At 44.8% G+C, this 228,264-nt stretch overlaps 1 protein-coding gene across 1 annotated transcript; it reads right to left on the minus strand.

The window, feature by feature from the left end:
* Positions 1-29,749: 29,749 nt before the first annotated feature.
* On the minus strand, positions 29,750-149,643 carry PACC1 (proton activated chloride channel 1). Its single transcript, XM_085612863.1, has 8 exons — positions 149,401-149,643; positions 129,046-129,148; positions 93,256-93,465; positions 80,206-80,360; positions 68,482-68,624; positions 51,815-51,959; positions 47,778-47,885; positions 29,750-30,300 (listed from the first exon to the last, which is right to left on the minus strand). The coding sequence occupies exons 1-8, from the start codon at positions 149,626-149,628 to the stop codon at positions 30,139-30,141; spliced, it is 1,254 nt and encodes a 417-aa protein (XP_085468989.1). The 5' UTR covers positions 149,629-149,643; the 3' UTR covers positions 29,750-30,138.
* Positions 149,644-228,264: the final 78,621 nt, after the last annotated feature.

Consider the following 228,264-nt stretch of genomic DNA (forward strand, 5'->3'; position numbering starts at 1 on the left):
CTCTAAGGGCTGCAGCTTTATAGTCCCATCCTTAGGGGCCCTGAACCTTTACACACACACACACACACACACACACTGCCATTGCAGGCTGTGTGTTTTAGTGCACAACAAATTGCAGAGTCGACATGGCACACATCCCTGTGTGCCATGCCTACAACCCACTGCCCTGGCATAGGTCAGCCACCCCTCTAGCTGGGTGCACTATACCAGTGGTGAGGGTACAGGTGCATGAGTCCTGTACCCTTACAGTGTCTAAGTCAATTATTAGACATTGTAAGTGCAGTAATGCCATTAAGAATATATGGTGCTGGGAGTTTGTCATTACGAACTCTACAGTACCATAATAGCTTTACAGAAAACTGGAAAGTTTGGTATCAAACTTCTCAGCACATTAAACCCACACTGATGCCAGTGTGGGATTTAATGAAAAATGCACTCAGAGGGCATCTTAGAGATGCCCCCTGAAAAACGATCTAACACTAGTGTCCTGGCTGAGAGGCTGCTCGCCAGCTGCCACCACCAGACATGTTTCTGGACCCCTGGGTCGAGAGCCTGCTGCTCTCGGGGCTCTCAAACAAAGCACATCCTGGGTCGAGGTGCCAAACCTCCTCCCCCAGGATGGGCAGGGTCCACAAAGGGGAAGCTTCAAAGGCATGCCACCTTTGTGAGCTACCCCAGCCATTTGCTGCATCCAGCAACTGGCACCCACCGGTTCTGACCTCCACTTTGGGCGGGAGAATCGGCAGGAAAACCAAGTGAGGAAGGGAGGTGTGCCCACCTTTGCCAGCCTCACCACTCATGTGGGGGAGGTGAGGTGAAGCACAACTCTCAGTCCCCGCCATCTTGCAGATGGGGGGGCTCAGCCAACCAGAGGCATATGCCCCCTCCCACTGGAGGGTGGCATAATAGGGAGTATACCCACCCCAAGGAAGGTACCCATTGGTCCCAACTTTTTCTTACCAGTAACGCCCCTAATTCTAGTATTTAGGTGCAACCCTGAACCGTGCCCCCACAGACAAGAACCAACTAGAAGAAAAGAAGAAGGACCAAATAAGCCATGCTGAAACTAAGCAGAGGAGGTCGCCCACTGACCTGGCCCCAGCCCTACCTGCCTGCCCCCACCTCGAAACTGCTCCAGCGAAATCTCAGTGTGTCCTGCAGCCAGCAGCTTCAAGACCCTGAAGGAACTGCCCTGCCTTCCAAATCCAAGACGTTGTCTGACGTGTGCACCGGATTTGCTCACAAACAGACTCTGGCCCCAGCCAAAACCATGAATCTTCACCACTCTGCACCCGACGCCCACGGCCTGAGTTCAAGTGTCCCAACACTACGAGGAGGTCTCCCCGGCGATCCTGACCTGGAATCTAGTGTTCCCTGACCTGACTCAAGTCTCCAACCGATGCCTGCAAGTCTTTTCCTGGTGGACCCCCACAACCGCGACCGGAGCTGGTAAGACAATCCGATGCCTAAAGACACCCCTGCACCCGACGTCCCACAGCCTTGGGTGGCCCAACAGACGGTGTCCCAGCATCCCCAGGTATCCCAACTTACCTCTCCGAGTGGTGGTCACCTCCAGAAGATCTTCATCCCCGAGCCTGCAGTCTTTGTTGCAACTGGAGAATCCCCTTTGAAAACAACAGGGCACCCGCACCAAAACAGCACCCTGCATCCAGCCGCCCCTGCGCCGCTGCGGGTATACTTTGGGTGCTAACTCGGATTTCCCTTTTCCCTGAGCCTAACACCAGGAGCTTTTCTCCCAAAACCCTGTGACCTGCTCGTGAGTAGCCACCAACCGGAGGGCCTCTATCCCCCATTGGATAAAGTTGGGCCTCAGCACTCTGCACCCGGCCACCCTAGTGCTACTGAGGTTGTTCTGAGAGTGCATCCTCAGCCCTGGGGGAACCCTGGTTCTAACCCCAGAATACCAACTCCCACAAATAAGTACTTACCTGCAAAACGTTAACTTCATTTTGTCTCCATAGGAATACATTGACTGTTTTTCCTTGAAAATTGTTAGCGTGGAGTTGGTTTGTATGGAACATTGAAAAGCTGCATATGTACAAAAAGTGAATGACTTACCTTTTGCCTAGGAGACGTCTACGTGTGATATCTAGGCAAATCACGGTGATTAGCAAAAGTAATCTGAAAAGTAACATACTTAGTAATCTGCAAGGTAACTAGAAAGTAATTCCGAACTGTTAACTTATCTGTAATTCAACCAACTGCATTTGAACCTGCATTCAACTGTAAAACACTGCATAAGATTTTGCAAAGCATTTATTTGACTTACCTGCACCAGGCTTGACTTGGTTCTAGAAATAAAATAACTAAATAATATTTTTGAGACAAACAAATTGGTCTGAGTTCAGTCTTTGAGTGTGTGGCATAATTTGCTGCCTGAGTGTGTACAACAAATGCTTAACACTACCCTTTGATAAAGCGTTACTGCTCGCCCACACTACCACAAATAGAGCGGAAGGTGCTATCTACTTTTACCTCTGCCTACCTTTGGGGTTCCACTGGACTCTGTGCACACTATACCTCATTTTGGTATGGTATATACAGAGCCAGCTTCCTACATGATGCAATAGCGACATCAGAAGAAATTTCACAGTTTTTGTAAACCAAAAATGAATTTATTTGAATAATGACTGGAAATCCATCCATAACTCTAATACATCCAGAACACTGCCTGAAAATCTAAGAATTTGTGACAGCAGTTTAAAAAAGTGAGAAAGGAGTTTTTAAATATGATAAAGAGAATATTCTACAACCATTTTATGGATTCAGTACCTTGAAAAATTGGGAAAATGTCAAAACACCTTGCTCGGTGAGTGCTTCCATATTGGACAGACCTAGTAAATCTCTCTCTCAACCAGGGTGTGGTTCCTGGTAGCCTCAAGAGTGGCTAAGGCACCCCACTGCTCAAAAAACCCTTTTGCCGATGAGGGTGATGTCACAACTAATGCCCCTTGTCCAATGTTCCCTTATTAGCTGAATCATCAAAAGTTGTACAGCACAGCAACTGACCCAATTTATTCAAGTCAAAGACCTCTTAAATGAGTACTAGTCGAGGTTCATCCAAAGCAGCAGCACAGAAACAGCTCTAGTCCAGGTCATTGATGATGTGTTCGCATCATGGATTCGGGTAGCTCCTGCCTCTGCTCCTTCTCAACCTTTCTTGTCTTTTGATACAGCTAGTCACTGTATGTTACTTAATACTCTCAAGGTGGAATGGTCCTCAAATTGTTCAAGTCATACCTAAAGGACAGATCACAGAAGTTTAAAATTAACTCCAGCTTTTCAAAACTGGTTGCCTTTACCCAGGGGGTCTCTCAGGGTTCCATGCTGTAGCTAAAGATCTTCTCTCCCAGTGGCATTTCCCACCTAACTAATACTCTACAAAGCAGTTCAGGACTGTAAAATTTACGTAAAATGTAATCCATTGAAGACAACCATTCTACTCTTCTCGTCATCCCATTGATCACTGCCAATACACTCCTGGTTGGATTCAATCAGCAGCCTGAACTGCTGCTTACCTACAATTGTCAACAGTGTCAAAGTCCTCCTTGAACAAAAAAACTCAGTCTAAAGTCACAAGTAAACACCATAGCTAAAAATGCACATTTTCGTCTAAGTCTAGTCTTCTCTGGGCAATTTGTCACTTCAATCCTGAACAAGATCTCAAAACACTAGTGCAGTCACGTGCTATCAAGACTCGACTACTGAAATTCATTACTGACCGGTCTTCCCAAAAAACTCTTCTCTGCACTAAAAGCATGGGGCAGCATGCTTTGTGTCAGGGGCCAAAAGGAACATATCTCTCTGAAACTGTTAACTCTTTGCTGGCTTCCATTTGAAGCCATATATGTAATGGCCTCTATCTCTCACAAGGACCGTCACATCTCCACTCCACAATACCTCCATGCTAAGCTAAAGAGATCAAATGGGAGCAGACTATCACAGAATGCTGAAGCTCTGCTCCTTGAACCTCTGACCTTTGAAGAGGGAAGCTGTATGGCTCAATCCTTTTCTGGAAGTGCCACCATAATGTGACATTCTTTACCTCTGACTTATGCGCTCTACCTCACTGACAGTCTTTAAATCTGAACTGAGAGCCTGTCTATTTGAAAGACATTCCAAAGAATCTCTCTGCTCCTGACCATTCCATCTCAGACTTGTAGACTGTACTGAACCTTGCCTTGAGGGTTACTTCTCTACCTCGATTTTATATTATACTTCATTGGGCCTCATGCCTGTTCAAATCTGGTCATTCAATATGCATAACTGGTACAACTTTTTTTTTTTTTTTTTATCAACCCAATAACAATAAGTAAACAAATACATAAAAAGAAACACAAGAGAATAAGACGTAAAGCATGTTGAGCAGGCCATACATATATAATATCATATTAACACAAAGGTCGATGCTTCTCCCTATCTATATTGAACATACAGACATACACATTGTTTCATAGAGGGAGTAATTATGTAGATGGTACCACAACACCAACATCCTGGAGATCATCTTTAAGCCGTTGTTGGTGTTAAATGCTCGGTAAGGGCCCCCCGAGAGCTTGAGGCCCAATCTCCGTTTCTGCAGCCCTTTATTGGCATACAGACTAGTTTCCAGCTTACATATAGCATATAGTCTTCCTCTCCACATTTCGAAAGGGTGGTGGTTCTTTCTGCCTCCACAGTGATGCTATGCACAATCTAGCCACCGCCATGGCAATATATAATAGCTACCTAAATGCATACATTTCCTGATAATTCTGATGTAATATTCAAGTCCTACTGTCATTCCTGTTTACACATCACTAATCAATACTTTTAACAGATGGATCTTAATTCTTCTGTAATGTTCTGTTCTATTGTAAAATGCTCTCCAGGAAGCAGATCTCAGTCATGTGTCCACATGATGTTTATCTGGGGTGCTTGGTTTTTTGTCAAAGACATTTTGGGGCAGATTTACCACTTTTTCGCGCAATGCAGCAGCTGCAAATGCTGCGCTGTGTGAAAAGGAAAGGGGAGGAGAGCACCAAATTTTACTGAAATATGGCACTCTCCTCCCCTTTTCCTAGCGCCAGCGCTGAAATCAGCTGCCGTGCACCACAGAGACACCTTTGCGCCATGGTGCAAGGGGGTCTACGTGAGTCTAGCACAGGTTTTGTACTGGGAAGGTATCCTTCCAGTACAAAATGCTATTCATAGACTGACTTAAACCATTGCCATTCTTTGTATGTGTGCTATACAGTGCAGCACACCTACAAAGTCAGAAATGGACAGAGAAATGAAAGCATTTCTCCTTCCTTGCGCCTACTTCAAAAGGACACCTTTTTCTGACGCTAAACTCTGTCTACTTTATTTAGTCAATCAGTTTTAGCATCAGAAACCTTGGGTGGTTGCATGGGAATGCCCATGCTCCACCCATGATACCCCCCCCCTTGGTGCTCAGTAATGCAAAGCAGGGCGATGTGCTTTGCGTTACTTTCATGTTATTTCCAGCGCTAAACAAGTTTACCGCTGGAAAGTGAATCGGGGAAAAAAGATTTTGCACCAATTTGCGTCACTTTTGTGACGTAAACTTGGTTTAAAATTTTAGTATATCCCCCCCTTGATGTGCAACATCATGCTCCTGAAGGCATTCAGGAGCTGGAAGCAAAGATTTACGTCTTCGGACAAAAAAGGTTGCGTTCAAAACAGAGGTCCCATTCCTGCTCCAAGTCACGGGATGTTCTCGGTCACGAGGTCTGTCCTATACAAAGTCCCATTCCCACTCAAAGTCTTCCAGTAAGTCAAAGTTGAAAACATTCTATAAGTGTATGAGAGCTAAGTGAGACAAGTCTTCATCCCGCCACTAGAAATCTTGGTGGAAGCCGCAAGGGCGCTAAACAAAGGTTCCGGTATCTTCGGACTATGGGCTGATCCTCGTTTGCCCCCAAATTTCCAGGTCCTCGATCCCACAGTAAATAATAGCCTTTAGGGAGGCCATGGTGCAGATCTTTTCCAGATGCTTCTGGCTCCCTCTGGTGCACCTTTGGACCCAGAGGAGACATAAAAGCTCCCAGTGTGACATCCACTGTCGAGCCTTCCCCTGACTGCCCACCACAAACTCCATTCCCAGACCAATACACATTCACTCCAGGCCCAGAGTCCACACCAATTCCTTCTGCATGGAAACCACTGCCAAATCCACTGGTACCATATCGAATCATGATGCCGGTCTCTGACCCAAACTGATGTCGGCTAGCAGCAGGCCATAGCAGCTATGTCACACTATGAAAACTAAAGCACAATCTTTGGTTATACAACCAGACCTTCAGTCTCAGCCTCTAACCTGATGCCAGTACTATCAGAGAATAAAAGCCCTCCTTGGCTCCAGCTTCAATGTTATCCAGGGCATAGCTAATGTTCCTCAGAACACTGATGATGAAAAGGCTGGAAATGTGCTCCTCCCCCATGATAATGATGAATAGCTGTATTTAGACTGCAAAATGCCTTTAGGCTAGAGCTGAACTTGCCACCAACTAAGGAAAACGCCTTTTTAGCTGTAGTATTGCAAAGAACAGTATAAGTGCTGGACACTTGTCTAATCTAGGAAATCTAAGTTAATTTATTGACTGAAATTATTCAACCAGGTTCAACTTCATCTTTACTATTTAACAAGGCTCCTATGAATAGTCTCATCGTCACTTCTCTAAGCAATTCTCAGCAGCCCTTCTTAGGAGACACCCAACACCTGAAAGCCTTCTGAAGCAGGCGTCCACAACTAGTATCAATCCAAAAGCTTTTCCTTCCACCCTCCCCCTTTCCGGATAGGGAGTTGAAACGTATTGATGAAGATGGCAAAAAATGTTTTCCTCAGCTACCTTGGCTTTATGACTCTTGAGTGCAGTGTGCCTTCTAAGCAGCTACACGTATGCCTTAAGAGAGACGGCTAGCAAGATCTTGCCCGACTCTGCGGAGGACCCCAGGGGCTCGCCATGGAAAACATGCTTTACAACGACGTTTCGACCACGCAGTACATTTACCACGCAGCTTGTACTATGCATGCATTTACCACCCATGCAATTTTTGGTGCTTTTACCATGCATACCCTTACCACGCATGGTAAGTCTAGTTAAGATGGGGGAGGGGTGGGGTGTGTGTGTATGTGTATATATTTGTATATTTAAGGGTTTAGGGCAGGGCAAGGGTATTGGGTGGTAAGGATATTTTTAGGGTTTAGGGGTGGATAAGGGAATTGGGTTTAGAGGAATCTTTAGGGTTATGGGGTAAGTAAGGGTATTGGGTGGTAAGGGTGTTATTAGAGTTTAGGGGTGGGTGAGGGTATTGGGTGGCAAGTGTGTTTTTAGGATTTAGGGGTGAGTAGGGGTATATGATGGTAAAGGAATTTTAGGGTTTAGGGGTGGGCAAGAGTATTGGTGAAAAGAGTATTGTTGGGGGTGGGTACAGGTATTGGATTGTAAGGCTATTTTTAGGGTCTAGGGGAGGGTAGGGTATAGGGTGAGAAAGGTATTTTAGTGTTTATGGATGGGTGGAGCATAGGATGGTAAGGTTATTTTTTAGAGTTTAGTGGTGGGTAGGGGTATAGGATGGTAAGGGTATTTTATGGTTTTGGGTGCATAGGGGCATAGTGTCTTTAATAAAGGGGTGAGATGGGGGCTCTCCCCCGATAAAAATTATTTTGGGGGGTTTGGGGTTCCCTCCCGCCAAAAATATAAAAATATATATATATATATTTATTTATTTCACTTACCTTATTCATACCTACCCCGGTGGTAAGGCAGATGCGTGTTAAATGTATGTGTTGTAGAAAATGTATGGTAAAGGCATGGGTGGTAAAAGCATGCATTGCAACGCCGCACAACCATTCGCAATGTGATCAGAACACTTACAATTTGCAGTACTGGCCTTTGACCTTACCTCCTCCCTATGGATGTTCACTAAAGTGATGGCAATGATCAAAGCTTATCTTTTAAGGCCGGGGAAACAGGAATTTTGGTACCTTGACAATTGGCTGCTCCAGGCGGGCTTGCAGCAGTCAGTCACAGACCACCTTCTTTCTGCAGCTGAGTTCTTGACATCCGTGGGGTTTTCCATCAATGAGCCTAATTACCATGTGAAACCTATGCAGAGAATTACCTTCATAGGGGGTTATCCTGGACAAAGTAGAGTTCATTGCTTTTCCACCAGTGTAGCTTGTCTTGGAAATTCAGGGCATGATCCCAAGGTTTTGGGCTCAGTTGTGGGTTCTGAGGATTGTTGGAGTCCTGACCTTGTGCATCCCTATCTTAGAGTACGCCAGGGGCCCTATTATGTAAAGGGCCCACTTTCCCTGTTTGCTCCCGGCACACCTAACAACGGATGCAAACAAGGAAAGTGCACCCTATTCCATGGAATGCGCTGGCCCCAGGGCAGCCGCGAACTCGCTCTGCCCTGGGGGCAGCGCATTCATGTGAAAAACGAAGCAGCTGCTTTGTTGCTGCTCCATGTTTCACTGTGCAGGCAGCAACCCGCCTGCACTTATAAGGGGGATTCGAGATCCCCTTGCAGACGGGTGAAGTGAGTAACTGCACCCATCTGCAATGAGATGTCTCGGGGTACATGGGACCCCCTTCACCCTCTCCAGAGGGCTGCCATGAGGGGGCACACTAACAGAGCGCCACCTTTTAGATGGCACACTGTCAGTGAGCCTCCTGACTGCTTCATTGCCTCTACGCTCTCATCTATAATATGGCACGGGTCCAGAGGCAAAGGGATTTCCTCCTTTGCATGGGGCCACACCCCCAGGCAAATAAGGGAACGCCCTCTGAAGATAGTGTTGGCGCTTTAAGCGAGCCTGCGCTATTGGTATTACAGAAGGGAATGCACAAGTGTCTGTGGCCCCTTCTGTAATACCAAAATGCCCGGGGGCACACAAAGCGGGCGCAAACGCTTGTTGCACCCTAGGGGCACTTCCATATTATGGCCCCAGATGGCACATGCACACCATGTAAAGGAACCTAAGGTTTCATTGGGTCCAGCACTGTGACTGCCTCTTCAGCTCTGTCCGCATCATGCAAGAGATTGCTCAGGATGTCATGTGGTGGCAGGTGAGCCACAGGCTAAAGATTGGCAGGCCACTCTTCCTTCCCCACCCAGATATCACTGTTGTAACAGATGCATTGTTATCAGACTGGTGAGACCTTCTAGGTAAAGGGGAGATCTGGGGTGTCTTAGCTCCTGCAAAAAGCCAGCTCCACAACAACCTTTTGGAGCTTTCGGCTATCTGCCTGACTCTGAAATCCTTCCTACTGACCATCAAGGGAAGGCTTGTGCAGGCCCTCATGGAGAACATGACCACCACATGGTATTGCAACAAGCAGGGTGGGGTGTGTTCCTAGATCCTGATCTAGGAGGTTATGTGTCTCTGAAGATGGCTGAAGCAGAAGAAAATAATTTTGGAAGCCAACCACTTGGCAGGTTCATTGAATGCCACAGACGATAACCTGAGCAAATATCTCCATCCCGCAGTGCTTTCTGTGATCTGTGGGCATGTCTCAGCTACATTTGTTCACCACTGTGGAGTGTCATAGTTTCTACACACTAGAGATTCCTCTTTAAAATGTCACTGAGAGGCACATTCCGTCTGCAGTGGGAGAAAAGCATCATGTATGCATTCCTTTTACTGCTTCTTCTGCCTTGGGTTCTAAGGAAACTCGGGTCAGACTGGCCCCAAGTCATCTTAAATGCCTCACACTGGACCAGGAGAGTGTGGTACCCAGAGTTCCTGAGCATTTACCCTCTGATATGGCTACAGCTTCAGGAGGACCTCCTGTCTCAGCAACAGGGCAGGGTCTTGCACTGGAATCTCCACAACCTACACCTCTGTGTGTGGAGATTGAGCTGTTGCAGTTAAAATATTTTGATTTGCTGCTTAAAACGGTGAATGTCATTCTTACAGCCAGACACCCGTGCACAGAGTCCATCTTTGCTGGGTGCTGGGGAAGGGTTGTGGTCTGGTATGAGGTATGCCATCTAGATCCTCCACATGCTAACCTCTGACGTATTGTTTGTTTTGTTGTTGGGACAGCATGGCTTTGCAGTGGGCGCAGTTAAGGGTTAATTGACTGTCCTTTGGGGTTATTGTGTTTGCCTGATCAACCACCTCCCTTTAAACCACTACTTGTGATGCACTTTCTGATGGATCTGATGCATATGTTCCCAACAAAACCATTGGTCATGCTTTAGTGAAACCTAAATCTATTCATGACACAATGTGGGGAAAAAGGCAACCCTATAACCAGTTAAAATACAGCCTGTTCTGTACCCATTTCATCGAATTCCCTTGCTGAAATAAATAATTAGAGTGGACATAAAATGTTTTGGATTTGTGAAAACTAAGCAAGGAAGGGGAGCAACCAAAGTAGAATTTTATCCCTAGATTATAGCGTGCAAAGTATTGAAGGTTAGAGACAAACAAGGGAAGGTAGGTCTATAGAGTTTTAAGGGATGAGATGGTAGTTGGGGGTTGTCGACCAGTATACCAAAACCCATGATATTAAGGTCTAACGAATTACAAAATGACCAGTGTTGTCTGTAAACTCATGTCTAGATAATAGAATGCAGAATTAAAATAGAAATGTGATTCATGTGAAATTTTCCGATATTTACCTGTAGGGTATAGTGATGCTATTGGGTGGAAATCCGGTTGGCGGGAATATTCTTCTTAGAAAAACGGATTGCTTATTAGGGAGAAGCACCCCATTCATAGCAAATACCAACTTTCAGTCCAAAATGTCCTTGGTCTCCAATACCTTACCTCAAAAATGAATTTTTAGCTTTTATAAAAAGTAGTCAAGTAGTTGTGCGACAAGAAGCATTACCACTTGAGAACTGGGAGACATCGGGATTTATTTGCTTCAATAAATTTGTTAAAATGAGAGATGGCAGACTATCCTCCGAGGGACAGCTCATCAATTAAGGTAAGATGAAAGGCAGTTGTTTACATATGGACATGAAAAGTGGTTGAGATTTCACTGTTAAGGTTGATTTTTAAGGTGAATGGGATCAAAGTGTGCTTGCTCAAGACTTGAAATAGTTAAAACATGACTTCTAAAGATTTAAATAGATGTACCTGTATGCTAGTTATGTGACTTTGAGACATGGGGGTTAAACTTAAAATTGGACTTTGTACTCGTGCACCACAACCCCGGATCCAATGGGGCCCCTCAGGGGGAGGTGGGAGGCAGATGGCCTGGAAATTGATGAGGAGGAGAGGAGGGAAGCGCTCTCCTCCCCTAAGGAGGTGGCGATCTCGGCCAAACTGCGCCTGATCCAACTTAAAATACTACATCGGGCATATGTTTCCGTCACTAGGCTGGAATTGATGGGGAGGAGCGTGGATGGGCTCTGTCGGAGGCGGTGTGGGGACAGGGGGACATTTCTTCATGTGTTATGGGAATGCCCACAGGTCCAAGCATACTGGGCAAAGATACATGACTGTATAAGTGAGGTGTGGGGAATTCGGTTACGGCCCGAAGCGAAGCGATGCCTCTTAAACATCTGGGAGCCCACGGACCTGCCAGTGAGGGGCAAAAAGTGGCGAAACGTAACATTGCCCGCTTGTGGGGGACGGAGGCACCACCACGGCTTGGAGTATGGAAAAATGACATGAACTGGTGCATGCTGCAGGAAAAGACAGTCTATATCTCGAGAGGTTGCCCCAAGAGTTGGGTGTCGATATGGTCTCCCTGGAACGCCTACCGAGGCCATATCTGTGAGCCCCCAATCTCCCCGCCCCTTGAAGCACTGCTGTCCCAATGAAATTATGAATGAGAACCTGCTCTCTTTTACTCTCTTATATATATTGCGTTGCATATCCGCCAATCGATTGATGGCTGTACCATTGTATTTCTCCTGCTCTGAAATGTGAAAGTGACCGTTTTGTTCCACCTTTGTTAATAAAAAGAATTAAAAAAAAAAAATTGTACTTTGTAGAAGACGGTTTAACGCTGGATGTTTATAGAGTCTATCAAGGGTGTTATAACCTTTGCCAAAATAATTTGATAGATGCCTTGTGTAAGCTATTAGTAGAATTTCAAATGATTCACCTACGTGGGAGGTCTCCAATTGACAATCTTGCCTCTTGCACCTTTATTCATGGTTAAGAACAACATTTTATAATATTTTTAAATTAACATCCCATTACATAGTACTATATTGTATTAGTATTGGATAGCAGAAAGGGTGCTGGCTGAAAGCTGATGTATAAACTTGACAAATTAATGAAAGCCACAGCTACTGTGCTATCAGTACACCACTTTGCAGCAATGAGATCTTATGAGAATAGGTTTTCTACATTTCTTTGCTTGAGACTTGAAAAACTAATTGAAGATGAAAATATTGCAAGATATTTATGTATTAAAGCTAGAACGACATAGAATCATTATTTCACACTATAGAATATTTAGGACTCGAAAGGAGCCTGCGGTACATACACAAATGTCCTGACCCATGGGGTCAAAATTTTACTTTGAAGGGTAATTGGGGTTCAGCCAGAGTGGTCTTTAACATGGTTTGACGTTGTTATAAAAAAATTAAAAGAGCTGCCCTCATGGGAGGTTACAAAATGAGACATGGTGGTACTAAGGAGGGGCTACTAAGCCTATTAACCAATGAAAAGCCACAGTTTCCAAAGGACAATGATACAAGCCAATGAAAAATATGGGCAGAGAGTGGGAGGAGCTTCAAGTCCATACCCGAATACAGCATGCTTTGCAAAGCAGCGCATGCGCTGCCCAGTCCCGACCTAAAAATAGACTGTATTTTTAGACACCATAAAAAAATGATCCACTGGAGGGTTACGGAGATACAGCAATTACAAGGTATAGTAAATATGCACTTTTTCCACTTAACTACAAACAAGCATTGGCAAACTCAACGAACCTGGCACAGAAACTTTTTACAAAAATACTTTGATAAGTATCAATGTGGTTACTTTGGGTTACTTTAGACTGCGAACTCCAGCACGTAGCCAATCAGGGGGACCAGCCAGCTACATGGAAACAGTTACCTTGCAGGAATAAGTAGTCTTCCAAAACTTCCAGGCACACTTTTATCCCTTTGCTTTAGGATCCTATGGAAGTGGTCCTGATGCAAGGAACTCAGGATGCTGAAGATGCTCAAGGATTCTTATGATGAGATGCAGTCGACCGTGGTCTTCCTGTGGCTATTCCTCAGTCCACAAGCTTGGTGAGGCAGTCCTGGCCACAGGGGTCGACGTCCCTCAAAGTCCTGGCAGCAGTCCAGTCTCCACTGGGATACCTGTTGCCACCAGTCGCCCGGTATCATTGTCACTGCAGAATTTTTCTTGGATGCTAACTTGCCTTCTGGGTAACCAAGCTGCACTCCGACGACTCTCCCAGGTCCAGCAGACTCGGGTGAAACTTTGAGCATCGGGTCCCGGTCTCTTGGGCTAAATGTGGATGAGAAATGTCAGCTTGAAGATTTGGGCTACTAGCTCGCCCCAGCAGGCTTCTTCAGTTGTTGTGGCCCTACCCTGCAAACAGGAAGTTAGCAAATGTTAAAAATTGAGCCTCTAGTTGACAGAGGTTGGCACCCTGTCCAAGTAGGGTCCACCACTCTAGTCACGGTAAGTCAGATATACACCCTAATTTAACCTGTGCTCACCCTCTGGAAGCCTGGCACAGAGCAGTCAGGCTTAACTTAAGAGGCAATGCTTAAAGTATTTGTGCAACACAAATTACAGTAACTTAATAAAAACACCACAAAAAGACTCCACATGTTAGAATAATAGAGAATATTTATCTGAGTAAAACAAGACCAAAATGATAAAAATAGAAAAAGTAGAAGTCAAGATATTAATTTTTAAAGATGTAATGTGAAAACAGTGTTTAGAAGTCACTGGCAGTCAAAAGGTTACTTGAGCTCGCGAGCGACAGGTATGAATTCAAAGTTCAGGCCGACCGCGAGGGAGGGCAGGCTAGCTACATGACCCAGACTGGTCTGCAGGTGAAATTTCTGGATGGAGCTTTTGTTGACGTCACAAGTCTACTGTGTCATCGTCCAACCGGGCAAAGGGGGTCTCGCGTTGTCGTTGTGCTCCATTGAAATGAATGCAATGCGTTGTCGTCATCGTTGTTGAACCGCGCAGGATGTGGATCCGCTGTTGTCGAGTGGCCTCTGCGTTGGCATCGAAGGGCGATGTAGCGAAAATTCTCACGCAGTCCAGGCAATGCATTGGTTTTTACAGAAATCAGATGCAGAACCCACTTCTGAGGCCCAGGACTGGAGGGGGCACCTAATGCAATGTAGGACGTACAGATGGTAGAGTCCAGAAGCACCAGTAGGATTGCAGGAAGTCTTTTGTGTCCCTGAGACTTCAGAAAACAGAAGGCGAGCCAGCAAGCCCTTGGAGTCACTTTGGGTTCAAGTGAGATGGTCCAGTCCTTGTACTCAACAGGGCAGAGATAAGCAGGCAGCCGGGCAGCTCAGTAAAGTAGAGAACCAGTTCCTCAGAACAGTCAGTCACAGCAAAGTGGCAATTCTTACAGCATAGCAGTCTTTACTCCAGCAGAGTTCTTCCCAGGTCCAGTAGTGTACTATTTTGGTAGGATCAGAGCCCTAGTACTTATACCCAAAAGTGCCTTTGATGTACAGGGTGACTTCAAAGGAGTTTTCTGAAGTGCACAAGGATGCCTTTCAACCCAGTAACGTGCAAGGCTATCTATGGGCGGGTAATCAGCCCATTATATGAGGATAGGACCCAGCCTATTTAGATGTAAGTATGAGCCACCTCTCCACCTTCCTGTTTAGGAAGGCTATCAGAATGCAGATGAATCCTCTGTCACATCCAGCCCTTCCTGTGTTTGTAGCTGCCTAGGGAGAGAGCACAAAATGTAGCTGTGACCCAGCCCAGACTTGTATTGGAGACAGGCTGCAGGCACACAGAGCAAAGTTCTCATGGTAATGTCAAACCCAACGTTACCATTAAAGAAGATTTATAACCACCATTCCAAAGATATGAAGCATGATGTATATACTGCTCTCTGAGCCTGAGACAAGTTTGAAAGGCTACTTGTGTGGGTGGCACAGTCAGTGCTGCAGACCCACTAGCAGCATTTAGATTACAGACCCTGAGAATATTGTATAGCAGTTTATAAGGGACCTACAGGTAAATTAAACATGCAATGTTTAGTGGAGAAGCACATGCACTTTTGCATTGGCTAGCAGTGGTAAAGTGTTCAGTCTTAAGGCCAACAAAAAGATACAGCAAAAAGTGGAGGAAAGCAGGCATAAAGTTGGGGAAAGACCACCCTAAGGATGACAGGTCTAACACGTGTCCCTGCCAGCTGAAAGTGGGGAGAGCTATCCAACCTCGAAGAAGTTCTCATCACTAAGGCGGAAGAACCTGGATAGACCGTCAGCATTGTCTTGATCTACTCCTGGTCTCTGTGGAACCCTGAAGTCCATACCCTGTAGGGAAATGGACCCCCTCAACAGCGTTGGATTCCCACCATTCATTTGCAAGACCCATCTGAGGGGCCTGTGGTCAGTCTGAAACCGAAAGTGAGTGCCAAACAGGTATGGCCTCAACTTCTTTAGTGCACGACCAAAGCAAAAAGCTTCTCTTTCTATTGCACTCCACCTCTGCTCCATGGGGAGTAACCTCCTGGAGATGAAGGCTACAGCTTGGTCCAGGCCCTCTTCATTAAAATGTGATAGTATTGCCCATATGGCATGTTCTGAGGCATCTGTCTGAATGATAAACTTCTGTGAAAAGTCAGCGGCCCTGAGCACAGGAGCTGTGCACATGGCTTACTTCAGGGAGTCAAATGCTTTTTGCCAAGCCTCTGTTAAAATCAAATTTCTGGGCTGCTTCTTGGAAGTCAGCTTAGTCAAAGGGGCAACAACGGCGCCATATTCCTTGACAAACGTCCTATAGTACCAGTGAGGCCCAAGAAGGCCCTGACCTCAGACTGTGTTTGGTGGGCAGGGGGCTGCCAAGGCCATGACGGTTTCTATCTTGGCCTAAAGGGGTTGCACCTTCCCCTTGACCACCAGGTATCCTAAGTACACCAAAAAAACCCTGCCCTATCTTGATAGTCAGGCTTGCCTATTGCAGGGCCTAAAGCACTTCCCAAAGGTTTAAAAGGTGGTCCTCCCAACTGCTACTGAAGACAGCTATGTCATCCAGGTAGGCAGGTTAGAAGGCCTCCAACCAAGCAAGGACCAGGTTCACCAGCCTCTGTGAGGTGGCAGGGGGATTCTTTAATCCAAAGGACATCATCCTAAACTGATAGTGGCCCTCTGGAGTGGAGAAGGCTGACCTCACCTTGGCACCTTTTGTTAGGGCGATTTGCTAGTACCCTGATGCAAGATCAAAGATACTTAAGTACTGGGCAGCCCCTAACCTGTCAATCAGTTCATCCGCCCTTGGGATGGGATGAGCATCAGTCTTGGTCACAGAATGTAGCCCTCTATAATCCCAGGAGTAAGGGAGAAAAGAGAAGAGTACAGTTACAACACTTGGTGACAGTCCCTCTGCTGTTCACGAGTTAGAGTGGGGGAAAGGATTACTCCTTCCACAGACCCATCCTTCTCCTTGGAGGATAAGATGTCAGGGAGTGGTTCACTCACCTCCTTCTCTGCTCCATCTGTTACCAAAAGCACGGTGAGCTCAGACCTCTCAAAGTGTGGTTTGAGGCGATTGATGTGAAGGACCCTGTGGGGTTGCTTTGGGCTCTTAAGGTCCACCATGAAGGTGGCCTTACCCTTCTTCTCAATTACCTCATAAGGCCCAGTCCAACGGTCCTGAAGGGCACTTCACTCCACAGGTTCCATCATCCATACTTTCTGCCCAGGCTGTAACTCCACAGTGGAAAAATCCTGATCATACTACTCTTTCAAAGCAAAACCAAAGGAAATGATGGATGGAGTGTTGAACATTGCAAGCACTCACCCCCAGTCAACTGATCTGGGTTTAATCCATCACCGTTCTTTAGCCCACTCTGCCACCCCAGTTCAGACATGGCCATATGCAAATCAGTCTGACCCTGTGCCTCATGGGAAGAGTCCAGCCCGAACTGCCACGCCATGTCTTCCCTGGACCGGAAACAAGCTTCCTAGGACCGGTTTCTGGCATTTCAGCCATCTTCAGCCAGGCTTGCTTGAATTAAGTGGCAAAGTGAGCAAGAGACTCACGTCTGAGCATACCCTGCCAATTTATGGCAAACAAAGCAAAACCAAAGGAAATGATGGACGGAGTGTTGAACATTGCAAGCACGCATACTACTCTTTCATCACAGCCTGATTGGCTTCTAAGTAGTCAGAAGCTTGTTTCAACAACTTAGCCATTTGGGTTTAGAAGGCCAGCATGTAGCTCACTACATCCTGGGAAACATTCCTGGGAGCTTGCTCCCACCCCTGCTTCACCAAACTGGGAGGTCCTCTAACAGGGTTCCCGTACAGAAGCTCAAAGGGGCTGAAGCCCACTCCCTTCTGCGGTACCTCCCTGTAGAAAAACAAAATGCAGGGCAAGAGATTATCCCACTTTCGACTCAGGACCTCAGGTAGACTTATTATCATGCCTTTCAGGGTCTTACTTAATCTCTCAACAATCACATTAGTTTTGGGGTGGTTAGGGATGGAGAACTTGTAAGTTACTCCACACTCTTTCCACATGGACTGCATATATAAAGACATGAAGTGTGTGCCCCAGTCAGACACATCTTCCTTGGGGAAACCCACTCGGGTAAAAATCCCCATCAGGGCCTTTGCCACTGCAGGTGCAGTAGTGGTCCTCACCGGGATGGCCTCTGGGTACTTGGAGGCATGATCCACCAAAACCAGGATAAACTTGTTACCAGAAGCAGTCTGGGGATGTATAGGTCTAACAATGTTGATGCCCTCTCAAAGGGGGTGCTAACGATTGGCAAGGGAGTAAGGGGGGCTTTCAGCCTCTGTCTGCCCTGTCTTCCCACTGGTCTGGCAGATGACACAGGTCCTACAGAATGCATCTGAGGATACCCTGATCTTGAGCCAATTAAAGTGCAGACAAGCCTTGCAAAGGTCTTGGATTGACCCATGTGTCCTACCAGGGGAATCCCGTGAGCCAGCTCCAGTAGAAAGGCCTGTAGCATTGGGGGACCACCAGGGCCCTTGTTGCCCCATGCACAGGAACCTTAGGCTCATTATAAAGGAGGTTGTACTCCCAGTAAATGTGATAGCTTCCAAAGACACTTGCTGTTTGGGATTCAGCCGGTTTCCTCATGCTCCCATGGGTTGGGGACTCCCTCTGTGTCTTTACAGAGCTCCTTGGTGGGTCCTCCGTCTACATGCCAATCAGCAGGTATAGGCAGGTCACCAAGGGAAGCAATATCCTCCGAGGTGGCCATTGCAGTTGTCCCATCCATCTCACTGAGGGTTCATTCAGGGGCTGGTTTCCCAAACCCTCTGCCTTTCCCCTTTTAGCAGCTGGCTGGTCCATTTCCCGGCTCAGGCTCCAGCACTTTTTGACTCCCTTCCCAGGTAGCCATGGATCTTGTTGTGGCAAAGATCCACTCAGGTAACCCCAACATCTCCACATGAGCCTTCAGCTCCACTTCTTTCCAGATAGTGTGCTCAAAGCCATTACCCAACAAGCAGTCCACAGGCATTGCAGGGCTTACAGCAAGCTTCAGAAGAACTGTAACCACCCCCCACTCAAATGGAACCAGCGCCACTGGATAGTGACCCTCCCTACTGTCAGCAACCACAATTAGTGGAATGATTTGGGAATCACCTGCTCTGGGGACACCAGCTGACTCCTCACCATATGCAAATAGAACAATTGATGGACAGAATGCTGAACAATGTGAAACACTCAATTTCGAAAGGTACCCCCTAAACCATAAATCCAAAATCATTTCACAGAGAAAAACTTCTCACCATTATTTCTCTGAGCGTCAATAAATGACGGCTGGTGAATTATTTATCGAGTCTCCTTTACAGTACACTGAATATATCATAAGTCAAATCCACAGATTTAACTGTGTACCCAAAGAGATGCAGAGGAAACAAGAGATTATGTATGTCATCTAATATTATTTTTCATTGATGAACATATAAACAGTGGCATACATTTAAATGAAACAAGGATTTACACATAACATCATTGACCACAAATAAGTGTACCTACAATACAAATAAACCAATCAAAAAACAAACATGAACTGAAATGTTACATTGAAATAATACATAAACGTATATTTTAAAACATCAAGACAGCATGTGTCGTGTCCTCCGATTAATGCATGTGGAGTTATAACATATTCGGACCCTTAACTGCACAGTCCAACTGGTACTGCTTAGCGCTTTATGTTGGTGGTCGGAGTACTTTAAATGTTTGATGGTGATGTCATAGCTGACACCACCATATTGGTCTTCATTTAAGATCAATGGTTTAGGGGGTACCTTTTGAAATAAAGTATGTATTGATCCCAGCCCCCTACATCCAAAATTGAATCACTCTCCTTTACAAAGAACAATGTTAAACGTTCACCCCCAGTACAGAGGTCTGGGCCTAAATCCATTGTGTTTTGCTCACCATGCAATTTCAGTTTGGACCCAGCTATATGCGAATCAGTCTTGACTCTGCTCCCTATAGAAACAGTCCAGTCCAAACTGCCAGGCCAGGTCCTTCCCGGACCTGAAAGAAGAATTCTGGGACCAGTTTCAGGGTATCACCCTTCATCAGCCAGGCTAGCCTGACTCTAGTTGCATGGAGAGCATGGGACCCACATCTGGGCATACCCGTCCCACTTAGGGCAACAGATGCAAAATAAATGTGAAAAGAACAAGTTATGGACGGAATGCTGAACAATGTCAAACATTCAGCCCCAGTACAGAGATCTGGGCCGAAATCCATCGGTTTTTGCTCACCATACCATTCCAGTTAGTACCCAGCCATATGATATGATATAATATGCAAATTAATCTTGACCCTGCTCTCCATGGAAACAGTACAGCCCAAACTGCAGGGCTAGGTCCTTCCTGGACCGGAAACAAGCATCCTGGGCCGAATATATCTCCTCATCCTGCATTCTTTTACCCCGCAGGGAATCACAACGCGGTCGTTACAACGATTCCGCATACCATTACTCCGCAAGTCGGAAGAACGGCCTGCGGAGGGGGGCGCTGGATGTTGGAATAGTATAATTTACTATTCCAACTCCAGTCTGTGCGGACACTAGGGAAGGTGTTGGATTTTAAATCCAACACCTCCCCCTCCGCAAGTCGTTGTTCCGACTTGCGGAGTAATGGTATGCGGAATCACAACGCGGTCGTTGTAACAACCGCATTGTGATTCCCTGCGGGGACTAAGTTTCGCGGTAACCATTGTTTACCTCCTGGGCCTGGTTTTGGGGTTTCCCATGGTGAGCAGGGTCGAGACTGATTCGCAGATGGCTGGGTTCAAACTGGTGAGCAGCAAAAATATGGATTTACCCAGATCTGTGACTGGAGTGAATGGTTGATATGTAATCAAACTGTGTTTAAGCTGCAAGCAGAAACATCTTTTCACTGAGTACAGGATTTTCACAAAATCTGAAGTTGTAAATACGTTTTCTCTTTTTTTGTAAACTTTGTTTTCCTCCTCTTGTACTGCTTCTCTAAAGACCGATGAAAGGTGTCCCTGTCACCGTGTCAGGCAAAATATGCACCACACTGTGACCCTGGCTCAACGATCTTAAAATCAAGGGAGGTGTGCCTGTCACTGTGACAGACAAAACGCTGAAAACAATTACCACACCTATTAGCATTAGCACACTGTCTGTACACACCATGCAAAAGATCAATCCATTTTTTCTTTTCTCACAGCTTGCCATCTCCCAGAGCAGTGGGTTGTTGTCTCCAGATTGATGCGCCCCCTAGGGTTATAGGATTGTTCCTTTTCTCCTCTCTCCACCCAGTAGGTCCGAGTTTATACTACATCTATTAGCCTTGGCACACCATCTTTGTAGACACCATACAAGAGCTCAATCCATTTTTCTCTTCTCACAGCTTGTCATCTCCCAGAGCAACTGGGTTATTGACTCCAGATTTATACACTTGGGGTATAGGATTGTTCCTTTTCCCATCTCTCCACTCGGTAGGTCTCACGGCCTTTACTTTAAAATTTGTTTTTCACCTCACTAACACAAGGGTCTCATACATGATTCTGTCATTCTAGGAGCTTCCTAAAACACCCTGTCCTGATGATGACACTATTCTGATTAACTCCATACCTTGGGTCGAAACATAGACTTGTACATATGTTTTTAAATTAGATTGTGGATTTCGACACTCATATTATGAGTGTCGTATATAACATTATATTGTCCCTATGAGTCATATGTACATATTCTTGTATATAGCACAAGCGCACTTTTTTATTCACTATATATCAATTTTAGTGCGCCATCACTTTTAAGGAGCACCTTGTTTCTTGAGATGCGTTAATACTGTTAAAATCCGTAGTTGCATTATGAAAACAGGATTTGGTAAAATACGCTTAACAAACCCTTAACAAAAAGTTACTTCCATGAGAGATTTGTTAATACTACTGTCGTGGAAGTCAAGGGCTACACTTCCCCCATACCAATTTGTTGATGGTATTGCACTAGGTATACCACTAAACTGAACTATTCTATTACTTCACAGCATACTAGTCCCTAGGAGCACTTCTCAACTGCAACAAATAATGCCTGTACAAGAGAAATAATTGGGTGATGAATGCACAGCAAGCAAAATACATTTTTGTTATATAATGAAAAATAACTATCTGATGAGCTTTGCCCTAGGTGAATGAACAGGACTCACATTAGACTAAAAAACTAGAACCGGGTAAAGAGGTAGAATTAGGACTAAATGTTGTCACTGATTATTGAAAGAGAAGGTCAGTAAAAGTACCCACCAACATAGAAAGATGACAAACCAAGATATAAGACAGACAAAAGACCAGGTTGTCTAACGCTGCGCACTTTGTTCCACTTCAGAAAGTTGTGACTAGTCCAGGAAAGAGATAATTGCACATTGACGGTTCATCCCTTCCATACTACAATTCTGGGTCTGGTGAGCAGTAATAATTGAGCTAGGGTTTCTCATGTTTGTGCGGGGGTAGATAGAGCAGGGTTTGCGGTCCCAGGTGATGTAGGATCATATAATCATTATAGGTCAGCAGGTGGAAAGTGCTTGGGATAAAAACTGGTGGTTACATGTGATCAAGCGCATGACAAGGTATGGAAAATGCTACTTACCCAGTATGCATTTGTTCTTGGCCTATAGAGCTGTACAGTCATATGCTTTAGCATAGATCTCCATCTGGTGTTGGGTCTGGATGTTTGAACTTTGTTTTTGTTCGAAGATGTCTTGTAGTCATGGGGTAGGTGACTCCTCCTTTAGGTGATAGTGCGCATGGGCTTTGACTCCATTCTTAGATTGTTTTGCCATAAAGGGTGATGATGGAGTTAGTAAAGTAGCAAAGGTAGATGTCCATGTAAATTCTATCTAAGTAAGATATCACTGCAACAGGTAAAGGTACCCGGGGAGACGGGGAGACGCATATGACTCTACAGCTCTATATGCCAAGAAAAGATGCATACTGGGTAAGTAACATTTTCCGTTCGAGGCATATGAGCTGTAGATCATATGCTTTACCATAGACTATAAAGCAGTTATTTCTGAAGCGGTGGCTATCCTGTAGTTGTTGCAGTGGTTTGAAATAGTGTTCGTAAAACTGCCTGGCCCATACTAGCTTGTTGTTTTGCTAACACATCCACACAATAAAGTTTTGTGAATGTGTGTGGTGTAGACCATGTTGCAGTATTGCAGATGTCATCTATGGGTATGTTTCCTAAGAATGCCATAAAAGCCTCTAGTTTGTGTGTAGAGTGCGCTCTAGGGGGAATTGTTAATGTGCGTTTAGCTTTAATGTAGCATATTTGAATGCACTTAACTATCCACCTTGCAATGCCTGATTTGATATGGGATTGTCGTTATGTGGTGGAGCAAATGCAACAAAAAGTTGTTTGGTTTTCCTAAAAGGTTTTGTTCTTTCTATGTAGTATAGTAGTGCTCTCTTGACATCTGTGTGAAGGGCATGTTCTGCCACTGAATCTGGTTGAGGGAAGAACACAGGCAACTCAACAGATTGGTTGATATGAAAGGCAAAGATGACTTTAGGTCAAAATTTGGAGTTATTCCTAAGAACCACTTTGTTTTGGTGTATTTGAAAAAATGGTCCCTCTATGGTTAGTGCCTGAAGCTCACCGACTCTTGTTAGAGAAGTGATGGCTATAAAGAAGGCTACCTTCCAGGTGACAAGAGACAAGTGCTGTCTATTTTGCAGATATGCAGTTATTGCAGCAAGATGTAAGCGTATGGATGTGTACGCTACATTAGAACGTTGTAGGTGTAACAAATGATGTCTTGGATTGAAGCATCTAGTGGATCGGACCAATTGTTGTTACAGTAAATGACAAACCTCTTCCACTTTGCTGCGTAGCATGCTCTTGTGGTAGGGCGCCTAGCCTCTTTGATAACATTCATACAGTCTGGTGGAAGATTAAGGTAGCCAAACTCTAGGATTTCAGGTGCCAGATCGTAAGGTTGAGTTGATTGGGATCTGGATGTCTTATCTCTCCATGGTTCCGAGTAAGAAACTTGGGGGAAAGGTGTAGTTTTTGGTGGGGAACTACTGATAGCTCAGAATTGTGAACCAGGGTTGTCGGGTCCACATGGGAGCAACTAGGATAAGCGTCAGGGAGTGCTATTTGAGTTTCCGAACCACTAACGGAATGAATGGGAGAGGTGGAAAAGCGTAAGCAAATATCCCTGACCAATTCATCCATAGTGCATTGCCTTTGGACAATGGGTGTGCCTGGACGCGAAGTTTGGGCATTTTGCGTTTAGGTGGGTGGCCAACGGATCTATCTCTAGGAAGCCCCACATTTGGAAGAATGGGAGGAGAAGTTGAGGGTGGAGTTTCCATTCGTGGATCTGCGGTCGTTGACGACTAAACAGATCTGCAATTTGGTTGTCTACTCCTGGAAGATGTTTTGCAAGGAGATATATTTTTTGAGGTACGGCCCATCTCCAGATGCTCTGTGCTAGCTGTGAGAGCTGGAGATAGTGCGTCCCCCTTGCCTTTGTATGTTGTACATCGTTGTCATTTTGTCTGTGCAAAACAGTATAGCTTTGCCTACTAGTTGAAGTTGAAAAGCTTTCAATGCTAGACAAATTGCTAGCAGTTAGAGGTGGTTTATGTGGAGTTGTTTTTGTTGCATAGTCCACATGCCCTGAATGGTATGTTTTTCCAGATGAGCTCCCCAACCAGTGAGGGATGCGTCTGCCGTTAGCACTATCTGTGGAAATGGATCGAGAAATGGCAGCCTCTTGGAAAGGTTTTGTATGTTCCACCACTGCAGAGAGCGATGAGTATGGCCATCTATCAACACCAGATCTGATAACTGACCTTGAGCTTGGTTCCACTGACGTGCTAAGCATTCCTGTAGGGGACGCATTTGTATTCTTGCATAGGGCACGATTAAAATGTAAGAAGCCATCATTCCAATCAACTGCATGAACACTCTGGCTGGTAATGAGTGTTGAGGCTGAAACTGTGCTAATGGAGCTTGCATGTTGCGAATCCTGACTGGATTGGGGTACGCTAGAGCTTTGCGAATGTCTATTGTGGCTCCTAGTGTGTTGGATGGTTGGCGGTGAGACTTGGTGAGGTTTACAGAGAACCCCAAGTCATGAAGCAGTTGGACTGGCTTTTGCGTGTGATGTAGGCAGCTTTGTTGTGATCTGGCTTTTATCAGCCAGTCGTCTAGGTAAGGGAAGACATGAACGTGCTGTCTTCTTAGATGAGCTGCGACTACTGCCAGGCACTTGGTGAAAACCCTGGGTGCTGTAGTTACTCCGAATGGGGGAACTTTGAACTGGTAATGTTGTCCGTCTACCACAAACCTGAAATGTTTTCTGTGAGCAGGGTGAATGGGAATATGGAAAGAGGCGTCCTTTAAGTCTAAAGTGGACAGAAAGTCGCCTTGCTGAAGTAGTGGGAGCACCTGTTGGAGGGTGACCATGTGAAAGTGGTCCGACTGTATGTAAAGATTCAGCTGTCTGAGGTCTACTATAGGCCTGAGAGAGCTGTCGTTTTTGGGAATCAAGAAGTACAGGGAGCATACTCCGATTCCTTGATATATTAACGGGACAGACTCTATAGCATGTTTTCCCAACAGAGATAGAACGTCTTGCTTTAAGAGGGTGAGATGGTCCGCAGACATTGCATGTGATCTTGGAAGAATATTTGGGGGGGGGGGGGGGGGAGTGCTTGTAAGCTCCAGGCAGTAACCATATTGGATAATTTGTAGCACCCACTTGTCTGAGGTGATTGAATTCCAGACAGGTAGGAATTGGGAGAGACGTACCCCGACAGGAGTGGAATGATCAGGGGTTAGCGGAGGGAAGTCACCGTTTGTGTGCGGGGGAAGTGCGTGTGGAATTACCTCTACCTCTTTCCCTACCATTGTTTCCTCTAAAACCTCCTCTAAAATAACCTCTATACCAGGGGGATTGGTTGCTGCCCTTGTAAGAGGAGGAGGCATTCTCAGAGGACACAGTTTCTGTGCCACCCCTGTAAAATGAGCGGCGAAAAGAACCGCTACTGGCAGGTAACTGTAAAGCCCCCATGGACTTTGCGACCTCCGTGTCTATTTTCATCTTTTCCAGCAAGGTATCAACAGCTGGGCCGAAGAGATGCTCTTTGTCAAAGGGTTGGTTAAGTATGGAGGTTTGCACCTCCAGCTTAAATCCAGAAATTCTGAGCCAAGCGTGTCTGCGTAATAGTACACTGGTGGTAATTGCACGAGATGCGGTGTCTGATGCGTCTAGTGCACATCTAATGGAGGTATTTGTAATAAGTTTACCTTCCTGAATAAGGTCATTAGCCTTAGATTTATATTCGTCAGGCAAATGTTGCATGAGTTTTTCTAGCTCATCGTAATGAGTCATGTCATAACAAGCTAGCAGCGCCTGGGTGTTGGCAATGCGCCAATTGTTTGCTGCCTGAGGCATCAATAAGCTTGGACTCTTCTTTATGAAGCTCTACTCCATGATAATGAGCAGCCCTGTTTGATATAGCCAATGTTGTCATCAGGTGGGGAGGGTCTGGAGGGATTCAAATCAGGGTCACTGTCTGTATTTGGATCTGTGTGGTAATCCTCCCAAGCGCCAGTGTCTTCTGGTGGATCCTGATCCCTATCCCCTTCATACTGTGGGTCAGGTGTAATTGGTGTTGGTGGTGAATTTAATGGTGTAATAACCAAGTTAGGATTAGGAGGAGGAGAAGGAGGTGGAATATAAGGAGAGGGGTTAGTACCCACATTCTTCTTCTTAAGAGGGATACGATAGTCTTCTGGTAGGTCAATTTTTCATATTTTTTTTGTTTAAGCGTTGCGTGAATATGTCCTGTTTTAGGGTTTATCACCAGCTTTTTCTGTTTCGGGTCGAAAGTTGGCTCATTGGACGGAGGCTCTTTGGGGAGAGTGTCTTTCTATTTCTGGGGTGATTTCGGTGCCGAAGGTTTCGACTCAGAGTGTTTGGGCTTGGAGGGTTTCGGCTCAGAGTCTTTGGCTTTGGAGGATTTCGGCTCCGAGTCTTTGACCTTGGAGGACTTCGGCTCCCAGTCTTTGGTTTTGGAGGGTTTCAGCTCCGAGTCATTGGTCTTGGAGGGTTTCGGTTCCTAGCCTTTCGGTGTCGAAGGTGGAACCGATAGATGCTTAGTCTTATGTCTTGGTGCCGAAGGTGTCAGTTCAGCTTCAGATTGGGGCTGGCTCAAGCCCGAGCCAGAAGGCTTCTCTTTTTGTTTCGGAGTTGGGCCGGAGGGTGGGGCATCGAAAACTTTTTGTTGGTGCCGACCTGAACCCGAGGGCGAAGGAGGGACCGGAGCCTTTGTCTTATGTGGAATGGGCACAGGGGGATCTGTACTCACGGTACGCTGATCCGCAGTGATGTCTTCTTCTTCTTCCATGTCAGAGTCGACCTCAGACACGGAGATCTGCTCTTCTTCCTCTGGCTCTTGAGCGGGGTGTTGGATACCAAGATCTTCTCCAAAGATGTCCGGGAACAGAGTCACTCTGATGTTGCATTTCGTGGTGTTGAGCCTGACGATCACGAAGTGTCTTTTTAGATCGGAATGATCGATACGCATAGCAGTCCTGCTCGTCGTGTTCCGGGGACAAGCAGTGGTTGCACACTTCGTGCAAGTCGGTGCATGGAAACTTAGAACGACACCCGGGACATAGTTTCAATGGAGTCCGTTCCATCGACTGCTAGCACGGTCGGCACGTGTAGGCCCGGTGGCATGCCTAGAATTTTCCAATAGAAAGTTTTTCGAAGTGAGACGATGCGCATCGAATGAGGAACCGCGATTGATAACAATACCGTTGAGGGTAGTGGATTGCGCAACAATACACATCTGAACCCGATGGCGGAAAAAAACAATCTAAGGATGGAGTCAATGTCCATGTGCACTATCACCTAAAGGAGGAGTCACCTACCTCGTGACTACAAGACTTCTTCGAACAAAAACAAAGTGCAAACATCCGGACCCAACACCAGATGGCGATCTATGCTAAAGCATATGACGTACAGCTCATATGCCTCGAACAGAAAGATCTCCTCTATTGTCATTTTCTACTGTAATGTCTCTATCCCCACTTGCTCTTTCTTTACAGCCTGCAAGCCGTTCCTAAAGGCTCCAGGCTGTGGTGTGCTCCAAATAAGCCTCCTCTTCCCTATAATAGTTCAGAAGAGGCTGGCACGGATAGAGGGTGAGGGTGGCGGGGGGTAAAGATAAAGAAAAAGAAAACTTACCTCTTTGTGTCATTCCGCGTCATCCCTGGTCGCCGTCCCTCACTCCAGTTGGAAGAGGAAGCAGCCAGGCTCCCCTGACCAATCACAACGCTGCAATGCACCTCTGTGATTGGTCGGTGCTCAGATAGGGGATGGGGGTCTGTTCTCCATGCAGGCTGTAATGCACCCTGCATGTAGAACATGCAAAGTGAGCATGGCTATTTGGCCGGCCCCAGAGGGCTGGTCAAACAGTCATACGCACTTTGCAGAGTGCCACCACTCCTTCTCCTGCTCTGAGAGCAGAGCAGTCCCGCCCCGCAAAGACGCAGGACCAAATAAAATGATAATAGCGTCCAGTTATTATCATTTTATTTTTCCTTCATTTCCACTTCTAAAAGCAGTGGGGCAACGCCCCTCTTCCTCAGCGGAGGAGCCGCCCCTGTACTAGTTGCTTATGGCAAAACTTTGGACGCTTGGCGCTAGGCAGACAAAAGTACACCAGCACAAGGAAAGAACAGGACTGCACCGTATGATGTTAAATACTGCATATTCCTTCCCTTTCATGCACAGCAGCAAGGTGGCTTGCTGCATTGCGGTGTGTGAAAGTATGACAAATATGCCCCCTGGTGACAAGAACTATAGCTACTACAATCCAGCTCAGCAGAACTGAGCAATATAGGATTGATTATGCACTCCAGGGTCTCACTTATGCCTTCATACCATAGGAAAATCCAGTCAGCCAAACAAAGCATCTTCATGACGAGATGCCTTGGGCAAACCTTTCCACACCTGGACTTTCTTTAAAAATGAGAAATGTCTAGCTCCCCTTAGCACTTTCATGCACTAAATAGGCCTATAGATTCACTTGGGAGAACCTTTCCTAACACTTTGAAACTAAAGAGATAATAGAATGCCAGATAGCATTCTCAATCTACTAGTAAGGACTCACTTCTCACTGGGCATTATATAATTACACTGGCTAGCGGTGGTAAGAGGTTTTATATTCAAAACAATGTGTATCAAGCACTTTGTGGGATTGGCACTCCCTTCGTCCCACAGAAACTCCACACCTATCACCAACCAAGACCAGTACAATCCAGGTGTGCCCCAAATTTAGCAATTACACTCTTCAAAAAGCAAAAAATTGCCAACTGGTGGCAGCTCATTCTTAGTCCAGACAGCCACTGAAATACACTCTTTGCTTGAACAATGAGAATTCCAGACAAAGCTAAAACCCTAGGTCTTCACATCCATCTAATCACAGGCTGAAGAAAACCAACTATTCGAATTAAAAGGTATGCATGAGCAGATCTATCTATTCTCACGCACTCCGCAACACCTCATATGTGGAGCGACATAGACAGCGCCATTTTTTAAGCCCGTCTTCAAACCTCAGACACACCCAAAATCTCCCATTCCGGATCCAACAATCTTTTACAACCACACAGTTTCCAGAGGTCCCAGGTATCTGATGCAAACAGCAGTGCTTTGTGCCTTGTCAGTGGTATGAAGCACCAGACAAATTTTGAAAAACAATACAGAAGAAACTCCTTATTTCCTGGAACTTATTACAAACTCACTGCTGTACGACTCAATTACACACTGAACAAGTTCAGTGAGCAAAGTACACATCTTAAAGTCAATGGAAAGTGCAACACTCGTTAGAGACACCCAATGCACACTCCAAGATCTGCAATGTGATTTTAGTGAAACTCATGGCATTTATTAAGCTGTAGCTGCTCTTCTCTAAGCCACAGATGCTAGTGCTATTTGACCTCTGTTAAAAATACATATTTGTTTCTATTAGGGGTTCAGATCTGTCCTATTCTCCTCTGTTATACACGAGAAATCCAACATTGCAAAATTATGTAAAATATGCTTATTTACTCATCATAAAAATGTTTGACACATACCTATAGCACATGTTTCATAAAAAAACTCAAAATCTTCTTATAGGTTAAGATTTCTTTTCACCGAAGTCTGAATGCTTAGCTTCTGAATTCTTTCCAAGATATGCCACATGTTTTAGGATTAAAAATAATATTAAGAGCTACCCTGCGAGGTCAAAGGGAGTTATATTTTTGTCCTGTTTCGGCGTGCCAGCAGAGCAAGAGGACACACTCCCCCAATGCTCAGTCTGCTTGGTCCTACGAAGTCACGTTTTCTTCCTGAGTGAAGTCAATAGGCACAAAGTTCATCTTTCAATACTGTGTTTCATCCAGTGCACAAAAGGGACATTTTCTATGTATCAGCTCAACTTATGTGGTTTAGTTCTCGAGCTCTTTTTCTCAAATGCCGTCTTCGGATTTTGATCATCCACCTCACGCTCAGTTTAGCAAAATCTGCTGCTTTAAACAAAACCAGGAACACACCACAGAGGAGGGCCACCATACTCCACGGATTTGCAGTGATGATCTGAAAAAAAGAATACAACAGATGAGGTTTTCATCGATTTGTAGTTTTGCTCTCCAGCTCCATTTCACCCAGACATCAGTTCACTTTAGACACTGCTGCACCATGTGCCTTTTGTGAAGCACACCCCTTTGTACACATTTCAGGCAATTGTTGTACATGGGGACAAATCACCAAGGTACCATACTTTGAGGGAACTAGCCTCAAGTGCAGGACCAGGACAACCTCTATATACCTCCTGGCCGTGAACTTGTTGCACCAAGGAGTACCTGGTGTCTTGGCGTACAACACGAAACAAGATTGGAAAATGCATGCACCTCTTCAGAACTACTGGGCTTACTGTCTCCAGTGAAGGCCCATAATAAAGTTGTGTGTAAAATGCAAGAACACAAAGATACTGAAAAAGAATGGACAGCTGTGGTGAGAGAAACTCGTGTACATGAGGGGTTCCTGACCTAACAAACAGGGTGGAAGTTGTTTGTAGCAGGATGTGTTGTTTCTCTGTATCATTACTCCTAATGGCAGAAGGGAAATTTAACTATAAAGATATGACACAGTTATTGCAATAGATGGATATTCCTGAGACCTGAGACATTGTACAGACAGACGAGGAGAAGAGGGGGCGTCTCCGGCATGCACAGTGCTTTTGAGACTCAGTTTAGGAGACTTATTTAATAGGCCAGTGGTATGGCAATATCCATGGTTAGAGTCATTAGGTAGAAGAATGTATGGTGCGTTGACAAGTTACAAAATCTTATAGAGTTCCAAGATAAAGCTGAACAATGTATGTATAGATTTCTGGATTTACAATCACTGTACACTACTGATAGAGGGGAGGAAGCAGGGAAGGCTATACTTAATATGGTGCAAAGGCATATGTATTTCTTGACCTTAAAAAAACTTAAATAAGAGCTATGAAGAAAGCATGTGTTCAACTTGTCAACGTTTATGAATTACATTTCTCAAGTTTAACAACTGCTTTGGAATGTTTAGGTTGGATAAACCCTTCACTGCCTTCTCTCTACTCCAGTCCGACCACTCAGATATTGCTATATGGGATATCACATGTCATATCTTCTTGTCTGCATCACAACACGGGTTCCTGCCATTACGCATGACCAGGATCTCACTTGCTGTTCAGTCCCCCTATCAGCACCTCAACTGGAGTCTCTCTTCCTCACTGCAGTTTTTTGATGCAGCCAAATCTTTCTGTTATGAAATGAGATGTGCCTTATGCTCAGTCGGACACTAATGCCTGGTATGTTCAGAGAATCTCGCCTGCGTACTGCATCTGCTGAATCTTCACGCTTGGACAAGTTTGGTTAAGGTTCTTGAGCTATTGTGAAAATGCCTGATCTGTATGGTACAACAACAGGATTAAGACATAGATACCGTATTTTACTCTATTTTTGCTTGTATGGTACTGGTTGTACCACAGATCAAGGCATTCTTCTATAGAAGAGAGTTACTCCGATGTAAAGTTCCTCTTTGTTTTGAGTAAGGTGCTTACTGCAGAAATAATCATGTATAGCCCTCCAGACGCCCTCTTTCAGGCATGCCCGATGCTAGCTAAAACCTAAGCAAATTTCTTAAATACAACCTATGGCAATATGCTATCCTTAGAATTGCATCCCAGGTGCAATTGATGGCAAATTTCCCATTTACACTGGACAAAGGAGGAACCCTGGCCTTTAAACCACAGATTTCTCGCGTTACTGCCCATAGAGCACCCGAGATGTATGACGAATGCCTCGGTGATGGCCCCATCTCGAGTTCTCATGATGACAATGTGGCTCACTGTGTCGCATGGGGACTTTGTTTCCAGGGCGATGAGGGCACAGTGAAGGTGTCCTTACGCCGTATCTTTTGATTGAATAACAGGCATTGTTAAAAGGAAACATAATAATCAACAGAGATAATACTCTGCTACAAAAAAACAAACTGCTGAACTAGGACAAAAGAAACCTAATACACCTATTAAACAGGCTAACAAACCATGCCCGATTCAGAAAAATAAATCTTGTATCTTAAGCCTATGCAAGGCTGAAAATGTACGTCTTTCGGCAATTTAAAAACATTTTCAATATTCCCAGCTTTCCAGTCATAATACTATTGTTTCCACTGAGAAACCCCTTCCCTTGCTCCCCCATGAAGCCGTGGGGGAGGTGTTCTTCCCCAGACACCCTCCCCCTCCGTGGGAGAGCAGTTACTTCAGTCCTTTGCTGGTGTAACTCTCTGACTATTTCCAGGGTGGGAAAGGGTCGCAAAGGAGTACGTTTGCGAACATCCACAGACGCACAAGATTATGGGTGTTCGCAAACTCTAAAACAAACCATGGCTTGAGGCGCACCCTCCCACTGTCTGCCTTGGTTTTACTACTGTGCAGTCCTCGTGCACAGGTATGCTGTAGTGAACCAATTACACATGCCAGGTAGCCTTTTGAACTTGCCTGTAAGAATCCTCACAAGCTGCACATTTCCACAAGAAATGTCACTACAAATTATATAAAGAAAAAAGAAGGAAAACTGCTTTTTTATTACAAAAAGCAGAGAGAAAGGAGGTTGCAAAGTACAAACGGATACAGAAAACAAAACCTCAGGCCTCCTAAAAAGCGTGAAAAGACACACATCAGACATCACAAAGATGCACAGATGATCAGAATCGACAGAACTTTTAAGTATACAACTATTGCAACCAGCACATTTTTACCCATACATTTCCAAATTGTACAAGAACAAAACATGCTGTTTTCATACATTAACTTTTAAGTATACAACTATTGCAACCAGCACATTTTTACCCATACATTTCCAAATCGTACAAGAACAAAACATGCTGTTTTCATACATTAAGAAAGTTAGATTCGGGGGGCGTGGCTTGAGCCCGAGGAAGATGGCGGCATTCCTGTGACTCGCTTGAGGTGACGGGGCTTTCTGAGGGATTTTCTGGCTTTACCGGAGTCTTGAAGGTCTGCAAAACTGCATAAGTTATGGTCGGAATGTAAGAGCCTCTAAATGGAAGTATTTTCGTCTTCTTTCTGGCAAGCTTTGACTTTTTATTAACCTTTCTGCTCACAGCTGAGGTATCTGTGACAGCTGCTTAACTGCCGCTCACGCGCTGGGAGAGCCCGGTTTCCTTTCAGTTTGCATTTTCACTGGCAGCATAGATTTCTGGAGGTTAACAAATTGAACTAACATGAGAAGAACTCTAAAGTTAAATTCTGCAGTGATTTATTGCCTCACTTTGCCCTGCAATGCCCTTTCTGTGAAACACATGGCTTCTTGACTAACTGAATGAGAAATGTGGCTTCAAAGCAGTCTGCATCGCACTCTGAATTTCTTCAGAAAGGAGCAATGTTTTATTCATTTACTGACCCCGGTTCACTGATTATGGTTGTTTCACACTAGAAATCATATTGAAAAGTGAATTTGGACATTACTCCCTTGCGCTTGTATTAACAGGCTTTAGATGGGCATTTCAGCAACCTTGTTCCTGTGTTGCTAATATGTGTATGTGCAAATATCTGCATTTCTTAGCTGTGTTTCTCTCAGAACCTACAATGTTATATGAGTGTACCACGAGATTCTTTATTTAAAGTGACTTTATTGGATATGGTATTAAGCTAAGCATGTGATATGGTTTGCTTGGGCATAGACACACGCTTGTAATGTATTGTGGTGACTTACATTTCATACATACATTCTATTCCATTTAAGCATACAGATATCACTTTTATATTTCACTTCATGCTTATTGGTAAATGTATATTTTGATATTCTGTCATGCGCCAAATGCACACAAATTCTGTTACGGTGTGCCTTGCCCACTATTATTAGGTGGAATTACGCACGTAAGTTATACCTTGCAGTTTTACACTATCTTGTCTCTATAGGTTTTAACTCTCCCCATTGCATGGGTAGGTTAAAAAAAGTATCTTCATCGCAAATATCTTCACATCGTAGATTTATTGTCCATTCAAAGTCACGTGTGAACTTCATTAAAATGGAGGACTCCCAAACATCGACGCCCAAAACAGCTGCTTCTTCGAATACGACCAATGGCTCCTCTTCTCTTACTAAAATAGCAACTAAACGCCTTAAACAAAATCCACCCTCTCCACCCAAGCCTTCTTCGTCTGTCTCCATGGATCTCCTTCTGGAGGAAATTCGAGCTCTGCGGCCATTTGTTGAAGAGACAAATTCTAAAATACAAATCTTAACCGATGGCTGGGAAAAATTGGAAGAAAGAGTCACCAAGGTTGAACATAATGTTGAAACTCTAAGTGCATGTTACAACAAAGTAGACATCTTTCATTCCCAGATTACATCCTTGCAAAAACAGGTTGAAAGCCTTGAAAATAGAAACAGACGCAACAACCTTCGCATTTATGGATTATCGGAAGGCACGGAGGGATCGGATCCCATCTCCTTCTTTCAAAAATTTCTACCGACAGTACTAAATCTACCGGAGGGCACTACTCTCAATATACAACGTGCTCATAGACTGGGCCCACTGCATTCAACACCCTCAAGCACGAAAAGACCAAGAGGGGTTATATTATATTTCCTTGAGTATACGGACCTCCTCAAAGTGCTTTCCGCAGTTAGGCTCCTGAAGCGTATTTCATTTTCAGGTCATCAACTGTTCTTCTCGCAAGACTACGCCAAATCCACAGCAGATAGACGCAAAGAATTCCTCAATATGCGTCCAGCGTTGCGTTCAATTGGAGCTCGTTTCGGATTGCTTCATCCTTGCTTGTTTAAAGTCACTCTCAACAATAACACCACAACTTATGAGGACCCAACAAAGCTGAAGAGTTTCCACAATGCACAATGACCAGAAAAGATGGACATTTCCAGCACTCGCTTTAAATAGTTTTTTGTCTGGAATATATTTGAATAGGGATTAAATCCTCAGTGTGCTGTTTTAACTTAAGAAGTTTAATATACCTTTTGCCATGGTATAATGGTTTGTTTGATCTCATGAATCTCTAAATAGCTCTTCTTCTGTTATATATTGGAATAGGGTTTAGCTTTTCAGTATGTTGTTTTACTTACAGAATTCTAGAATGGTTTTTGTCATGGTATAATGGTCTGTTTGTTCTCACTATCTTCTTCCATTTCACATTATGACCTCATAATGTGTCGACATATTCCATCCTGTTTGTATTAACTATTTGTTGTTTCTTTTTACACAGGACCTAACCTCATGTGCTTGACCTTTTAGTTTTGAATGTTGTTTACATCCCGAAGTCTTCCCCGCCTTACCTCATGGAGTCTGGGTACGTCATCATTCCATGTGGCCTCCCCCCCCACATCCTTCCATTGTTTTGACTTCTTTGTGGATATGATCCTTTTTCTTATATTCTTCTTTACAGCTCTCACCCCTTCTCCTTTTTTCCCTCTTCTTTCTTATCATACATGTTTCTATCATTTGCCTCTTTTTCCAATCTTGCTTCTTCATTTTCTTCATCTTTCCCACCTTTTCAGCTTCTCTCAATTGGTTTTAACTTTTAATATCTTCATACCTAATATAAGGTTTACTTCAATGTTTTTTATAGTTTCTATTGCTGAATTTTTCACATGTACTATCGTTCACAATTTACGAGATTTTATTGGTTCACTTATGTTTTTATTACTTTCATCTCACAAATGTTTTTGAAAATTGTCACATGGATCGTCCGAGGCTTGAATTCCCCCATTAAGCGACAGAGAGTCTTATCTCACCTCTCCAAATTAGATGTTAATATTGCGTTACTGCAAGAATCACATCTTACCGAAGGAGAATCACTAAAACTCAAAAGAAATTGGGTTGGTGAAATCTTTTTCTCACCAGGAGATGGCAAAAGGAACGGGGTTATAACTCTTTGTCACAAAACACTGAATGCCAAGCTTGTATCTCAAGAATCCGACACAGAGGGTAGGTGGATTCTCACTAACCTCCTGCTGGGGAAGACCCCTCTGTCTTTGCTTAACATTTATGCCCCTACTAGCGGTGATGCCACGTTTTGGTCTCGTATGTCTCAATTATTGCTCAAGTACCCATCAGAAAACTTTATTCTTGCAGGAGACTGCAACCAAGTGATGGACCCGTTTATTGATAGAAATTCTAAATCCCCCTTTATCCCAAACACGCCACACAAAGTTTTCACACAAACTATTCAACAAAGAAACTTATTAGACTCATGGCGCCTCTGCAACCCATCCACAAGAGAATACTCCTTTTTTTCCTCTCCACATCAAACACAATCTCGGATAGACCATATTTTTATTTCCCGCAACATTTCCCAATCCTTACGTTCTGCTGACATAGGCCCTATACTCATTTCGGATCATGCACCTGTTTCAATTCAATTAGACATTTTAAATCAATCCACATTGCCAAAAAAATGGCGTTTCAATAATTCCTTACTCCTTGACCCTAATTTCAATTCATCTTTTACCTCTTTCGCTCAAGAGTTTTTTCACATTAATTTAACGAATGATGTCTCCTTTCATACAGTGTGGGACGCCTTTAAGGCCACCGCTCGGGATTTCATCATTAGATTTGTGTCAAATAAACGTAAAGTTTCCCGCATATTACATAACACACTTCTTGCTAAGATTAAAAAACTTGAGCACTCCTTCCACACCTCCAAGTCGAAGGACTCCCTTAAAGATCTCATCACTGCAAAAATCGCTTTTAACAAGTCCACTACCGAACAGGCCTCCCTATACTTACTGAAATCCTCAGCAAAGTATTATGGTGGCCAAAATAAATCAGGAAAACTCCTAGCCAATTATCTAAAGATTAAACAACAGAAACTTCATATTGATTCCATTATCGATGATAGCCAAGCACCGAAATTCAAAGACACTGAAATACTCCAAGAATTTGTACATTTCTATCAATCCCTTTACACACCAGAAAACACACCCTCAGATACAGACATATCCCAATATTTCTCCGCGATTCAAAAACATATTAATCCCCAATTAGATTTAGCCTCTTTGGAAGCTGAACTTACACAAACAGAATTGTTAAATGCTTTAAAAACTCTTAAAAAAGACAAGGCCCCAGGCCCAGACGGCTTCACAGTGGAATTTTATTTACATTTCGTTCATCTATTACTCCCACACTTACACACTCTTCTTTCTTCCTTTATCTCTTCCCGTAATTCCACTGGCTCTTTTTCCGAAGCCTTGATCTGTCTAATACCAAAGGCTGATAAAGATTTATGTTACTGTAAGAATTATAGACCTATATCCTTAGTTAACGTAGATCATAAAATGTTCTCGAAAGCTCTAGCCCTAAGATTAGAACCATATCTTCCCATGCTGCTTGGAAAAGAACAATCAGGTTTTGTCAAAGGTCGCAACATCACTGACAATACACGCTTATTCTTTGACATTTTATCTAAATCATCACATTATCCGGACTCCTTGGCAGCAATTGTGTTAGATGCAGAAAAGGCCTTTGATAGGGTTTACTGGCCTTTCATCTTCCACGCTCTCAAGTGGTTTGGGTTTGGACCGAAAATCATTTCTTTAATAGCCCTACTTTACTCTGAGCCCAAGGCCGCCATATCTACCAATGGCCTCATCTCCCCCTACTTTAATCTTAAACGAGGAGTACGCCAAGGATGCCCCTTGTCCCCTTTTCTTTTCAATTTGGCCTTAGAACCCTTTCTCTCAAGAATACGCCAGAATAACTCAATCACAGGTTTTGTCTCGGATCCTCAACAAATTAAGCTTGCAGCATATGCTGAATATATTTTAGTTTTTCTCTCCAAACCACAATCTTCACTTACAGCTTTCATGGGAGAGGTGGAGGCCTATGGATTGGTATCTGGCTATAAACTGAATAGAGGAAAATGTGAGATATTACCCTTAACCAAATACACCTTTAAGGATGATTTTAAGATCTCCAATTTTACCTGGAGCCCTAAACATATAAAATATCTTGGTATCTGGTTCTCTCCCTCTATAAAGACATCTATCTCTTTAAACATAGACAAATGTTCTGCCAAACTTAAAACTTTGGTCGCAAGATGGCATCCCCTTCATCTTTCTTGGTGGGGTCGTCTGGACACAATCAAAATGATGTTGACTCCGATAGTTTTGTATATCCTTTCTAACATTCCACTTTCCATTCCATCTAAATTCTTTCAAAAGATTAATGCTATTTTGATTTCTTTTTTATGGAATGCTAAAAAACCAAGAATGGCGTTACAGAAATTAACAAGACCAAAATCTGAAGGCGGTGTCAATTTCCCCCATTTCTCCAATTATCACAAAGCCTTTCAGTTACGACAACTATCAAATTGGATCACTAATCAATCTGAAGATAAACCTCTCTGGGTGGATCTTGAGACCTCGTTTTTAGCTCCCTTTTCATTTCAGGAATATCTCTCCTTTACTCGCAAACCACAAAAGCTCTCTACTCCCATAATTAAGCAATCCTGTAAACTACTATCCACTGCACCCCACTTAGTAGTATATAATTTAGACACTTTTCTCAATTCCACAATTTGGCACAATAAACAAATCCTTCTCAATAGGAAACCTATATTTTGGAAGGCTTTGAGAAATAAAGGTCTACTCTGGGTTCATCAATTTTTAGATCAGGGCACACCCATTCAATTTACGCAATTACAAACTCTTTATCATTTGCCTTCTTCCTTTAAACCTAAATTTTTGACCTTGCAGAAAGCAATACTTGATACTTATGCTAAACTCAAATCTTCACCTTCTTCACCCTCCCACCCCCTTTTCCCATGGCATAACCTTTTGCACATAAAGCCCAAAGCGTCCACCATTTATTTCCGTTTAATGGTACCTCCTGAGATCCGAGACAAAACCAAAGTGGAACTCTCGTGGGAATCCGATCTGGGAACAAATTGGCCTATCTCTTTTTGGAACAGAATTTGGACAAAACTTAGGAAATCATCCAGAGCGGCCAGCACAACACAAACACTCTTCTTTATTTACAACAGATTGTTTCTTACTCCCACATACCTACATAAAATACACAACACAAATCTCAACACTTGCTGGACATGTTCCCAGGTTCACGCTGATCTCCATCATATGCTTTTCACATGTCCACATGTTTTTATATTTTGGAAACAGGTCTGGCACCAAATCAACACTATATTTCACACCACAATTCCACTCTCCCCTACAAACATTTTCCTAGGTAGTTTAACACCGGACCGGAAAACAAGTCAATCTCAGTTACCACTTATTGATTTGTTAATAGCTGTAGCTTTTCAGCAAATATCAAAAAACTGGAAAGATTCCTCTAAATTGTCCTATTTAGCTTGGTGGTATGCTGTATGTCACAATCATCGCCTTGATACAGCACTCGTTCATCCTATCTCTCTTGCTACTAAACGTTCTCACCTTTGGGGCCCACTCACACAATTTCTAGACGATATCGTGAAGAAAACTCCTTTACCTGCTCCCTCACAACAAGAAGTGACCAAGCCTCCGTGACCTCCTATTGTTTATTTATAATTATGTTTAATTTATCATTTTCTATTATATATATCTATATATATTTTTTTTTTAAATTTTAATTGTGTATTTTTGACATGTACTGTTATTTACGATTTCTGTGAACCTTTGTTTGTATTCATATCATCTTCTATATTATCCTTTTACTATTTTAATGGATATTATATATCGTTATTCTTTATTACATCTTCATGTATTTATGTATTAACAAATAACTGCATATATGAAGTATTGTTTTTATGATCATAATAATCTTTCCAATAAACCTTTTCTTGAATTTAAAAGAAAGTTAGATTCGTACAAACGCATCTAGGCTTCATTTTTTGGGCTCTGATTTCTCCCCAGTTTCAAGACTTCCTTCTCGGCATTGTCTTGTACTTTATGACACAACATTCTTTGTGCAGCAATCAAACCAGAAGTTATGGGACACCAGAACACACTTGCCAAGCACCAAATTCATGCACTGAAACATTTAGGACGATAAGTTTGTAACTCGGGAGCAAAACCAAACCATAAGGCCCAAGATCTTCTTGGCAGTTATCAAAAGCCAACAACATCAGCAAGAAACCCCAATGCATCTTTAATTTAATGATTACGAGTTATTAGCAAACGCAAGTCTGGATGCAGACAGTGCTCTTTTTTAACCAATTTAGTCTGGTATTGTCTGCCTTCGAGGATCTGTGTGGGCACAACTGTGTTTTCCAACATGGGTCTAGCCATGGACTGGTGGCCCAAATGCTTCTTAAACCTGACCGCATCCTGCTGCAATGCTGCCCATATTAAAACAGGTTTTTCAATATGTTGGCCGGCTAGTACTGTGTACAGAAGTAAAATTACTTTCCTACTGTTGCAGCAATGCCTTCGTTAAACAAGTCCTCACTATCGATTTCTAGTGAGCGCCTACACTCATTGTTATGCCTGGATCCATTCCTATATTTTGAGCATCATCTTGGAGGTCTCAAAGGTTTTACAGTCACACATAAGACGATTACTCTTTATAGGAAATTATTGTTTTATATAGCACTTTATACCACACTTCTTCTCTTCCTAAGCATTGTACATAACAAGTATTACTATTACCCAGTGTAATGGTACTAAATATAACAACCACCAAATGATGGAAGGCCGAGTTAGCCTTGCCATAATTTAAACCTGCTGCTCACCACATTTATTAATGACAAGCGTTTAACTCACTGAGCCATCTTGCATGGTCTCTAATTACACTCCAGAGCCTATTTCTTCTATGCAACAGGATTCATCCTGGATTACCTTTTACATCTCAGTATTGCTCCTGGTTCCCATAAATGCCTCTCCCTTAGTGCCACAAGACATGTTGCACTAAATGCACATTGCAATAGCAATATCAAACAAGCATTTGCAATGCAATAGGTCTCGCAATTGCGAGATATTGAGCTATTGGCATTGTAAATGACAATGCCTTTTATTTATGTTTAAAAAACCTGCAGTAATAAAAAGCATTGTCGTTTACAATACCAATAGGTCAAAGTTTCGAAAATGCGAGACCTAGTGCATTGCAAATGCTTGTTTACCAAAAACCTCGAGGTCGGCATTACCCCTTCAGATAAAGTTGCGTTTTGTACCAAAAAGTGGCAGAAGGCATGTTGTGCTGATCGATTCTGCCCATTTGAACCACTGACTGTGTATTATCTATAATAGATGAATAAAGCCGGCCCACTGTGTTTGGTTTGATTACCTACGTAAATTACACAGTATTGTGAGCAACACCCTACTGGTGCACAGTTGCTTGACTCCCTGCCATGACAGTGGTGCGGTGCAGCTTTGGCAGTTTTAATTTTCTTCACTCTTGGCCTAACTCTTCTCAGAGCAGTGCAAAAACATTTTCATATATGTCTTTTCTGGCTTCTCCTATCTTACTGAAGGTTTAATTCCCTCCCCTAAAATATTTCAAAGTGTTGAGACCATCCCAGGCCCTGGGTGTAGTGAACAAGGTATGCAGGACTGCACTGTAGCCCACTGCTTACACGTCGATAAGACTGTGGGTATTTATGCGCTTGATGCAAAAGGCGCCCTCTTCTAGGTGCTAACAAGGCGCAGCCACTCTGCACTAACCATCATCATACAGGGGAGTGATTCTGATCTCTGAGCCGAGTGCTGGCATCACTACCCGCCGCTTCCACAGACATACGGCTCGAGGCAATGACATGATGCCATGTAATCCTCTTGCAGCAAAATGGCAGCCGTGGCTGATGCAGATGAGACTTAAGGGAAGCCGTCAGTATCTGAACTTCACAGGCAGATCACGGTACGCTATAAAATCCACAGGACAGCTGCATTCTGCTATCTATGGAAGGGCGCACAGACCCTGTCATGGAACCGAACCCTCACTGCGAGGGCGACATCCTTCATGGTACAGTACGCTTGCTGTATTGTGTTGTGATTGCATTTATATAGCGCATACTACCCTACCTGCTTCTAGACCTGCGCGGCGGCAAGTGACACACTGAAGACCGCGGAGCCCGCAGGCTTGGAACACGGCTTGCACGGCTTGCCCGTGACGGAGACTGCGGCCTGCTGGGTCTGTAGGCGACTTCCTGGGCTCTTTGCTCGCTGACCAGCTGCTAGCCATAGCGCGAACCGGAACAGACCTGGAGTGACGCCAAGGAGCGAGCACTCTGAGGGACCTGCAACAGAGATTAACCGCCTAGCAGTGTTTGTCTTTAAGAGGGAAGGCAAATTCTGGGATGCGCAGCCTGACCCGTCATCATCCTGACTGCCGCACCCGACGTTATTGTTGCAGCCACTGCTGGAGGGAGACATAGGTTCCAGTAACCACCGGACCAAGGACAAATGGAAGAGACGCCGTGCACAACAGACGCTGTGCTCGTGCACATCATCGCGCGGTCTGCCACTTGTTTATATATGCATCGCGCTTTCACCTTAAGTGAAAGCGCGATGCATGTATAGCAGCATGTATGGCAGGCGTTCATACGTTCTGCGATGTTCAGGCACATACCTATAGGTATGGAAATTTCCGAAGCTCTTGGAACTATGAAGAAGCTGAATGTGACGGTGTAGATTGAATGGGAAATTATTAATATCTTGCTACTGGAAGAGGTGACACTATCGAACACTTCATAGGTGGGGCAGGGAGGAGAAGAGTGTGGACGCAGTGGGGAAAATGCTGTCGCAGAACCAGATTTTAAGAACATTGTGGCGCTGAGGGTTTCAAGGTTGAAGGTGACCCAAGACAGTTTTTCTCCCTGATGTTGTAGAGATTGTCCAGGGGGCAGAAGATAAGACCAGGCCACCTTGTCAACTTAGTCAGCCTTTCCCAAAAGTGCGAACAAAGTTGACATTTACTAAAACTTCACAGTGGACTTCCTCGGGCCCTGTCGTTTGGTAATAGATGTGGAAGGTGGACATGGAAACGTTTCGGGTGAAGTGTATGAAGTGGATCTGAACGTAGACATCTGAAGGCCACATTCACTTGGTGCATAGAAGAGGGATCCTAGTCAAGTAAGACACCCACATTCTGAGCCTTGGCAGCTGGCACCAGAATTAGGCCTGGCCAGGTAAGAGGAAGAGTTTTTTTGACCCACAAGTATGGTATCTGTTTTATGAATTTCAGTAAGATTCGGTTTTGGCGTGTCCAGTACTGGGGTTCCCTTAAGCAGCTGGCAACATATCATTCTCCCATCTGATCTGGATTTGCGTGTCGTTCACTTACATGTGATATTTAACACTGAGACCAGACAGCATGTGTTCCAACGGATGCTTGCAGATCTTAAAGTGGCTCGGTGTAAAGGCTGAGCCTCAGGGGAATCCAAAGGTAATCGTGGAAGCCGGGGACAACATAGACCAGCGACCACCAAGAATTTCAACCAAGTAAGTTAAGTTCCACCTATTTCAACATATTTGGCCAGGTGTCATGTAGAATAATGTAGTTAATGGTATCAAATGAAACTGAGAGGCCCAGTAATAAATGGCGTAGGGACGGCCTCTGTCCCTGTGGGTGAGTAGCTCTTCCTTTATACAAACACATTATGTAGTAAATAGGGAGATCGTGTTCAGCGCCAAAGCACTCTTAAGCACCAGTTACCCCTCTTAAGCACCAGTTACCCCTCTTAAGCACCAGTTACCCGTCTCTTAAGCACCAATTACCCGTCTTAAGCACCAGTTACCCCTCTTAAGCACCAGTTACCCCTCTTAAGCACCAGTTACCCCTCTCAAGCACCAGTTACCCCTCTCAAGCACCAGTTACCCGTCTCTTAAGCACCAGTTACCCGTCTTAAGCACCAGTTACCCCTCTTAAGTACCAGTTACCCCTCTTAAGCACCAGTTACCCCTCTTAAGCACCAGTTACTCCTCTGGTGTTACAAAATATAGAAAGAAATCATAGCAAGGCACCATTAAAAACTATTAGGTTGAAAAACTGCTCGTTTTGACAATGAAAGTTTGTTACATTTTATATATAAAAATAATAATATATTTTAGAGCAATATGTACAAATACATAAAGATTGTAACAAAAAGAATTAAGCCAGCACGTGTCTCGCAGTTGAAAAAACTGTTTTATCAAGGCTTTTAAACTCAACAGCTAACAGGTCACAGAGGAACTAATGCATCACTCCCATCTGTCTGAGTCATCAGACCTCATATTTAAAACATTGCATTCCCACATGAACGTCCCTGAATATGAGATTTCTATATCAAATAATCAGAAGCCAAACCTGGAATGCATAATCTGGAAATAAAAAATGCTGGGCAGGACAGACTTGTGATACGGTCCTAACGAGCAGACGTTCTCAAGACAGAATGAAAAGAGAGGCATCTGCCATGTTTTGAAGTGAGGTTTCTATGCTACAGTGTGGAAAGAATCCTGCATGGAAGTCACTGAGCAGGTGGTTTGTCTCGGGGGGAGCGGCGTTTCGGGTGGAGAACTGATTAGTGACACAGTGACTACTGTCTCCAGTGTTTTGGTAATAGGAGGCAAGCCAAAGACTCGTCTGTAGTTTGAGAGTATTCCAGTAGTTTGAGAGTATCCCAGGGCCAGTAAAGGGATTTTTAGGATAGGGGTTACGATAGCCAGTTTCCGTTTTTAATGATCTTCCACCGTGTACGGAGAAGCACTAATGAGATCTGTGACTGTTAAAGAAAATGCAGAGGCCCAGGTTGACAATTACCTTCATATATCAGTGTGTGTGTGTGTGTGTGCGTGTGGGGGGGGAATGGATCATGCGTGTGCTCCATGACATAGGCCTGTCTCATGGATTGCAGTATTGTTAGACCTGGTGGGGCGCCAAAAACGGTACCCTCATAGTAGTGAAAGGCTACTGCGTTTACAAGGAATTACGTAGCATGAGCGTTCTGGTGGCAGCATACGGTGTTTTGATCAGTAGGCGTGATCAGGTAATTTTTAACCATGGTCACTGGAGTGAGGCCTACAGGCTCACTCATTCAGCCACGCTGCTGTGTGCTTAACTCACCCCTTTGCCTACATCAGTTTATTGTGAAGTGCTGCACTGCACATGAGTGATGTATCTGTCCTGGTTATATGTGTGCCTGGGAAGGGTACACTACAAGGATAATGCAGTACTGGGCAGTGCGTGCAAGGTAAATGCATGTACTGGATATATGTGAGCCTGTGACTGGTACAATACATGAAGGGTATAGTGCTGTGCAGTGCATGCATGGTAAATGTATGTGCTGGGTGTAAGTGTGCTGTAGGTGGTCCAGTACATGAAGGATTCATTGCCGTGTAGTGTGTGTATATTAAATGCAGGTCCTGTATGTATGTGTGCCTGTGAATGGTACATACACAGCAGACTACAGGTTCCATTTTGGGAGTCCCAGGCTTGCACGGTGTAACATGAGGAGGTAGAGGAATGCCCCCAGACAGACTAGTGCATTGCTGCGTTCCTGAACGCTGTGTGGGACAAAATGGAGAAGGGAGAGTCAGGCTTCCACCGTACATGTCAAAGGGTGCTCTTCGATTCGAAGAGAGGTCACAAGGAAGGGGCCTGGACCCCTCTCAGGAAGGAGATTGGGCTAATAAGAGAATCATAAAGAGTAGGGCTGACGCCCTGGGGTAACCTTTTGATGCACATTTCACTGTGGCTGACATCCAGTTGTGAATTCTAGAAACTTCCATAGCTTTGTGTGGGGCTACCAGCTTTAGAGTCGCTCCTGCTGTGACAGACTGTTTTCAAAAGGAAAGGAGGGCAATGAGTGGGCCCTTCAAAGGGAAGCGGACCTCCAATATAAACTTCAAAGACTCAGATTTGAAATCACATTTAGTGTCTGCAAATGGACCATAAGAGGAGCTTGAGACTTCAAAAAGTTTCAATTGTCAAGCAGCCAGGCGGGATGTGTGATGTAGAGAAGCACAGCAAGACTTCTGTCCGTGACCATGGCTGGGGGCCAAGGTCTGTTAGTCTTCCTAATGGGAGAAGGGACATTACCAAGGAATTCAAGACCAACTACCCTGGAGCCTGCAGCACCAGTGCCTGCTTTTTTGCTGAGACCAGTGCGCCCTGTGAGTAAGAGAGGACCATGGAGCGAGGCCCAGGGGAAATCTTATTGAGTGGATTCCCGGAGCGAGGTGTAAGGAACAGCTAATGCGTTGATCGGGTGGTTGCCCTTGTGCTGGACGAAGTTGGCAACGCTTCTTTGCCTTTTGTGTAAGGCGGTGCTAGGAGACTAGAATTGCTGGGTCCAAAAAGCTGGCTTCCGGTCAGTAATTCTACCCCTGCACTGTCCAATTACAAGTTAAACATGACGAAATAAGAAATAACAATGCAGACCCAGTTTCCCTGGGTCTAATTCCACAGTGATCTTGATTACGACCTGTTGAATTTTACGATTTTCCATTTGATATGTGGCATGGGTAAATGGGAGCAAGGGATGCAGGTCAGGGGATGGATGGCAGAACCAGGGGGTTGCAGGATGTTTGGGGGTGCACCTCAGTGGCTAGGAGAGCATTTTCTGCAGCCTCCTGGTGCTGGATGGGGTCAGGTGGGGACAGAACTAGCTCCAAGCTTCAGCCTGTGGCCTGGGATGTGGTATCAGGCAGATGCGCTCACAAGCAGCACTGCTGCTGTGGGACAGAGATGATGGTGTGAGCGGTTGGAGAGGGAGGGTGGGTAGGAGGCAGTCAAGGGTTTAGACTTGTACAAGCACTGGGAATGGGGAGGGAGCAGGGGTTGGGAGCCAGAGCACATGGGCAGTCTGGAGGAGCACTGTCAGCTCCACAGTGATCTCTCCAGAGGTCGAGCGGGGGGCGTGCTGCATCTCTGCCTGCAGTGCCTGCTCTCATGTCTCCTCCTGTAGATATTACTGGGTTCCCATTTACACCCGTTAAAACTGGGTCCAGCATATGGAATTAAAGGGACCAAAAACACCAGCCCACTCAGAATAAGGAGAAGCAGTATTTTACGTACCCTCCCCTCCCCTCCCGCACCCCACCCCACTCCATTCCACCACTGCCCACCGCGCCTCCCCCACACCAGAGATACCACTCTGCTTGACTCATAATCATGGTGTGAAAGGGATGCCTAAATCGTGATGTCACATCTGTGTCTCATCATATGAGGAGGTTGGCTGAAGCTCACAGATGATGCCTTTGTCCCATCATGTGACACAGCAGGCGGGAGTTCGGATCTGGATTTTGTGTCTCATCATGACTTGGGGATGGGATGAAGTTCTGATCTGAAGCCAGTACCTCATCATGAGATAGGACAGATTCAATCTCTGATCTGGCATCCATGACTTAGCCATGATTAGTACATTTAAACAGGGATGGCGTAAACTGCTGAAATATTCTCCCAGAATTTTTGAAAGAAAAATAAAACTTCTTTTTTTCTGCTACACAATGGTACAACCACAGCATCTGTTCAAAATCGAACATGGACAGAGGTAGAAGACTTTACGTATTTGGTAACCAAGTAGCGCCATGATTCAGAAGCATTGGGCTGAATGGAAATTAATAGGGAAGTCTACTCACATCCCGGACTTCCTGAATGAAAGGATCTTTCCACTCAAATACCACAAAGAACAACTGGTCGCTTTTTGATGGATTAGGTCTGCGGTCAATGTAGTTAACCACGCTGGTCTGAGGAGAGAAAACAACAAAACAAGAAGTTGAGGCAATATACGTGGGTGTCACCGCTGTGAAATCTTCTTGCATAAGCATTTATTACTTCATTAAGCAGATATTCGTATTTTACATCTTATTTGCTTCAGTTCGCATCCACAAACGCTACTTCACTCTTTATTTCGATACCTTGACCATTATACTTTAATATTCTCAGTACAGAATGGAGTTCGCAGTGGTATGGACATTTGTGGGCTTCAGACGACCCATTTCCCAAAAATAGTCCGCCTGGTTGGATAACAACCACATGTGTTTTTCTAAAGGATAACAACAAAAATGTACATTCACATATTCCCTACACCTAAGCTTTAAACAAAACTCCATTTAAGTGAAGATATATTTTTATTTGCAAGAATATTAGCAGGTAATAAGCAGGTGGTCAACTGTTCATGTTCATGTCACATTGGTAAAAAGATTAGGAGAAAAATATACAAATGTTCTAAAAGTAGAGAACATTCCAAGGTCTACTGGCGTCCTTATAAATGCCTCTTATCCATAAACATGTGACTGGAATTATGAGAGTCTGCTGAGTTTTCCACAAAATAATGGGTTTTCATTATTGATTTAAATAATCATCTTCTGCTTAATTTGCAGATTTTAACCCCAAAAATGTTCTAGCTCATAGAGATCAACAGTTACTAGAAATGCAGTGACAGGTGTTGCTTCAAAATGGCAGCTCCTTGGCACAGGCTGATGAGGCACCTGTCAGTTGCGGACTGCTGTTGTGAAGCCTTTGCCCAGACAGTGTTAACATGGGTAAAATTGACAAACTAATGAAGTAATACTGCCACAAATTGTGCCGAATTATGCTGCATAGTTTGCCTTTTTTGTCGCATAATTTAGTTATTTCAGTGGCCCTATCCATAACTTAGAAAGGCGCTCAACTGGATACAGCCCTCATTCAAAATGTGCTATCTTATGTACTCACTTCCCCTCTGCACATCTTGAGCTAGCACAGGCACTGAGTGAAAGAAGCTACGCAAACAAATGATGCTTGTTTCCAGTCCAGGGAGGACCTGGCCTGGCAGTTCGGGCTGGACTGTTCCCATGAGGCACAGGGTCAAGACCGATTTGCATATGGCTGGGTCCAAACTGGAATGGCACGGTGAGCAAAAAAAACTATGGATTTAGGCCCAGATCTCTGTACTGGGGTGAATGTATGACATTGTTCTGCATTCTGTCCATCAATTGTTCTTTTTTCACTGAGTGAAAGAAGCCATAATAGGGACATTGAACAAATATCTCCTGCTTGCATTATGCATCCCTGTACACCCATACACATAAGGGGTCTAGGAGCACTCACATGTAGGAATTAATTTACATTCCTAAATTAGGAAATTAAATCATTATTTCATTGAAATTCACTTCCTTGAAGAGAGAAATGTGTTGGCCAGGCCCATGTGGGTCAAGGTCTGGGGATGATGTCAGTAAGTCCAGTTCTTCCCCAAACGTGGCTCATGAAAGCTAATGCAAGGTAAATCGGTAGGCGTGTACCTTCTGCTTTACTTATGCACAGTGTGCCAGGCTGCGACAAGAGGCCACGAAATGCCAGCCCCACCCTTCTACACTTAGGAATTGGGTGGACGGAGCCTTTAGAAGTTTCGATGTCCTGCGGTAGGATCACTACATGATGTAGACAAAGAGCAGTGACATAGAGCATACCGACACGAGTTACAGAGGAATACCCGGCTGTCCCAGATCTCCTCTCGCCATATTAGAACTTACTGTGGTCACAGAGAGGAGAGATAGGACAATGATTGACAAGTAGCCCACCCAAGAACATAGATTTAAATGGAACACTGTTTTGATGTATTTCTCTTTTTTTTGCTATTTCACTTATTTATATGGTCCCTTTTCAAAAAATGCATTCTAACCATATTTTATTCACTACAGGTGTTGTAAATCCATTTATTCTTCATCATTCCCCTTTTATGACATCAGTTCACTGTCTGGTATTACCAATTTATTATGTTTTATTTCGTATTGCCTTTGATTGTATTCTTGCCTACTGCTTCTTTCATGGTGACCGCTTTGTTTGTTGCCATGAATACTTTTTACCTTTTACATTTTCGTTGAATTAAATATATATTCACAACTAAATTTTGCATGCTTTCTTCAATGTGTTTTCTTTCTCACTATTTTATATTTCTTTAATTACCTATTTGTTGGTCTAGAAGTATTCCTTTTTATCTGTAATTTTCCTCATTTTTTGTTGTTGTTTTTCTCCTGTTTGCTTGTTTCGTGCGTTGTGCTCCTTACCCCCACTGATTCCTTTTCTTGCCTTCTGTTATTTGTCTCTTCTTCCCAAAACTTGGTGGCTCTTTGGGCAATGACATAAACCATGTGCTCAGTAAACAGGTTCCGAGTCAGTGAAATATTTAATAATACAGTGAAACAACTTATGTGGAAGTAAAAGAAGTCAAGGGGTAGAGGAAGTGTTCATGGGGGAGTGGAAGAGGTACGGGGGCAGTGAAAAGGACCTGTGGGAAGAGGAACTGTGGAAATGTAGACACCGTAGTAAGGTAAAAAAAATACCCAATAAATTCAAAATGAAAAAATGCCATAATGAAGAAAGGTAATAATGAAGAAAAAACTACATTGCATTGAAGAGATGTACAATTTTTACAAAAGAAAGGTCACATTGTTTAAAATAGGGTTAAAACTGAAATTATAGATTGGGTAAAGGTTACAAAACTATAATGAGGCATAGTGTTAGAGGCGGGTTTTGGTTGGGAAAAGAATAACATTTGGTGGTAAACTAGGTGTAAAGGTGAGGATTGTCAGAGTTGGTGACAAGATTAGGGTAAGGGAAAGGGTCCAAGGCTAAGGACTCCATGTATGGTAAGGATAAGGGTTAGCGTAAGTGATGGGGTGAGGATAAGAGCTCTGGAGAGGATTAGGGCTTTCCTTATTATGGTTTCTCTTTAAAGTTGACCTAATACAAATCGAAAAATGTGTTGTGATGGTTTCTTAATTAAAGGTTACTTATCAAGATTTTCTTTCTTGTCACATTCTTTATTTTAACATAGCGAAGGAAAAAAAGTTGTTTTACTCCAAGTGCAGACCACTGGTGAGACTCCAGCAGGAAGGAGTACTGTAGTGAGTGAGGGTGCCACAGCTCAACTGAGGTGAGGACATATTCGAGAAAGTACAGGGCGGCAACCAAAGTCAGTGCAAATTCTGTACCAGCAATCCGCTAAAAGAGGTGCAAACCCTCACAAAGTGAAGATGGAGAGATCTGCATACCCGATGCATGCAAGAAAGGAGCTGTCCTATTGCAGATGAGGGGGTTTAAAACAAAGAACTTATGTTGTTAGGGGGAGGATAGGGAGTAACACATGGCGATTCTTCGCAAAAAGGATAATGAATACAGGGGCCTCTCTTGAAGCATTGGTGGTGGAATAAAAGCGCAAAAATCATATTCATATCAGATTAAAAGCCAGCTATAGAAAAAGTAGAGTTATACTGGTGTAGGAGTAAAGGCAGAGAGATGTTTTGCCTCAGAGCTCGAGGGTAATCCTGATCCAGGCTTAAGGACCATGTACTACCACATCCTAGAGTTATCTCTGCTATCAGGATTTCCAGGTGCGGTGAGAGAATTCCACATTACTTTCAATCAGGGCCTTGGTGAAGCCTATGGTATTAAAGAATGTGCGGGGCTGGGAAGACTACACGGGCCTTATGGTGATTATCTGCCATCATTTACTACTTATGTACACCGCAAACTATCACTTGAATCTCCATCAATATCAGAATTCATCCTGCATTTTAAGTGTAATTCCCATCTAGCTCCTCGCATTCATCAGTCAACATCCACGCGGGAGGCTGTACATCTGACCCAAGATACATCAAGAATAATCAGGCTGGGAAAGAACTTCTGAGCTCACCTCCTGTCTGAATTCAACAGAGATGGTCCCGTCTTCTTCTGTCGTTTTCACCAGGGACATCTTGACCCATGTTCGGAACCCTCCAGAGAACTTCCAGCTGGAGAAGGAACTTTCACAGCCTTGCATGAATTTAACTTTGTCTGCACTAAAATAAAAATGGAGACATCATATGCACAAGGCTAAAATGCACTGGACAACTTTTTTTTTAATTACGAGTAAAAACAAATTGTAGTCACGTCAAGGGACCTACAGGATTAACCAACTTATTTATAAGCATGTCTGCAAGATATGTGTGTTCACAATTTCTTGCCGTCAAGTCTATCAGGTGAAATGACATTGGAGCCTCAGTTTATAAACCAGGAAGGAAAACGTTCAATGAAACAACCACAAACGATATCAAAACAAGCTCAGGCAAATCCAATTGTTCTCCTTTTCGACCTATTGGCTTTGTTAATGCTGTTTTGCCAAAGCTGTTCAGCACTGACAAAAACAACAAACAAAACATTATTACCGATGCTCAACAGCACCAGAAAAAAAAAGTGCAATGATGTATATGGGCTCATGCGTCATTACACATAGGCATGTATGCGTTGTGATGCTATGATGGATCCCAGCTTCACGATGCATACGCAGATGTAAAATGACTAAGATGCCATTTTAATTTGACGGGCTCTCAGGAAAACAAATGAACATTGCTTTTTTTCTCACGACTGAGGCAGGGAGAGCAGGGACAGGGAGAGCAACGGTGCAGGGAGAGCAACGTTGCAGGGAGGGGGTGGAGTAAATGCAGGCAAGTACAGAAGCCGCTGGAGTATTGCGGGGAGAGCAAGCAATGGAGAAGCTGGCTAACTGAGGAGAACAACATGAAGAGTGTGGGGGTATTTCAGTCCAGGAAGCAGCACACAAGAGAGAGGGCAACAACAACACCTGATTGCAGAGCTGCAAGATAAAGGAAAAAGTAGATCCCCGACTGGGAGTGGTGAAAGAATCAAGCCATCCAATCAAAGGATGGTAAAAAGTACTCTGCTCTGAGCAATGGAGGAACGTCAAATATTACACCTACTCTGTAGAGGTGCGATTAAGTCCTCCCTCCTCCCAACCGCTCAATTAGTAATCAAAATTTGGAAGATAATAAACAAGGACTTGGGATGGAGGTACAAATTAACAAAAGAAACAACACTGTGGATCGGAGGGAGACTCAGTCAAGATGCTGAATTGTGGGTTTTTAAGCAATGGAATATTACAAGTATCACCCGGCTGGGAGAGGTAATGACGGGCACAGTGATGAAATAATTTGTCGACTTCCAAGAAAAATATGACCTTCATTGTAGTCAATTTTTCTGCTACCTTGAGCTCCACCATGCGCTCTCTCCTTACGATACTGACCTGGAGGAACTCCCAGATTTGAGTCCACTGGAGTCACAATTATTGATGGATGAACTGAAGGAACATATGATAACAACAAATTTATTACACCTTAGTTATAAATACCCTAAACTCCTTTGACCAGTTGTGTTGTGTTTGGGAACAAGATCTGGGACACCTCTTTGAAGAGCACTGGACAGAGGCGTGGTCATCCTCAAGAGAGCGGGCCATCACATCCCACTATCGATTTATCCACTTAAAATATCTGCCCTGGACTAACCTCACCTGTGATAGGCTGTGGAATTTCAGCGCTCTCCTCCCCACGATGTTTAACATGCAGACCACACATCGGGGACCTTATCCACACAACCTGGGGTTGAAGGGTAATTGTCCATTTCTGGAGGGAGTGCTTTCTCCTCTTTGAGTGGGGTATTGGGTTGAAGATTGCCTGTAGAACCCAAAATGACCATCTGGACTCAAATAGATGCAAAATGGCATTATTGTGGCTAGAACTCCTCATTTCAAAAAGAGAGATTGGCAGGCTTTGGAGGGGGACAGATACTCCCTAATCCCACCACTGTAGCGATGGATAACTGCACTGGATTACGGTATGTGCTTTCAGTACCATATTTATTTAGCCAGCGGGTGCCTGCAGAAACAGCACAAAATTTGGAAGGCATGGTGCCAATATCGAGGGATCATGCTAGATTCATGTGTGCTTTCGCCCTTGTCTGCAGATGGTGACATCTGTGGCCGTAGAGATACGAGGAAAGATTCGTAAATGTATTCAAGCCTACTGACTTGCAAAGCTTGTGAATTGTGTACTATTATCATGGAAGCTGCCATACCTCAAATCTTGGTTGATTGCCTGCTTTCTGTTCTTATGAAAATCAATGAAATGTTCCATAAAAAAAAAAAAAAAAAACTCTAGGAATGGGATAAACACAAGCAGGGGAAGGAAAGCCACTGAAGACGAGTACGCAAATGATAGTTCCAACAAAGATAAACAATGGTAAGCAATGGGCTCGACCACAGCCCCTGCAGATATCAGTTTGTGTCCATCAATCGGTCTTCGACAACAGCCAGCTAACAGCTGCTTGCAGGTGAAATCTAAAATAGGGACTATTTAGCACCAGAGTTGCAGTGTAATAGAGACACTGAAGGAGTGAGTGCACGCTAGAACTGGCAAAACAAACCTGAACGACAGTTAATCAGAGATCACTTTTACATTAGAGGAACTTATCTGCGTGCTCTATCACTATACGATCAAGTTTTGTTCATAATCAACTTCAAATCACCATAGCTGCCGCTGATGAAAATGGGGGCCTTCTTCAATTGTTAGAGACCGACAGGTGAAGCAACAAAAGACGGGGCAAGTCCCCATTGACTATCTTTAGTTCGCCATTGGGGGAAGTATTTAAAACAACAGGGTACCGAAAATAGCATCATATTTCTGAAAGGAACATCGCAAGATTAGAAATAGAAAAATAGGGTTTCTTTCAAAAACTGGGAATACCTTTATTGTCAAGTATTTCTGGGTCAGCTGTGAGAAGAACCTATTGATTTCCATATTTGCCAGCTGCAGTACATATGCAGGTCTACTGAATCAAGTTTAAGCAAAGCATGCAGTACCTTCCTATGCTAGCTCACGCCTTCTAGGAAACAAGAGTGCAAAGGCGTGGGCTGACGTAGGTGGCGACACCTGAAAAGTGACACAATAGCAGCCACGACCAGATCAGCATTCACATCACATTCTTAGCATGCTTGGGTTACCTTCGATGAGGAGCCTGAACTCAGGAAAAGAGCATCACTCGATGCTAGAAATAATGTATGTATGAGGAGTCTGAGAGGTATTGCTTAGGTTAGCTTAAGTGCCTGGAAATGTACTCTATGAAGAAAACTAAGACTTCTCCCCCTACGTTTTACTTTGAAAATACTGAAGAAAAACAATTGAACTTCATGAGCCCGCTTCACAAACAGAGTGAGAAAATACAAGTCCAGATTTTCTCGAATTTTTTCAGTTCACAAATATTTTCAGTACATCTGAAATGCTGTGCCAGGTACAAGTGAAAGTCATATGGCTTTCTATGTAGGACCGGGCCCAGGGCCGGATTGACTACCGGGCGGGCGTTTTGGAATGCTGCTGGGCTGGGGGCTGATTTCGTTGATGGGGACCTGCGTGTACTGAACGAAATTCGTTTTGCTTTAATTATTTCGAAGTACACGCAGGTCTCCATGAACAAAATCAGCCCCCACTGCAGTGAAATCAGCTCCCTGCTCGGCAGAATTCCAAAACGCCCGGTAGCCAGTCCGGCCCTGACTGGGCCCTTTCTGCAGGGTCAGCCCAGATTTTTTCCTGCTTGCTGAAACAGTTTTTGTTGGCTTATAGGACTCTGTGCACTTTACTCCTGCTGATCAATGGTAAAGTGCTGGTACTCTCCCTAGAAAACATGGTAAAACTGACCTCCACCTGATTGGTACATTTCATTTGCTTATTAGTCCCTAGTAAATAGTAATACCCCTACTATTTGTACCCAGGGCCTGTAAATTAAATGCCACTTGTGGTCTGCAGCACTAATCTTGTCACCCACTAAAGTACCCTGTGAAACACGTCTCAGGCCTACCATGGCAGCTTGTAGTGCAGTTTTAAACTGCCATTTCAATTTGACAAAATAAACCTTTTTCCAGACCCAAAACGTCCTTTTTATCACTTATACGTCACCTCTAAGGTAGGCCCTAACCACTCATAGTGCAGGGTGCATGGTATTTAAAAAGTAGGACATGTTTAAATAAGTTTTGCATGTCCAGACAGTGAAAAACTCCTAAAGTCTTTTTTCACTGTTGTAAGGCTATCTCTCCCATAGGTTAACACAGGGTTATCTTATAACACTTAATAAGTGACTTCAGTTTGGGATTGGATAGAAAAATGCGTTTCCAGTCATCTGAATTGGAATTTAAAATCCTCATTAATGGTAAAGTTGGAATTTAAGTTTTTATTCTGAAAATTGCACTTTTAAAAAGTCTGCCTAAACCAAATGTGCCTTTCTGCTAGTATCCAGGGTCACATGGCTGTGAATGGCTCTCCTGTGGTGTGTTGTGTATTTGTTCCAGACATAGGGACCAAAGGGCCTTGGGTGTGGGGCACCTGAGAAGTATGTCCTGGGGGTTGTCCTCTGCCTTCCTGAGGGTAGCCTCAGGACAATGTCCACCGCCTTCTTGACTTCTAAGAGCTACCTGCCCTGCCACTGACAAATGCAGCTCACACCTAAGCCTGCCTGCCCCTTGTTATCCTAGATAATTTGGAGCCATGGAGCAAACATAGGAATGGGAGATGGTTAGACAAAGGTGGCATCCCCCACCCACAGGATGAGAAGCCTGCTTAGAAGTGAGAAGCCTGCCAGACGTGAAATCAGCTGTGCTTACTGTTTGCTAGAGTGTGTCATGTGGCCACTTCCTGGCACCTCCCCCTAATTGCTCGGTGCAAAGATGTACTTATGCTCTTCACGCCGGATCCTTTTGGGATTGGTAGCACGAGAGAACCTTTCTTTTATTTGAAACAGGTTCTCATTTTTCTTCCTAACATCAGCGTGGCTGGAGTGTCGCTACTGATAGTGCGAGGGGCATCACAACAACGTACTTGGCAGATGGTCTTGTTAGTAAGAGTGAGCTGCGTTATCCGGATGACCTTTTAGAGACTGCCCAGGAACCCCTGTCCTGTGCCATTCGCTTGTGGCCAGAAGGTGTTATCCTGGGATGCTGGACTCCCATGCATTCAGCAAACGTAATGAATTATTGCCCACAGATGTTTTCAGGGATGGGTAAGAGGAAAGTAATTATTACGTTCCTCCGTTCCGTTGTATGTCCATGTTTGCTACCCCCACACTCTGTCCCTCCCCCGCCCCGCAGCACGCCCTAAGCGAGCCGCTACTGGCTGAGGGTAATACTCAAATTAATCTCACTGGAGTCATGTTCCACTGTTACATCACTTTAAACGCTGATTCCCTTTGATGAATGCTTCTAAGCATCTTAGGGATGTCTCACCATACTTGTTTCCAAGCTTTTGCCAGTTTTTCGCTTTAAGTCCCCCTCCTATCACTTTTGGAATTGGTGTAGGGCATTAGGTTTAAAAATCTGCAGGACTCGGTGTGTTTAGAAAATCAGTCCCTTTGTGCCAGTAAACATGCGGACTAGCTTTTCAAAGTGCGTGAGTGGGCGGAGTGCGGCTGTAATATTCAAAGGGTGCAGTGCCCACTGTCTCAACTGGCAGTATTGGGGCAGGTTTTCAGCTTGTAGTCCTGTTTATATTGATCAAAGGATTTAATAGTTTCCCCTTGAAAAAGGGTGCATTGAGTTCTGCATTCTCCTTCAGACCATTCTGGAAAGGATTGAGTGTCCAAGACTGGATGGAGTCAGGATTTTTTGCTAAAGGAGTGTTTCAGGAAGGGAAGGTAGTGAGCCCCTTTTTTCTTTACCATAATCTGGTCCCAAATCACAAGGACCTTTTTGTCGTAGTAGCTATATAGGCACTTTTCGGTCTTGCGCTGCAGGGCATCCATTCCAGATGCCATACTGGTCAGCTTGGTACATCACAGTCTATGTGGAACCAAAGTTTTTGGCCCTCTCTAGCCACTCATTATGATACATATCGTAGGTGTGCTGCCCAGTAGTATTCTAGTAGATTTGGGCATGCCAGTCATCCCTTTCCTCGAAGAAGCAGGAGTATCTTATGAGATATGCTGGGTTTTTTGCCTCCTCCAGATAAAGAATCCTTTTCTTCATCCACTTTCAGTGTTTTTTCACAGCTCAGATAAGATTTTGGATGCACTTTTTCTTATCATTGTTACAATTGTGTGTTATTTCACTTTTACTTTTGTCTTGGACTGAATGTTGCATGAGTTTTGTGATTTTACATTTGTATTGATACATACAACTGTGACGTATGATGTTGCTCTGCCTGGCCCTGGCTATAGTCCCACGTATCCACAAGACCACAGCTGGAGGAAGATCCTTCTCCTACCTCGCAGCAAAGACCTGGAACACCCTGCCTCTCAACCTCAGGATATCACTGTCTTTGCCTCAATTCAGGAAGGACCTCAGGACCTGGCTCTATGACTGAACCACAGAGCCTTCAACGGACCAGCATCTCCGCCACCCGCCCCAGCACCTTGAGACCCTTACAAGCCATTGATTGATTGATGCTGCAATGATTTTTTCGATCATCTTGGGTCCAAGCTGCATCTTGTTCAATACACCTCAAAGGAATGGCCAACTTACCCGGTCAAACGCTTTTCTAGCAACTAAAGATATTCATAAAACAGGCATACTATGTTTGTGAGATTTTTCAATCAAATTGGCTTGATGACAGATTTTGTGAGTTCCCTGAGGCTAGCAAATTAAGTCTCCACGGCCCAGGTTAATAAGCCCACGTAATACTCGAGTTGTGTTGCTAGGACTTTTGTGTACAATTTCGCATTTACATTAAAGAGGGCAATACGGTGGTAGGAAGTGCAGTTTGCTGGATCTTTAACTGGTTTGTGAATAAGAGCTATTTTAGCCTCGCACATGTTAGGGATGAGGCTAGTCTGTTGTGAGCAAAAGTTAAACAAGGCCACCATGTGATCTTAAAAGGGGATAGGAACATTTTATAAAACTCTATGGGGAAGCTACCTGGGCCTGTAGATTTGCCCAGAGGCATGGATCTAAGTGCCCGTCTCAGTTCACCAGGCTCTATAGGAGCCTTTAGCAATTTCCTATAATAGGGGGGATCGGTGCCCAATCACATTTGTTTAAGTATTCTTGTAAGATATTGGAGTTTTCGTTTATCTGGTTATTAAGGGCTTGATAAAATGCATGAAAAGTAGCCTGTTTTTCCCTTTCTGAAGTTGGCCATTTATTTGAGTATGTTTTGACAGATGGGATGTGTATGTTTTGGTTATACATAATCTAATTTTGTGGGCTAGAATACTGCCTATCTTGTACCCTTTTTAGGTCGAGCCTTAGCGCAGCGCTCATGCACTGCTCTAAGGATACAGCCTCTTGCAGCTGACCAGGACTTTTCACACGCTTACCCACACGGGCGACATCGGTTTCCAATTATTGTGCCCAGACGCGTGCGCGATAATTGAAAACAGATGGGCTGCTCCCTCACACAAGCGCACGCGCTCTCGCGCACCACTCGCAGGCTTGTTTTTGTAATAAAGGTGAGACACAGCGTGCCCTAGATACGGGAGAACAGTGTGATCGTCATCAAACCCAGTCAGCGCGCGCCTCAGATTTTCTCAGGCGACGCCGCAGATGAATCATCACGGTTGCTGCAGAGGCCACACAGGTTGCTACCTTCCCGGTTTCACCAGGGGTAATGGCTGAGGTTTCACGGATGTGCAGAGCCATATCATCCTGCCCTAAAACGTGACATCCACCATAATTTCAGCCAATCACAGAGCAGATCTACCGCACAGACAGCCTTTCATCCTGTACCGTATGTGTTTTAAAGAAATGTTTGAGTCTGAAAATGGCAGGGAAGCCGGGTTCACACTGTTTTTCTCAGGAGTGTCACCGCAATTATATTTTCCGTAAGTGGACGGTCAAACAGCATACTACAGACACGATTTTTGTTTTTCATGTTTTTTTTAGAAATTGTTCACATAAACACACAAAAAAGCCACAAATGTGGTTTCGGGGCATTTGGTGTACATATTTGTATACTCTATTAGTTAAATGGGCATCACAGCGACTAAAAGAAATAACATTTAAAATAAGAGACGAAAACACAGATTGTGTTTTTTTTTTTATTTTCCGCCTTAATTCGTTTAGCTGTGAAGTTGTTGCTTTGTTTTCAGCCTCAGCACCCCCACCGTCCTCGCCCCGTGTGTGACAGTCCAAAATTCAGTGATTTCTTTTTTAAGGAGTGCTGAAATAACCCTGGTTCTCTGATATGTTTAGGCATTCCTGTCCCATTCTTGGTCCCATGCTAGGTTAAAGTTCCCTCCCACCACAACCTCGTCCTGGACATGCAGTAGTTGCTATCGAAGTATAGTGCCAATGTAAGTATCCCGGGAAGTGTTTGAAGTGTATATGTTGAGGAATGTGAGATTCGTGTTCCCCTGTGAAATTCGTACTCTAAGGTATCTGCCTTCAGCCTCTCTGTGTACACTTAGGGGGTTCTGTGCAATGTCAGCCTTGCATAGGATTGCTACTCCAGAAATTCTGTCTGAGGGTGAGGACCGGTATTAGTTGGGATATTCAGGGTGGTGCATGCGGTGGTGATCACTATGAAGGAGATAGATCTCTTCCAAGAAGATCACTTTACGAGAGTTCAGCTCTCGAGCATTCAGGGAGATGATTTTAAATGTGCGTGGGAGGGAGGTCGTCATGGGGGTATAGGTCTCAACTCCATCTCAACACCCTTTGTCCTTTGGTGAATATTACAAGGGTAAAGTGCTCTGTCACATTATGAGAGTCTCTGCTATCTCCTGAGTGTACAATTATAGAGAAAAGAAATAAGCAGAAAAAGGATAGTGAGAAGAAACGTTTAACTGGTCAACAGGGCCTGTCCTAAGAGAACCATCCATCGGTGAGGTGAGTTAACACTGCAGTCCCACTAGAGGAATGATCCTCTGAACAGATGAACTAAGAAAGTATGGTAGTGGTGGGCCCGTTGGAGACACATCCAATGCAGAGTAGGTCCTATGGATTGTATATTAGAGTGTTAGGTCAGACCTCTCTCCACAGTCCCTTTGTTATCCACACATGGAGTGAGTTTGGATTGGGACGGCGTGTGTTTTTGTAACTTTAAGTGGTTGGTGAGGTTATTGAGTTCTGCAGCTGTTCTTGTTTCATGCTTTGGTGGTGGAAAATGACACTGGCCCTTTCTTCGGTGGGGATACTGTCTCTTCCACCACAGGGGCCATGTGATCTGTGTATTGTTTGCCATTTCGGTGTAGTTCATTGTGTTCCAAGGTGCGCTGCTAGGCTGTTCCCCTCGTGTCGGAGTCCAAGGGTAGGCCCTGCATTGCACTGGTCCCTAATAGAGGTGTCGCATATCTCTACTTTCCTTCACCAATGGAAAACGAGGCTGAAAGGGTGACCCCACTGATGTTTGAATTTGCGTTTTTTCAGGCAGTTTGTTACTGGTCGAAAATCTCTTCACTTCTAGAGGGTAACGAGGAAGAGATCCCGATGTAGCTGGACAGTGACACCTTGGAAGATGAGTTCCACTTTACCTCTCGCTATGCACGTTTTCCTTATCTTTAAAATAATAGACTCGAGTGAGGATGTCTGGCACATTATTCTGACGATTAGTGTTGGAGAGGACTCAATGTGCCCGACATGGGGGGATGGCCAGATCACCTCTTATTGCCTAGAGGGTGTGTCTGGTGACTCCCAGGATATAATCTCCCTCTGCACTTATAGAGCTACCTTGGATACGAATGTTGTTACGTCTTGCTACGATTCGGTATGTCCTCCTGTTTTGTTTTCTGTTCTACATGGTGCTCCTCCAGGGCTTGAAATCTGTGCCAGAGCATCTCCTGGTCTTCTGTGCATGTGTCCACCGTGTGTCCGAGGCAATCAACTCAGCTTCCTAGGTAAGTAACATCTCTAATCTAATTCTTGCAGGCATGCTTTAAAGTCTGTTCTGGGGGAGCCAATCTCTGTGCGTATTCCAGTTAGGAAGCGATCCATGTACTCCTGTTAGGGAAGTCACTGCAGATCTGCTATCCCTCGGCACAGACTAAGCAATCTATGTACTCCTGTGTGAGAGGAGTCATTGAAGATCTGCTATCCCTCAACAAGGCTCTTACGGCTTTTGTGTTCCCTCCCTCTATGGAGATCGCCTACACATGTTGGGGATCAAGCACCTCTTTTGGTCCTGCCCCTGACCAGATTGTGGAGGTGTCCGAGGCTGCTTCAATAGTCAGGTGGGATATACTTTGCGGTGTGCATCGTCAAGTGCTAGAACTTAGTGGACTTTGAATTGTGCAGATGGCTGTAGAAGGGGGTTGCGGAAGTAGAGTCCAAGAAAAAGATATTCATTCGCAGTTTAGCATTTCTGTTCTCTCTTGTTGCGAGTTACCTAAGGTTGCAGGATATTCAGGACCATTGGGTCCTCCAAGCAGGTGATTTCTAGGATTGGGATTGCTCAAATCTATGGCCTTCATTGCAGGGTATGTTTTGAAGGTTATTTGGAGCATCTCCGAGATGGGCAGGGTTGCACTACTGAGGTAGGCTTTATGCTGCCGCTGTTCAGCCTGGGGTAGAGAGTATGCCCTCCCCCTTCCTTCACTGCCAGGAAGAAGTGGCTCAGGGCAGTCTCTCTCATTGAGGGGGCACAACCAGGCCAAGCCTGTCACATAAATCTGTCTCCCTTGCACGCTACATTAATCCCAAACTAACAATACTTAGAGGTCAATGCAAGATGATGAGCCCCAATGTCAGTAGATAAGTTACTAAATACGACAGAAAGGCAAAAACAAGCCTTCTCAGTCTACACCCCCATCATCTGCAACAGCATCCTCACCAACATCAGAAGACCACCAACCATCCTACAATTCAGGAAGAAAATGAAAACTCACCCCTGCAAGTAACACTATCTTAGATAGACTGCCTTCTCACACCTTCGACTTGCTCTACTCCCCCCCCCCACCCCCGTCTCCTTTCCCCATGGATCACCCACTAGGACTTGCCTTCTGTACAGCACTCCATTGCTAGCCATCTAGGTTCAACTTTATGTCATAAAAGAAACACCCATACACTTATTTTACTGTAACATAAAACATGTGCAGTCGTTCAACTGGAAACCACTATATAAGTGATAAAAGAATAAAGTGCGCCTGAATTGGGTGAAAGAAACACAGAAAACACGGGACGAAGGGGTGACAGCAGTAAATGGGCAAAGGAAAGTGACTGTCAGTCGCAAGCAGGACACAGAGTGATCAGGGAGACACAAGAATAACAAAAACAGTATGCTATGGAATTGAATGTTGACCACTATTCCCTACTCCTGGCAGCAGGTAAGAAATGTGGAAAGAGGTTGAACCCAATCGAGACACCAAGCATGGCGGCCTAGTAGATGTTTCCCTGATGCACTGGTAGTACGAGGGCACCCAGGAAGCGTCAACCAGCAGCAAGAAATGAAAAAACTGCATTTTGTAACTTCTTTGGTTTTTCAGTGACATGAAGAAGTGTCCTCTTTCAATCTGTACAAAAAGGCAACGATAAGGTTATAGTCTTCAAGTAGGTTGATAAACCTACAGTCCAAAGAGGAGGGAGTGTGTCGCCCATCTTGAAGATGGCTGTGCTCTACTGAGCTGCTTCTCTCGGTCTCCTAACCAAAACTGAAGCCTGGGAGGTGGCGTAACCTACACCAAGAATGAGGAGCCCTGTATTCTGAGAAAGAATTTCTTTTGCAGTCATGACCTGATTCACTGCTTCACTGCTTAAAATGTACGGGGCAGGCACATGCTTTCCAACCATATGCCTGAGATGCTGAGAATTGTGGCAGAGAAGCTGTGGTGCGGCATCCAACATACCAGGGTTACTAAGGCAACGTGAGCGGGGGAGATGAATAAAGTCGGGGGGAGGCCAAGCAAACCTTCTAAAGGGATCACAGCATAACTGGAACTAATGAGGAGGAAACTAGCAACTGAGGCGGCAGCAGCAGTGGAGATCTTTAGCAGTAAAGGGAGTCAGCAGTACAACAATGACAACTGGAGCCTGGCCCGGGTCAGGACAGGCCTGAGGCATGAAGTTGCAGTCGAGGTATAAGGCAATGGTCAATCCCAAGGTTTCCTAATTAATTTTACGGCAGAGCTGGTCAGCTTGTGGTGGTGAAGTACTGTGCAGACACCACAGGGACCAATGTCACAGGAGACAATTCCTTTTTTGAAGCTTTGTTACACTTCTCCCCCAGACACCCGACTGGACCCACATCACACGATTCTGCAAAGGAGCAAGAGTTGAGTAGGAGGCTTGTCCAGCTGCCTTGGCAGGGTAGCATGCCTGTTTCAAGAGCCAGCTATTTGATTTTTAAAACTAAACAAACATAGAGCCCACCTCTGTGATGAGCTTTACCTCCACTTGTAAATGCTGCTTGATTTGTGCTGATGCAACAGCTACAAAACTTCTCATAATCTCCTGGGCAAAAAAATATAACACTATTCCAATGGAGACTGCTGGAGGAAGTTCATAAACATTTAACTGGTCACATAGATCCAGGAAGTGACTTTCCAAAAGGGCCCCTACCTGGGCAGAGCCACAACCCAGAGTTCCAGGCATCTATACACTGGTGTGGTTATGGCTAGTTGAAGACACAAAGGTCACTGAAGAATGTTTGACAAGTACTACAAGGATGAAAGGCGCAGCTCCTAAAGAAAGCAGGAAAGTGCACCTCGCCAGAATGCATACAAAACAAGGCGGGACAATGGATTATTAGCAAGGGTGAGAGCTGTGGATGGACTCTCACAAAGAGAAGTGTTTTTGGCCCTACATATCAACACACTTTTACATAAGTAATGAATGGGTGAACTTATGTAATATATTATTGATTTGCAGCAAGAATATGTATTTTATAGATCCATACACTGGGCATATAATAATAATAAGTATATACATGGCTGGGGGGCTTGTCCTACTTATGCATCCTGGCTAATGTGGACATCTACTAAAAGGATGGATTCAGCCTTAAATGATTAAAAACATCATTACCAAATTATTCCCACTGTTTACAAAGCAATGTATTACTATTTCTGGTTGCTAAATGTGCCCTTAGAAATTGAGAATTATTTTTCTCAGCAACTCAAATGAACTACTCTTTTTAGTAAGGAAATACATCATTTCAACCAAGTAGTAACTCATTATTTCAGATTCTAGTAAGGAACTGGGAACTGGGAACTTTTTCTACTTTTTACTCATTGCTCAATTGCTAGTTTGAAGGATACACGTTATCCTTTCCTTTTATTAATAGTATGAAACCTGACATTTTGTAATTAATTAAAAGTGATCTCCCCTTTTTAGGGATGATAATAAATGTGCCATTTCTTAAGACAAGGATTATCACTTGAGAACCAAGATTGTATTATAATTTGTATGCTGCTTTCTGATAAACAATCACCCCCCCCTTTTTAGGTCGAGCATTAAAGACCTCTGGTATATACTTTAGTATATACTTTTATGTGTATGTACTTTGTGGGCTTTGGAGATAAGCCCTATGATTTGTCTGCTTCCGTTTAGGGATTTTTTTTTCTGTTCAACTGCCTCTATTTAACTGTCGTGATGGAAACGACCAGTAGAGGTCAGTAAAATACCAGAATTGCTTTCTGCTGAGGGACTATCTTTTTTTAATCTTTCTGGTAACTGCCTCTATTTAGCTTTCGGGATAGTAAACGACAAGCAGAGGTCAGTAAAATACCAGAATCACTTTAGCATTTTCTAGATTCCAGTCCATAGTCTTCCACGAGCACCGGTAGACAATAATATTTTTTTCAAATCTTGCATTTTCAGTGATATGACCACCGAAGGCCCTGATTTTATTTTAAAAACAGAGCTTTGGACCATACCATTTCCCACAGAAAGGCAATATTTCTCTCCATGTGTTCCCATACCTGGCGTGTCACGCAGTGTGGTGCTTACTTTCCCTCCGTGTTTAAGAACAGTAGATGTTTCAGCACCCAGGCTAACGTGCTGCATAGCTAAATACATGTAAGGTCGCAAAGGCGAGACTGATTTCATTGCAAATGCTTGTTTTTAGAAGAGCATAGCCTGTTGCAACTTGATATTTCAGCATGTTCATATGGTTTCTAAAGTATTGATGTGTGTTTTACATTATATTGTAAGAATATGCATGATCCATCTTTGTTATAATTTGCCTGCAGTCACATTTTTAAATAGTGTTTGTACTTTGTCTCAACATGAATGCTTTTTAATAAATAAACTATTTGATTGAATAAAAGATGCTTAGGTTGAGTTCCATCCTGTGGTTAGGGTGGCTTTGTAAGTAAATAGAGAAATATAAAATACATTACATAAATATACTACATGGGTATTGAATGTTTTCCAGTGGTTTCAAATTCGTATTTCCCAGAAAAAGGGTCTAACTGTGAAATATTTCCCACAGTTTACTAGGCTGAAAACATGTGTAAGATATTTATCTTCTCTAAACAAAAAAAGGTTAAATAGGGGCTAACACTGCTCTTCATCTTTCTTTTAGTGCTGGTTAAACAAACATACTTTCAGGATGCTTCCACTGCTCTTAAATCATTAATCAGCACACCTGACAAGATCACCCTTGAAATCTGATCCTTAATGCAAGAATCTACCATTACAACCTCCCTAGTGTGTGAAAATAAAAACTGTAAACACAGAACCCTGTCAGTACTTTTTTCTTTCTTCATATATTTCCTGTTAAACCTACTCTATAGTGTCTATGTACTACAAAAGAAATAACACATTAATGTAATTTATTTCTAAAATATATGTTTCTGTGTATTTACAGTGAGCTTCTCATTTAAAATTCGATGTATAATAATACAAATGGTTGCATAAACCCATTTTAAATATTAGTACATTATACCACCAAAAACACACATTTCTCTAAACATTGGTGGACAGATCTGAAGTCTAAGGCAAACAAGGAATAGTGGAAGGATTATGCTCAAACGCTCTACTTTCCGAAGAGTGCTGTAACAAGGAATACATATATAAAATAATACATAGCGAGTAGCATGTATAATCAAGTAAAATGTAATACTATGCGGTAGCCCAAACTGCTATTTTGAGGATACAAGTTATCCTTTCTTTTTATTAATAGTTTGAAACCTACTATTTTGCTCTTATTTAATGTGAACAGGCCTTTTTAGAGATGATAATAAATGTGACATTTCTTAAAACAAGGATTATCACTCAACAACAATGTTCATATCGTTTTTAAAGGGTTAGTGTGTGTTTTACACTATATTGTAATAAAATTTATGATCTCTTTTTTAAATTTAACCAGCTGTATATTTTTAAGTGTTTTTACTTTGTCTCAAGTTTAATGATTTGAAATAAATAATCTATTTGATTGAATCAAAATATTCTTAGTTTGAATTATATTGAAACATCTGTACAAAGAAACCTATAGTTAGGGTGGCTTTGTAAGCAAACAGAGAAATATTTAATATATTACCTAAATATATGACATAGTTAAGACTTTTTATTATATGTTTGCCAGTGGTTTAAAAGTTCGTATTTCACAGAAAAGAGGTCTAACTGTGAATTGTATCTCACAATTCAATAAGCGGAAAATATTTATCTTACCCAAACAAAAAAAAGTGAAATAGGGCTTAACGCTGCATTTTGTCTTTCTTTTAGTGGTTGTAAAAAAATACATACTTTCATGGTGTTTTCACTGCTCTTGGATTATTAATCAAGACACCTGACAAGCTCACCCTTGCAGGCCGATCCTTGATGCACAATGGGGCGAAACACGTGTTGGGTGGCTAGCTAAACCTCACTAATATTTATCTAAATAAACGTAAGTATTTAAGATGAAACTTATGAATATAATTGTATCATTAATTGACGGAGATTATTTTCATGCGGCACCAAAATATGTGATTTTTAAATACACTCTCTGCCCGATTTCTCGCCAACTGACAATTAAAAACTACCCAGCCTATGGTCTCGTGGTTTGTAAATGCCAAGTGAAACCCTTGATGACAGTATGGGCCCATTTTGCACAATTAGCCATTGTGTAGTCTATATAATTATAAGACACTTTGGTCTGAAAATGCTTCACTTTCTCTTTGGTGTAAAACAGCAATACATTTCTAAACATCTCAATGAAGCAAAATGTATTGGCATAGCAGTAGTCGAGTGCCACTGACACAAGTATTGAAGAGTTTTCCAATACTGATTCTAACTTTTCAATGATTTGTGACTGAGACTTTTTATTGAAAGAGTTGACAAACGAACACTTTGGCTAAACGTCTGAGCATAACTGACTTGCGGACATTTCACCGCGGGGCAAACACTGACAAACTCTCAATGCTGGTGTTTCCCTGTGGTTATTGCCATTTTATTTTAACTCGGAGTGCCCCCTCCTTGGTGCCCGCGCTCCCCTCCCCAACCTGCCTATTGGTATTTTGCCACCATCAACTTCAGCGCAGTGCAGGCGGAGAAATGTCCGTCAGCAAAAGAAAAAGCACCACGTCAGCATACCAGTATGGGCTATCGCAGTATATCGTACGCTCACTGTTCGATACAAGTTAAATTGTCATCTTTTGCTAACATCATTCTAAGTAATCAATGGAAGCCATCTTGCTTACCTGTTAAGGAAATCATGGAAAGAGGAAAAGAGCAGGTAGTCAATAGCACTGAAGTCCTGTTCGGTTTCATTCAAATGGAACTGCAAGAACACCAGTTCTCTTTTCCTAACGTCACGGGGACCTTCAACAATTAGGGCATGCTTCTATAAGGAGAGAACAAAGCATAAGAAGGGCATAAAACATATATGAGCGAGAAAATTAAACAACTCTTTTCTTCTTCCCAAAATAATGAATTCTTGCTGGGAAAACAGTGCTTGTTGGATTTCCTAAATTCAGCACTAACAAAGCAGACACCAATACACTACCCATTCATCTTTGCCAAGAAGATGTGTGTCGGTTGGTCAACACAAGCATACAATATTTGTGAGAAGCTGTAAAGGATTTGAGGCAAAGCTGACACACTACTCGTAGTGTTGATAGCCTGATAGGGAACTCGCTGAAATATCTTAATACCATAGTTCACACCATAACCATGATCAAGTACTTCTACAACTTTTACAACCAACTATACCATTAGACTGCTTAGCCAAGCAGACAGAATGGCAGAATATCTGGAAAAGGCAGGAAAATCTACCATGTATGCCCAACAACAACTTGACACCCATTTAAGAGCTAGAAATCTTCAAAGCAAAGCTGTTAAATTCATTTGACGTGGGAACAGAGGCTGCATTACCCTGGTTGCCTTTTGTCATGGAGACAGTCATGAGCCAGAGATAAGCTCAACATTACTTCCACCCTAAAAACCTGGTGCATTATCAGGTGGCATGAGACACATTTGGCAGAGCAAGGAGTCTTCACCTGAAAACACTGAGCTTTAAAAAACTAAAAACACTCTCCCTTACTACAAGTTGAGGTGCAGGTCTTGCAGACTTTCTACAATCATAAGCCCTAAACATTCATGTTCATGTCAATATTGACTATGCTAAAACAGTATGGGGCTTAATGTACTAATAACTGGTCACAAAGTGTGACCTGTAAAGAATTTTATAAACCAACCTATGAAAAATTCCAAATCTGAAGGGGTCACAACTGGATCTACCTTGTGAATATGAATGGGGTAGGGTGCAAATTGCAAATGACTCCAATTGACGTCTGTCATAGGAATGGTGTCCGGCTATGGTCAGCATACTTCCATATCTGTGATCAACTTTTAATAAAGGAAACTTTTTAAAATGGAGCCCGTTTTGCTTAATGGAAATGATGCTGCATTTACAAAAAAATTCCCTTTGTTTTCCACGTTTGTTGGAGAGTCGGTAGTAGTTCCCTGGATCGCTGCCTACTCGCCAACAAACCTCTTGTTTATATTCACAAAGTGGAAGGGGGTCCCAAGGGCAACTGTTTCCTTTTGCAAATGCCTTATTATCACATCCCGGGAATTGGTAATTTTTCAATGTTTGGCCACCGGATTTCAGTTATAAAACATTGATAATGTCATACTGTATCGGTATTTGGTAGGGACGCCTACAATAAACCTCTTCCAAATAGCGATTTGGTATGGAGTCGCAATTCCATTTTAGTTGTAGGTAAAAGATTACCCACTCATAAAATGGGAGAGGAACATTAGAAAAAGAACATTTTTTGTTGTTGTAACTCTGAGTTGGAGCATTTGTGGTGGTAAAAATGCATTGTACCTCTCGCCCTGTATCACCTAAATTAAAAGCAATATCTTTGGCTGCCTGCTTCACCCAGTAAGGACGGTTCGTTCTATGTGATGACATTATGGTAGGCAGAGAAAATGTGCTTGACATTTTCAAAAAAACGTAAAAAATTGGGTCCACCTCATAACTCTTTTGAATGGCGTCTTGTAGGTTCTCAGATATGTGCTAATGTTTCCTCCCTCACTTTGCAAAATGTTACAACCTGCGCCATACCATACATAGGATTGAACATAGCAAATGCAGCATCCCCAAAGACTAGATTTCCCTATGTCAGGAAACCATGAAGACCATCTTCACAAGCATTAGAGAAATCACAATTTGGCTGGTATCCGGAGTTACTAGTCGAAATGAGATTACTCGTTGTATGAGAACAACACACCTCATTTTGTTCCCAAGCACATTTCACCAGGAGAAACCGGTTGGAATCTGTCCAAGGTAATGGCGTGGAATTGAGGGAAATCATACAGGATTCTGTACAGAAACAATATTCCTGTAGTTATTTCCAATCCCAGAGGGGCAAAATTGTCACGGTATAGGTTTACTATATCTGGTGTAATAAGGATGTAAGTGTTTACTGTCATTACTATTTAAGTTTTACTACAATAGATTCTCGGCACAACAATGAGGAATAATACAAGCACATGAATACTAGTAAGATCCAAGTCTGCAGAACATACTGCAGCTGATTGCAGTTGCTGGTTCATAATGTAAACATTAAGAGTGTCATGCCACATTCCCTCTGGAAATAGAGGCCCAGGAGTGGAACAAAAGACACAAATCCAGAGTGTAATATGCATCTTCTGCAAGATGGGTGCCATTGCTGCTGCCAGATATGTATTAATATGAAATGAGATGTAAAGCTCAAAGAAAGCTACATTTGGAGGTGGCAGTGCTTTCTTTTAGAAGACGACAAGAGGGCAGGCAAGCAACAGTTACCTCTGATGAAAGAGCTCATTAGCACTTCCATAAAAATCATTGCACATGGTCTGCAATGCCAACAGCACGAGTATGCTCCTCCTCTTTGGTCTAGGATGTACAAGACAAAGAAAGGAATATGCTACTTACCAGTATGCATCTGTTCTTGGCATGTAGAGCTGCAGATCTACACACTTTTGCATAGATCGCCATCTGGTGTTGGGCCCGGATGTTTGCAGTTTGTTTTTCCTTTTGGAAAGTCTTTGGAAGTCACGAGGTCGGTGACTCCTCTCTTGGTTCGTATTGCGCATGGGCTTTGGCTCCATCCTCAGATTCTTTTTCGCCAACAGGGAAAGATGGAGCGTAGTAAAAATAGTGAAGAAACCCATGTGTGTTGTATCTAAATAAGATAGACTGGAACAGATACAGGTAGCCGGGGAGGCGGGTGGGCATGTGTAGATCTGCAGCTCTACATGCCAAGAACAGATGCATACTGGTAAGTAGCATATTCCGTTCGAGGCATATGAGCTGCAGATTACACACTTTTGCATAGACTATATAGCAGTTCCCAACCTTAGCGGCGACCACCGGTATCTGTTGCAGTGGTTTGAAAAAGTGTTTTTAGTACAGCCTGGCCCACACTAGCTTGTTGCTTGGTTTGCACATCTACACAGTAATGTTTAGTGAAAGTGTGCGGTGTTGACCATGTAGCTGCTTTGCAGATATCATCTAATGGAATGTTCCCTAGAAAAGCCATAGAAGCCCCTATCTTTCGTGTAGAGTGGGCTTTAGGGGGAACAGATAGCGTGCGTTTTGCCTTGTGGTAGCAAATCTGTATGCATTTTACAATCCACCTAGCTATCCCTGATTTAGAGATGGGGTTGCCTTTATGTGGTGGAGAGAAAGAGACAAACAGTTGTTTTGTCTTTCTGAAAGGTTGTGTTCTCTGGATATAGTAAAGTAAGGCCCTTTTAACATCCAGTGTGTGTAGAGCTCTTTCTGCAACAGTTTGAGGTTGCGAGAAAAAAACCGGTAATTCTACCGATTGGTTTAGATGAAAGGGGGAAATGACTTTGGGTAGGAATTTTGGGTTAGTACGTAGGACAACCTTGTCCGGGTGCATTTGGAGAAAAGGTTCTTGTATAGTAAGTGCTTGTATCTCACTGACCCTTCTAAGGGAAGTGATGGCTACAAGGAAAGCTGATTTCCATGTGAGAAATTGCAGTTCACATTTATGCAAAGGTTCGAAAGGCGGTCCCATTAGCCTTGTGAGAACTATATTTAAGTTCCACACAGGTGAGGGTGGTACTCTGGGGGGAATTATTCATTTGAGGCCTTCCATGAAGGCTTTAATGGCAGGCACTCTGAAAAGTGATAGGTGCTGTCTGTTTTGTAGGTAAGCGGCAATTGCCGCGAGGTGTAGCCGAATGGATGTATATGCTAGGTTACACCTTTGTAGATGGAGTAAGTAGCATATGATGTGCTGTATAGATACGTCTAGAGGGTTGATTGTGTTATGACAATAAACAACAAATCTTTTCCACTTTGCAGCGTAGCAGTCTCTAGTGGTAGGGCGCCTAGCTTCTCTGATGACGTTCATACAGTCAGGGGGAAGGTTAAGGTATCTGAATTCTAGGATCTCAGGAGCCAGATCGCAAGGTTGAGCTGAGCTGGGTCCGGGTGTCTGATCTCTCCATGGTTCTGGGTTAGGAGGCATGGTGAGAGGTGTAGCTTTTGGTGTGGTACTACCGAGAGTTCCAGCAGCGCGGTGTACCACGGGTGTCTGGCCCATGTTGGAGCTACTAGGATTAGTGTGAGGGAATGCTGTTGTAGCTTTCGCACCACTAATGGAATTAGTGGGAGAGGTGGAAAAGCGTACGCAAATTTGTCTGACCAGTTCATCCATATCGCATTGCCCTTGGACAATGGGTGTGGGTATCTGGCGGCGAAGCTTGGGCATTTTTTGTTTTCGTGGGTGGCAAAGAGGTCTATGTGTGGATGCCCCCACATCTGAAAGAACGGGTGAAGAACCTGCGGGTGAAGTTCCCACTCGTGGATCTGCTGCGTCTGTCTGCTGAGCAGATCTGCCATGGTGTTTTGGACTCCTGGGACATGTTGGGCTAGGAGAAAGATTTTGTGTGGAATTGCCCATCTCCATATGCTCTGTGCTAGTTGAGAGAGCTGTGGAGAGTGTGTGCCGCCTTGTTTTTGAATGTAGTACATGGCCGTCAAGTTGTCTGTGCGAATAAGGACGGCCTTGCCTAAAACCTGTGTCTGAAAGGATTTTAGGGCAAGAAAGATTGCCAGTAACTCCAGATGGTTGATGTGGAGTAACTTTTGTTGGGGCGTCCATGTGCCCTGTAGTGTGAGGTTGTAAGCGGGTCGCACAGAGGACACGAACACGGGAGGATGGGGTGAGGTGTTTTATTGAAGGTTCACAATAAAGTTCGCGATGTGTTCTCCCTCGGTGGTAGGACGTCAGGGTCGGGGCGGTGTTCTTGGTCCTCCTGGGCTAGCGTCCCTCTTCTTCCTTCTCCCGGCTTCAGGTAAGGAGGGCTCTCGCCGTGCCAATGGAAATAAAGAAGGAGAGGTGGCTGTTAGGAACGAGTGTTCTGATTATCACGATATGTAAGGGAAGGGAGTGAGGGTAACACACTGGTGATAAGGTGCTCTTCAACGAACGGTTGTGAAGGGGGTGAGTGAAAGGAAGGACGTGCTGCTCTAGGTACGGCGGTAAGCGGCGGCGTTCAGTGGCACGCTCTCCTCTCCCGCCTCCCGACCCAACCCGTGAAGCGATCCCGTACCTGGGATAGCCACGCACCTCCTCCTGGGGCGTGGCTCGGCGGAGCGTGAATGCCGCGGTCTCCTGCCTCCGGCCTCCGTTCCTCCTCGCGTCCTCTGCTCCTCTTCGGTCCTTCGCTTCGCTCTGTCCCGTCTTCCTCCTCCGGTTCACCGTCGTGCTCTGTCTCCTTCCGTCCTCCGGTGTCGTCACACACCACTGTCTTCTCCTCCCGGGTTCTTATTGGCGACCGGCCGTCTACGGTGGAGTAGAGGGCGGGGCTATCCTGGAAGACGTCCCAATTAAAGGCACAGTGTTCCGTGCTAGTGCCGTCTGAAGTCTCGGCTGGCCACGGGTCGTCCTGAGGGACACAAAACAAGTCACTGGTCAGTTCTGGAGGGGACCACCATTCTCCTCCTTCCAGTACGGAGTCCGGGTGGTCCCCGTGACAGAGGTGTAACAGATGAGCTCCCCAGCCGGAGAGCGATGCGTCTGTTGTCAGGATTATTTGTGGAACCGGGTCCAGGAACGGTCGACCTCTGGAAAGGTTTGTGGTGTTCCACCACTGCAGAGAGCGATGGGTGCGACCGTCTACCAACACCAGATCTGTCAGTTGCCCCTGGGCCTGGTTCCATTGGCGCGCTAAGCACTCTTGGAGTGGACGCATCTGGAGTCTTGCATGAGGCACTATGAAATGCAAGAGGCCATCATCCTTATCAGTTGCATAAACACTCTTGCTGGGAGAGAGTGTTGAGGTATGAATTTTTGACGCAAAGCCTGAATGCTTGCAATCCTGGCAGGATTGGGGTAGGCTATGGCTTTTGAGGTGTCTATGGTGGCACCGAGGTATTGCTTTGTTTGGGATGGTATTAGCTGGGACTTTTGGTGGTTCACCGTGAAACCTAGCTGGTGAAGTAGTTGGATTGCAGTGGCGGTGTGATGTTCACATTGGTTGTAGGATGTGGCTTTTATTAGCCAGTCGTCCAAATATGGGAAGACGTGAATGTGCTGTCTTATGAGGTGTGCCGCCACTACCGCTAGGCACTTGGTGAATACCCTTGGTGCTGTTGTGACCCCGAATGGGAGCACCTTGAACTGGTAGTGTTACCCGTCCACTACAAATCTGAGGTACTTTCTGTGAGCCTGGTGTACCGGAATGTGAAAGTATGCGTCTTTCAAGTCCAGTGTGGTGAGAAAGTCGTTCTGGGAGAGGAGCGGAAGTACCTGCTGAAGTGTTACCATGTGAAAATGGTCCGAATGTATGTATGTGTTTAGAGGCCGGAGATCTTAGATAGGTCGTAGAGTCTCGTCTCTTTTTGGTATCATAAAATATAGGGAGTAGACCCCTAAATTTTGCTGATTGGCGGGGACTTGTTCTATCGCCTCTTGTTGTAGGAGGGAGATTACCTCCTGTTTTATTAACGTGGAATGTTCTTGTGACATTGGGCGTTGCCTGGGTGGAATGTTGGGGGGGTAGATGTCAATTCTAGGCAGTACCCTGAACGAATAATTTGGGTCACCCATCTGTCTGATGTGATGGACTCCCAGACTTGAAGGAAATTTTGTAGTCTGCCCTCGACCGGAGTGGGATGGTCTGGAGGGAGCAGGGGGAAGTCATTGGGTAGGCGGTGTGGCAGAGCGGGCGGCATTTGTTTTGCCTCTGCCTTTATTGTTATTGCCTCTATAGCCGCCTCTTTGATAACCCCTTGTGAAGGTGGATTGAGCAGGGGATTTGTAGGAAGTGGATGCGCTATCTGAGGAGTAGCCTCTGCCCATGCCCCGAAAGGAAGAGCGGTGAAAGGAGCGCCTAGGAGGGTGTGACTGCAGGGCTCCCATAGATTTCGCCATATCTGTGTCTTTCTTCATCTTCTCGAGGGCCTCATCTACCTTTGGACCGAATAGATGTTGATCAAATGGATGATTTAATATGGAGGCTTGTACCTCAGGTTTAAAGCCTGAAACTCTCAGCCAAGCATGGCGGCGGAGGAGGATGCTAGTGTTAATGGCCCTGGAGGCTGTGTCTGCTGCGTCTAAGGCACAGCGTATAGAGGTGTTAGTTATGGTCTTACCCTCTTGAATTAATTCATTGGCCCTATTTCTGTATTTTTCTGGGAGATGGTGCATGATGGTTTCTAGTTCATCATAATGCGCTCTGTCGTATCTGGCCAATAGCGCTTGAGTGTTGGCGATACGCCATATATTGGCTGCCTGTGACGTAGTGCGCTTTCCTGATGCGTCCAGTAGCTTTGACTCTTTGTCAGGTGGTGGTGCTTCGCCTGACGCCTGGGTTGATCTCTTCCGTGCAGTGGATACCACTAGGGAATCCAGTGGCGCTGGCCCTTTGATGTAGGCAGGATCTGTGGAGGCAGCTTTATACTTTCTCTATGCGTGGGTTTAGGACCCTAGCCCTGACTGGGTCTTTAAAAACCTCTGGCGCATGTTTTATTACCCCTTTGAGCATAGGTAGTATAGAATTAGACCTATGTGCGGTATCAAAGGTGTCGAGGAGGAAATCTTCCTCTACCGGGTCAGTGTGTAGCTCTACCCCGTGATAATGTGCCGCCCTCTGAAGTAGGTGGTGAAAACCTAATGAGTCTTCTGGTGGAGATGGCCTGGATGGATAAAGGTCATCTTGAGGGACATCTGGAATGTCTGGATTATTATAATCGTCCCATGGGTCTGGGGATCCTGTAGGGGTGGGGTCTTGTGGCACATCTGCTGGATCGTAGTATGGGTCCCCCTGATCATCATGGTCTGGAGACGGGGTCGGAGAGCGATGAGGCAGGGGTGGAGAAGGCGGAGGGGGCGGAGGTGGAGAGGGTAGTGGAGGTGGAGGAGGTGGGGAAGGCACTCTGAAAGGGGAGGTAGCACAGTCTTTCCTCTTTGGAGGTGGAGGCGGAGCTGGTTTGTCCAAATGTCTCTTTTTAGAAGAAAGTGCCAAATGTCCAGTTTTTGGATCCTTGGTAAGTTTCTTTTGCAAAGGATCCGGTGTAAACAGTTCTTGAGACAATGGTTGTTCGGTCGGAGCCGAAGGTTTCGGGGCCGATGGCTTTTTAGGCTTGTCCATGCCGTGCTTTTTTGGAACCTCCGATTTTTTGGTCGGCGTCGAGGCCGGCTTTGGCGCGGGAGTGTCGGTGCCGAGGGCTTTATGATGTTTGGTCGGTACCGAGAGGCTAGGTTTCGACACCGAGGGCTTTGGTGCGGAGCTCGGTGTCGAGGTAGAAACCGGTCTCTTTTTCGGTGCCGAAGTGTGTTTATCGGCACCGCTGGCAGGCTGGCTCGAGCCCGAGCCGCCGGAAGGCTTGTTAGGCTTCTTCACCGGGCCCGAATGTGGTGTGTTGGAAGCATTGTCTTTGGTCTTGCGTAGGCCCGGAGGCGAAGGCGTGACCGAAGCCTTTTTGGGTGTCAGCGCGGGTGTGGGAGGGGGTATTTTACTCACGACCCTCTGCGCCAGGGTGATGTCCTCCACATCCGAGTCATCGGCTTCGGAAGCACTGACGAGGTCCTCTTCGGTGTGCTGCTGTCCCGGAGCATCGACGTCGTCCCCGAAGATGTCGACTGGAACGGAGGTCGAGGAGTGCGCCATGTTTCGTCTGGCCCTTCGATCTCGAATAGTCTTTTTGGATCTGAAAGACTTGCAGGCGGGACAGTCTCGAGCCTCGTGTTCAGGGGAGAGGCAGAGGTTGCACACCTCATGAAGATCGGTGTGGGAGAATTTGGACCCACATCGAGGGCACTTCTTGAATGGAGTTCTTTCCATCAGCCAGGACCGGAGCTTGGATAGGCCCGAAGGCCGCCGTCGACGACTGGAATCGAAAGTGTGTCGAAGAGAAGGTGATTGAGGAGATCAGGATCTGAACAATACCGCGAAGAGCGAGGATTCCGCTTCGATCGTCGAACTGGAAATGTTCGGAACCGGAGCGCGAAATATTACATCCGAGCCCGATGGCGGAAAAAAACTATCTGAGGATGGAGCCGAAGCCCATGCGCAATACGAACCAAGGGAGGAGTCACCGACCTCGTGACTTCCAAAGACTTTCCAAAAGGAAAAACAAACTGCAAACATCCGGGCCCAACACCAGATGGCGATCTATGCAAAAGTGTGTAATCTGCAGCTCATATGCCTCGAACATGATCTTACTAAACAGACTATCATCAAACCACAGGGACAGGTATAGCAAAATCCCAAAGCAATATGTTGGCATTCTTCGGCTCCAATCAAGGCCTTTCCAGTCTTGACATGTATTTATAAAATAAAAATAAATTGTAAGACAGGCATCCAAATCTAAGCTGGTTTTTTCACCTTCGTCATCACACACAAAACCCAGGTTTAAATGCAAGCCCAAAATCACTTTCACCTCAAATGAAGAGGCGTCTGCAACTTTGCATCAGGTCAATCTCTTGCCATCCACCATGCCTTCCTGACAGGGAACTCCAAGAGACTTTGAGATTGCTAGAGAAGATTTAAAGAAATCACAACCTGTGTACCATTGAGGTGGTACCACCTTCGCCATAGTTTTTATCGTACAGTGTTATGGAGAACTGTGTACCTGACGTCCAAACTAGAGCTGCAGTCTCAAAATTGGTTTCTCACTCAGGACTGGCCAAAGTTGGTGACACTCACTCTGGTCTTGGCAGATCGACACAAACTTATGCCACTCAGCTACAATCATCATATATTTCTCTTAGAATCTCCTGCTAATGTTTCCTCTTCATTTTGTGCCTTAAAATATTTGATACTCCATGGCACATAATCGGATCTCTGCCATTTGACCATGGTGTAATAGTCACATTGCTATAACATGATTCCATGTTGTCTGTGGCACTGTAGGACAGTTTTGGCTTCGTAGGAGTCAGGACCTTTTATGCTAGGGTTTTTCATTCTTTACTGCTGGCTAAAAGGCAATGGCTGGCTTTTTAGCCAGTAACGCATGCAGCACCTTGGCAGTGGGGTAACCCTGTAGTGCAGACATCTTGCAGCGATGCTTACATCACTAATTTCGCACACAAGAGCTGAAAGAACTAGAGCAAGCATCAGCAGATCTTTTTTAGGTCTCGCCTGAGCCGGCGCGCATGCGCTGACCTGTGAGGCTTCTAGTAAGGACTTTCAACTCGGACCACACGCTCGTGCATGTGCTTTTTTTTTTTCAATCACACGCTATTGGCCTGTGCGTGCGTCTTTCTAAGAAAGACAGCACGCAATTGGCCAAAGGCGGGTGCATGTCCCGCCTTCTCTCTCCCCTGGCCTACCCATTTTTCAGCAGACTTAACATATATCTATATACTGCACGAGAGGTGACATACTGCAGTATTTCCATAAATAATTTGATATGGGGATGTAGAAACATGGTTCTTCCATCCACTTAATGATAGCAAGTGGATTGAATACAGACAGGTCTTAAATCCTATATTATGGGGTTGTCACATCTTTGACAAAGCGTAACTATGATCATTGCTATACTTTTAACTGAACTTCGTTTGCCTACTCGTTGCAGCATTGGAGCTTATCATGGACTCTTTCTCAGAAGCGTAACTGGGCGCCAGTTTGGTTTCCCACACCAAGTGATATTTATAGACACAGCTATTTTCTGGTAACATGCCAATGTCCGTGATGCGCTCTTTTGACACGACTCTCATACCTTCCACAATGGCACTGCATGTGTGCTTTTTATGTGTAACATACAGATGATTTTACTCACCAGCTGAACTTCCATTTCTCTAGACTAGCTGGTTTTCTTTTATTCCTTTTTTTTGGGATGATGGGGGGGGGGGTGGAATATCTTGCTATAAAACAGTTGTAGGTAGTTTTCACTATTTAGTACAACTTGTACTGTATTTTGAGAATTAAGGTTCTTGACATGCACTTTATTTTGTTTTTAAACTCTTGAGTGTTGGTTTGCTGAGGAGTACCACATTTAGATACCAATCACAAGACGACATTCAGACCGTTTTTATTCTAACTTTAGTCAGTACTTTTTATGTTAGCAGACTAGATTATAGTGTCCAAGCTTAGTTTGATTCTTCTGCATTACAGAGTTAGTTTTGCTTATCCGTTACTTCAGGTTTGTGGTAAATGACCCTCGTTTCAACATTACGTCCGTTACTATTACAAGTGCACTGCATGTTCTATCCGCCTTTCTATAGTGTAGTACCTAACCCTTGCAGCTTCTTCACTCTCTTGTAGCCTGTAAAAGTCCCCCTGGCTTGATTGGTGGCTCTGCTCCCCCATTCACTAGTGGCACATGAAGTATTAGTAGATGTTGGAGCACCCAGGATAATGTGCTGCATGGCTAAATACTTACAAGGTCACAAAGGCTAGACCTATTGGCTATGCCAATGCTTGTTATATTCTTACTAACGCTTTATTCTTACCATGGTCTGGTTCGTAAAAGGATCCGTGTAGTTGACTCGCTCTGTGACGCAATCAATTGATTCTGGCTGCCCAGGGTTTATTAGGGGAGGGATGTGGTCGTAATAGTGATGCCTGCAGCTCAGCAGTTCAGCTGCACCGGGGTAAAGGGCGATGCCTGTAACAGAAACAGGAGGAGACATTACAAATGGGGGTAAACAAGTGTGTCTAAAAATGAACATTAGAGGTAACGATTAAACAAGGACGCCACCAATAAACAGCTGCGGCCGATGAAAAGAATTAAACATTCCATCTAACCCATGGCTACATCAGATATCTTGATTCCCTATGTCATAAAATATCTACTGGGTAACTGGGTAAACTTGTAAAACAGATATGATGGGATAAAAATCCAACATTCACGTTGATCTTGTACTAACTATTTACCTACATATCTATGGAGTTTGTAGCTGTATCCTATTAAAAGACAGGCAAATATGAAGTCAAGACAAAAATGTTGCATTTTAAAATGCTGCCTACTGCAGCGTCTACAAAAGACATGTATGTGCAGTTTTGTTTTTTACATGGAAGTGGGAAAATATCTTGCATTTCAGATATGAACACTATATAGATGTCCAAAACATTTTGTACACGAATGCAGCTGTCATACATAAGTGATCAATTTAACATTTTCATTTCAGAAACCGCTTTCATTTTCTTTTAAATACAGGTCATCTGTCCATTAAACTAATGTGTGCTATTTTAGGACATCTTACATTTTTCTCTAACAATACGTTGAGCATATATGTCCTGCAAGCTGACAGCCACGATTTAAACTTGTGCTTCTTTCACCTAACTTGTGCGCACGTTAGAGGTCACTAGCGAAAGTGTGAAATATACTTACTTAATCGCGAAATAATTTTTCATATTTGGGAAGTGAGCATGCAGCTGGGAGCTAATTAGTACATGTGAGTTGCACAGAGAGCCAAACAGCAGGAGAACACGACAGAGGGAAAAGGATGCATTTCTATCTAATGTACTTCCAGTCTTCATCCCCATGGAATATCCATCTTGAGCCATGTGAAACAAGGAATATTACCTTTAGCTTAACTACTTGAATACGAAGGAAGAGAAGTGCCCATACTTTGCATTACCTCTGGAATACAAAGGACATGGAAGTCTTTTCCTCCCAATTTAGCGAGAAAGTCGTTCTGGTGCAAACGCTGGGGGAATGGCCTGGGGGGACAGAAAGCCCAACCAGACACCAAGGAAAACGTATCAAATTGAAAATGTGGTGGGCGCTGTACGTCCTGACATCACACTGTATACCCATCCCTGAAGGCCCACCTGTCTTTCTACCACCATGGAGACTACAACATCCCCATTCCCAAAGCAAGCAAGAGAAAATGTGAATTCCTTTGGGTGTACTTTTGACATGTGGGCCTCTTACTTGCCATGGTGAATGGCCATACTGTTTGGTCACTTGTTCAACTGGCAGCCAGGGAACTCTACTAACCATGGACATTCCTGAGACCTAGAGAACCAAGTGAATCCAGGGTGGTGTTGCCTGCGGGAAACAACTTTTACAAAGCAGTCATTACATCGCACTATATGTACAAGGCAGTCATTACATCGCAACATCCTTTACAACGCATGTCCCTACAACACAACCATGACATTGCATGTCACTACAACGTAGGCATTACATCACATGTCATTACAACGCATACCAGTACAACGCATAGTACCCTTACACTATCCAACACTTACCCTACTGTTGCACCCCCTGGAGTTAGAATAGTAATTTTTACCCCTACACTATCCAACACTTACCCTACTGTTGCACCCCTTGGAGTTAGAATAGTAATTTTTACCCCTACACTATCCAACACTTACCCTACTGTTGAACCCCCTGGAGTTAGAATAGTAATTTGTACCCCTACACTATCCAACACTTACCTAAAATGCAATGTAATGGTATGCGTTGGAATGGTATGCGTTGTAAAGGTATAATGCAATGTAATGGAATGCGTTGTAAAGTAGTATAAAAAAAATCATTGTAGTGGCATGCGATGTAAATGTATGTGTTGTAAAGGATGTTGCGATGTAAAAACTGAGTTGTAAAGGCACGCGTTGTAAATGTATGCGTTGTAACGTCATACATTAGTTGCCTGCATGGCTCCACTACATTTTATTTCCCAAAATGCCATGCAAACTCCAAACTTTGGCTAAAATCATGAGTTGTCTTCACATCTCAATGAGGAAAGATGTCAAATCCGCAAGTAGGTACAAAATTCCTACCATCCAGCATTTCCATGCTTCTCCAGAAAAAAAAACAGTACACCAATTTAAAGTTTGTATTTCCTTTGACAACACCTTCATGCGCATACAGTTCATCAAAAACACTACCACCTCCTTGGTGTCTACAGATTTTACTTCAAGCCATAACAAGTGAGAACCTAACACAACAATAGAATATTGGGGACACCCTCCCAAATTGATATGCAGGCCAATGTTTACAAGTAATCTCAACTCCTTGCATGGGGTAAACCACAGTTCTCTGCAACTTTCTACATCACAAACCAGTGATACACTGCTAAGCCTTGCTCTAAATACACTTATCTGCATGTATCTGTTGCTTCATAGCACTCATACATAGATGACATTTATGAGCTAAAGTCAACAACCTTTCCTACAAACCCTGCGATATGAGCAACCATTCACCACATCACGCTATATCACCATCCTAAGACAATTCTGCAGAATCCTTATTTTACAGCAAAGCCACTGCTATCCAGTTATGCATTTTTATATTCTCTGCAGGTCTGCTCACTTTAACGTCTTCCATTCTTTAGTTTTGAAATGCATCTCTCTGCTATTTCAAATAACCTGGCCACAGTACAATCATCTTCACACACTAAATCATCTACGACTGAGAACACAATTTAATGTATACCATGCTGTTCATAATAGCACCTGTAGATATGTTTCTGTAACTGCTTAAAGAATTACCAGTCATCTTGTTATCCTGTGTTGTACATTGCGTGCTTAGCTTGACTGTTCAAGAAAGGGAAACATAATTTACCCCGCTTACGAAAGAACACATGCCATTACAACGTCCATGTTGTTATATCGCATGCCATATCAACGACTTGCTGTAGGGGGCAGAAGGTGTTGGATTTTTAATCCAACACCTTCCCTACTGTTGCACAGACTGGAGTTGGAATAGTAAATTATACTATTCCAATATCCAGTGCCCCCCTACAGCAAGTCATGGTAATGACTTGCGTTGCAATGCTATGCGATGTAACAACGTGGTCGATGTAATGACCGCGTTGTAATGGCATGCGTTCTAAACACATGCATTATAATGTGGTCTATTCTTCAAGAAGGCATAGCCTCAATCTGAAGATGACATGGCCAAGCAAGAACTGTAGATTTAAAGGTCAGACTTTTACAGCATTCTTTATCTCGCGGCCTTCTCACATTCTCACGAGGAGAGTCAGGCACTTACTCATTGGTATCTAGCTGGAGTATCTATTTGATCACAGTTTCCTTTCTCTGCGTATTGCTTTGAGAAAAATGACATAACGATTAATGAGCATTGAGATTCTAAATCGAGCTTGGAAGATTTTTGATGCTTGGTAGCTAATTTTGCATTAAACTTGTTAAATTGACTCCAATGACCTTTGCGCCGTGTCTGATTTCTTTCACAGGTCTTTATGAGAATCCTGGACAGGAAACTGGCCTGTGATCCTGTCACATACTACAGCCAAAAAAACTCACAAACTAAAGTGCCGCTTGGTAAACGTCGGATTAGCCCATATAGCACCTTTTGTGGTGTGAATAAACCAAACTAATTGTTCATGGTCCATTCTCACCACTGACTTAGTGTCCAAGATGTACTACTGCCCGAAGACTGACACACTAAACCAGCAAGCCATTGGTGCCTTTTAGCACATGGAGGCATATGGAAATGTGTCCTCTTGCTCATTTCACTTCCCATATCTCTATTAGGTGGTTGCAGATGTTTCAAAACATGCCTTCCCTCTGCACTAAGACAGTGCTTTACCGTGGCCAACCTTATTTGACCTGTATGGGATGCTGTCCTGCCACAGTGGCTCTTTTCCATTGTTCTCATTCAAGATCAGGTTCTCCTGGAGATCGCCAAGAAGGTGGGAGCACAATGCGCATCATTAGCTCCTTAATGCAACCCCTGCTATTGGATGTGCACGCAACAAAACAGGGAGATCCTTGACGCAGGGTGCACACTCCAATGCAGTTCCATTATATAAACATACATACACACAGACGCACACACATGCACAATATGTTAAATAGTGTATGTGGCACAATGCCAAAATAGAAAGTAGCAATTTTGCATAAATGACAATAAACCTAAGGATATTGTTTTGTCAAGTTTTTATTCATATATATATTTTAGGGACCTCTCCTTAAGTATAATTTCCACTTTGGAATATACCAACCAGCATTTGTTCGGTCTTTAGAGAGCACATTATGCAGGGGAATCTTTCTGTTTCCATGTATGCGCTCTTTGATTGGTTAGGTACGTATAAATCATAGGTACATATAAATGTATATTTACATTACAGATTTAAAAGTCAGACTTTTACGGTATCCTTTATCTCAAGCCTTCTCACATTCTAACAACACTGAATCACATTTCACACCTTGGTATACATCTGGAAGCAAGCTCATGGCACCACAAATAAGCAGGAGGCCTGGAACAGGCCAATAATGAAGGGCTTGAAAAGAAGAAGACAGACCTATAGCAGACACGAATCTCCAAACTATTCGTCATGTTAACCTGTACAGGAGCAACACACTGGCAGCAGGTCTCTCCTTCTGTAAAAAGCCTGGCAGGCCTTTCCTTTGAGTCCGCACCCTTGCTATTGGGAAAAGGAGACCCCTGGCCCCCAAGTGAGATCTGAAGTTCAATGAATTCCAGGTCCTGAGAAGGCAATAAATAGGACTTCAGATAGATCTGGAAACCACGCTTGACCAGAACTTGACAAATAGATCTCAGGACGCCAACTGCCTCCTCTAGTGATGGAGAATGGATGTGTACTTCATTAGGGATGGGTATAGTAGAATTCCTGAATTGTACATTGCTGCCATAATCTAGGTGAACACCTCTAGAGATGATCAAAGGCCAAAAGGTATAAATGGGGCTGCGAATGAACCCACAATACAAACAACATCAGGAATTCCAGAGGAGGTGTGCAGATATGCTACTACAAATAACTCTATTCTACGAACCCTGGCCTTTTTCTGAGGAAGATCAATTTCTTAAGGACTAGATCTCAGAACTACCCGAGTAGAGCCAGATACTTGGAATGGGCTGGAGCCCACCAGCTCAAGACCTACCATGAGATGATGGGGCAGAAATTCGAAGAAGGACCTGTCGACAAACGTTTGAGAACAATTTACTTCCATTGTTTAATTTAACTAGGGCTTCAGAAAAACAGAAAGAGCCTCCTCTAGACCTGGCTATGAGCCAGACAGCTGCTAGAACATCCAAAAAGTAACAAAATACCGTTGAATACTGGGTAGAAAACGCCTTCGCAACAGCACTACAAACAGACCCTCCAACACTGACTGCTAGAAAAAGGCAACATGAGCAGTCCATCTGCGCCCCATCAACCAAGTTCTTGTGGACCGTGACATGTCACCTGGTGACCACTGTGATAATGATATGGGTATCGATGAATTGGGAAGGACACATCTGCAAGAAGCCTTATTTGGAAATCCAACTCAATCATGTTTTATATTCAGCCCGACATGCTAGTCTTCTTCAATATATGCCCCGCCTTCTTATTGGCCTTCACTATCACGGAGAAAACCTGGGAATCACGAATGTACAATCAGTCATATGGGACTCAACATCAGGGATCAAAATAGCTCCAGCACCCCCATAGCGAGTGCGCCCTGCTACTCCAGGCACCTTAGTAAAGATGCATCATCTGAAATACTACATGCCCACAACAGCAGCCTCTACCTCCAAACATCACAAGCTTAAGAGGGATCTGAATGCGGAAAAGCTGGAACATGTGGGCCGATTTATTGGAATGAGCATAACTCAACTAGCAACAAAAGTTGCTGCAGTGTGTTGGTCCGGGGAAGAGAGCATCTCAGAGCCCTACTCACAAACGCTATGGCACCGCTGCTCTCTTCCCCAGCACTATAGCACTAACAGGCCTCCTGGCGCAATGTGAGGTCTAGCATGGGTATTGTACTGGAAGGGACTCTCTCCAAACACAATACTATGCTTAGACTAACTTTAACATTTTTCACACATTAGACGTGCGCAGAACAATGCCACACGCATGCACTGTGTTAGTATGTTCAGCTCCTAGAATTCGGGAAATAAAGATGAAGAGTAGCCTCTGAGTGTAAAGGTAAGCATTCACTATTTCTCTCTGTAGCTTTTTAAACTACTTCTACTTAAAGGAGATGCCATTGAGTAGATCACAGGGCAACAGATTCAGAAGCACGACAAACACACCCCAATGGAATTGACACAAATGAAGGGCGAGTACAGGCCTGGTAGAAATTATTTTTATGAACTAAGATCTCCTATTACAAGGCGCAACATACATCTAGCCAATTTTATTGGCCTTGTACAGAAGGAAAAGGAAAGGAGAGATTTCTTGCATGGTCTATACCGGAAGGCAAACTCTACTGAGGACAAACGCTTCTCTATAGAAGGCAAAGATGAGTCTCTTCCACCCAAGACACAAATTCCAATCACGCTCTGATCCAAATGCAGAACACGGCTGCCTTCACGAGCAATACTGGTAAAGAGACCACCAAAGTGTAGTCTTCCCTAACTTACTTTCAAGAGTGCAAAAGTTCATAGTTGCTGCTATATCTCATCTGAAAGAAAAAGTTGAGTTCTTGGAAAATAGGACAAGACTGGTCACTCCCATCTGCTGATATTGGCCTGAGGATTCAAGCTACACACTGTGGGACCAGCTGGAACCAATGAAGAGTAGCATAGCAACACTCAATCTAATGCTCATAGAAATAACAGAAACGCTACTCAGAGATGCTGTGAAAAATGAATTAGCTTACAGGGCAAGATCTAATTTTACCACAATATGGCCATTCGCACTGGGCATCCCAGCTATGGGTAAACAGGTTTAAACAGCCAAGCTTAATTTGTCACACAAGTAAAAGAATGTGACTCTGATTATGATCTAAGCCATGTTTTTTAACCTTTTGACTTCTGTGGAGCCCCACTTAAATCATTATTGGATGCAGGGACTCCTGGACAGTCATCACTGGAAGCAGGGGACCCGACCCCACCCAACCCAAGGCATTTTTGAGGATTTGAACCACAAAACAATACACCAAAATATACGGAAACAAGCATTTGTCACACAAATTAATACATGTTTCATGTAATCTATAAGCAAATATAAAAAAAACATTTTTGAAATTTTAGTAGGAAGGTTGGAGCTTGTTTAAATTCACCTGAATACACTCATCGTTCACACTGTATTCCATGTAATGCACCTGCGCTGCTCCCACAAATCAATCCGAGGTTCAGAACTTACTTTTTAGCCTCCAATTTTAAATTCCCTCACATTTAAAGACTGTTTTTAAATTTGCAAGTGTACATTTTGCTTCTTTATTTATATACATTCAAACTTAACTTGTTAATGTTATTTTCTAAGCGGTCAGGGACCCCCTATGTAGGCTTCACGGACCCTCAAGGTTCCCCAGACCACAGGTCGAAGTCATTAAGTACAATGGGAAAGATTGGGCCGGTAATACCATCACCAACAACCTTTTCTGCTGCACTTATATGTTGAGTTGGTAATTTAGGATAACAGACAGAAGGCAGATGTACAACCCTTTTTTGCGGCCCTAAACGGGAGATCAGCACGTTTGCGACTGCAAAAAAAGTTCCAGGCATGTACAAATGCTATTTTCCGAGTCACTGACTCGCAAAATAGCATTTGCGACTCTCGCTATTAGGAAGGGGCGTCCCCATGCCATATACTGTTGTTTTGCGACTGCATTTGCGGTCGCAAAACACTCGCAGTTTACCACCTCATTCAAGTAGGTGGCAAACCACTCGCATACGGGAAAGGGTCTCCAGGGGACCCCTTCCCCTTTGTGAGTGTGTAGTAAATATTTTTTAAGAGCAGGCAGTGCCTGCCCTTAAAAAATGAAACAGAAAAATTTAATTATTGTTTTTTAAATGCATCTTGTTTTCCTTTATGTAAAACGGGATGCATTTAAAAAAACGACCTGCTTTATTTCAAAAGCACTCCAAGACATGGTGATCTGCTGACCCCAGTAGGCTACCATCCCTGGGAGTGCTAGCCGTTCCCAATGGGGTCAGAAACTGCGCTAGCCTCATGAATATTGATGAGGCATGCAATTTGCGACCCCATTGGGTATCGCAAACAGTGTCTGAGACACTGTTGTACATTGTATTTTGCGACTCTCAAATTGCGAGTCGCAAGGCGAATCAATTTGCGAGTCGCAAAATGCAATCATCGTACATCTGGCTCAGAATCATTTGTTCTACGACTAATTACTGCACCTGTACTGTCGCAGCAAATGCCTCTGAAGACACCTCTGATAATTCCCAGAAGAATCACATGCTATTATTGCAGCCGCACTCCTGGGTAATTAGTAGAAATTCGAAAATGCTTAATGGTGAGTGAAAATGATATTTGGATGTAATACTGTATACATTTTTTACAATTACCTTCTTGCGTATTATGAATATAGTATTTCATTGAATAAACCTATTTAACATTAAAAAAATATGGAATACACTACAAAATACAAATACAGAATAACTTACTCTTTCCATTTGTTTATTGACCTGTAGCCCGTCGATCTGTGCAGGAACGCTTTGCTGCTGATAGCCGTCCCAAGAGGAACCCCTGGTGGGACGAGGGCCCTGGGGTTACACGACACTTACCCCAGACTCACCGCCATCACCCTGGGAGAGGACTGCAACTCCCAGGGTGCAACTTTGCCACCACAGCTGCCGCGAGTGAGAGGGAAGCGTGGTGATCGCAAGAGACGTTTTAAGGCATGGGTAAAGTGGGCCCTGGCCCAGGGCCCCAGCTTTTCTGGGGCCCCCTGACAGAGCCAGCTCTGTTCTGCAGAGAGTTTTGCCCCGATGTCATTGAATAATTGTTAAACACATTGTTTTAAATGTCGTTTTCTTTTCATTTATTTTGAATGTGGGTGATGTGGGAGTGTCTATTGCAAACATTTTGCTGAGAAATGTGTTTGTTTCATGCATTATCCATAAAAAAGATTATTTAAGATCCAAACAGGACCTCACATATGAGAAATGGGAGGGTATCACAGAGATTATTTGCAGTAATATTAGTGAGCTGCTGCTGTGTTACAATATTGAAAACACACATCACTATCCCTGAATATTAAATGTAAACCCATTTAGAATTTGGATGTGTGTGCCTGTGCACTGTCAGTGACCTGGCCAAAGAGGGCAAGCTAAATTTGGATCATAAATTCAAAACGGTTCCAAACGGGCCCCCAAAATACATTTGGCCCAGGGCCCCCAAAATCCTTAAAATGTCCCTGGTGATCGCGCATAAAGCGCTGCCTCTCAACCTGCGGCACGGGAGACTTTTCCATTTGTTTATTGACCTGTAGACTGTTGATCTGTGCATGAACGCTTTGCTGCTGATAGCCGTCTGAGGAGGAATCCCAGGTGGGACGAGGACCCCGGGGTTGCGCGACACTTACCCCAGACTCACCGCCATCACCCTGGGAGTGGACTGCAACTCCCAGGGTGCAACTTTGCCACTACAGCTGCCGAGAATGAGAGGGAGGCGTGGTGATCGCGCATAAAGCGCTGCCTCTCCCACCGTGGCACGGGACGCAACCCACGCGAAGTCCGGACTAAGGACGGTCCCGTCCGAGCCCGTCAGACAGTAAGAGGCTGGGCTGGGCCACCCCTCTAAGCTGCTGCGCTTAAGGACGATTTTTGTGGTTTCCTATTTTTGGGATTTGTTAGGTCGTGCTGGTCTTATAGTACTACTTGCTGAGGGGCACTGTGAAAATGAGCAAGCGAAGATTAAACAAAGGCCAGGGGGTAGTAGGCACTCTAGACGCTTTCCTGCAGAGGGCCGAATCAGCGCTCATAAATGAAATTAAACTCACTGAGCGGAGGTTGTCCCTGGAGCCTTTACCCGAACATAGTAGACTTTCTATGACTCCAGTACTGAACCGAGTGCGGTGAACAGCAACGAGGCATCTTCCTCCCGGTCTGATAGAACATCACATGCCACAGTAGATCAACTTGTGGATATTGTGTCCTCGTTATCCTCTGAGTCAGAGTTTAGTCCTCCCAGGGTCACTGTCACTACAAGAGGGCAAAAAGCCAAGCCTGGTATTGACCACACTGCAAAACCTTTAACTTAAAAAAAGACGAGCTGGAATCCCCGGAAATTGAGCAAACCTGGGCAGATTAAACGGAAAGACAGCCAAAACACTTGCTAAAGCTAGAGATCTTGGTGAGGGCCAATCGACTGCTACTAACCCCACTGAGACAGACAAACCTGTCGATCGCATACATGACGGGAACTTCTGGGGCAGACTAGAAACCATGATGTCAACCCTGTTGGAACCCATTATGTTAAAATTAACTACTGTGGAAGCCAGGCTAACTAGTATGGAGGAACTCTTTAGCAATAAACATCCAGTTGCCCCACCCGATAGCTCCAAGCCAATCCCCTGTCCTTCAAACATCAGGGAGGCAGAAACGGGGGGTGACAATTTATCTAGCTGTACCTTAAATGGACAAACACAGATCGGTAGTCTCATTAGCAATAAGGTACTAAGTGCAGCCAATACATCAGCCTGCACTAGGTTGCTTCCCCCCCTAAAGAAGGATCCCCATGGTACTCCCTAATAGCTCTTCCAGCACAATACGAGGAGCATTGACTGTTAGGACGCATGGTGGGAACAGGGAGAAAGAGAAAGGTCCAAATTTCGGAGACCAACTAGAAATTTCCCAGCGTCCATCGCGTAATTTGAACCTGCCCCCAGAAGCCACTCCATATACAGTGGTTTTGGCAAACGTCCCTCTTTTATCTCATAGTGCTTTTGAACATTGGGCGGCCTTAAGGAATAAGTCACTTAATTTTTTAAGCTTAAAGACTGGCCTAGATAATTCTCTCTTTTCCGAATTTAATACGGCCCGAAGAATAGGGTGGGTTGATCCTTCAGTTAAGTCATTTCGAGGTGATTGTGTTGTGTTAACCTTCAGCTCGCCCCTCTTGGTGCAGACTATCCTAGAGAGGGGCAACAACGGGCCTTACAACTCCAACGATATACACATTTTACCATTGGGCTATTTTTATAAACCATGGACCTTCCCAAAGCCCCAAGGCCATATGCATGGGGGAGGCAATTTTAGGGGACTCGAGGAGTTTAGATTCTCGGTTCCAGTGAATAACCGTTTTGATGCCTTGAACTCACTGGAAGATATTGTCTGACTTGGCACGGGGAACCCGGCGCTCCCTAATCCTGTAGCATCTGGGTTTGGTGTCGGGGGATAGTCTGGTTCCCCTACGGTGGGGAAAGCCAACTCCTTCCCTATTCCTACTGGGAGATGTGACAGCAATAAGGTCCAAAGACCGACAGATATGGAGGTAAAAAACTTGTCCGAACCCTTGGGTACCTCAAAAGCTCCTTCACCTTCCTGTGATATAATCGAGGACCCATTTGGGACAGTTATAGCTAATCGTCCCATGAGTGGTATACCAGCCCTCTGCAATGTTCTCTCTTGGAACATTGCTGGCATCTCCTCAAAGATAAATAACCATCTTTGGGAAGAATTTATTAGTCACTTTGAGATCCTGTGCTTACAGGAAACTTGGACAAAGGAGGCGGTCCATCTGAATGGTTATAGGACATACCACACTGCAGCAGTTGATAGTTTGAGCGGCAAGGCTAAGGGAGGCCTCTGCACATATATATCAACCAATATAAATACCAAAGACATAATAATGCTTGCTAATGACAACTATTACCAACTAGTTAAATTGGTTTTTGATTCGACGCACTCTATAGTGGTCACTAATTTTTACAATAATATCCCCCCTGATAAAGTGAGAGTCGTTATTTCAAATCTGCTGAAATTCCTGAAAAATATTGGTAGTAGGCAGGTGGAAGACATAATGATTATACTTGTCGGGGATTTTAACTGAGCATTATGTGCGAATGCCAGGGATAAAATATGTGAAGCTTCAAATGATGATGGGGCATGTGTGTCCCATTTCTGACACTCAGTCCTGGGGGAACAACTTAACGAGCTTATTTTCTCCCTCGACCTGGGTTATGCAAATGAATTTGGCACTGTTCCCGCCCCCATGCCCTGGACATTTAATGGCAGAGGTATTTGCTCTACTATTGACTATGTCCTAGTATCTAATAGCCACGCAGAAAGGTTCTATTTCTTTTACGTCTCTGACAATTCCCTTAGTGATCACTTCCCTCTATGCCTTGCGATCCTACCACCGTCCAACACAGCCCTAAGATAAAAAAAAAAATAGCCAACTGCTAGAAAACATAGATATAGGGAGCACCAAGGGGTATTCCCTTCGTTGGACTATGGTGGATCAAGCAATATTGGTTAAAACAGTGGTGGGTAAATGCAATTTAGCTATTGAGACATGTTTGAGGGAAACAGCTACTCCAGAAAATATTTTAGCCTCATTTCAGGTTATATCCAACATTGTTAGAGACCCTCTAATCAGACGCATAAGCAGTAAAGGGCATCAGAATGGCTGGTTCGATTCCAGGTGCACTCAAGCTTATTCCCATTTAAAAAAGGAGAAACAAATGCAGTGTAAGGCTGGCCAGAGATTCATATAAACAGGTTATCAGGGAGAGAAATTCTTTTCTCTGGTAATTAGTGGAAGGCTGTAGGAATAAAGATATCAAATCTGCTGTACAGGTAACAGTAAGACTTGGAATACCACCTAACTGACGTACATGGTGCTTTCAAGGTATGTTCTTTGGGTCCGGAATCGTAATAGCAGACCTACCGGGAGCATCATACATCAGCACCTCCTTGTAGGAAACAGACATCACTGGGTGCTTGAGTTTATCCTTGAAGTCTGCAATGGTTTGGTACACGAGGAAAACTGCGACGCCCATCAGCATCAGGTAAATAAAGATCAGAATCACCGAAAACACGTTCTTGAGGCAGGTCCGGCTGAAACGGATTGACGGGCTGTTCCTTCCTGATTCGGATTCTAGAAGGAAAAAGGGAAAATCCAAAGAAAAAGAATGGACAAAAATGAAGGCTTAGGCTTTTGTAAAGTAAAACGGTTTTATGGAGCTTTACTAACATGCCTCAGTGCATATTTGTACACTGAGATTTTATTCCACACAACAACATTCTTGCATAAATTTTACTCTTTAATGGTGAATTAGCACAAATGAAGATTGAGAGTGTGGAGCGAATGCTCGCACAGATCAAGGAACTGAGTGGTTATGTGCAGTAATGTGCTACAATTAATAAAGAAGGATTAGAAAAGAGAAAGAAAAAATAAATGCAAAAGTGGATCTACAATAACATCTAACAGCACGGTGTGTCAAGCCATGAACAAGGAATATTTTATATACGCAAAATAAGTCACTGTGCAAAATGTGCAATCATTCCAGATTAAGGCTAATCATAATAAGATGCATGGATGATACACAAGATTGTGACCATGGGAGGTTAGTGTTCTGTATCAAGGACACGAATCTCCTGATGACCAAGTGGCCGGATGGAGGCGAGTTATTTGGAAACACACAATTACTATCAATATCCTGCGGTGTTGTATTTATATGGAGCATATAAATACCTCTGTTTCTGAGTTTTCCATGTGAAAAGGAGGCATTGCATGCATTTGTCGCTTTCCTACTGGATTTTGAATGTCTTTACTGGGCGTTTTTGCGTCAGGTCAAACAAACGAGGGAGAAGTATGCATGGATGATGTCCTGACGGCAAATCATGGAATGGGATCCCCTGAGATTGCAACTTAATGGCCCGTTCATAATTTGGGTCTACGAATCAGTTGATCATGGTCCATGCAAATCACAAATATATAAAGTGACAAAAGACGGTGTAATGTTCTTGCTCTTATTCGGTCATAATTTTTCCTCATTTCATTTTCTATAACAATTGTCTTAACAAAGGACAATGTGCTGTGGATATAAACCCAGGCACCTATGTGTGTGTTAGGGTTCTCAATTCACATCCTAGGATTCTTCATCAGTAGCTTACAATTTATGGCTTGCAAACTGGTGAGAAAAGTGTAAGTCGCTCATATGGGACTTCTCTCCCTGGCGTGTATATGGCAGTGGTGCAAGTCTGGGCAAATATGCCATTCCATTCTATGTCTGAGACCACTTTAACCAGATCTGCTTCCCAGTACCTATGACTAGGTGACTGTGTGCCTTTTGGTGGCTTCGCTAACATTTCATAAAGCTCTGAAATGAGCCATTAATCCTCGGTCTTAGAGCACATCCATTTATCGGACTGCATGAGATGCCAAGAAACTAGCAGCTTAATCGATGACTGCAGCAACCAATTTCTGATCTGATAATACTAAAAATGCTCCGTTTCAAAGATGCAGTAGACTGCGTTCTGTGTCTTAAAAGATCTAAGGCCATTATCATCAAACAATTCCTTTACATCAACCAAGCCCTTAATTTTCCACAGCTTGAAGCATTTGACAGCAAGCCGCGGCGAGCAACTAGGGTTTCCAAGTATCAAGAACAACGGAGATGAGAATGTGGATAGTTCCTCATTACCCAACACTGGAGCCCATACTGCAATAGTCACTCTAGTGGTAAGAGATCAGTATATGCCTATCCCACAATGGCCTTTCTCCAACCAGAAGTTCTTCCAAATAGGCAAGTCCGCTACTACATGATTGAGGAAGCCCCCCTGCTTTTCTGACTCTTCTCTCATCTTCTCCACAAAACAGCGCAATTGATCAGCCTGAGAATATTGAATAGCTCCTCGGAAATAGATTGCCCCCGCCCCACCCAACACACCCTACCTGTAGTCGATCTCCAAAATAGCTTTCGAGGCGCATGATCACCGAACCAGCCTGTATAAAATTTACAAAAAATCTCGGAAATGTCTTAAGGGAGATACTTGGCACCGTGCATGGCAAGGTCTGGATCACGAATAAAAGTAGTTGAGCTTTTTAAAAAGTTTCTTTGTGACAGATCATCTGTGAAAAGGTCATGTCACGTAAACCTTTAGTGCTTTTGTTGGAGGGCACAGGCACTGGCAGGGCTTGACCATGGTTACTAATATTGTTGCTACTTTATATAAACATAACTTTAGTATTGTACCTATATATACTAATGGGCAAGAACAATATGGCTAACTATCTATCAGAGATGCCTGTGTTATGAACAGACTGAGGCAATGTTAACAATAAAAGTAAATATGTATTTGGAGTTGTAGCAGATGCTTAGTTAACATGAAAGTTGCTTCAACACAACAGAAGGGCCCATCACCTAAAGAGGAAGACTATATATTATGTCTTGTTGCTGACCTTGTCCTCAAGAATGTTACCAGACACACAAGTCTAGTAACTTTAAGATTCTATTTGTTCTAAAAGTAAAGGACACAACCACATGACTGAGCAGCACAGCAGTCTTTGTTATTGAGGGCACATAAGCATCATTGCCCGAGGAATATGAGATGTTCATAACTCTGCCATGCTAATTTGAGGACATGGGACATGTGTGCATGTACACCTGCTGACACATCTCTGGTAATGAAAACAACTGAGAACAAAGAAAGGCTCAGCAGAACCTCATAAAAGTCTTCCCTTGAGCTGAAAGTATGCTACAGACATTTTGGTATACAACTTTGGCAGCTTACTGGAGCGTCCCTATCTTTGTATTAGCCAGCAAGATGCCTTTGTGAGTTCAACACATGCTACTGGGTTCTGCAAGGTCCCTCCATGGTCGGCATAGTGAGTCCCATCAAATTGGGTAACAATACCACCAGCTGTGTACAGTGTGTAAAATGGCAGATGTACCATATGAAGCCCTATATATAAAATGAGTAATGATTATCTATAGACAAATTACGCATTCTGCAATTACACAGACAGAAAAGTGTAGCGGGAGTTTAGCACTTAGGTGCAACAAGTTTATAAATATACACAATGCAAAAAGCAAAATACCTTCCCAGTTTACGAAAATGCAGACGCATTGTGTTGTGCATTTGAACTAGCAGGCTAACAAATTCCTAACTGGTTTGCATTTAAAATGACAGGATATACACAAATAAATAGCAGATAGAATTCATTTAGCATCTGGAAGTGACTTGGATCTTCACTCCCTAATAAAAATATTGATAATTATGGGACAGAAGCTACCAAGTGGCTTTCTGTCACGATTGATATCTGCTGTCAAAAGCATGTGTTCTGAAACCTGTAGTTTTGCTTTGACCATAGTAAGTATTAGCTGGAAGATACCAGCACACAAAGTATTGCTGCATAACAATCCAGGGCCAGCTGAAAGTGGCATACCTGATGTGGGCCTCTATGGACTGTGCATGGGAAAAAATGGACAGTCAACTTAGCCTACTTCTTTGAATGGTATGCCCAGGAGCTCTGTTTTAAATACAGAACTGCATTCTTATTAGAGCTCACTGTTGACCAGGGAGGTATCATAAAAAAGTTCATTAAATGTTTTTATAATGTAACGACCAATCCATTAGTGTACGCGTTCACCTCCGTTCCTGTTTGGAATTTAGAAACAGGAACGGAGGTGAACGCGTACACTAATGGATTGGTCGTTACATTATAAAAACATTTAAAGCGGGTTTTAATCATATATCTAGCACGGTAACCGATTGGGTACGTCCCGTTTCCCTGTAGATAACCAGCACTGCTAGAAGATAAACAATTAGATGCGGTGTTCCTCCAGACGACAGCTGGGCATTTAAGGAGCCCCATAGCCTCTGTGGGCCTCACATCCTGAAAACAACATATAAGGTACTTCCCTCATTTTTATTAGAGGGGTGGTTCTATTTCTATTCTATTCAATTTTATCTTAACGTAATCAAATACAGATAATTAATTAGGGTTCTTTGCCTTTTTTCTCTTGGTCTGCCAGAAAATTCACGGCGGACGGCACGCCTTGACAATTTTATCCTGTACATAATACTGGTGCCATTTCAAAAGAATATACAAGGTATTGAATTAAATTAGGACCAGTTGGGTCCCGATAGATAAAATCACATAAATAAATATCTCTAATGCACATTTATTATATATTTCCTTAGGGAGGAGATTACCCCCCCTTTTCTATTGAGAACTGAATGCCACAATAGACTCGGCGGCTGATAGATGTCACTAATGAAGTAGTGACAATCTTAACTCACGAGTACATCCCTTATTAGGTGGGTACTTCTCTCTAAAACTTGTGATGTATGAGATTTGTATGAATGAATTTAGTGGAACTATGGAATTGGATGAATGTTGCAGAGTGCTAGGTATGACACCACAATGGAGGACGAGAGTTGGGTTTTGACAATCATTGGTTTCAATGACGAGGTCTCTACATTTAAGTTAGGTTGTATGTTGCCCCGACATATAAACATGTAAATCCAATCAAGAATTGTCATTACCATGTTAAACAATCTACTTGATAAATGTGTATGTATATATAGACATAAAGTACATGTTTTTTTATATATATCTTTTTAATCTTCCAGAATTTATCTGTTGAGGGAGTTGTGTTACAAGCATTTGTGCTAGCCTGAAGAAGGTGGGGAATTACTAGACACCACCGAAACGCGTCGCTTTGTTGTACAGACTGTATGGGAAGGATCCACACAACGCTTTTGGACACCGATAAAGAACTAGGTCCACTGAGGCACAAAGATTAATACCTTGGGATATAATCATACAAGAAAAACGTGACACATTGATGAAATATGTACCCTTGATCTTGTCAGTTTTTGATTGTTGTTTCCCCAAGTGCCTGATAGGTTTACATTACAAGATTTGGCTGCTTGTGTACTTCCCTTTCAGTTTTTTTGCCTCCCTTATTGATTTTTTGTGATCAAGTTTTTAATGTTTTTTAACGATTTTAATGATTATAAATAAATATACTGATTATTCTACATACACTACCTATTTTTGGACTCCTATTGGTGCTAATAACTGACTCTTGTGAATGAATGTGGATGAGTGGATGCATGCTATCTAAGATACCCAAGGGGGTCTTCTTTATTTGACATAGTGTCCTTGTTTGGATTACCACATGGGGACCCATTGACAATATCTGCAGCTGAGCAGCAGACGGCTTGGACTGGGGCGGGGTTGGACATGGTTAGGGATTGCTACCAACAGAATATTCCTACCCGCTACGAGGATTCTGTAGAGGACTCTGGCCTCCCACCAGGCCAATTCCTCCGATACGAGGCCCTGACCGGTACGTTTAAGGGATTGTGGGGTAGAGGTAGTGAGGAGCCCAAAACACAACCGGTGTTACATTCCTTTCTGACATTGGGAACGGCGAACCATCAGGTAAATGGCTCTACAACTCACTATCTGAGGTGACTTGTAACCCTATTGTAAAACTGCGTTAGCGGTGGGAGACGATACTGGACAGGGAGCTCTCGGACTCAGAATGGAATAGGGTTCTAGCATACCCTAAGACGGTCTCGCGTAACACGAGCCTGATATACACGCAGTTTAATTACTTGCATATGACCTACATGACACCCCATAGACTCCGAATTGCTTATGGAGGTGAGGCCCGTGGTTGTCCGAGGTGTCATTGTGACGATGCAGACTTTGTGCACATGACATAGGCGTGCCCAGGCCTGCATCAGTTCTGGGATGAGGTATTGGTGGTACCCACTGTTGGGGTTTGGCTGCTGAGGCATTTCCCCCACCCAATCAGAAGGTTATTGACCTCGCTCTGGTCCTCGCCAGGAGGAGGATAGCTATGGAAAGGAAGTTTGCTGTCGGACCAGGGTTGGGGGCCTGAAAACATGATGTGACTCAATGGGCTGGGGCAAATGGGAGAGGCAAAGGGACTGCGACTGCGCCCCATTGCGGAGCAATGGAAAGAGGTCTTGGATGTCTGGGAACACATGGACTGGGAGAGTGATGTGGTGGAGGGTAGCCGAGACGTCTCCCAGATGGGCGAGGGATATGCGCCTGTGGCAGAGGAGTCTGACTAGAGGGACAGCCCTTAATAAGGGATAATTAGGGACAGTAGGAAAAGTGAGGATTGGAGAGCTGACCCGGTGAGCCCCTGCAGAAGTGTGGGATGTGGATGGAGGATGCCCTTCGGAACCTCCCTCAAGCACGCTGCCATGATTTGGATGAATGGGACAAATGATTGATGGTTGTTTGGACTGACCCCTGGGACCCCCACTCACCCACCTAGTGCTATATACACCCTGGTTTGTTTTCTTAGATCCTGGTATGTTTAATGCAAAACTGCATTTGTTTGCTGATAGATGAGTTTGAAAGGTGTTATACAGGAGTCCTCCCCTCTGGAACTCCTATGCGAGCCGGGTTAGACCTTCTTATAATTAAAGATACATGAAGATTTGATAATACACTACGACGCAATGACTTCTTATGCTACAGCTATAGACACGAAGGCCAATTATCCCCATATGCATTGTGCTCATCATGGACCCTCACTAATAGCTGTTGATGATCTGATGGGTAATAGACAGTTTGTTGGACCTGGGTCCACTGTCAGTGCGATGAATTGTAATACAAATGGAGAATGGAATGATGTTGTGATTTTATCTGCCTACCTACCATTATGTTAAATGCTAACAAAAATACGTTTTTGGGCCTACCTTAGGAGTGACTTAATATGTATTAAAAAGGAAGGTTTAGACACAGAAAAAGGTAGATTTTTGCCAGGTCGAAATGGCAGTTTAAAACTGCACACACAGGTTTCAATGGTAGGCCTGAGATATGTTTTTAAATAGCTACTTGAGGTGGTGGGACAAGATGTGCTGTAGGCCCACAAGTAACATTTAATTTACAGGCCTTGGGAACATGGAGTACCATTTTACTAGGGACTTTCAAGTAAATTATATTTGACAATTGAGTGTAAGCCAATTTTGCCATGTTTACAGGAGAGAGCAAAATCTTCTAAACACTAGTTTGCAGTGGTAAAGGGCACACAGTCCTAAAGCTAACAAAATCAAATTTAGCAAAACAGGAGGGGTGAAGGCAAAAGGTTGGGGAACTACTAAGAGTGTCAGATCTAACATGGTGCATTCATGAACTACACTCACTCTACTGGGGTGGTTAAAGGCTGCCAGGGCTATGGAAACACCCAGAAGGAGTGGCAGGTAAGATGGTGCACGTATACACTCGACTAGTTTGCAACGGGAGAAGAGGACATTTTCCGCGCACCTGGCACTCACTAATCTGGGGCACACATTACCCAATATGATACTTACAATCCTTCCCTGCCGTAGCAGAACGTGCCCTGGGTTGGGAGCAGATATCTGACCTCTGGGCCAGAATGGGCTGCATACCTTTGTTAACCATGGTGGTTCTATCCGCCTACTGGTAGGCATCAGTGAGTCAGCTGTGTTTCGTTGCCTCCCAGGTGGAATGTGCAGGTGAGGAGAAGGGATCCCCATGACAGGGTTAGAAGCTAGGTAAAGTATTGATAGAGGGGTACAATCTGCTTTGGGGGGCACAGAACAGACAAGTGCCAGTCAAGAGGCAGCAAATTGTCCACGTTTTATCTCCTGTGCAGGGAAATCCATCAAAGAATTGATTAGCCTACACTACAGCTTGGTTGGGGGCGGCCTATTTAGGAAATCCGCCTTTTCTGCGTGGTCACCCCATATATTTCTTGTCTTGCTGATCCGTATAGTTTTTCTGTTTTTAGAACTCTGTGCTTTTACCCCTGCTAACCAGTGGCAAACTGCCAGTGCTACGCCTTTCAACATGATGAAATTGGTATTCTCTTAACTGGCCTATTTAACTTAACTATAAGATCCTAGTATATGGTACAAAGTATACGGAGGGCCTGTTAGTTAAATGCCAGTAGTGGACTGCAGAATCTATTGTACCCTCCACTACAATGACAGTGTAAAACATGGCCTCTGGTCTGCCATTGTAGCCAGACAGTAGCAGTGCAAATCACTCAACCATACCTATAAAATAAACACTTTTGACAGGTCAAAGTCTCCCTTTTAAATATTAATAAGTCACCTCTTGTGCCCCCAAGGCAAGGGGTATGGTATTTAAAAGCAGGACATGTAGAAATTTAATGTTAACATGTTCTTACTCTGACTAGCACCGAAAAGCTATTTTCACTGCTGCAAGCCTAGCTGGCCAATGGACAAAACCATATAATATAGATTAAAATCCTAGTACTGCAACTCAGGAATGAGAATAGATAGAAACATAATTAAACACATATTTTAACAGTTATTAAAAAGTATTAAAGAAAACTAAGTTTTAGAAAGTTACCTTAACCCTGCGTGAAGTTCCTGGAGGCTAATTTGCATTTGTTTGCAAACCTCTCCCAGCCACTGATTAACATTTGAAGAGGTGTACAATAAAGGTGTGAAATGCCTCCCAGAAGCAAACAGGCTGACCTGAATGGGCAGAATTGACTCTGAATCAGAGACAATGCAGGGTGGGAGCTGTGAGCATCCTTTTTGGCATTAGTGTCAAATACAGGCTTAACAGGTCTGCTGTGTTTACATCTAATAATGGAACACACTTAAAAGGCACAGAACAGGATGCCAAGACAATTCTTGTGTATCCACTATCTGGTTGCTGGAAAACCATGCTTTTGTCTCTGGGTTTATTGGGGGTACAGTGCCTACTTCAACCTGGAGTTTGGTATTAGATATATTAGGGCACTAGGATTACCATAGTACACTCCCCACAAACACCCTTAGCCATCGGAGCACACGTTTAGTGGGGCTGAAGACTTTTGCCATCTTCAAAATGCCTAAAATAGTTAGGCTTTGTCGCAAGGGTTTTGAAATCCATTGGTTAGGACCTGCCCAGACGTCATTTCCACCCACTAGATTGTGCCAGGTATAAATGTGGCATCTCCAAGCACCCACTGCAGCACACTCCTGGACCTAAATAAGAGCAGAAGAGGACTGGACCTATTGCCTGTGACCCAAGAGGAGCCCTAAAGGACTGGATTTGCTCCCTTGTGTACCCAAGACATAGAACTGTATTCCAATGGTTATAAAGCTGATCTCCTGTTTAAACTAAAGGGATGCAACAAACTGCAAGAAGCCTTTCCTGAAACTGCTCAGCTGACAGGTGGCAGCTGGACCTGGACTTGACTCTGGTGTTGACCTCTGCTTGACACCCTGAGAGTATCTAAGTGCCTCCCATAAGGTTTGGAGGGGTTTAGAAGTGTACTTCTGCGGTGGATTGTGACTTAATAGACTAAGTCAGAAGTTAACATTTTTGACCAGGACTAACCTGGGTTAGTATCCTCCCCGCACTTCATCACGGTCTGCATCAAACTACACCTAGGTCCTGGACTTCCGCAACCACTGACACTTTGTGCTTATTGGTGTTATTCCTACTTAAAACTTAAAAAAATTAATTACTGTGGTTCCCCTTATTGGGTTTCTGTCATTATGGTGTCATTTTGCTCATGAAATCTTACTCTATGTTTCTAACTCAGTTTGGGATATTGTTTGTGTGCATTTTGACTTTATTACTGTTTTGATACTGCAAAAATACATTACACATTGCCCTAAGTTAAGCCTGTCTGATCTGTGCCATAGCTACCAGGGGGTAGAGCTCAGGTTAATCTGGTGACTTTGAGATTTCACCCTCACGAGGATTGTGATCAAGCTTTTGAGGTGGGCAGTAACTCACCCTAAAATAACAGGTTTCCTACATGTGATAGTTTCTGCTACTATCAAAATGATTGAATGGACTAAACCAGACAATTTACCAATCAGTAGGACCCCTTGCTCTGTAATTCTGTAAACCAACATTTGAATGCAAAAAGTCAACAGGGAACACATCAAGAGCAACCCTTCAATCACCATCACGGTCTACAGTGTTATTATATGAGAATGGCAACACTAGTGAAATGAGTTAAATGTACTAAACGGTGAAATATAGGGATAGGAGAGTATCACGGGTAGGTTGTTGTTGTGTGTTTTTCTGTGTTCCGCATCCAGAGCACCCTACAGTCTTACGCCATTGTTTGCATGGAAGATACAATCAAATCCATCACAACTGATACTATGGGTCCCAAGAAACATCTCAACGGCAATAAGATGTTTTGGACTAAGAGAGAGTGACTGGACAGCAGTACTCTCTCGTCAAATGTCACCGCCCCCTGCATGTTGGCCGTTACTCGTGCTTCAGAGTTACAAGTGTTGCGCAGGTTCTACCTCCTACGGAGGAAAGCAATGCAGTCCAGCAGAGGAAAGAAGCACTGATCAGAGAGACTCAGTCAACAAACCTGTACAACGCAGACCTGTAAATACAGACAGCCCACACTCTGAACAGGAGTTCCTTTAGGGATAACACATGCCTGTGCGTATTCACTAAATCAAACAACTGAAAACCACCAGCGGATCTACTGCAGTACATGCCAGTGGAACAAAGGTCCTCCCTCTCTAAAAACTGTATGACCAGAAGTGATTGCAGCCACAAATAACTAGCGGCTCTTTGCTCCCTACAGTGAACACAGAACTCAGCTAAGCCACCAGTGTAGTTCACTGGAGGCATGGAGCTTCGCAGGCCCAAGCAGGGTCAAGAGAGGAATCATTTAGAGCAATTGTTTGGTCATTTGGACACCTCTGGTATACCAGGAAACCCAGACCTGGTGAAGAGGACACAGTCGGGCCATGGAGTGTTTGGCAATACAAAGGGGAATAGGCCCAGTTTACAGTCAGTCCACAAATTAAGGTCCTCGCCACCTGTATGGCACAATCGCACAGATCAACTTCGAACCACTGGTCCTGACAATGGGCATCAAAGACTGAAGTTCAATAAACTGAGTTTCCAGTTCCTGTAGAAAAGGATGAGCAGGAATCATGGCTAACAGAAGCCATAGGGAACAGCGGGTAAAGGATACGATTGTGGCCAAAAGCACAAAAAAGGACATAAGAGAGAAAATCGACAGACTCCACCAAGCCCTCACCAGGAAGATATGACCGTGATATTTCAATGACAAATATCACTCAAGAATACCTGCAACACTTCCTGTTTGAGATTAAATTAGAATTCAGTAAAATTAGGGAAGACTTGAGAATCTGCCTCCATTCTATTAGAAATAGATCAGAGGACCCACAAGTTGCACTGCACTACACATAGAGGCCAGTGCAAAAGAAAGACACTTCACCCAACATACTGAGAAACAATATCCTTAGGGACATCCAAGCAGCAGATGTGGTTTGTAAGTCATAGGCTGTAATCGTGTAGCTACCTGGCAGCCTCTAGCATAAGAGGAAGAAAGGATTTTGGTGTTGGTGGTTACAGACTTACTTTCAGAGTGAGGGTGGATGGACCTACCAGTGAAGCTACCCATTCCACCCCTTGCGTGAGAGAGAAAGCAGCAGGCTGTGCACTCCCTAACAAGGCATTAAAGATTTGAGTCTCAAAATAAGTGATGGGGAGCAAACCCCAGGCATCGAAGGACAGGCACCTCACTCTGCAGAGGGGGTGTTGAGGAAGGAACAAGTGACAGTTATATCCTATAGACATTGCAGGGGCAAGGGCAGAGGCGGTTCAGCATGTGAAAGAGATCATAGCTGCAGGAAGGGAGGAAGAAGACAACAAAGATCTCGACCAAGGGAAGGCTATAAAACCTGCAGTGATGCTGCCTTCTGCTATCTTTTGACTTGAGGGAGGTGAACACTTGCCTACATGGTGGGAGATGGTACATAAAGGTGAGATGGAGGGCTATTCCAGAAAGGTTACCGTATTCTACCATACTCTGCTGGAGAGGGGACAGTAGTGCTTGTGTCTTGTTGCATTTCTTGGATTGGTTGTTAAGAGTTATAATTGGGCTAAAGGGTAGAGAGATCTCTTAAGGGATGCTGGCACAAACTACCTAGGTCTTACAGGTCATCTGCAATACCCCAGGAGGGTGACCCATCCCAGTTGGGTACACACTGCTTGATGGAAAGTGGCATGAGTTATAGTGAAAAATGTTTGCCTCACCTTTAGAAAAGTTGCCTAGGAAGGAGGTTAACAGTCCTGGACTTCATTAAAGAACTGGAGGGGACATTGGTCTACTTCAGGAGACCCACCTAATTAAAAGGAAATGGGTTTTAAGCGGTTTTCACATCAGATCTTCTCCACAGGGCCCCATAAGAAAGTGGAGGTAGCAATACTGCGCAAATCGCTTCTGAGAGAAAGTCGAGAAGGGGATCCTAGACAAAGCAGGTATAGCCCTAACTGTGATCCTATCAGTGGGGCACCAGGCACTTCAAGTAACATCCCTATACGTCTCTAGCATAAATCATAAATTGTACATAAAGTTGCCATCTCTGACATCTTTATGATTGAGGGGTGAAGTGATGACAGGTGGCAATCTGTACACAGTCAATGGTGGCTCTGTGGACTACACAACCCAGAGAACGGGTAGGTTTGGGGCGATTGCATATTCATTCAAGGGCTGGCTGACTTCAGTGGGACTCGTGGATACATGGAAAAATTTGTTAAAATATGCTCCCATCTCTATTTCCCTTTCCCTTCCTAGGTTTGACACAGAGAGGAACAAGTGGCGCTTACATAACCATTTATTACATGACAGGAAGCTCATGCAAGAGGCAGAACTGGCCATTACTAACTTTATGGTTGGATGAATATAGATGGTACAACCCTATTGAATGTATGGGGCATGCCTAAAATGGCTCTGAGGTCTGTGTTTACATTGACAGCAGCCCCCTGGAATAGAAATATGGCGCTGGTAAGATTGACTCCTGGACAACAACTAGAACTGTTGGAATCAGACAACAAAAAGGACATTGTTGCCAAAGACGTGGCATAAGATACTAACACTACACACACCGGTGAAAGCATTGGATAGGGATAAATTGGAGCATGTCCTATTGCGAAGCGAACAAAACTTATAAAACTTCAGGCTACAAAGCTGGTAGATTGCCAACAAAAACGTTCTGGGGAACAGTTTGAGAGCTGCATGACAAGAAGGGTGCAGCTGTAGACGGGTGCAATGCTACTGCAGGGGTGTTTCAGGAATTCAAGCAATAATTATATGACTTTGATCCAGTGGCGGATGCTGTCACAGAGGGGGATGTTCTCCCTCATCAAGCAAATGTGGTGTTGCACAACAGACTTGGTAGTTTGACCAACCTATGGGGCATGACAAAGCCATACAAAGGGTCTAGAAGCCTAATTTTGTTTTAATCTTTTGTGGATCTCTGGTCCCTGTCCTTGCAAGACTTTTTAGCTCCATCTGTGGCTTGGGTACAATGACTGATTCCATATGTGATGCAGGCATGTCAGTACTTTTGAAGCCTGATTTATGGAAACCAACAGATCTCATAACCAGACCAATCAGGGTTTATTGTTGAATGGCATTTTGGAAATAATCCAAAAAAAACCTTCAGATGAAACTGTTTAGCGCACATGCAAGAATGCCATGATTTCCTCTTTAGATGACAAAAAGTGTTCAACAGGGACACCTGGTCCCTGGACAGTCCTAAACGGTATGATTAAACATTTGGGATTCGGCCCACAATATCAGCCCTGGCTCATAGCCAATTACTGATCTCTAAGGGCACTCATTAGAATGAATGGTATATCATCCTTTAACATAGCAATTAAAAGAGGATGAGACAAGGGTAACCACTCTTGTGTGCACTTTCATTGCTGACTTTTGCAAATTGCATTAGAGCAAATGATAATATCAAGGGAGTTAAGGTTTGAGTAGACACATTCAAATTAACCATTTTTGCAGACAATTCATTGATGCTGGTCAATGACCCACCTCCATCCTTGCCCACTGTAATACACGAGCTAGAGAACATTGATAAAGGTTTGGGTTTCAAGGTGAATGTTGCCAAAAACATAGCATTAGTTCTACGTATGCCATCAGACCAAATGTTTGCGCTCCAGGCACTGTTTGTTATACCTGCTACCTAAAGCGGTCGCGTATTTCGGAATAAAATTGGCCTGGTTTACCATGCAAATTATCATGTTGAACGAATTTAATAGCAAATGAAACCCTTCTCCTGATAGGTCAGAATTGTACAGTGAAGATGATAAAACTACCCCGCATACTGTACTGATTTCAGACAACTCCACTCCCAATACTGACGTCACTCAGTTCCAGACAACACTCAAAGCTTAAAAATGGTGGGTGACAACTGAGGATAGCTGCTAAGTATCTGTATCTCCCAGCTATTGCTGGGAAGGCTCTGCAAACTGTACTATGTATATAGAGAAAACACAACTGCTGGGGTGTCTACCGTGATGACGGTGAAACTCAATATCTGGTATACATTGGGAACTCCTAATATATTTAACTTCCAGTCCTTCTGCCTTTACTCCCATCCAGACAGTTCCAACTTCACATCTGGATGTGACAGGAAAACGTTCAGGAAATGGATAGACATGAAATGCTGAATTACAGATTCCCTGTTTCATAAATAGAATATGAAGTCCTTTGAGGATCTCAAAAGAGAGCATGGCTGTATGCAGCTCAAACGCTATAGATATCTCCAGATTAGGCATAGGGTGCTGCAAGGGACACTCTGTATAAGATGGTATCCTATTGGTATCATACCTCGGAAAAGATACCCAAATTGGATACTGAAAGTCACAGCTAAGTTGGAGTGGCTGCACTGAGGCTGGTATATTAACAGGCATACTGAGGCATTGCCTGGAGCTGGGGGAATATTAGGAAAGGGTCCTAATAGCCTTAGTTGAGATGATCAGTACCCAAATCCTGTGGGATCTAGGAGTCATTCTTTTTGGAATTGAGATTCCACAAATCACAGAAACAAAAAGTTGGTAGTAACCCTGGTGGCAGCAATGCTATCCCTTTTTCTCCTGTGAGAGTAACTAACAAAACCAACAAAGAGGGATTGGCTGGCTCACACATGGGAAACTCTACAGATGTAAAAGAGGACCCTATCACTTGAGAAGAGGCTTAAGACTTTTGAAACACATTGGTCTCCCTTTCCCTCTTATTTATCCGCAGAATTTAGGGAGCTTACCTGTCCGCACTTTCTGAAAGTATTGCGAGTGATACCACAGGAGGTGACACAACTACATAGCTCAGATTCTACCTGAGGGAGAACTCCAGCCTCTCTGCCAATGCAATGTTATGGGCCGAGGGCATGACCTGGTGTGCCCCACAGAGAGATCAGGTATAGCATTTGCAGTCCTTGAAGAGGGAACAGAGGGGGGATGTTACATTGACCTTTGATATTTGCACCTTGCCTGCAGTTTGGTACTAGGCGCCAGTATATGAATTAAAATAATTGAACAAGTACATTTAAACCTTAGATTGCAAACTATTGGACTATCACTTGTCCTGTAGAATTGATGAGGTGCAAAGAGATTCATGTTCTGTGTTGCTGCTTTGGTGTAGCCAGTCTTTACTTGCTAACTGTTAAATGACACATTAAGTTTAAAGTGTTGTCTGCAGCACAAGACCAATTTTAGCAAGGTGTTCCTTTTTCATGATCAACAGATTCTTCATGTTATGACTATCAGAAACCTTCTGTTAATTCCCCACTGCCTCCTCTCTGACCACTCCTTTTCATGGGGCACAACACAGTTAGTGTTAAGTGGAGTTTGTCAGGTTTTCATTTCACTCCCACTGGAACCTTGTTCCCTGGTGTGTTATCTGGGGTGCTGACTTTCAAATTCAGGAAAATGACAAAAACACATTTTTTAAAGTTATTTGGTTATCAACCCCCTCTGCAATAGGTGCCAGGTTCTCTAACAAGGGGGGCGTAAAATAACCTGCATGGCATTAAAGTACACCTTGTAAAGGTTAGAACTGATGCCAGGGTCGGACGGGCCTACGGGGCAATCAGGCAGTGCTAGATGGGCTGATATAACAAGTCAGTGTGTGAGTCAGTGTTTTGGCTGCTTGTGGGCCTGTTTCATGGTCTGGTGGGCCTGCAGCAAGCTCAAATTCATGCAGTGTCCCATACCTTGCAATACACTTATACAGCTTGACTTTACAAAAGGCGAAAATAAGTGAGGCAAGCTTGGGCTTCAGGGCATTCAGATGCACAAGGTGGGAAGCGTGATCCTGTAGCCAGACACCCAGGTTTTTATACACTCTAGACCTCTTTACCTGTGGCCCATCCAGGTGCCATGAGCCTTTTTTAGCAAGTAGTTTTCCAAAAATGAGAATTTCTTTTAGGCTTGATTGACATTGCACTTTACTTACAGTATTCATCCAGGACATCTAATGATCTCTGGAGGCCAATTCCTGCTTGATTCATCAAAACCACATAGTTTTGCATATTGTAAGGATGACACTGTAACCTAGCCTTGCAGGATGTGAATCTACTTGGTTTAATCGGGTAGTGAGGTCAGACAAAAATAAATTAAAAAGAAGGGGGGGCCACATTTATATTGGTGGCAAGTCCTATTATCTGTCCTTGTCCAACCTTGTTTGATGCACCTATGGTACAGCAATCTGGGATAGATATTCTTAAGAGGACCCTAGACTAGCCTGCACCTACTATTGCCCTAAGTGAAGGACTCGGCGTGAGGAGACCTGACAAACTGGTGGCACTTAGATCAGCATTCTTCTTGATAAGTAATGGAACAGCTGTTCGGTAAGTGGAATAGAGGACACCCTCATACTTGAGAGGACCATAACTGTGAGAAGCAAAAGGAAGATGATGTTTCTTGGATCACCCAGAACGACTAACAAGGGCTGAATAAAAAAAGGGAATGAGGCACACCACTCTTGGGTGCAGTAGGGTATAATTGGGACAGCTGGGGAAAACCAGGCAAAATGCTCCTCCTATAGACCTCTCTGACTTATAGAAATCAGCATTGAGATATTGTCAAAAGTGACATCAGCTAGTATGCTCCCATATATGATGGAGCTGTTCCTCCCAGAGCTGTCAGGATTTATTACTGGACACACAAAGGCAAATATTATATGCATGATCTTTGCCATAATGCAACACCTGCGGCTGGACTTAGCAGAATTTATAGATGCTGAAAAAGCTTATGAATAATTGGAATGGAGATTTCCATTCTAGGAGACTATGGAAGCTTGCTCTGGGGAAGGGCACTACAGGCTGAATATCACTGCCATATGCATCCATGCCAGCACAAATAGCAACCAACTAGTTAATGTGCAAACCAGCAGGACTGCCCGCTTTTGCTGCTACTGTTCAATATGGAACTATGGACGCTGGAACGTGCAATAAGGGAATGTTACTGAGACAGTGGTATATTATTTGGCAAGAGAAGCGTGGTGATATCTCTCTATGCTGATATTTTCCTGTATAACAAAAATCTCAAATGAAATATGCAAAAGTTGGCAGAAATAATTAAGTCAGGCAAGTTGTCAGGATTATGCATTAATTTAAAGAAATGATGGCCCTATCTCTGGGAACTGTCTGCCTTGAATTGGAATTCATGCTGCAGCAAACTGACTTAGTAGTGAGATATCTGGGTATATGGATTCATAACAATCCTAAAGGGGAGCAGTGGCAAATGATGGCTCTGTGATGCACAAAGTCCACTGATTGGCAGACCACTGGAATGCATGACCCCCCCTCAATGGAGTGCTGCATAGCATTTTTTTAAGATGGTGCTACTGCCTCAGCCTATGTACCTATTTATTAACAACCCATCACCACTGATGTATATATTCTTTGTATTAAATAAAACAATTGGTTCTGTCCGGGTAACCCCGACAGAACCAATTGTTTTATTTAATATGTATGCCCAGTTTCTGAGGGACACCGGGTCGCCCCATTATTTTTACTAGTATATATTCTTTGGCCAGCTGCTCACACTGCTAATGAACTTAATCTGGGCTAACAAATGACTGAGCTGGAACACATTCACAATGCCTTATCACTGTCTTGACCTCTACCCAGCCCTGAAAGCATATAAATGTAGTATAATGTCCACACTGGGCTTGGAACCGCTTGCCCAAGGTGGATGGGTTCATGGATCTTTACTCTTTGGAGATGCCCTTCCGTGGCAGTCCATTTTCGCCCATAAGTGCAGAAGCTAAAGCACAGCAGTAGATGATCAAATTAGGTCTCATTTGTATGTGTGATTTATATCCCCAGGCATAGTTTTCGTTGCTACAGCAATTTAAGGCATTGGGTGACACAAATGCTCAATACATTTTCTACAATATAGATTGCGCAATGCACTCTGCTCGGGCACCTGTTACACCGAAAGAGGCACCTAACTTTGTAGCTCAAGCACTCTGGACAACTTAGTAAGTCTTCAGTTACTGGTGGAAAGATCAATTAGCAAAAGTCAGCTGCTCTACATTTATTTAATCGATTTCTCTAAAGCATTTGACCATGTTCACAAGGATCTACTAAGGAAAAAGCTTCAAATCATGAATAATCCATCTAACCATCTCCACGCAATTCAACTTTTGCATTCAAATACGTGGGTTCAAATCAAGCAGAGCGAAAATCAGCTGCTTTCCTTGAAAATTCAAACAAACCGAGGATTAAAGCAAGGATGTGTCCTCGCTTCCCATCCCCTTCTTTTTTTTTTTTTGTTTTTTTTTTAAACCGTTTATTGCAGTTCGTAAAAGTTACAGGTATGGGCCTACAACCATCCGGCCGGCCGCTAGAATGACAAAAACATATTGCACACATACAGCAAAAGTCTCTAGGCAGTGCAGAGCAGTGAAACAGGAGTAATCAATGGTGCAGGCCACACAGCTCCAAGCCCACAGTACGGTTCCCTTTTCTTAAAACAAAACAACACCAAAAAACCACACCCGCAAGGCAACCCGCGATCCAAAATAACAGCACGTGCTCCATAAGTGGGGGATCCAAACCAGTAGCAGAACTCTGGAGGGGGGAATGGGAATAGATTAAGGACTGGGGGACCGCGCGCCCGCGGCTGAGGGAGGGGGGCCATCTAGGGAGATGGAGCAGGCGAGGCAGCCGGCAGCAGTGGTGGCTCACAAATACCCCCGCGGTAGGCGTTCCAGGGGCCCCAGAGTTTCACCCACGCCCCAGGCTTACCTCTCGCCACATACACCACCTTTTCACGAAACATACACCAATCCATATGCTCTTTCCAGGCCGACACCGCAGGGGGCCTCTGGGATCCCCACAATTGAGCAATGTCGCGCTTGGCTATCATATATCCCAGAGTCACCCACCGCGTCTGCGGGACCGAATAGTCATTCGGTTCCCATACATTCAGCAAGCATCTCCTCGCTTCAGGCAGCAGCGCAACACGCGTCACCACACGCAGGACCTCATGCACACCACGCCAGAATCGCTCCACCTTCGGGCACTCCCACAGTATATGCATGAAAGTTGCCAACGCACCACAGCCACGCTTACACATTCCGTCACCAGCAAAACCCATACGCAGAAGCCTTGGCCCCGTCACGTAAACCCGGTGAAGGATCTTGAGCTGGACGAAACGAAGGCGAGCCGGGATGGCCACCTCTTTCGGAGAGGCCACCGCGGAAATCCAATCCTCATCGTCCAGCTCCAGCCCGTCGGCAACCCAAGCCTCGCGGAGATTGGTCAGCAGGCACGATCTATCGTTGATCAGTTTTTTGTATATGAGGGAGATCGTGCTGTCCGGGACATGGCCATCTAGGACTCTGTCCTCCAGGGGGGAAGACTCCGGAATGGATGCGACATCCGGGAAGACGGAGCCCAGCGCATGCCGGACCTGTAGGTACCGAAAGTACTCACTGCCCCGCAGCTGGAACTCCGCCTGCAGCGTCTCAAAAGTTTTGAATCCCCCCCTCGTCCAGAGATCTCCCACCGTGCTGATTCCGATCGTGTCCCACTTCTCGAAGCCCTTCGACGTCCACAGGGAGCCCAACCTCTCAGACGCATACAGCGGTGATGCCCGGGTCAAACGGTCCTTCCACCCCATAGCTGCATTAGCCGCGTGCCAGACACGCACCATGACACGCGTCGGTCCCGTCAAACGGGAGTCGGGCGCGCCCGCGTAGAGCGCTCGATTGTAATCGCCACCGGGCAGGAGCATCTTATCCATCTCAAATGCCGGGTTCAAGGCGGGCCCGTAAAGGCCATGATTAATTGCAGCTAGCTGGGAGGCCCAGTAATACCGTTTAATGTCAGGGAGGGCGACCCCCCCATCGTACCACGGGAGCGTCAATTTAGCCAGAGCAATGCGCGGCCTCCCGTCCCAGAACAGGCGCCGCTGGAGGCCCTCCACCTCACGGAAATAGCGTGCCGGGACCAAGTCCATAGTATTCTGGAGGGCGTAGAGGAAGCGTGGCAGGGACATCATTTTAAACAAGGCCGCTCGGCCGAGCGGCGAGAGCGGCAGACGCCGCCAGCGCACCACGTCCTCCCTCAAACGCCGGAGGGGGGGTAACAAATTCCGCTCATAGCGGGCCTCCGGGTCAAGAGTGATATAGATACCCAGGTACCGAAAACCTTGGGAGGCAATCTGGATCGGACAATCCCGTGGTAAGGCCGGAGCCTCCCCGGAAAGCACATATACACAGGATTTCGCCCAGTTGATGACCAGGCCTGAGTTGCGACCGAATGAACGCAAAACATCAACCAGGACGATCAGTGACTTACGCGGGGAGGCGAGATACAGAAGGATATCGTCAGCATAGAGGGACACACGGTCCTCATGCTCGGGGGTCCAGCGGAGACCACGGATAGAAGGGTGCCACCGCAGCCACTCCGCCAGGGGCTCCAGGGCCAGAGCAAACAGGAGAGGCGACAGGGGGCAGCCCTGTCGCGTACCCCTCCCCAGCGCGAATGGGGCCGAGACTCGCCCATTCACTACCACCTGCGCCAATGGGCCCGAATATAGCAATTTGACCCAGCTAATGAAACCCGGGCCAAACCCGAATTTTGCCAGCATCGCCCAGATGTATGGCCATTCAAGCGTATCGAACGCCATGGTGGCGTCCAAGGACGCCAAGATGGCCGGCTCCCGCACAAATGGGACACGCGCGAGCACCCCGTGCAAGCGCCGCAGATTGAGCGCCGTGTTGCGGTGCGGTATAAAGCCAGATTGGTCCTGGTGGACCAAATCGCCTACCACGCCAACCAACCTGTTGGCCAACACCTTGGCGAGGATTTTGGGCTCCGCGTTCAAAAGCGAAATCGGCCTATAGGATGTGACCCGTTCACGGGGCCTCCCCTCCTTGTGGATCACCACAATTGTGGCTAGACGCTGGTCCGGCGGGAGGGAACCCCGCGAGTGGGCCGCCAGGAACATCGCGCGCAGGTGAGGCGCCAACACATCCGGGCGTAGCCTGTAGAGCTCGATGGGAATACCATTGGGGCCCATGGCCTTGCCGGATGCAACCGAGCGAATAGCCAAGGCAATTTCGTCCGAAGTGGGAGGGGCATCCAGCGAATCCCTGTCCTCCACCGCTAGGGAGGGCAGTGCGATGTCCCGAAGCAGGGCATGGGAGTCTGCCTCCGAGCAGGGGGAAACCGGGGAGTAGACTTCGCGGAAATAATCCGCGAAGCAGGAGACAATGGCTTCCGGCTCAGTGACACACGCACCATCAACACTCTCAATCAAAGGCACCACACGGCTCGCTCTCTCCCTCTTATCCAACCACGCAATCAATTTGCCAGCCTTATCACCCACATCATACAATCGCCCCTGCTGCTCTCTACTGAGGCCCCTGGCCGCCTCCGTGACGAGGGCCCGATAGGCCGTCTGCTTTAGGTGTAGAACATGCAACTTGTCGTCTGTTACCCCGCTTCCCAGGGCATCCTCCAGTTCTGCAATCTCGGCCTCTACCCGGGTCACCTCCTCCCGCTCGCGCCGCCGGGCATGGGAGATAAAGGAGAGGGCCTCCCCTCTAAGGACTACCTTGAAAGCCTCCCACAGGGAGATGGCCGAAGAGACCGACCCCACATTCTCATCGAAATATCGCTGTAGGGATTTGATCAAATCGGCACGAATGGTGGGGTCGCGCAAATACCATGCATTGATTGGGGCAACCCTGCCATCCCCCCTCGGGAAAACATCGAGGTGCAACAACAATGGGGAGTGGTCTGAGATACCCCGCGCCAGATGGCGCACCTCCCCCACCCTCCCTGCGTGGGCCGCCGGGACAAAGATGTAATCAAGCCGCGAGAGGCTACCATGGGCACCCGAGTGGAAGGTGTACTGTCGCAATGCAGGATGCTTTAATCGCCAGCAATCCACCAGGCCAAGCGTGTCCAGAAGGCCGGGCAGCCACGCCTGTGCCCGGGGGAGGTCCCTAGGGGGATGGCGATCCATAGACCCAGAGGCCACCGCATTAAAATCCCCTCCAACCACCAGCAGGCCACTCGGAAGGTCCAGAAGGAGGCGCCCCAGGTCCGCAAATGTGGTGGCTTGTAACCCAGGCGGGACGTACACCAATATAAAGATAAACACTCTACCCTCCATTCTTCCCACCAGAACCGTGTAGCGTCCCCTCTCATCATGGCGCACCTCATCAATCTCCAACGGGAGCGAGTTCTTGATCATAATACCCACCCCCCGCGAGCCCGAGGTGAAGCCAGAATGGGCCGCCAAACGATATCCCCGCCGGTTCATTGCATGAAAGGAGTTACCTATAAGGTGCGTCTCCTGCAGGAAGACAACATCTGGTGAAATACGTTTTAAGTACTGCAGGACCACACCACGCTTAATCCTATCCCCCAGGCCGTTAACATTCCATGACAACACAGCCAAATCCCTACCCCCCATCATACGTCGAAACAATCGGTCGTCCCCCATCGAGCATCCTAAAAACAACAACATAGTAGCGGGTTTGCCCTGCGGTGCTAACAAACAACACACCCCCCCCACCCCCCGGTCCCAACAAAACTCCCCCCTCCCTGCACCCCTGCATGAGCCCAGACAGCCCCCCCAAAGTGCAGTGTGCCTGTCGCCCCATAGCTAAAATACTAACTAGTCCCCCAGAGGAGGAGGGAAGCCCCCAACAGACCCCGCACGACCTCCATAGGAGGGAAAAATACACAATTAATAAATGGTGAAGGAACATCGTCCAGAGCAAGGCCTATGCAGTCACCCCTCAATTCTGCTCCGGCGGGCCCTCCTCGCCAGCCGCGCCCCCCCCGCCCCCCCGGCCCCGATCTCCAGGCAGAGTGTCCAGCCAGTCCCCAGCCGCCTCGGGCCGGTCGAAGAAGTGCGTGCGACCATCCACCTCTACCCTCAGCTTAGCTGGAAAGAGCATTGAGTACTTGAGGTTCAGGTCCCTCAGGCGACGTTTAACACCAAGAAAGCTCTGCCGCTGCTTCTGGACCGCCGGGGTAAAGTCTGGGTAGAAATGTACCTCCATGTTGTCAAGCTTGACCGGGCCCTGTTGTCTGGAGGTCTGGAGGATAGCATCTCTGTCCCGGAAATTAAAAATCCGGGCAATGAGAGGCCGCGGCGGGGCACCAGTCTTAGGTCTGCCCCCGGGGACCCGGTGAGCACGCTCCACCGCAAAAAGCTTACTCAGCCCTCGGGGCCGGAGATGGGTCAGGATCAACTCTTCCACGAAAAGATCCGCTGCCTCCGCCTCTCGTCCCTCCGGCACCCCCACAATACGGACATTATTCCTCCGGGCCCGACCCTCGGAGTCCTCCAGTCGCCGGTCCATCAGGGCGCTCGCCTGGCCAAGCCGGCGCACCTCCTTCTGGAGGGCCACCACGTCTGTCGTGAAGCTCGTCGTGGTGTGGGCCAGGGAGTCGACTCGGTCGTTTGTTTTGGACAAGTCTGCCCTCACAAGGCTCACATCCACCAGGACCGAGTCTATTTTTTGCGCTAAGGTGTCGAAACGCTGGTCCACCGAGGCCTTCATCTCTGCGATGGCGCCCATGACGTCCCGGAGGGTCAGATCCACCGGATGAGCGGATGCCTCCGTCGGGCCCACCGGGGATGCACGCGATGTCTCCGGAGAACCCTTCTGGAGCGTGTAGCGGTCCATACTGTTGGCCTGGTGCGCCGTGCCACGGCGGGTCGTCTTCACCTTCGCCCGGTCGCCATCTTGTTTGGTGGACATGCTGGCTCTTCCACCGTCGTACCAAGCACCCCAAACGGGCCGCTATACCCAGTCACGGGTGCCAGGGGGGGGGCAGGGGCGACCACCGAACCGCGGGTCAACCCACCGCCGGCGGGTCAGCCGGGCTCCTGGACAAAGCCACACCACCACACCCCGCTCCGCAGTCCGACCCTGCTTGAGAGCTAGGAGGGCGCAAAAGCGAAAGTGAAAGTGCGGGGTACGCCAGTCGCCCAGCCCCGTTTGCCGCTGTTATTCACTTTGTCCCCGGATCGCCCCACTACTCCAATCCGGGGGGCCGGCGAGGAGAAGGCCACAACCTTCGATCGATGCTCCCACCGGCGTCCGGGGTCCGATTCGAGCCCAAAAAACGTGTGGCGCCTCAGCTCCGGTTCCCCAACACAGTCCCCTCAACAAGGACAGGATATCGCCAGGATTAATTCAGGAGGTCGCGGAGGTCCTCGGGAGCCTCGCACCTACGCGGCCATCTTGGTTGCGCGCTAGGCTCCTCCCCCCATCCCCTTCTTTTTAATTTATTTTTGTCTGATCTCACTACCCGATTGAACCAAGTAGATTCACATCCCGCAAGGCTAAGTCACAGTGTCATCCTTACAATATGCAAAACTATGTAGTTTTGATGAATCAAGCAGGAATTGGCCTCCAGAGATCATTAGATGTCCTGGATGAATACTGTAAGTAAAGTGAAATGTCAATCAAGCCTAAAAAAAATACTCATTTTTGGGAAACTACTCGCTAAAAAAGGCTCATGGCACCTAGACGGGCCACATGTAAAGAGGTCTAGAGTGTATAAAAACCTGGGCTTCTGGCTACAGGATCACGCTTCCCACCTTGTGCATCTGAATGCCCTGAAGCCCAAGCTTGCCTCGCTTATTTTCGCCTTTTGGGAAATTCTGGCCAATACAGCAATCCAGCAGCCCGCCGATTAGCATGGTAAAGGAAAAATTAATACCAACTCTGGCCTACGGTGCAGAAGTTTTCCCAGGCAAACTGATATTGTAGTTAAATATCTCACACTGTAAAAGTTTCTACATCTTCTTTGGATTGCCAGGGTATGCTTCACAAGCCCAAATAAGGCTGGATTTTGGGCTAACCGAGCCAGGAATGGCCCACAAATCGGGCTCCTTAAACACTTATTTTCTTTGTTCAGTGCATATAATGAGACCCCCAAGATGTTAATCTGTTAAGAAATTCAAATAGGCTCATACAAGACAAGAATACCTAGGGAACTAAACTAAAATACGCACTTTCAATGCTCGAAGCGGAATCACTATCGGATTTGCCACCAACATACAAGCAGTTAAAAAATCTTCTCAACAAAGAAGTTAGGGGCACATGCATCAACGAAAATACCGATCCCAAACAGGCAGATTCGCAGAATCTGCCCCTTTGCTATCGGTATTTTTGCATTTGGGATGTATCAACCCAAATGCAAAATTGCAATTTAAGTAATCGCAAAATTTGCGATTACTTAAATTGCGAATGAATTCAGGGAATCGCAAATTGCGATTCCCTAAATGCAATGCATGATGCAATTTCGAATTGCGAATTCGCAATTTGGGATCGCAAATAACCATCAATTTGAACTTGATGATAATTTGCTAAAACTTTGAAAAATGCACTAAAGTGCATTTTTCAAAGTTTCATGTTACACACACACATGCCCTTGGTGCATATATGTGCGCAACATGTGATAACATGGCAATTTCAGGGTAACATGTGATAACATGGCAATTTCAGGGTGTCCTTTTGGCACCCTTGCAATTGCATGCGCAATTTGCGAGTACCAATTTGGTACTCGCAAATTGAGCATGCAATTCCCATTCACTCCTATGGGCCATTAGGCCTTAGGAATGAATGGGTAGCTATTCCTTAATTGCGATTAACAATTTGCGATTCGCAATTAAGGAATATGTAGGAATCACAATTTTTTTTGCAATTCCTACATGCATAGGGATTTGCGAGTCCTAAATAGCGATTTCTTAAAATTCGCTATTTAGGGTTCGCAAATCCTGACTTTGATGCATGGGGCCCAAAGACTTATTTCACTTGCTACAGATAAGGAATCATTTAGAAGTTGACGCCTCTCCCAGATGACCATCAAAATGTATAACACGTGAATTCGCAAGCATATTTTACAGAGAACTACTATTGATATTATAAAATAGGGCTGCTGCAACTCCGTTTTAGCAATGCGCTAACCCTGGACCATCAGTCAAAGTGGCTTTCGAAACCTTTGTCAAGGCATTGTCGCCTGTTTAACAACCATGAGGAAACCCTATTGAACATTCCAGGCACCTGCACTTTTTTATTAAATGAACGTCGCTTTTGGCTTCGCAATATTTTTAACCAATTTGGAGTTAGAGCCTGTAGACATGTGATAATCACCCACAAGAGATTGGCGATGGATGATAATTGATCATGGGTCAAGTGTGTTTCCTACATGGGTGTGAAGCACATTGTGTTTCTTAAATACACCTCACACACCAAAAGGGCCCTTGGTGTCATGCTTCATCATAGGGGTCTTCGCGCCCCTCTACGGAACCCGGCGTGCTACTAACCAGCGGATACGCGGGAGCACTGATGTTACCACTATGTGTAGTGTGAGAGGGGGTGAGTGGTAGGGTCAGGAGTGAATGATAAGTGAATGGTAAAAAATACCTAGCACCTATAGAGTAGAAAAATGTAATATGTCTCGGTGCCGGTATTGTTAAAAAATGTGAGGTGGAGGTGTGTTGTATTAATGTATAAAACTTCCTGAGTGTGTCAACATGTTTTGAAGCGTGCGGCTTCTTCTTCAAGAAGGGTACACAGATCCCTACTCACATGAATAGTGTAATAACGTCTGTAAACAAAGAATGCTATATATAGATTTAATGAATAAACGTTGCAAAATATGACACAATGGTCATAATTGTTTTGCGAAAAGGTAATTCCTTAATATCAATTTGCTGTACAGAAGCCAGTGGCGTCATGAGCCTTTAGAACGATGGGGACCCGTGCTATTTGCACTGTATATCAGGATACTACCTCGCATGATCGTCCCCCTTGCGGCTCCGTGGAGTGGCATAGAGTAGAGTGGCATGGAGCGGAACAATTTGGAATGGAGTAACGTCGAGTAGAGTGTCGTAGAGTAGATTCTAGTGGAATGGAGTGCCATAGAGTGGCACTGTGTGGAGTGGAATGGCGTAAAGGGGCATAGAATGGAGTGGATTGGCGTAAAGTAAAGTGGTGTGCCGTACAGTGGAATGGCATAGAGTAGAACGGAGTGGCATAGAGTAGAGTGGGGTGGTATAGAGTGGAGTATAGTGGCGCAGGGTAGTACATTTGTGAGTGGAAGAAATTAACGCACTGATAGAAATGGCAGATAGACCGAAAGCAACATAAAAAAGAAGCTGTATGCCTGTGTTAAAAGTAGGAAACACACTGCACGCCTAGGAATAATACCAAAACTCTAATTAAAAAAATTGTGCTTGCAAAAAGATAAGGAAGAACAAAGATGAGGAAAAACAAATGCACTTGGTCCATGCTCCAAGGAGGAGCTAACGCAAGAAAGGAAGGGTAGCCTGCAGGAGCTATGTAATCAAAAGATTGCAAATGAGTGATAATGTAAACAACTAACAGTATGCGGTAGGCATGCACAGTGGTGTGTGGCTGCAGGGCCTGGCCACAGGGACAGGTCCTGTGGGCAAGCATCTGCAAACCCCCACTGTGTCCGGCCTCTGGCTGAGCACAGCATAGAACACCTGCAGAGCCTGACCCTCAGTTGGGCCCTGTGCCCTACCCACCTCAGTTGGCAGACCCCAAAGTGTGTAGCCAAATACTGTGCGCAGCAGGGGTTAACTGCAAGGCCTGCATCCAGCTGAGTGACTGAGCACCGAGGAGACTTGATGCAAGCTGCAGGGTTGGCGCCCAAACCTCTGTGCCCACCAAACCTGCTTTGAGCAGTCTTCGACTCCTGCAATGGCACAAAGGGTGTTTGGTACCAGTCTCAATATTTTGGTCACCAGCTGCAATTTATGTCTCGGGTCTCTCAAATCCCCCCCCCCCCCCCCCCAAATAATTGTATTTATGCCAATGAGGCGGGGGCCTTTGAGGGTCCCCATATTGTGTCCTTGGGCCATAGTAGCAATGGACATGTGCAGCAATGTCAATCTGCTACTGGCACCAACCCTCACTGTGGTGGTTGGGCGTGGCCTATGGCACAGCCATGCACCACACCCTCCCGTGGTGGCCAATCACTCTTGCACATGGCCTTCAAATCGGTGTAGAGGTGGTGGGCCTCAGGGCCTGGTCTTCAGTCTGAACCTGCATCTACCTTTCATGTGTGGCCCATCCATGCTGCACATCACCTTCAGCCCTGCACAGTAGGGTGAATGCCTCACCCAGGCCCTGCGCATATTCCTCCAAAGTCAACCCCTCCTGCATAGGGTTGGAGGCCCTTTTTAGCCCTATTTCTTAAAGCATTTTAAATGTTCAGAGTCTTATGTCAAAAGCACTATCATAGATAATTTCATGATGATATCGTCAATGACGTCTTTTAACATGTCATGAATGATGTTGATATGTAAGTTGCAGTGCATGAAGGGGCGGGAGTTATGGTTAGGTTACACATTGGAAATAGCCAATATGTAGTTATGATTAGATCCCAGTTTCCATTGAAAAGGGATTTTATTTTCTTAATAACGGTGATGTCGATTGACATACTGGTACAAAACATTCCAATAAAAACGTTCAACTGATTTATTTGGCTTCGGCATAGCAAGTTAGGCGCAGATCTATCAAGTGAGGGTTAAAAAATTAATTTTGAAAGAAAGAGTGCATGAAAAAAGTGACAATTCACATTTTAATTCCCATAGAATCCATTGCTCTCAGTAACAGAAGAAATTATGAAAGTAATGACACCAAACTCGACAAGAAAGTAGAGCTTTAATCAAGGAAGTGGCTTTGCTTGGTTGAATACAAATCCATACAGAGGATTTCGAGGGATTGGGGTTTAACATTTTTGGGTGAGCTTGAAAGGGTTAAAAAAAAAAAAAAAAAAAGAGGTTTCTGTACCATTAGTCCAAGAACATATGTAAACTTGGGTATGTTAACTTACATGGACCCAAAATAAAACAAATAATCACACCCCATTGAACGAGGGTGCTTTTTTCCCAGTCATTCATTTGAGGTCTGTGGGCCCAAACCCAGGTCCACAGACTTAAGCTCTAAGATTGGCTGACCACAATTTGAGAAAAGTATTGTAGTTGCCAATACAGGACATGATGACTTGGTCCCCAAGCCCAGAGAAAGATAAAGGCATGTATTGGGCAGGCCCATGCGGAGTTGGCCTAAAGGGACCCTCGACAAAGCTCAAAATAAAAAAAGAGGATTATATTGTGGGGTTCAAAGACCCTGGAGTAGGATTTGCAGGCCCTAAAATGCCCTAGAATGCTTGGCATTCGCTAGGGCAAGGGTCGGCAAACCTACAAGAGGTCTTGGACCTTTGGTTTGACCTCCTGTGTGGCTGAGTGTAAGCCAAGCTCTGAAGCGAACTTCCACTGCTCATTGACAAAGGCCATGCACATAAGGGGTGGGCCGCCCATGGAGGTTTAGTCGCAGGGCCTGTGCAAAGCGCAGGCACCCCGCCAATGTCCTTCTGCACAAATCCAAAGGCCGTGCAGAACCGTAATTCAAGGCAGGCTGGTAGCAGAACCTGACCATAGGCCACGGCCTGCATTCAGGACCAGCTGTGCATGACTGAAGGCCGAGGGCAGCGGGAGTTCCTGTCACTAGCTTTGTCACCCATCGGTTGGCCACACATGGCAGGTTGGTCGCAGAGAGGTCGCAGAGAGGGTGGGTTGACCATCATCCGTGGGTTGGACACATAGCCTGGCAGAGGCCCTCAGGCCAACCTTCGCAGCAGTGTGCAGTGGGGCTTGGAAGCCTGCAATGGAATGGCCATCCATGGTGCATTGGGCTCATGGCCAGGCCATCGGCCAGGTCATGAGGCCAAGTCCCACTGTGCATGGCCAAAGGCTGTGCTCAGCAGGAATTGGTCACTCAATGCAGATTCTTCGCAGAGAATGAAGTTACGGTTAGCTTTGCTTAGAACACAAATATAGGTTTATAAAAACCCTCAGAAATTCACTTTAAAAAACAGTTAAAGTGAAGTTGTGGTAACAAAACAACAGCAAGCAAAACAACCACCAGTGGCGGCCGCTCCATTAGGGTGTTGGAGAAGCAGAAAATAAAATGGTATTTTAAATGCCATTTTATTTTCTGCTGCTCGCGCTGTGACAAAACGGACTGCCTGCAGGGGTATGCCTGGCTGGGGGCGGGTGGGAGCGTATGCCTGGTTGGGGGTGGGCGGTTCGAGGAGGAGTGGCTTGCACCACTCTGAGTGCCCTGACTGCTTGGTCGGCCCTGGGGCCGACCAAAGCAGTCATGCGCACTCTACATTTTCTCTATGTAGGCTGCATGCAGCCTACATAGAGAAAATGGCCTCCCTACTGATGACCCATCTGGGACCCCGCACCAATCACAGAGTTGTGATTGGCTTACAGGAGGAGAGGGAGCTGCAGCATGCCTTTTCGTGTTCAGAACGTGAACATGGGACCCCAGGATTACAGGCGGCGCTGCGACCCGGTCAGGTAAGATTTCTTTTCACCCCGAGCGCGACCGCTCACCCACCTCCCCTTCTGTGCCCAATTTTGTTCTGGGTTGGTTCCTAGCCTCCCGGACAAGTAAAATACTTTTACGTGTAGAGGGGAGGGGGACAAAAAGGGCATTGTTTCGGAGGCAGCTTGGGGTTGCGATGCTGAGGGTTACTTAATATTTTTGAAAAACATTTTTGAAAAAAGCAGAGGGCCCGCAGATCTGTGTGCACATTATGTTCCTCCAAGTTTTCAAGAATAATAATTGTAACATTTGTCTGCAGAGTAAAGTTTCCTCTCGTTAAAAGCCTTATACTGGCTCGTGTGTGCACGCCGTTTTACTGATGGTATGAAAACTATATTCCTATTGTCCTCGAGACTGTGCTATTAAGTACACAGCGTGCGTGCTTTTTATTAATACAGTGCGAGAACATGCGTGCAAAATCTAATTTGTGACAGATCAGGACTGAAGCCTTGCTTGAACCATTCATGGGGTGTTAAAATGAGTTAAGATACTTTAAAATTTATCCGTTAAGTAGTGCTTGGGAGTAAAGTAGATGAGCTAGTTTAGGACACAAATTGAAAATAAGGAAAATGCGATACTTTCGCAAAGTCCAAAATACTGCAGAATGTGCCCAACTGGTACAGATGAGAAATGCGCCTTCATCGTATGGGGTCCCCTGCCTTCAAGCCGCATTGCCTCTGCATAGAGCTATGGCTCGCTTCTATACTGTGCTTCTCCCGTGTGCTCGAATTGGCAATATTTAATGCTGAATGTGCATAGCAGCGGTCGAACCCGCTGTCTTCTGGTGCCATGCAGCAGCCTGTCTTCCTTGGTGGTAAAACAGTGACCTACAGATGGCTGGGATGTGGTCCCAGTATAGAATCCCCACCACATTGACTTTGAAGTGGTTGGGGTGTGCATGTGGAAATGCAGGTTTCGAGTTGTGTGCAGGTACTTTGCTGAGAGCAGTCTAAGCGGGCTTGACTTTGATATTAAATGTAACATAAATAGTCACTCTGCTTTGCCTGGGCCTATAAAGTTCGGTTTTATCCCTGGTTAAGATCCACAACAATGCACTCAACCGCGCCCTCATGCCACCTTTGGAAACTGCTTATAGGGAACAATTTGGAGATAATAAACTTGCTTACTTTGGAATCAATCGTCAGACTTGATATTCCAAGCTACCTGTACCCAGGGAGGGAAAGATATGCCCCAGATCACGCCGTTTGAGGAAGTCATAACTCTCGTCACTGCCTCAATGGACAATTTATCCACCAGACGTATTTCCAGATGCTGCATTTAGATTCGGACTTTGACATAGCTGGACATATTTTTTAGAAAGATTTGTGCGTTTAAGTTTTCTTTTTAAATATCATCACAAGAGTCCTGTTATGCTGCTCTCCTTTCCTTAGCTGTTAGTTTAATCCATGCAGTACATGCATTCATGTTTCTTACTGTGACCACATCTCGCACAAATATACACCAAACCAGGGTTTACGAGCAGGGTAAAATAGAACGGCATTATTAAAATATGTATAGCGTCTGTGCATGTGTGTCTCTCTCTTCGATGGTCTTCTCTCTACCCCTCCTCTCTTTCTCTCAGTCTTTCTCTTGAAGCCCCCCTTGCCTGCTCATAGCTGCCAAGTTTCCAGTTTGCTTATGTGCGACATTTCCAGTGATTGGGTTTGCTTTTCTTAAATGATAAACATTTCAATCGTATTGCTTTATTAACCTTCCTGCTTCCTCAAGTTTGCTTGAAAATGCACCATTTGTCCACTCATTTTCAAAATTTTCTCGGGGGAGAACACCCCCCCCCCCCCCCCAAGCCTCCCTTAAGTTGTTCGGGCTCGCTCGCTATGCTCGCTCGCCATCACGCAGTACGCAATAATTTCCCACCCTCACCACTTTCAAATGTCAACAGCAGCCACTGACAACCACTTAGATTTACCACTTATGGTTAGGTAAAGTAATGCTAAGTCATGTCCCTGTCATGCACTGCTTATGAATGCTTTGTAGACACGTTAATTGACATCCGTGATAATACAATTGATGACATCTTAAACAACATTATTGACAACATCACTGATGACAATATCCACGATACTGCTGTTTACATTTGGTTTCTTTTTTATAAGAATGTGAATGATGATTTTTTTTCATAAAGCATTTTTGAGCATGGTAAGCAGTACTACAGCAGTGTTCTTTTATGTCATTTGTGAATCGGCCCCAAAAATTCTATCTTCCTAATAGTGATATTAGGATGAGGGCACAGCCCTTTCTATTGTATATGACGTTTTCTCGAATATTCCTATTTTGTTCTCATTTTATATGTTCTGGGGTCAGGTCACATAGGCATGTAATAGTACATAAAAGAGTACTACATGAATATTACTTTACATACTCCAAAATGCCTGTTTGAATAGGCTCCTCTGCTTCCATGTACATTTTAAACAAATGATGATAAGAAGCTAATCTACTTGTCTTCTGAGGTTCTTTGGATGTGTGAGCGCTGAAAGAGACGCTACTATGGAATGATGGGCCTTAGACTGCATTCTGAACGCTATTAGTAGCTGTCCGAAAACCTTTCAATGAAATCCTCGCTCTGGGTAACCAAATGTAGTTATCACTTGAGGACTCTGATAAGAGGTCTAGAGTTCATGTCGGTCATGGAGACAAAATGGATATGGGCACCACTATTAATGTTGTAATGTCTCTCTGCATAAATATCCGCTTCAAATCTATAACACATGCATCAGCCGACAAGCTCTGTAATACACTATGCTGCAAACTTAAAACCATGGAATCCATGCCAACTTGACGATCGTTCTACTGGCTACCAGTCCAAACCTGAATACAGTTGAGAAGCCGCTGTTGTGGTGCCCACTCAAGTCCCGCTGGAAGATCCTTCTACCCCTATTTAAAGACATGAATCGCATTCTCCACACCCGCCAATGTGCTCTACTCTTTCATACTCACAGTAGTGTTGCAAGAGGAGACACAAGTTCTCTATGGCAGACACCATAAGGTGGAAATGGCGTTTCTCCTACCTCAGACTTCATACCAACCATATTAAATGCATTAAACAATCTTGTGACTAAACTCATAAAGGGAAGTCTGTTTAAAATTGTAAATCAAAACTTTACAAAAATAAATATGAATCCAACAGGTCAGTGGCTTTAAATGCAGTCTGCATGACAGAAATGGTTAAAGCTGCTCTACAAATGAGACAGGGCTTCTTCAAGTTGAGGCAGAAGAGAAACCAAACACTTCTTTTAGAAGTGCACAACTAGTGACTACATGAGTTTATTTTAATCTGTAGTAACAGGGTGACCTTTTCCATGGCCTACCACAACCTATTTATTTATCATTGCTTTGTCATTTTTACTTTGCGAGTAATATTTTCCTGGCTCCTCTTTCAAATGGATCTGCACAATACTTTACAAATCATACAATTAGTAAAACGTTATCAAAATATTTGACTGAGGTAGAGGGATTAAAATAAAAACGCTGACAACCCTGAACAAATGTCCGCAAAGGTTTCACTACACTTTTTGTAGATTTAAGGTTGGCCTACTATTATAGGGGCCTTCAGCTACCCTCAAACTGGAGCCATCACAACACAGTCTTCTGTCATTCATTATTACTATTAGGCACATGCGTCGTTGTTCGGGCAAGTCGTTGATCGGCTTGCGTGGCTTCGGAACTCGTTGTTACGGAGTCGTGGCAAAGGTTGTTTCCCGCAGCGGCTGTGTCCCTCAGGAGTAGCCAGCATTCCCTGAGCCGAAGCAAGACGCACATAATTTTCACTGACATGCCATTCGGTGACGTGTGGCAAGAGAAGCACTTCTGTTGCTGGCCAGACATTAAGCTTCAGGGAGGAAAGGTCATTGTTTGCCCAGTCTCTTCTCAGCAGAAGAAGTCAATGGGCCTTGCTACAGTCCAAGCGGTGCCCTCTTCAAGCAAGTGGTTAGTTAAGAACAGACTGTACAAGCAAGGTTATGAGATCAAGTTAAAACCAACTAAGGTGTATTGGTCTAGGCTTATTCCCCAGTTGGAAGTAGCCCTAGTTAATTGGAAGTAATGTTTTTTATCTGCTGTGGCAAAGAGGTTAAATGAAGTGTAAACCTATGGCGTCCACTACTGGGGTACAGTAATTCATCAGTGTACTTGATAGAGTGCTGTGCAGGATCCACCATGGAGCAGTCAGCTGTCACCTCAATTAAAGAACAGATGTCCACAGCTTGTGTGCATTTTGGGTAAACAGAAAAGCTACAACTATGTAATTCAGACTGATTTCAGGTTTGCCAACATGGAACAACAATAGTATCAGTCTTATTCTCTCTCTCCACCATTAATCAAGCTCTAAATACTCCTTATGAAGGGCTGGACTGTTCCCATTGGGCGCAGGGTCAAGACTGATTTGCATATGGCTGGGGTTCAAACTGGAATGGCATGGTGAGCAAGCAAAAGATGAATTTAGGCCTAGGTCTCTGTACTGGGGTGAATGTATAACATTGTTCTGCATTCTGTCCATCAATTGTTCTTTTTGCATTTGTCACCCCGAGTGGGACGGGTATGCCCAGACGCGGGTCCTGTGCTCTTCATGCCACTGGAGTCAAGCTGTCCTGGCTGATGAGAGGTGAAACCCTGAAACTGGTCCTAGGGGGCTTGTTTCCAGTTCAGGGAGGATCTGGCCTGGCAGTTCGGGCTGGACTGTTCCCATTGGACACAAGGTCAAGACTGATTTGCATATGGCTGGGTTCAAACTGAAATGGCAAGGGGAGCAAAAAAACGTTGGATTTAGGCCCAGATCTCTGTACTGGGGTGAATGTATGACATTGTTCTGCATTCTGTCCATCAATTGTTCTTTTTCCTTATGAAGTAACAGCATCACTTGTGGCTACCTAGACAATGCATGTCGCAGGTATATGGCAACCAGAGTGCTGTTAGTTGTAACGTAGTGCAACTAATATTTTCTGCATTCAAATACGCACCTTGTAAAACATCTTCGTTGTCATTTTCATCTTCATGCTCATTGCTTTCAGGTTCCTGCTGTTGTTGAGACTCCAACACTGCTTGCTCTGTTTCTTCACTGAGCTAAAGGAAAGAAAATGTAAGTTAATGCCTTCATAATGTAAATTCAAAATATTTATTTTGCTATATGTAGATGTTGAAGGAACTAGCAGCATATGTACATGTGTAGTAGCTAACGAATCATAGAAAATGAATCATAGCTATGCCACGTGCTGGAAAAATACATCACCAACCCTCCTTGGAAACATCTATTCATAAGGTCTTTGCTACAGCGTTCATGACTCATTACTTTGCATTCATCATACTGGAAGTTTTGCAGATCAATACTGTTGGCTTCATCGAGGATTCTAAGCTCTTAAGGTTCACAAGAAAAAACATGTCCTCTCCGACATAGCCGATACACAAACACCTTTTTCAGTATATTCACTGCATTTCCCAACTCTGAGACAATCCATTTGGCCTCCTCTCTGATTAACTAGGTTACCCCAAAAGACTAAATGCTTTTTAACAATATCTCCAAAAACTGTATTGAATGATTGGAATCCCTACTGATTCACTTGTAATCTCTCCCCGACTTTTCTGACTCCGGACTTTACCTTACTACTCACTCCCAGACACAAAGGAAAGGTAATTATGCATAAACAGTCTCCCAGAGAATCAAAGTAAAACATGTCCCTGCGCAAGCCTACAAAGAGGCCTAAGAATAGGATCCAAATACATGCAATATTCTAATTTGCTAAATCTTCCTAAGCATTCCCACAAGCACTGGCTCCAGTGTAACTACTCCACCCTAGCCACACATTCCACCCCATCTTCTCATACACACTATTGCATTAATAAACCCCAGTCATCGACCATCGGGTCCACATGTGGATGTGTAGTTTACGAAGCAGATGGACAAATCGACAAAAGCTATTGAATATATTTTTCTGAGATTATACTAACACTTGAAAGCTGGTAACTGGTTACGTCACAGGCTTTAAAGATTAAATTGCTGCTTTAGGGCCTTCTTTCTCTTCCAGTCTGAATTCTGGGTTATGGATTGCTGTATCTTTCTCTGGATCTCTAAAGCCCCGAAGCCATCTGACCACATAAATTATCTATGGACCAATCTTGCACTAGCTTCACAAAATGATATCTATGTGACTGTGAACAATCATAGTCTGAGGAAACATGCCTTTGCCCCCTCATCAATCTTAGTAATTAGGCGCACATTTGTGCGTACTTTCATACTTCTCTATTCATCTAGGGTACTAGTTGCTTATGAGAAAAAAAAATCCTAGGTTCATGTACTGTTTTCTGCCTACTCTTATAAATTAACATATACATACATATTCACTGAAAAATCCAAAAGGTTACAGGGACGTATGTCACAGTTCGGTTCAGATTTTACATTCACAAAAGCATATCAATTCGGCACTTACAGTTATCTTAAGTAACTATAACTTGTGCCCTAAGGTAACTATAGCTCACAGAGCCCTCCATTCGTCCCATTGAGTCAGGGTACCTTTACTCTGACCCCTCCCATCACTTTTTAACATTATTTTCCTCGCTGGGAACCGAGTCCCAATGAACTGGCGGCTGCAACTTTCCTCTCAGGTTGCAGCCAGCCAATCACTGCATTGCTGTTGGCGCCTGGATTCGCAAATCGAAGGAGGATCCAAGGAGGATCCTCGTCCCTAGATATCCAAATTTGGATTTCAGTTAATATCTCAAACTACTGAAAGGATTTAACCAAATCACAAAAGGTCACTTTCTGGACCAAGATCCAACTTTCTACCAAATTTATCAAGTTCAATTGGCCGCACACTGCTCGTCACACCAGCAAGTTGCCCCAAGGAACTGTGGTCAATGTAGTGGCGACGGCGAGTACGCCTATGCCACGGTGTGTATAGAAAAGTATGTGTCGCATTAGCCATCCCTGGACACGTGTTTCGAGGTAGTTGCCTCTCGTCAGCAGGGAGCAGGTAAGTGTAAAGGGATGCTGCGTGGACTGCCAAAAATTAAAAACAGGTAGAGTACCTCTCATGGCGAGCAGGTGCTGATCCAGGACTCGTCAGTCCGGTGGCTCAAGGGAGCCGTAATATATCAAGTTCAATTGGCCGCACACTGCACGTCACACCAGCAAGTTGTCCCAAGGAACTGTGGTCAATGTAGTGGCGACGGCGAGTACGCCTATGCCACGGTGTGTATAGAAAAGTATGTGTCGCATTAGCCATCCCTGGACACGTGTTTCAAGGTAGTTGCCTCTCGTCAGCAGGGAGCAGGTAAGTGTAAAGGGGTGCCGCGTGGACCGCCAAAAATTAAAAACAGGTAGAGTACCTCTCATGGCGCGCAGGTGGTGATCCAGGACTCGTCAGTCCGGTGGCTCAAGGGAGCCGTAATATATCAAGTTCAATTGGCCGCACACTGCTCGTCACACCAGCAAGTTGCCCCAAGGAACTGTGGTCAATGTAGTGGCGACGGCGAGTACGCCTCTGCCACGGTGTGTATAGAAAAGTATGTGTCGCATTAGCCATCCCTGGACACGTGTTTCGAGGTAGTTGCCTCTCGTCAGCAGGGAGCAGGTAAGTGTAAAGGGATGCTGCGTGGACTGCCAAAAATTAAAAACAGGTAGAGTACCTCTCATGGCGAGCAGGTGCTGATCCAGGACTCGTCAGTCCGGTGGCTCAAGGGAGCCGTAATATATCAAGTTCAATTGGCCGCACACTGCACGTCACACCAGCAAGTTGTCCCAAGGAACTGTGGTCAATGTAGTGGCGACGGCGAGTACGCCTATGCCACGGTGTGTATAGAAAAGTATGTGTCGCATTAGCCATCCCTGGACACGTGTTTCGAGGTAGTTGCCTCTCGTCAGCAGGGAGCAGGTAAGTGTAAAGGGATGCTGCGTGGACTGCCAAAAATTAAAAACAGGTAGAGTACCTCTCATGGCGAGCAGGTGCTGATCCAGGACTCGTCAGTCCGGTGGCTCAAGGGAGCCGTAATATATCAAGTTCAATTGGCCGCACACTGCACGTCACACCAGCAAGTTGTCCCAAGGAACTGTGGTCAATGTAGTGGCGACGGCGAGTACGCCTATGCCACGGTGTGTATAGAAAAGTATGTGTCGCATTAGCCATCCCTGGACACGTGTTTCAAGGTAGTTGCCTCTCGTCAGCAGGGAGCAGGTAAGTGTAAAGGGGTGCCGCGTGGACCGCCAAAAATTAAAAACAGGTAGAGTACCTCTCATGGCGCGCAGGTGGTGATCCAGGACTCGTCAGTCCGGTGGCTCAAGGGAGCTGTAATATATCAAGTTCAATTGGCCGCACACTGCTCGTCACACCAGCAAGTTGCCCCAAGGAACTGTGGTCAATGTAGTGGCGACGGCGAGTACGCCTCTGCCACGGTGTGTATAGAAAAGTATGTGTCGCATTAGCCATCCCTGGACACGTGTTTCGAGGTAGTTGCCTCTCGTCAGCAGGGAGCAGGTAAGTGTAAAGGGGTGCCGCGTGGACTGCCAAAAATTAAAAACAGGTAGAGTACCTCTCATGGCGCGAAGGTGCTGATCCAGGACTCGTCAGTCCGGTGGCTCAAGAGAGCCGTAATATATCAAGTTCAATTGGCCGCACACTGCTCGTCACACCAGCAAGTTGCCCCAAGGAACTGTGGTCAATGTAGTGGCGACGGCGAGTACGCCTATGCCACGGTGTGTATAGAAAAGTATGTGTCGCATTAGCCATCCCTGGACACGTGTTTTGAGGTAGTTGCCTCTCGTCAGCAGGGAGCAGGTAAGTGTAAAGGGGTGCTGCGTGGACTACCAAAAATTAAAAACAGGTAGAGTACCTCTCATGGCGCGCAGGTGCTGATCCAGGACTCGTCAGTCCGGTGGCTCAAGGGAGCCGTAATATATCAAGTTCAATTGGCCGCACACTGCTCGTCACACCAGCAAGTTGCCCCAAGGAACTGTGGTCAATGTAGTGGCGACGGCGAGTACGCCTATGCCACGGTGTGTATAGAAAAGTATGTGTCGCATTAGCCATCCCTGGACACGTGTTTCGAGGTAGTTGCCTCTCGTCAGCAGGGAGCAGGTAAGTGTAAAGGGGTGCCGCGTGGACTGCCAAAATTTCTACCAAATTTGGTGTATTTCCATTCACAAGTTCGGGCTGCATGTGTGTCTAAAATCCCTATGGGAATTGACATGGGAAACACACTTTTTTTGAGCCTCCCTTTTTCTTGGCCCCCCTCTTGACAGATCACCCTGAAACTTTCATGCATAACTAGAATCAGCGGCACAATTTTTTGGGGACAATTCCGTGAAGATTCGTCAAACTGCCTACTGGGGAGATATATATATTCCATCCCAGTAGCGTTGCCACTGGGTAGTTATAGTTAGCTTAGCATTTCCATAGGAAATGCCTTTTTTGTTTTGCTAATCACTTTGATGCCGTTTCATGGATCTACAAAAAACTTTCCAAAATGTTTCTATTTTTTGTCTAGTTTGTGCATGGAAAGTTTAAGAGTGATCAGTCAAGTGAGGGCTGAGAAAAAAGGGGGGTCCCAAAACGCAAGATCCCCATGCATTTTACATAGACTTTTTTTTAAGAAGCACTACCGCCAAAACTGATGAACGGATTTACACCAAATTTGATAGGAAGCTAGATCTTGAGCCGCAGATTGTACTTTTTGTGATTTGGTGTAAATTCGTGCAGTAGTTTTTGAGAAAATAAGGTACAAATATATTTGTATATCTGGACGGTTGGGTCCGAGAGACTCTCGCAAGAGTCCCTCATACCCAGTTTTAAAAAATTAAGAAATTTCTGATTGGCCCTGGGAGTTTTTTTCCCTTGGGTCAATTTGCTCATGGCTCAGAGTCAGACTTCCGCGAGAGTGGGAGTGCTCTGATTGGCTGCCAACAACATGAGAAATGTTGCCTGCGGCGATTAGAGGACTTGGGGACTTAGGGCCGGATGTACTAACATTAGGAATACTGTTTTCCTAATTGCGATTATATCTAAATCACAATTTGGAAATAGGTATTCCTAATGTACAAAATCCTTTATTTCTAAATAGCAATTTCTAGTAGGTTGCAAATCGACCTACCTCATGAATATTAATGCCGTAGGTTGCAACTTGCGACCCACTAAAAATCGCAGCCATCACAAGGATGGTAGCCTCCTGAGGTCAACAGACTACCATGTCTGTGATTGCTTTTTAATAAAGTAATCTTTTTTATTTTAAACAAAACGGGTTTCGTTAAAAAAGAAAAAAATGTAACTTTGAAGTTAAATTTTTTTAAGAATAGGCAGTGGTCTGTGGGACCACTGCCTGCTGTTATAATAAAAAAATAAAAAAAAATCTCAAAGGGGAAGGGGTCCCTAGGGGACCCCTTACTTACCATCAGTCAATCGGTTACTATCACTTTTAAAATAGTGGTAAAGTAAAGTTAATAGTGACTAGAATTTGGTCGCAAAACAGTAATACCTACCATACCAATTTGGTATTTTAAAGGGAAGCCCAAAACAGGCATCTTCCAAATTGCAATGCAAATTGCAATGTGGTAACTATTACCGAATTGCATTTTGCACATTTGAAAATGCACTTTTGTGGTCACAAATGGCCCGATTCTGCGAATCGGTCCATTTGCAACCAAAAAAAATGCTTTGTACATCTGGCCCTTAATTCCCTGCCCTGAAGTTTAAAAAAAGAAAATAATATTAGGGGGCAGGGTAGGCCCCCCTCCCTGAGCCTCCAAAGGCCCTAGGGACCCCATCCCTCGGGGCCGGCTCACTTACTGTGCTTGGAGTGCCCACCACTACCCTGTCACACTTAATGTAGCCATAACTCACAATCTCACATCTACCCTAAATCAAAATCCTAATCACAGCTGGAAGCTGAACGATTAAACAACACCAACTTTAACTCATGTCTTTGCCTTAACAGACAAACGAACGCAAAATTGCTAAAATCATTAATAAAAATATTATTTTTCAATGTTTAATGCATTTTCTTCTTTAGTACTAAAAATAAGAATAAACCTAATACATTTTTGTTCTTTTTCCTTCTTCTTTTTCATATATTGCACGAAAACCCATTAAGAATAAGAATAGCTAAAACTGGTTTGATTCTAGGTGTTTTTCCTTTTATCTATCAGTCAGTAATGGGCGACTGGGCCAAGGGACAACTTCAAGCTTTGTTTCAACTGGAAGAGCATTTGTTGTAGAAAAAAATATTGCGTGAAAATCAGGTTAGAGTGTTTTATGTTTTTTATGTGCAGGCTGTGGTTAGGCCTCATACCCCTAAGAAGTTAAATCGGACACATTAGTGAAGGCAATATATTTAGCTGCTTGTTCCTTCCCTCACACACTACTATTTTATAATTTTGTTTATGCAGAAATTTATTTTTAATCTTGTCCATTTCCTTTTAATACTATTCTTAAAATGTTGTTATTTTTAAAAGCTATAATGCATAGCTCCAAAACTAAGAGAAGAAACTCGTTTTTTATATATCAAAATTATCTTTCCAACATCGAAGCAATGCATCACTAATAGAGATTTCAAAGCCAGACATTATTATCCAACAAGGCCCCCTGGCCACAGTTTTCATCTTAAGATTTTCACAGGTTGAAAATACTATCTGCAAAGGGCTGGTCGAGAATAGTGCACATCAGTAACTGTAAACTTGCTGAGGGGGTTGATATCCGCTAACAGAGGCCCACCGAAGCATATCCAAGTAACCTTTGGAGCTCTGTGTGCACTGGCGCCAGTAGTATCAGAGAAGCGTTTCAAGAAATAAGTGAGTCAGCACGTTTTGGCCTAGAGAGCCCTTAGAGGTATACAATGCATGTGCCAAAAGTAAGCTACAGCACATGTAGAAGGCACAGGCAAACATGAAGACTATCTTGTGGTTGTCATTATGCACAGAGATACTTACACAAACCAGTAAGAACTATTCAACAAGCATTGGCAAAGCCAATAGGTCTCGCCTTTGGGAGCTTTTACGTGTTGAGCCAGAGCTCTTGGCTTTGCTAATGTGTTTAAGCTATGTTGTTGAGTGGTGTGGCTTGTGTGCAACATCTTACAGTTATGATTTAAAAAAGTGCTATAAGCAGTTTTGTTACTATGTCTATAATTAAGATGAGATTATGTATAAGTGAACAAGTAAAAAAAATAATTAATATAAAAAATGTTTAGTGTTTTTTTGGGGGGAATGTTGGCAACGTTTGCCTGCCTGTTCTAAATGGTTGTTATAGTTTTTTTTGTGGTTTTGGGTGGTGGGATATAAACAACAGCTGGGAAGAGGTTGGGAAATAGTATGTAAATTATAATTTGAGTAGCAAACAGTTATTAGCGATGAATTAACAGATACCAGATTTGGAGTGTACTATGTAGCTATACAAATGGCTGAAGTATGGAATAGACAATTAAATACCATAATACTTAATGTCCTTTGTCTTCCACCTGGTGCTTTGAAAAGGGTCATTATATGAAATTTTAATGCATAAACTGGATAACAACCGAACACTCACATTACGCTGTTCTAGGAACAACCCCTTGTGCTTCAGATGCTCCTGCTACAGTAAAAAAGTTATCTGTAAAGTATTACCGGAGAGACAGATGTGAGCTTGACCGGGTCCATATAAAACGCACTGGGGTTTTGAGTGTTAAGAGCTGGGGCACTGGTGTGTACAGAGTGGGGACATTTAGGGGTACACTGACAGGATGAGGTGATGTGAGACGCATGGAAGGAGAGGCACTCTGGGCTGGGTGGCTTGGGAACGCAAGTCACGCATGTGGACTTCTGAGAGCTCGCACTCCTGTGGTCCGTGAGGTACTTCAATCCCTTCAACTAATTGAGGAGTGTAGCCCATCAGCCCCCAGGAGATGATGCACCACAGCCTGCATCACGCTGCACGCTCCTGGCTGGACAATAAAAAGGGTCTGCTCTTCGGCCTTCAGAAATATCTCCTGGCCAAGATCCAGTTTCCAGTAAATTATGTAGTAGGATAAATGACCGAACAGAGAAAAGTGCCCATATAAGCCAATCCAGTCGAATTAATTGCTTTCCCGGTCCAGACAATTGGCCCATTCAGCGTTGTTAGTGCAGGATACTCCCTCCAGAACCAAGACACTTTTGCACATCTGAAGTGGGAAGCATAAGTTGAGGGTAAAATGGGAGGCCTCATCAAAGTTTGCTTTGGGCACAACATTTTGTGCTTTGCTACTGCCGGATGCCAAATAAAGGTATTGCCTTCCATAAGAGTGTCTGGGTGCCCACTGCCCTTAAGAGGCATGCCACTTCATTCTCAGCCATGGATTCTCACGTTTCGTCTCTCACTTGCCCCGGCATGGTCAATACTTTTGCACAGTTTATGGCACTTCATTGACTACAAATAAAGTTTATCTGGTTTGTAATGTTAATTACAAAAATACAACATTCAATAACATAAATATAAAATAGCCCATAAAATAAAAACAGCTGTGGAACTTTACAATGAGCACATAAAAGCCAATGCAGACAAAATCAAAGCTAATAACTAGGGCAAGGTCCCCTCTACTTTGCCTCTTCTCTCTCTTACCTTGGGACACGCTAATGGGAGTCCGGCCACGACCTGGATGGTGACACAGAAGGAAAGTGCAGCTCTTGTGTTAATAGAGTTTGACGGGTTAACCGTGGGCGCCATCACTCCTGAATAAACCCAGAAGAGGGCCCATCTATCACAGTTCCGGGGTTCCTCACCCTACCCCGCCCCCTGCCCTTAAGACCGTGCTTGAGGTCCTGCCGGCCGGGCCAGCGCCTCCATTAAGGGTAGTTATGAACTTGTTCGTCTCCTTGTACAGCCGCTGGAGCCCGGGCCAGGCTGGCTCGCTCTCACTAATCCTGCAGACATATTGCTGTGAGATGAATTGATGTCAGCAGCTATCAGGGCTTTAAGTGGGATGAAAAAACTGGGGGGTCTCTCATAGGGGCGTGGCCGATGTAATTAAAGGCGTGGCATAAAACACAAGTTAGAAATTTGTACTTAGCATAGTGTGCCTCGCCACTGGTATTTTGCGGTTTCGGTCCATTTATCCAGCTATTTAACACAACAAGTCACATTACACCTACAACAAGCCAGGACTATTGGCTTTGTCAATGATTGTAAATTGCATAAGATAAATAAGCAGCAACTATCACTTCATTGTATATATTATTGAAAATGCTTCCGTTCTTGTGCGCGAGGTTTTGGCGTAAAGTAGAGCTGCCGACCTTTGAGCTAAGAAAGCAGGTTTGAGCCTCACATCGGCTCACTGTGATTCAAAACATCAATATGTGCTTGTGTTTTGTAACTGGTTCTCATGTAAAGCGCTCCAAGTTTGCTCTAAATAAAACTGAAAAGCGAGTCACTTTGAAGCTACATCAAAAGCAGTGACGGAAGGTATTAATACAGAGTTAATGGTTTTTTTCCACCCTGAGGGTAAAAACGGAGAGCCCGATAGGGACCGGTTTCTGCACCTGCTGTAAGACCTGCCGGTGCTCTCAGCACCGGCAGGACCCAGCGCACTTAAATCCCTGGCAGCTATTGATTCCAGTGTATTACGGCAGTTATTCCGCGTGCTCCACCTATACAAAACATGGACTGAGGCCCTGAAGATTGCCTTGCGCCTACCAAGCAGTCACGTCTCCTCGATGAGAGGAATGGATCGTCGGGGACAAGGAAGCTCCTGCTCACGAGCAGATGGGGGACACTGTTGTACTGCAGTTCTCCAACCGCTGGCAGGCGGGCACCGGAAGTCTGCTCTGTTTGCGGGTTCTTTTTGTGGCTGCGACTCTAAAGCCCAGCGGTGGGAGAGACCTTAAGGGTTGTATGTGTATGTGTATGAGGCTATGGGCACTGTGCCGAAAAAATTTCAAGCGTGCGGCCGCCATGCTCTGTGAAGAAACACTGTGTAAAGAAGTGCTGGGGACGTGAAACCGCACAAATGCAAACTTTTTTTTAAAAGGTAGTGCGCCGAAACAAAATAAATGCCCTGGAGTGACCTGATCCATGTAACAGGGTCAGTCTCCAGGGCGGTAACAAAACACCCAAAAGGCAGAACAAATGTACGGGATGTACCAAACAAAGGAAAGGAATTTTGAAAGGCAGGCTTAGAGACCAATTAAAGGTATGGGTGTGTAAAGGGCATGGTAAACCCCACAGACGTAGATACTCCATGTCGAGAGACAGCGCATGCGCGCTGTCTAGGCTCGACCTAAAAACAGACATGCTTCCGCACTACCTAGGCTCGACCTAAAAACAAACATGATTTTGAAGCAATCGGTTGGTAGAGTTTTCTTTAATTAGAAAAATAAATCTGCTTAATAATATGAGTCACTTGTAACAGACATCATGCCATTCATCGTATGTTTTTATTTATCTCTGACACAGCACGCAGCAAAATGTGCTCTGTCTGTTTGTATGACATATTGTTGTGAAAGAACTCTTTGGAGGAAGCCTTTGTTGATTTCCAAGGCTCTTCCTGCAGAAACTATTGTATTCATTCAAGACTTTTTCCTATTGTTTATGTAACTAGTTTGTTCCGACATTGGACGACATTAGGTCAGAAGTGGCGAATCAATAATCATGTAGGGAGAGTGTTAGGATGGTAGGATTATATGACGTTTTATAATGCTGAAATGTGATTAGCTGAAATTATACTTTTGCTTGCATCTTTCTGACATTGCAGTTTCTATCATTTTTGATGGTGAAATTAACTATATAAACCTTCAAATGTGGGGTGAGCCAGAGTTTTCTATATTTCTACTAAGGATGCTGTCCGATTCTCTATAGTTTGCTGCACTTTTAAGGACTTGGACTATTTTTCAGATGTTGCTCAATTATGTAGTTAACTACATTCTAGGAGCTTTGATGGCAATTGATTTCTATACCTTTTGCCGAGTCACTGAGTTTGCTGCTGCATTTAAATGTTTTATTTTTTCCGCACTGCACTTTAAAATTTTAATAAACTTTCATGGTTTTCTAAATTACTGATCTCAAACTCACTCTCTGACTCATACTTCATTACTGGGTATATTTTGAAAGGCTGTTTGAATACTGTCTTTAGGGACACATTACCTTATCGTCCTGTGCCCAGCATCTGGGCACTATGAGTGTTATGACTATAATGCAAATTATCTAAGACATGGCACTCACCAGTAAAACGGTCATGACAGAGATGAGTGGCTAAACTGCATGTCACAGATTCAAATCTCAATAGGTTTGAAAAGTTTGTCATCCTTGAAAATGTTATAAAATGTGTATAACACACTCACAAATTAAACAATTGTTTTAAGCTTCAAGGGATACATCGACAATGAGGACAGCCAGCAAGATAGAGCCAGCCTACTCAGTGTATGAGCATATAGAGAATGGAGTTCCATGCGTTATGAGAAAACACTGCAAGGCTCCTATTTACTTCTGACATGTGTCTTAATAAAGAACGAAAGGAGGAGATATTTTCAGAGCCAGTGGTCATCTTAGCTTACAAAGGATGATTTTGTTCTGAGGTATGTGGGATTCAGACCCTGATAAATGTTTTAAGGTCAGACAGAAACGTTTAGAATCAAAACTCTACCTACCAGGTAGACAATACAAAAATGTAGTCTGCTATCATGTCTGGGAGCCCTACAAGCTAGGCTAGCACCAGTTATTTCTGCAATCACTGAGTTACTAAGACGGACTGCCAGAGAAAGAGCATTTTTAAATTCCACTGTTGTGGAAACCAGAGGCATAAAAGTGGAGTTCCTGAGAATGAAGACGGCTTTAAAAAATTGCGGGAACAAAACATTTGTTTCCGTTAACATTCCTCCCTTACACTAAGAAATCTAAAATATCTGGTCAAATATTCTCTTGGTTCATATCTAGAATATGAACAATCTACCTGAGAAAATCCTCATAATCTAGAACTTAGTATTTTTCAAAGGATTTATATCTCATCTTTTTCTCCACCCAGTTCAACACGTAACCGTTCCATATTCTCAAAGAAGAACATATTACCCCAGACCAACAACTGTTATGCTCCCTCAATTAACACAATTTTCCCACCCAAACCATCTCCTTGAAGCTAACCTGTTACTCTGTTTACTAAATTACTGGAATATAACTTCAATTGTTTTTGATTCTCTGCAAAGTGCTTTGCTTCCTGGTAGGATAAATAAATATTCTGTATTATACAAATAATAAACACTATACCTGTATCATGCATTCTTCTCCAGCAACATAAATTAAAAGTAAAGTAAAGGAAGTGGGTGTGGGGTGTGCGATGTGTGATGTATGTGTGTGTAGTGTGCATGTTTCGCCACCAATATCTCTTCACCAGGAGGATAAAATCTATCAATGTGTTATTCCGGTTTCACAAGCTACCCAAAACATAGCTGACTGCAAAAAGTGCATCCGTTAATCTACAAACCCTGTGCAATCATAAATTAGTACGTGTGCAATTTGCATTCAATTTAAGCAGAACAATGAGGATTGGACCCTAGTCCCTTTGACAAATGTTCAAGGCGCTGGAGGTATCTATTGCAGAGGCATTTATCTCCAATCCAATTCACTTTGGTTAATGACAGCTGCATGATATTTCAAGAAAATCTCTGGACACCATTAACGGTTACATGAGCGTAGAATTCCTAGATATCAACATCTATAACATATTGTTTGGGGTCAAGGAAAACAAGTTTTCATATTTATTTTGTCCAATGGACAAGTAGGCTCGGCCCAAACCTCTGCAGCACAAATCCTGTGACTGACAGTTTACAGTACCACAGTATGGTGGTGGGAAAGACAATTGTCTCTCAATAAACAATCTGTACATTTTTCACCATTGCATATATATGATTCATTAATGCAAAGACTTGACTATTAGAATGGGCACTGCAAGGAAATGCAATGAGCTGTACGCTCAGCTTGTGTTATTGACAGTGATCCAATATAAAAATTGTACATGTTTCAAAATGTAACAACTTGTGGCTGTTTATTATGCTTCAGTGCCAGTCTCCCCTTGCAGCTGATAGTGCACTTTACAAATACGCATAGCATAACATGCCCCCAGAATGCACCCTGATTTTATGCAAATACATATAGAAGCACGAAAGCAAGATCGTTGCTTGATTTCATAATACAATGAAAGCAAAAGTGGCAACTTGAAAAAAACATTTTGCTAAACTATTGTACTACTTTAAATACCATTTCTCTGAGGAATCATTTAGGAAAACATGTTTGATGCATGTCAATATTAAACAAAAAAATTGTATTCAGAATCGGTGTAAAGCCTTGCATTGATGCAGATTTACACCTTTAAGGAATTTACAAGCAGTTAAAGACGTAGGCCTGAAAACTTCTATCCACACACCTATAACATATATTTGCTCATCTTAAAATCTGCAGAGCAATTACTAATTGACCTGTTAATTTTGTTTTCTTTTTTCTCAAGACAGAAAATATTTTCCTTCGTAGAGAAAGTGCTTTCCTTACACCCCTACACTGGAAAACGTTTTAATCCTGCGCTTGTCATACATAAATTTTATTTTTTCCAGTGTGGGAAGAGATTGAAGAGGATTTGATGATATCCTTACACATTTAAGGTTGTGGTCGTGGACAAAGTCATCAGGCACTGCAGCTCTGAAAATAACCATTCCTGCCTCCCTCCAGCCCCAGTACATACATTTACAGAAAGATATCAAAATGAAAGCCTGCTAGAACCGAATCCAAACCCAGATATAATATAAGCCCTGGTATACTCAGAGAGGCTATCAACTGAGCTCTGATACAATGAGAACACTGCCATAACTGCTGACCTTGCTCCATGGCACAAACAAGGGACAAATAGATTTAAAAATGGATGCTTTCAAATAAGGTGGGTGCCACCACCATGCCCACCGTTCAATGGTTGTGTGCAATTATTACAAACTAATTCAAAGATGACCACAGTGGATGTGCACACATTCAAGAAGGCTAACTTTGAATACATACAGAACATTCAAAAAACACATTCTACGTTGGCCTAGCGGTGGATGTGTGTGTAGTGTGCATCCACAACAGCCATCTTTGATTTAACCATTTCTTGGTGCCTGCTGGGTGGGCAGACATGTTAAAATGGATAAAGTACAATTTTTTTTAATGACAACATTGTATCAATTTCAGTCGATAACGATACACAAGACTTTTGCACAAATTAGCATATGGACCAGCATTCGCCAGGCTGACTGAGCCTGTGACTGAAAATTGAGGGTTAATATTAGAAAATACCACAATAAACCTCTCCCCACATCTAACCCTGGGATATTATTACAGTTAGCCACAGCAGTTCCCTTGCTTCTGTGGACCCCTGTTCAGGCAAAATACAGTTTTAAGATAGGCACTTGACAATAGCGTGGTTGTTGCAAAAAGGTATAACAAAATAAGGTGGGAAATGTGTGACACAAGGTGGTGACACAGGGAGGGACGGGGTTGCAACGAAGGGGTGGGGAATATTTGCAAAAACGACAAGCAGTGGACAAGTTGGGGGTGAAGAAGGGATAGAAACATGGAGAGTAAGTGGCACAAGGGGAAGAGAGCAAGAACACACATGCAATTTCATGGAGTGTTTATGGGAATGAGTAGTTCCCTAAATGCAAGCAACGTCAGCAGTGGAAGGATAAATGTCAACGAATCAGAAGGTGAGACAAACATAAGAACAGGGAGGGAAGCCATCAAATTATGAGGAGACAACTGAGAGAGACACCGAAGTCAAGAGATCATGAGCAAGGAGCGTACTCAAAGCCTACTCAATGTATATTGTAAACAATACGTCGGGGTAACAGAGAACTAAAGTTCAGCAGCTAAGACCTTAAACAGAAGGAAGGCATGTGGTGGCTCTCCACAGACATAGCTCTCTGCAGGCAGATGTGAAAGCTCAATATACCTTAATGGGTGGAGTGGACTTGCTTAAAAGGGAATAGCAAGGACCATACAGGCCATGGGTGATGTTACTGCTCCATCGAGCAAAGGATATTAGTACAAGGGCCTGAGAACAAAGTGGGGATTCTTTTGGGCCCACGGTCAGATAACCAGTACTTATCTGGTGATGCAAAGGAATCCGGGAACGTCAGTCAGCCATTTCCAAGTGGCCTGGATATCAAACAGATTAACCAAATCGCTTCTGTTAAATATGCGGACTGTGGCATCTGTGGGGTCCTTAAAAGAGGACAAACATGATGAAGGCAACTTTGGATACCGTTCTGAAAAGTAGAAATAATGTAGGAAAAATAATAATGCTGGTGGAGTCACATGTGGGAAAGGGGAAGGGCAACAGGGGCTAAAAGAAAAATGCCAGACTTGGTATCCAGATGCTGACAAACAACTGAACATAGTAGAAGTAGTTAGGCACAACCCAGATACTATGCCAAGAAGCAATCAGTGCCCTTGTTAGCAAGGATATAATATTTAAAAGGATGGAGCTTTAGTAAATGGCAGCAAATGTAAGGTTTATTTGATTATTTCCTGCCAAGGGGAAAAGAGCCTCAACGAGGTCCTTCAAGATATTTACAATTAACGCCTGAGCTACAGAGACGACCTGGAGTAGTTCACAGGGAAAACGTGCCAGAAGTCAGACTATAGGTACTATTGGGATGATCTTAAATTATTCAAATATCATACATAGCATATTGAAGGTCCAACACTGAAGAGACAAGATCTGTAAGTTTGTGAGAAATACATCCTTTCTTTTCAGATGGAGGCCACGAGACACTTCATCGGACGGCAGCCCGGCTAAACTTCTGAAACGAACTTCTGAATTAAACCATACCAGCGACAGTGATATGCAGCCAAACAGAAGGCTTCACATGGCTTGAGGATTTTTGTATTTCCACAAGTGGAGACCGTCAAATCTTTTTGGGCAAAGTGAGAACTGGATCAGAAGACATGTGCATACCTCAACTAAGCAATCAAAAAAAGGTTCCACTGTTATCCTACAGTGCTCAGATTAAAGATGTTGGGAAATATAGTAGTAATAGCAATTTTCGGTTCCTGTGAGAGTAACTACATTTGAGATCTGAATGGAGTGTTAGAGCAATAATTTTAGGTCCCGCAGCGTGCAGGGCTACAATAGTAAAATTGTGAGATATCACCCTAAAGAGCATACTGAAATCAGCAGTAACTATCTGGTAACCAAGACCCTAGTTAACAAAGGATATTCAAGGGCACCAAGGAATGTGTACGTAGAGCAGGAAACAGAACCTTTTTCAGAAAGTTTAGATTGTTCAATGTATAGTCAGGGCTTGAAAGCCAAAAGGTATGAGGAGGTTTTCTGATATGGAAAATATTACTAAGCATTATACTCCGACATCTCTTTTCCAAATATTTAGGTCTGATGTTATCCAAGAACTTTTGATTTTATAAAAATTATCTGTACAATATACATACTAATATGGGCATTTGGACAGTCCACTTCATCTGATGGTTGGTTATTGGGTTATTCACGTTTTTCGTATGCCCAGTACTGCATACAGCATGGAGCAATGGGTCAGAACACTCCAGTCATTGGCCTACTTCACTGTGAGTGACTGCGTTCAGCCATTTCATATGGAGCGCATTCACACAAATTGAAGTTCCCTTGAGTGTCAGGGACTACTATCGCAACGTGTGATTTTTGAGAGCAAAAAATGTTCTTGCTTTCAGTCATTTTGTTTTTTAGATGGATTATAACCTGGCAGCCTACTCAACAATAACGTTTTTCTAGAACTATGACAAAATAAAATAAAGGACTGACAAAGCTAAAAGGCTGGCAGACAATTGACCTATTGGTTATGCCAGTGCTTGTTTAGTGATGTATTTTATTGAATACTCTTCAAGAATCAAGTGAAAAAGAAGAACAGAACCAAGATTTATGTAATTAAAAGCTGAATGGTCCACCAACAATGTGTCCTATGCACCCCAAGTCAATGTTATCTATCATTAAGATGACTTGTTAATCCTATTGGTGTCCTAGAATTGTTTGCAAGGCCAGGCCCATTTGAAAATACTCTGGTGCTCATTATTAAGCTGGTATAAATGTATGGTATCATAAAGTTATAATAATAACTACAGTGGCAAACAATTGAGTGCAGACTATCTGATTGGTCAATATTGAGCAATGTATGCTTTTCCTTACATGATCACTAACATTTTGAACATTTAAGACCAAGAGTACTACACAGTCGAGTCTTTTACAGTGTTATCTCAGTGTTGCACGGAGACCAGATTGCTGCTTTACCCAATAGGTGCTGAGTTGCGAAGCTGTGCACCTTGGTGATATTTGAGGAAAATCTGGGTGAGCATTTCATGTGTAGGACTGTAAAACCTGAAAGTAAGCCTGGACAGAAAGCAAGCTTCTCTCGCTGTTTTTGTTTTCTCAGTGCATCAGCATTCTGACACCTGTATTTAAAGGAGTAAAAATACCAAAATGTGAAGCACACAGTCAAAGCATCCACTGGGAGACACAGCGACGTGTGTAATGGCTGTGGCCACTTCTTTCAGAGTCAGAGGTGTTCACCATTAACCAATTGCATTTTGTGAATGGTTACCTCCAACTCTCATCGAGCGATGGTCAGTCACTGCTTTGTGACTGTATGTGCGGGCACAGAGCATTGGCAAATCTCTATATGACTCACAAAAGAATGGACACCACCATCTTTGCCTTTGTGGTACACAAAGTCTGATTGTGGGCCTTATGTTGTGAAATGGGAATTGCAAAGTGCAGTGGTTCTGTCCATTACTGGGATTAATCAGGGGTCTCCAACCTTTTCTGTGGTGAAAGCGACTTCTGATCAATGAAAATCATTGTGAGCTACTGAAGGCTATGCAACTCGTGACTTTTAGACTAATGTCCATTGAGCCCGATACCATGGTTTGAACCAAATACTTTGACTAGCGGCACTATGACAGGGCTGCCATGTTTGTCAGTGAGAGCGTGGTCTTTGTGGATGTACGAACATGTGTGTGTATGAATGGGATATATGTGTATGGGTGACTGAGAATGGTATCATATGTACTAGTGGCACAGGACATAGCTTTCGTCATATGTGGCACCATTACATGTATAACACAAACATACAACCATTTTTTTCAATGGGAGAAAATTCAAGTACAGAAATGTTCTGCAAAAAATATTCATAATATTGAACATTATTCTGCACTATAAATTTTGGGTCATAAATCTGACTAAGCACTGGTTAGCAGGCCCTGCTATCTGCAGCCTGGTGATAATAATGTGAAATAAATACAGCCTTCCCTTAACGTTAAAAGGATAATGTGGCCCTATGCTTATTTAATAATGAACTTAAGGCTGGGAGCTACTCTGAAGGTGTCTGGGAGCTACTGGTAGCTCGTGATCGACAGGTTTGGAGACACGTGGACTAGACACTGCAGGTGCTGTGTCTATTACTTTAAAGTAGCTTTTTAAATCTGGCTTGTGGTATCTTGGACTTTTGGCACAAGGATATGAGGAAGTCGGTCTACAGCTGGCTTCAGAACTATCCATTAATGCATATGCGCTGTTGGTCTGTTCCTCGCTCTTGGCTGTCTTCGGCCTGAAGTATTATCCAAACCAAAAATAATAGATTTGTTGCTTTAACTATTATTCCAAAATGATGGGGCTTGCTCTACTCAAAAATGTTATTAACGTTCGAAAAAAAAAAAAAAGATCCATGATAAGCAGTAAAATAAATTGACCTGAGTCTTAAAAATGTGCTGCTCTGTAAGATTTCCCATTAACAATAGTGTGCCTGCGTCATGTGACAATGCATGTGACATATCCTACAGGAAATCCCATGGCGCTGAATTTAGCACCTTTATCTTTTGCCTGTTTCAGGCACATGTCTGCACTGGGCAGGATATCCTTCAATATTCTGCCGCCCAGGCGGGAAACTTGAAAAGATCTGTTGGAGGCAAAGAGGACAATCCCAACAAGTGAGCAGAATTAGGTGGTATTGTTTCTGCATATTTTCTCTTACTACTTTCACCAGTTTCCTATGTTAACAGTGTTTGAAACAGGCATTACCAAAACACTCTATAGAAGCATACAACACCGAGGATACAGAACATGGCAACGCATAATTCATATTTCAGTTCATGTGTGCTACAAATCTATAAACAATCGCTTTTTTGTAGACCAATACGGAATAAGCAGAGAATACATAACGGGTAACTGTATTATGGTCCAATAATGCATATTAAAGGCTCTGATGGCATTATTAACCACAGGCCGAAGGTTGAGTGGTATGTAAATCTAACCAACTCCATGTTGGCAGTGAAGGACCATGATACACAATACACATTAATTGTTCATACTACACGTTTGGAGCCTTCCGCATGAAAAGCAGATAACGTTGACTAAAAACATAGCGTCATTTCGGACATTACTGTTGAGTTGTCTGCAGTAAAGGGAATTAAAAAATGTTATGTTATTTAGAGTCAGTTGGTTGCGAGTCTATTATTTACTGTATAATTATGCAAACATTAACAATCATGTTTGTGAAAATGTGCCTGTAAAGTGAGAACTCTTGCAACTGCATCCTACATTTTTAAACTAACAATGGGCCCTGATTAAAACTAGAATGTTCAGGTTTTGTTTCCCCTTTGTGGAGACCGCATGAATTTACAAATCACAATAATGAAGTGTGTTTTGATGCTTTTATCATCAGATAGTACTGTCATGCATTAGGGTTTAATTAGTGACCTGGATAGAAGAAAATCACATTAAAACGGCACGACTCTGTGGATGAAATTTATAATTCATAGGAATTATATAATTTCGCATACTATGGAAAAATTTGATAGTTATGATAAGATCTCTGTGAAATATGGATCTTGAAACCTTTTTCTGAAATAAAAGCAGCCAAATGTGTTGTAATTAACAGTTTGCGACAATGAGCTCTTATACACCCAATATTATGCTGCAACCGAAAGTAGTATGGTACAATGGGGGGGTGGGGGGGGGGGCGGTTATTGCACAGAATGCTGAAGACAGATGAACAGCGATACTTCTTAGAAGCCGACTGGTCTGTTCAGTTGTTGTTCAGAGGACTTGCATCTACATGCCGCCACCTTCTTGTGGGTTTTATTTTCATTCGCTGCGGGGACCTCCCACCAGGCACTTGCAGTTCTATTGGAATTATCTCTGTCTATTCTTTTTACAAATTTGCTTTTTGTTCAGGGGCCACATAAACAACCTGAGGCAAATGGTACCCCCTGATGGAAACAGCAGAAAGCCCGATCCTATACATCGACTATACAATATTGAGGGTCAACCTCGGGGCTGCTGCCTCGGACACCAACCGACAAGTACAACTGAGTCTGGCACTGTACCTCCTGGTAGGATCTTGTGAGCTCTTTTCTGATCATCTCCCGGCCAGGGGACAGACGGCAGTGCGCTGACAGATGGACAGCAGAAGACGTGGGCACACTGACTGTTGCTCCTCCCGCCTCCTGGACTGTCCCCGGCAACTTCGTGGCTCCACCTCCGTTCACTTGTAGGTCCTCCCCGGCTGTGTGCCATGCTGTCCGGCTGGTTAGGTGGAGGGTGTCCAATGACATCGACGACGGACGAGAGAGAGTGGCAGACTTCGTGGCCATATTGAAGTGGGATATTCTCCTGGCCGTCCGCTTTTCGTGCTTTGATTCGTGACGAACAGTTCTGTTGCAATACATGCTGGACGCCTGATCTGAAGTCTCACTCCTCGCATGCGAGTCTTAAGAACATAGACCACTGTGTTGTCACATTGTCTCGCATTGAGATGAGGGCTACTTTTTTTAGGAGGAGGTTCATGAAAGACTAAAAAACAATCTTATGTCACTAGAATAATGTGTCTTTCCTAAATTCTACACACGTCTCAACTTTTTGCAATTTAGCCGCTTGGCGTGTGTGGTTTCAGATGTGGTATCATGACAACATTGGCTGTACACAGGTATGTCCCAAATTGTAACGCGAAAATTAGCGTTTTTTACTCTTCTGAGCGTATGTGCACTTGGCCTTTGATACATATTTTGTTACTGGGTTGCTTATTTTAGTGTTCATTTGATTTACTGGATAAACATCAATTTTAGAGTAAGCTCCTTTTAACAAAGTAACATTGGTTTGATACACAGCGTCCATCATGCAGCACGTAACTCTCAGTTGTAAAAGTGTCTTATCAGCAAGTAGTCTGTTCCTGTCAGAATCTTGGAACTAGAGCGGCAGTCTGCAATGCAAAGCAGCGGGGAAAGTGAAGAAAAATGTCTGGTGGGTGGAAGGGTGGGGGACACACCACGGCGTGTGTCACTCTCCAAAAAGTTTTTTTTTGGAGAGCTATGATTTTATTGACCAGTGACCTTGTTTTTGGACATCAGCAGGAATATAACAAGCACTGGCAAAGCCAATAGGTCTTGCCTTTGAGACTGTTGACTCTGGCATTGCCTTTTGATCATGCTGTACAGATTGGCATGCCAGACTTTGGCAATGATTTGTAGGCATGCTGTAGAGCAGCGTAGCTGCTGTGCAGCATGGCTAAAAATAATAATCAAGCATTGAAAATGCAATAGGTCTCGCCTTTGATTAAGTTAAAGCCATTTGCTTTGCTAATGGTATTGTATAGCAAAGCAAATGGCTTTAACTTAATGAAAGGTGACACCTATTGCATTTTTAATGCTTGTTTTGTCTTTTGGAGGAGACATTTTACAGTTCCAGCCTGCCAACGCGTTCTAAGCAGATTTCAGATGCCCTGTGATATCCAAAAAGATCTTAGGATGTTTTTCTAGCCTCGTTAATAAACCTTCTATTCTATCTTGGTTGGCACATGCCAGTGATCTGCCCTCTTCGTGAATATTGCTACTTTCCCCGGTAACTTTTTGCGCTTCCCTTCTTCTCGCCCTGAGTCCTTTCAGACACATGCCAGGGACCAGATCCTAGCTGGCAGAGCACCAGTGGGCAAATTGCTGCATGATGCCATCAAATCCCTCAGGAGGGGCGCTTGGTTAACTTCCTCCATGCGGAGAGGCCGTTGATGTCACATTTGCAGGTCTTATGCCAGAAGTGTGCCAACTCTGTCCTGCTGGTGCTCTAAATGGCCGGGAGATCTGTATTTCAAAGGGACGGTGAAGAGAGGGAGGTGGTGGTCTTTTTGGGGTAAGATAAGGCGTGATAAACAAGTGAGTGGGACCCGGGGGGTGGTCTGTCTTTTACCATTGCAGATGCACACCACCCAGAACAGATGATGGGTGAAAGGTTAATCTTTTCTTTTTACAATATCCCTTTCTATTAAGAATGCTTGAGACGTCCTAATTTTCAACACCCATACACCTTTGTCTTTTTTTTATGTATTATTCGTTTTGTGGGATTTTATAAAGTGTGATCATGGCCCTAGGCAGTTTGAGCGCTTCACATTAATACAATCAGGCTCATAAGCAGGCCCACAGCCAGGAATACATGTTTTTGGGGGCATGGCAGTAGTAACAACGAAAACACAAAGGGATGCTCGACAGAGGCTGAGGAAAAGGAACCCCAAAATAAAAGCAGTGGGACGCTGCAGGACCAGGGAGAGATTAAAGCCATCGTGCCCTGTCTCGCATCCAGCCCGGGTTTCCTTCTTGTCACACGCCGCTCACCCCTTTCTCTGCCAGCGACCACTCCAGCCCCCTCCCGAGTTGCTGCCGCCGCCCCTCGTATCCAACTTTCTTCGCTGCTGTCAGCTGCCAGATGTGGCACGTCAGAGCGCCGCACTGGATCTATTGCCAAACCAAAAAAAACAAGAACAATGTGCCTGCTAGTGGCCGTTGTAAAGAATTGAGGTGAAATGACACCTAATTCACAAATGCTTTGAAGAGACACCGTGTGGTGCGCGTGCAATGCTTTTTGAAGAGACGCCGTGCGGTGTGCATGCAATGCTTTTTGAAGAGACGCTGTGCGGTGTGCATGCTTAATAAGATGGCGTCAGACTGTCCACTGTCCGTACGTACGTGTGCATGTTTAGTTTTGGCTGAATGGCGAGAGCAGCCATCTTTGTCCATCCGTACGCGTGCATGTTTAGCTTTAGCTGAATCGATTGCAAAAGGCTCTTGCATGACGAGAGGAGCGCATGTGCCCTGCTAACGCCATGCCAGACCTAATAAAGGCTAAGACATATCCAGCGCTAATGCACTTAAAATAAAGAAAAAACACACACATATTTTCCCTAGCTGTGTCATAGCGCTTTTTAGGTCTCGCCTGACGTTGGAGCGCACAAGCGCTCTTTGCCCTGCGAGGGCTATAGTAAACACTCTAAGAAGGGGAACTTTAATCCACACCCCTGTGTCTCGACCGTTTCCAATTGGCTTAGGTCTTGATTAATGTTTTTTCCGTGCTTTTGGTTTGCTGGCTGTCACTTTTGTTGTAGTCCTTGCAGTTTTGTGATGCCGCCCATCGTGACAAGCGCATCTGTTTTCACTCAGCCCAGATGCAAATACAAGTGGCTTAATGAAAACATGGCGAGCGTTTTTTTTTTCTCTTTGTGCAAACACAGTCCGAGTCTTTGATCTGTTATCTTTCTCTCTTTGGCAGGGTGTGTGTCTGTGTAGAGAATGCTTGTTATGGCCGCCTTATTTGGAAATTGTTGCACGACCTGTGGTGCAATTTATTTAGGTGTAGCATGTCAGGGGTCAGTGTGCACTTTACCTTTTAAGAATTGGACTGGATTTCTTTTTATTGATCACTTAGAATTCCATTGTCAGGTTATTTCCTCATAAAATATTCTCCTTTATCTGTGACACTGAAAGTGAAATTGATTCTGAGTGGGAAGTTCCGTAACATGTTTTCTGATGACTTAGAAGATTTAAAATATGTCTCGATATTTCTTTGTAAGTATTGAAAATTCGATCTAGGCACGCGCGCTCCCTAGTGTCATAAAGGAATTACGTGTACTCATCACAGTAGCAGCTCGAATGCGCAGACGATGCATCAATTTGATAAACATCACGGAAAAGGAGTTAAAAAAATACGAACTCGGAAAAGTATGTTTGATGGAATTTCAACGTTAGTTCCCCAGTCTTGTTAGAAGAAAAAAACAGCCTTGAGATAAATGCGCAGCAACAGGTACGTGATAGACGTTTTGTGCTCGTTAAGACTTATTGGAGAAGGAAGAAGAGGTTCTTGTACACAGTGCAGGGCTTTAATCTTACAGCTTCGAGAGGGAACAAGATGTGTTCCAGTTCCTGGTTTAAATGTTTATGCTAATTGCTGTTTATTGGCCCAGATGCAAATGATGGGCTTTGCCAAAGTGAAATTTTATGAGGCGCAAACTCCCCCCTTTTGTGCAAATTGAAAAAGTGAAACAAGAAGAGGGTGAAATGAGCCGGAGAGGGACTTAATGGCTGCTTTGTAATGGCAATTATGAAACTAAGACTGATTTACGCAGCAGACTCCCCTGTTTTCTCTGATGAGCTAATTTGGCAGCAAAAATGGAGAAGTAATTGTTCCCCTTTCAGTGCGGGGGCCTGCAAGCGTTATTTATTGGCGGAAATTAATCGCTGTTTATTCTTGCTTCGTGGTGGAAAGCGCTCAGTCAGCATTATGGGCCCCGGTAAACTTGAACTTGTCCCTGGCATTTGCTCCCAGAGGACGCGGAAGCTCTGATGAGGGGTGCCTTCATTTTCTGGGCCGTGGGAGTTAATTTAGACTCCCATCCAAGGTGAACATATTTGTATTTCCACCACATTTATAATACTATCCCAATCCACTCTTCCTTTCTCCTACCGTAGGTCAAATTTAACAAGAAGAAATAGATTGTAGCGTCTATCATTAGATCCAGAAGAAGCGAGCTGTGTTTGTTAACCATCCCAAGAAAAGGGAAATAAATTAACATGGATCACACAAAGCAGGTAGCCACAGAGATGCACTGAAGAGTGTCACTAGCCCAGGGAGCTGAAGGTCTTGCAATGTCACGAAATGAAGGCATCAGTCTACTGCAGAGTGGGCTTTAAAAAAGATGACTCCATGTTTTTGGTACAGGGCAGCTCGGTGTCTCTACATTTTGTCCCTTGTACGATTTGTCTGAAAACAGCCATGAAGCAGGAGATCATTAGAAAATGTGCATGGTCATGGGGCAAAATCATGTCATGCTCCTTACATAGAAACTCACTTGGCAGAGAAGAACTACGTACATTCAAACTTTTTTTCCCAGGCAATAAGACAATTACAAGGAAATAATTTTATCCTTCACCGTCTAAAGCCCAGAGGTATTGTAAGAGGAAAAAAACATTTTTATGTTAATACTGCCCTCACACACTTTGCAGTGTCATGCTTCATCATTGGGCCGCATCTGACGCCCAAGTGCAGACCAACACAATGGGCGGAGCGCAATTTTTTAGAAATGAAGTTTTATAGTGGTGAGAGAACAGAAAGACTAACAAAGTCAACAGAAAACACGAATAATAGAAACAAACCTAAGGAAAGAATATTCCCTAAAGAAGGGACCACAAAGTGCAGACATAAACACTTAAAACTGCCTAAGAGGGAACCGTCATCATTCTTTATTCCTGTCACCCCTTGGTAGGATTAAAAAATAATAATTCAGGAAGATTAAGGGAGGTAAGGACCCCTAGATCCCTGCTGCGTAAACCAACATGTTTCAGCCACTATTACACGCTCATCTGAGTCGTTCTGGCATTCATCAGGGTGTTGGTCCCGTTTTTATCTGGTCTGTGCCCCTAAATGCATTTTAATCACTTCCTCTGTGTTGGGTGATATGATAGATTCACTGGTGTATTAGTTTAGAGGAAGTGATTAAATGCATTTTTATGGAACTGAAAGCACGAGAGCAGAATGACACAAAATATATGTTCCACCTTCTTTTACAGAAACTTGTTCTCTCTTGGAAATTACCCAGAGCACTTGATCGCAGCGATTTCGGCTGCCTGTCGATTTAAGGTAAAAACACCCCAATTAGGGGCACAGACCAGATAAAAACGGGACCAACACCCTGATGAATGCCAGAACGACTCAGATGAGCGTGTAATAGTGGCTGAAACATGTTGGTTTACGCAGCAGGGATCTAGGGGTCCTTACCTCCCCTAATCTTCCCGAATTATTATTTTTTAAACCTACCAAGGGGTGACAGGAATAAAGAATGATGACGGTTCCCTCTTAGGCAGTTTTAAGTGTTTATGTCTGCACTTTGTGGTCCCTACTTTAGGGAATATTCTTCCCTTACGTTTGTTTATATTATTCGTGTTTTCTGTTGACTTTGTTAGTCTTTCTGTTCTCTCACCACTATAAAACTTCATTTCTAAAAAACTTGCGCTCCGCCCATTGTGTTGGTCTGCACTTGGGCGTCAGATGCGGCCCAATGATGAAGCATGACACTGCAAAGTGTGTGAGGGCAGTATTAACATAAGAATGTTTTTTTCCTATTACAATACCTCTGGGCTTTAGACGGTGAAGGATAAAATTATTTCCTTGTCATTGTCTTATTGCCTGGGAAAAAAAGTTTTAATGTACGTAGTTCTTCTCTGCCAAGTGAGTTTCCATGTTTGATAGGGGATTCAGAGAAGGCTCCCTCTGTCCCTAGTCTCTCCCTTTTGGGATATTATTATGCTCCTTACATACACAACTCTGTTTCAAGTATTGTACTATAGCCAGGACTGCTGGAAAAAATGCCCAGACAGTATTACCATGTTTAACAAGCATTTGCAATGCAATAGGTCTCGCATTTACGCGAGTTTGAGCTATTGACATTGTAAATGACAATGCCTTTTATTTATGTTTTGGTTTTTAAAACCTAAATAAAAGGCATTGTCATTTACAACGCCAATAGCTTAAACTAGTGTAAATGCAAGACCTATTGCATTGGAAATGCTTGTTTTAAATTACTGTACAGCATGGCTACAAAACATTGCCATAGCCAATAGTTCTCATAGGCGAGACGTATTGGTTTTGCTAATGCTTGTTTTATTTTGTAAGACTCTCCTCTTTTTCAGATATTTGTTGGCTACTGACCTATTGTAACCAATTTACTTTGAGTTGGCTTTGGGTCTGCCCAATACTCAGCAATCCATTTGCTTACTTATCTCAGTTCCCTGCTCCTGATTCAATGACACTCCTCAGTATTCATGCTTGTACCACAAAGAAGAGCATTTCAGTCTCACTGCTCTTTGAGAAGAGAAGTTTTTTCCTTCCATTGTTAATGTCACTCAGCCATACACGAGATTATTTTCCATCTCTCTTTGCTATTCCTGCTCCTCCCTCTCCTACTCTGTTTCAAATTCCACTCACCCACAGCAACCTCTTGCATTCACTGCCGAGAACTCCACTTGATAGCAAAGGGGCAGGCAACCATCTTTAAATGGTTTTCACCACTTCAAGATGGAAGACATTTATGAGCATGAAGGATTGGACATCTTACTGTGGTTTTGACAATCCCAAACAAGCATTGGCAAAGCCAATAGGTTTTAGAATGGGTTCACTGCCGTGGCCTGTTGTTTTACGCCAATTTGGTTTGTAGCTGAGGTAACCACAGTATTTAATCAATCTAAAAAACAAATACTCATGCCCTTTTTCAGGCATGGTGTGGGAAGGTAGGATCCTTCTGCATGGTTACCCCCACTTTTTGCCTGGTACTAAGCTGTGTTTTGACTAGTCTGACTGGGATCCTGCTAATCAGGACCTCAGTCTATCTGCTTTCTCCCTAAACTGTCCTGTAGAGTACTTGGGTACATCCCAGATTGGATACTAGGGTACCCTTATAAGTCTCCCGGGCTGTCAGTGAAGCAGTCCTATACTATATAGCGGGGCATCGCGTGACCGCACGATGAGCATCACGAAAACGGCTGCAACAAATCCTATCATGTTTGGTATCAAACATGTTGGAATCATACCCCATACTGTAAACGGTATGGGAGGTATGATTCCGAGCAAACATGTTGAAATCATACCTCCCACACCGTAAGCAGTGTGGGAGGTATGATTCCAAGCACTGGAAGAGCCCTCTGCTAGGTTCTCAGTGTTCCTGGTACCAGCCTTCTAGTCCCAGACAGCACAAAATAGTTGCTGCCGACCAGAAACACATTTCTGCCCTCCTGCTGCTGAGTCAAGTTCGAGCAGGGGAAGGCAGAACAATAGGCATCCTGTCACAGGGAGGTGTGACCACCTCTCAGACAATATTTAGTGTATTAGGGCTGGGTGGGTGCGCTTGTCAGCACCTGAAAGTCTGCATGAGGGGCACATTTGGTGTCCTTGTGCATTATCCAGTTCAAGCCAGTCCTGGGAGCCGTTGGCTCCAGCACTGGCGCAAAACTGGACAAAGGACATGGGAGTATCTTCCCCCCTGTCCAGACCCTCCCCTGGGAGGGTCCCCTGAATCTTCCCAACCCTTCCCCTAGGGTACTTAAGGTCTTACCTGGGTGTAGGTCCCTAGATTCGTCGTGGGATAAGATTCAGAACTGAAACCACTGCACTTCTACTGTCTGGACACTCTGGACTTCGTTTGGGCCTGACTTCGTCTCCTTTCCAGTGTGCTGCATCGGCTGTGCCTGTGCATCATACAGGAACCTCCCAAGGCCTGTGAAGCATCAAGGACAACCAAAGTAATCTCCCTTGGAGTGAAGGAGTCACTCCCCTGCATTCGCAGGCACCGCAACTAAGTCAATAGGTCTGCAGATCCCGAGCTCCTCCAGACTCCATGGGCTCTGAAACACAGGTGGTGGTTTTCCTCATCTACCGAGGCCTGCTCTACCCTCTTATCAAGTTTGAGGCCAGTAGTTCTTGTGGGGGTTGCAATTACCGAACCCCTGGGTACCGCGTCCCCTTTGCAGTTGCAAAGGCTTGTTGACATATTTGCAAGACGATCTTCAGGCTCCAAGTAGCCCCAACCTCGAGCACCTCCAGTGATCAGAATTTTCAGCCACAGCGCATCGTGTGCATCATGGCCTGCCTCTTTTGGTGAGCTGCTTGAGGTCCTCTTGCGACTCCTGTGCCGTTGGCCTGTGGGTCCTTTTGAGGGTCGCCTTTGTCTTCCTTGGGCTCCACTGATTACTCGGGGCCTGCCCCGACTCCCTTGCTTGTGGTGAGTCTCCTAGACCTTGCTGGTTCCAACCATACACCTTCTTGACTTCTTGCATCGGTTGCATTTGCCAAGGCTTGTTGGTGCTCCCGCTGGACACCGACCCCTCAGCACTCGACATCTTTCATAGAAAAGCTCGAATCCGGGCCCTGGTCTTCCTCAGAATTGCCTGGTCTTCACAGCTGCAGAGTCAAGGTCATCGTCATTTATCCTGAAGCACCCAAAATCAGAGGGCATTCGTCTTCCAAGTCTCCTGGTCACTCCAGAGTGACATAGACTCTGTCCACTCTACCTTCAGGTACTCTTCTTCAAGAATCCACGTTTGGATTCCTACGGACACTTTCTCCACTTCCAGCAGCGACACTTTCATGAAGTCCTCCATTGGGTTCGACTGAGGTTTCCGACACCACTTCACCCCTAGGCACCCGGCTGCCATGGGATAAGTAACTTGGGTACCTCGGTATCCACGTGTGGGGTGGCTCTCCAAACTTCTATCTTCCACAGGGTTTCTTCAGGGTCCACTGGGAAGGGTCCCTAATCTCCATCCGCGACTTGCACATAGACTTTAAAGGATCATGCTGTTGTGTTCACACACTGCACACGCTCTCCGTGGGGTCTCTATCTACTTACCTTGGGTGGTTCCCCAGCAATTCTATGTACTCTCGACAATGTCCTGACTCGAGTCGTGGTTCTTATACCATTATCTTAGTATATAGTTTGGTCCCCCCCGGGGCCCACTGTGTATTAGTGCTATTTACTGTGATTTCTTTGCCAAGGTATTGTGTGCTTTGTGTCTATCTATGTGTAACGTACTAGATAGTGAAATATAATACATACATATTTTTATAAATACTTTCTGTGGTTCTCTTTCATTTAATCTATACTATAAGATTGCATTCTGGTAAAACAAGCTGCTTTACACTCCTTCAAGACTAAGCCTGAAGGCTGATCTTCACAGCTACCAACTGGCTAGCTTTCTAAGGTTGTTTGAGACCTCTTAAATCACCATAAGGGTTGTCTGGACTGGTGCAAGGTGCCCACTTACATTAGCGGACATCATATACCAGGCCAGCTTTTCACACATGCTGTAAATGGTGTTTAATCCAGTGCAACGCTAAAAGACTGCCAAAATATAGACATTTAAGCAGGTAAAACAAGTGCCACCAGAAATATGAATGTGCAAGTTCCTCATGCCATTTTCAAGCTGGTTTATAAATAGCTGCTCACCGTTGCAATACTACTGGCCACAGTGTGCATGTCAGCAATTGTTTATTTATTTTAGGGTTTTTGTAAATCCCATCAATCATCCTCTGGGGCTATCACAGGGCTGATCCTCCTGTCATTTGTACAGGCATTCAGTGGCACAGAACCCTAATCTCTTTGTTTTAAACAGGCATGATTATTTCAAGAAGAGGCAAAAGAAGTTGAAGGAAATAGAATGATTGGAAATGTTGAAAAACAATACAGCTTGCCATTTTTGTGGGCGAATCAGGCACTGGAAAAGGGAATGTAAACAGAATCCTAATAGAATTCATGAGAATTTAGATCAAATTGAATTCAGCGGGTACAGAGGTAATGTAAAGTTGAATATGCAGAATTTGACTCAGAACCAGTTCGTAATTTGAGCAGTGGTTTCTGGTGCTCAGCACCAGACCTTAATTGTCAACAACGACACTTATGACAGTCTGCATTATTTATCTAAATTAGAGATCAACACAACAACAGTTGTTTATTATTTCAATAAACATAAAAAATGACTAATATCCGCTGGCCAAGCCATTATTGTACCTTTGGGGTCCGGAATAGTCTGAAATGACATACTTGTAGGGTGTATTGATTCGTAGTTGTGTTCATTCTGTCACTGGTGGCACGTATAGGGGCAATGAGTAATGCAAGCAGCGGTGGCTCTCTTGACGAGGGCCCAGCACTTATTTTTTTTTTACAGATTAAGCACTGCTCAGAACATGTAGAATCAGAAATCATTTGGAATGCCAATGCCAACAGCCTCAGTATTGCAACAAAGCAGGATAAATAAAATGCCACATAATGCAGGTTACAACAGAATTCAATGATTTTTTCTAATGAGATGTCCGAAAGCAGTTCACAATGACTGAGGAGGGGGGGTGAGGAGGATTGCTTGCTTGGAACAGTCCTGGGGTTAGATTAGAGTGGCCCACATCTTGATGGAGAAGTCAATGGCCATCCTGTTTCATTTCTGAATGATTCGGGAGCTATCCGTTCTAAAGTTCATTCTGTGAAAGTCTCAAACTTACCCCTATCGGGATGAGAAGCACAAATTGTAGAAATCAGTAATAAGCACATTTTTAACCAGGTTACAGCAGACGTGCCAGACAAAATACAATAGATGGATAATGAACATCAGTTTACATTGTGTGATTCAAGTCCAGTGAACCTGCTTAGAAAGGACCTTCTTTGCAAGATGTACTGCGTAATTTATTGCACTCTGGATGGTGTTGCAGTAGAAACACAAGATGAGGATTATGTTTTTACATTTAGGTCAGAAGACAGAAGAGTAGAGCTGTGCCCAGTTTTGACAAACGAAGATCCACCTCAGGATTTAAGACTTGCAGTCAAAGACGAGGTATTGATTAAAAGAGCAAAACTAGTAAAACTAAAGATAAAACCTGATGCAATATTGCTGTACAGACTCACAAAGGGGGCAGAAGAGAGAATGAAACCAGTGGTTGAAAAAATGCAGGAAATTCTTTGAGAATTGCTTGAAAGTCCTTGTAATTCTCCAGTGATGGGAATTAAAAAAAGGAGTGGCAAATGAAGAATTGTACAAGATCTCTGAAATATAAACACAACTATGGTTCCTTGTTGTCCAGTGGTACTGAATCCAGCAGTAATATGTTATCAAATCCCATCAGAGCAGAATGGGATACTATCATTGACTTGTGCCAAGTGTTCTTTTCAATACCATTGCATAAGGATTCATAATTGCTTTTTTATACCAGTTTTTGAATAAGGTCTTGTTTGGTGCAATTTTCTCCCAAATACTAAAAGAAAATCAGGAGAGTTATAAATGATCATGTAATTTGGTCCTAGTTCAGTATATTGATGATTTACTGAAGGCATCCAAGACAAAAGAAGATTGGTCGATAAAATTGCATTGTTAAATCATTTGACCAAAATGGACATAACATCTCCCTGACTAAAAGGCAGTATTGTGAAAAAGAGGTTGTTCCTCTCGGACACCATATTGAAAAGGGTGTGAGGAAAGTATCTAAAGAACACGTTTCTGCAGTTTTGAAATTGAGTCCCCCAACCACCCAAAGGGAGGTTCAGCTGTTCTTGGAATTGTTGGGTATTGTTGACAATGGATCACAAACTTTTACCTGATTTTAAAGCCTTTAGTAAGGGTAACATGGCGCCTTGGTGCCGAGACCACCGACTGAGGCCCTCTCGCCCACAATGATCACAAAGATACTTAATTATAGAGACAGAAATGCCATCCACTGTGCGGTCCATCACGCAGGTGACCCCACATTCAAGAACCACATGATTCGCATTTTCCCCGATTACACAAGACAGATGCAACAGATGCAGCTGACCTTTGGGGGAGTGAAACAAAAATTGAAGAGCATGGGACTGCGTTACATGCTCCTATACCCAGCGAAGTTGAAAATAATACATAATGACCACATGCATTTCTTCACCACACCTGAGGCGGTATGGGATTGGTTGGAGATAGGAGATGCGCCAACCCCCGTGGCTTTGGAGATTGGACAAAGGGCACACACCTCTTGCTGCTGGTGGGGAGACCTAGGCAGCGGAGTGGTTGAGCTTCTCAGACCCCTACCCAAGTGGTGGTTTAACAGGATGGTACGCTCAGTTTGGAACTTGCGACTCCTGTGCCGTTGGCCTGTGGGTCCATTTGAGGGTCGCCTTTGTCTTCCTTGGGCTCCACTGATTGCTCGGGGCCTGCCCCGACTCCCTTGCTTGTTGTGAGTCTCCTAGACCTTGCTGGTCCCAACCATACACCTTCTTGACTTCTTGCATCGGTTGCATTTGCCAAGGCTTGTTGGTGCTCCCGCCGGACACCGACCCCTCAGCACTTGACTTCTTTCATGGAAAAACTTTAATCCGGGTCCTGGTCTTTCTCAGAATTGCCTGGTCTTCACAGCTGCAGAGTCAAGGTCACTGTCATCTATCCTGAAGCACCCAAAATCGGAAGGCATTTGTCTTCCTAGTCTCCTGGTCACTCCCGAGTGACATAGACTCTGTCCACTCTACCTTCAGGTACTCTTCTTCAAGAATCCACGTTTGGATTCCTACGGACACTTTCTCCACTTCCAGCAGCGACACTTTCATGAAGTCCTCCATTGGGTTCGACTGAGGTTTCCGACACCACTTCACCCCTATGCACCCGACTGCCCTGGGATAAGTAACTTGGGTACCTCGGTATCCACGTGTGGGGTGGCTCTCCAACCTTCTATCTTCCACAGGGTTTCTTCAGGGTCCACTGGGAAGGGACCCTAATCTCCAACCGCGCCTTGCACATAGACTTTAAAGGATCACGCTGTTGTGTTCACACACTGCACACGCTCTCCATGGGGTCTCTATCTACTTACCTTGGGTGGTTCTGTGGATCCCCAGCAATTCTACATACTCTCGACAATGTCCTGACTCGAGTCATGGTTCTCATACCATTATCTTAGTATATAGTTTGGTCCCCCCCGGGGCCCACTGTGTATTAGTGCTATTTACTGTGATTTCTTTGCCAAGGTATTGTGTGCTTTGTGTCTATCTATGTGTAACGTACTAGATAGTGAAATATAATACATACATATTTTTATAAATACTTTCTGTGGTTCTCTTTCATTTAATCTATACTATAAGATTGCATTCTGGTAAAACAAGCTGCTTTACACTCCTTCAAGACTAAGCCTGAAGGCTGATCTCCGCAGCTACCAACTGGCTAGCTTTCTAAGGTTGTCTGAGACCTCTTAAATCACCATAAGGGTTGTCTGGACTGGTGCAAGGTGCCCACTTACATTAGTGGACATCATATACCAGGCCAGCTTTTCACACATGCTGTAAATGGTGTTTAATCCAGTGCAACACTAAAAGACTGCCAAAATACAGACATTTAAGCAGGTAAAACAAGTGCCACCAGAAATATGAATGTGCAAGTTCCTCATTCCATTTTCAAGCTGGGTTATAAATAGCTGCTCACCGTTGCGATACTACTGGCCACAGTGTGCATGTCAGCGATTATTTATTTATTTTTGTAAGGCCCATCAATCATCCTCTGGGGCTATCACAGGGCTGATCCTCCTGTCATTTGTACAGGCATTCAGTGGCACAGAACCCTAATCTCTATGTTTTAAACAGGCATGATTATTTCAAGAAGAGGCAAAAGAAGTTGAAGGAAATAGAATGATTGGAAATGTTGAAATAGAATACAGCTTGCCATTTTTGTGGGCGGATCAGGCACTGGAAAAGGGAATGTAAACAGAATCCTAATAGTATTCATGAGAATTTAGATCAAATTGAATTCAGCAGGTACAGAGGTAATGTCATGTTGAATATGCAGAATTTGGCTCAGAACCAGTGCTTAATTTGAGCAGTGGTTTCTGGTGCTCAGCACCGGACCTTAATTGTCAACAACGGCACTTATGACAGTCTGCATTATTTATCTAAATTAGAGATCAACACAACAACAGTTGTTTATTATTTCAATAAACATAAAAAATGACTAATATCCGCTGGCCAAGCCATTATTGTACCTTTGGGGTCCGGAATAGTCTGAAATGACATACTTGTAGGGTGTATTGATTCGTAGTTGTGTTTATTCTGTCACTGGTGGCACGTATAGGGGCAAAGAGTAATGCAAGCAGCAGTGGCTCTCTTGACGAGGGCCCGGCACTTATTTTTTTTTACAGATTAAGCACTGCTCAGAACATGTAGAATCAGAAATCATTTGGAATGACAAAGCCAACAGCCTCAGTATTGCAACAAAGCAGGATAAATAAAATGCCACATAATGCAGGTTACAACAGAATTCAATGATTTTTTCTAATGAGATGTCCGAAAGCAGTTCACAATGACTGAGGAGGGGGGGTGAGGAGGATTGCTTGCTTGGAACAGTCCTGGAGGTAGATTAGAGTGGCCCACATCTTGATGGAGAAGTCAATGGCCATCCTGTTTCATTTCTGAATGATACGGGAGCTATCCGTTCTAAAGTTCATTCTGTGAAAGTCTCAAACTTACCCCTATCGGGACGAGAAGCACAAATTGTAGAAATCAGTAATAAGCACATTTTTAACCAGGTTACAGCAGATGTGCCAGACAAAATACAATAGATGGATAATGAACATCAGTTTACATTGTGTGATTCAAGTCCAGTGAACCTGCTTAGAAAGGACCTTCTTTGCAAGATGTACTGCGTCATTTATTGCACTCTGGATGGTGTTGCAGTAGAAACACAGGATGAGGATTCCGTTTTTACATTTAGTTCAGAAGACAGAAAAGTGGAGCTGTGCCCAGTTTTGACAAAAGAAGATCTACCTCAGGATTTAAGACTTGAAGTCAAAGAAGAGGTATTGATTAAAAGAGGAAAACTAGTAAAACTAAAGATAAAACCTGATGCAATATTGCTGTACAGACTCACAAAGGGGGCAGAAGAGAGAATGAAACCAGTGGTTGAAAAAATGCAGGGAATTCTTTGAGAATTACTTGAAAGTCCTTGTAATTCTCCAGTGATGGGAATTAAAAAAAGGAGTGGAAAATGAAGAATTGTACAAGATCTCTGAAATATAAACACAACTATAGTTCCTTGTTGTCCAGTGGTACCGAATCCAGCAGTAATATGTTATCAAATCCCATCAGAGCATAATGGGATACTATCATTGACTTGTGCCAAGTGTTCTTTTCAATACCATTGCATAAGGATTCATAATTGCTTTTTTATACCAGTTTTTGAATAAGTTCTTGTTTGGTGCAATGTTCTCCCAAATACTAAAAGAAAATCAGGAGAGTTATAAATGATCATGTAATTTGGTCCTAGTTCAGTATATTGATGATTTACTGAAGGCATCCAAGACAAAAGAAGATTGGTCGATAAAATTGCATTGTTAAAACATTTGACCAAAATGGACATAACATCTCCCTGACTAAAAGGCAGTATTGTGAAAAAGAGGTTGTTCCTCTCGGACACCATATTGAAAAGGGTGTGAGGAAAGTATCTAAAGAACACATTTCTGCAGTTTTGAAATTGAGTCCCCCAACCACCCAAAGGGAGGTTCAGCTGTTCTTGGTATTGTTGACAATGGATCACAAACTTTACCTGATTTTAAAGCCTTTAGTAAGGGTAACATGGCGCCTTGGTGCCGAGACCACCGACTGAGGCCCTCTCGCCCACAAAGATCACAAAGATACTTAATTATAGAGACAGAAATGCCATCCACTGTGCGGTCCATCACGCAGGTGACCCCACATTCAAGAAACACATGATTTGCATTTTCCCCGATTACACAAGACAGATGCAACAGATGCAGCTGACCTTTGGGGGAGTGAAACAAAAATTGAAGATCATGGGACTGCGTTACATGCTCCTATACCCAGCGAAGTTGAAAATAATACATAATGACCGCATGCATTTCTTCACCACACCTGAGGCGGTATGGGATTGGTTGGAGATAGTAGATGCGCCAACCCCCGTGGCTTTGGAGATTGGACAAAGGGCACACACCTCTTGCTGCTGGTGGGGAGACGTAGGCAGCGGAGTGGTTGAGCTTCTCAGACCCCTACCCAAGTGGTGGTTTAACAGGATGGTACGCTCAGTTTGGAACTTGCGACTCCTGTGCCGTTGGCCTGTGGGTCCATTTGAGGGTCGCCTTTGTCTTTCTTGGGCTCCACTGATTGCTCGGGGCCTGCCCCGACTCCCTTGCTTGTTGTGAGTCTCCTAGACCTTGCTGGTCCCAACCATACACCTTCTTGACTGCTTGCATCGGTTGCATTTGCCAAGGCTTGTTGGTGCTCCCGCCGGACACCGACCCCTCAATACTCAACATCTTTCATAGAAAAGCTAGAATCCGGGCCCTGGTCTTCCTCAGAATTGCCTGTTCTTCACAGCTGCAGAGTCAAGGTCACCGTCATTTATCCTGAAGCACCCAAAATCAGAGGGCATTCGTCTTCCAAGTCTCCTGGTCACTCCCGAGTGACATAGACTCTGTCTACTCTACCTTCAGGTACTCTTCTTCAAGAATCCACGTTTGGATTCCTACGGACACTTTCTCCACTTCCAGCAGCGACACTTTCATGAAGTCCTCCATTGGGTTCGACTGAGGTTTCCAACACCACTTCACCCCTAGGCACCCGGCTGCCCTGCGATAAGTAACTTGGGTACCTCGGTATCCACGTGTGGGGTGGCTCCCCAAACTTCTATCTTCCACAGGGTTTCTTCAGGGTCCACTGGGAAGGGACCCTAATCTCCAACCGCGCCTTGCACATAGACTTTAAAGGATCACGCTGTTGTGTTCACACACTGCACACGCTCTCCGTGGGGTCTCTATCTACTTACCTTGGGTGGTTCCCCAGCAATTCTACGTACTCTCGACAATGTCCTGACTCGAGTCATGGTTCTTATACCATTATCTTAGTATATAGTTTGGTCCCCCCCGGGGCCCACTGTGTATTAGTGCTATTTACTGTGATTTCTTTGCCAAGGTATTGTGTGCTTTGTGTCTATCTTAGTGTAACGTACTAGATAGTGAAATATAATACATACATATTTTTATAAATACTTTCGGTGGTTCTCTTTCATTTAATCTATACTATAAGATTGCATTCTGGTAAAACAAGCTGCTTTACACTCCTTCAAGACTAAGCCTGAAGGCTGAGCTCCGCAGCTACCAACTGGCTAGCTTTCTAAGGTTGTCTGAGACCTCTTAAATCACCATAAGGGTTGTCTGGACTGGTGCAAGGTGCCCACTTACATTAGTGGACATCATATACCAGGCCAGCTTTTCACACATGCTGTAAATGGTGTTTAATCCAGTGCAACGCTAAAAGACTGCCAAAATATAGACATTTAAGCAGGTAAAACAAGTGCCACCAGAAATATGAGTGTGCAAGTTCCTCATTCCATTTTCAAGCTGGGTTATAAATAGCTGCTCACCGTTGCAATACTACTGGCCACAGTGTGCATGTCAGCAATTATTTATTTATTTTAGGGTTTTTGTAAATCCCATCAATCATCCTCTGGGGCTATCACAGGGCTGATCCTCCTGTCATTTGTACAGGCATTCAGTGGCACAGAACCCTAATCTCTATGTTTTAAACAGGCATGATTATTTCAAGAAGAGGCAAAGGAAGTTGAAGGAAATAGAATGATTGGAAATGTTGAAAAAGAATACAGCTTGCCATTTTTGTGGGGAATCAGGCACTGGAAAAGGGAATGTAAACAGAATCCTAATAGAATGCATGAGAATTTAGACCAAATTGAATTCAGCGGGTACAGAGGTAATGTAAAGTTGAATATGCAGAATTTGGCTCAGAACCAGTGCTTAATTTGAGCAGTGGTTTCTGGTGCTCAGCACCAGACCTTAATTGTCAACAACGGCACTTATGACAGTCTGCATTATGTATCTAAATTAGAGATCAACACAACAACAGTTGTTTATTATTTCAATAAACATAAAAAATGACTAATATCCGCTGGCCGAGCCATTATTGTACCTTTGGGGTCCGGAATAGTTTGAAATGACATACTTGTAGGGTGTATTGATTCGTAGTTGTGTTTATTCTGTCACTGGTGGCACGCATAGGGGCAATGAGTAATGCAAGCAGCAGTGGCTCTCTTGACGAGGGCCCGGCACTTATTTTTTTTTACAGATTAATCACTGCTCAGAACATGTAGAATCAGAATTCATTTGGAATGCCAATGCCAACAGCCTCAGTAATGCAACAAAACAGGATAAATAAAATGCCACATAATGCAGGTTACAACAGAATTCAATGATTTTTTCTAATGAGATGTCCGAAAGCAGTTCACAATGACTGAGGAGGGGGGGGGGGGGTGAGGAGGATTGCTTGCTTGGAACAGTCCTGGGGTTAGATTAGAGTGGCCCACATCTTGATGGAGAAGTCAATGGCCATCCTGTTTCATTTCTGAATGATACGGGAGCTATCCGTTCTAAAGTTCATTCTTTGAAAGTCTCAAACTTACCCCTATCGGGATGAGAAGCACAAATTGTAGAAATCAGTAATAAGCACATTTTTAACCAGGTTACAGCAGACGTGCCAGACAAAATACGATAGATGGATAATGAACATCAGTTTACATTGTGTGATTCAAGTCCAGTGAACCTGCTTAGAAAGGACCTTCTTTGCAAGATGTACTGCGTAATTTATTGCACTCTGGATGGTGTTGCAGTATAAACACAGGATGAGGATTCCGTTTTTACATTTAGGTCAGAAGACAGAAGAGTAGAGCTGTGCCCAGTTTTGACAAAAGAAGATCTACGTCAGGATTTAAGACTTGCAGTCAAAGAAGAGGTATTGAGTAAAAGAGCAAAACTAGTAAAACTAAAGATAAAACCTGATGCAATGTTGCTGTACAGACTCACAAAGGGGGCAGAAGAGAGAATGAAACCAGTGGTTGAAAAAATGCAGGGAATTCTTTGAGAATTGCTTGAAAGTCCTTGTAATTCTCCAGTGATGGGAATTAAAAAAAGGAGTGGCAAATGAAGAATTGTACAAGATCTCTGATATATAAACACAACTATGGTTCCTTGTTGTCCAGTGGATCCGAATCCAGCAGTAATATGTTATCAAATCCCATCAGAGCAGAATGGGATACTATCATTGACTTGTGCCAAGTGTTCTTTTCAATACCATTGCATAAGGATTCATAATTGCTTTTTTATACCAGTTTTTGAATAAGTTCTTGTTTGGTGCAATTTTCTCCCAAATACTAAAAGAAAATCAGGAGAGTTATAAATTATCATGTAATTTGGTCCTAGTTCAGTATATTGATGATTTACTGAAGACAAAAGAAGATTGGTCGATAAAATTGCATTGTTAAATCATTTGACCAAAATGGACATAACATCTCCCTGACTAAAAGGCAGTATTGTGAAAAAGAGGTTGTTCCTCTCGGACACCATATTGAAAAGGGTGTGAGGAAAGTATCTAAAGAACACGTTTCTGCAGTTTTGAAATTGAGTCCCCCAACCACCCAAAGGGAGGTTCAGCTGTTCTTGGAATTGTTGGGTATTGTTGACAATGGATCACAAACTTTTACCTGATTTTAAAGCCTTTAGTAAGGGTAACATGCAACTCTTCATGCTGATATCCATATGTGGAGAGTGCAGTAACCGTTTACCAGAACAAGTACATTCATTGTTCTTCATATTGGTAAAATCTCATGTTGTCTATTAGTGCACTTGCAGTCCCGTATGGTACCTTTTTTGCATCTAGATATTTCTTTTCTCTCACCTCTGCAGTCCTATTTGTTTTTATTACGGGGGCGGCTCCTCCATGTGGGCGGAGGAGCGTTGTCTCACTGCTTTCTCGCAGTGCGAGAAGCAGAAACATCAAATGGTATTATAAATACGTACGTAGCTTAATTAAATCACTTTGCTCCTCTCTTCCCACTCTGGGTGCTGCGGCAGCGTATTTGTTTTAAAGAATGGACTGTTTTAATTGAGGTCCATCTTGGCACTATATCACGAGTCCAAAAACACACATAACAGCACTCTAACAGCACTAGTGCGTGTGGACCAGGCTAGTCTCCCAGTGACTGAGCTCCGGTGGGAAAGGGACTACTTCCGGTATCTCGAGATGCAGGCAGCTCATGCCTCAGAGGTAGGGTATTTTAGGGCGTGGAGGCATCAATTCGCTTCTGGATTTACCTGTCCTGTTGTTGATGGGCAGAGTGGCACTTTGCAAGATGGTTTTGCTGCTGCTATGCCTGTACACACTATAGAACACCATATGTATTATTCTGAGGTCTACTTATGCCAAACTGAATAGTCTGTTGGTGTCCCTCTTGTGAGCTGATAAGAGGAGCAGGGTAAAGTTAGACATATTGAAGCAGGACACGGAGCTGGAGGGATTGGGCGGGATTGCTGCAGTACGCACCACAGTGGTGCACCGACTGTTTGAACGAGGAAAAGACCCTGCTGGTTGAATGCGGACCTGGCGTGGTCCTCCCATGATACCTCATGCAGGGGACGGGTGTCCAGAGGGATTGCCAGTTTATTTTCCAGTAAATGACTGAGGCCTAGGAGTAGTCAGTCACACGGGTGTTGCAGCGGGAACGCTATCCCAGGTTGCTACCCCTACGATGGCTGTGCCCCTTCTGGAATATACAAACAGGGATGAATGTTGTCCAAGGAGGACTGTGCCATGGCTGGAGATCTGTACCTGAATGGCACTTTGGAGGAGGCACAGGATCTGGTACTGCTGCAGCAGGGCCGGTTATTGCCAGACGCAAAGCTGTCCCTCACAGCCCGCGAGGTCTGGACGGATTTCTCTGTTAAGCCTGTGAAGTCCCAGACACTGTGACTCCTGTTAGATCCCAGCTCCAATAGGGGTTTAATGGGGCTGTTGCTTTGTTCTCTCCCCTCCCCGTCTCTTTTGCCTTCTTGCCATCTCCCTCCTTTTTCCCCCTTAATGGTGTGGGTTGGGTTCTGGGGGTGGGAGGGTACTAGCATGGATACCCGCTGCTTAGTTTTATATTAGTATTACAGTTTGTTTGATGTACAATACATGTTTTCCATGATAATGGGTACGTTTGGTTGCCGCTGAGCTGGTCTTTCAAAGGGGGCAAATGCAGACAAGGTGACGACCGTAGCGGGGACAGGATGTTCCCCAACCGTGAAAGCTGTAGTTTCAATGTTATATCTTCTATAAAGGGTGACTACTGCCTTGTAATATTACCTATACCCGAGCCGAATGTGATGAAATACCTTTTTTGTACTGTACTTCCTTCAATAAAAACATGTTTAACAAAAATAAAAAAGGTTAATATATAATGATGTACAAGATCCGATACCATTTAATGATGAGTGCCTTGATGCATTTAAGAAACTGAAAGAAAGTTTCTGTCATGGACTCAGGATACCTTATTACAACATGATGTTTTATCTATTTTGTCATGAAAAAGATGGGTGTGCACTTTTAATTCTCACACAGAAACATGTAGTACATATGCGTCCAGTGGCGTATCTTTCAGGAGTATTGGATCCAGTAGCTGAAAGTCTTCCAGGTTGTTTGAAATCAGTTGTAGCTGTTTGTTTAGCAATTGAACAGTGTGAAGCAATTATGATGGGGAATACTTTAATTGTCTATGTCCCACATTCAGTCGAGATTCTTTTGACAAGAACACAACACATAACAAACAGTGGGTTAACACAGTATGAGCAGATAATTCTTTCAATGGAGAATATTTCCATTCAAAGGTCTCATGTATTGAACCCTGCAACACTGCTTCTCATTTCAGATACACGTGAAGACAGGGAGAGTGTGATGGATGAGGAATTGGAGCATAACTATATTTAGGTGACTGACTTATGCACAAAATCAAGACCACACATACAGGAAGTTCCACTGGAACTGGCAAATTTGAAATTTGTTGATGGTTATTGTTTGAGAGACCAGCATGGAGGATTAACAGCTGTTTCTGTAGTGTGCTCTATTACAGAGACATTGGAAGCATCTTCCTTACCAAATGCGACATCAGCACCGGTTGGCAGAATTGATTGCTTTAATGAGAGCTTGTTGCTTAACAGAAAATTTGAATGTGACAATTTATACAGATAGCCAGAATGATTTTGGTGTTGTTCATGAATCTGGGCTACTGTGGCCACAAAGTGGATTTATGACATCATCAGGTGCTCCAGGAACAATAGCATGCACATGTTGGACTTGTTAGATGCAATTCAGAAGCCAGATGAAGTGTCAGTTGTGAAGTCTTTAGCCCATAAGGCAGGCAAAGATATGGTTACATTGGGAAACAAATATGCTGACCAGATGCGGAGGTACTGTGCCTTGTATGAAGAGTCAGTTGTTCAAGAATATAGAAATGATTGTCTCACAAATTATATTACACAAGAATCAAACAATGTAAACTGTTTCTTTATGGATTAAATGCAGTCATCTTTGAGTGAGCTCTACAGGAAGATACTCCTGAAACTGAGAAAAAGAAATTGGAAAATTAAGCTATAAAACCAATTAGCAACATTTGTATGTAAATTCATAACACTAAAATGTCCTGCCAGACTCAATGTTGCAGCCTATATGTAAATATTTGCATAATCAAACTCATATAGTAAGGAAACATCTGGTGAGAAATCCCGGGAAAACACAGGAGTTTGACATGTTGCTGAAGATGTATGTAGTTGTTGTCTGATATGTGATTCAGAGTAAGAAGCCAGTTACAATCATGAATCCCATTGGCGAATCAGAAAGCCCATTTATGAAACTACAGCAGACTTTATTGAGATACCACACTGCCATGGTCGGAAGTATAGCTTAGTAACTGTTTGCCTTTTATCAAAATGGGTAGAGGCATTTCCCATCAGGAGAGTAGAAAGGCTTACAGATGCCAAATTGGTATTAAGGGAATTGATCCCATGATTCGGCCTTCTAACTTCTATTGAGACTGATTGTGGGGCACACTTCCAGAATGAAGTGTTACAGATAATCTACACAGTTTTTGAGATTAAGCAAAGCTTTCATTGTAGCTATCAACCATATTACTCCGGTGTAGTACACTGGATAGATGCCACTCAAGAACAAACTGGCAAAAATGTGTGTCTCAACAGGTTTGAAATGGCCTGATGTACTTCACCTTGTTTTAACAAACACAAGAAGTAAACCAGACAGAAAAACAGACTTGTCACCACATGAGGTGGTGATGGGCAGAACTATGAGACTTGCACATGTACCTTCTGCAGTACTAATTTCAATAACTGATAACATAATTCTTGATTATTAAAAATGTTTGGCTGATGAGGTGAAATCTGTCTCTCACCAGGTAAATGTGGCCACAGAAGACTACAAGGATACACCCTGCCATGGTTTGAATGCAGGAAATTGGGTGGTTATCTGGAAACATGTCTGCAAGGGCTGCCTTAATTGGACCCCCAGGATATTGTGGCATGACCTAGTAAATCTGTAGCGGCACAAATCTGGAAATTTATCTGCATTTTTGGGGCACTTTATTTTGCAATTTTTACTACAACAAACGCAGATATCTTAGTTTTTGGAGTTATTTTACAACATGGAGCCATTTATATTTGGTTTATTTACAATTTAGACAATTTGTTTCGCTTCAAGGCTACATATAGAACATAAACATGTTAATGAATAAATGCCCACGGAACCTGTATGCTTGTCGTGTTAATCTTGGCCATGTATTTGTAGTTCTTCTGAGCAGTCCAAATCTAGCCCAATATTGTGCGGCTGATTATAATGCAAAAACAATAATGCCCAGATGGATTGCTCTGAGAGGGACACACAGTCCTTGTACACAGCTGTAAGCTGTGAAAGGACTGGAATGCGGTCGGCCATCCCACACCAAAAGATGTCAGTGTTAATCACCCCAAAAACAGATGTCTGTACTGCTTCTGGGCCTACATGTTCAAAGTAGAGGCGGAGCTCCTGATTGGGACCTTCGCTCAAACCAGGGATGGCTGAATATGCACTCTTGTCCTTAGACAGGATGCAGAGTCGTGCAGGATTGAAAAGGCACACTTGTTTCAAGAATCCAAAGCCTGGTTGGGCCTGCCCCATGTATTTGTCTACCTTTTCCAGAGAATTTTCTAAAGCTTCATTAAGCTGTGCTGTTATCTTTTTTTCTGTGTCAGTGTCCATTTAGGCCCTGCAGTGGTCTGTAGAAATGGTTGTAGTAACTCCAGAGTGAGGACTGAATTTTTTGTTAGGTTCATGTGGAGGTCCTCCAAATAATTATACACCTTCATTGTCACTGGTGTCTGACTCTGGAATAAGTCCGTCAGATGTAAAATGTTTTGGCATTGTTCTGCCACAATGTCCAATTGAACTTTAATGCAGTTTCTTTGGTCGCTGTTCAAAATCTTTTGCAGATTTTCAAGGGAATCTGGGGGATACTTGCTGAGTTGCATCTCATACTCATCAAACCCAGCATGGGCCTCAAGGTGCTTGCAGTGGTACTGGACAGCAGCAAACCAAGAATTCCACCGGGTACTGCAAGGGTCAGGTGCCATCCGTGGTTTCATCCCATGGTTCTCAGCAAGATGGTGCAGGTACCTTCTCTTTCTGCTACCGGCCATGTAAAAGATGCGCGAGAAGTACAGAAGGAAAGCATTTAGCTCCACAAAAGGCTTCCTAAATGACTCTCCAGTAAAATTCATTATGAGTGCCAAGCAGGTGATCTGTATGGAGTTTGTATGCAGATTTCTCAAAACAGTGTTATATGCCTTGAGCATGTATGCCGGATTGGCAGTGTTAAAGGAAATAACGTTCTGAAAGGCTATGCTGTACTCTGTGAGCACCTTCACAACTGCTTGCGCTACAGTCCCATGGTTGTACTGTGAGAGGAACACTGTATCTACTATGTGGGTGTGGATCTGACTGCCACCCTGCGCAGAGACCACTGCAAAGAACACATTCAATACACAATACATTCAATACACACCGCCCTTCAACATCAGGTGTTTCATCAAATATAACACTGATCTTCTGATCTTGCAAGTTTTTTTTCAGCTCGTTCTTGGCTCCTATATATCTCTCTGGGAGATAACCTTCTTGAAGCTGATGACTTCTAGGTATCGCTCCACCATTCCGTACTCGGTCGTGGAGATGCTTGCGCAATACAGGGTGGTCGGTTTTGCTCAGCAGAATGTTCAGCGCTGTGCAGACATTGACCCTCTCACTTATAATTTCCTGGTTTGAGGCACCAGCAGCTGTACTCTTTGTGAAAAGTGAGTTCACAATCATCTGACGGGCACGTTTTGGCAAAGAGTGAGGGTCTGGATCATCTGCACAGCGCTTCAAGTGTTTTTGGGACTGCACATGCATATACACTGTGGTGCACCGCCACATAGCACACACCGCAAAACAGCACGCCACCATCAGCATGCATCACGGTGCTGTACTCTCTGGCCCGATCTGCTGCGGTTATATAGGTAGGTAGGTGTGATTGGTGCTTCACAGCCTTCACAGGCTGCAGAAACTTCTCAATCCTGCTTTTGTTGTGGTGGCTTGTTGCTCCCTTGGAATCCAAAAGATCTCAGGGATTTGGCGCAGTCACGTAACTCACCTACAAATATATTTGGTGTTATTAGATGTGTTTTAAAGGGAAATAAGGCATTGCAATTGTTGAATGGAAAGTTCAGAAAACATAGGTAAGCAATGATTAAAAATGCATGTAACTCTGAAGCACCTGCAACTGGCAAAAAAATGGAAAACTTGTTGGGACAGAACCGTAATGGGAAATGGCACTCCCCAAACGGAGTTGAGCACACAGTGTTAAAACAGCATGGTCAGTTGCAAAGAAAGGAGAACGTGAAACCTTTTGAAGCAAAGTTGCATATAGGTAGGCTGAAGTCCTTTAGAGTGGAATGGCACACTTGTGTGTTCCCGCTAGGCAACTTTGAGTCATCTGTGGAGGGCAGTGGGGGTGAGAGGTAAACATAAAAAACATAAGGCAAAAGTGTTTTACCCCAAAAAACAACCCTGCCCCATAGTGTTAAAAAATAACATGACAAAGGTTGCATGGGTTGAGAAAAAAGGACAAAAAAGGGAAGGATGAGCCACCTGCAAAGAATGTGAAACCTAACCATCCAAAACAAATTTGTACAAGTGTACTTTGTAGGAGCACATAAGCCAGGCGTTTACACTCGGGTTGGGGGGGGCAACAGTACTTATTGGGTGTGTACGGAAAATCCCAAAATAGCCCCATACCACCAAAGAAAACCCAAAATAAACAACTATCAAACCCACATGATTACACAGAATTCCATCGCCAAACCATGCACAGCCCTCCCACCCATGGCAAGTAGGTCTTCACAAATATGGCGAACTCAAGGTTCTGCGCTTTAGCATATGCATTATTCATCTCCCCGGAAGTGTACAGAACCCAAATCTTACCCGTGCTGTGCAGCAGCAAGCATATATTAGTTGCCAGATGCCCCTTGAACCAGCAGATTCTTTCCTCCGAGACTCTACAAAAGAAGAAAAAAGAGTTAGAGCAGGCTCGGCTAGCCCTTTCCATCTCACCTGTCCCACAACACTGCCACTTACCCCACTACGCCTCCTTAAAAACCACACAACCCCATAAGCCCCCTGGGCCTGCGTGCCTGTTGTGCGGCGGGCCCCAAAACAATGCCCCCAGGGCCCACTGGGCACGTGGCGGGCATACTTTAAAAAAAATAAATATTGGGGCGTGGCCAAGATGTGGAGTGAGCGGACGTGTCCTGCTCCAGCTCCGCTCCCGCAGGGCCTTTAGCACTTTTCAGAGCAACCACGGCACCCGGATCCCCTACCTGGTGGTGAGGGTCTTTGCAGTGCTTCAGGCCGGACAGAAGAAAGTGCCTGCGTTCTGGTCGAGGCGAGCTGAGCGACCTCCGGAACACCTGCAGCATCACGCTGCACGGCGCAGTGAAGCTGGAGCAGTTTTGGGGCCTGGTCGTTCGCTCCCCGAGGCTGTAGTGACAGGCGGGCACCATCGCGGTGCACTGTCGGGCCCACTGCAGAGAAACGAGGCGATCGGCCCGACCGAGAGACAGTGACTGCATTGAGTTCAGCCCCCGGACCTGTGCTGCGGTTTGTGGTGTGGGGCTGGGCCGCGCGAGCGGACCCGCTGTGCCCCTGGTGTCTGAGAGGGCTGGATCTCTTGGGGTGTCTGGGCCTCGGCGGAGCTCTGCTGACGAGCGGGTGCTCATAGCCTAATCTGACATTTGATTCCACCGCCCAGGGGCCCGCTCGATCGGACCGTGGCCTCCCGATATCCAGGTCAGCGGAGGAGGCCATACGTGAGAGAGGAGTTGGGAGACCACTGAGCTAGTCCTCGCTGCTGGTGAGCCACGCTGGGAGGTCCTGGCTCGGGGGGTGTGTGACTGCAGCGAAGTGTCCGCAACCTTCTGCTGGGCCCTTGCCCTGGTGATTGGGATGTGCATGGCCCCCTGACGCATGGAGGGCTTTGGCGGAGGACTTGGTCCGGCTGGCTGTGAGGCTCATAGAGCTGGGAGGGCTCCGGGATCACTCTCCTCCAATCGAACATTTGGAGGGCCCACGCGTGTGAGTGGCCTGCATCCCCCTGGGGTACCAGGAGTCACCCATACCGCATTGCTCTGGAGCGGCGCAAGTGAGCGGAATCCACGGGTGTGAGTTCGCCCCACAGAGTTTGGACCTTGGTCACGTTGGAATGTGGGCATTCCCAGGGGGCGGCACAGTGGCCATTGTCTGCAAATAACGCGAGGCAGAGGTCTTGCCGGGGCTAGGCCCTGCTGTGGATCGCCGACGGTACTTCCTACGGTCAGCTTGCCGTCCTTGGAGAGCACTTGGGGCTCGGGGGTTCTTGCTAGTGTTCAGGTGACCGTGCAACTCTCCCCCCTGGCGTATCTGCTTTCCGCGGACGAGACAGTGGCACAGCCCTACAATGGCGTGGGCGAAAAGTAAAAAGGAGCAGTCTGTCTGGGATTTGCTCATGAAGCAGGCCAGGGGCTCCCAAGGAGCTGGCCAGGTCGCATCTGGGGACGGCCCAAATGGAGCAGTCACAACGGAATTCCTGGAAGTGCTGTTCGCTTCCCAGAGGGAAGATGTCTTGGCCATTAAGACGGACCTGCAGGCTGATCTCTGGGAAGTGCAGAGGGATGTAGACGCGATCGGTGAGCTGGTGACCGCTCTGGAGGACTCTACCAAGGCCTGGGACGAAGAGGTCACTGCACTTCCACAAGAAATCCTGCGGCTGCGGGACCAGCAGCTGGACCTTCAGATGCACTCGGAGGACCTGGAGAATAGGTCGAGGCGGAATAACATCCGTATTCGTGCTGTTCCGGCTGGAGCAGAGGAGGAAGATTTGGAAGGATATGTTCAAGACCTTTTCCGGGCAGTTTTGAACGCACCGGTGGAATCCTCCATCAAGATAGATCGATGTCATCGAGTTGGCCCCCCATGCCAGCCAAATTGACTGCCTGCTGATATCCTGGTATGTGTGCATGGCTTCAAGGTGAAGGGGGAGAGCCTCAAGGCAGCCCCGCTCCTGTCAACCCCAGCAATTCCGAGAGCACGCACCGCAGCTTCTCCAGGATCTAGCAGCCAGTACCTTTCAAAAAAGAAGAGACGTTCGCCCTGTGACCAACCACCTCCGCTCGCAGAGTAAATCATATTCATTGGGGGCACCCGTTCCGTCTCATTTTCTGCCTCGACGGGAGGTTACATCAAGTGCACTCCTTGGCCGAGGCCGGTAAGGTGCTTCACATAAACCTCAACGACCTGCCCACCCGGCCCGGGGCTTCACGGGCTGGATCTCCCGGTCCCTCAAGACGCGGCCCCCGGGGCGGGCGTGGCCTGGATTGCCTTCGCACAGACCCTGCGGCCATGATCAAAGAACGTTCATCTGTTCTCCGGACCCTCGCTGGTACAGACGGGGACACTTTGGACTCTAATGACTGAGGGTAACGTACGTGTGGGTTTGTCTTCTTCCTTCTGGGCCCGGGGAGGCGGGGGGACTTTTCCCCTTTGGATGGGGAGGTTCATCACTCTCTTGGTAGTCTCCACTTTTCTCCGGCCCTCTGTCGAGATGGACTCCAAGTGCTGGCCTCAGCTGCTGGCATATTGTTTTGAGGTTAGTTTACATTGTTGTGGGGTGGGTGGGATCCTCTCTCGGGTGAGCTACTTACATAGGGCCCTACAGGGCAGTTTTGTACCATTGTGCATGCACGTGTGGCCCCACACATGGTCTGCCCCTCTCTATTGGCTGCTCTGCGTCCGACACAGCATACTAGGGTTCTCCGTAACCTAATGGAGGTCAAGGTAGTTGGCTACAATGTGCCTCAACAATCAAACCAAACGAAAGGCAGTACTTTCCTTACTCAGGGGGGGATATATGCCTTCTTCAAGAGATCCATCTGCTATACAAAGACACACACCGTATGCGACACAGGGAGTTCCCCCTACAGTTCTGGTCTTCAGGGTCAAGCAAGAAAGGGGGGGTGGCTATCCTTTTTTCCAAACACTTTCGGGGTTCCATAGTGGGTTCTTTTGCAGAGATTAAGGGCTGTCTCTTGGCACTGAGGCATCAAATTGGCTCCTCCCTTCTTACATTAGCCTCAATTTATTCCCCAAATGATTGTATTGTATTGTATATGGTCTTATATAGCGCACTATCACCCTACGGGTATCCTGGCGCTTTGACAAAACAGTTGATGAAATTAAGCTGAGAGGAGATAGGCAGCGGCGGAGGCAATCAGGCTGCTGGAAAGAGCCAGGTCTTGAGACTCTTTCTAAATTCCGTTAGGGAGTCAAGCTGTCTGATCCTCGGAGGGAGCTCGTTCCACAGCCGAGCACCTGCCACACTAAATGCCCTCCCCCCCAACCTGACACGTTTGAATCTGGGTTGTGACAGCAAATTGGCGTTGGAGGAACGCAGCTGTCTCAGGGGGAGATAGCGTGAAAATCTCTCCTGCAGGGGAATCGGGCCTCTCCCGTGAGCTGCTTTGTGGATCAGGCAAAGAGATTTAAAAAGGATCCTTTCTCTGACTGGCAGCCAGTGGAGCTCACGCAGCGCCTGAGTGGAAGAGGCGTCGCGTCCGCGGTTTAGCGCCAGCTTTGCTGCAGCCGACTGAACTCTCTGTAATCCCAGCAAAATATACTGGGGGGCACCCAGATACAGAGAGTTACAGTAATCCATTCTGCTGAGTACTGTGCTCCTTACGATCAAAGCACGCATATCCCCTGGCAAGAACGGAAGAATCCTGCGGAGTACTCGTAATAGTCCGAAACACACACTGGCTGTTTTGTTCGCCTGCGAATTCAATTGCAAATTATTGTTGAACAAGACGCCAAGATTACGAATGGTATTTGCTGGAACCAGTGGAGCCTCATCTGGCGCAAGCCTAAACTCCAACTGCAGACGGTGAGTCTGATTTAGCGGTGAGTAAAACAACACCTCGGTCTTATCTCCATTAAACTGCAGGGAGTTGCGCCGCAGCCAATCTGTTGTCAGGCTCATGCAGTTTTGAAATTGCTCCAGAGACACCTCCTGTTTTCCTTCCATCGAAAATACCAGTTGTGTGTCATCTGCGTAGTTTACCAGCTCAACCCCAAACGCCTTGATAATTGCAAATAATGGTTGCAGGTAAATATTAAAGAGAATGGGGCTGATGCTGGAACCCTGTGGTACTCCATAGGCTACGTGGGATTTCTCAGAGGTAAACGACCCCAGTGTCACCACCTGCTGTCTCCCTGTCAGATAAGAGCGAAGCCACTGTAATGCTCGACCCTTTACCCCCAGATCCTCCAATTTTGCCAACAAGATGGGGTGACTCACCGTGTCGAATGCGGCTGACATATCCAGGAGCACTAAAACCGCAGTACTCCCGGTGTCAGCCCGCATTCGCATGTTGTCCAGCATCGTGACCAGGGCCGACTCCGTCCCGTGACCAGGGCGAAAACCAAACTGGTCCCTGTCTAGTAAGTGATACTCTTCCAGAAATTCCGATAGAGATCTACTCACGACCCTTTCCAAGATCTTGATTGGGAAGGGAAGGAGGGAGATGGGCCGAAAGTTAGCCGGATTAGTTGGGTCTAGAGAGGGCTTCTTAATAAGAGGGGATACCACAGCCTGCTTCCAGCTTTCTGGAACCGATCCTACTTCCAGCGATTGGTTGCAGATCTGACGCAACCAGGGAAAGGTGAGATGACCGTAGGTCTTCCACACTTTCTGGGGCAAAGGGTCAAGGGGTGAGCCGGAGGAGATGCCACTGACCAAAGAGTCGAAAATAGAGGCCGACATAATGGGGAAAAAGAACAAAGAGTGTTGGTAGTCCAGGGTCCCCTTAGATGTCTTTTTGTCAGGATTCTGGGTCGTCACGTCATTGTCCTTAAAGCAGTCAACAATCTTGGCCACTTTGTCTTTAAAATGAGTGGCGATCTCGTCGCACAGCTTTTGTGAAGCTTCGACTCTTTTCTCCAAGCAGGATGGAGCAGAGATGGTTCTAGCGATTCTAAAAAGCTCCGTAATTCTGTTTGGGGCTTGCAAGATGGATTGAGCATAGAAATTAGCCTTGCTTTCCAAGATGCACGACTTGTACCTCCTCAATATTATCTTAAAGGTGGCCCTATCCCTATCCAGATAGCTCTTCCTCCATGTTCTTTCAGCCTTCTTACATTGTAGTCTAAGTTGCCTCAAATCTTCTGTGTACCAAGGCGCTGATATTTTATTTCTAATTTGGAGTTTTTTTATGGGGATCACTTCATCTAATGCATCTATGACGTACTTCTGGTAGGTGTTATAATTATCCTCCACTGTGCAAGAGCTCTGAAAACGGCTCACCGAGGGCATTTGCAGGAGAGCGCCTGTCCTTGCTAATTTGGACCAGTTTCTCCCTTTCCGGTACTGCACAACGGTGTTTAATTGGGCGGTGGGAAAAGCTGACCGTACTGTAAAATGTAGTAGGTAGTGGTCCGTCCATATTTGAGGGAAGATATTTAGGAGTTCCACCCTTGATTCATTTGCAAATAAAAGGTCGAGGATATGTCCTCCCTGGTGAGTCGGGGAGGTAACTAGTTGTTGTAGACCGAGAGTTTGGCAGGTGTCTGTCAGATCTCTCAGTTCATCAATCATCAAGAAAAGTTCCTGACTGAGGCGCTGGCTGAAGTACTCCATACGCAAGATTCATTAGTAGTAGTGGGCGGTGACTTGAACTTCATTATGGATGCTGGGATCGACCGCTCTTGCCCGAGGACGAGCGGGGCGGGAGCTCTGTCGGAGAAGGGTAGGGAGTGTTTGGAGGTGTCAAGAATTCCTGTCATACGAGGGGAGGAAAACGGTAACCAGCGAAAACGGACTACATCTCCCAGGATGCTTAGCGGTTGAGAGGTTATGTAAACAGGTGAGCTGTTACATAACTCAAGGGAAACACGCCTTTATGTAAACAGGAGAGCTGTTACATAACTCAAGGGAAACACGCCCTTATGTAAACAGGAGAGCTGTTACATAACTCAAGGGAAACACGCCCTTATGTAAACAGGAGAGCTGTTACATAACTCAAGGGAAACACGCCCTTATGTAAACAGGAGAGCTGTTACATAACTCAAGGAAAACACGCCCTATAAAGGGAGGAACCGGGAGGTACAAGGCTGTCGGATATTGTGTTTACACCGACGTACCTGCTTCGTGTAGAGCAGTGTTCCGGAGTGGTGCTCCAGTAAGGCAAGAACGGAGGTAGGTCGAGTCGTTACTCCCTGGGCCGTGTCTTGCCCCATCGTCACCTGTGAAGGACCCGGAAGCTCTACCGGTCAACCATTGAGCTTCGCTTTTTGACTCGGCTGAGTCCAAGCGCAGTGGCGCTTTTGCTGGTTGGAGTCGTAACTCCCAGCCCGACCAGAGACACAGGGACTGCCAGCTGTAACGCACACCAGGAGGTGTTTGCCGCGTTACAGACTCGGAAGTCCACAGGATCGATCGAGCGGCTGCTCTCGGTTCAGTCTTCTTGCTTGTGATTGGGGTATCGGTGACGCATCACCAGGAGGTGACTCCGCGTCCCGGTGCAGTCTGAGGAAGAGGTTGAGCGGCTGCTCCCTTCAGGTAGAGACCCCGGCTGGGTGTTTCCCTGACTCCTCGATTCTCCCCAACACTCTTCGTGCCCCTCACAGCCTACCGATTGGCATTGTCGGCCATTTCATTTCTGCCCTCTGTTGGCATACGCCGGGATCGGCGTATATGCAGAGGACGGTTAGGACCATCCGTGCTGTGGGCTGGTAACGTACTTAGCCTGGAGGATTCCAGTGACTATAACTTTTGTTTGTTCTTTGTATTTTATTTGCCTTCATTAAAAGAACTAACCCTTCACAAGTGGTTGCGTCCTCATTGTCGTGTCTGTTAAACGATCCTGAGACGTTCAGGGCGTTACAAAATATCCGACCTTAATAACACTAACTGTCTCCCGGTCGATAACAGACATGGCAACACTTGATGATGTGCTGGCTGCTTTAGCGGCCATGCAAGTTGAAGTGGCTGCCTCTAGGCAAGAAACAGCCGATGTAAAAGCCAGACTGGCATGTTTATGGACCACAACGAGGCATGCAGGCTAGGGCTAGTGCTTCTTCCCAAAGCAGTACCCGAAGACGTCTATGCGGTAGACGGAAGGCGATTGGTGACGGGGCCCATCGGACAGCACACGGGGGTCCTTCCGATGAGATATGGGAGGAACCATTTGGAACAAATCGATTTTAACATCATCCGAGCGCCCCAATATGGCGTCATATTGGGATTGCCGTGGCTACAGAAACACAACCCCTTTGTGGATTGGCCAACACATCGCATCGAAATGACGTCACCGTATTGCATCCTGCATTGTGGAATAAGAACGGAATCCCTTGACGCAGATGAGAGCGGGAGTCAGACGGTGGCTACAGCGGCAGAAAAAGATGTGGCTCTCCCCCAGGCTTATCACAGTTTTGAGGATGTATTTGATGAGGTGAAGGCGGAAGTGCTACCACCACATAGACAGTTTGACTGCCAGATCGACCTGGTGCCAGGGGCCAGCGTTCCCAGCGGCAGGCTGTATGCCCTGACGGAGCCTGAAAACGTGCATCTCCGGGGGTACCTGGATAAACTCCTCAAGCTAGGATTCATCCGCCCGTCCAAGTCTCCGGCCGCCTCGCCACTCTTCTTCATCCCGAAGGCTAATGGGGAGCTGAGAGCCTGTGTGGACTTTAGGGCATTGAATGCGATAACCATAAAAAATCGGTACCCCTTGCCTCTCATCAGTGTACTTCTGGAACAGGTCAAGAAAGCTCGTATCTACACCAAGTTGGATTTGAAAGGGGCATACCATCTGGTGCGCATGAGGGACGGAGACGAGTGGAAGACCGCCTTTAAGACCAGGTTCGGCCTTTTTGAGTACCTCGTCATGCCGTTCGGTCTGTGCAACGCCCCGGCAGCCTTTCAGTACTTTTTGAATGAGGTATTCAGAGAGGAGTTGGATATCTACGTGGTCGTATATATCGACGACATCCTCATCTATTCGTCCAGTGTGGAGGAGCACGTACACCACGTCAAAGCTGTGCTCCAAAAGCTGAGGGACAACATGCTGTTTTGTAAACTCAGCAAGTGTGACTTCCACGTCACATCCGTGGAATTCCTCGGAGTGATGCTGAGTCCAGAGGGACAGGAGATGGCAGAACGAAAGATCAAGGCGGTGAAAGAATGGCCGGTGCCCCAAAGCGTGAAGGACGTCCAAAGTTTCATTGGCTTCGCCAACTTTTACAGGCGGTTTATAGATGGATTTTCAGGAGTGGTGGCCCCAATCACACAGCTACTGAGGAAGTCCAAGGAGTTTGTCTGGTCCCCTGAAGCGAACAAAGCCTTTGAGGCCCTGAAAAGCGCCTTTGGTAAGGCGCCGGTGTTGGCTCACCCCGATCCGGATCTCCCCTACGTGGTGGAAGCGGACGCGTCGGATGTGGCGCTGGGGGCTATCTTGTCCCAACGCAACCACGACACAGGGGTGCTTCATCCCGTTGCGTACATGTCCCGCAAACGCAACGACGCCGAACGCAACTACCATATTGCGGAGAAGGAGCTTCTCGCAATCAAGGACGCCTTCACCGAATGGAGGCATTGGTTGATGGGGGCAAGACATGTGGTATCGGTGTACACGGACCATCGGAACCTACAGTTCATGACGGCCACTAGACACCTTTCTCCCAGGCAGCTGCGGTGGATGATCTTCTTTGCGGGGTTCAACTTCCGCATCACATATCGGCCGGGGACGGAAAACCGGAAGGCGGACGCCCTGTCCCGTCAATCTGCAGTTAAGGAACCATTGCCTGCAACCGAGCGTTCCATCATTTCCCCGAGGATGGTATTGGGGGTTATCCAACCGGATACTTTCCTGAGGGGAATAAAGAGAGGGATCAGGTCATTCGCATGGCGGAGGTGGCTCCTCAGTCACAGAGAATGGCAGCTGAAGGACGGGATACCCCTGAAGGGCAGGTGCCTATTGATACCCACGCCTAGGCTAAGGAAACAAGCATTCATCTGGTGCCATGACTCTCCATGCGCAGGTCATTTGGGCTTTGAAAAAACGGTGGCTAGCATGAGACGGCATTTCTGGTGGCCAACCATGAGAGTGGATGTCAGGAGGTGGGGACAGGAGTGTCCTACGTGTGCTACCATGAAGGCCGACCATGGCCGAACCCAAGGGCTCTTACATCCACTTCCGACCCCGGATAGACCATGGGATAGCATATCACTGGACTTCGTGGTGGGCCTACCGGTAGACCAGGGGATGACGGCAATACTGGTGGTGGTGGATTACTTGACGAAAATGGGGCACTTCATCCCCTGCAAGAGAGTCCCTACGGCCGGGGAATTGGCGTCACTACTCCTAAAGAATGTGGTACGACTGCATGGATTACCTGGGGTGATCGTGTCGGACCGGGGGTCGCAGTTTACTGCGCAATTCTGGAAGACTTGGTGCACTGCGCTGCATGTTAAGACCGCCCTGTCCACCAGCTACCACCCTCAAACGGACGGCCAAACCGAGCGCCTGAACCAAACGCTCAAACAGTATCTGCGATGTTTTGTGGACCAGGGCAGGGAAGAATGGGTCGACTTGCTATGGGTTGCAGAGATAGCCTATAACAACGCCACTCACAGCTCCACACAGTCATCTCCGTTCTATAGCAACTATGGCCAACATCCCAGGTTCTTGCCATTTCTACATCCGTTCAGGGAGGACAGGATTCCCGCCACAGCGGACAGGGTGGCACACATAAAAGACACGTTGATGCGCTCAAGGGCTGTCCTAATAGAGGCCAAGAGAAGATACAAGGCTGCGGCAGATAGGAAGAGAAGGCCCGGGCCACTGTACCGCACTGGAGACTACGTCTGGATATCCACAAGAAACATGAGGTTTCGAAAGAACAGTGTGTTCCATCCCAAGTACATGGGCCCCTATCGAATTACCAAGTGTATGGGTCCTGTGAACGTGAAGGTGTGCTTGCCCCAGTCATTGCGGATACACCCTGTCTTTCATGTATCATTGCTCAAACCAGCACCCTCCAAGCCGTCTGGGACACCTAGGCCGGTATGCGTGGAGTCGGAGGTGGAGTATGAAGTGTCGGGCATACGGGCGTCCAAACGGCGCAGGGGGAAGCTGTGGTACCTGGTTGCGTGGAAAGGCTATGGCCCGGAGGAGCATTCATGGGAACCGGCTGAAGGGGTTCATGCTCCGCGCTTGGTCTCCTTGTTCCATCGGCGTTTTCCTGCCAGCGCTGGACCCGTGGGGAGCCGCTGAGAGGGAGGATGTACTGTCAAGAATTCTTGTCACACGAGGGGAGGAAAACGGTAACCAGCGAAAACGGACTACATCTCCCAGGATGCTTAGCGGTTGAGAGGTTATGTAAACAGGTGAGCTGTTACATAACTCAAGGGAAACACGCCCTTATGTAAACAGGAGAGCTGTTACATAACTCAAGGGAAACACGCCCTTATGTAAACAGGAGAGCTGTTACATAACTCAAGGGAAACACGCCCTTATGTAAACAGGAGAGCTGTTACATAACTCAAGGGAAACACGCCCTTATGTAAACAGGAGAGCTGTTACATAACTCAAGGAAAACACGCCCTATAAAGGGAGGAACCGGGAGGTACAAGGCTGTCGGATATTGTGTTTACACCGACGTACCTGCTTCGTGTAGAGCAGTGTTCCGGAGTGGTGCTCCAGTAAGGCAAGAACGGAGGTAGGTCGAGTCGTTACTCCCTGGGCCGTGTCTTGCCCCATCGTCACCTGTGAAGGACCCGGAAGCTCTACCGGTCAACCATTGAGCTTCGCTTTTTGACTCGGCTGAGTCCAAGCGCAGTGGCGCTTTTGCTGGTTGGAGTCGTAACTCCCAGCCCGACCAGAGACACAGGGACTGCCAGCTGTAACGCACACCAGGAGGTGTTTGCCGCGTTACAGACTCTGAAGTCCACAGGATCGATCGAGCGGCTGCTCTCGGTTCAGTCTTCTTGCTTGTGATTGGGGTATCGGTGACGCATCACCAGGAGGTGACTCCGCGTCCCGGTGCAGTCTGAGGAAGAGGTTGAGCGGCTGCTCCCTTCAGGTAGAGACCCCGGCTGGGTGTTTCCCTGACTCCTCGATTCTCCCCAACACTCTTCGTGCCCCTCACAGCCTACCGATTGGCATTGTCGGCCATTTCATTTCTGCCCTCTGTTGGCATACGCCGGGATCGGCGTATATGCAGAGGACGGTTAGGACCATCCGTGCTGTGGGCTGGTAACGTACTTAGCCTGGAGGATTCCAGTGACTATAACTTTTGTTTGTTCTTTGTATTTTATTTGCCTTCATTAAAAGAACTAACCCTTCACAAGTGGTTGCGTCCTCATTGTCGTGTCTGTTAAACGATCCTGAGACGTTCAGGGCGTTACAGGAGGACTGTGGGATCAGGGATGCTTGGCGCGGCCTCCACCCTAACGACAGGGATTACACCCATTACTCGGCGGCTCATAAGTCCTACGCCCGCCTGGACCACTTCCTTGTCACCCAGGCCACGTGGGCATGTACATTGGCATCTACTATCGAAGCCCAGTCCCTTTCAGACCATGCCCACATCACATTGATGCCCACATCACATCGACACTACCTCTACCCCCCACTCCTTCTACCCCTTCACACTGGTGCTTGCGAGACTCCCTATTGCACTCCCCACAGGTGGTAGAAGACCTCTGACATACTTTAAAGATTATTTAGCTCTTAACGACAATGGCTCTACAGCTTAAGCCTCCGTTTGGGAGGCTCTCAAGTTGGTTTTGAGAGGGGCCTTAATCGCTAAGGCACCTCATGACAATAAGACAAGGCGAGACAGATGAGAGGAATTCGAATCTAAAGTTAAAGAACTCGAGGCGATCCATAAGCGCACGGGCGTTCTGCGGGTCTGGCGCCTGGACATGGACAGGGCTGAGTATGCAGTGATTCGGTTGAAACATAAATTCTATGTGGGATCTAACAAGGGTGGCCGCATGCTTGCACACTGCCTCCACAGTCAATGATAGGCCCAGGCTGTTAAGGTGGTGCGGAGAGAATTGGGTTCCGGGATCACGAATGACGCGGGCATAGCGGAGGCTTTTCTGACTTTTTAGGCAGATATTTACTCCACGGAGTCTTCACTCTTGGTGGAGCCCCATGATTATGTTAACGAGGCCAGGGTCACCCCGCTCCCGGCCAACAAGGCTGATAGCTTAGAAGCCCCGATAAAGATTGACGATGTGATATCGGCTATTGTCCGTCTGAAGGTTCTGAAGGCAACGGGCCCGGACGGGTTCAGTGCCCTGTTCTACCAGATCTTCTGCGCCGAGCTGGCCCCCCTGCTCACTCGCTTGTTCAACTCATTCGCTGAAACAGGCTCCCTCACGGAGTCCATGTTACAGGCAACAATTTTGGTCATCTCCAAACCAGGGAAAGACCATGCGCTTTGCAGCTCCTACCGGCCGATCTCTTTATTAAACATTGATGCGAAGCTGTTCTCTGGCATCCTGACCCACATTCTGAACCCTCTGATGCCTGGTCTGATCGACCCGGATCACTCGGGTTTCATTCCCAATAGGTAATGCGGGGACAATACTAAAAGGCTATGTCACCTGATTGATAAGGTTCAAAGTTCCAAGGAAGAGGCGCTCTTGCTGGCGGTTGATGCCGAAAAGGCATTCAACTGCGTGCACTTGACGTACTTATTTGCCACTCTGGAACGTTTCGGCCTGGGCGTGAAATTCTGCAAATGGGTGGCATGCATTTACAGCAACCCACCGGCTACAGTAAGGGTAAATGGGGTCCTCTTGAACGGCTTTGCGATGGGGAGAGGTACCAGACAGGACTGCCCCCTCTCCCCTCTACTCTTTGCTCTTTATATGGAGCCCTTTGCTCAGAGGCTCCTGAATAACCTGCATGTCGAGGGCATCCCTTTTGGGGCAGAACGGCATTTGATTAGCCTTTACGCCGACAACATCATATTCTCGGTGGGGCGACCCTTGAACTCCTTGCCGGTCATTGTAGATGCCCTGCTCGCCTTCGGTCGGGTGTCAGGATTCAAAATGAACCTCCTGAAATCGCAGGTCCTCAACCTCACTGCGGCGCAATCCACGGTGGACACCTTACGTGCCCAATATGCTTTTGACTGGGTGATGGAAGGCTTGACATATTTGGGTTTGGTCCTTCATAAGAACCTAGGCAAGACTGCAGATATAAATTATGCTGCTTCCCTCTCCCGTATCCATAAAGATTTAACTCAGTGGCAATGTTTGCCTCTTTCGTGGCTCAGGAGACTCGCCACAATCAAGATGAATGTTTTACCGCGGGCTCTATATCTTTTCCAAACCCTGCCCTTCTCGCCTCCACCGCATGCACTCTCGCATATACAAAAAGGAGATTGAACATTTCATTTGGGACCCGGTATCCCCCAGATTGCAGAAGTCCCAGTTGCAACGCTCTAAACAAGAAGGAGGCCTTGCATTGCCGAACATCACTCGATACTTTCAAGCCTCACTCCTGCGTTTTCTAGTGGAGTGGAACCGTCCAATGACAGAGAAGCACTGGGTGTTTATGGACCAGACTGTGGCTAGCCACCACATCTGGAGGGAAGCCTGTCTTCCTAAGGCATGGCGATCCTGGGGTCTCTACTCTTCACCGGTCACTCGGCCTACTATGTTAATTTGGGACCTTACATTGTTCCCTTTGCCTCCGTCCCCCATTTTTCTTAATCCTGAATTCCCACCAAGGATGGAAAAGGGGTCGGGCTCGCGATGGTTAGCCGGCGGCTGCAAGCAATTGGGGTACTTGTTTGATCTCCAGGGACTTGTCCCTTTCGAGCAGCTTCCGACCACAACCTCCACAGGCAAATGCTACACTGGGTGACTGGGTCTCTAGTCCGCCCTCTGGTTGTTAGTCCAATGCTCCCATTTGAAAGGTGGCTTTTTTTTAAAAAAAGACGATCGTAAACTTATCTCAGAGATCTATAGGTTTCTTTCTCAGGGCTCGAGTGGGGTTAGGACTCCCGGACAACGGCGATGGGAGGCGGAGCTCGGACGCACTCTGTCGGAAAAGAATTGGAAGATATTTTTTACAGGACTCACCACACCACACACTCCATGGGCCACACCGAAAAGGCGTTCTAAATTGTATCTTACTGGTTCTACTCAACGGCTCGCTTACATAAATGGAGCTCACAGTGCGACGGCCTCTGTTGGCGGGGCTGTGGGAGCCCGGGCAGCCTTATTCACCTTCTGTGGACTTGCCCGAAGCTCACGAGATATTGGGACAAGATCCTTGACTAGGACTTTTCCCTTGCATTCCACCAGGGGTAGACAGATCGCCCTAGCGTTGAACGCTGCGCATCGGGTGCTTTTAGCTAGTTGGAAATCAGACAGGATCCTGGACCACACAAAATGGCTCCACCAGTTGTGGTCCCGTTTGGGCATGGAAAGACTCTCTATGGCTACACTGGAGGACAAATCCAAATATGCTAAGATATGGGCTCCCTTTATTTCCATCCTCTCTATTGAGTTTCGGGAACTGACATGCCCTACTTACTTGCGACTCTTTAAACTAATCCCTGAAGGCGAAGGGAATGGTTAGTACTTGCTCGCTGCAGAGGGGTGCTGAGGGCTAGGGGCGGGGGGGATTACTTCCATATCGGACCGCATCCACGCGCGTTTGAACATTCATTGGCTCACCTGGGGAGAGAGGGTGGTGGGGGAGGTGGGAGGGTCTCTGGTTTTTAGCATATCAGTTTGGTTCATGTTTCTCCTTTGTGACTTTTACCTTACCTAAAAGCAGACCTTAACGGCCTGGGCATGTTGTAATGAGTTGTTAGCCAATTGAGCACCAGTGGGCTCAGCTTGCTGCCTGCCCTTCCCAACGCCCCTTCCCCATGGACCCTGGTGCATTTATTGTTTCTTCTTGCTGAACACGGCCGGCCCAGGAAGGGCTGTAGGCGGCATGCTATGTAAATTGTCCACCTGCCCATTTGTAATTCCTTGGCCCTTATGGGCTCTCATGTCTTTTTGAAGCCGCCCACTGGGTTGTAGGCACCGAAACTCTGTACTGCTATGTTATGAGTTCTGCTAATAAAAATTGACTTATTTCTAAAATAAAAATATTATGGCAGCAGGGGCCCACCTCGTGCGGAGGGCCCCAAAACAATGCCGCCAGGGCCCGCCGCACAATGAGCACGCGGCGGGCCCAACATACTTTTAAAATAAAAATATTATGGCAGCAGGGGCCCGCCGCGTGCCCCGTGTGCGGCGGACCCCAAAACAATGCCCCAAGGGCCCGTCGCACACTGGGCACATGGCGGGCCCAACATTAAAAACAAGCATTGGCATAGCCAATAGGTCTCGCCTTTGGGACCTTATAAGTGTTTAGTTATCCAGCACAATATCCTTGGTGCACCAAGATCAACTGTTGCATGGCTAAACACTTATAAGGTCCTAAAGGCGAGACCTATTGGCTATGCCAATGCTTGTTTTTAATCACATCGTTTTGACATTGAAGAGTGAGACGCACAACATCAGCCCCTTATACTTGAGAGCATCCTTGACTTGCACAGATGATCATGCGACCCCCTTCGCGTCAGCTTTGGCAAAAGTCGCAGGTAACACAACACATGACAAGTAACGAAACTAATACAACGCAGGTAGTTTGCCGTTAGATGGGGGTGGGTGTATGCCACCCTCGGGTTTCTGTGCCAGGCGAGGCTCAGCACCCCGCGAGCTCTGCCTCGAGCGTATCACTGAGTATGGCTGACAGCCGGAGGGGTGGAGGGGGCGCCGTACCCCAGCAGTGTGTGTGCTGCCAAGGGACGTGCCAATGCCGTGCCACCCAAGTCTGCGCCAACTCACATCTGTACTTCTCAGAGGAGGGGCGAACAATTCGAAGTGCTAATTGCGCAACTGTTGATGGTGATGAATGCAAACCTGGGAGAGGCGCGGGTCCTCAGGCCACTGGGACGGGGGTGGATAAGGGGGGATTCTGTTTTCTGCAAATCCCCGAGCCAGCTAAAGGAATTCTACCCAGTAGTACGCATCTATTCGACAGCCGGATAAATAACAAAGGGGTGCTATGTCCTATCCGGAAGGACATGCGTAGTGCACTAGTGAGGTTCAAGCATACCTGCAGTGCCCTGCGTGAAAGCTCTTCGTTGATTTTCCAGAAGTCTCTTAGCATGCTTGGCACTGCTGAGGGAATGCTGTCTCGTAATAAAATGCAGGATCACAAAAGGGGCACCCCTTCCTCCCGGGGCCATTGTAAGATTTTGTTGCACTTGGCCATGCGATCGTGGGACCACACGTTTCCATCACTGAGCAACGCTGCTCGGTCGTACACTTCTTCCACTCTTAGGGGTGGGGAGTACTTGCTTTCTCCCTTTCGCTTTAGAACTGCCAGCTTCACTCTGACCCACTCCCCTTTTTCCAATACTGTCTCCTTCACCTTCCTGTTGCGGTTGTAGTGTTCCGTGTAAATGCGTTGTGCTTTCTCCAGGTTGTGTTGTACCACCGCTGGAGACCACTTGCTGGTGATTGTCTTCTCTTGCCAAGCAACATTGTCTCTGGTGAAGGGTTGCCTTCCTCGTAGGATTTGGAAGGGGCTGTACCCCGTACCGGTGGGGGTGATGCGATATGCCCAGATTGTACTTTGTACTTCTTTTTCCCAGTCTTTGCCCCTCGTGATGGCAGCCTGTATGGAGCCCATGAGCACCCTATTGAACCTTTCTACTTGTCCGTTACTGGCCGGATGATATATCGACGTGTGTCTGAGTAGAATGCCGTTCCTTTCTGCGAATTTGGCCCATTTGTCCGAGGTGAATTGGGGACCATTGTCACTGATTATGGTTCTGGGAATGTCTTCCCTGAGGAATACTGCCTTGAGGAAGCGCAGTATTGCGTCAGTGTCCATGACCTCTTGGATGTGTACCTCTGGCCACTTTGAGTCCTTGTCCACTAACACGTATAGGTATTTGGGTATCCCCTGATCATCCAGTATAGGTCCTAAGATGTCCACTGCCACTTCTTCCCATGGGTTACTGGGATTCGTGAACTTCCCTAGAGCCGGCCTCATTGGTTTTAGTATCCTTGGCACTGCACACAGTCTCTTACGTGCCTCTCTACTTGCATATCCATTCCCGGCCACCAATACGTTTGTTTGGTCCTGGCTTTCGTCTTCACGATTCCCAGGTGTCCTTCGTGTATTATGGATAGCAGATCCGGTATTATGTTCTCCGGTGGTACCACTCTGTTTCCTCTGTATACGAACACCCCGTCGTTCCCCACCGACAGCTCCTCTCTGACCTCGTAGAACTGCCGGACCTTGGGCCTCTGTCGTCTCCTCTCCGGCCACCCTTGTACGATGTACTTCTTGATGTCATCCAGATCTCCATCTGCTGCATACGCGTCTTTCCACTCCTGTCTACTGATGGCTTTTTCTGGGTCGTCCGTCAGGGCTACCATCTTGTCTTCTTCCTCAGTGCCATTGGTGGCACTTTCCATTGCTGATGCCCTGCTGAGGTAATCTGCTATCTTGTTTCTCGAGCCCGGTATGTACTCTACGTCGTACCGATACTCTAGGAGTCTCAGCGTAATTTTCGCAATCCGGGGTGTGGCGCTAGCATGGCCGCAGGATGTCAAAACCTTCACTAGAGGTTTGTGGTCCGTTTTCACTTGAAATCGTGTGCCCCACAGGAACTGGTGGTACTTTCCCATGGCCCATACCATGGCCAGCATTTCTTTTTCGATCACACTGAACTTTTGTTCAGGTGACGTCAATGTCCTGGACGCGAAGCTGATCGTCTCCGTCCCGCCTTCTGGTCTTTCTTGCATGAGCACCGCTCCTAACCCTTTTTGGCTTGCGTCCGTCATCAATATGGATCTCCCCAGGGGATCGTACCCGTGCAGCGGGATCGCCTGGCTGATTTCACGTTTCACCGTGTCAAACTCTTCCTGCGCCTCTTCCGCCCATGCAAACGCAGTCTTGTCCCTCGTGAGTTGTCTCATGTTGTGTGTTTTCGTGGCGAAACGGTGGACAAACTTGCTGTAGTATTCCGCCATCCCTAGAAATGACCTTACTTCTTCCTTGGATGTGGGCGGGGGTGCATCGCAGATGGCCTTCACGTTCCCTTTCTTCGGTGTTATCCCGTGTTCTCCTATCTCGTGCCCCAGGCATGTGACTGATGTCATTCCGAAATGACACTTCTCCCACTCAGCCGTCAGGCCGTTTTCCTCCAAGATCTTCAATACTGCTTCCAGCTTCTCGTCGTGGTCATTTAGCTCCTTAACCATTACTAGGATATCATCCTGGAAGTATTGCACTCCCTCTATACCCTTGAATAGGCGGGCCATCAGCTTTTGGAACACTGCTGCTGCAGATGCTAGTCCGAAGGGCATGCGGCAGAACTGATAGCATCCAAACGGTGTTATGAATGACGTCAGTTTCTTGCTCGTGGGATGCAGCACCACCTGGTGGTATGCCGATTGTAGGTCGATGGTGGAGAACCATTTCACGCCTTTCGTGCGGGCCAACATTTCCTCTATGCATGGTAATGGGAATTTTTCTACCACGATGCACTTGTTTAATTCTCGGAGATCCACACATAGGCGCACCTTGCCTGACGGTTTCATGGCCACTACCAGTGGCGCCAACCACTCCGCGCTGTCGATCGGTTCGATGATTCCCCCGTCCTCCAGTCGGTGTAGTTCCTGTTGCACTGCCTCTCTCACTGCGATCGGTATGTTCCTTACTCTGTGCGCCACAGGGCTGACGTTTTCCTTGAGGACGATCTTGTGGGTAAACTTCTCAAGTTTACCGATTTTGCCGCCAAATACTTTCGGGTGTCCGCACCGCCATTTCGCTGCCGTCGACTCTTCTCCGTCCAAAGTCACCAACACTTGGGTGTCCCCTCCTGGATTCAGCTGTATGCCCAACTCTCCTTGGTCCATCCACCCAAGGACTGATGGTCCCTTCTCCGCGACGTACAGTTTACAGTGGGCGCTACGTTCTTTGAACTGGAACAGTAGTCTCCTGAATCCTACCATCGGAACGGGTTCCCCCGTGTAGGTGACCGGTCGTATGTCGGGTGGTTCTAGACGTGTGCCAAGTGTGGGTTTGAACCTCTCGTTCCACACCGGTCTTTGGACGATCGTGTAAGGAGACCCCGAATCCGCCACTATGGTGATTCCTATTCCTCCAATGAGCATGTCGCACTGGGGCTTGCGCGCTCTCCTCCCATCGATGCCCAGTACCTGGTCTTCCACACACAGGACTTCGTCGTCTTCCTCCTGGCCGTCTTCTTCTTCTCCTATGTCTTGCGCCACGAATTTCGCCGCGTGTTCTTTCCCTTTCCTTCGACACACTTTCTAATAGTGGCCGACAAGGCCTCAAAACGCACACTTGGCTCTGAAGGCGGGGCACCGTTTGTCGTGCGCCGCGTGGCTCGAGCTTCCACATCTGTAGCACCTCGCCTTTTCTCCCTTTTCTTGCTTCCACGGTTGTCCCGGTTTTCCTTTCCCCTTGTATGTTCCTCTGTATTCTCCAGGCGCTGTTTTTCCTCGTCCATACTGGTCCGCGTCGTCCACCTTATTTACTGTGAGTCTCGGGGCTTGATCTCTCTTTGCTGCCTCTGCGCAGCGCTTGGTCAGTTCTGCCCTTTTCACTATGGCAATCACGTCTTTCAGCGTCGCATCTCCACTCGCCCACAGTTTATCTTGCACTGTCTTGCTTGTCGTATGCATTACGATTTGGTCCTTAATGAATTCGTCCTGTAACGCCCCATATTTGCATGTTATCGCAAGTTTCCTCAGCGCCGCCACGTAGTCGTCTATCGTTTCCCCCGCTTCTTGCTTCCTCTGCTGGAAATTGTAGCGGTCGATGGAGGTGCACACTGCGGGACGATAGTGGTTGTCCAAATCTTCAATGGCGTGTTTGAACACGTCGGTGTCCGCTGCCTGTCTGGTGACCGGTGTTAGGTTTTGGAATACCCGTATGCCTTCTGGTCCCAGATTGTGTAAGAGTATCCTCTTCCTCCTGGCACTGGAGAACGCCTCCTCGTTCTCGTCTTCCAGCGCTTCTAGGTAATTTTTGAAGTACTCCCTCCAGTCTTCCCATTTCATTTGGGGTTCTCCTGGCCTTGGAAGGAACGGGACCGGCGTCGTTAATGCTGATGCCTGCGCGCTCATCTTGGCTTCCGCCTGTTTCCTCGGGCTACCTGGCGCTTCTGTCCTCTCCCCCCTTCTTCGGGTTACCAGGATCTCGTCGGAGCTGCCTGCGCCGTCTCCACCCGATTCCGCCAGGGTCTCTGCTGCCTCACTACGGTTCGCCTTTGACGTTCCTCTACCTCGTGGCCGGCACACTTACTGCTCACGTGCCTCCCTCTGGTGTCCGTCTGCCACTGCCGCGCTCTCCCGGTGCGTTGGCGTCTTTCCTTGACCTCCCCGGTCTCCTTACCGCGTGGGATGTCGTCCCCCTGTGTAGGTCTTCCTCCTATGTGCAGGTTGGGGGCACCTTCCTCCTGGGTAACACAGGGTCCTCTCTGTCCGAGCCTCGTCGCCACTGTAATGTTGCTATATGCACTGTGTGGTTGCAGGTTACCCCCAAGGACGTGCAGGAGACTTGCCAGATGTATTTATATGCCTTTATTCACAATTAGGCTTATTACCACCGAGAGAGCGCCGGGCAACACGCTCCGATCGCTTCACTCGCGCCGCGCTAACTCGCGCATGCGCAGTAGCGTCCAATATGGCCGCTACTCGCATTCCTGCCCTGACGTAGTGCGCGTCAACTAGACCGCGACACTACAGGGGTCCCCTGTTTTCCCAACAGCGAGGGCACACAAAAGTTGCAATGAGGTGGTGCTTCCCGGGCAGTCAGTCTGTCTGGGTGTGATGAGGGTGGTGTTTTGATCCCTCCTGTTATCAGCCACTGCCGTGTTATGGAGGAAAATACAGGCGGCGGCGCCACGCCTTTTCAGAGGGGAAGGGAACGACTCTCGGGCTGAGTTCCTCCTGGAGAGCTTTAAAAACAACAAGTCGTGGGAGAGCGGGGCAGAGTGACAGCCGCGCACCGCCTGCTTTTGGTACCGCATGTTCCGGAGCAGCAGGTACCGGTGCACCACTGCGCCTTTTCCCTGTGCACTGCACTGTAACCCCCTCACCCCCACCCCACCCAGCTTAGACTCTGCAGTAACTATTTTAGTACTGCGTCCCTTGTGTCTTAACTGCGCAACACACGCGCCGAGGCTGCAGGGGTGGTACTCGCCGCTGCACTGTGACCCCTTGAGCGACAGAGCAGGAACCACTTTGATACTGTGCCCCCCACACCCTCACCTGGACCCTGCATGTGCCAGGGTACCTCTGCTTTGACATTACTCAGAGTCTGTTGTGGCATTTCACATCGTGCCTGCTTGGACACTGCACAAGCTGCTGTGGTTTGAAGCCTTTTCATGGACAGAGCAGGAGCTGCTGTGGTCTCGTGAGCCCCCAACTGAGCACTGCATGCCCCAAGGCTGAAGGACCGTCTCCTGCACCCAGTGCCAGATTGCTGCAGGGACTGTCATAACGACCCATGCACGCAGCAGGAATGGAGCTGGGATTGTTGACCTCCACCTGCCACAGCCTTTATTAACTGCGCGAAGCTGCAACAGGAGCTTGCCTGCGTGTGGGGAAGGTTTATCGCGCGCCTCCTTCTTCCCTGTTCCCTTCAAGGGCAAGGAGCCAGCGGAGAGTAAAATCCCTCTCCCCTCCCCAGACGGCATGTTCATAAGCGGCCGTGAGAGCAGGAATTATTTCTAAAGCATGGGCAGCACGGCCATGGACACCAAGAAGAACAAGCGCAGGCACGCTAATTAGAAACAGATGGCCCTGCGCGCCGCTGCTGGCTCCCGAGAGCAAAACGCTCTGGGAGTGAACATTTCCCTAAAAGCTGGGACACATGCCATGGGCCAATTGATGCTAAAGCCAAACGCAAAGGCTAATGGCGTGTGAGCACCACATGCATGAGCTTCTACTGAAGCTTAAGTGATTCCAAGAGGTCGATTTCCTATGGAGCGCATGCGCACTGCCATAGGCTTGACCTAAAAAATGATAAAAATGGCAGCCTGGGCCCGCAGCGTTCCACGTGTGGGACGGGCCCAAAAACAATGCCCCCTGGGCCCACCGCACACTGGGCAGGCAGCGGGCCCCAACACAGCCAAGCAGCACCTTACCTGGTATAGCCTGGTGAGTAGTCCAGCAGTCCCCTCAGTCATCCTCGCTCAGGAATGAAGAACAGAACAGCAGGGCAGGTGATCGAGTGTAAATAAACACACTACCTCGCATGCCTGCTGTGAGGACCCTCCTTCTATTGGCCCTGTGGCGAGTGCCTCTGGGCCAATAGAAGGGGGGGCCTGGATTTCGCAGGCACTTTTGTAAAAATCGCTGCATTTTTACAAAACTGCTGATTTCACGATTTATTTGCAAATCGCGAAATCCTGGAGGGTCTGCTCAATGAATACTGGAGAGGGGTGTTGCAAGTCATCTTGTGGGGAAGTCTTCATTCCATTCCATATGCTTGTTTTGTGTTGCTGGTGAATTCTCCACTAGCCCGATTCCGAGGGCCCCGGGAGAAAGGGCAGATCTCATCCTGGGGGACAACATGCTATTAACTTTCACCCTCGCTACTTGTGCCATATAAAGGAGCATCACCCATGATAAAACTGTGGGCCCATCCCCATTTTCTTTAAGTCTGTGTAAGGTCAGACCCTGATGATGCCCACTACCACTGTTCAAATGAGTGCCCTGTGTGGCGGGCAGTGGATGAGGCAGATGGTCAAAATACATGGAACCACTGAAGCTCTCCAATACATTTGACTTCTATGGGAGTCCGTGTTCCGAGCACTGCTACAAGTGTGACAATTCAAACTATTCCTGGCAACACAAATAATAGTGGATTAGACAACAGGTATTATTCTTTTTTAATGTATATTGACTTATTAAACACTGTTGTTCTGCTCATCTCAGAATTATATAGACAGCACCACCATGTGGTGGACTGTCACTAGAGCCGGTGCTGACAATCAAGTGCCGGCGCTCAGCAACAGACTCCACCAGTGCTGGAGTGGGGTTTTCTTTAAAAATCGTATACCCTCTCCATTTTGCATGTTTTATATTAAAATGAATAATGAATTAATAGTAATTGTATTAATTGTTTGCTGTGTGAACTGACCAACATTACTAATATAAGAAATACACGTGGGAATTGCATTTGCATGGCCTAATTAATGACGTAAACTAAATTTCGTACGCATACTAATAATAGACAATCAGAAATTGCATGATTATATGTTGCTTTCATGATGTATTTGTGATTTGTGCTTTATTAATGTGAATATAATCTGCATTAAGTGTTGCTTTTGCTAGATAAATACATACACATATGGGTATTAGTAAGGGGATAACAGATTATTAGTCATTACCATGTATTAATTACATTTTTGTGTTTCTTTGATTAAGTTGACCATTTGGTGGCCACAAAATGGCCGACGTCCCTATTAGACGAGAACGACTCCATTATGAGCATCTCTGGGTGAAGTGCGCATGTGTCGCCATCAGCTGCCGCAGCCTTTGTACGACTCCGACTCAACTGTGCCAACCAAGGTTATACCGGGCTTTCAGCCAGCTGCTCTGAAAGAAACAATGAAAAGATACTATTGCGTGGATTGGAACTATATCTAAAGACACATTATATGTATGGGAAAGAAGTCAAACTTTTTCCAACGGACCAATGAGATTCGTTCAAAATATCATTTGTTACACTTTGGAATGTAAATTTACTATAAAAATGGTAGATTGGAGAGGATGAGAGGCTTACAGGGCTTGGAGGCCTTTCAAGCGGTCGAGACCCTTCAGAAGATTTGTGATTCCCTGACGTTATGCTGACGGAGAGGACGGTGACACTGCAGGACAGCTGTTTCCTAAGACTCTGACAGTATGAACTGATAACCAAGATTTTGACTTAGAGGGCGACTTTTAGCCAGAATAGGTAACTATGATGATCTATTTGCTTGATTAAATGAGAGACTCTAATTTCAATGATTTAGATAAAATTTAAGATTCATTACAAGAACTGTGTTGGGTCGTTATTATTTGAGAAAAAGTATTTATGTAAATGATGTTATAGATTTTGTTATCACTCCAACCTGCAGCTAGTTGATCCATGGCCTATTCATGGGAGGAGTACTAAAGGTGAAGTTTAGATCTTTATGAATAGGGATAAGTAAGTACTCTCTTCCATTACAGCGAGTGGAACAATCACCTCCTTGAAACAGGTTATTAGAAGGATGTATGTTGGTGTTATGGGCCCCACCAGCGAATATAGTGATTGTGTGTGATCTATGATCTGTGATGAAGGGAGGGATTTTGCATTCCGCGCTGGATCAGTTTTTCTTGGTAGCAGAGGTATGGTTAACTACTGTTTTGGTTTAGTGATCATTGCTTGTAAATAGCTTATTGATTATTGATTGGTATTGATTTATGTACTAACACTATATGTTGAGTTTCGTTGAGTTATATGTCGTTAGCACGGCTTCTGGGATGTCGGAAGTTTGTAACAGTTCTGTAGCAGAGCAGAGGTAAGCGCTGCTCTCGGGAAAGACGGAATTGTTGTTGCCCTGTAGGTACACAGGGGAAACGTGTGACAAGTGAAGTTGCACGGCGCATTGTCTGGGTTCGATTCGACGACATCGTTGTGTGTTGCCGTTAGAAATATTTTCGGTGTGAGAGAAGTGTGTATGATAGCAAAGGTTACCTGTGAAACTTTGATCTTTAAGTACCAGGAAACCAATTGGCATACCGGTAACGCTTATCACTGAAAAGGTAGCAGGTGTTCTCTGAGCTTGTTAGAAGGACAAAGTAGAGGGAAGCGCTGCTTTGTTAACGTGTGTCATAATTCTGTAGTAGGACAGACTGTTCGCTGTTCTCGAGAAAGACAGGATTCTGTGCGTATGTACTACATTTTCTTGTATGAATGAGTGTGAATGTAAAGGCATTCGGGTTGATTGCGAAACTCTAGGTTTATTTCTAAAATGCCCGAGAAACAATTAGCTAATGCTTGCTAGAAGGGTGAAGTAGAGGGATGTGCTACTTTATCAACGGAAGTAACGATTCCGTAGTAGGGTGGAGGTAAGCGCTGCTCTCGGGAAAGACGGAATTCTCGTGAGAAAGGTCTGTTGCTGTTCTTTGGTTAGCGAAGCGGACAATGGAGATGTTTTAGTGTTGTTACTAATAGAATTGTAAAAGTTGCAGTAAGAGTTCACGGAGCGGTCTTGTAAAGGAGGGATAGACAGGAGCAGAGCTGCCGCAGCGGCTGCTGACGTCAAAACGACCGCGCTGGGATTGGACAGTGAGACAGAAGTGTAGAACGCTCCGGATTGGTGCATTAGTGTAAGTCGCGCTGGGATTAGAGGACTGTGAAAGTGACGTAGACGCTCTTGATTGGTGCGTTAGCGTGAAGTCGCACTGTGAGTGGACAGACTAGCAGTACAGTTGTAAAAGACTAGCGATACATATAAACTAAGAAAATGTATTACCAGCCACCAGATAGGGAAAATAAATCCTGGTATGGTAAAGTTAAAAAGTGGTTCAAGAAAGATAAACAGGTCAAGACTAGGGAAGGACAGTTAATTCCTCCACCGAAAACCCCCGCAGCTTTAATGATTGCGAAATATGGATACCATACTTGTATTTGGGTAGATAATTGGGTAAAATATACCAAGGACGATGGAGTCCTGGCATTTCCAGAACATGGTTCGTTTAATTTACCTGTTTTAAGTAATTTGCACCAGAAGATGATGTACTTAGAACCAAGACCTAGACCGACGCAGTTTTGAGGCATTGACAGAATGGGAAGACGAAGCACATGAGCGAGAAAAACAAAGGAATGGTAGAAGTTACAGATATCTGTTTGGCAGGTCATATGGACATGAAACGCATGATGATCGAATGAAAAGATGGAGGAATGCAAGTATGACTGAGGGTATGTTTCCTGTAAGAGCAGTAGAAGGGAATGAAGGTAGAAAATGTGTGGAAAAAAAGGAATAATGTGGAATCAAGAGGTTACGGAGCAAATGATTCGGATGATGATGTGTTGGATGATGTGTTTTATAAAAATCCACCACCGTACCGGCCAGAACCAGAAATGTTGACACCAAATGCCCCAATGAGAGAAACATTACGAATTATCAAGACTGAGACTATGTCACCAGATTTAGAAAAGAGAAACTCCACTAGAGAGGTAGGGAAAAAATTGGAGAATAGAATAGATAGCGAAAATTCACCGGATTTGGCCAAAACAACTCTAGAATTAACAGAGAAAATAAGAGAAATAACTAAGAATTTAGAAGCTGTAACAGATCCAGTGACTATAGGCCCTGTAATGCCCATTTTTGAGAAGCAAAAGGATAGCGAACATTGCTTGACGGTACCATACCGGAACAATAATGTGGTTGAAAGTCCAGAACGGAGTAAAATTGAAAATCCATGGGGACCGACAGTAAATATGTTTGAACCACATGTTTCAAATAATCCCTTTATAAATCAGAACTATGCTGAAAGGAGTAGAACGACAGTAGAAACTTTGTTGGAACCCCAGAGAAATCCAGAGCAGAGTAGCGTAGAAAACCCGGTAGGACCATCTGTGGAAGAACTGAGTGAATGGTTAAAAGGGTTACAGAGACAAGATAAAGACTCCCAGTCAATAGATGTGGCTAAATTATGAATGGTATTAGAAGAATTGGTTGTGGGAACTATTCCTGTAGAAAAATTAAAATTTTATCAGGATGAGGAGTTGTTATTCCTATGTAAAAGTGTGACATGGAGAGCTAGGAATCTGCATGAACGACTAGGAGAAGTTGCGAATGTAATGGGTGTAGATATTGATAAGGTAAAAACCTTACAGAAACCCTATCGAGTTGATTTTACTGAAAAAGACATTGAAAATCTGAGCACCACAGGACAAATAGGTCAGATTAAGGACATAATCATTGTATCGAGAAAATGGGGAGATGTGGATAAATGGAGAAGTAAATGGAATAGAAAACGAAATGATGCCCCTGACAGGACAGTTTCGGCATTCCCTGTTAGAGAAAAAGAAAAGGTAGTGACTGAATACCCAATGAGGGAGATCCCAGGAGGAGGATATGTACATGTCCCATGGACAAGACAGGACATTTTGTCATTTACGAATGATTTTCCTCGACTACGCGAAAAGCCCGTCGAGTGGTACAGGCAGGTAGACAGATTTGTAAAATTGTCAAAGGTACTGTGGATAGATTTGAATAGTCTGTTGGATATAATAGTACCGGCAGATTTGTGGTCTGAGTGCAAGTTGATGATAAACTGGCCAACTCAGGAGTACCCTAGGGATCCTAAGACAGGAGCCCCAGACCCTGAAGTAATGAAAAAGTATGAACAGGTTATGGTATTTTTGAAAAACAAAGTGCCCCCTAAAGAGACAGATTGGGTAAAGATTGATAGAACGCATCAGGAAGCAAAGGATACATGCATACAATTCAAGCTTTTAAGCAGTTCAGTGGAGATGAGAACCTGAGTGATAAGGATTTGAGTCATTTCGTATACAGATTTGTATATGGTTTACGCCCAGAAATTGGTGACATTGTAAAGCAGCATACAGTTGATTGGCAGAATAAGAAAATAGATGAAGTACTCAGACATGCTAAATATTTCAGTGACGAAATTGAGGCTAAACAGCGAAAATTAAAAGAAAAGGCAATGTGGGCACAAGTAAAGGTAGCTGAAAGGCAGGAAGCTCAGTTGGTCGAACAAGCAAATAACCCAGGAACTAAACCGAGATTTGGCCCAGGAAAAGGGAAAGGTAATATAGAAGAAGCTAAAAACAAGTTCCCATGCCATAATTGCGGTAGGTTAGGGCATTGGAAATCCGAGTGTAAATACTCTCCAAATACTAATAATGAAAATGCATCATTGAATCCGCAGGTGCAGAATGAGGTGAGTGGTCAACTGCAGCAACAGCAGCAGGTGGTTACTTCACAGAATCAGGTGCCAAAACCACCTTTCCCGCAGAGCAGAAACACTCAGAAGTATAGTAATGAATCGCGCCGTTTCACAGTATTGGCTGCAACGCGATGAGAGTGACTCAGAGGAAAGCTATTGACGGTGCCGAAGGGAGGAAGAAGAGTGCGTACTTGGCGCAACTCTAGAAGTAGACCAGACAGGACCATTTGTAGATGGGAAGGTTAATGATGAAAATATTACTTTTCTAGTGGATACTGGTGCTACTCGATCAACTGTTAGATCAGCTGATGTTAAGAATCTTCCTCTTTCGGATGAAACAATCCAAGTGGTTGGTGTGTCCAACAGACAGTTAAAAACGATTTTGACAGAACCAGTGAAAGTTAGTATAGGGAAATTTACAGAAATGCACCGCATTGTTGTGTGTGACACCAGTCCGGTGAATTTATTAGGTAGGGATCTGTTGTGCAAGATGAATTGCACTATATTCTGTACTCTAGATGGAATAGCATTTGAAACACCAGATGAGGATGTGCTATATAAAATGACTATAGCTAACAGAGAAAATGAGGTAACTGAGACTTATACAATATTCAACCCTGATGAATTACCTAATGACCTAAAACAGTCAGTGAAGGCAGAAGTGTGGGATTTTACCGGAGAAGATGTAGGGTTAATGAGAAACGTAGATCCAGTCAGAATAACTGTGAAGGAAGGAATAAGTTATCCAAATGTCCCTCAGTACAGATTAACACCAGAGATATTTGAAGGGGTTACTCCAATAATTGAGAAAATGATCAAGCAAGGAATTTTGAGAGAGATTATGAGTAGTCCATGTAATTCACCGATAATGGGATTGAAAAAGCCCAATGGAAAATTCAGGATAGTGCAAGATTTGAGAAAGGTAAACAAAATTGTGGTATCATGTTGTCCCATTGTGCCAAACCCATCAGTAATTCTGTACCAGATTCCCCATGATGCGGAATGGTATACAGTAATTGATCTATGTCATGCATTCTTCTCTATCCCATTGCACCACGACAGTCAGCCAATATTTGCATTTCGTTTTGGAGAGCGGATTTTGGCATGGTGCCGAATCCCACAGGGGTATACAGAGAGCCCCTCAATATTCAATCAATTGTTGAAGAAATCTTTGGAAAGTCTGCAAATGCCTGAAAGTTCAGTACTAGTGCAGTATATCGACGACCTGTTGGTGGCGTCGAAAACACGTGAAGCTTGCGAGGTAGACACAATAGCACTACTGAATCATTTGGCAGACGGAGGATTGAAAGTGTCACCAGCAAAATTACAGTATTGTAAAAAAGAAGTACAATATTTGGGACATAAAATTGAGAAAGGACTGAGAGAAATAACAATAGACAGAATCAGAATTATAAAAGGAATGAGAGCCCCCATGACCCAAAGAGAGGTGAGAATGTTTCTGGGAGTGGTGGGGTACTGCCGTCAGTGGATTAGCAACTTTTCCCTGATTGCAAAACCCTTGGTACGATTAACAAGGAGTGACATAAAAGATCCCCTTGAATTGAACAAGGAAGAATTGGCAGCATTCAAAAGATTAAAAGAGGGTTTGTGTGAAGCACCAGCATTGGGCATGCCTGACTATGAGAAAGAGTTTGAGTTATATTGCAGTGAGAGAAATGGATGTGCACTCTCTGTGTTGATCCAGAAGCATGGAAGATTGAGGATACCAATTGCATATTTTTCCTCAATACTTGACCCAGTGGCTGCAGCTTTACCTGGGTGTCTAAAAGCAGTGGCTGCAACATGTCGAAGTTTGCAACAGAGTGAAGGTATTGTGATGGGGTATCCTTTGAAAGTGTTTGTACCTCATGATGTGGCGATTCTTTTAACAAGGAGTCGTACTCAGTATATGACACATAGTCGGCTGACTAAGTATGAGAAGGTCATATTAGGTGCAACGAATGTGAGCCTTGCGAGATGTGTGAATGTGAATCCTGCAGTGTTGTTACCTGATGCTGAGAATGTGGAAGTGAGAGATGAAGCAGATCATGATTGTTTGGATGTGCTTGAGTACTGCACAAAGCCACGACCAGATATAAAAGATGTGCCTTTGCCAGAGAGTGATTTTGTGTTGTTTGTTGATGGGTCATGTTTGAGAACAGATGAAAGAGTGCTAAGCGCAGCATATGCAGTATGCACGGTTGCAGCAGTAATGGAAGCATCTTATTTGAAAGGAGTGAGGTCAGCCCAAGTAGCTGAACTTGTTGCTTTGACCAAAGCATGTAAAATTGGGAAAAGTGTGAGAGTGACTGTGATAACTGACAGCCAGTATGGCTTCGGGGTCGTCCATGATTTCGGCCAGCTTTGGCTGCAAAGAGGTTTCCTGACCTCAAGTGGAACCCCTATAAAGAATGCAGAAGTGGTTGGAAAGTTGATTGAGGCGATACAGCTGCCTAAACAATTGGCTGTGGTAAAATGTGCTGCCCATAGTCAAGGTAGTGATTACATCACTACTGGAAACAGGTATGCGAATGATATGGCACAGTATTGTGCACGGAACTAGAATTCAGTCAATCGGGCCAAGGAGAGAGAAATGTCTTCTTGCTCAGTAATGTTTACTAACACAGTAGGAACTTGGGAAGAAGTGAGACAATTGCAGGAAGAGTCAAGAGATAAAGAAATGAAACAGTGGATAAAAGCAGGGTGTGCACCAAGAGAGAAGGACCGTGTGTGGGTCTATCGAGATGGAAGACCAGTAATGCCTGATAGCATGATGTCTACCATGGCACGGATGTATCATGGCCAGGGACACATAGGAAGAGACGCCATGATAAGGTCTTTTAAGCAGACCTGGTACAATCCAAAATTCAGACTTGTAGCAGAAAGTCTATGTCAGAGATGCCTGATATGTTAGCAATACAATCCTGGAAGAAAGACAGTGGTGAGTCTAGGAACCATATGCCGAGAAGGTGGACCTTTTACCAGATTGCAGGTTGACTTCATTGAAATGCCTCCGTGTAACAGACTGAGGTATGTTCTGGTTGCAGTTTGCCTATTCTCCAGGTGGGTGGAAGCATTCCCAACAAGAAGAAATGATGGGATGACAGTGGCAAAGCTACTTTTGAGAGAATTCATCCCCAGGTTTGGGTTCCCAGTGACTCTTGAATCAGACAGAGGAGGGCATTTTCATAATGAGATTGTAAAATTGATTTGTGAAGCATTGAATGTACAACAGAAACTACATTGTGCCTACGACCAGAGGCTTCTGGTGTGGTTGAACAGATGAATGGTACAATCAAAAACAGAATTGGGAAAATGTGTTTAGCCACTGGTATGAAATGGCCTGATGTCTTGCCTCTTGTTTTAATGACCATAAGAGCAACACCAGACAGAACCACAGGGTTAAGTCCTCATGAAATAGTCATGGGACGAGCGATGAGGCATGTTTACATTCCAGTCAACAAGCTGATGACAATAACTGATGACATGGTGTTGGAATACTGTAAAGGCCTGGCTGACGCAGTTCATTCTGTGTTTCATCAGGTTGGAGCGGATGCCACCACCCTTGAAAGAAAGCCAGCCCATGATCTGAGCCCAGGAGACTGGGTAAGGATAAAAGTCCACAGAAGAAGAAATTGTTTGGTTCCAAGGTGGGGAAAACCATGACAAGTCATTCTGACCACAACAACACCTGTGAAGTGTGCTGGAGTGAAAAACTGGATCCATGCCAGCCATACTTTGAAGATATCGAATCCAGTTGACAGCAAAGGAAAAGAGTACTATGACGAATCAGAGTCAAGTACTGAATCAGATAACGAAGAGTCAAAAACACAAGAAAATCCTGAAAGCGGGGAAAAAGAACCTGATCAAATATTGGTCCCCAGAAGTATCTCTCTGAGAAGACGATTGCAGATTTCTGATATCAGTTCAGATTCTGAAGAAGAACAAGGGAAACAAGGTCCCAGAAAAGAACACAGAAAGAAAAAAGGAAAAGACAACGAAGAAGCAGTAAAAGAAATCCGAGAAAAAGAAGATTCAGATGAAGGACCAAGAGAAATTCCACCCGAAATAATAGATCAAAGTGAAACAGGGACAGGTACAGAGAGAGAGGGACAGATTGCGGAAGACCCCAGAGGAGGCGTAGGGAACTGCAACATCCAGCTAGGTGAAGGGACAAGTAGCCCGCAGGAAGATTGTGTGTCGGAGACCCGAGGAGGGACAGAAGTGACAAGCCAAGAAAAATCAAAAGAAGAAGACAAGGAAGAGGGAAAAAGAACAAGGAAACCCAATCAGAAGTATAAGTCACCAGAATGGACGTTCGTGGCACTGCCTGAAATGGAAGAAGAGGCAGATAGTCAAGGAAATCCAGAGGAGGCTGTACTGAAAGTGGTTGAAGAAGAGAAAGAAGCAGGAATCCTGAGAGTTATCTTATCCGACTTCGGAGAAGAAGTAACGGAAGATCAGGAAATTCTGTATTTGCATGAACAGAAAGAAGTGAAAAACGATGAAATTCCAAACTGAGAAAATCTAGAAAACTACTGATGAAGAAGTAACAATTGGAACAAACAATGGATACTGGTAGAACTAAGTAGGGCCTTAGAGGCCTAAGGTTAGAGAACTAGTTGCGAAATAAAAGAGGTTAAGTCAAAAGACACAGTCCAAAGTAACAAAGATGGCTAACATAGATAATAGTAAAAGTAGATGTACATTCATGAAGAGATGGTGTAAAATGTGTTGTTGTTGTACAGGATTATTAATGCTTCTATGGAGCATACTTGCTCTATTAATTTCTTTTAAGGTCACTATAGATACACTAGAAGGACACACTGAAAACATTACTGACATAAAGAAGATTCCAAAAGTAGTTCCGACTAGAAAAGATAATAATTATTTACATAAAGATAGGTCTATTAATGATTTTTCAAATAATGTGTTTTCAAAGTTATTGTATGAATATGTAAAGACCATGGACGTAAGGGATTGCTACGCATGAATGCAGTTACCTGCATCTGTGTCAGAGGGAGTGACTTATCATCACCTTCCAGCAACGTATGGAATAGCATGTAGTATGATAGCAAGCTTATTTTATGAGACAGGCAAATTAGAATATTATTTTTCAGATGTAGATAACATTTTTGCGCAAGTACCTGCTAATAACAACTAAACTAAAGAGCTAACATTAGAGTATATATTTAAAAATAATTTGACATGCAGTTTAAAGAATGAAGAAAAGACATTCCTAGACATGGTCGAGGAAAGAAGATTGAAAATGAAAAGAAAGGGATCTGAAGGAAAAGGGGAGAAAACAGTCTGGGATGTAGAAATGGAAAAACATATGAAGGGAGAGTCTAATCCAACTTTAGCTCTAGATTGGCCCCAGAAAGGGAAACTGTGTATAAGAAGGAATCAAATGGCGTATGATAATCATTTTGTAGGGAATAGTGAGTGCCATGATACATATCGAATCATAGGTGGATGGGGATTTAAAGGTGGAAGAGATCCAGTTTTTCCTGGACTTTATTTTATCTGTGGGAACAGGGCATATTATCGTTGCCAGACCATTGGTATGGCACATGTTACGTAGGCCTGGTCTTTCCAAAAAGTTTTCACATGGATAGAGGTAAAGATGGTGTACATAGGTTAGGTAATCAATTAGCACGTAGTAAAAGAGAATCTTGGGCAGAAATTGTAGGTGACATTTTTGGAGCATTGATACCAGCAGTGGGAATATCTCTGAATGCTAACAATATTAGAAAATTATCAACAGTAGTGGATCGCTTGTCAACAAGCACCGCTGGAGGATTTTTATTGGTTAATACTGAAATGGTTGCCATGCGTGCCATGGTAATGCAAAATCGACTTGCCCTTGATATCTTATTGGCAAAAGAGGGTGGAGTCTGTGGAATGCTGAAAGTTCAACGTTGTTGCACTTACATTCCAGACGAAAGCAAAGATCTAAAAGTTTACATTAAAAATATTACTGAATTGCATGACAAAATTGTACCACTGGAGGTTGAAGGTGTTTGGGAAAAGATTGGGAAGAAAATTGCTGCTATTAAAAATTTGTTAGTTAAAATAGGTAGTACAGTTATAGGTAAAATATTATTTCCATTCACTTGTGTGATTTTCGTCTTACTAATATTAAGATTAGGATGTATGTGTTGTAAAAACAAGAAAGCAAAGAATAAAATAAAAAGAGAAAAACTAAAAAGAAAGACGGATCCAGAAGGAGACTTAACCGAGATAACTTTAGAAGAGTGGAAAGAAAGTTTGTATAAAAAGGCAAAAAGAGATGAAGAAGAAACTGAACTATAATCAAGAGCAAAAGGGTGAATACATTTAGTGATGTGGTGGTGATAAAATCACCAAAGGGGGGATTGCTGGAGTGGGGTTTTCTTTAAAAATCGTATACCCTCTCCATTTTGCATGTTTTAGATTAAAATGAATAATGAATTAATAGTAATTGTATTAATTGTTTGCTGTGTGAACTGACCAACATTACTAATATAAGAAATACACGTGGAAATTGCATTTGCATGGCCTAATTAATGACGTAAACTAAATTTCGTACGCATACTAATAATAGACAATCAGAAATTGCATGAAATTGCATGATTATATGTTGCTTTCGTGATGTATTCGTGATTTGTGCTTTATTAATGTGAATATAATCTGCATTAAGTGTTGCTTTTGCTTTTGCTAGATAAATACATACACATATGGGTATTAGTAAGGGGATAACAGATTATTAGTCATTACCATGTATTAATTACATTTTTGTGTTTCTGTGCTTAAGTTGACCATTTGGTGGCCACAAAATGGCCGACGTCCCTATTAGACGAGAACGACTCCATTATGAGCATCTCTGGGTGAAGTGCTCATGCGTCGCCATCAGCTGCCGCGGCCTTTGTACGACCCCGTCTCAACTGTGCCAACCAAGGTTATACCGGGCTTTCGGCCAGCTGCTCTGAAAGAAATAATGAAAAGATACTATTGCGTGGATTGGAACTATATCTCAAGACACATTATATGTATGGGAAAGAAGTCGAACTTTTCCCAACGGACCAATGAGATTCGTTCAAAATATCATTTGTTACACCTTGGAATGTAAATTTACTATAAAAATGGTAGATTAGAGAGGATGAGAGGCTTACAGGGCTTGGAGGCCTTTCAAGCGGTCGAGACCCTTCAGAAGATTTGTGATTCCCTGACGTTATGCTGACGGAGAGGACGGTGACACTGCAGGACAGCTGTTTCCTAAGACTCTGACAGTATGAACTGATGACCAAGATTTTGACTTAGAGGGTGACTTTTAGCCAGAATAGGTAACTATGATGATCTATTTGCTTGATTCAACCAGAGACTCTAATTTCAATGATTTAGATAACATTTAAGATTCATTACAAGAACTGTGTTGGGTCGTTATTATTTGAGAAAATGTATTTATGTAAATGATGTTATAGATTTTGTTATCACTCCAACCTGCAGCCAGTTGATCCATGGCCTATTCATGTGAGGAGTACTAAAGGTGAAGTTTAGATCTTTATGAATAGGGATAAGTAGGTACTCTCTTCCATTACAGCGAGTGGAACAATCACCTCCTTGAAACAGGTTATTAGAAGGATGTATGTTGGTGTTATGGGCCCCACCAGTGAATGTAGTGATTGTGTGTGATCTATGATCTGTGACGAAGGGAGGGATTTTGCATTCCGCGCTGGATCACCAGCACAAATTAAACACTGGAGGGAAGCCCCAGATGTGCGTTGCTGACACACTTGCACAAGTGAAATGCGTTTTTTTCAGCATTCGAGGTTCTGGAAGTAATTTAGCAATAAACCTCTGGGGTTCCTATAATTAAGTATATGGTTAAGTATGAGAGGACCAAAGATTTTATCACTTAAAGAGACCCGCGCGCCACTTAGTTGGAGAAATACCCCATTGTAAAACAAATTGCCTAACTAGAAAGAAATAAAATGTTGTTTATAGGTCAACTGTAAAATGTGACTTTGGACTGTTAATTTTCTAATTTTCCTAACACTGAATTGAAGTTAACGTCAACCACGACAGGATGCACAGTTGATCAATCACATCATTGTACATTCATTGCTTTGTACACTGGTAAATATCTAATGACAGGCACTAATGTATGCTTAGGAATAAAATGCTCAGTATAAAATATGTGAAAGTGTACGCAAAAAAAAAAAAACAGATACGCAAATTGAATGTTCCAATACACATGCTTACAGAGACTACTATGTATGGTAAAACACAAGTGTGTGCACCAGGGTTGGACTGGGACAAAGAATAATTTGCCCGTACACCAAAATAGGAATGGACACAGTTAGTGAATTAAATACCTTAAAAAGTGGCCCATATTTTACAATTGTTGCATTTTTGAACTTGTATAGTTTATATTGTTCTCATGGATAGAAAATGCCAATAAATTGTACTGAACAAAAGAAGAGATAACTATTAAATTTAACATAAATACAGTTTTCTTTATCTTCTTGTACTCGAGTCCTGGTACTCCAATTAAAAATAAGACGTAGCGCACCAGAATGCGAAGGAAAAAAACTATACCAATGAGCCACTTACGCCTGGGTTGGTGAAACTCGAGCTGCTTCAAATACGGTACACACCTCTGCAGGTGCTGCTGATGCTTGAATATAGGGGTTGGTCCTGTGGCCAATGGAGGGCGTTGCTGGGAGTAGCTAACATGTAGCGGCCTCTCTACACTTCCTGCCAAGCAAGGCTGGAGGTTTAAGCATTACCTGCCCAAGTTTCCCAGGTCCATACGTGAGAGTAGCATTCAGTCCGTAATTTTTTGTTTACGCTCAGAGTCTTGTTTTTCCTATATCGTTATATGAGATCAGTACTACAAGTTCCAGAATGCAAAGCAAAAATGTGGGCGACTCATCAACTCACGCTTCAATATGGGAATCTTCAGCGCCCTGCCTGGGAAATCTTTATGAAAAATAGCAGCACTATTAACGCTCACCTTGGCCTTTGGCTCTTCACCGAATGACCATGTGACCGCAACAATAAGGAAGGCAGATGGTCCTGTCACGTGATTATGTAGCCTGTGCAAGAGGCAACTTAAAATATATCAGCTTGACCATTTGGCAATGGGATGCTATTGGAGTAAAATGTTACGCACACCCTAGAGAAGTAATTAGTACCTTGAGAAGTAATTAGTACCTTGAAACATGACCACCCTATTTGACTACAGCGGTGGCTTGGTCTGGTTTAGTCATTATGAGACTGTATAAGTGCCATTTTAACTCATTCATGTGCGTGATTAGTTAGTAATGGAAGGAAGCTGTCCACATAAGGCAATGATTTGCACTAAATACAGTTCAACTAAATGCTGTAATTAATAGAATGTTCTATATCATTTTAGACTGATAACATTATATCTTTCTGTCTCCCGGAATTTGTGTATGATCTGTATAAAAATATTGTTGTCCTGAAGAAGGTAGTGCAAACTATTTCAAGTACCACTGAAACGCTGCATCGATAGATTTTTTTAACAAATTCTTTTGAGTTGTTTTCTATTGTTTTCACTGTTGAAACGAAAACAATGACATGTGGTGACAATGATATCTGGTAATTATAAATTCAATAGAGCATGGTGGACCGCAAGAAATTTGTGTTTTAATCTTTGTATGTTTTTAATTTGCATGTGCTATTTGATGTTTAAATGGTAGATTACATGTAATAAATAGACAGACTTGTATAGCTTTCAATATGGTAGAAGTGTTCGGTGTATATCAATATTTAGTGCATCCTAATTGAGCCTAGCAGCTTCTTTTGGTTGTGGCATAACCCACCCTGTTCCTTTTGGCATGAAAGGGTGGCCCTCTTTACAATTGGGGCTGCACAAATACTTTACAAATGGTGTCTAAGTTAAGTCTGACTGCTTTGTGCCAAGCTATCAGAGGGTTAAGCACAGGTTAATTTGGGGTCTGCTTGTTTTTTACCCTGACAAGAATTGAGGTTGCTGCTTGAGTAGGGTTTACCATCCCTCAACCAAAAACCCAATTTCTCACAGATGTTCCATTGGAGGAGGGTCAGGTTGCTGGAGGGGAGAGTGAGGCTTAAGTGAGAGAAGTGCAGGAGGAATGGTATTGGTCGATGGAAGGTTTGAAGGGTCGACAGAGGCCCATGCTGTCTAACAGAGGAGGTGAATTTGGTGTTTCATGATCAACAAGGTCTACCAGTGAAGACTGGATGGCAGCTTTTCTAATGTATACTAGTGGTGTTGTTAAAATATATGGATGTCAAACACAAGGCTCAAATTACATTTGGAGGGTTAGCTTGAATTCACTATGATGAAGAGGTTAGAGAAAGATTAGTCCATGATGCTGGAGGTAAGTGGGGGAACTGGACACAGATGTGTAGCTTCACTGGCTGGCACCTACAAAACTTATGCCAATGGCATATACAGCAAGTGGGCTGCTTGTATATCAGCTCTTTCGAGGGACTGCCCTTCCAAGGGAGGGATGGGCGGTTATGCTGGTTGCCAAGCGTCACATACTGCAAAATATGGGGCCTTTAACAAAGACATTTGCAACAGGGACTATTACAAATGTGACCACAAATGCTCACAATGTGGGGAAAGAGACCCAATCATCCACTGTTTTAGTCAGGCAAGAACAGGATTACTGCAGTAGGGCCTGTGACGTACACAAGCAAGATGAGGTAGAGGTGGTGAAGGTGCCTGGGAAAAAGGCTCTTACTCAGGTTATTGTTGACCTTTTGACTTCCTGATTGCAAAATTACCCTAAATAGAACAGTGCCATTTTGCTTTTTGAAGATTTGAGGGGGGTGGGGTTAGATTGGACTAGTGGGGGTTGGGTTGAGGGCTTGGGATAGATGTGTTAGTGTCAATGTTAGTGGTATTTGTAGAGCGCAACTGCTACCCGAAGGTGTGCTGGCGCTATGTGAAGGCCTGCTGTGGGCTAAAGAAGAGTGAGAGTATTAGAAAAGCCAATTTTTTTAATGCTTTCCTGAAGGCCATGAGATTGGACATTTTTCTCATGGATAATGGGATAGATTTCCAGGATTTAGGCGCATTAACAACAAAGCTTCTGCCGCCCCAGTTAACTTTTTTTACCCTGGGTACCCTCACTAGTTTTGCGCCCGAAGAGCGCAGTGCTCTGTTTGGTGTGTACCAGCAGAGACTTTTTTTAGGAATTCAGGTCCGGTTCCATGTAGAGCCTTGAAAACCAGACAGAGAGACTTAAATAGAGTCCGTTTCCTGACTGGCAACCAGTGGAGCTTTTTTATTTTTGCTGAGATAGACTCGTATTTTGGTGTATCAGCAATCAGCCTGGCCACTGCGTTCTGCAAAATCTGTTGTTTGTTCACTGATCCCTTGTGGATCGTGAAATAAAGGCTGTTGCAGTAGTCCAATCTGGACATTATAAGTGCAGTGATCACTGTTTGTTGTGCGTCTTTTGGAAGAAGTGGCATAATGTTTTTGCTGCAAGATTTCAGGATATAAGATGTGGATTATATAACTGTGTTGACCTGGTCCCTGAAACTTAATTTGTCATCTATCCAGACTCCAAGATTTTTCGCCTTCCTAATGGGAGTCGGTAGGGGACCCATATCTTCAGGCCAGCATTTAGGAGTCCAGAGGGTAGGATCGTTGCCAAACAACACTGGAGAACACCCAGGTGTTGTTTTTGAAAGATTGTGGAAGGAAGTGGATGAAATGGACCATTTGATGACTGTACATTGGAGACAATGTGTCCCAGATAGGCGTGGTGCCTATAAAGGAGGAGGGTCAGTTTAGGTTGATTTACCACCTGTCATGGCCAGAGGGGTAGTTGGAGGATTACTTTAATTAACTTTCATCTGTCTACTCTGTATCAGTGGATGATGCCATTGAGTTGGTCAAAAGAACAAGAGAGCAGAAATTAATGCCTTCATGGCAAAAAGTGACATCACGTCTGCTTTTCGACTGTTCCCTATTCACACTGATGAGTTGTGAGGTATTCAGTTGCAGGACATGTTTTAGGTATTGCCAATGGGGTGTTTCATTTCTTGTTCTGTTTTTGAAAAGTTCAGTTTGTTCCTTCAGTGGTGGTTTATTGAAGTATCCGATTTTGAGCAGGTGACACATTACCTTGATGACTTCTTCATTGTGGGGTCTCAGAGTACAGAGTCTTGTCAGGGCACTTTGGCCATGTTTTAGTTTTGATGGCAGAGTTTGAGGTGCCATTAGCACTGGAGAACACTGATGGCCCAGCAACTGTATTAACATTTCTGGGCACTCAAAAACACTCAATGATGATGGAAGCTAGACTACCTGATGAGAAGACGGTAGCGATGATTGCTTTGCTGGGAAACATGCTTATGAGGAAGAAGGTGGACGTAAGGTCAATTTAAGTCCTCTAGGCCACCTGAATTTTGCTTGTTGAGCACTGAGAGCGGGGAGAACTCTTTGGAGGCAGTTGGCTTTGGCAGCTCATTTGTTACCACACCATAGAGTACAATTGTCAGCTGGTGTGAAGGTGAACTTAAGGATGAGGCTGGCCTTTTTGCTGCATTTCAATGGGGTGCATTTGGAGAACCTGGTGACAAGGTTGTGTGGAGTAAATTTGTTTTTTAAACTCCTGCTGGAGGGTGTGGTTTTGGTCTATTTTCACAAGGAAAACGGTGTCCTCCGCGGTGGCCAGAGCAATGGAGGACAGAGGGATGAAGCATTGGTTTATTGCAATTCTTTCCTTTGGTGGTGGCTCTGTTTTTGTGAGGCAAGCATTTTCAGAACACAAAGCTGCTTTTCAAGGTTGACAATTTGGCAGTGGTACATATTGTAAATAGTATGCCAGTGATGTAAACGTTTTATAGCCCTTGAGAGTTTTTGTGTTGGGGTCCTTACAGTGTATCATTGTGTTCAAAGCTAAGCGTGTACCGGACACAAACAATGAAATTGTAGTTGTCTTATCCTGTTCTCAGTGGAGAAGTTTCTGTGGCTGGGCTGTAAAGGCAGTGTTTCACAGGTCGAAAATGCTGGCGGAGCTAGCTGTGGCAGATACGTCGGTGAAGATAGTCCACTTAATTGAAAAATCCTAGAAACATTCAACAGCACAGTTTTGGGAAGAAGGTGTTGAGTTTTTGGTACCTCAATATGAGGTTGTGATGAATTGTATAATGGGCTTTATTCAAAATCGTTTGTCTGAAATTGTGATTGCAGATGAGCTAGCTGGGGTGGTGCTTTACAGGAAGATGCTCTGGGAATATGAGTTCTCCTCAGGGGAGATGGGGAGGAGACTATGGATGGGTGGTCGAGGAAGGTTTGCAGTTCAGTAAAGCTGAAAAGACCCATTGCAGTTAGGGTTGGTGGGGTGTTTGGTGGGAGTGTTGCCAGAAGTTTGCTTAAATAGTTCAGAAGCAATGTTGTTTACTTCGACCATTTCATGGTTGTTTTTCAGGGCGTATCAAGTGTCAGAATTGCTTGGGTTGAAACGAAGCATGAGTTTGTTGAGAGTCGAGGGGAGGGTTAGTGGAACAAAGGTGGAGATTTGCTTTGAAAGGGCAAAGCAGATCAAAGGGTTTTTGGCATACTGGTACAGCTACACAGTTAACCCATTTTGAGACTTGCCCATTGGCCAGGTGGCAGGCCTATGTGGGAGCAAGTTTGGATAGGGGTGGTAGGATCTTTGTTCACGAGGCTAGAAAAATATTGTTGAGTTTTCAGTTATTGAGGGTACTTAGGAAGGCATTAAGTTGGGTTTAACAGCGTCTGACTTTCCTATACACTTGTTTCCCAGGGGGGTTGGGGTAAGGGAAGCAGGCATTAGTGGCTGTTCTGATGACATGATTAGGAATTTGGGCAGGTGATTGAAGTGCTATAAAAGATATGTGCGGGTGGATTGGATTTGGGTTAATGTATTTAAGCTGCAACTTAACATATTTTCTGTTGTTTTTTCTAGAGTTATATTGCTTGACCCACTACAGGGGAAGTGTTGGTGCCAACTGAGCAGCAGAGAAGACACAGCCAAAGATAGGAAAGACACAAGCCAATTATAACAGTAGGCCTATCATAATTCTTTCTTAAAATAGGAAGCTGAACAAGTGGAGAAAAGACGATGAAGAAATAAGCTCGGCTTTGATAACAGTATGGTTCATATCCAATGGTAAGCTACAGGGGGGTGCAAGGGGCAATTATTGCCAGTGCTGCAGGGTTGTTCAGAGGTTGCAGCTGCCCTGAACTGTTGGTTGTGAACTTGGTGCAACTCAAAAGGTTTGGCTTTATTGAAGAACATAAAGTGTGACTCACAGAGATTAGGAGTTCGAGCTCAGAGACTTGTATTGTATGAACCAAGCCAATGCCTATAAGAGAGTGAAGAAGGCACTTTAAGCAAGCAGCTATTGATGGGGACTGCAGAAAAAATAACTGGAAAACAAGGAATTTTTGCAGAGAGGAAGGAATTGATGGAGGACGATGGGGTACATTTGTCCTTTATGGACATATAACTCCATTTTAGGGAGGTGCACAATACGTTAGCGACTTTTTTTGGGGGAAAGTGCTGGTTTTGGAGGGAATGAAACCTCTTCAGAGAGTCTTTTCTAAGTGGCAAGTTGGGAGGTTTTGGTATAGGTTCCAGGCATTGATTGGTTTTGCTACCTGCCAGGCAGTCCAGCTTGAGGGAGGGAAAGAGGTGTGGGTTTGGGAGGAGGGGTGATGTTGGTATGAAGTTAAGTACATTCTATTTAGAGGGGTTTTGGCACAGGGGCTGATTTATGGTTGAATGTTTTAAAAGGAGGGATAAAGAGGTTGAGTTAGGAAAATAATTGAAAGGGTGTTTTTTTTACAGCAGCAACATGATGTATAGTGAGATTAGAACTAAATCTGTAAAGCATTTGTCAGGGTGGTAATCTGTGATGCATACCTGTTTCATTGGAGCAGCCTTTTCCACACTGAAATGGTGTAATTCCTGTGCCATGCCTTCTTGCTCGATTCCTGATATTGTCATTAGCAAAGGAAAGCTAACAAAATATGGGGCATATCAGCAACAACCGGCGATAATTATCGTTCAGCGCTCTTAGCGTGAGGATAATTATCGCCGGGTAACGTGGATTTTATGCGCTGAGATAGCGTGCTATTAGCAACGCTTATCTCCTCAGTGATAAAAACCCTAGTGCTAACTGCCTACGTGAGAATATCGCTGCAAACTCAGCGATAATCTCACGCAATGTGGCATTAGCTTGCTGATAGGGACTCACAAACTTAGCCATGATATCCACCTTCCATAGGATATCATGGCTAAGTCAGTCCTGAAGCAGGCGTAAGGAAAGTAGCGATAACAGGGGATATCGCTACTTTCCCTGCCGCTATGCTTCATAGCGTGGGGCTTGATGATAGGAGAAATGTCGCTTAGCGACATTTCTCCTGTCATATTAGGAACGCCCACTTTGCATCTCACTAGAGATGCAAAGCTGGGCATTAGGAATCCCCACGCTAAAGCAAGGTTTCACGTGGCCTTGCTAATTAGGCGATAAAATTATCGCCGCTTTTCGGCCGAAAACGGCCGCAAAAGTGGCGATCATTTTTTATCGCCAGCTTGTAAATATGCCCCTACTTTTTTAGCCTCTCCTGATAAGCTGTCCTCTGACCCCACTTCCAACATACTACTCCAGACCAGCGATAACCCCATGACGCGTCTCGCTCTTGCATCTAAGCACCTCACTTAGGATTCCCATCTGGCCAGTTTTTTACCAGCATGACCAGTGTTTTTATGTCTCAGCTGGTACAAACATAAGGAAAATTAACTAAAGCCTGTATTTTCCCCCTTAATAATTATCTTAAATAGTAAATATAAGGATAAATCGCTTTAAAATGTGTTCTGCAGTTGCCTTAATGATCCCCGACTGATAAAGCAAACTAAGGTAGAAAGACTATGTCGTAAAAATTAATATTGACCATTTTGTATACTTTACAGAATCTCAAAACATATGCAGACATTGTTCTTTTGGAGAGGTGGCAAACCTAGCCTCGATGCAATGGAGCACAGTTCAAAATTTACGAACATTCGTGACAAGAATTTTCAATTCTATTAAGGACATGGAGGCGAGGATTATGCTTCTCATTTTCTTTACTGAAAATCCTCAGCAGCCAATAAGAAAGTAAAAAACAAAATACACACTACAATACCCATGAACCCTAGTGGGTATCACATGACAACCATAGAGTAGACCCCTATATAAGGTACACAAGAGAATACTACATCCTCTTTCTTTGTGTGAAATAACAGTTAAGTCCAAAATAGACAGTCTGATAACTGGGCGCAACCGGAAAGAAGAATCCATTCCTCCTAAGGAAATCCACAGGCCAACGGACAGCAAAGATACCAAACTGGAGTTCAGCTTCCATGAAACAGCAGTCTCTGGGAGACGAGGAACATCCTCCTCAAAGGTGACAAAAAGCAAACTTTACTTGAGATCAGAACCTGAAATATAAAAATAAAGCTGTAATACCATACTCCCAGGAAGAAAAAGAGCAGTAGGGAAGGGTAAAAAACAGCATAAATATACAGTGCAGTATAAACAATTCAAATCAGACATTACAGTACTGAATTATGGGTGGGATAATCCTCGCCTCCGTGTCCTTAATAGAATTGAAAATTCTTGTCACAAATGTTTGCAAATTTTGAATTCTATGTCAGGACCGGAGGCTCCGATTATGCTTGTTCAAAGCTGTGCCACCACAACAGATGCAACATTAACAATAGGTTTATAATAAAAAGTTTTAAATGTAGAGTCAGAGGACCAATCAGCTGCATTCATAATGTCTAATAAACTGACTCCCACAGACAAAGCCTTGGATGCCATAGCACCAAGAGCAGAATGAGCACCAAATTTGGAGACATCAATACCAGCTTCGCTCATGAGCCAACGCACCCACCGTGCCAGTGTAGCTGGAGTCACTGGACGAAAAGGCTTCTGCAGTGCAATCAACAATTGACCCGCCATATCTTGACGAAAACCTGCAGTACTCACCTCATAATCCCGTATATATTGTACCACACACAATTTAGGGTTGTCAGGAAAAGCTGGATAAGTGATAGAAGTGGTGTTACATTTAGTGCGTCTAGAGACCAAAAAAGTAACACCCTCAGGAGAGAATCTGCGACCCGCCAGATCAAGGGCACGAATATCAGAAACACGTTTGCATGACACTAGACAAAGTAGCATAGCTAGTTTGGCGGAAAGCTGTTTACGAGACAAACACTGATTTACAGGCCAGGAGTCCAAGAAACGTAAGACAATGGAGACATCCCAAAGTTCCGAATATCTAGGACATGGTGGCTTCACCAACCGAATACCTCTGAGTAATTTACATATTAATGGATGGTCCCCAAGAGGTTTGCCGTCAATGGCCTCGTGACCTGCCGAGATGGCTGACCGAAAATTGTTGACAGTACGATAAGCAAGGCCTGAAGCAGCTAAGGACGCAAGAAAATTTACTACCAAGGAGACATCTGCTGCAGCGGGATCCACCTCCCAATGACAGCACCAATCACACCATCGTTTCCATGCTGCAGCATAACGTTTGTGTGTGTTGGGCGACCAAGCCTCATTGATAAATCTGGTAGTGTCTGTTGAAAGACCTGGGACTTGCCAACGACCCCCGAAATTCGCCAAGCGACCAACAGGAGTTGACCTGATGTTATCAACGGATGTGGAAATTGGAGAGGGTCTAACAACAGATTCCACCGTTGAGGAAGAAGAACCAGAACGGCACATAACATTTCCAGAAGAACCGGGAACCACGCTTGAGCCCTCCACAGAGGAGTGATCAGTATCAACTCCGAGCGATAACGTTTGGCTCGTGCGAGGACTCTCGGAATCATTACAAACGGAGGGAACGTGTAACAAAGTGCCGGAGGCCACACCTGCAGAAAAGCATCCGTGGCTAGAGCTTCCGGATCCGGACGCCAGCTGAAGAACTCCGGAATCTGTTTGTTGAGTCTGGAGGCAAACAGATCTATTCGACAAGGGCCCCATAAGGTGTTCAACATTCGGAACACTCGAGGGTGAAGTCTCCAATCGCTGAAATCCCGAAGATACCGGGAATTCCAATCTGCAATTTGGTTGCTGCACCCAGGAAGGTACTCCGCTACTACAAACAGTTTGTTCTGAAGGCAAAAGTGCCAAAAGTCTTTGGTAATCTCCGCTAGAAGACGAGACCGGGTCCCGCCCAACTTGTTGATATAACGAACCGCCGACACGTTGTCCATGCGGAGAAGGATGCAACAATTTGTCTGACTGGGCGAGAGGCACCGAATCGCAAAAGAGCCCGCCAGAAGTTCCAAGCAATTGATGTGGAGATTCAACTCCTCCAGAGACCAACGGCCGCCCGTGGACGCTGGATCCCACCGGGCTCCCCAACCCCATCGACTGGCATCGGACTCGATCACCACCTCCGGAGCAGTGCCGAATAGGGCTCGACCGTTCCACGACTCCATATGTTCCAGCCACCACAACATCTCCCAGCTCGCCTCCTCGGAGAGAGGAATCTGATCGGAATATTTGAGGCCGTTCTGGAGATGACGTATCTTGAGCCGTTGAAGTGCTCGGTAATGAAGGGGACCCGGTAAAATTGCTTGAATAGAAGAAGCTAACAACCCGACGACCCGGGCTACAGACCTCAAGGACACAGTCTGCTTGTTCAAAATCAACCTCAACTCTCTCTTGATCGATCTGATCTTCTGATGCGGCAAGAGGAGCTGACAAGTGAGGGAGTTGACGAGAAAACCTTGTATCTCGAGAGACTGAGATGGAATCAACACAGACTTCTGAGGGTTGATCAAGAAACCCAGATTCTGTAACAGATCTATGGTCCAGGCAAGATGCTGCATGACAAGGCGAGGACACTGGCCCATTATGAGGATGTCGTCCAGGTAAATTATGAGCCGAATGCCCCGGGCTCGCAGAACTTCGACTACAGGCCTCAGAAGTTTCGTGAAGCACCAAGGTGCTGACGAGAGGCCGAAAGGAAGGACTTTGTACTCGTACCAGACTCCCTGCCATTGGAATTGTAGAAAACGGCAATGCGGTTGGTAAATGGGCACCGACAGATAGGCATCTTTCAGATCGAGGCGGACCATCCAGTCACCTTCCTGAAGAAGATCGCGAAGCAGATGGATCCCCTCCATCTTGAAGTGACGATATACAACCCATCCATTGAACTCCCTGAGATTTAAAACAAGCCGTGATCCACCCCCCTTCTTCTGAACTAGGAAGACGTTGCTGACAAAACCTTGAGGGTGACGAGAAGTCTGCACTATGGCTTCTTTCTGAAGAAGAGACTCGATCTCGCCGGAAATGAACAGTCGATCTTGATGAGAAAAATCCATGGGACGAGGAGGGAGAGTTTGAGAGGGGGACAGAAAAAATTCTATCTTGTAACCTTGCACCGTAAACTGGATGCGGCCCCCCAACTGAACCCCTGAAAAAGGAATCAGGTTCACCTGAAGGTGCGGCATCACGGTGACCTCCTTGGTTGCCACCATAGCGTCCTTTTCTGTTGCTGTTGCGGGACTCACGGGTGGGATAAAAGGAGGCGGAGGAGTTGGAGTCTGAAATTTTCCGATTGGGGGAATATCCCCGCTGGGCGCCTTGCTGGTAACCGCGGCCGAACGACCACCCCCGATGTCATCAGGCCCAGCCAAAAGCGGGGCGGAAAGCCCGTTTCAAGGAACCTTGCGCCTTGTCAAGGCCACCGAAAGCAGCAAAAAATGTTGTCAGCTCATTCAGAAAGGGCTGCCCAAAGAGAAGACCCTGCGCTAAGGGGCCTGACTCTGAGGTAGACAACTCTGCCAATTTGGGGTCAAGTTTTAAAAGAATTGAGCGGCGACGCTCACAGGACATGGCACAATTAGCATTGCCCAATTGACAGATGGTGCGCTGAGCCCATCCGATGAGATAATCCGGATTAATGATTTGCCCAGAGGTTTAGATTTATAACCGAAGTCTAAAATTTTTGTAAGGGCACCAGTCAAATCCAGGAGTTTGTCCTGACAGGATCGCCATGCATGATCTATTCCCTTTTTAGGATCCTTTGTGTATTTCTTTAAGTAAGTCAGCATGGATGGATCCACTTCTGGAGTGTCCGCTACCTTATCTGCCAAATCCGGTCTGGGACATTCGGAACGCACCGCGCTCTAACATCATTATCAAAGGCTTGACGCAGATGTGATTGTACATATTCTGCAACCTCTGTAGAGGGAAGCCAAGAGGAGGAGTTAGGGTGGACAGTGGCAGTGGGTTCAAAATTAAGTAAGGTAGGATGGGAAGGAGCATCAACAAAACGTTCCTTGCGGAGATTGTTAGCTGGTGGAGGGGAACCTCCGGCTCCGACGCCGTATCAGGGGAGGTATTTCCATCATCCCTGATAGGCGAGCTAGAAGGATTATCCCTGGAAGAGGAGCCATAAGAGTGGTCCGTATTGAAGGACTTGGCCAATTTAGCAAAGTCTGAAAAATGTGGGTTTTTTAAACTTTTACCTCCAGAGGAAGAACGAGAAGAAGACCCAGGAAGCCAGTCTTGCTGCCTGGCATAATTATACAAATGCCGTTTTAAGGGTTCAATAGGCCTGACCATGGCCTTATTTACGGAGTGCTGGACTCACACATCAAGAGCTTTAACCAGCTCATGCTCAATAGACCCAGAAGGGCCCTCCTCAAAGTAGTCCTCTTCTTCATAATAGTCAGACATAATGTCACAGTAAAGTGACCGATAAACCCACCAGAGGAACAAAGGAGGAGCAAAATATGCACTGTGTATGTTGAAAAAACACAATAAAACTGTGTGTACTGACAGTGATATTAGAAAGGGGGAGTGGCGAAACCCCAGGCAAGCCACAGCAACACAAACCTCACTGTGTGCAAAATATATATTCAAATGTGGAGGGAGGGCTTGCCTAAATACACCACTCTAGGCAAAGCCTACGCAATAGTATACAGTCCAAGTCAGTAAATTGTGCACTTGAGCGTCTGGAGAGGGTGGCATTCACTGGTGGGTATGAGCAAAATACAGCGCTGCTCCCGTGCTCACTAAATACCGAAAAACTGCAAAATCGGGAAAATAAACAAACAAAATGGCCGCCGCGCATGCGCGGAACGACGAGGAAGTGAAGCCTGAAAGAGGACTACGCGTCGGAATGACACGCGTCCTCACCCTCGTCTCCCGCTCCACCTGTGAACACACATGGGCACTCAGCACCCGGCGAGGGAGGCGAAGAGCGCTCCCAAAGAAACAACAAAGCCAAGGGAAAGTAAAAACCCGCAATAGCGGAACAGCGCCAGGAGACGAAAGAAAGGGAAAGAACGGCAGATCGGGGAAGCCGCCCATGAGAGCAAACGCCCCCAGCCAAGAGGGAGAGCAGTGACGAAGAGCAGAGAGACGCGCGAACAGCGCGTGAGGGTCACAGCATAAACAGCATCGGAGCGCGTGCAGCGCTGCAAAGACACTGGCAAGCAATACTAAATTCAGCCACATAAATGGTATAAGAGTAAGAAGTAATACACTAAACTGGCTGCGGAGCAGCAAAGAAAGAGGATGTAGTATTCTCTTGTGAACCTTATATAGGGGTCTACTCTATGGTTGTCAGGTGATACCCACTAGGGTTTATGGGTATTGTAGTGTGTATTTTGTTTTTTACTTTCTGATTTTCTGCTGAGAATTTTCAGTAAAGAAAATGAGAAGCATAATCGGAGCCTCCGGTCCTGACATAGAATTTTCTATACTTTGTTTTTTAGGTCTCGCCTAAGCCAGCGCTTTAGCGCTGCTCTGGCGAGAGCTTTAGTAAATGGGGGATTTGGAAGTGCAGACTAGTGCTTTTCAGGCCTCCAAATACAGTGCATGTGCGCCGGGCGCGCGCACCATTTGTCAGCCTGCCTGATTACTTTTGCGGCCGCTTTGATGTTCTCAGTGAGCCCCGCGGCCACTGAGAACATCAAATCGGCCGCGAAAGTGCTCACCATTTGCCACCCCCTCCCTTGGCGGCTTAGTAACAAACCAAACAAACTCCTGGCCAACTTCCTCCGAGCGTGACAGGCAAAAAGCTTCATACTAGAAGTTAGAGACAGTAATGGGATAAAGCGCTCACAAGAGGTAGCTAAAACTGTTGCTTTCAGGATTTCTATATGGACCTCTACAAGAGAAATCCTACAAGCCCAACTCATCGCAAACAATATTTACAGAAAGCTACGCTCCCCACTTTACAACAGCAGACCAAAAGAAATTTGGACAACCAATCTCCAAAGAAGAGATCATGACAGCAATATCAGAGCTATGCCCATTTAGGGCCCCCAGCCCAGACGAGTTTACAGCCCTTTTTGGAAAATATTTATAGCCTTCAACTACTTCCCATTTTAGCAAATGTTTTCCTCAAAATATGGAGAAAATGTGACAACCACAAAGGCACAAACAAAGCTATATTCCTGCTGTTAACTACTGGCAAGACGGCTAAAAACTGTGTCTCCTGTAGGTTTATGTTTCCTTAATGCAGCTGTTAAAACTCTCATTAAAATTGCGACAAACCACCTTTACTCAATCATTATATACCCTTACCAATATGTTTTGTCGCTGGACAGCAAACAGGTGACAACACCAAAAAAGCCCTCCAGCTTATTGCATCAGCAACAAAGAGGGAAGACATGTAGCCCTGATCTCCCTGGATGCCGAGAAAAAATTCAATATTGTCACAGGTTAATTGGGGCTTCATTGACTACACCCTGTGGAAGATCAGCTTAGATGGCAGGAGATCCTGCCACGAAGGCAAGAGTCAGAATAATGGGAGAAAGTCACAATGGATTCTTATAGTGCTAGGCATAAGGCAGGACTGCCTCCTCTTCAGCCTTCTTTTTGCTGTCACTCTGGAAACCCTTGCCCAGAGAATCTGCAACAACCTGGTAATCCAAGGGGTACATCATGTCGGCGATGAGTTCAAACTCACAATGTTTGAGTACGATACACTGGTTTCTTTAACAGATGATGCCAAATCCTGCCACTCCTCATGACAGAACGTGAAGAGTTCTAAAGAGGGTCGGAATTTAAGATAAAATAGTCCATGTCTGAATGCATGAATATTTTCTCTCCCCCTGCATTGTTGCTGGCACTTCAAAGAATAACACCTCTAAAATGGTCTAATTCAGAATTCAATACCTGCCCTAGAAGTAAAGAAAACCTGAGGGATTACTAAAGAGGGAGACCTATGTAAACTGAGGACCACCTTACAGACATAGTTTTGAGTGACAAAACTCTCTCCAGAAGGGGGCACATAACAGCTCTTCTTCCTAAAGTAGTATATATGTTTCAAACACTCCATACCATATTTTTAAAAATTATATAGAAGACCTCTACTTAAATGTATGAATTTCGTGTGCTAAAACAAAAAAAGGAGGCTCAGTTTACGGAAATCAAACAGCGAGGTAGAGCCTTACCATGTCTCCTTAACTATCCCCTCTATACCTTCCAGTTGACAAAAACTCTTTATTAAGGCCCCAGTATGGTACAATTAACAAAAAAGGTGGATACTCCAAACCTTGGAACTAGTTCCAAGGTAGGTACTTTAGCCACTTTATTTCTGTTATTGGAGCTGGTAGAGCGAACTTCTCCTCCAGCAACAGCTTAATTCACCCCCACCACACCCGCACATCACAGGCCTCCAATTGTAGGAGCTCTCCTGTTACACAGGGTTGAAGCCCAAGCTGGCGACTGCCTTTGTCGACATGAGGAGGAGCCCTGAGATGAAGCATGACAGCATTTGGAGGGTGAGGGCTTTTGTCCTTTGAAGAAGTGATCCCACGCCACAGATTTCATTGGACAACGCCATTGCTTCTGTAGTTCTTCCACCTGTAGGGTATCCATGGTTGTTATTTGATGAAGCGGACATGTTCTACTGTTGATTACTCATTT

This window comes from Triturus cristatus, chromosome 6 (genome assembly GCF_964204655.1).
Source record: "Triturus cristatus chromosome 6, aTriCri1.1, whole genome shotgun sequence".
Classification (NCBI taxonomy): Eukaryota; Metazoa; Chordata; class Amphibia; order Caudata; family Salamandridae; genus Triturus; species Triturus cristatus.

What these genes read in the sequence shown, in the direction of transcription:
- PACC1 (XM_085612863.1), bottom strand. Translation starts at nt 149,628, where the DNA reads ATGTCATTGGACACCCTCCACCTAACCAGCCGGACAGCATGGCACACA. An exon ending in CTTTTACGAACCAGACCATG is followed by an intron (nt 68,625 to 80,205) that starts GTAAGAATAAAG and finishes CTCTCCTTATAG; the next exon opens with AAGCATGCCCTAATTGTTGA. An exon ending in TTCCATGATTTCCTTAACAG is followed by an intron (nt 51,960 to 68,481) that starts GTAAGCAAGATG and finishes TTTTTATTTTAG; the next exon opens with TGCAGACAAAGTTAAATTCA.